A 271,760-nucleotide genomic window follows, 5' to 3' on the forward strand; every position below is an offset into this window, starting at 1 on the left:
TTTCAAAAAAGAAAGAAACATCTTTTTCATTTTAAACTAGTTATTTTTCAATTACATTTCGAATGAAAAAATAAATATTAATAAGCGGTCCAAAACTGATCATTCGAACTAATTTTTACCGCTATTTTATCTTCTTTTGGACCAAGCGGACTTTCAGCCCAACTGATAAGGCTTAAATGGACCTCAAACAAAAGAGGAAGCCCATTGGGCTAAAAGAATGCTGAAGTCCACAAAAAACAAACAATTTCCTCTTTTTTGGATCTGTCAAAGGACTATATAATTTCATTTACTCTCTTTGTTTTCATAATGTTGATAAATAAGAATATCTGATCAAATAAGAATTGAGATGGGATTGACTCTGGTATCATGTTAAGAAATAGATATTTGACTCAACTCAACTGTAAAAGATCGTTCATGAAATGAGAATTGTTCAAGATCATATAATGAGTTGAAATGTCGATCCCATAAATGATGCGAGACTCAATAACCCCTGCATGCCTAGGACAAGACATCTAGAGCATTGTCAATATAGTGTGGGGCCCACCATCAGATTAAATTTGAGATGAGTTTGATTCTGCTATCATATTAAGAAATGGATCATGACCTAAGTCAACTCCAAAAGTTCGTTTATAAGATGAAGATTGTCCAAGACCATATAATGAGTCCAAGTAACCATCCTACACATTATGTGGGACCTCAATATACCAGTACACCCCCCCCCCCAAACCCCGCATGTCCAAGAATGGACATCTAAAACGTGGACAGTATAATATGAGAGCCCAACATCATATAAAATAAGATTTAAAATGAATTTGACTCTAATATTATATTTTAAATACGAACAGTAATTTAACCCAATTCAAAAATTAGCTTTTGAGAAGAGGATTATCCAAATCAATTATAATAATAATATAAATTCATATTTTTTCAAAATTCACTAATTCTAAATCTTGAATTCGCGTTCAATTGTTTACAATTGGTTGAAAAGTGAGATGGACCAGGTGTTGTTTGAACATAACAAATGTAAGGACATAAGGTCACAAGGCAAAGCATTTATAAGGGGAAAATACAACACTAGAGAGGGAGAAAAGACATAATTAAATGTGTCACATGCTTGTCTAAAGTTGGTGGTAAAATTCATTATGAAAAAAAGCCACACCAATCACTACTACTACTACACTACACTCCCACCCCCCACCCCACTCTTTCTCTTTACTGTCCATCATTTAAGGTTTCAAGAATACCCCTCCTCTCATTACATTGAATGTTTTTGCCCCACTTATGTCCCACTTTTTGTTAATGTGTGTTCTTTGCTAATATTGCACTTCTTTTACTTCTTCTTTTTTTTACTTTTTGTTTATTAAAAGTTTAATTTGAACCCTTGAAGTTGTTATATTGATGGTGTTAAAGTTTTTGAGTGCACCGTTGGTACATTTTTTTCCCCCTTTCAGTGTAACAATATGAGATATATAGAAGTAATGGGAATATTACACTATTACAATAATGTTTTAGAATCTTTCAAAATAAATATTACGCTTATAAATTAGCGAACTCATGAGCTATGTGTTTAGGACCGGGATTATTTAGACGAAAGAAATATGTCATCTATTAGTAGAATTGACTATAATGAGATGGTCATGTGGAATATACGATCATGATATTATATTGATTTTATTAATTTTACATTTTAATTGTATAAAAAGTCTTTTTGCGAATTTATTAATTTTAAATTAATCCTTTTGAAAAATGCCTTGATTCTAGAATGTGAAGTTAACAGTCGAACAGATAAATTGTGTCCCAATGGAAAAAAAAAATGTTTTTTTTTGGGAGTTTTGGGGTTTGTCCATGACTTTGTCAAACCTTGAGTGGCTAAGTGCACTTTCTTAAACCTCAGGGTCTAATGAAAAGAACACAACACAATATTTGTGGGGTGAATTGGATTTGTTGTGTACTTGTATTGCAAATTGAGCTGATAAGATTTGTGCATTATTTCTAACCATAGTCAATGGAGAAAAATATTCTATAGCAAACAAAAACAGCTTCAAAAAGAAATAAAGTTGAAATGGAGAACAGTCAACATCACAATTAACTATTGTATTGTTGTGGTGAATTGGTAAATATTTTTGTATTTTTAATTAGAAATTTCAGATTGAAATCTCCTTTATTATAAAATATTTTATCCTTCAATGTGAAATTTTCAGAAGTGAATCAAAATTTTTATATAAGGATTTATAAAAGTTCAGAATTTTTACTTTTATAGTGGCTCAATATATATATATATATATTTTCTATGTTTTTAGGAAGCATGGGAAAAGGAAACAAGAAAAAAAAAGACTTAATAATGTGTTATTGTTTTGTCTTGTTTTCCTCTCAAGGCTCCACGAAAGTTGATCTCCTTTTATATAATTAATTGTTAAAGGAAAAAAAATGCATAGTGTGTTTTCTTATACACTCTGATTTAGCATTATTTTTTAGTAAAAATAACTCTAAGATATTTTTCAGAAGAAATTATGAGGATACAATAAAACTTCTTGAAAATAATTAACTATCAATGTAAATGACAAAAATGGTTCCTTATATATGTTTGGGAATATATAGGTCTAAAATAGCCTTAAATATATTATTGAGTAGTTTTAATACTTTAAGTTTGAATAAATTCCCAAACATAAAATACCATTTTAGTCATTTTCTCCATTTTTCTTTGTCAAAAGACTTTTTTACAATTTTTTGAAAAATTATTTTCCCAATAAATTGCTCAAACGCCATAATTAATTAATATATATACAGTCACGGGTTTCTATCAATCACGTGATGAAAAGGAGCCACAGACAAATAAAAGAAATTACACAAAAAACAAATAATAAAAGTAGTCACGGGTCATATTCCTAAAAAAATATATTATTATTTATTCTCAACTTTCTTGCTTTTTTTACAATCATTTCTTGTGAACTGGAGGTACAAGGGAAGGAATATATGGCACTGGTAAAATAATTAAGGGGCAGCCCGTTGCACTATTTTTTAATTTTTCATGCCTAATGTTTAATATTCATATTAGGACTAATTAATTCGGATTCGAGTTATACCTGCCAATTTAAGGAGGAATCACTCCTTCATTAAAAAAAAAAAATTATATAAATCTCATTAGTTTATAAGCTAATTACTTAAATACAGTCTAATTTGCAATATTACATATCTTATCATATGTTTGTGCGTCCAGATATATTCTACATACATTGTATCCAAGTGAATCCGCATGTATCTGGAATACATAACAAATCCTGCTCGCCTCCCTCACCTCTCTTCCATCTCGTTTGCCACTCTCGCATGTATCTAATATCTCAAATAGATGTGAATCACACTAGATAAATACATATGCATGTATCTTGTGTCTATCTAGTGTGACTCACATGTATCTGTGATACATACGAATCTCGCTCGTCTCTCTTTCTATTTTAGTGTATCTGATAGGAAAAATACATTTATCTAGTAGGAAATTCTTAATAAGTGATAAGATACATCATATTTAAAAATATAGGTAATAATAGTAAATATGATAGTAAAGTATGTGTAATTATGTTGTTTTTCCTTAAAAAAAATAGAAAGTTTACATGACACAACAAATTAAGGAATATATTTACCCAAAAAAGTGATAGTTTAAAGAAATTACATAAAATCGCAATAATTTGTGGTTTTACAGCAGATACTCGTGAATACTCTTATTATCCATATGGATACAATATATCATGTTATTATTATTATATATGCGCGAATATATTTATTATGTATAAAATACAGTGTATTTCACTATTGTTATGTTCAAGGATACAACATATTTTGTTATGTTTTTGAGATTAAAAATCTTTCTACATTTTATAATTAAGTAAAATCTCACTATTTTTCATAAATTCGAGCACAAATAATGTTATTCACGGAATAAAAATCTCATCTTTTATATTTGAAGTTAGAATGAGGAAATTTAATTCATCGTACTATGTACAATTCTTGTTGGTATTAAATAAAGTCAAATTTATCGAAAAAAGTAGGGTCAAAATTGTCTTTGCTTTACTTGTGGTCGAAGATTTGGGGAGGTGCTTCAATCACCATATTGTATTTCCCCTTTTTATTTATTTGCATTCATTACGTACCTTATTGTAAAGTTAATTATTATATTTCTCAAGAGTATAAAAATACAGTTCTTTCGCTTCACACTCGTATGACTTTAACCAATTTGGTTTAATGAACTTTATTTTTTTGCTTTTCATTTTTTGTTAATTATAAGTAAATTTTATCTAAATTTAACAGTGATTCTTCCCAATTACACTTTATTTCTACTCTTTTAAAAATTATCCAAAATCCCTTTTTTTGTGTATTCTGGATACATCACTTTATCGATTCAGCGCGTAAAGTGATGTATCTGACGTTCTGATACATCATGTAAATGATGTGCTCGTCCGATACATCGCGTAAAGTGATGTATCTAACGTCCTGATACATCACGTAAAGTGATATATCCGATCGATACATCGCATACGGTGATTTCATGTATCAGAGAATAGGAAAGAGTAGAGATTTTTTTAATTTTTCAAATGATAAGAAATTTTAGAAAATATGATAAAGTAAGTTGTGTATTTAGGTAATTTTTCATAATTATAAACTTTTTAGTCCATTTCACACTTGAAATATTTCTATTATTGCAGACAAATATCTTTTGAAAAAATAGAATGATTTTTGATTCATTTAAATCAGTATTTTTTCAGATTATGTTTGATCTCAAAATTTGGTAGGGGAAGTAAGTTTTGTTTTACTATAAATATCACATCACTTGTGCAGAATGAAAGTGTTGAAAATATAATTAATTAATAAAATTATATTTTTAAAAAAAATTAAAATTTTATATGAGATAGTCACACTTTTCAACATGGTATTAAAGTCAAGCCCAATGTAAGCCCTCGAGAAACTGGACAATTGCAAGAAGTAGAAATACCCTTGGTCCGTGAATATGGACGCATCAAACCGAACAGTGGAGAACGTGGATAAAGAATGTCTAGATTCGGACATGAGGGGGGTGATGTATGGAATGTCGTCCCAAATCAAAGAATGAATGAAATCTTAAGCTTCTTATAAGGCATGAACTATCTTTCTTCGAGCTAGATTTTGAGATGTGAGTTATGTCGAAACTTAATTTAACATGCTATCAAAGCAGACAAATGTCCTAGGCTCAAATCTCATCTCCACCCAATTAAAAAGAATTTTTATATGCTCGGCCCATAAAAAAAGAATCGAAATGATAAAATTATACTCTCTTTAATAACTTAAACTTTTCACATGCCAAATGCCGATTAGGATTTGTTACGAAAATGAGTCATAACAATACTGATTATTGGTGAATAAAGATTAATTAATCTATGCTTACTGTTGTATTTTGACATTACTCAGCTAACACAACTAAATTAAGATTATTAGGTCAATACAATATATCATTAATTCTTTTGATATTGACAGTGCAAGAAAAGGTTTGGTACCCAACTAGGATTTAGTCATATAACAATCACATATACAACAAACATTTTACTGGCTTTCCTATATAAAAATAATAAAATAAAATTGAAAGAGAAAAAAACAAAGATAAAAGACAATATTATAGAGTAAATTACAAATGTGGTGTTATTGTTTGAACTAACAAGCAGTTTTCCCCCTTAACTAACGACAACAACAAACAACAAAAACAAATTCAATGTAATTTTATAGGTAAAGTTTAATAACCGCAATATATGTGCAACTATACAAGACGGTTTAACGAATCGATTTGATGGCCTAAAATCAAAATATTTAAAGATACTTAAATATTTTTATAAAATTCATACGATAATTAGACACAAAAAAAGCCCATGTGGCTTTGATCTAGTAGTGATAAAAGCACAATGCATGATGTGTTAGTTAGATGCAAGGGCGGCTCTTGCTTATAAAATTTAGAAAAAATTTTATAAATAGCAAATTTTAAGCCTTAAATAGGACTCCTTAGCTATACTTTCAATATTTGCAAAAGACAACTATACTTTTATTTACTATGCCTCAAAATTTCGTATTTTTCTCGTGATGCATACAAAAAGAAAAAAATATAACCTAACTGATTGTAGTAAATTGAGGATTATATTTGGTAAACTCCCTTAAATTACTCCCTTATTATTCCTGTTACATACAAGACTCTAGATTCCTCATTATCTCTCACCTTTCATAAAATTCAAAAACTCATCAATTCCCTTTTTTTGTTTTTTCTAAAAAATTCAAAAACATTGATACATCTAACAAGGAAAATTGGAGCAGTTCATCATCGCTCTATCACCATACTCTTATAAAACGAGGCTCGTTTGGAGACATCACATTTGTTATACAAATCAAAATTGTTCAGATAATGACTCCCTATTCCCCCTCCAAAAATAGTCTAATTTGTATTTCAAATCATAGTTGAATCTTTGTTATTCATCATTTATTTGTGTAAATAGGAATAATTTCGAATATAAAATTGTGAGATTTATATGTCGAATAAGTTGTGAATACAATTTTGGTATATCATTCGAATTGTATATTGAATGTTTTTTAATTGGGATTCCTTCTTAATGTGTATGTTCAAAGATTCGAATACAAAATTGTACATTATATAAAGTTGAATTTGGATACAACTTTGATGCTTTGGTGGTGAATTAAGTTCGGATTACAAAAAGAAATGTATTTTTATATAGTTGAATTTTGATATAACTTCGATGCTTTGGTGGTAAATACACTTCTGTAATTGAACTAAGAATGTAATACAAAATAAGAATAGAATACAAATTGAGACTGAATTAAATATATATATATATATATATATATATATATATATATATATATATATATATATATATATATAATACAAATAAATTTGGGATACCAATTATTTTAGAATACAAGCAAATTTGGGATACAAATAAATCTTGGATACAAAGAAGGTATTTATAATACAAATAATCTTATAATACAAGTTTGTTGAGTATACATATTAGTTTGTAATACAAACGAACTTGTTATAAAAGTTATTTTAAAATATAAAGTGTAAAGCTGGAATATAAAAAAAAGGTGTTATGAATACATGTAAGGTTGTAATACAAGAAAAAATTTAGAATACAACTTGGTTTGTAATACAAAATGACTTTATAAAATGCAATTAAGTTTGGAATATAAATATATTAGTATACTTGGAATAATGATACATTTAATTTGATACAGAGACACGGAGGAAAAATAGGATGTATTTTAGAATTATAATTAAATCCAAATATTTTGCTATAAAAACAACATATAGTCTTTTTTTATAATATTTTTAAACTATAGTTATTCTATATAAATAAGTTGATAATTTTGCCTAGTTCCATAATTTTTCCTAAAATTTAAGGCATATGCCTTAGACCCCCCAATTTCGAGGGACATTGTTTATCCTTTTTAACTCCTTTTGTACTCTCTTTCTTCAAATCTTGGGAATATTTGATAAGTTAGAGTAATACATAATCAAAAATACAAATCAATAGTCGAAAAGTATTCAACAAAGTGAACTATAATTTTTTTTTAATTTCTTCTTAGGTTTGCAAGCATTACGATTTACAAACATATTAGAGCAGGGTATACCAAATCATTAATTTCTTGAATCAAATCCTATGGTTCAAAATCTTATCTTTATTTAAAGTATATCAACTTATTACTTATAGAATCATGTTAACAATTCATATAATGATGGCCTCGAAAATTTTTCAACGTTAAATTGATAAAATCTTATCTAAAACTAATAATTCAAAAAAGAAGATATTCGAAGAAATTATTTAAAAAAAGATATTAATTAAGTAATAATATGCATCTAAAAAGTTAGAGAAATAAATAAATACATATAAAGTTTATTTAAATTTTAGACCTCTAACTAAAATTCGTTTTAGGCCTCCAATTACGTTGAGTCGCCCCTGGTTAAACACATCTCACCATATCAAAATTTTCAAACAAAACCATGAAATTATTTATGTGGAAGGATAGAATTGCCGGGTGAGTCCACCATTCATCGAATTTCAAATCTTGTAATACTTGTCTCGGAGTTTTAGTTAAATAGATAAAAAAAAGTTACTTTCTAGCATATTAATCAATGAAATATGACAAAAGGAAATATAGCTAATTAAAAAAAAAAACTTGAGTTGAATTAAAAAATAAAATCACTATAGTAAATTCTTATTTTTCAGAGTAAATAAGAATTTGAATTCTAAAAAGTGGAATTAGCGTTACATATTATTTTTTTTACTACAAATTGACCTTCTTTTGATTGGTGGAAGGAAACTGTCCTGTCTTTTGGATGTTGCATGTGTATCGTATGTAGTGGTTTAATGCACCTAACAAAAGTTGTCAGGAAAAATAAGAAAAATTATATAAGTACATATCTTATTTTATTATTATCTCTCAAATTTCTTACTATTTTAAAAAATATCAAAAATTTCCTCTCAAATATATTACTTCCCTCTCGCTAAAATATTTTTCTCCACCTATCTGATACATTCCTCCCTTCTCTGATATATCTCTCCACTCTTTGATACATCTCTTCCTTTTCGGATACATTCATTTCTCTATGTATCTGGATGTCCTATCCCCTCTCTGATAAATATCTCCTCTTTCTAATACATCCTTTCTCATATGTATTCGAATGTCTGCTGATGTCCAGTGATGTATACGAAATTTATAAATTTTAAGAGATTTTTGCAAATTGGAAAAAAATAAAAAAATAATGTAATTAACTCTTAACACTATGAAATTTATGTAAATTTGACGAAAAATAATGTGTAAAAATAGTCTCTGCATTATGATCATCTTCTGGCTTATACTATACGGTTTAATTATATTGGTTTGATCGATTTAATTTTATCAACTTTCTTATTCAATTTACTTTTATTTTTAATTGTTCAGGATGCATCTTCTCCGCTTGATTAATAACAAAAGTATTTTTATGCCAAACAATAAATAAAAGATGTAATTACTGTATTTTCCATAGTTCATGAGCATTTTTAGTTCAATTTAATTAAGTGATTCTTTTAGCAAATATACGGTAAATAAAGAAGTCATTAAGGAACTGTTTTAATATATACTCTTATAACCAAATTATCATTTAGTTAATGAACTAGGTTTACTATTTAGCAATAAAATATTTTATTTCTTTAAAAAAAATTGTTAGATAAGTAGTACGTTTCACATGGTCCATTAACCTATCCTTTATTCTAAGCAAAGGAATTTGTCAATGTCTAAAAACTAGAGAAATTTAATCCACTCAATAATATTATACGTAATCTAGTTTTGACAACGTTGGGAAACTAATTTTTTTTAATCTCCAAAATAGATATACGTAATTTAGCAAAATATTATAGGTATCAGATGGTTAAAAAGTGGTGTGGGACGTCGAACAATAAAAAAGGAAATAATAACTTGAAATATCATTTATACAACTTATTTTTCTATTTTTATTTAAAAAGTTAGTTCCTTCATTTTTAAGAAAACTATTTTTTCTGTCAAAAATATTTTGGTCGTACCATACACAAACTTAATGCTTAAATAGATTTTTTCTAGTTCAAACGATAAAAATAAAATTATTTTTGATAATAATTGTTTTATTTTTAAAGTGAAAATAAAAAATAAAAAATAAAAAACAAAAACTTGAGAGGTCTTGACTTAGGGGTAATTAATTGATAAATTTAAAGTGCTTTGAATATATCAAGGAAAAAATATCTCATCAAACACGATGAAACTGACAAGAAGCTGCCAAAAAGACATGTCGTATAGAAAAACTCTCTCTGAACCCCTTTTTCTTATATATTTTTTGTCAACTCTCCAATTTTACTTTTATGGGGTTTTTAATTATTTTTGTTAAAATTTTCAACATGATGTTCGATATCTATATTATGGTCTCACTATTTTGAATTCATACCGCATAAGGCTCCATTTGAAAAAAAACATTTCGACTGAGGATTTTTTCATATCCTACGCTCAAATTCAAAATCTCTAGTTAAAAGACGATTTTATATTTGTATTTCTAACATAGTACTCCTCCTTATAGGGACATTTTTATAAAAATTTTGATAATAAAATTTAAGTAAATGTTTAGACATATGATTTGAAATTATAATTTTATTCAATATTTGAATATGTGATTTGAAGGCATAATTTCTTTTCCTTGGACCGATCACATGAATTTATTTTTTTCATAATGTTTTATAGAGGATTTTTAATCTAAATTGTAGGATGTAAAAATTACAATTAATGTATATTATTTTTAAGTTCCATAGTTTATTACTTCTTTCATTTTTTGAGTTATTATGTTGTGTTTTTTTAAAGTCAATTTGACTAACTTTCAAATTAGATTAAATTACATTAACTCTATGTTTTAAAATAAAATTTTGGATATTCAAAATTGAAAATTACTATAACTTAGTTGCAATTTTTTTAATCAAAATGATGAATAAATACATCTTAATGTACTAATTAATATTCATATCGTTTTACTCTTAAAAAAATATTAAAAAAGAAATTGTGACAAGTAAACAAGAACGGATAGAATACTATTGTATATTATTATAGAGTTCTACTATTGTTTATTATTACTGATCCATTGCCTAAAAAAGAGATACGATTACTGGATATTATTTGCTCCATTTTTCATTTGATTTTTAGGATGTAAAAATTAGTCATGATTCTAGACAAACAAATAATGACAAACAAACGGAAACTTTTAAAGTATTCTATTGTTTACTTACCTTCATATTTCGTTACTTTCATTGCATTTACTCATATATATTTTATTGATTTCTTGTCAAATTTATAATAATATAAAATCGAGTATCTAATAATGTAAAAGGAAATATTTATACAGCCGTACAATTAGTTTTTGTACATAAGTAGCAAATTGAGAATAAATAATTTTGAATAATTTCGTGGAGGAATTGCTTTTTATTGGGTTTGTTGAGTTGATGACGGGAGAACAAAGAAAAAAAAGGAAGAGGGGTACGTGGTTGTTGGATTAAAAATTGGTGGATATTTTCATTACTTGTTATTTTATAATTTTTTCATTGCTTAATACTTTCACGTCTCTAATTATGTGTCTTAATTTATAAAATTGTTATCTCAAATTACTTGCCATTTTAGTGGTTCAAATAAAATTAATATTTTTTTAATTTACTTTTACTAATAATTAATTTTGAAGACTCAGATATATTAATTATGGGATGATGATACATATACAGAGTAAATATTCAATAAATAAAGATTAATATCTTAATATATAAATAAAAATAAAAAAATTAAAAATTTGATATATTAATTATGGGATGATGATACATATACAGAATAAATATTTAATAAATAAATATTAATATCTTAATATATAAATATAAATAAAATAATCAAAACTCCTCGTAATTAATGTTTTTAAGGGACACATAAAAGAGAAAACATACTAGATAATTTGAGAGAGGAACAATATTTAGATAGAATCTCCACATTAAATTGGAATAAATTTCAGCTTTTCATTTATTATAAAAAATTCATTCGATTTGTCAACTTCTTTAAGTAGACCATATTAGTTACATAGGCCAATTTGGTATTTTATTTTTATTTATTTATTATTATTTTTTTAAAAAAAACTCATAGCAATTACATAAGTAGCACATGGCTAAGTCAGTAGATTCTAATTAGTTAATTCTGTTATAGTCTTTTAGGTTTAATTAATTACATTTTAATTACAAGTCTATTATTTAATGAGAGGTCCAACATTTTATTCTTTCATCAGTAATATTCCAAGTGCTTCCAAATACTAGCATGCAATAAAAACATGTCTTTTCAGGTTGTGCAAGAATTTAGGAGCTTAAAAAGCAACACACACTCAACACAACAAAAACAATATTTGTGTATCGTCGTGGATCATGATAGGATAGTTGAAATTCGTTTATTCTTAATTAGAAGTATGGAGTTTGAATTTTTAAAAATGAAAGACATCATGTTGAGAGCGTCGTCATCAAAAATATATGTGAATTCAAATTTAATTGAGTCTCAATATATTAGATATCGGGTAAATAAATAAAAATAAAAAATATCTAATGTATTTGGTGGATGATATATTATAAACTGTCGCTTTAACTGAAAAGCTTTGTTCTAATGTAATTGTTACTTTAGAAATTCAAGATTAACATTAATGTACTTCACATGTATTTGTTTAGCTCCGCCACTCTTCCTCTCCTCATCGTACGAATTGCCCCCTTAATCTTCATAGACTCTGTATATCAACAATACCCCAAAAAAGAAAAAAATAACAATATATATCTCTTAAACTAAGAGTATCACTTATTCATAGTTAAATTAACAAATCTCCAATTTATTATTTTAATCGTGATAATTTAATGTGATTTAATTTGTTACAAACAATAAGTATGAGAACGTACGTTTTTACCTCAAATGATTATGTTTCGATTCTATATAATGGTTTATGAAAGCTAATTTCTCATGTACACCTCTCGTATTTTTCGAATTGAGTTTTCTAATATGACTAAACATAAAATTTTAATATATATTTTAGATGAGTTATATGTATAATGCATCGTAAATTATTCCTTGAATATTATCATTTTAAGAATATCACGTCAACACTATAGAGAATATACTGAGAGGAAAAATAGAGAAAATAGTCAAATGCCTCTCAATCTATTATTGAATTCTTAACTACATACTTATATTTTATGGGGTTCTATTACTCCCCTGATTTTTAAAAAAATAGAATATATACCACCCTAAAAACAGACAACCACATTCTTAACATGTAGTGATGTACACTCGATGTCAGCTGTCATTTTAAATTTTTTATATTTATTTTTCTCTCTTTATCCAATTTTTCATTAATTATAAAGAGATCTTTATTCTTACTTTATTTCTTTTTTTTTCTCTCTTTTGTTTTTCATTCCCTTCTTCATTTTTATTTTTTCATCACTTTATACCATATTTCAAGCACCTCAACGGGTTTAATTATCCTTCTCTTTTCCTCTTAATTTTTTTTTATTGTGTTTCTTCTTTGTCTTCATCACACCAAATTTGTAATACTTTATTTACGAGTTGTCGATGGTTAAATTCTTGGGTCTTCGCCAAACAATAATACAAATTGAAGATAAGATCTGAAGTTGATGAATGTCACTGATCCAAAATTTATATAGAATAACTAAAAGAAAAGAGAGAGAAAATTGCATTGAAATTTCTCTTCCGGCGAAGAGGTAGATTAATGGTGTTGGTTTTGATCTAATATAAGATTGATAAAATGAAAAAAATAAAATGGATGAAAACCCATATCATACACCCCATAACTCATTTTTAGTTTACTTTATGAAATTCTTGATCAAAAAAAATGTTTTATAGTCATGGTGGTTTTAATTGACTGAATTTCTTTGATTATTATTTTTTTAATAAAAAAGACTTTAATTAAATGAATTTTATGATAGAAGGTGTCCAATAAATTTATTCTTTTTAATTTATTTTTCATTCTTTCTTCTTTTGATTTTTTTGTCTCTTTTCCGTGCAATTTTTTTGGAGCAGTGAAACTAATGACTATTTGATTTTTTCGATAACATGAGCAATTATTTTAATAATTATTTGATGATTTTAATAGTGATTTATAGTATTAGTTATGGATAATGATAAGGCAAAACATGAAGAAATTATTACAAGATGATGAATTGGAGTGGTTGTTGTTGTGGTGGTGGTTCAGGGTAGAGGAGATGGTAGTGGGTGAGTGTTGAGTTGAGGAGAAAAAGAGGCCAAAAAGAAAAAGAAAAAAAACGCAAGGAGAAGAAATTAAAAGAGAAAAAAAAATTATATTGAACAAAAAGTCAAATGTATTATAAAAATATTTTATAAAAAATTAAAGTAAGATGAAAAATAAGGACAAAAGGGAAAAATAAAGTTTTAAGATTTGTTTTTGCTCTTCACTCTCTCAAAAAGAGTGAAATACACTCACCTTGCCACATAAGCATTTAGGAAGGTGATAATTTCAATTTTAAACAGTTCAGGGAGGTGATAGGACCTCCGTGAAGATTGAGTGTGTAGTTGAAAATCCGTTTATAGCATGGGGGGCTTTTGGCTATTTTCTCAGAAAAAATAAGAATATTAACATTAAGGCAAATTGCCTGATTTATCCCTGAACTTTATAATATGGAGCTGATATACCCTCCATTTAAAAACTAGCTCATATATACCCTTGCCGTTATTGAAATGACACATATATACCCCCACCATTACAAATTATTTTTTACTAAATTAGAAATACAATTTTTTACTAACCAATATATAATCTTTTTCACAAATGAATTATTTTTTAAAAAATATATATACCCATACATATACCCTTTTCTTCTAATGGAAGTAAAAAATTTACTCTTAAAATTATTTTTTAAAGTTTTTTATTAAAACAAAATACATATAGGGGTATATTTGATCTTTCTCACACATAATTTATTTTTTTGATTCAACGACTAGTTTGAATTTATTATTTAGATGGTCAAGTTTATTTTTCTCATTACTTTTATTGTAAAATTTATTATACATGCCCCAATTTTTTTTATAGGTACAAAAACTAAATTACAATATAACATCAAAAAAAATAGTTTTAAATTACAATATAGCTTCAAAATTGTTTTAAATTTTTTTCTTATTTTTTTATTTTTTTTTCCATTCACGCTTTTTTTTATTTCTCTTATATTTACACCAAAGAATGAAAAAATAAAAATAAAATAAGAATTAGAAACTCAAATAATAATAATAATTAAAGAAGTCAAAAAAAATTGTGTGTGAAAAAGATTATATATACCCCTAAACTTTGCTAATTTTTTTTTTACATGTATGGGTATATAAATTTTAATTTTTTATTTTTTTACTTTCTCAAAAAAGATATATATCCATACATGAATTTTTTTAAAATTAAAAATCAAAAAATTAATTTTTTCACTTTCTTAAGATGAAAGGAGTATATGTGAGTTATTTTTAATTTGTAATGGTGCGGAGTATATATGTGCCATTTCAATAACGGCAGGGGTATATATGAATTAATTTTTAAACGGAGGAAATATCAGCTCCGTATCATAAAGTTTAGGGATAAATCAGGTCTTTGCCCTTAAAATTAAAAGAACTTACTAAATATAAGAAGATGCCATTTCTAAAAACCGATTATAAAGGTAGTAAATAAGATAAAGCTGGAGTATATTTGTAGTAAAAAACAAAAAATAAAACTGTTTTTTTTTGAATTTGTATTGAATAATTTAAATCACGATAGATAAACAGGAAATATATTAACAAGTACTTTCCAAGAAATGGATAAATAAACACTACTAATCAATAATTTGTAGAGACCATTTTGGGTAAGAAATGTGTAATTGCAAAAAGAAGATAAAAGTAGCAGAGAAATTGACAAGACTCAATAGAGATAAGCAAAAATGACAAAAGAGGTAGAAGAGAGTGTTAAAGAGCCATAAATGAGGAGGGTTGTTTGGCAATTATTCTTTGTCCCATTTTAGCTTTCGCTTTCGTTTTTTCATGTCCAAGACTTTCTCACGACATAATATATAAACGTGTTTTTTAATTTGGTTTCATATGGTATTTACGTTCTTTAATTTTAGGTGTGCACACTTAGACACTTAAACTTGTATAGAGTCGAACAAGTAGACACACACGTCTTAATTGACGTGCTATATGATAGTTCACATCCTACGTGGTGTCCAACACGTATTATGTCACGTATGCAGTAGAAGAGTCAGAATTTTCAATAAGGGGTTTAAAATTTTAAAAAAGTAGACACACAAACTAGCCGAAAAGGGCTCGACATCTACTATTTATATATGGTTAACCATGTGGCTCCGCCCTTGCACGTAGGACGCATGTTCAACTTTATACAAATGTAAGTGTCTACATGTGCACATTCAAAATTGGAGGACATAAATATCAATTGAGACCAGGTTGGCGTTCTATGTGACATTTCTTATTTATTACTCTGTCCAATTCATATTATTTATCCCTTATACAAAAAAAATTAAATATCTCATTCTACTCTTTCAATTTAGAAAATGAAAAGAATTTTATTATATTTTCCTCTTTTTATCCTAAGTATATTTAATACTACAAAATAATTATATAAGGTAATAGTAGTTAAATTTATAATTTCAAAATACCATAAATATGATTAGTTTAGTAAAATACATTCTAATATTTTGTTAAAGTATTGTGCCGAATCAACACGAGACAAATAATATAAAACATTTGAAGTGTATGTTTATTTTTTTTTATAATTGAGCAAATGACTATCCCAATTTAATGATACAATTGAAATTTCGATACTTTGATCGTGAATTTAAATATAAATGCTTTATTTTTTTAGAATAAAATTTATATTTTTGAAAACTAAGTTAAAAGTACTATAAATCATACTAATTAATAAATAACTTAAAAAATATATTAAAAGATTTTGTTCAATTTGTTTTTTATTAACTATTAAAATTTCAATCATGTCATATAAATTGAGATGAGAGTGTATTAAAAACTACTCATTTCTTTAATATTAAGAATATAATTAAGAAAATGATCAATTCCGCCCTTTGAATTCCTAAAGTAACAATTATTTCGAGTTAAAAGCTACGCTTAAAATGGAGGGAGTTTAAAAAAAAAAAAAACAGAGAAGAAAAATACAACTGGCTATTGTTACCTCTGCGTGACACATGATTTTGCCCATGGCAAAAGGCAATGCAAGAAATAAGGGAAAAAGTGAAAGCAGGTTGTGTTGGTTGGCAAGGTAATAATAAGCTTGAAAAGCATATGCCCCTCTCTTCTTCTCTCTCTCTCTCCTCAGTTACACCACCTATAGATCAATCACTGTACAGAGGCCTCTTCCCAAGAAGACAAGAAAAAAATAAACTTCAAAATAAAGAAACCCCAAAAAAATTTGAAGAAAATAATGAGTACCCATTTTGTTTGCAAAGCTCAAAGCTCAAAGCTCAAAGCTCAAAGCTCTTGTCTTTCTCTCTCTTCATCAACCTCATTGTGCTTATGGGGGTGGATTATGATTGAGTGAACTAGACAAAAGCTTAGCTAAGTCATCAGGACATATCCCCTATCATTCCCCCACACTCTACTGTCAATTAACATTATGCATTTTCTTTCTCTTTGAGCTCTACTTTCCTTTCTTGTTTTTTTGTCCCCAATTTCATAGTTTATGGGGTTGCAAGATTTCTTGATCTTCTGTTGTTGAATACAGTAAAAAACTAATCTTTTTTGTTGGGGTTGAAAGGTTTCTTGATTTTCTGTTGTTGAATACAGTAAAAAACTGATCTGTATTGTTTTTCTCCCAAGAAAATGTGGGGAGCTGAAAGAAAAGAGAGATTCAAGAAAGGAATAGAGTGAAAAATCAAATCTTTTTTCTCCCCTCTTGCTTTTCTTGCATTTTATAGGCTGCTACATTTAATCAGTACAATGAGGAAGCATGGATGGCAACTTCCCTATCATCCTCTTCAGGTTCCAACTTTTTTCTCTTTTGTATGTGTGTGGGGGTAGGGATGGAGAGGTTTCTATTCATGTATACATTTTTTGTTCTGGTTTATCTAATTTGGGAATTCTGCAAACTTGTGTTTGATTTTAGGTATTTATCTTTGCAGGTGGTAGCCGTTGCTGTATTTCTGGCATTGGGATTTGCTTTCTATGTATTCTTTGCACCTTTTGTTGGGAAGAAATTGCTTCAGTATATTGTGATGGGGCTTTATACTCCTCTTGTAAGCAATCTTGTATTCTTTTGCCTTCTCTGTTATATTTCATTTCTGCATTTTGTCAAGGCAATGAAGAACTCAGATCTATCTTTTAGCTGCCATCAGTGTCTCAGATCTTTCTTCTATGTGTTTCATTGTACTTTCTGGATTCTATTCTGCTTTTTTTTCTCTTCTTTCCACTAATGTTAAATTTCTCATGCTCTTTTGTTTTGAATGCTGGTTTGCGTTCCTTTCTTTAGGTTGTTTTATCTGTATGACTTAAAATACTCATAATTATGGAGATTTTTAGTCTATTTGATACAATGTAAGCAGGTAGAGGCAAATCCAGAATTTAAACTCAACTCATCAACTTATTAAGTACAGGTTTAGTTCTTTGGAAACATGGGTTCAGAATTTGATATTTTTACTACTTTTTGTTCTTCACACATATATCTACCATTTACGCTGAAGGCGAATGGTTCAATTGAACGGACTCTCAATTCTCTAGGTCCACCTTTGAGAACAATTGGACAATAAACTTGAATTAGTGGAGTGTGTAGTACTCCCTACTGGAAAAATCTCATCTTTTCTCTAAAATCTAGAAGTAATGAACCTAGATGTTTTTAGTCAAACATTAGCTGCCCAAAGTAATTGAAGATTTTGAGTGTTCAGAACCTCTTCCAGCTGAAAAATTGTGTTAGTAGAGAATTATTGTCTCTTGCATTATCATGTAGCACAATGTTGTTCTTTAATTACAAAGATTTCAACAAGGTACTAGATTTTGCAATTACTTCTTAACTTATAGAATGCCAAAAAATTACCCAAAATGAGATTGGTGACGTCTATTTTTGTCATGACTTGAATACATGCTCAATGGCCTGATATGTAAATGGGTTAAAAACTTTTGCTGTTGTACCATATAAGGCTTCATTTGAAGGCGTCTGGTATATAATTCTTTGTTTTCTCCAGATAATTAGTGCATTTGGCTTGTATATCTGGTGTGCTGCGGCTGATCCTGCTGATCCAGGAGTTTTTAAATCCAAGAAGTATCTTAAGAAGCTAGACCACCAAAAGCAAGTTCAACTTAAAGAATCCAAGTTAGGGTGCGACACGAATTCGTCTATACAAGATGCTAATGCTGCATCAATTGGGGAAAATGCATCTGGAAAAAGCAATAAAGGAGCTGAACCAGCTGCAGATCACAATGAAACTGAACAGAAAATTACAGCTACTCGTCAAAGATCTTCCTCTTCTGGATTGTTGGCTCTACTACCTTGTGCTCTTATCAGCAACTGCGCAGGTAGACATGAGGAGTCTTCTCAGCAACAGTTGAGTGAAGATGGCATGTTCTACTGCAGTTTGTGTGAAGTAGAGGTTTGTAACTTCACATCCCATCATTTCTAGTGCTTCCACTTAGAGGCATTATTATGTAATGAATTGGGAATACTTCGGCCAAAAAAATATTGTTGTAAAACATAAATATAATTACTAACTTCAGAAGCACTATCTAGTTATTACTCTCTCAGTTTCAATTTGTTTGTCTTACTTTCTTTTTAGTCCATTTCAAAAAGACATGTTTAAGACAACAAGATTAAGAAAGTAAAGAAGACTTTTGAATTTTGTGGTCTTAAATTAAAGATATGTCAAATGTACCAAAGTCCCTTTAATCTTGTGATTGTAAACATGCCATGTGGAAAGTTTGAATTAAAGAGTCCCTAAAAAGGGAAAGAGACATTCTTTTTGAAACGGACCAACAAGTAAAATGGACAAACAAATTTGAAGCAGGGGAGTAGTATTCCTTCATTTTGTTTTAAAACTGTTATGCTTAGCATGATATACTTGTTCTTGTTTTAGTTAGATTGCTGTAATACATGATCATACGATATAACTCAATGCTGGATAACACTTGCAGGTATTTAAATACAGCAAGCATTGCAGAGTATGTGACAAGTGCGTTGATCAGTTTGACCATCATTGCAGGGTATTTGACAACCTTGAGTAGTCTTAAATATAGTATATACAGTAGATGCTCAACTGTGTCGACATTTACGTAAAAACCTCTTAATCTTATTTTTCTGTTTTTGGTTTCTGTAGTGGATAAACAACTGTATAGGGAAAAGGAACTATCGCAAGTTCTTTACGCTCATGGTTTCAGCCCTCCTGCTGGTATGATCAGGCACTCTTTGCTAGCTCTTAGTGTGCTTACACATTTCTACATAATTCTATGTTAGGTCTAGAGTCCAACATGCTATTAAAATGTTTCTTCTATCTGAAGGTGTATCTGCTACCTGAAATTTGAAATGTCGTCTTCAATTTTAAATCAGTCATTTCTTAACTTTTTTACTCTCTCCTCAGTCCTCAACCTTCCTCTCTCTCCCTCAACCTTCCTCCTCGCCCCTTTCTCCTTTACTTCCTTTTGGTTATTGGTAATGCCCATCCTGCCCCGGTTCAGAACTGTCATAGAAAAAACCTCCTTTTCTATTCCTTTCTTGTTTCCCAAGAAAACTTACCCACAATCAGAGTCGCCTCAGATATTTTAAACATTTCATATTTGTGCATTTTCCATTTAATTGACTATTGACAGGTCTTCTTGGTTTGTGCACTTTGGACTTGAGATTGCAGCTTATACTTCAGTGGTCAACTGGAATTCTTGTACTAATCTGCTGCTTTATTGAGAAGAAGAAATTTTCTGCGGAAATCACCTCCAAATTAGGAAGCAGTTTCTCCATCGTTCCCTTTGTTATCGTGGTGGTGAGTATCCTTGTATCTTGCCTTATGTCAGAACTTATGTTTCCTTCATGTCGCTATTATAGTGTTATTTTGGTTTAGGGAGTAATTGTTGTCCATGTATTCAACATAGTAAAAAAAAAACTTTTAATAAAATATCCGAATTCACATAATTCACCGTGTGTCCTTAAGAAATTTAATCCCCTCACTGTATCCGAGGTTATGGGTTATTTCCTCCCAGGATAAAACGGATAAACAATTAAAGAAGTAGTTGTACCTCAAATTTCAATAACTTCAGCGAACTCAAAAGGCCGCAACGAAATCACACGAAGACTCTACTTTTATTTGTAAGAAAATGTGTGCAGAAGGAGGAGGAATTTCAATTGAGAAAATTGAGGGAGAAACTCCTTTGTTTATAGCCAACAAAGGGTAGTATGAAAATGTGCTAATTATTCCTTATCGGAGAGGTCACAACCCTTTGGAAAAGGGACAACCTTTTAGTAAGGTCACAACCCTTTGGAAAAGGCACAACCTTTCAGAACGATTACAGCCCTTTAGAAAAGGCACAACCTTTCAGAACGGTCACAACCATTTAGAAAAGGTACAACCTTTCGTAAAGCTCACAACCTTTTGGAAGAGGCACAATCTTTCTTTTCCCATTCACACCTTTAAAATCCAATAGTAATAAGCAGAAAAAGAAGTAACTCAACTGTTCATACCGATACTAAGTTGTGTTAGAAAATGAAGTGTTTGAGGTATGCGACCATCTTATCTGAAAGCTCAAGTTGTTAGAGAGCATATTTTTATTTGCTTAATTAGGTCTTTATCACACCTCTTTACGTGCGGGCTTGATTTTTTTCCGTGAGCCAAAAACATGGAAATTCTTTTTGATAATGGCTGGCGTGGCTTGTGAGATCGAACCTAGAACCTGTACTTACTGCAATCCCATGTCCATGTGTGACCATCTCATCAAAAAGTTTAAGCAGTTGGAGAGAGCACACTTTTATTTGTTTAATCATGTCTTCAATGTGAGTAATCTACAAGAATTGGTGTTTGTATTTGCATTTGAAAGAAAACATTTTGGTCTTTGTATAATTTTATCTCTGAAATTTGTCTGAAGTTAGTTCTACATGTAACAGGCTGTTTGTACCATATTGGCCATGATAGCCACCCTGCCACTTGCCCAACTTTTCTTCTTTCACATACTCCTCATAAAGAAGGTTAGTCTTTTGTCATCACTCATCTGGTGATCGTATTTTGTGGCTTTTTTTATCAGCTGAATGTGTTTGCTTGGTTGGATGACAGGGAATTAGCACCTACGACTATATCATTGCTCTCAGAGATCAAGAGCAACAAGGAGTTACAGGTCAGCAAAGTCCTCAAATGTCTACTGTTAGCTCCCTAACTGGGTTAAGCAGTGCAAGCTCCTTCAATACTTTCCATCGAGCAGCATGGTGCACTCCACCTCGCCTTTTTGTTGAGGATCAGGTATGGTTCAACAGAAAATCAAATATGATAAGTTTGAGGAATTTAGTAGTACTAAACAGTAGGTTATGGTATCACCAGACCTTCATTGTATTTGCGGTGCTCATTTATAGCTGTCTTTCAGTTGGTTATGGTATTAGCAGCCCTTTATTGAGTTTGCGGTGCTAATTTGTAATTATCTTTCAGTTGGCTTCTCATATTTGAATTTAGTTCCTATTTTCACATTTCTTAGCTTCAATTCCATGTAAACTTATCAAAAAAAAAATATTCCATTTGACCCGGTAATGTGGTCTATGCTTTGCCGGCTTGTGGATAGAAGTTCTTTGAAGTGGACTCCTGCAAGGAAGTATGTTCAATCTTGAGCTTGATAAGGCTCTTATGTTGCGATAAGTACTACTGTATTTTAGAAAATTGAAGCCAATCTATCGCGATGATAGTAATACACTTGGACAGATAGCAAATCTTGAATAGTTCCTCTTCAGTTGATTCTTTGGTATGACTATTACAACAATTAAGGATTCTCTGGTTGAGAATGGTATAAAGTAGGATTTCATATGGTCTGATTATAGTTAGAGATTGAGAATGACATAGCTGAGAGATTAAGAGGGATTGCGTCAAGTGTATGGGGGATTGAAACAAAAAGACATTCTCCTGAAACACAGCTCAAGTTCAATGGGGTCAAAAGGCTGGACCTTTGCATGGGACTTTGATGAACTTTGCTCATTGTTTGGGTATTTTATTTTGTCTATGGTATATACGTTTGGTTTATTGAATTAAAGGCTTGAGCCGGAGTTGCAAGATTTTATCATTGTAAGTAAATGATGTTCAGAAAGGAAGAAAAACCGTCTTGCTTTGCTGCTTTTTATGACCTTTTTTTTTATGTCTGACACATGCAGTTTGATATAATGCTTCAAATTCAGTTTCTTCTTCCTTTCTTCTTTCCTCTTATAAAAGCCAAAGGGACTTGAGCAATATTCTTTTACTGTAGTATCAAGTATACTTCTTGAGTCGGACAGTGTGTGATTTAATGCTTTTGTATAGGTGAAAAGGAAAAGGTTAATGTACCAACTTTCGTTTAACTTTTTGGTGGTTCCCTGCAGTATGATGTAGTTCCTCCTGACACTGTATCGGTCAGTTCACTTGGTAAAAGGTCAACAGCGGAGGAACCAATCAAGAAAAAGAATCCAGCTGCGGTGAAGATTAGCCCATGGACATTAGCACGATTGAATGCAGAGGATGTTTCAAAAGCTGCTGCTGAAGCAAGGAAGAAATCGAAAATTCTCCAGCCAGTGGTGAGAAACAAAGAACCTTACGTTCTTGAAACAAATAGCAGTTTAGGAAGTAGCGGACGTCGCATGGTGCCTAGGCCTGATAATAATAGAAGGAGAGCTAGTAAACGAGTTCGACTCCCTGCAGAGCTACCCTTTGAAACCTTGAGTAAAATTCCCAATGATATAGCTCAAAACAGTAGACGGCCCATGATAACCGAGTCATCAAGCAGTTTAACGCCCCTTCATCTTGAAGCACGAAGTGATTTCCGAACGAGCAGAGGACTGTCCACCTCAGGTGGTGTTGTTGCTTCTTCACCTGAGAGTAGTTTGGACTCTCCTGACATTCACCCTCTCCGGGTGTCATCCTCAGGAGTTGAAGACGCTGCACGTCTTGTAGGCCATCTATCATCTGGAATGACTCTTCAGAAGGACACTCCATTGTCTAGATCGACTAGTGATGGATACGAGGCATCTGGTGGGGAGGATAGCGATCGTGTGCCTACTCGAATTGTGCAAAGGTCGACAAGGTGGAGTAGCATTCTTTTTGGCTCTGATCAACAAGATGATAGAGTCAGAAGATTGATGGTACCGTCTTCATCAAGCCAGGCTAACCTCAGGAAGCATTGAGCGTTGAAACATACTTGGGAATTCTTCTGTAAGCTCTTCTTGAAGCTACATGATCTGTTGACATTTCTTAATTTGTTGATGATGTTTGTCCAGTAGTATATACCTTCAACTTGGTCTGTTCCATTGTTCATTGAGTTCAATTTTTGGATTTTTGGGTGAGAGAAGTGCTGTAAATTCTAGTGGAAAAAAGATTATGTCTATTCTCTTGTCCTCAAATACAGCATTCAATGATCACTACTTGCTTGCTTTACTATTCTTGATACATTAACTAGTTAAATGTTTGTCAAGAAGTTAGATACTTGTATATCCTAGCTCACATTGCCAGTCCCAAGCCTAGATAAAGAGGGTTATCGTGGATCAATCGAAAACAGTCTCTCATATGAAATATTTGTTTTGTTTCCATTGTTCAAACAAACAAATATATTTGTTCAATCGGAAACAGCCTAACTAATCGGGCGTGCGGATAACTAATCTAGGTAAGTTCAATGAGCCTAAATCTTGTATCTCAACTCAAAGTTGTGATATTACCTCTTTAACTATGCTAACAGCACTCTGTTCCTCGGAGATGGAGAAAGGAGAGGTCTTTTGTTTCGTACCCATCTTGAATAGCTGTAACTGTATGAGTTTGCTAAAGGTGAATACATTCGTAAAAAAAATAATATCAATAACTCAATAAGTCATTTTTTACAATTGAATTATCGGTTATGATTCGGATTTAAATGCCCCTACTAGAGACGATTGATGATGATGTAGTCTGTTCATTATTTTCGTCAGACTGGATCATTACTCCTGCGATTTCCTTTGTAAATTGATATAATTACTTGCTATAAATGCAAATTTGCAATTATTTTCTATCGTCTAGTCATATGTTTGCAATACATTACCTTGAATGTTGTTATAAAAACTTTATTTATTAATATGAAGATTTGAGTTATTTAATTCAAAGTTCTAAAATATTTTTGATATAAGATAGATAGTCTCTTTGTTTCCTTTTTTTATTATATATAAATTTTAAACCCTTTTTTTTAAAAATAATATGTAGTATTGTTTTAAGTGAAAATAAAATCATAAAAATTATCACTAAATTTTCTTTGGAGCCTCAATATTTTGGGGGTGTAAAGGGAACACTTTACTAGCTTCACCTTTGAGCCACCTCCTGTTCATTTCCCTCAATAAAGTGGAGATTCGCTTCCCTCAGGGCTCAACCGCCAAACTCTATAACAAGAATTGAAAGATATGCAGAGCTTGATAATAAAATTCCCAAAATTCAAAATAAGTGATAAGAATCCAAATTGATCATCTTTTGACTTGGGGATTTAGACCATAAAGTATATGTAGATCAGCTGATAATAAGAGCTAGGTTGCCGATAAGCCAGTTGAAATTGTGATCAAAAGCCAATGTACAATACTGCATTACTCAAATTTCAGTAAATCACTGACTTCATATTTCAAATACTCAACACTAAATTTAAATTTCCTCAGTAGTGTTGTTAAACCAAAATTAAGTTACAATTTAGGGCATCCGAATCAACTATCACTAGCAAAGTCTGCGGATGGAAGTCCATACAAGTCGAAAATAGTCCATCTCAGGTGACCAGCAGAATGTGGAAGAGATGGTCAGTCACTCTGATGAGATAGCAAGCTCCTTAAAGATCCTTCCTCGGTGCTCAAAATTTTTGAACTCGTCAAAGCTAGCACAACCAGGACTCAGTACAATGGCATCGCCACGTTGTGCTATACTCCTTGCCAAGCTCACAGCATCCTTAAGAGTTTTAGCATTCAAACGAGGAATTGTTAGACCATTAGCACGGAGTGTCTTCTGGATCATATGTCCTGAAAATCCAAAAGTGATTACACCTCGATGGTGTTGAAGAGGTTCCACCAGCTGCTCAAATCCATTAGAATCTTTCATCTTTAACTCCTTTGCAAGACCACCAAGTAGAACCACTGACTTCAGCTCAAAACCAATCAAACCAAAATATGCCGCTTCAACATTTGTCGCCTTGCTGTCATCAACCCAAGTTATTTCATCATCGTCTACATGAACAACTTGCATTCGATGAGGCAGAGTTGTCAATTTGGAAATTGCTGAACTAAAAGATGCAGCTTTGATTTCAATATCCAACCCCCAAACAGCTAAAGCAGCCACTGCAGCATTGGTGTAATTGTGCTTCCCAACTGCCTTCAGCTCATCCAATTGTAATTGTGAATCACAGCCTATTGTAGGAAGCTTTAAGTCAGCAATCTTCGTCTCCACATCAACGCTCACACCAGGGGAAGCTCCTATCCAAGCAAGATTAACGCCATTCGCGTATTCCATAATTGCTTCATCAAGATATTGGTTTCCAAGTGGAAGAATACCAATTTTGTTTCCTCTCATATGAGAGAAGATTCGACACTTTGTTGCAGCATAGTTCCTCATCGTTTGGTGTCGTTCAAGATGATCAGGCGTAAGATTTAGGATCACAGCAACCGAAGGACAAAAGTATTTCGGTGGGATTTCTAACTGATAACTACTGACCTCCACAACAACCACCTGTAAAGGTCTTTGGTTAGACGAAGTTAAGCAATGAAAACCAGCTTCTGAAAGTGGAACTCCAAGGTTACCACCAACAAACGTCTCGAAACCCAAATGATTAAGCATCTGTCCTGCAAACGTTGTAACAGTAGATTTCCCATTAGTTCCTGTAACAGCTAAAATCTTAGTATAACTAGGAATAACTTGCGCAGCAAAATCCATCTCCGAGAGTACTTCCTTCCCCGAACAAATCATGGAGTGAATCCCATACTTTTCCAGGGAAACTCCAGGAGAAACAACAACTATATCCACCTCTTTCAGAAGCTTATCATCAAAATGACCAAAAGCTGTTTCCAAATCAGCATCATCTTTCAGATCAAATAAACCATTATTTATCTTAAATGTTGATCCCAAATTCTCATTTTGATCAATTGCTATAACTGAAGCTCCCCTAGCAAGAGCAAGCTTTGTAGCAGCTGAGCCTGATTTTCCAAGGCCAAGTATAGCAACTCTTTGACCCTTAAGGTCTTGTTTAGGATAACACGATTGGATTTTTGTATGTGAGGTAACGAGCTTGGAGCTCATCTCTCGTGCTTTCAAGCTTGAAAATTTACGCATTTTTGCGAATGGAAGTAACTGAATAATGATTGCTTCCAAATTTCATTGAGAAATTGAGCAACTTACACACAAGCATGATTTTTTCATTGTGCATTTTTCTCAGTGTTTCGAAACCCTATTTGGATTCGACCAGCGCTATCACATAAGCTGGTGAGCAGTAGCCAAATCAGAACTCGTACAAGTAAAAATAACCAAAAATAACAAGTGATTCGAGTCGTGAACGGATAGATTGAAGAATTTGTATTAGGGGGAAGAAGGAATTTCTAATAGATTTAATAGAGGAAACAAGGTTGATGGGTTTTTCGTAAGAACGACTGAAAGGTTGATTTGATGATCGCTTTCCATGGAGTGTGATTTTCCGGTAGAAGAAGACATTAATGGAGGTGAATGTAAAGACCGAAGAAGAAGAAGATGGCTGTGAAATTGGGGAAAATTTCTAAAAGAATTTATGTTAATTTATGAGTTATGATATTTGAACAAAACTTCAATTTCAAATTTCAAATTATGAGCTATATATGCATTAATTGTTAGACTATGAGTTAAGGAGTATATTTGATTATTTTATTTTATTTTTAAATAAAGTGTAAAGTTTATCATGAACAAGTAAAAGTAAATATAAAAGTAAAATTCATATTAAATTATGTGAAAATATATGTTCTATTTACTACATACTAAAATTTATCTCAGTTTGGATGAACTTATAACTTATGACTTAATCACTAGTTCTCATATTAATTGAATCATTATAATAAAAATAATTGTTTCATATAAATTGTCCATCTTATTAAATCAAGACATCATTAATTATTATTTTTCTATATTACCCTTGTAAAGTTCCCAAGATTTTTTTTTTAAAGTGTGAATTAATAAAATTATCTTCTTATTTTTTATTTCTTAAGAATCGTATAAAATAAAAAATGATCAACTAATATAAAATGAAGGTAGTATAAGTCAAAAGTTAGGATTTTTAACTTATGGCATATATTTGTTATTTTAACTTAGAAACAAGTGCATTTTTAACTTAGGACATATTTTTATTATTTTAACTTAAAAACAAGCACTTTTTAATTACTCAAAAACTACAAAAATACTTAAAAACACTTAAGAAAAAGTTCATCCAAATAAACTCTACATTATTTAATGACAAACATGTCCAATAATTAATTCATGTATACCAACTTGGGATTCTCTTATGGCGGAACCCATCGTTGGCTCCCTAAAGTTGGCACCAACTTTCACTTAGACACCTCAACTAGGCTTTGTTCATTTTAGACACCTCAAGTAAGATCCCGATGTGTCATTTTGATACTTTGTGCTGACTTGACACATTGCGTGTGTTGCACTCATTTTAAGCGCGTGAAGAACGTTTTTTTCTTAAAATAATATATATATATATATTTTGCTGTTCTTCTTCATTTTTTAGTTACCATTGTAATATATTTCTGCCATCAACTCCATAGCTGCTACCTATCCCCTCCTTTTTATACCCATTTTCATCAACATCATATCTGACATTTCTCCGATTTCAACACATAAATTTTCAATGAAGTTAGAACATATATATTTAGCGTGCTTCTAGTAGCTACATTTGAAAATTTAAAGAATCTCTTAGTGTGACTAAATACAAGGGGAGCTGCAATTGAGAAGAAATTTCTTTAAACTCGTCCTTTTTCTTTTACCAGATTTTTGTGAGAATTATGTGGTTGAGAGTTGAGTAGATGTATTTCTTCAATAAAAGAAAAGTCAAGTGCTGATGCTTTGGAATTTCCCATCTGCTAGCTTAAACTTTTGGATTCTTTTTGTGTTGTAGGTTCTTTAAGGTTTGAATTCTTTAACAATTTTAAAGAGAATAATTTTAGATTTGTATTAGTCTTGCCGAAAAAATTGAAAGTTCATCGAATTTTTTTGACCCAATTTGATATATATTTTTGGATTAAATTCACTTCTACAGCTGAATATCATCACTTTTAGTGCTATAGCTCTATTTTTTTTTCTGTAGATGATATGAATAGCGTTGTGTGGGTGTTGGAGGAGAAAAAGATCTGGTGGGGTGGAGGAGGAGTTGGGGTTGGGGTGAGTGAGGTTGGAGAAGACGACGGAGGGGTGGGTGATATTGGAGAGACCACTGATAGGGTGTAGGGTGGGGGTTAATAGAAGTTGTTAATTTTTTTTTTTTTAAAATTATTATTTGGATAAAAAAATGTCACGTGTCATCAAGTTATTAGTCATTTTTTTTTTACTCAAAAGTCATTATTTAATTCGCTGTTTTTGACACGTCATTGGCGAGTGCATTACATACACTTAATATATTTTGTTAATTGTCAAAAAAGTGTCAAAATGACACATCAGAGCCTTACTTGAGGTGTCTAAAATAAACAAAGCCTAATTAAGGTGTCTAAGTGAAAGTTGGTGCCAACTTTAGGGGGCCACCGATGGTTCCGCCTTCTCTTATTAATACAACAATACATTCATTATTAATCACCACAATCTATAAACAAATGAAGTTGATTTCTCATATTAACATTCAGTTAATAGTTATTGAACTGTAAAATTACTTATTTTATTGAAGAAAATTAAAATCAAGATAAAATATAATGAAATAACAACTATTAATTAAGTGCCCATACGAGAATTCAATCCATAAACTTACACAATGACATGATTCTTCTCATCATCCAAGGCCAGATATACAAACTCGTCGGCAAACTTCCCTTCGATTTCCTCTAAAGTCAATTTTTCGCCATTGAAGCCCTTGCAATACATATACAGAAGCACATTCTTCATAAGTAAATCTCTCATCTCATAAGATGCAAGTATCCACCACATCATGGTACACATTACCTGTGGCAAAGCCAGAAATTTAGTTAACAATGCTCAAGATATGATATATACATACAATGTTTTTTTTATCTATATAATTTTCTATATACATAGTATAATTACAATCGGGATGCTCCACCAACCAGACATGACTAATCCATACAGCATAGTACTGGCTGTAAAGACGTTAGATCCAATCACCATTGCTCCCACAATAAGCCCGAAATTCAAACGTATCTGAAAAGCAACCAATCTTTTCTCTTTCACCAAATAAGCACTTGATCTCCTGAGTGTTTCAAACCCCGATTTTGATTCAACCACTGCGATCACATAAGCTAATGACCAGTTTGCCTGTAGCCATAGTAGAATCGGTAACACCACAATGAACGCGAAAATAGCCAAAATTAACAAGTGATTTGAGTCGTATTTGAGTTCAATTAATCCGAGAGATTGGAGAATTTGGGATATGAGAAGCAAAACTAGAGCGAAGAACAGAGTGATTGAAATGAAAATGGTGTGACAAACGATAAAGGTGGAGAGAAGGGGGGAAAAGGAATTTCTGATGGATTTAATAGATGAAATGAAGTCGATGGATCTATCGTTGTATGCTTGAATAACCGTACTGTATGTAATTGTGGCTACGGCACAGAGGAAAAACAGGGACAGAAACAGAGCGTAGACTAGTAATACAATAAGTTCGAAATTGGGATAGAAAAGACGGGGTTGTGATTGAGTGGAAATGACGAAATCTGGATGAAAGAGAGCAAGGTGGAAACAAGGATATAAAATAAGAGAGGAAGAGATAGGTAAGAGGAAAAGGATTGTAAGGACATTGAAATGATTAGAATTAGCTTTGTATATGTGATCTAATGACTTTTTGATATCGTTCCATAGGCGATCATATTCCATCGAAGTTGATGACATTGGAGATGGATAATGGATTACGAGCAACGATGGAAGAAGAAGAAGAAGAAGATGAATGCTGTGAAATGAAAATGAAAGAAACTGATCCAGATGAAGTTTTTTCATTGACTATTTACCTCAAGAAACAATCAAAAAATTAATTTTCTATAGTGGGCGTGGCATTGAAAGTTTCTTCATTTGATCAAGTCCTAATAGTAATCGGGATGATGGTGAGTAAAGATCGACGATGATGAAGAAGAAGAAGATGATCGTTGTGAATTGGAAAATGAAGGAAACAAATTCGATAAATAGCCCCTTTTACTTTTGGTGCATCTTTTGTTGTACTAGTAGTTCTTACTAGCTACTATGTGTTGCTCACACTCCGAAAATGATGTCATATTCTTTAAAAATGCACTATTTTAGAAGGATTTGACAGCACAGAAATGGAACCTTTTCTTTGACTAATTGTGCCACATAAGGCCCTATTAACAAAGGAAGGGTTTTGAATTAGGATTTTTTTAGTGAACAAAGAACATAGATATATTATGGAATTTAATTTGACAATTATTTGTGAAGCCCCCACAAGTAAAATAAAGGATTTTTAATGCTTCTTCAAGTAAAATATTGACTTAGACAAAGTCTAGTGTGTTTCTTTCTCCCCACCTATGCAAATTTGACATTGAAGTAGTTTGGGAACAACATAAATTTTCCTTCCATGGCGTTTGAAATGCCAATAATATATCATGACTATTAAAGGTAGTGTAATTCCATCAATTTCACCACACTCTATAATAGGAGTAAAAGGGCGATATTGAGATTTTTATCTGTCCACTATTTCAAAAATAAATTTTCATTTGAGTATCTTGTAAGAAACGATGAGTTGTATATGCAGTGCAAGGACTTGAATGGTGAAAATTTTCCCTCGGAGATCACTAACTTCATATCTCAATAGATGTACATTTACTTGTCTACCTTTGATGGTAAAAACTTTTTTTTGATGGTAAAAACTTTTTTTTGATGAATCCTCGACTTTGATAGTAAAAGAAACAAGCATCACGCTATTGAGACAAGCGAACCAATTTTTCTACAATTTATAGAGAAATTAAACAAACTTACACAATAGCATGATTTTTATCATCATCCATTGGCATAGATATGTACTCACTAGCACCGATGAACTTATCTCCGATATCCAATGGCGATTTTTCACCATTGAAGTCCTTGCAATACATGTACAAAGCCACATTTCCTAGAAGATAGTGATTCATCATAAGAAATCCCAACACTGAACACTGCACGGTCACGAATATCACCACCAAGCTACTAACATCGTCAATGCCCACAACAACTAAAAGTATGGAATAAACAACGACCATCAGTCCCATCAAAAGCTCGTAGGACAGTATCGTGTATAAAGCTACCCATCTCTTCCCCTTTAACAACTTCGCACTTCTCCTCAGTGTTTCGAAACCTGATTTAGATTCAATCACTGATATGACATAAGCTAATAACCAGTTTACCTGTAGCCATAGCAGAATCGGTAACACCACAATCACCGCGAGAAAAAACAAAAATAAGAAGTGATTCGAGTCATATTTGAGTTCAATTAATCCGATAGATTGAAGAATTTGAACTACAAAAACAAAGAGTACGACGAAAATAAGAGCAATTGAAATGTAAATGGTATGAGAAAGGATAAAAGTTGAGAGAAGGGGAAAGAAGGAATTTCTGATAGATTTTATTGATGAAACAAGTTTGATGGGTCTATCGCACAACGCTAGAACAGCAACAGAGTGCATACTATGGGTACACTAATTTCGAAACTGGAAAGGGGAAGATGATGAAAGTGAAGTTGGGTGATATTGTAGTCGGGATGAAAGATGGCGAGATGGAAAGAAGGATATACGACGAGAGTGAAAACGATAGGCAAGAGGAAGAGAATTGAAAGTGCATGGAAATGGAGAGAGTGAGATTTCATAATGTGGCTGATTGATTTCAGGATCTCTTTCCCTGAGCTACGATTTTCGGTAGAAGCAGACATTTGAAGGTGAACAAGAAGAAGACGACGACGATGATGACAACGAAGACGGCGGAGAAGGACTGTGTGAAATTAGGGGGAAATGAAGGAAAACAGTACACAGATCTTTTTTCTTTTTGACTTATCCTACAACTTTTGTGGTTGCCCTAACATTCCTCCTCTCTCTCTTGTTTTAGGTGAAATATCACATCATATTAACATTGTTTGGATGATGTTACCATTGTTAAAAAAAAGACAGTCGGGTGCACTAAAGATTTCACTATGCACAGAATCCGGTGAATGGCTTGTTAGTTTAAATAAAATAACTTTCACAAAAAGTTTATTTATATCATTCGTTAAAAAATTGTTTTATGTATGTCATTATTAAGTAATAAAAGGTTTATCATGGTATTATTTTTAACTTCAATTTTATAAAATCATTTTACATATGGTCAACTATAATTTGACCACGTTATTAATCTTTTTATTGTAAAAAACGCCAAAATTTTTAAATCATTTGTTGAATTAAGAGAATTCAAATGAGTCCCAAAATTTTGAAATACTACTTTGATTCGTATTTTTGTTATTTTGGAAACTATATCTTTGTTTCTTTGAGTCTGTTCGAAATTTCAGGTGCTTTGGAATTGTGAAAAAAATTCTACCATTAAATAATGTTGAAGTTTTGAAAATTTAAAAAAATTTCAAGTGACTCTTGTTGAGTTAGGTTGAATTAGAGCTCAAAAGATATTGAGGTTTGGTATGTAGCTCGGAGGGACTACTCTTGAAATTTGAGTTGATTTCGTGAAGAATTGAAGAAGTTGAAAATTGGAGAGTTCTTTGTGTTCTTGAGAAAGAAGGAGCAAAAAGAGTGCATTTGATCCAAAATCCAATTGAAAAATGTTAAAAGTTGTTTCGAATCTTGTTGAGTTAGGTTGACTTTTTTAAAAAAATAAAAAATAAAAAATTTATTGATGTGGCCGAATTATAATTGGCCATGTATAAAAATAATTTTGCAAAATTAGAGTTAAAAAATATGGTATGGATGAGCCTTTTTCTCAAACGCAATGACATAGATGAATCAAACTTTTAACGGATTGCATAAATGAGTCTTTTTTCAAAGTTTGATAGCGTATTTGAGTCTTTTCCCTAAATTTTACTGTATTATATCATTTAAATTCATTATTATATAATGACAAAAAATCCTATTTTGTGTAATGACCGCATTATTACCTTAATGTTTTATTTTTATTTTATCTTTATTTATTATTTAATTCTTATTTTATTATTTATCCTACTTTTTTATAGTAGTTTTACCTCGAACCTATATTTTTTGTAGGTTTATTATTTAAATTGTTAATGTGTGATATTATATAATAACAAAGAACAATATAATATATTCATATCTTATATTTATTAAAACAATATCATACTATACAATACAACATAATCTTATATATATATATATATATAAAAAAAATCTTAGTGCCGCTGATGTGGCGCTCTCTAAGGCCAAGAGATTCTTTTTTATATTTATTAGGAATGGTATTTAACTTTTGCTAAAAAAAAAGAAGGAACGTTTCAGCAACCCAAATACACCGCTTCGCTACATCTTCTCAAACAGAATAAACGTCGTTTCATTGCCTCATTATCTTCCATTACAATGCTTGCCTGTTGCTTCTTCTTCTTCTTCGACGATCTCTCCGCTGCCCAAGGTAGATTCCCTTGATTGCCTCATTATCTTCCATTATTTGCCTGTCGCCGCTTCTTCTTCTTTTTCTACAACGATTTCTCCGCCGCCCAAAGTAGATTTCTTTTTCCAGAATTTTAGGTATTCATTCATGATTCACTTTGTGTGATTAGCATGTTCTCTTTCAAACCTCTGAAATTGTAGCGTTTGAAAATCTAAAACTAGTTTATTCAATGTTTGTTGCGCACTATTTAACGTATTTTTTTTTATAATTATCTGAAATTTGAGTTTTTTATGCCCTGAAATTTAAGTTTTCTCAATTCTCAGACCAGAGGCAGGAGAAGTTGAAAAGTTGTTTGTTCAATTCAAATAAAGCGTAAGCTTTTTAAGAATTCAAAGTTTTGAAAGGTTAGTTGCAAAGTTTGTCCACTCATCTGCTATGGTGACTTGCTTGTAGGGTTGTAGCTTGTCTTTTAAATGTTAAATATGAAAAATATGTGTATACTTGTGAGGAACAATTGAATAATGTATCTGCTTTTGAAGGACATTGCCGGAATTACAACCTAATACCCTTCTACGTACTAATACTCATACTCATGTTTTTGCCTTTAGTAAGTTGTACGGTTGTTTAATAGTTTTGTTGTAGTTTGAAATAATTGATTTTTCTTTTGATTTTATTACTTTTATCAATTAAATTTGTATGTCTTTGAATTCTCAATTTTCATTGCAACATTATTATTTTTGTTTAAATTTTGCCACTTCTGCTACAGCAGCATGATCAACAATGTCCAATTTGAATGTACAAAGGCCACCCTTATTATGGTAAGCCACTTTTTTTCGAAACCTTTATACTTTATTTGTGAGGCAATTTATTGTGTCTTAAATTTATTTATTCACTTAATTTATGATGTCTCAATCTCGACGCAGTTGAGGTCAATTATGTAATTTTATGTTTGATTACATCTTACATCTTAATAGTTGTAAGTTGTGTGAGTGTGCTAAACTCACTTTATATTAAAAACATTATACGGTTTCTTTGAGAAAGGTTGCCCCGCAATAGCTTATTTTTCAGAAAAATCCCAAAACATGTCTACCAGTAGGCGTTCATCACTAAAAAGCATATGTTCATCAAGTCAGCTAGAAAGTAAATTACTTTACCGTAATTATAAGTAGCAGGTGATTTTTTTTTCCTTTTATCGCTCTAATTTGACTATTTTTTCTTTTCTAAGAATACTTTTTATTTACTATTGTAACAGACGGAGGTAAGAAAAGTTTGTAAGTGCAATAAAGAATTAGAATAAATGAGGATACGAAATGGTAGTTATATAGGAGTCAATAACAATCCCCTTCCTTTTTGCAAAATGGTTGGGTTTCCTTCGTACTCCTTAAATATCATGTAGCTCTTTATGATGCTTTGAAAAAAATATAGTCTATCCTGGACCGATCTAGAGTTAGAGGGTGTTTAGCTTGGCTTTTTAAAAATAACTTATAAGTTAAAAGTTAAAAGTCATAAGTTAAGAATACGTAACTTTTGACTTTTGAATTTTTTTGAACTTTTCATCCTAAAAGAAAGTCCTTAAAAATACTTGTTGTTTTTACTATATCCTAATGCCAAAATTCCCATGTGATCTGAAGGCGGAGGACTATTGAAAGTACACAACATATTTGGTTTGTTGTTTATCATTTAAATTAATAACCGTTAATCTTAATTGTAGTGATGATTAATTATAAGAAATTTTCACATCATGAGCCTCTTGAAAACAGGTATAAAGTTGTGCAGTTGGATATTCCTTACTCTTAGTTTGAGAAACAAAATATTGAGAAGCAATAAACAAATGTTACAATGTGTAGAAGATAAAATTGAACAAAGATGATAACTACTTCAAGTATTCATTAAAGTTCTTGAGATATATGACAATCTTCTAATTTTTGTTGAAATACTTTTAATATCTCACTTTCTATGAGAATTTATATTACATTTATAATTGTGCAAAACGCGGATAAATAACTAATATAATATAATATAAAGAGCATTACGCGACTACGCGTAGTTACTCATGTTCTTACTACCAAGCATCACACCATTAAGACAAACCAAATTTTATACTATACGATTTCTAGAAAAATTAAGCAACTTACATAATAGCATGATTTTTCTCATCGTCCAATGGAAGAAATACGTATTCGCCGGCGCCGGCGAGCTTATCTCCGATCTCCAATGAAGATTTTTCACCATTGAAGAAGTCGTTGCAATATATGTACAAAGCCACGTTCCCCACAAGATACTGATTCATCATCAGAAATCCCAGCACCAAACACTCTGCGGTCTGCAATATTACCCCTAAGCTCCTCCATCGATTACCTTTCCCTGCATCCACAACGACTAAATACATGGAACCAAAAACCATCAACAGTACCATCACAAGCCCGTAAATCAGCATCATCGACAGAGCTACCCATCTCTTTCCCTTTACCAAATAGGCACTTCTCCTCAGTGCTTCGAAACCACACTTCTATTCAACCACTGTTATCACATAAGCTAAAGACCAGTTCAATTGTAGCCAAATCAGGACTGGTATGAGCACGATTGGGCAGAAAATAACGAAAAAGGAGAAGCGATTCGAGTGTTCAATTGATCCCAGAGATTGAAGAATTTGGATTGAAAAAACAAAGACCAGGGCGAATACGAGAGCGATTGAAATGAAAATGGTAAGGGAAACTATTAAGGTGGAGAGAAGGGGGGAAAAAGAGTTTCTTATACATTTGACATAGGAAACAAGGTTGACGGGTTTATCATATATCACGTTTATAAGCTAATGGAGTGAACCTCCATTGCTATGAGCTACAAGCTCACTGAAGAAGAGATCAACAAAAGGAAATGAGGAAGAAGAGAAGCAGCAGTTTCTGTATTGATAATCAACTTTACATAGTACCTATTTATAGAGATCACGCACTTCACATTTGTGATCTTCACATGCTAACTAACTAACTTGACAACCGTAACCAACTAACTAACCTGCACCTTCTCTAACAAACTCTTTCAATTGCTAGCTCTTTACAATTACAATTACATTCTTGACTACATTTCAATAAAAACACTGAACAGCACTGTATGTAATTGTGGCTACGCCACAAAGGTAAAAGAGGATCAACAACAAAGTGTACACTGTGCGTACAATGATTTCAAAACTGGAAAGGGAGATCTGGGACTGAAGCTGAGTGAAACTGTTGAAATCATATTCAGGGTGAAAGAGGGCAAGGTGGAGAGAAGGATAAACGACGAGAGTGAAAAAGACAGGCAGGAGGAAGATGGTTGAAAGAGCGTAGAAATGTAAAGAATGAGATTTCATTATGCGGTTGATTGACTTCAGGATCTCTCTCCCTAGTGGGCTGCGAGTGTCTGTAGAAGAAGACATTGATGGAGGTGAACGGTCGTGATGAAGAAGAAGAAGATGGCTGTGAAATTAGGGGAAATGAAGGAAAATAGTACTACATAGATATTATCCCTTTTGACTTATTGCAACTTTTGTGGTTCATGTCATTCTCAACAGTGGCATTGAAAGTATGGTATCATTTATTTTGCAGATTAAATTATTCTCAGATTATAATCTTAAATTACAATAATGGTTTGTTTTATTTGAAAATTGAATAAAATATAATGGGATATCTATCCTATGATTTTAAGCATGAGATAAAATTTAATGCAATATAAGTCTTAATTCAATTTTTAATACTAAGATGTTCTACCTTATCCTGCCACTAAACTATTAGTAGGGATTGTTTGGCATAAGAGATAAAAATAAATAGTCTTATAATAAAAAATAATTCAGGAATAAAATTTTAATATTTTGTTTGATTGTCAAGTTTAAGATAATTTATTTCACCATTTATATCATAGTGGGATAACTTATTCTCAACTAAACGATCCCTAAGGGTATGGTTGACCCGTGCAAATAGATTTAAATTTTGTATTTGTTATGACTTGTGATATTTGAACAAAATTTCAATTTTAATTTCACATTCTCAATTCACTAAATAGTAGGATTTTATTCTATGTAATTTTTTAAAAAAAGAATTCTAAGTTTTGCCATAGAAACAAAAAGTTTAATACTTTGAAATTGAAGTTGTGTTTGGTTATATTTTTTCTAAAGATTATTTGAAATAATATTCATGTTTGAATGTATTTTTATTCTAAAAACATGAAATATAATTTATCCGCTCAATTTCTAAAAAATTAACAAAACCACTTAACTTGACTAATTACCTTAAACATACAACAAAATCTACAGAAAAAAATAATGTCTCATAATGGATAGTCACACAATATCACAAATAAAGATAGCAATAAAGCGAGGCGGAGCGGATTATAGTATTACATTGCGTACCCGCATTGCGCCTCCCCGTTTGCCATCCCTAGTCACAGATTGAATGTTATAAATGAACTATAATTCAATACTATTACAGAGATCCATAGTACAAAAAATATAATTTACCATGCTAATAACTCACTATTTTTAATACAGTCCTCCCACTTATATCAATTGTATTAGCTACACTAGTTTAGTTGGAGTGTGACCAAATATTAATAGGGAAAAGGGTCATATTTGCTTTTATCCTCTTAGAAAAAGGTTACATTTTATCCTTCACGAGGCTTTTTATTTATTTATTTGTTCTTATCATTCAACTTTAGGTACATATTTATTCTTAAAATGCTAGATCCATGTCCTCACTATGATTTACCCAATTAAGTTTTTCTCTCAATTTAATTCTTAGGAAACTTACATAAATATACAATATTAAAAAAATATTTACCATTTATAGCAATAAAAAAATAATTTCACTGAACACTTATAATACATTTATAATACAGTTTTAATACATATTACAGAGAACTATTTATAAAACATATATAATACAAGTTTTATAGATGGATAATACATTTATCACATATTTTAATAGACTTATAATACATTATGTTAGTTTCTTACTACACAAACATAATATATATTTTAAAACACTTATAATACATTTATATTGTATACATAATTCACTTTTAATACAAGTGTAGATTTATCATAATATTGCTATATATTGCTATAAATGGTAATAAATAAAAAATATCGCTAAAATCAGTAATTAATTTTTAAAAAACACTCAATCAAGTAATTTTTCCTTAATTCTTTTATCCACCCACTATTATATCCAACTTTGTTTGGGCCGTTTGCGTATAATTTTATGGATAAATTTCCAAATTACACATCTTTTATTATCATATTTGCTAAAAGTCTAACCCTTTAAAAAAATTATCAAAATCCCTTATTTTCAGTTTTTTCCTTCATCTTCCGGATACATAACTCAAAAAACATTATCTCACCTCTAAATCATTTTCTCTCGTTCTCTCTCCATCTTCAAGATCCAAAAATTTAAGGAATTTACTGAGCATATCCCTAATTTCTCGCCTAAAATCATTCACACGAGTTAGACTATCATCTCCTTTTGATTCTCAATTGCATTCTCTCTCCATTTTCATAGCTTTGGTGCTTTTGATATATCTATGACCTGATTTCCAATGAACAGTCTTCAAATTTGATTCATTTAGGAAAATTGGACTTTATTTATTCTCTTTCTCCTCTTTCCCTTTCTTTTTCTTTCAGATCTATCCTTTTTCCATTTCATATTTCTCCTCCGTAAGTTCTTTTTTTTCCCCTGTTTTTGTTTCAATCAACCAAATTTCTATATTCATCTATTTCCAAAATGTTTATCTTCTTCATTATAGCTTCTTTACCAGATTCTTCGAATTACCCACTATTATTTTTGTGTTTTTTCTATGTTATTGAAGAAAAAAATTGTTAATGGCGAAGGAATTAGTGATTCTGACATTGCCGAGCTGAGGGGGTTGTTGTGATTTTTTTGTGTTTTTTTCATCTTATTGAAGATTTAATGCTTCTATTGCATCGTGTTTTTGTATCGCATTCTCATGTATCAAGCTTTACTGCTTCTGATACATCTTGTTTATGTATTAGATTCTCATGTATCAAGATTTAATGATTCTGATACATCCTGTTTTTGTAACAGATTTTCATGTATCAAGCTTTAATGCTTTTGATACATATTGTTTATGTATAAGAATTTCATGTATCAAGCTTTAGTGCTTCTGATACATATTGTTTATATATCAGATTCTCATGTATCAAGCTTTAGTGTTTTTGATACATCCTGTTTTTGTAACAGATTCTCATGTATCAAGCTTTAATGCTTTTGATACATCTTGTTTATGTATCAGAATCTCATGTATCAAGCTTTAATGCTTCTGATACATATTGTTTATGTATCAGATTCTCATGTATCAAGCTTTAGTGCTTCTTATACATCTACAACTTATATCAATACAAGATGTTATGTATCAGATTCGGCACTGCATATTCATCTCGATTCGCTTGATGAAAATCGAATTTTGGATTGAAATTTTTTGTTCGCAGTTATGCTCTGTTTTTTGAGTTTTTCTTCCTCTTCATAACTGTTACGTTTTTTAAGAATTATTTCCCTTAATTAGTACGGTAATTGATTGAAACAACCAATTCTAACTTAAATTACGTCATTATTCATAAATAACTCAACAACATTAATTATTCTACACCCAAAATGTGATGTATCAGCAAAATAAGTAATGTATCAGAAATATAGAAAAAAAAAGGAAATCGGGTAATTTAAGAAAAATGGGGGATATATTGTAATTGAGTTTTTTCACTATGAGATTTGGGTAAAGTACCCAAATTTTATAGAGAATTTACATAAATTTTATAGTATTAAGAGCTAATTACATTATTTTTCTATTTTTTTTAAAATTACAAAAATCTCATATAAATTTTAAATATATAACTTCCGTACACAGCAGATATCTTCACGACTTGGTCTTGGTATTGGTCAAACACAAATGGAGAAACTTTCAATGTCCCCTTATGAAAATTATTTATTTGAATGTTTCTTAGAGCCAATACTATTACAAATAGTCAAAGAAATAATATGGACTAATAATATCTCCAACTCTTTCTTTCATCTTCATCTTCTTCTGCATTCATCTTTGGTGATCAACTGATCATCAAACTCAATGTCGTTTGCTTCTCCAGAAAATCATATCCCCCTATGGAGAGAGATCATAAATTCGACCTTGCTAGTAATCAGATCTCACTCTCTCCATTTATATACCCTTTCAACCATCTTCCTCTTCCCAATCTTTTTCATTCTCGTCGTATATCCTTCTTTCCACCTAGACTTCTTTCATCCCGATTACAATTTCACCATTTTCACTCAATTTTCTCTTTCCAAGTTCGAAATTATCGCACTATTAGTGTGTATTCTGTTTTTGGTCCTGTTTTTCATATGTGCCGTAGCCACAATTACATACAGCACCGTTCAAGCGTACCATGATAGACCGATCAATATCGTTTCGTCCATTAAATCTATCAGAAATTCATTCTTCCCTCTTCTCTTCACCTTCATCGTTTCTCATACCATTTTCATTTCGATTTCTATCATTTTCTCCCTTGTCTTAGTTGTTTTATTCCAAATTCTTAAAAATCTCGGTTTAATATACGATTCGAATCACTTTTGGATTTCTCTCATTCTTGTGATCGTACCGGTACTGCTATGGCTACAGGTAAACTGGTCATTAGCTTATGCGATAGCAGTGGTCGAATCCAAATGTGGATTCGAAACGCTGAGGAGAAGTGCGTATTTGGTGAAGGGGATGAGATGGGTGGCTTTCTGGACACATTTGTTTTACGGGCTTGCGATGGGAGCAATGGTGATTGGGACTAACGTCCTTTTTGTACTTTTGGGTGCGGGAAAGGCTGATCATTATCGGAGTTTTTCTGGCACATCTCAAATTGTGCAGTGTACAGTGCTGGGAAGTTTGGGAATGAATCAACTTCTTGTATTGAATGTGGTGTTGTATATGTATTGCAACGACTTGAAAGGCGAAAAATTGCCCTTTGAATACCTATCACTGCCATTGGACGGTGAGAAGAAGAATCACAATGTTGTGTAGTACTTGTCGGGACTGAAAGTTGGTGAACTATGTCTGAGTGAGTGGGTGAATCTAGAGGAAACTCTGGTGCCTGAGGTCCTTCAATGATACTGAACGTACAAATCGTTCGTGTTTGACTTGGATACATGGACAAAAGACTAATCAAACCATCTAGTAGCTGGTTCATCCCAGCATGTTTAAGATTTGGTTTGTCTTCATAAAATGTGGTATATATACTAATAGAAGAGATCATTTGAGACAAATGATTTTGCTCTTTTTTCCTGCTATTGAATAAAAATGTACGGTAGTTGTATTGCTATGTAAGAAACATGGAACTAGATCATGTTATATTACAGAAATAAGATGTTTGTTATTGTCACGATCCAAAATTTTATCCACGACTGACACCTGAGTCATTATACTTTCTAGATGAACCTCACGACAATCCAATGAAAACATCAAAATGCAAGCATGGGCGAAAGAAAGACCTCAAATCAGTGACAATTTTTAAACAATTACAATGTCTGACAAGATAGCCCAAACCAAAATACATCCGTCAAGGAACATATAAGATAGATTTTACACGTTTAGTCAAATTCCTGGCCTCCTCATATGCCGTGCAATGCACATATATACCATGTTTCCCACAAGATATCCATATTTTTTACATATCAATACAACTACTAATTACTATACGTTCGTTCTTTATTCAATAATCAACAACAAGATAAACAGAGCAAAACCATTTGACTCATACATCTCTTCAATGAACATACCAAATTACTACACAACAATATGATTCTTCTCATCTTCTTCAAATGGCAGGGAAACATACTCACCAGCAACAATTTCCGACGAGAATTTCTCACCGTTCAATTCCTTGCACTGCATATACAACACCACATTCACCACAATATACTGATTCATCAGTATATATCCCATCACCGAACACAACAGAGGCAGTAATATCCCCCTGAAACTCCTCCACTGTTCGCCTTTCTCTAAAAGCATGGCACAGCAAACCACCATAAATACAATCACAGGTACGTAATACATAAGAATCCCAAAAGCTACCCATCTCTTCCCCTTCACCAATTTCATACTTCTCCTTATTGTCTCGTAACCCTTTTTCGATTCAACTACTGTTATCACATAAGATAAAGACCAATTCACCTGTAGCCAAATCAGAATTGGTACAAGCACGATTAATGAGAAAATAACCAAATATAACGAATGATTCGAGTCGAATTTGAGAATTCGGGTTAGAAAAGCCAAAATCAGGGCGAAAAGAAGATTGATTGAGATGAAAATGGTTTGCGATAATATAAAGGTGGAGAGAAGGGGAAAAAAGGAGTTTCTGAGAGATTTAATAGACGAAACGACGTTGATCGGTCTATAGTAGAACACTTGAACCGCGCTATATAGAGTAGTGCCTACTCCACATATGAAAAAGAGGGACAAAAACAGAGCATACAGTACAAGTATTATAATTTCGAAACTTGAAACCACGAAGTGGTAATCAGGGTGAAAGATGGCAAGGTGGAAAGAAGGATAAACAATTAGAGAAAAAGTGATGGGAAAGAGGAAGAGGATTGAAATAGCTTGAAAATGGCCAAAATGAGATTTGTATATGTTCTTTGTTGATTCAATAATTTCTCTCCATAGGCTATGGCCATTTTCTGTTGAAGCATACATTATGATGAATTGAATTACTGTCAAAATGGAAATTGAAGGAAACACTAGTGCCACAATATATTTGAAAAAACTTAGAAAACTAGTGTTTGCTTATATAACTTGTCATTATGGGTAAATATATTTGGCAAATGTTCAAGTTTCCAAGTTCGGGTAAATATATTTGGCAAATGTTCAAGTTTCCAAGTTCTAAAAAAAATTAGAATTCTAGTATTTGGAATTTTTGAAAAATTTAAAAATTAATTCAAATATTTATCTTTTATAAAAATATTCATCATCTATTAATCCTAATTAATATATATCTATAACCAACTCCAGAACAACTTGTTTTTAATGAATTATAATTTATTCTGAATCAGTGAGAAGTTTGAGTATACGATTATTGTACTGGTCTTACTCATATTATTTTTTATTATTATTGATTGTTATCAATTATGTTATAAAGTTGTTTTTTAACAGAATTTGTTCATTATAAAATAATAATACAAATTTATGAATAATTTTAATATTCTTTAAAACTAATGGATATAAATCATATTTTTTTTAAAATCAAATATTTCTCTCATAATCTATAATCAAACACGCGATAAAACTTCACCCAAAAATACTTAGAAATTTGTGGTAAAACGTTAATGTAACTTTTTTTGGTTCTTATATACTATCGCAATGCCTTTATTTTCCTCCTTTTTCATTGGTTTGACCAAGTTTAGCTTAACACAGATTTAATAAAATAAAGAAACTTTTAAATTTTATAATTTTAAAACTTTATATATATATATATATATTATCCCTCCGTAGGAGCTTTCACCTTTTTGGTTTTTTGGTGACTCAAACTCACAACCTTCGGGTTGGAGTGCGGAGTGCTTACCATCCGAGCAACTCCCTCTTGTCAACTATAGATATTTTGAATATATCAAAATGTTCTTTAATCTTAGGGCCGTTTGGCCAAGTGAAGTTAAAGTTTTGTTTGGACATGTTTAAATTATATTTGTTTTTTTTTTGGCTCATAAACATAATTACTCCATAAGTTGTGAAAACTATTAAAATTACCATAATATTTTATACAATCTTAGCAAAAAAGTTTATAACAAAAATATAATACACTATCGCAAAGCTATTCTAAAAACAATACAATATTTATTGATCAAAATTTAATTCAATAAAAAAAATTGAACATGAGTTGTAATGTATTACTCTTTAACATAATCCTCTCACATAGTACAGACAATCTCCTCACGTTAAGCATGCATTTCTCGATCAGATAACCGAGATGATGAACCATATTTTTTAAAGGTTGATAAGAGTGATAATATTAACCATAAAGTTTGTTTATCTATGAAATAAATGGTTGATGGATATAAAATGGTGAGTTTTTTTTTCTTTTTTTTTTACAAAACTTACACTTGTGGGTTAATTTTTATATTTGAAAATGTTAAATCATGATATGCAATTTCCAAATCAAGCTCTCGTGATTTAAAAATTATGAGATGAAATCGCATGTCCAAATACTAATTTCATCTAATGAATTTTAAATCACAAGATGAAATTACATTTCCAATGCCTACTTATAATTTTAAACTTGCAATGTAGAAAGTTTAATATAAGGAATTAACATTAAAAATAATAATTAAATGGACTAAAAAATAATTAAGAGAAGGAAGAAGTTATATTCCATATAATTTTCAACACGCTTCTAAAATAATAATATGAATTTTCTTATCACCAAAGTCGTGATAGTAATGTTTTGTTCACTATCTTAAAACCGAAGTTTCAACGTAATATTTTCAAACTTAACTTATACAACACCGGCTGGAAAAAAATATATCTTCACCGATAGTATTAAGAAATTCTGAAATTTCAATATAATTATAATTATTATTTTAGAAAATCAAGATAAAATTATGTACTAATCTCTTATAAATATTTTTGCATACATAAGACATATGAGGGCTAGCTTAAAGAAATCTTATTTATGTCAATATTATATTTTCTCGGAATGTCATGAAAGTCAATAGATATGTAAAAGTCATTTATCATGTAACATGTTATCTTGGAAAAATAATACACATCAAAGAAAATCAAGAAGAAGCTACGTGGAAAGATGAAGACGAATCGAAAAACTCCAACCTAAAGCGAAATAATAATAAGGAGTTGCGGAAAAGTTTCCAAAAAAAGGGAAGCGACTTTTCGTTGCCATCCCTAATTTATATCCTTAATGTCTTAATTTATTCATTATAATAAGGAACTCGAAGTTACATAGTTGATTCTGGTGCTTCACATCACATTAAAAGTGATCTACAAATTTCGTTTAGGAAAAATTACTCCCCATATATATTTAAGATACTATATTACCTTCTATAAACCTATTAATCAATAATTAATAATGTAACAAAATTATTACGATTGATAATAGATATGATTTAATCAATATTAACTATATTTTTTTAAAAAATAATGATTTATTTAATAAAAACGTAACAGAAAAGATAGGTGTGTTTATTGGGAGGAGTCACGGAGAAGGATCTCTATCATTATACTACTACAATGTAGGGATTGAGTATTATCCCAAAAAGGAAAAAATCACAACCAATTTCTTTCTCCAATTTTCAAACTTCTTCCATTATCTTCTCCAAAAAGATTTTCATTCTGCTTCGTGATCATCAACCAATTTTTTTCTCCAATTTTCACTCGCAGTGTGTTTTGTTTTCATTAAGATTATCTTCTTCTTTTTTGTGTGTTTTTTTTATCCAATCATGAACAAAAGATCGGATTTTCATTGTACTCTCAAAAAAAAATCTAAATTTGCGAATAATTATATTCTTTTGTATTTAATTCAGTTTTTTGAATATGACATTAGTATAATTTTTTTCCCGGATATGATATTAGCATGAAACTTATTTAATTATGTTTTTATGTATGATATCTGTATTAATTATGTTATGACATTTGGTATTAATTATGTTTTAATTCTGTGGTGTTCAAAATAAAAGTTATTCAACTGTATGATATTGATATATCTTCAGATTTCAACAAATATATATAAATTGGTATAATATCAACTTATAGACACAAAATATATTAGTAAAAAATAATTATTAGACACAATCAATTTATTTACACAAATTAAACCAAAAAACATACATAAATCATACCAAATTAATACACTAGACATATCATACACTAAATCCAAATTACATATATTTCTTTAAAATTGAATATATATCAATATAATATATTTAAAAAATTATAGCCTCTTTCACTTCAAATATCAAATCAAATTTTTACAATATTATAGTTCAAAAATTTGAACAATAAATATAATTTTATGATTCAATTATATCAACAAGATACAGTTTACATACATTTGTTCAGAATCATAATTCATAAAAAAGTTATTATACCTCAGTCTTCACCCATATTTTAAAAGTTATTATACATGATGAATCCCAACGACCTCCGTGTTGAATCAAAATCGAACATAACCTATGTTTCATGTAAAAATTAACAACAAAAAGAATTAGGCAAATTGTGAAAAGAAAATAAATTATAATACCAATTTGAATTAAGATTTCATGTTATTTATTTCCGTATTGAATCAAGAATGAATGAATCCACCATCTTTCATACAAAAAAAAAGAATAAATTTTGTTAGTATTCAAGATTTATACAAAAAGGAAAAATAAAAAAATTATGGATGAAAGAATAAAAACTGTATAGAAAACAAATAGGGAAGAAGAAGAAGAAGTGGATTTATTCAAGGGAGAAAATTGTGTGAGAATATTAAGAAGAGAAGAAGAGAGATTTTTTTGGGGAAAAAATTACGAAAATTATTTTTTTGCTTGAATTATGGAAGAAGATTAGGAAGAGAAAATATTGGAGAGAGATATTTTAAGAATGAGAGATATTTTTGACCAAGGAGAAAATTAGGGAATCAATATATCTTGTAAGTTACAAAATATTATATTTATGGATAGTATATTAGTTAATTAAATATGTTAGAAATTTTACAAAAATGTTTTTCATTTATTTTTAGTTCATTATTAATTTGTTAGATATTGATAGAAATCTAATGTTATATATTGAAAACTAAAAAGTTCTGTTAGGACTAGTAATTTATAATCTGTAATATGTCATTTATTCAATTTACTCGTCGTTTAATCAATGTTCATCTTGATTATATTGAGGAACTATTAGTAAAGAGTACTGAGTACGTAGTAAAACATTCACAAATGTATTTTCTCATTCACAAACAAATTATATCGATGTCCTAATATATAGTTTGTTGTCATGATGCAGGTGAATTAGAATTAGGAAATTAGGGTTATCATCAGATTTTTTAGTTTATGAGTTTTGTTATCATAGAAAAAATTTCATTTAGTGGGTTTTGCATATATCATTCATAGATGTCAAATTGATTTTTTTAGTAACTGAACACGGTAGTTGAAGATATATTCTTGAGTCGAAAAAATTAATTGAGAATATTTTTCGACGAATAAATAGATGAATGGTATTTATGAATCATTTTCCATACATTAAGAATATTTTTGATCCTTTTTTCGTTCTTTAAAGAAAGGCCATACCATTACTAAATGTACATAAAAATGTACACTTTTGACGACCAAATTTCACAATTTGAATTTTGAAAACAAAACTTAGTTTTTGGGTTGAAGATCAAACTAAAATTATCGATGGGAAAAGAGATTTGACTTCCCCATATATTTTATAGTTTAAAGGCAATAGAAGCAAAATTCTACTTTTTCATTTAATCATTTGGTATTCAAATTTATTAGTCTGATTAATTTTGATTTATGTTGTACTTGTACAAAGTTCAGCACAATTTTAGCATTCTTTATTAAAAAAAATTCATCCTCAAAGTTCAATCTTGAAATTTTTGTTAAATTGTTTCTCTTGGTATTATATATAGTAGAAAAATCCTACTATAAACTACAGTTTTGAAGGAAGAAAAAAGGAGACGAATCAACTAGGATAAATATTTATTAAAGTCACACGATACAATAACAAGGTGAATGTGTTGACATGACAAGGAAGAATCAATCGAATTTTCTTCATAAAAGAAATATACTATACAAAGTGTCAAACAAATACTTTCTTTTGATATAATTGAAGATTTTTTTGCGAAGATAAATGCTTTTTCGCGAAAAATATCACACCATATTAAGATATGAGGATTCGTTGTCTCCAATATCGAAGGGCAATTTTTCGTCATTCAAGTCCTTGCAATACATATACAACATAGCGTTTCCGACAATAAACTGATTCATCATCACATATCCCATTATTGAACTCTGTAATATCTGGAATATCACCAAGATGCTCCGCTGATCACCCTTCGATCGCGATGTAGTTATAGTGATTAAAAACATGCAACCACCAACCACCATTCCTCCCACCGCAAGCCCGTAAAACAGGATCATCGACAAAGCTATTGATCTCATCCCCTTTACTAAATACGCGCTTCTCCTTAGTGTCTCGTAACCCTGTTTTGATTCAACCACTGCTACCACATAAGCTAATGACCAGTTCACTTGTAGCCATAACAGAATTGGTACGAGTACAATTAATGCAAAAATAACCAAAAATAACAAGTGATTTAGATCGTATTTGAGTTCAATTAGTACAAAAGTTTGGAGAATTTGGGATAAGAGAAACAAAACTATCGCGAAAATGAGAGTGATTGAAATGAGAATGGTGTGAGAAACGATAAAGGTGGAGAGCAGGGGGATGAAGGAGTTTCTAATAGATTTAATCGACGAAAAAAGGTTGATTGGTCTACCATAAGACGCTTGAACTGCGCTGTATGTAATTGTGGCTATGGCACAGAGGAAAAACAGGACCAAAAACAGAGTGCACATTATGAGTGCAATAATTTCGAAAATGGAAAGGGAAATTTGAGTGAGAATGGTGAAATCGTAATCAGGGTGAAACAGGTCGAGGTGGAAAGAAGGATATACGATGAGAGTGGAAAGGAAGGGCAAGATAAAGAGGATTGAAAGGACGCGAAAATGTCCTGAATTGTCTTTGTTTATGAGGGCGGATGATTTTAGGATCTCTCTCCATAAGGGAATTCGATTTTCGGTAGAAACAGACATTAATGGAGGTGAATGATTACGAACAAATTAAAGATCGTCGAAGAAGAAGAAGAAGACCATTGATGTGCAATGGAAAATGAAGAAAACAAATTCAAAATAGAACAATAACTACGATTACTACTCTTGCTGCATTTTTTTTTCGTAGTAGTATTTGTTCTTACAAGTATGTCACGACGCAAAAATGAAGCCTTTTCTTTGACTATTAATTACTCAAGGAATATTCAAATAAATAATTTTCAACAAAGGCATTGGAAGTTTTTCTCATTTGACCAAGTTGTGATTTTATTATTGTTGGAAATAATTATTTACACAACATATATTCATTGTGAAATTTGACTAATATCTTCTTTCTTTCTTTTTTGGATAAAATGCTTATAAATTCACGTGTTGTATAAGAGAAAGAAATATCTTAATAATGTTTAAGTAAAATAATTTATTTCGGTGGTAACAATTTATTTATATATATATAAATAGATTGAAAATGTTGGTAATGTTAAGTAGTGATGGAAGAAGAGTTGATTCAGTAAGTTGGCATGTCATTTTGGCTCAAATGGATGAGATTAATGAAGAAAAGACAAATTTGCACAACTTTATAATGTTCAAGGTATATATGGATCAATATTATAATGGAGGGCAATATTTTTTTTAAAAAAGTAAAGGGATAAATATGATCATTTTGTTATAAAATAAACTAAATTTAGCAGAATAAGGTGTGGATAATAAGAGAAAAGAAAGGGAAAACTAAGCAAAGCAAAACAAATTTAATGGCAATATGTGTCTGTTTCTTTTCTATGTTTTCTTTTGCACAAATTGTGCCTTATATAGGCAAGAAACTATCATTACATACCAAGTGGGCAAGTTGCCCACCTTGACATCCACTAAATAAAAATATTCAATACCTAACACATTTTCCTTTTTGAAAAGAGTAGTGTCTTTTTGTGAACTTGTAACAAATTATATAATATTTGAGATAATGATTACAAATACACTTAAGTTATTATTGTTTTGCGAGTTTGACAATCAACTATTAGTTGTTTTTTTTTCTATTTGAATCAACACACTTAGTTAAGTGTATGGTGATAGTTAGGATAAGAAGACGAAATAACTGATAAAGGTCTAATCAGCTTTGAGATGTGTTTTAATACATAAATAATGGATATAGTTCAGACAAAAAAAAAATAGTCAAAAATTCAGATGTAAAACTCACGAAAAAAATAATAATATAAATGTGTTTTTGAACCTTAACTTTTCAAATATGAAAAGATGATATAATAGTTTATTGCCTTGCTGAAGGTAACTGGGAATTTAGGAAAAATTGGTAGAGCTCATCTTGCAATTGGGCCTTGAGAGTAAATCCAATTTTTGAGTTGGATATCAAACTAATTATTGATGGAAAAGGAGATTTGAATTCTTTTTGGGGATAATACATCAAAATCTCTCCAAACTTAGCAACATAATTTACTTTAATATTTTAACTATACGGTTTAAATGCCCCCTTAATAATTTTGAAATAAATTAATATCACCTTGAGATCATAAAATCACTCTCACCTGCCACATCATCGCCATGTAAGCACCACATCACTGTCATGTCAGCACTACTTCATTAATTTTTATTTATTTCTTTTTATTTATTCTTTAACACATCTTAAATTAATTTATCCTAATTAATTAATTAAAATATATATTTTTTAAAATCAAAATATAAAAATGGTCCATTTTTATTTTTCCTCGCCCCCGCCCCCGCCCCCGCCCCCACTACTTACTTCTATTGTCTTCCTTCTTCACCATTTTTGTCCTTCACTGTTCTTCTTTCTCTGTTTTTTTCTCCCGCTTTTTTTCCTTATCTTCTTCCTTTCTTTCTTTTCCCGCAAAATGAGATAAGCAAAAAAGAATGGAGGCTTTCTTCCTCTAAAAATAAATCACCATTAATGTATCTTAATTTCTCACCAAGATGTTCATCAATGGAGAATTTGAGAAATTGAAATTTCAAAGCAAACATGTAATTGATATTTCGATGATGGTATGGTAGAATTGAAGATGAAGATGGAGGAAAAAATGATGCTTCTATGGAGAAGAAGTTATATTGGGGAAGAATAAAGAAAGAAAAAGATTTTTTAAAAATGTAGCCAATAAGAAAATTTACATATTTTAATAAAAGTTAATATATCAGGAAAATACTATTTAAAATATTAATTATATATTGACCTATAAAAAATGGTATGATTTTATAAAAAAAAAATTAAAAAATATTTTCACTCGCTTTAAGGAGAGTGCAGTCACTTCCTTTGCCACGTCACCCTTTAGGGTGGTATTTCATTCACTTGAAGTTGTTAAGGGGTATTTAAACCCTCGTATAGTTGAACTACCAAACTAAGTTATGCTGCCAAGTTTGGAAGGAAGGGGGGTTTGATGTACTATCCCTTCTTTTTCCCCATATATTTGTAATTCAATTATTTGATGTTCAGAATTTATTGACTAGGTTGAATTTATGCCATAGAAATCACATTTGAGATTTTAACATTTCTTATTTGTACCAAATTAAAGGGGGCTTCATTTTCAATGTTTGAACAAAAATTTCTTATTAATTTTTGGAAAAATTACATAATTAGGCAAACATTTGCTATGTATTTACGATAAACTACTTTAATTTAAAATATTACAATTCGTAGCTATATCTAGGGTTTTATAACAAATTTCTCTCTAATCTCCCCCTCTCTCCTCCCACTGCCCCCTCTCTCTCTCTCTCTCTCTCTCTCTCTCTCTCTCTATATATATATATATATATATATATATATATATATATATATATAAGAAGAAGTAGAGATCCATTCAAATGTGTTATGTATCAATTGTATTCAATCAAATATAGGTGAGAGATTTGTATTTTATATTAATTGTATTCAAAAATTTATTTTTTAAAATATTGTATTAACTATATTTGTATTTTGTTCAATTGTATTTGTGATACAACGAATACAATATGCATTCATCTTCTTTGTCAAATGTATTATGTATCAATTGTATCCAATCAAATATAGGTGAAAGATTTACATTTTATGTAAATTGTATTCAAAAAACTATATTTGTATATTGTATCAACTGTATTTGAATTATGTATCAATTGTATCTGTGATACAATGAATACAACATATATTCATCCTCTCTCCTTGCTCTCGATCTCCCTCACCTCTCTCCTCCTAATATGTATTCATTTTGATAAAAATCAGTTTGTATTTGTATTTTTTTCTCCGAAACCTACGAAAAAAATACAACGAATACAAATGCATAGCAAATCAAAGTATAACTGCGAATTGTAATTAGTGAAACTGTAGCGAAAAAGTTTTATTTAAGGCCTAATGTTTGTTGTGTATGAAAATTCCTCTAATTATTTTTAATAGTAATGGAAATATTCAACTGGCTATGTGAATTATATAGATCAGGGAAAAATAGAGGAGATGAGTAAGTTAGGATAAATAATTTGTTCCTTGACATAGTTAATTGTATTTCTTATTAAAACTATAATTAGTATGGAAAAGGGTTTAAAATGCGTTCGAATTATTAAAAATGGTATAAAAATGTCTTTCATGTCCTTCTTCGTTAAAGAAAAGGTCATTTTTGAACCTAAATATAAATGTCAAGGACATTTTAAGCTCAATAAATAAATAATAAGCATTTTGTACCATTTTTAATAGTGGAAAACATTTTAGATGCTATTCCGTAATTAGTATCCATGCAATCTTGAAATGTGTTGACAATTTGGCATATAGATTGTCCTTAATTGGTAGCTCCTCAATTTTAATTTGTATTCATAGCATGTTATTTCATTGACTTTCATAAAAACTGTAGGAGTAAATGTGTAGCCTCTTTTGTGGACTTAATTAGTTTTCCTTACAAAGTACATTTCATAACTTGGCTAAATGAAAGAAATGCTCCAATTTCATGACATTTTCGAAAATTTTAATTAATTCTCTCACCCCAAAAGTATTTTCCTGTTACTTTTTTAAAAGTTTTTTTTTAATAATTGGTTCATTCTCTTTTTTAGAAATTTTTAGTTCGGAAGAGGCTTAGTATAGTTGGCTGAGAGAGCAAAGGATTCTCACCCAGGAAGGGATACGTAACATATTTAAGATTATAAGATCAAAAGATATTTTGATACATACATTCGACATATCTTTAATTTAAGGCAACAAGATTTAAAAATATTATTTACCTAAATACATGATACAATATTCATATTAAACACATCCAACTCATATTTTAGATTTTTTTACGCATATTCACCTAGCATTCTGATGCTAATGCATATAAATAAAAGGTGACATATTTAATTGATTAAGAGTCTGTTTGAATTAACTTATTTTAAGTGTTTTTAAGTAAAAATGGGTTTTAAGCACTTTTAAAGTGTTTAGGATAAAATTGAAAAATGCTTTTAAAAACTTATTTTAAGTCAAAATAACAAAAATACGCCAAAGTAATTGATTAGAAATCCGAACTTTATGATTTTAACTTATAAGCCAATCAAATGGGCTCTAACTTGTTTAAGAGAACACTCACAAAAGCCTTTACAAAAAATTCGACTCAAAAGTCTCTAATAAAAACACTTCATCATGTGTTCAGTTGTTAAATCAACAGTTCAATACACATCATAGTTCAAGTTTTGCCCAAAAAAAAATAATACTCACTTCGTCCCAATTTATGCGTCACCATTCGAATTTGGAGATTCAAACAAGTCTATCTTTTACCGTAAATTTTTTATATATCTTTAAATATTTTGAATTGTCAATTATTATAATTTATAGTAATTTTTACATAGTTAACTCAATATATAAATTTCATTTCAATTTTTTTTCCCTCTCAAAAAATGAAAAGATAATTGGGATCCTCGTAGCGTGTTTCATGCATGCATAGTCAAATACTAGTAATAATGTAATACAAGCGCATGGCGTACGCATTCTGTTACCATATATTCTTGCCATTTTTACAACTAATTCTTTACGTAATTCCAATAATCGAAATTATCTACAGTCTTTTTGTAATCTCACTTTCACTTTTTTTGAATCTTCTTCCTCTCCCTTCACGTTATCCTCTCCCCTTCTTTCACTTCCTCTGCATAAACTTCGTGTATAGCACCTTCTTCGTCTCCTCTTAACATTAATCACCTTTTTTCACTTCTTTTTTCATTTGTATCTCTGTTTTTCTCGTGTGCACTACTCGTTTTTTAACAAAGCAGAGCAGTTTAATTGAATATATATACATAGTACCTTCATTACCCCTGTTGTTGGATCAGTCTCTTTGTGTAGTGTTATTCGTTCACTCTTTGATTATTGAATCGGAGATATGCAGATCTGAAATGGGATTTCAGATTTTAATTACTTTGTGGGTTTTGAGGAAAGGGTGAGAAATGGAAGCTGCTAATTTCACTGGATTGAGTCCGAGATTGAATTCAATTTCCTTGGAAAAGGATAAAAATGATAATGACCCAGATTTTGAAAATTCCCAATTGGAGAATAGGCATTTTCATTCTATGGATGCGTTGGAGATTTTGAGAGAAACTGTAAGGATTCTTCGGTATAATCCGATCGGATTTTTGTCAATTGCTGCATTGTTAATTTGCCCGGTTTCTGCTGTTCTTTTATCTAATATCTTAGTTGATCAGTACGTTGTGAAGAAATTGATGATTAGGTTATTGCTTTTGGTTAAATCTAGTGGGCTTCCACTCAAGCCTTTTATCAAACAGTCTTGTCAAAAGTTCTCCGAAATGGTGATTTCAGCTGTGATGTGTTTTCCATTATATGTTAGTTTGTTGCTTTTGTCTAAAGCTGCTATAGTGTATTCTGTTGATTGCACTTACTCAAGGAAGAATTTCGACTCGAAAAAGTTTTATATTATTGTCACAAAGAATTGGAAGCGTATTGTGGTGACTTATATGTGGGTAAGTATGGTGATTACTGGTTGTCTTACGTTATTTCTTGTGCTTCTGGTGGCGGTGAGCAGCGCCTTCTCTGTAATTGGGTTCCCTCCTGACTTGATTTTGTATCCCGCGATGATAGTTGGGATTATTTTCTCTATAATTTTAGCAAATGCTATGATAATTTGCAATATTGCTATTGTGATATCTGTTTTGGAGGATGATTCTGGACCGGAGGCGTTGCTTAGGTCTAGTTCTCTTATCAAGGGGCAAACACAAATTGGGTTATTGATATTTCTGGGATCAACTATTGGGATGACATTTGTGGAGGGATTGTTTGAGCATAGAGTGAAGATATTAAGCAATGGAAACGAATCTTCAAGAAGATGGGAAGGGCCTCTCTTGGTAATACTGTATTCATTTGTGATGCTTATTGATTGCATGATGAGTAGTGTTTTTTACTTCAGTTGTAAATCATATAGAATGGAAGCTTCAAATGAAGAAACTTTACCTGTATTAGAAACCTTGACGATTTCTTCAGCATTAGCGGAAGTCCAATAACAACATGTTTGAAAGTACGTCTTGTAAAGAGAGATTTATCTAAAGATGGTACTCTTTGCATTTTACATTTTGCTAAACTAGTAATTACTGTCAATTTAAGTTTGGAAATTAGCTAGTAATTGTTTCACTGATGGCAATAGTAGCCTGGCATTCAACTGTTTCAGTTAAGATGTGACACAATTGCTTAACCTGTTGAATGGTTCTACTAAACAGGAAATAGGAACTTTGTCACCATATAAAAAAAAGTGAAAAGGGTCAAAAATACCCCAAACTTTCATTTATTAGTTTATTTTTGTCTCTATTAGGGGTATGCGTGCAAACTTTACAAACTGCAAGGGTAGGATTAACTTAATTTTAGCGGTAGGAGCAAAGTAAACTAATAAACGAAAGTTGAGAGGTTTTGACCTTTTTCCCTATAAAAAATCACTCACCCAACTCATTAAAATATGAGCTCATTTTTGTCAGCATTACTCAGGACAGAGTCAATGACGGAGCCAGAAAATTTATAAAGGGTGTTTAAGAATAATATTTTTTTTGATAAGTGAGTTAAATATTATTTGTTTAACTTAGTGATTATACCATGAACATGAATGATCCCAACACTTGTTACTATCAAATATAAATAGTAGAGTTTTTTTTTCTCATGCATTAATTTGCTTTGGGTTTAAGTTGTTAATATATATAAGCACAAAATTTTAGGAGTCGTTTGGTAGAGTGTATTAACAAAATTAATATATACATTCATTAGGTGTATTAGTAGTACCTTGTTTGATACACTCCATTGTGTATTACTAATACAATGAATTTCTAGATATTAGTAATGTAAGGGGATTTAATGCATGCATTAATATGATTAAGACCCAATTACCGCTCAAAATCCTTTCAGGACCCAATTACCGCTCAAAATTCATTTTACATTTTTTCCACCATAATTGTTGAAGATATTTTTGTAAATAAATATTTTTATGCAATGCATGTTATTTTTAATACATTAAACCAAACAATGCATAAAAAATATTTTATCTATAATTAATGCAAGCATAATTAATACAAACATTACTAATACACTCTATTTAACATTATTTTTATATTCTCTACCAAATGATTAATGTAAAATGTTGGCCAATTTTTTTTCACGCTTAGAAAATGCATTATATGTTAGATAAAATAAGAAATACATAATAGAACCCAAAAATGTTGTGCACTTAGCAAAGTTCGAACCCGGGAACGGTTGGATTAGAAATGAACACCCTTAACTATTGCACCAAAGAAACAACTTAAGTCAAGGATGTTCAACATTCAATATATATCCGTTAAATTCAAAATTTAATCTATATATATAGTGTAGTTTTCAAAAAGGGGTTCAAACTGACCACCCATCGCCATAGCTCTCCCCCTGGACAGAGAGCTCTTTGGAATAACCAAATCATTTTTATTTGCATTTGAAGGCGGTGGAGAAGTTTGTGACAGTGCAAATGTGGACGCTTCAAACGCCTCCTCCATGTCGTCTGCAAAATCCTTATTCATCATATCGTCCCCGTCCCATCTCAATGTCCTTTGGCGACTCTTCTACTACTACTACCAGCATCAAACCCTTTTCCCGTAATTACAACGAATCTATCCAATCTTTTTGCAAAAAAGGACAGCTCAAAGAAGCCCTTCAGCTCCTCTTTCACGAGCCCAATCCAACCCAGCGTACTTACGAGCTCCTCATCCTCTCTTGCTCTAACAAACACTCCTTCACTGACGCTTTAACTGTTCATCGAAAACTTATTGATGATGGTTTCGAACAAGATCCATTTTTGGCTACTAAACTCATTAATATGTTCTCTCATTTCGACTCTATTGAACAAGTCCGCCAAGTGTTTGATAAAATTTACAACCGAACCATCTTCCTTTGGAACGCCTTTTTCAGGGCATTGACTTTAGCTGGACATGGTCTCGAGGTTTTGGAATTGTATACACATATGAATACCATTGGAATTCCATCTGATAGGTTCACCTATACATATGTCCTCAAGGCTTGTGTTGTTGTTGCCTCGCTATCAAAGGGGAAGGAAATTCACGCCCACATATTGAGACATGGTTATCACCGTCATATACATATTATGACTACCTTAATTGATGTCTATGCTAGGTTTGGTTGTGTACACAATGCAACTTGTGTATTCTCTGAAATGCCAGAGAAAAATTTGGTGTCTTGGAGCGCAATGATTGCCTGTTATGCAAAGAACGGAAAACCTCTTGACGCATTGGACCTTTTTCGTGACATGATGAGCTATGCTTTGTTACCAAATTCAGTGACAATGGTTAGTGTTCTTCAAGCTTGTGCAGCACTGGCTGCACTAGAGCAAGGGAAGCTATTACATGGATATATACTTAGAAAAGGGCTTGACTCTATTTTGCCTGTTCTCAGTGCACTTGTGACAATGTATTCAAGGTGTGGTGCTCTAGATTTGGGAAGAAGAGTGTTTGATCAGATGGGCAAGCGGGATGTTGTTGCATGGAATTCTATGATTTCAAGCTATGGAATCTTTGGATTTGGGGCCAAAGCCATTGAAACTTTTAGAGAAATGATTCGACAAGGAGTGTCACCAAGTCCAGTATCATTTGTTAGTGTATTGGGAGCTTGTAGTCATGCAGGGCTTGTTGTGGAGGGGAAACAATTGTTTGATTCAATGTGGAAAGAATATAAAATCTACCCTAGTGTGGAGCACTATGCTTGCATGGTTGATCTTCTTGGAAGAGCCAATCAGTTGGAAGAAGCAGCTATAATCATTCAAGATATGCGGATTGAACCAGGACCCAAAGTTTGGGGTTCTCTTCTTGGATCATGTAGGATTCATTGTAATGTTGAACTTGCAGAGAGGGCAAGCAGAAGGTTGTTCGAGCTTGAACCCACAAATGCTGGGAACTATGTACTTTTGGCTGATATTTATGCAGAAGCTAAGATGTGGGATAAGGTAAAACAAGTAAGGAAGCTTTTGGAAGCCAAAGGATTGCAGAAAGTGTCTGGTTGCAGCATGATCGAAGTAAAGAGGAAAATCTACTCTCTCCAGTCAGTTGACGAAATTAACATCCATATTGAGCAAATTCATGCCTTGTTGCTAAAACTATCAATGGAGATGAAACAGAATGGGTATGTCCCAGATACCAGAATCGTGCTGTATGATCTTGAAGAAGAGGAGAAAGAACGTATTTTGTTGGGTCACAGTGAGAAATTAGCAGTTGCTTTTGGATTGATTAATAGTAGCAAAGGAGAGGCTATAAGGATTAGTAAGAACTTGAGGTTATGTGAAGACTGTCACTCATTCACCAAGCTCATTTCAAAATATACAAACAGAGAAATTCTAGTCAGAGACATCAATCGATTTCACCATTTCGCGAATGGGGTTTGTTCATGTGGAGATTATTGGTAGACTTAGTCACTTGTTCATGTTATATTTTCTCTTTCCTCTAACAAAGGCACCTTGCACATAAACTCTTTTCCGTTTTATGTATTATCCGTTCGATTTATCGATTTTTGGTTTGTGAAAAAAATAAAAAATAAAATTTGCATTTGAAGCAAGGGATGACTTTATATTGAACAGGTACAACAGAAAGTAGATGTAAAATGTTCAGTCGTTTGTATCGTTGTACTATTTTTTTTGTGTGTGTGTACACAGCTTAAATACCAGGTAGTTTGAGCAATCTTCATCCAAAGATTTGACAGAATAACCTCCTGAGACCCTCATTTCCCTGTAATCGTTTTTCCTTCAGTGATAGAAATTTCCCATTGTTCTTGTAAGATCCTTGTGCAAGTTTTATCATCCTGGTTTACATGGGATCAAATATCTTCTAATTGTATTGTTGAACAGAATAGTCAAAAAATCTGATAAACTCATGAAGTCCTCAATTTCTTGGGTAGAGTTTAGTTTTCTGCATGTTTTTCCTGTGTTTGTAGGCAAGAAGCTACTCTACATTGTATCCATAAATACAAATGGAAGTATTCAGATTCAAGCAAGGATAAAAGCTTGGGTTTGAGGCGAGTATAGGAAGGTCTAGACTGATCAATGTCTCCAGATTTGGTTCAAGATTTACTACAATGGATCAGTGACATTGGTTTCAATTTTTCATCCAGAGCAACTGAAGCATTGGCCAGCTTTAGCACTATCTCAATCAAGGTGATAAGTTTCTCTTTTCTAATCTGCTTTATTTTCCGCTTTATCTTTTCTTGTGTTTGTTTAAATTTTATAACAACCTCCTTTGATTTAATTCTTGAAGGAGTTCATGTCAATCACTTGTTACATTAACTCCATTTAGAACTACTTCAAGCTATAGTTGTTTGGGTGAGTCGATTCTACTTTGTTTTTTTTCTTTCACAAATCAGGACACGCTGGAAAAACGCTGCACAGCTTGTTTTGTAAATGTCACTTGAATAACATGTGTATCAAAGTGCTAAAAGTTTGTGACTGATGAGCTCTATTTTTGCTGATAGTATAAGTTCGTAAGAGCGAGTGGATTATGCTTTCCATGTTTTGAGTGAATTAAGTTATTAATTATGCTATGTTGGTACATAGATATGCAAAATGTTGGCTATTTTATGGGGACCGGGTCTACCAGGCCTGGTCCAAGCGGGACAGAAACTGGTTCCATCTCATCCCACGTCATATTGGGTCCGGGATACGAGGGACCAGGACATCCCGGCTCACCTGCCACCCTTAGTTCCGAGCGACCAGTGTGCATGTGCATTTTCTTAGAGGTTCAGAACTTGTAAATACTTTGAAAAAAATGGGTATGTTTGGAATAACACTTGTAAAAGCGAATATCTAGTGAACATTCTATCAATGTCATTTCATGTTAAGAGTTTGTTTAAGCTCACCTAGCCCAACAACATCATAACTTTGGAACAAATTGTTCACAAATTCTGGCGAATCACCAAAAGTCTGAACTGATGGACAAAGACCTGCCTTGCCATTAGTCTTGGTGGATCGTCACAACTTTAGTACAAATTATGTCATAATGTTGAAGTAAATTTTTCACAAGTATTGATGGATCGTTAGATGTTCCGATGGATGGGTCAAACAGAAGCTTCACCAACACGTTTTTGCTTCTAAATTGATCCAAATTCGTCCAAATCAACTCCAAATTTGATATTTAACCTTCTTATTCCAATCCAAAAATTCTCAGTTTGATTTAACCCAAATCTGCAAAATCCAGTAGACCCACTTTGTATTCTTTAACAAAAGATATTTCAACCTCAACAAAACCCAACAATGATGTTCTTCAATTTTTCCTCATCCAAATCATTAGGGATTAGACAATATAAGCTCAGTGAAATATTTTCTAACATGGACACTTTGGTGAAAATTCTTGAGCAGATTCCAATATTCAAGAGCATATTTCAACTGTAAAGCAACACATAAATAGTCACATACCTAACAAATTTGTACAAATTTCACTGCATTATTTTTTCAAAGTTTCATATTTGAGATTGGATCTTGAATATATTTGACTTCTCCTGTACTAACTGCATTATTTATTCAAAGTTTCATATTTGAGATTGGATCTTGAATATATTTGACTTCTCCTGTACTAACTGCATTATTTATTGATACATTGCAGGACAAAGAAGTCGATGCAGTGAACCTCAACAAAATAATGCGGTGTTATTTACAAGTATTTTGTTTTTGCTAACCTACATCAGCTATGAAATGAGACAAACCAACAGACATGCCTTGAAGCAACTAAATATTTAAAAAGTTATACAAATTCATTGAGGACCACAATCACTTAGTCAAATTTGAAATGATAAAATAACATAGAGATTCATTGAAGGCCACAATGACTTGGTCAAATTTGACGTAACTACTGCTCCCTCCATTTCGGTTTGTTTGTCTTACTTTTCTTTTTAGTCCATTTCAAAAATACCGTCTTTTTCAATTATTTTTTTTGGCTTACTCTTAATTCCAACTTTCTACCTAACATGTTTAATACAAAATTAAAGGACATTTTGGTATATTTAGCATATCTTTAGTTTAAGACAACAAGATTCAAACGTTTTTTTTTTACTTTTTTAAACTTCGTATCAAATTAAAATCAGACAAACAAATTAAAACGGATGGAGTAATAAAATGCATGTGGAGTAGTTTGGCAGATTGAGACCAATTAGTTCCAGTTTACAATTTTTTTTATACAAACAGAAACTCAAAATAGAAGAAAGAGAAACCTCAATGTAGTTTTCCTTAGTTCAATTCATTAACAGTTGTTATCACTTATCACATAATCTACAGAAAGAATAGGAGAGATTTCTACATGTCTTCAAACATAGCAAATCCCCTTGAAACACTGAAGTATGTTGAAAATCAATTAGTGTCTCGAGGTGATGCTCATCTCATCCAAACTCTGCTGAAAATCGAAAAAGAATTCAGTTCATCCTGCAATGCTGTGCTTGTAGACGAACATCAGTCACAGTTATATCATTTCCTAGACGCTCTGCAGTGGGTTGAAACGAAATGTGGCTCATTCGGTATATTCTTGGACAACATCCATCTTCTTGAAACTCTGAATAGGATTGAAAACCAATGGGGTTCATTCGATTATGATATGTTCTCAGAGGAACCTTATATCCTGATCACAACTCTCTCACAGCTTGCCCAGGCAAGCCGTTCGTTTAATATGCTTCTCGAGGGATATAATTTATCAGAGGAGTCTCGTTCCCTTGACACACTGCAGTGGATTGAAGAGAAATGGGGTTCAGTCCGTTTGTTTTCAGCCGAGTATCTGTCAATGTTATCTCATTTACGTGGAACTCTGCAGCAGATTGAAGATGAATGCAATTCATTCTATAGGTTCTTAGATGAATATCTGTTTGCACGGGAGCTTGATACCCTTACCGTTCTGCTTCGTATTGAAGAGGAATGGGGCTCATTCCGTATGTATTTGGACGAATTTAGATCGAAGGTGTCTGATTTCCTTGAAACTTCACGGGAGATTAGAGAGGAATGTGATTCATTCATTATATTTTTAGAAACAAATTTGTTGTCCTCAGAGGATTCTCAGCAGTTGATGAAAGATGAATGGAGTTCCTTTGACTTCTTTTCAGAAGAACATATGTCTTCGTTAGATCGACTGAGGTTCCTTAAAAGGGATTTCAAGTTCCTGAGTGTCATTATTGAATTGCATATCTTCAAAGATGAACCAGAAGTCAGCTGGGAAAAAGTCCGAGCATTGTTCCACGGTGCTGCAAATGAACTCATCCAGATGTACAGTACGCAAGTAAGCCCGTTGAGTCACCAATTTTATGACTATATCTGCCACTTGCAATATGAGTTTCAGCAGACTAAGTTGGAAATCATGAAAGGTAATTTCTTCTTTCAAGAAATATCATGTCAACTTTTAGCCAATGAGGATGGCATTGTGATTCACCGTTTTGTAATGAAATTCATTGACATTGTTGCTGACAATCTCAGTAATTTACTGAAATTTGATAATCCAAGTTCACCACTTTGTATTGGGGGACGACATATGGTTCAAATTAAAAAGGTATTGAAGGAGTTGAATTTCCTCTCTAGTTTTGTCTGCTTTGTTCAAGACAGATGCATAGAGCCTCAGGTACAATATGCTTTCTTCACTCATGTTGTACAAGTGGCCTGGGAAACAACTACGGCTACGTGGTTGTGTCTTCCAAGCAATGTATACATGTATCAAGACACAGCTCCAAATGAAGAGAATCCTTTGCTTTCTGATCTTATGCAGAGCAAAATCCAGCCTATTCAGCCAAGCATATGTAAGTTCTTTATTCATATCCTGCAAGCTCTAAATTTGGTTCAGTCACAATGGTATCCCGTTATCAATGTTAAGTATGTATTCGATTGTGATGTTGGGTTTCTGGAGTCTCTTCGACACACTTTAAAAGAACTACCAGTCTCTAGTAATTGCATTGCAATAAAGGCAGAACTTAAGGAGACGCTCAACTTCTTCGGAGCCATTCTAGTCAATCTACCAGCAAAGGTCCTTGAATTTCATCTTCAAGATATAGACTCTGCGATAGTTGATGCAGGACTTCTGGTTTGCTCATTAAATGATGATAATGAGAATCCTGATTTCACAGGAAAAATCCGAAGTATGAAAGGTTTGATCTACCTCATCGCTAGAAAGAAATTCCTCCTCCAGTTCCACTTACCTGGAATCGATGGAGTGGGCTCTGCTGATTTCATTTTAGACAACATGGAGATATTTCTAAGCATGTATTCAAATTCAGTTGATTCAGTCAAGAGCCAACTTCAGACAATTCAGAAAGAACTCAAGTACTTTCAAGCTGTTTTAGAACAGCAAGACGGACTTCAACATTTTGCAACAAAGACTACTCATTTGGTGTATGAGGTAGAACATATTGTTGATGCTTGTAAGAAAAAAGATGTTCCTGACTGGTGTCTTTTTATCTGGATCTTGAACATTGGAGAGGATATTAAAATGTTCATGGCTGAGGTAGCAGAGATTCAAGAAAAAAATGTGTCAGACTTTGTAGCGCATAATGAGATACCGTCATCTCCATACAAGCTAACTTCATTTGTGCAGTTAGTTCTCAAGGGATTCGTTCGGATTTTTGGTTTTGCTTCTTCACAGTTTTCTGGTAGGGGAAGGATCAATGAAGAAATTGTAGGATTTGAGGATGTGATGGTTGAACTGATAGGCAAACTAAAAAGAGGATCATCAGGCCTTGATGTAATCTCAATTGTTGGAATGGCTGGATTAGGCAAGACAACTCTGGCTAACAAGCTATATTCTGATGAGTCAGTTTTCTCTTATTTTGACATCCATGCCCATTGTTGTGTCTCTCAGGAATATACGCGGAAGGACTTATTACTAGCCATTCTTCGTGATATTACTGATGAAAGAGCTACACTTGGAAGAGAGGCTGAAAATGAATTGGCAGATAAGCTTCGCAAACTTTTAATGCGCAAGAGATACCTTCTCCTCATTGATGATGTCTGGGAAACTAGTGCATGGGACGATCTAAAGTTGTGCTTTCCTGAAGATAACAACGGAAGTAGAATTATTATGACAACTCGGCATTATGAGGTTGCCTCTCATGCTAAACATGATAGTGATCCCCATCAGCTTCGATTTCTCAATAGTGATGAAAGTTGGTTGTTATTAAACAATAAGGTGTTCAACAACGAAAGTTGTCCTCTTATCCTAAGAGATGTAGGCAAAGAAATAGTAAAAAAGTGTGGAGGGCTTCCTCTTTCAATTATTCTGGTAGCAGGTATCCTCACAAGAATGGAGAAGGAAAAACATTGTTGGGAACAAGTGGCAACAAATTTAGGTCCAAATATTCGGGATCAGATGGAGGGTACGCTTGATCTAAGTTATCAGAATTTACCATCCTATTTGAAACCTTGCTTTCTGTATTTGGGAGTATTCCCCGAGGATGGAAAGATTCAAGTCTCAAAGTTAACATAGTTGTGGATAGCGGAAGGTTTCATAAAACCTCATACGGAGAACATTTTGGAGGAAATAGCAGAAAATTACTTGGAGAATCTTATTGGGAGAAACCTTGTGATGGTTGATAAAAGGAGTTTTGATGGAAGGATCAAGACATGTCGCATTCATGACCTGGTGCTTGAATTTTGCAGGAAGAAAGCCAAGTTGGAGAACATATTACAAAGGATAAATGGGTAATCAAAACCTTTAATATTTTTCTTTCAATCTATTCATCTCTAAGGCTTTGTCTGATTATACGTATTTCTCCATTAAAGGGATGCAGGTTCGGATCCTACTCAATTTTTCTCTCCAAAATGCAATACTCCGCGTCGCTTATTTCTTTATTCTCAGAGTGACAATCTTGCAAACTGGTGCTTGTTTTTCTCGCATGTGAAATCTTTCCGGTTTAGGGAATCCAGAAGAACTGCATTCGCTTCAATAGACCGTGCATCAGACATTTTTAAAAGGTTCAAGTTTCTGAGGGTGTTAGATTTTGAATTCACTGTGATTGATTCTTTCCCACAGGAATTAACCCTTTTGAGGTATGTTACTTTTCGTACCGACAATGATACATTATCCCTCCCAGCCAATCTTTGGAACCTTGAAACTTTGATAGTTCAAGGAACTAGAGGACGAATATCATTACCAGAAACCATTTGGAAGATGGTTAAGTTGCGACATCTGCAAATAAACGACCAAGCATATTTCACTTTGCAGAATGAACAAGAATTCTTAGAAAGCCCTTTGAAAATGGATGATTTGCAAACTCTTTCCTCAGCATATTTTTCTTGTGCGGAAAATGCTGATAAGATTTTGGCAAAGACACCAAATCTCCGGAGACTGAGATGTGAAGTTTCTGAATTTGATGGCTGGTTCACTGCGTTTAACAATCTTACAATGCTCGAAACTCTCAAGATTTCTTCCGGTGCTACATTGACATCAATCGATCAGCTGAAGCTCCCGTCACACCTCAAGAAATTGACACTGTCCAATTTTAGCATGCACCTCAATGAAATCACAACTCTTTCAAATCTTGAGGTACTCAGACTACTAGGAGTTACCATTAGTTCCAATACATGGAAAGTGAACGATGAGCAGTTTGGCAAACTCAAATTCTTGAAACTAGAAAATGCATCTTTTTCAGAATGGAATGTCTCAGATGATGCATTTCCATGCCTTCAACACTTGGTACTGAAAAGATGCCGATATCTTGAGGCGATCCCTTCTTGCTTTGGATACATGTCTTCTCTGAAATCCATTGAGGTAAAGTCATGCAAGGAATCACTCGCCGAGTCAGCCATGGTCATTAAGGAAATCCAAGTTGAAGAGATGGGATTTTCTGATTTTGAGGTTATCATCCACCGGTAGATCAACGATGCTCCAACACTACACGTCAAATTGGTTATAAGGTATGTTGTTGATCCAAATGCAACTGAAGTTTAAACATATTGTCTTTATAAACTAGCTTGTTAAGTACTCCCTTTGTTTCAATTTGTTTGTTTGGTTTGACTCGGTACGAAATTTAAGAAAATAATATGTATCAAAATGTCCACATGTTATGTGGAAAGTATTTTTTACTTTCTTACATTCCGTATCAAGTCAAACTCAGACAAACAAATTGAAACAAATGGAGTAGTATTTCTTTTGACAACTAGTCTAGAGCTTACAACTTCTGTTATGTTCATTTTACTCTTCACTGTGAAATGGAAGAACTATTAATGAATATGATGATGCATGCTTTACAAATCAAATCTAGAAACTAGGAAGCCTATACTGCTAAGAATTGTTACTATCTACTAAAGGTAGACCACAGATAATTTTTTTAATAAATACATCCCAAATTAATTAGCTTCATATATTCAATTCAAAGGCAGAACATTGATGGATGGAAGCTGAAATGCTATTTTTGTTCCATCCTCATTAGTCCATTCCTTGGAGATCACTGAATCTAAAGAATAAGCAACTATTATTTCAAATCCAATTGAAATAGTATCAGTAACAATAACAATAATAACATATTTAGTGTAATTCACAAGTGTGAAAGCATGGGATCTAAGGTGGGTGGTGGGTACTCACCTTATGAAGATAAAGAAATTGTTTCCTAGTAAAGCATTTCAAAACGGGTTTGAAAAGAATATACACTAATGAAGTTGATGGTTTTTTTTTTTTGAAGAATAAGCTAATAGAGAAGAGTAATAAATATAATATTGAGAAAAAAAAAACTAGACAACATTCGAGTATCTACTAGCCTTTGCCCTTCTACCTTAATCCTCGACTTCTGCGTACTCTTATCTAAGGTCATAGCCTTGATAAACTATAAATGTATCATGTTTTGTCTAATCAGCTCTCCTCAAATGCATCCATACATCCCCTTTTTACATGTCCGAATCATCTCAATTTCGTTTCTCTCACCTTGTCCATTACAAAGGTCACTCCTACCCTATCCTGAAGTAATATCATTGCGCCATGATATTAAGCTTTCTTGAATGATTAAGTTTTTTGTTTGATTTTACTCAACTAATTTACTTTTTTCCTTTACAGATTTGAAGGAATTTTACCAGCTGATGCTGTTGGGAAGTCCAATAAACTCGTATATGTATTTGTTGAATTACTGATGGTATCACATATGATATTCTACAACTGATTTTAGCATTTTCTATACTTTCAATTAGAAAAAACATACTAGCAATGTCATTTAATTTACGAAAAAAAGCCTAAAATATCCTTGAATTATTGAAAATGGTACAAAAATGCCCCTCATTCATCTATTAGGCCTAAAATGCCCTTGACATCCATATTTAGGTCCAAAAATGACCTTTTATTTAACGAAAAAGGACATGAGAGGCATTTTTGTACCATTTTCAATAGATCAAGGGCATTTTAAGCCCTTTTCTGTTAAAGAAAAGGTCATTCTTGTACCATTTCTAATAGTTAGAGGGCATTTTAAGCCCTTTTCCGTTTTTGGGAATGGTAAGGCCTTTCTTTTGGTGTCCATTTTGCTTTCTATACTGGTTTTATTTTTCTTTTTAAAAAATTACATAATTAAACGAACTGTATCATTTCACCCAACTATTCAATCTACCATCCTTGATGCATTCTGAAACTGTAAGATTCACTAACTTAGGCCTAGTATTCATGAAAGATCAGCAGATATACCGTTCCATGCATCAATGCCCTGCAAAAAAATGGGGGAAAACAAGTTATAAATATTGATTCAAAAAAAACATAACTTCATATAAAATGCAAATAATTGACAACAGTAGACTTTTGGTGTTGGTTTAAAGCAAGGACTTACTCTTGATCTCTGTTTGGGTCGACTCCGAGGCTCTACCCCTGGCTTTTCATTGGTTTCTCCCGAGAGCCTTTCTTTATCGTATCACGGTGCACCTATCTTCTAAGTGATCAGGGGAGGCACCGAAAACATAGACGAGATGAGACAATACATAGAACTCCAACACTTGGGCATGCTGGGTTGGGTAGCCGGTTAGCACCCCTTGTTGCCTCTGTACCCGGAATAGATGCTGCACTAGTCAGAGCCTAACCTTGTCTCCCAATGTTAGGCAAAGACTTTACTGGACTCTTCATTTGATAAAACAAATCCATTTCTGCTTTGAGGATTCTTGGAATATATGTTCCATTGCCTACTGAATAAAGCATGAGAATGTGATCTTACTATAGATTTGCATTGAAACGGGAAGCAGAGAAGAGAAAAGTAAAAGAATGCAACTAGGGTACAACTGTTTCTTATCCTGTGACAACTACTATTGGTAGGACAATGACGTCGTTATATACTCCCTCTGTTCCAATTTATGCAGGATACTAGTTAATCGTCTACGAAAAAATAACAAGCGCTTCAGGGTTATGAAGCACTGTATGTGAATTCAACTCTGAATAAATACTCGGGAGATATTGGAACAAAGCACATGAACAACTTCCACATAATCGCCTTGAGACTGTAATACAGATGATGGATGTTGCCAATACCAATGAGTCATTTGTGATATTTTGATAAATAAAACGCAGTCTATTTCAAGCCCATTGACCAGAGATCAGAAAGAACTATGGAAGAAAAGGAAGAGACCCCTTCGAAATATGAAAAGAGTACTCACTTGCAATAGACAGTTGGAATAACGGCAAAAGCTATCAGCAGCAACAAAATGGCTCTATTAGTTGGAATTTCTGAAGTTCGAAGGTTAATAGGAACAAGAATAAAAAGAAACACTAAAATTAACTTCTTAACAGACAGGAAACATAGTCAGTAGCTAGAAATGATACATATGGATTTACTCAAGGAGCAACAACTATCAGAAGACATGTATAGAGGCACAGAGTTTACAAAGCATAAAATTTAGAATATGAATTCTCTTGGAAATCTCATAAAAGATAACTTCATAAGGAAAGAAAAAGAAGAGACAGACAAGACATATACTATAAAAATGTAGTGTGGTGCATTGGATAAAGGACGAAAGTAACAAGTTTAATTGAGCCCACTACTCAGCACCTGAAAATATGAAGTGTCGAGCTGGTAATAGAGAAAACAAGTACAAATGTGCAAACAATAGACTGAGTTAGCAAGGGAGTGAGGAAGGATATCATCAAGAGTGGATGCCCTATTGAGTAGTTTCAAATGTATCCGAACGCAGGGGAAGGGGGAGGAAAAAACATGCTTACCCACTAGAGCTGTCAGGAAACCCTGAGATATGTTAACATGAGACCCTCTGTAGATCCATTTACTACCGGAAAAATTAACGTGCTGGTGAAATATCTGCAAAAGGGAGCAACATCCAAAAAATGGATTAAGAGCTCAAAGATATTAAAAACTCTCACGGAAACTAGAATGAAACAGAAATTGATCCAGATATCTATCTTATACAGTGATCTTCATGCATGGCTTCAATGTTGCGTATGTTGATGATGATGATAATGGGGGTTGTAGGGATGCCAGGATGGTCGAACAACCTCCGGTGGAGGTTGTTCGCTGTCCATATTGGCCATTAACAATCATGTGAAAGGTTTTCTCGGCTAGAGAGCATTAATTAATTCTTTCTCCAAAAAAAAATCCACGAATTCAAAAGTTTTGCTCTACTTAATAGAAACAACCTCTCTGTTTCTTTTTTCTTGATTACTGAGAAATCTGTTGTTTCCAGTTCCAAACTTGGTAGCTAATGGGTCCATCCTCTACCCTTATACACTAAAATGAAAAAACTTGGTTCACCAGCTAGTATCCGAAATTGTGATGTGCACCTACCACATACACCATGTTGTATTACCTTTTACGCTGCACCAAATCCTGGGGCATGTCTCCCTTATATAGTTTAAACTATCTCCTAAATCTATGTGATCTTATAAATGTGTGAAGTTCATTACTAGTCGAATAGCTATCACAACTAGTGACAAGCATTTGATTTTAGCTACTAATCCGCTCTTTTAATATTCTACGCCAGTAAATCCAGAAACTAAATATACTGAAGAGATACTTCGAAACACATACTGTTCCCAGGTAATGCAGTAGAAAGGAACAATTGATATAACCCAGAACCAGAAAGTATTTCATCCACACAAAGCAGTGCTCCCAAGGCTTCAAACTTTTCACATAAAACACGAAATTTGTAAGTCACAAACCTTCCCAGGGCAGGAAAAAGGATCACTAGAAAACAGACAAACCGCTCATGCAAGCCCATCACATTCAACAAATTGTGAAAGCCAAGACATCTAATTAGAATCATAGGAAGAAAATCCAATAATCATAGCAGTTAGCATAATCAAGCTTACAGAGAGAATAATCTACGAATTTATAAATGAAAAAGGAGGGGAACAATCACCATGATCCAGAGGAACGTCCGTCTTTCTTGCTTTCCATCAACAGCATCAAACATCTGCATCCACTTGGAAGAATCCGAACAAATAATACAATCAAAAAGGAACTCCAGTAGAAGAGTAAAATAAAAGATCTCAGATTACTAAAGCCATTTAGAAGAAGGAATATGGAATGTACAGTTTTGAGAAACAGTTTTTACCACCAAAGCACAGCACAAAAGATGAATCTAAATTCACAGGTTACAAATATTTTGGTTCATCCGACAGTTCCCCAATACTAGACCCAAACATAGTGGCTGAGTTGCTCTGAGATGATCTCAATGTTGCTTAATTCAAATGTCATACTATATGCAAAAACTATACTCTTACGTGAAAATGAGTATGATACTTTTTAATTCATAAGTTCTCGTATATAGCAAAGTATTGTAGTACTTTCTGTGAAATGTGTATGACATAAACCCAAAATCATACCAAATACCCAATCTGAAATATACTTCTAGGCCATATGTGTAGTTACAATCTGAAATATACTTCTAGGCCATATGTGTAATCAAAGTACCCAAGCTAGGTTGACCAAATCGGTGTGTGGATTTCACACAAATGTCAATGGCAAGGAATTTGAAGAGTCTGAGCAACATAGAACTCAAGTAATAAAATAACTGTTAAATCTGACTATTTCATCTTCTACCACCATCCAAGCAAAAATTCCAAAGCCAACTCAAAGGACATCTTCCAAGTTAGAAGATATGAGATGTACGATTACTTAGAAATTTATAGATATAAACAGGACAGAGCCATGTGGCCACCTGAATTCATCTGCAAAGATGTATGTTGAATTCTTATACCTGATTTTCAGGCCTCATGATGACACCACTGCTTGCTTAGTTACATTAAGAGCACCAACTCTTTTCTTTCCAGTTTTACCAAAGTATGTGGTCTTCACATTCAAATGAATATTTTTCATCTCCTGCACAAAACAATGATTTGGTGATTGTTCAACGAGAAAATAAAGAAACAAAACATAAACACAAAGACCCCCTACCATGCAACAACTTGTGCCTCCCCCAAAATTACACTAGATAACCTGCAGTCTAAAGATCAAAACAGATAATTGCCAAGCCCCAGTTAGGCCCAAAACCAGGCTTCATACTGCTGGATTCAAACTGTTGCATGATACGGATACCCCAAAAGAAACACAAAATAACAAAAAAAAAGAGTAGAGGAGATGTTGCAGGAAATGAATAAAGGAAACCATAGATCCCTACAAATCAACTGATGACGACTTTACTAAATGTAATGTGTTGAACATACCTCTGAGTTTTGGCTGAGTTATTGTCATGCCTAAGGTGCAACTTTTTGGCCTTTATGATTCCATGATGTAGTGCTGAGATGGTATGGCTATCTGGTTGTATTCCCTTTCTCCACATATCATTCACAAGTTCTTTAGCCATCTCAACATTTCCTTGCTTACAATAGCCACATATTAGAGCTGTGTACGTAACACTATCAGGTTCTAAACCTCTATCGATCATTTCAGTGAAAAGGTGAATAGCATCATCAATGTTGTCTGATTTACAATGACTATCAATCAAAACAGTGTAACAAATGACATCAGCTGTTAATTCCATCTTGTTCATTTCACTCCAAAAAACTGACGGATGCATCTTTTCCCCAATATTCAACCCTGTATCCTTTCTTTCTCTGCCGTTCCTCCTTGCATCTGATGACAATCGATCTCTCTTTAAATTCTTAGAATGGCCATCAAGCATAACTGTATACGTGATAACATCAGGAGAAATGCCCCTTTTCTTCATATCATCAAAAAGATAAAGGGCTTCCTGCAAGCGATTCACCCTGCAATAACCATTTAACATCATAGTATAAATGACCACGTCAGGTGTTAATCCTCTCCAAACCATATTATCGAACACCCACCTGGCCCTTTTCATATCTCCAGCACTACATAAGGAAGCTATTAGTTTGCTACACATTATTTTGCAAGTGCCATCACCTAAAGACAACACTATCTCGAACAGCTTTAACGCTTTTCTATATTCTCCTTCGAGACATAGGCTACTCAGAAGCTTCAAACAAGATTTCCTTTTAATTAAATCACCTTGTTTTGACAGTCTAACAAAAAGCTCAAAAGCATCTTTGGTGTTGCCTAATTCACAATACCCATTCACCATGGCAGCATAATTTTCTGTGGACTTATTTTCCAAACTATTGAAAAATATTTCAGCCTCTTCCGCATAACCTCCAATGCATAAGCCCTCAATAATTACATTATGTGTGACGGTTGTTGGAGTCAACCTTTGTCCCTTCATATGGTCCAAAAGGTGAAGTGCCTCTTCAACAAGGCCATTTCTAGAAAATCCAGCAGCAAGCACATTATAAGTAATAACGTCAGGTTTCAAGCCTTTTTCTTTCATTTCATCAAATAAACCCATTGCATCTAAAATTTGTCCATGGAGGCAATACCCATTTATTAAAGTAGTGTAATGAACGATGTCAGGTGTCATCCTCTTATCCTTCATCTCATCAAGCAACTTCTCAGCCTCTTCAAACCTACCAAGTTTGCACAAAGCATCAATTACACCATTATAAGCCACCTCATCGAGAAAAATACCTTTCTTCTTAAAACTACTGAACTGATCAACGGCATCGCATGCCTTGCCATTTTTGCACAAGCACTGAAGAATTAAGCTAACAATCACACAATTACTTTTGATACCCCTTGTTTCCATCTTGTCATGGAAAGCCAGAGCTTTAGAAATGTTCCCCATAGTGCAGTATCCATTAATTAAAGCCCCATAAGAAAGGGCATCAGGGACCATTCCTTGCTCCTCCATGTCAAGCAGCACCATTTCTGCCTCTTGCAGCTTCTTCTCATTAACAAACCCACGAATCACAGCAGTGTAGGCATAGACATCAAGAGGTAAATTTACCCCTTTCCACGCCCGCAATACATCATAACCCAAGTCCGTGCTACCATACGAGCAAAGCCCTTCAATGTAAGTAGAATAAGTAAACTCATTAGGAGTTTCACCGGCTTTCTCCATTTCCTCAAATACACCAACTGCTTCTTCAAAATTGCCTTTTCTACATAATGCCTTGATCACAATTCCATAAGTATACACATTTGGACTAACCGAAATCCTCTTCAACTGTTTATAAACCGCAACTGCCATATCTACTTTCCCACACTCAATAAGCCTATTCATGAGATAATTACACGACAATACGCTCAATCCAAAACCACACCTTTTTGTCTGGAACAAAACATCAATAGCTTCATCAAACATCTTTAAACTAGCATAAGCCTTAACCAATCCATCTAAAGCCCGAATCAACGAATTGGGTCCCTCAGCATTCAACCCCTCAACCAATTCCTCAACCAAATCAGAAACCTCAAAACCCAAATCCTTCTTTCCCAAATTTATAACTTCCAAAAACAAAGAATCCAATTTCATATCCATACCCCAATAACAAAATGTCCTAATCATAGCCATATAAGTCTGAATATCATGTTTAAATCCACTTTCTTTCAACTGACGAAAAAATGATAAAGCATCATTAGGCTCTTCTCTTAAACTATTGAGCATTTCAGTGACCCAATACGAGTTCACCTCAACAGTATTGTTAGTTAACTCATTATTTTTCATCTGGGTATTTCCAATTTGTTCATCAGAAGTAGAATCTGACAAATATGAAGTTAATTGAGCTACTGAACAAACTGATTTCAATCGAATAAATTGGGTGTTCTTGAAAATTTTTCTGTAAGAAACTGACCTTATTGATGGAACCCACATGGAAAAAATATTCAGACATGCATTTGATTGATTGATTCTACCTGCTTTCTTTCTTTGTGTTTGTGACAAAGTAGCAGGAGTTAGTGAAGCTACTCTTAAACCCTAAACCCTTTTTATATACAAATAGTTCAAGTGTTTGAAGGAAAAAAATATATTTTTTTAAATAAATGATTTTTTATTTATTTTATTGGGTTCTATACATAAAAATAAATTATTATTTTAAAAATATTGATGTATAATTTAGATAAAATATTATGATAAGTAACCGTATTGGGTGATTGAGATTGAAGCCTATGGAATTGAAGTGAAGATGAGCTGTGTGGTGGAGAATAAAAACTATATCATAAGTAAGAGAACATGAATAATGATAAAAATAAAGATTTATATAGAAGTGTAAAATTACAAGTGTGGAAAGAAATCAATTAAAATGAAAATCAAGAATCAAATCAACTAAAATTACATATCAAATAACAGAAACTTAAATTATACGAAAGGAAAGCATATTGAATGCTTTGTGACTTGTTACTCAGGATCGTTAAATATCTTGGAACTTACAAATTATTACTTTAAATGCTAGAATTAATTTAGTTTCAATGAATACTATAATAGATTTTGAAGTTTAACATGTTGGTTTGTAGTCATTTCCATATATATTTTTGGGAAAACTATACAAAATAGATTAATTGTGAAACTATTTATTCAAATTGGACCAAACCCAAAATATTTACCTTAATAGATTCATAACTCAAATTATTTACCCTCTTGCCCACTTTCTCCCTTTGACTTCAGCATTACTGCTCCTCTTTGATACCATCAAAATATATTATACTTTGATGGTATTTAGCAGTTTCTTCTTGATACCATCAAAGTATAATATACTCTGATAGTATCAAACAGTTTTGCTTGAGCACTGTCTCTTTCTTCTTAATACCATTAGAGTATATCTATACTCTTATGGTATCAAACGTGTATTTACGTTAGTGGCTCTTTCCTTGTTCCTCTTTGATATCATTAGAGTATATTATACTTTGATGGTATTAAGCAATTTATCAAGCAGTTTCTTGATACTATCAGAATATAATATATATACGATGTTATCAAGAAGAAAGAAACAGTGTTTCCGCGAAACTATTTGATACAATCAGAGTATATTATATACTCTCATGGTATCAAATGTGGAGATAGTTAAAAATAAGGATATGAAAGTAATAGGATGTCCAATGATGGTTTCTCACTTTTTTGGGTATAAAAATAATTATCTCTAATTTTTTTTATGTAGTTCAATATATTTTTGATTTATTTTTATAAATTTAAAATCTATCTAATTATGCAGGTACGAATATACAAATTTATAAAAATCTACGATATGATTAATTATTAATAGCCCGTTTGGATGTGCTTAAAAGATGTGACTTTTATGTATGAAGTGCTTTTAGAACTTTTAAGTGCTGAAAATTATTTTTATAAATAAGCAGTTGAGTATTTGGATAAAAATGCTTATGATGAAAATAAGTTGTTGATGTGTTTGACAAATAAGTGTTGTTAAACACTTATTTTTTTGTCAAAATGACTAAAATACCTTTAAAGCTGTTAACACCATAATAAGTTGATTTAAAAAAAATTTAAACTCTAAAGTTAATTTAAAACAAAAGTAAATTATATTATAAAATCACTTTTACTATAAAATGTTTATTTAACTTAATTTTTTATAAATACATGTTACTGTGCACGACCTAAAAAAGACATTATTTTGAAATAAAGAATTGCGTAATTATCAGAATATTAATTAAACCATTCTTCTCCTTCCTCCGACGAATATATCCTACCTTAACTGTGATTAAGGGCTTAGATTTGCTGTATTTCTTGACAAAGCAAAAGGGAAAAGCGACGCCGCCGTGGCTGCAAACACCGCAATCAATCATCATAGACCCTTTACAACATCAGCAGCACAAAGAAAGGAGAAAGAAAAAGAGAAAAAGCAAGAGCTTGCTGCGTTTCTCCGCTGCCTCTCCTCCGCCGTTGCGCCACCGGTAGCTGCCGACTTCCGTCAACTTACTCATCTCCGGTTTGGTCGCTCCTGTCCAAGGTAAGTTGTATTCTCTTTGTTTTCCTAATTTTTATTTCTTCACAAAGAAAAAATTCAAAGTTTTATTGAGCTTTTTTCTTTTGTAATCCATGAATTTGAGTATGAAATTGAGTGAATTGCAGATAAAGTAGAAATTTTTCTGTTGGATTATACTTAAACTAAAATGGGTGGGTTTTACTGCTTCACTTTAGGCTAGAAATCTGTGAAGGTGATGATTTTTTTTCGGAATCTTATTCTTGTTTTGCCTATTAGAGTAGTGTGTCTATACTGTTAATATTTGTGACTCTGACTTTTCAGCAATTAAGGGGCGTAAAAGATGGATTTTTTATCATCAGATTGTGAGTTTTCAGCAATTAAGGTTTAGTTAATGGGGTTCAATTTCAAGAATTTCATGAACTTGTAAATATGATGACTGCCTATTTCATGGTTTATATCATCATATTACGACTTTTAAGCAGTTGGGCTTTAATTTCTACAGGTTGTTTGGAGTCTAGATGTGTACTTATGGCTTAAATTAGGGGTATTAAGGAAATGTATGATGGAGTCAAACAGTGGTAGGTGACTCTGAATGTGCTGCAATTCTAGTTCGGAATTAAGGTTTAGTCGTATTGGTATACTTACATAAAGTCGGAGTCTTTTTCGTTTGTTTAGAGATCTGTATGTCCTTGGAGAATGTAGAAACCCTTAGTGTGAATGGGTATTTAGAATTCATAAGGGCAGTCCGATGAGTTTAGGATTGAGGAGTTATTGTTGTTGTTCTCTTATATGACAATGAAAAAAAAAATAGAAAGGGATGTAAAAGATTGGATTTTATCATCAGATTATGATTTTTTCAGAAATTGCAAAGTAAGGTTTAGTTAATGTGGTTCGATGTCAAGAATTTCATGAACTCTTGAATATGATGACTGCTTATTCAATGTTTTTTATCATCAGACTGTGACTTTTCAGCTGTTGGGTTTTACAATGCTTTGTGAATCGTGTCGGTTTGTGTTGCATATCGAAACTTTGTTTTCTACAGCTCTCTAAATTGTTGCAATTGTAGATCGAAATTAAGGTTTAGTCATGTGTATACTTATATAAAGTCCGAGTCTTGTTAGTTTCTTAAGGGATCTGTATATCCTTGGAGAATGTAGAAACCTCTTGTGTTAGAGAAGTATTACTTGAGTGGAATGAAACTGATCCAAATGGAATGGATGTTTAGGAATCACAAGGCCAGTTCTAACTAGTTTAGGATTGAGGAGTTGTTATTGCTGTTTTCTTACAAAACAAGGAAGAAATAGGATAGGGCCATAAAAGATAGATTTTTTATCACTAGATTGTACTTTTCAGCAATTGGGGTGTAAGGTCTAGTTAATGTGGTTTAATTTCAAGAATTTTATGAATGCTTAAATATGTTGACTGCCTATTCAGCGGTCTTATGAAACTTCGAGTTTTCATTAATGTTGGTAGGCATTGGCCATTTACTCTCCAGAAGCTGTGAAGCTTTCTGAAGCTGATGCAATTGTTGATTGGTTTCCATGTTTAATTTTACTCGGATTTTGTTCAAGTCAGGATGAAGTCCTAGATTCAATTTTTCCTTGCAAAATGTATCAATTGGCCTACTGCATACTTGTGTCCTTTTATTTGTAGAATGTAGATGGTTGGTGCATTTTAATATTGGCAGTGTACAAGAATGCAGAGGATGATGTTGTTATATTGCTTCTGAATGTGTTGGTATAGTAGCTTTAAAGGTTCATGTTGGTTTTACATTCGTGTCCAGTGCTTGGTCGGTATCTTGGCTCAAAATTTTTTGTTCCGCTTTAATCCCAAATTTTCTTTCTAAAATTTCTTTATCTCCATCAAACTAGCTAACCTTCATTTTGCAAGTTGCTAAGACAATGAAATTGCAGAGGTATAAATACCTGGGAAGAAATTAAAGAGAAGGGTACATTTGGAATGACGTGCGGCTGCTTATTCATTCCAAGTTTAAGTCTTCCCTTTCTTTTCTTTTGTTTCAGGACAAAGAAATGAGTTACTTTTATTTTTAGCTAAATTAATATACTTACTTTAGGTTATATGTTTTCTATGAGCCTTTTAGTTGAAGAGTACTTTCACTTGATTACATATTGGAGAACTTTTTGCAACTTCATTTTAACTACTTTCACATCTTTAGCCACTAATTTCAAACTAGAATTTATGTAAAGACAGCAAGACAAAGTGTTATAAATGTTTCCTTTCTTTGTATGTTTGTTAGTTTCACTATGCCTCATCAGTCTATAATGGCTTTTTAAACTCTAATAGTAATTGAAAATTTGGGTTCTAACTAGGACTCTTCACTGTCTCCGGATGCTTGAGTCTCATGTCTTAATTTCTTGTAGTCTATCTTTTATAAGATGGTAAAGCTTTTTCGAGCATGATTTTATCTTGTATCAGGATTGCAATGGACACTATTAAACAAGAGAAAGTAAGGAGATTTGAGGAGTTTATTGATCGCCGTCTGAAACCAGATCTTGTTCACGCAATTGTTGAACGGTAGTAACAAATATATCATTCACTTCAGTTTTCCTGAATTCATTTTCTATTACATATATCTTTATTTAGAGCCCGTTTGGATTGGCTTAAAAGTTGGTCAAATCTACTTTTAAGTCAGTTTTCGATTTCTGAAAGTGTTTGGCAAATATAAAATAACTTAAAATAATATTAAAATGACTTAAAATACGTTAAAAACCAAAAGTAGGCCCCCCCCTACTTTTTATTGTTCGACTTAAAAGTCATTTAAGTTTGACTTTTTATTTTTGACTTAAAGCTACTTTTTTTAAGCCAATCCAAACGGGCTCTTTTTTTGGGGACTTCTTTTCTCATCGTATACTGTTCAACCCCTTTCTTTGAATGACAGAGATATTTTTCAGCTGAACACTTGTCTTATTAATGGGAATGGATCTTTGATGACCTATAGTTAAATGATATTTTCAAGAATATTTTTGGTTTGGTGGTTTACTTAAACTTATGTAGCTCGCTCCTTTAAAATCATAGTAGTAAAAATTATGGGTGTTACGTTACCAGTTTCCCCAAAAAAAAAAGAAGTAAAAATTATGGTTGTTTTTTCAAAACTTATTTGCCCTGTATTAATGGCCAAATTGTGTAGTGGAATAAAAAACAACCAGGTGTATTATTGTCCTGGTTAAATTCTGATCATTAATTTGAGGCTTAAATCCGCAATGTTATGCAAGTAAGTTTAACATTTATATTTGTGAAGAACGGCGACGTCCGGACTAAAGTTACCTATGTATGAGAAAAGGTGTAATAAGATATTTTGCACAAAATCTTATGGTGGCTAACTTGTTTCATTTTGTCTCCTTCCACTTTATGGCTGCAGGGACAAAGTCTTTGAACAACAAAAAATTTTGTATCCTTCTCGTGTTATTATATCGTTTCATTACCAACATAGAGTTGGGTCATTCTTCCAGTCTTTCGGACTTTAGTAGTAGTTTGCACTTGCAGGCATGTGGGTTGAATTGTTTAATTACTTATATGAAAACTGACGTTGGTATGTGGTCTATGTAGTTTTCTTAACCTTATCCTTTTCTAGCTCTGATTTAAGAAGTAATATAGAGAATTTGGAGAAGAACAGTGTAACTAATCTGAAGACGTTGGTTAATATTGGCTCGGAAGTATACGTGCAAGCTGATGTGTAAGTCTTTCTTATCTTTATTTAAATGTCAGTAGAAAATTGTTGGATATATAAAAGTTAAGTGATGTCTGCTTTTATTTGAACATGTATTGACATTTTTTGCCTTCTTTTTCATTTATAATTGAAAATTTGTATCTTGACGATTTCTAATACCCCAATATTTTCATCCACTGCATATTGATATTTCTTCTTGAGTTGATCTGACAGGCCAGATACAACACACATATTTGTTGATGTCGGACTTGGATTTCATGTGGAGTTCACTTGGTCGGAAGCTCTAAATTATATTTCAGCAAGGGAGGAGAAATTGGCCAGGTATGAGTAATGTCTTATTTCCATGTGAGATTTAAATTCAAGTAAAGTCCCTTTCAAAATCTTAACTATTGTATCTTAACTATTATGTAAGCGATAAGTTGGTCTATGATAAATCCATCTTCTGTTCTTAAGATTTGGAAAATAAGTGCAATGATAAACTATAACATTCAGTAAATTGGTCATCTTAATAATAGATCGAATACCTCAAGGAGCGTTCAATATGATGTAGAGTTAGGATCTCTTTCTCACTAATCAGAAGAGATAGGATGTATTTGATGAATCTAATTACTGGTAAGTCAGACACTTGAAGTTTGATCGCAATTTTCCAGTGTCAACGACATGTATTGGTAACAAGTTTTAATAGCCATTATGGCATTTTCCATGCAATGGACCGAGTCTGGCTATGGAGGAATATGCACGAACGCACGAGAAAATAGCAGTCTTAATAGTTTTCAAAGAACTCAAGCGTTGAAGTTGTGAAGGAAAAGCTAAAAACCCTGTTTAAGCAATAATTGGCAACTCTAATAGAGATTTGTATAGTACTGGTAAAGCTAAAATCTCCTGAACTACTATCCACTGACAGCATAACTCAACTAATAGCTCCAGATTATTCTGCTCAAGCATGTTTTTGTTTTCCAGTTTGGATAAACTATAATTAGACTGTGCTGTGGATTAAAAGATAGAAAGACCGAATATGAGGATGTGAATATCGGTGTCTAATCAGCTTAGATTTTTGTGCTTATTTTGCTCCCCGTCCTCTCTATTTTCAGGTTAAGGTTATTGGTATTGGAGCCAACTTGTTCAGTTCTTGTTGTTTTTTCCCGGGGTGGGGGGAAATGAGCGGATGGATGTGTTATTGAACCTTTAACACTCAAGAAAGAGGATAAACCTTCTCCGCAACTTCATTTTTCCATGTTTTGACTGGAAACACACTGTTCAACAGTTCAATTAATATTCTGTGTCATGTTTCTTGCGTTACGCTAAATGGAGATCTTTTGCAATTAAATGTGCAGGCAAATAGAGGAATATACACGTCTAATCGCATCAATTAAAGCCCAGATCAAGATGGTATGTGGTTTAATCATTCTCCTTTGACACACAATAATATCAAGTCGTGGGAGAGATAATAAACCGGAGCTTTCTTTTATGTTCCCTCGTTAAATTACACTAACTGATGAATATTTTATGAAAAAAAACTCGAATACACAGGTTTGTGAAGGGATACGTGAGTTGCTCCAGCTTCCAGAAGAGCTAGCTTACTAAGATGTATACGTCTTAAATTGAGAGAGGGAATTGTTCAAATTTACTGTCCAAGGAATGAAGACATATTTTGTTGAGATACCGTAACATGGGCATTTATAATTTATAGTATGTCTTTTTTTCCTTATAGTATAGGACAAGAAAGCTTTTAGTCATCGAGTTAGGCCGAATGTCTATTTCTTATCATAATGCTGAATGTTTATTTATGATATTAGAGACAAATTCTTTATTGATGTTGGACGTCATTATATATTATTCATTTTTATGGTTGAATTAGATTAAAGGTTCATCTTGTTTCATATGGGTGTATTGTATCATGAGATCAAATTTAATTTTGAGGTTAAATTGTGAATTCTTCTCATTATCTCTTCTAGAAAGAAGATCCAAAACCAATAGAAGAATTGTATAGTACGTGCATAATTGTATTATTTTTATATTGTATTGTATTATTTTAATGAATATAATATTTGGATAAATTATATCGTTCTCCATTATTACATAATGTAACGCATAAACAATTTGAATAATAAATCTGCAAGAAAAGTAGGGTACGTGATAGAGCTATTGTAAAAAAAACAGGGTAAAAATAAAACGCAATTTCATAAAATCTGTTGTTATATAAAATGATTTTTTTTAATTTTTCTAACAATAAATTTAAACGATACAATACAATAAAATTTAAGTAATAATTAAAATAAACATAACATTTAAATTAACAATCCAATTCAGCGGGTAACAACCATTCAAACAAGGTGTAGGTATGGTGTTTTGTTTATATACCATGTTACACACAAAATAGAATATTAAATAATTAATATAGAGATAAACTAATACACAAATAACTATATTTGATGTTACTAATAAATGCATAACTCAACAATAACACTTGCTCTAACATTTGGAAAAAGGAAAAAAAACACTTTTTATTAAAAAATAATCCCTTTCTTTTTTTGACAGTACTTTAATTTCAATTTTACACGTGACATATTTAATGTCATAAAATTAAAAAATATTTTTATATATTTAACATAATTTAATTTTAGGATCATAAAATTAAAAATTTTAATTATTTTCTTAAGCTTTGTATCAATTCAAATTACATCATTCTTTTTTAAAAGGAACCTAATAAAAATTTAGAATGTTTATGTACAAGTGGTACCCTTTACTAGAATGTTCTGCAGAATCTCTTCTTCAACACCATTCTTGTTCCGCTGCAAATTTGTTCCTCTCCTCTGCCATACAGTGGTAAAGTTCCATTCTTTCCTTCAAAAACCCAATACCCATTTCCTCTTTTTTTTTTTTTAGAATATGAATGGTGAGTTAGTTCGTAATGCTTTGCTTCTTCCCTAATTTCAGTTTTGTTTTTGGCTGGTTATCAGAATAGTTCTCCTCCTAGAGGTTTTTCTTGTGTCAGAAAGGGTTCCATGGCTTGGTGGGAGGGTCTCGATGAAGCTCGTGTTCTTATTGCACCAGGTAGTTCCTTAATACTCTCTGTTTCAATCTGTTTGTGTGGTTTTGCCTTTGATACGGAATTTAATCAAATAAATACTACATCCATGTCATATTGGATGGGCATCTTACTAAAATTTTTTATCCCATATTAATTGATTAGTTACTAAATCAAGATAGAATTAATTAATTTTTTTCTATTTTACCCCTACAATTAATATGAGCTTTTGAATATATACAATTCTCAATACTAGGTATTTTTATACTCAATATATATTGCATTGATATAAAGAAAGGGCAAAATGATAAAGTATTCCAATGTATTAATGATTTCTTAATCACCGTGTAAAGTTGGAAGTGTCCATCTTGTTGTCTTAAATTTAAGATATGAAGAATGTATCAAAATGCTTTTTAAATCTTATGATGGTAGACATGCCAGGTGGAAAATTACATTTTTTTTGGAAACAGACTTAAAAGAGAAGTAAGACAAACAGTAATGGAGGAGTATAAAAGGTTTTTTTTTTGTGTTCATTTGCATCTCTTGGCTTGAGTTTGTGTGTCTTTTGTCTTGCTGCTGTTTTTCTTTTGAGATTAGAGGCATAGTACTATGTTGATTACACCTTCATTTTGTTAGCAGAAAAGGAAGAAACATTCGATTGGGTACAATGGTTCTTAATTTTTTCTTTCCTTTTGTGTGCGTTCATTTGCATCTCTTGGCTTGAGTTTGTGTCTTTTTTCTTGTCGCTGTTTCTCTTTTGAGATTTCAAACACAATACTATGTTGATTAAATTGCTTTGGTTTTGTTTTTGACCAATAACCAACCCAAACCGACCTGTGAACACCAGTGGCGGAACCAAAATTTTTAATAAGGGGTTCAAAATCTGAAAAAATAGACACACGAACTAGCCGAAGGGGGTTCGACATCTACTATTTATACATAAAAAATATTTTAACCATGTATAAATAGTATAATTTTTCGCCGAAGGGGGTTCGGATGAACCCTCTGGACACCATGTGAGTCCGCCACTGGTGAACACCCCTAGTCTTGAGCATGTAAGTTACTGTTGCTTTAGGATCAGTAACTACATATAAGCTTCATCACCAGTCTTGGAGACGGATGTTGAAGATATCTTGACTTGTAGGTCTTTCCAGATATGTCGTTAAACAGATAGACTTATCATATAGTCAAATCTTGATTCTGGAAATAAATAACTCATCTTGAAAACGAAAGAAAAAAAAATCATCTTTACATCTCTCTTGCTGTGTTGCTGGTACATGGGAATAATGAGATGTCAATCTCTTAGACTACAGCTCTAGAATCTTCTATACCACTTGACTGCAATATGAAGGTTATCACTTTGACATTGCAGAACCTTCTAAGGACGGGAACAAGGTAGAGCAGCTTTTATCTCTCCAACATCCCAAATCTGGTAAACCCCTGCACTTTTCATGCAGCTTCCTGTTTTAGATGCCTTCCATTATTCATATTTGTTTTACTATTTTCCCTATGGTTATAATGCTTTTAAGACAGTGGCTTGAGAATTGAGATATTGATTTTGTGGATGTATTGAAATTGTTATGTGTCAGTTTTTGTTAACCACACTCTAACCTCTTTCTGATTGTCATAGTATCTTTTGGGAACTGGTGATGCCACTACGATTGTATTAATAGTCCAGTAGCATTGATATTATTTTTTTTAATTCGCTTTTGTGACAGGAAATGCAACATGTTACCCTTGTGTTAATGGATCTCTTCAAGAACTTCACTGGTTCAAGCAATCTTATGGGTCTTGGTTCCTTGGGGATTATGTATGTGAAGGTAAATATTCGTCTGAGCTTGGTCTAATTATTCCTTTCAAAAGCTGATAAGTCTGCAGTTGCCCTCGTTGTTCATAATTGTCTTGATGAACCAATCTCTTCAAGGTAATATTTTACAGGATTAAAACTTTATTTTTACGAATGATAAGTGTTAGAGGGAGTGCCAAACAGGTGAGCTTCCCATTATCTATCTTAGCACGCCCTTAGATGCCAGAGACAATTCTAAGCAAGTGTGGCAAGAGATTCAAGAGAGGTGTGAAAAGAAGTTTGCAGCTTAGAAAAGACAGTACAGAGTTATCCTTATTAATAGTGTACTTGTCTCTCTTCCAACCTATCTTAAGCCTCTCTTTTTTATTACAATTGTAAGGAAGAATCTTGACAAGATCAGAAGGAACTTCTTGTGGAATCAAAAAGAAGATTGCAAATTGGAAAAGACAATATATAACTCAATGCTATTTACAACAAGAGGAATGTCAATTTGCCACAGATGCTGCTTATGTAACAAGCAGGAAGAGTTCAGCAGTCATCTATTTATGCACTGCACAATGGATATAACAACTTTGGAATCTATTTTTTGAAGTGTGTGACCATCTCATCTGAAAACTTAAGCTGTTAGAGAAACCACAATTATTTTAATTAATTATATCTTCAACACACTCCCTCATGTGCGCGCCCAATTATTTTATGGCCAAGCACATGGAAATCCTTTTTGATACTGGGTGGCGGTGAGACTCAAACCCAAGATTTATGCATTATTACCATTTTGAAGTGTGTAACCATCTCATCTTAAAGCTTAAGCGGTTAGAGAGTACACATTTATTTAATTAATTATACATCTCAACTTGCCTTTCATATGCTTACATTTTACCTCTTGTACTCTTTCTAGAGAAGGAAGGGGAGCCTTGGAGTAACTGGTAAAGTTGCTGCCATGTGACCAGGAGGTCACGGGTTCAAGCTTTGAAAACAGCCTCTGGCAGAAATGCAAGGTAAGGCTGCGTACAATAGACCCTTGTGGTCGGGCCCTTCCCCGCACCCCGTTTATAGCGGGAGCTTTAGTGCATCGGGCTGCCCTTTTTAACTCTTTCTAGAGAAGCCTATTGGTTTTATTTTCTACTCTTCAAATCTGTCAATGCTATTAGTCTTGATTTCTAGAGGAATTGTTAGTTCTTTCTTGATAGTTTTTATGTGCTCATTTATTTCTCAAAACAGATGGCCGTTTGTATACTGCAACTCCAGTTGATCCAGTTTTTGTTCTTTTACCTATTTTCGAAGAAGCAAGAATGAAGGTATTAATTTATAAATTCTGAGTGATTTATCTCTCTTAAGTTTTCCATGTATAAAGAAACTGCTAGCGAAAAGTCTATAGTAGAGAAGTGTAATACTTGAAAGTGTGTATTTTACACGTATTGATGCTTTATATACTATTTATTAGTATTAAAAAAAAGAAATGCTTGCAAACTGCTTTCATTTGACTGTAAGAACTGTCAACAAAATAGGTGACTCTATTACTCCCTTTCTTCTGAGTGACTACATAAGATTCAGATTAACTTCTTTTTCTTTTGGCTGGTTGAGTCCTTTGCTGAATGCACCATTTGCAAGAGACAACTGTCTGCCACTTGACGAGCTGGTTTCTAATTGCTCTTTTGTTTATTGTCATAAATGCAGAAAAATGATGATCCAGGAAAGTTTAGGCAAGTGGATGAAATAATTTATGTTGTAGGCTATCCTGGATATCAGCATCTTTCTTCCGTTGCTGAGAACTGCATGCAAGTGGTTTGTGATGTCAAAGGTGATAATATACGATCATCCTATCTCCAGTTTTTTTTGGTCTTATTATGCTAGATGGCATGCCATCTCATATTTACGGAGTATTCAATAGATATATTATCCATGTATCTGACTTAAAGTTGTTTTGCACAAAAAATGTTGAGAAAAACATATGAAAATGGTTTTGAGATCTAAACATGGTGTAAATCATAAAACATTTGAAACTGTAGCATTTATTTTTGAGTTGGTGGTGAATGTCTAATTCAAGTTAATTAATGCTTAATATTTATGTCCATCCCTCTCCCTTTTTTTTGTCAACAGATGTAGGAATGACAAAGTTTTTCAGGCTTAATGATGAGAAGGTGCTAAAGTGGTTATGCTTGAAGGTCAGATTTCATCCCTTACAAACCCATATGTAGGGTGGTTATTTGCTTCGGAACAATGTGAGCCATGATCTTGTTCTAGCATTCAGAGTAAAAGTCATTGCTTTCTGGAAATTAGAAGCTCAAGAGTTTTTGTGATTGAGTCTCCACTATCTGATCTTCCCAATCTGCAAAAAGTATGAAAAGCCACCTATAACTTGTTCCAGTTAATGGCCTGTAATAGTTTAGCTTTTAGATGGATCTCCCTTAGTTATGTCTACATTGAGTTCTGAAGATATTCCAATGATAAATCTGACGTAGTCCATGTAGTTATATAAGAAATTTTCTTCCACGTGATCTGGCAGCCACTCTGATCCATTGCAGTGTAAGTGTACTTGATTAATTGGTTTGGTATAACTTGCTCCCTGGCCAGTCATTAGGTTTGAGCAACGATTTATAATATCTAAGAGAAACAGTTTAGCGCCACAGTGGATGTGGTATCATCTAGCTTGGACTTGGACTTTTTTCAAATGAAAATGATGCAACTTGGGTGTAAAATAAGTCATTTATTTTTGAAGGCTGAAGGGAAACCAACCAGAGTCTTATATAAAAGGAACTAATAATCTTTTCTATTTTGAGGTGCTCTTTATATTTTGGTTAATATATACTTATTAGAAGATTTTTGTAGATCCAAGAGGAAAAGCTTGGATTGCTGAATGAATTTAAACAACACAGAAAGTAGAGAAGAGAAAGGGTCTGCCACTTTCATGGATATGATCCCATGCAGAATACATTCTACTTCATCTACTAGTATCTGTTTGCTTCTCTCAATTGTAGAGTCAATAACCTGCAGTCCGATGAAAAAGGAATGGCTAGTAGAAATATGGAAGTTTTCTAGAAATATGAATTGATCTTGATATTTGCATCAAGTAAATTTGTATGTCTAATATAAGTGGGTATACATAAAGTTCCAATGGTACTTCCACTTTAAGATATCACGACTGGCTGTTGGAGATTAAGTGTACATTTGGTTGGTAGTGTCTTATTTATATCTTGTAAAGTCGTCTTTGTCTACCATGGTTTATCCATCTTATAAATTGAGTAGTCTCTCAGACACAATTTTATCATTATTTTCCATGTCTCTGTTCTAACTCTTAAGATATTTGTAGGTAATCCAATTAAAGAAGACATTGTTGACACTGGATAAGAACTATGCTGCTCGAGATAAGAAAGAAATATGTACGTCTCTTTTTGAATAATGAGTTCGTTAAATTTTTTACACTTAAATTTTATGATTCTCATAGCCAGCTGCGGTCCATCAAAGACATTTGTAGCATTGTTCTTTGTTTGAGAAACTCTTCAAGTATCTTTTCAGTTCAAGTATCTTTAATGTATCCTTGGTTTTTAAAGAACTGGGATATAAGTTTGTTTGACCAATTCAGCGTGCTTATCATCTTAAATGTGTGGTTTTCTGTCACGTCCATATGACCATATGAAAGCTAAGAGATTATACTAATTAATGCCTTTTGAAGTAAACAGTAACTGATGCAGTATCTATAATTGGAGAGTACTTGAAGGAAGAGCCTTGGTTGAAGCTCCTCTGCAGCAAATTAAGGTATTTTCTTTAACTGATAATTGGCCAAGTTTTTTCTGATTCTTTTTATAATCATCTGTCTAGGTATCGTTAGATAGAGGTTATTCTTTTACACAATATCTTAAAAGGCAAAAATGCAATGTGAGGCAAACAACTTTCAGGACCTATTCTCTTATTTACATTCTGTCTGTGTTACTGTATAATGTTAGTTCATATATAGCTTCCAAATTAATCCATCCAACTATCTATAATATGGTATCTTTTTCCAGTACTATCTAAGTATGCGCTTATAATACAAAATGTTACCTCTTTCAAAAAAAGTAATTCTATAATATTGTATCCTTTCTACATCAAAATACAAATGAAAATAAAAGAACTCTTTGTAGTATATTAAAACTATAAATAATTTTGAAAATACAATAAAGAAAACAATTTTTAAAAATTCTCAAATAAAAAGAAAAGATGCAAATATTGTCGAGAAATCTACTAGAAAAAAAGGAGGGTTCATCAATTGTTGGTTATCAATGTTGCATGGTCGCTGCAGTTGAAAGAGAGAGGAAGATCTAACTAGCTTTTGGCTCTTCATAAGAGACCACCAGGTCGTAACACCAGAAGACTGCACCATTATTAGTTATTATTAAAATGATATAATTTATTTGTATGGTTAGTCATCAGTGGCACAACCTACGGGATAAGTAGCGCCTCAATGGGATTCTTTTTTTTCCTCCATGATAGTGTAATGCCAAGACCAGTAAGAGGGAATGGACCTCATCCATTCAGACAAAACCCATGCCCCTCTAACCAGTTGTACTCTGGCCAGGCTTCAAAAAACTTCGAAATCACCGAGTTTCTGGGGAATCGAGGGGTGTCAAGAGCCCCCTCTTCCATAGAACAATATTGTGGCAACGTAAACCTAAGTGGTCATATTGGATCCTTGGGAACCATCACAAATACGGCCGGCCTCTAAAACTAGAGGTTCTTTAAACTACATACTTTTTTGAGAGGAGAAACAAGTCTCTAATTCACAAACATATATGCTACAAGTGTAACAATGAAAGTTTTGTTCGCAACTAGTTGGTATCGCTCATAGGATTCTTTGCTTCCATCATGTTGTATTCTTAGCTAAATTCTTCTCCCTATGTGATATTTTCTCTAACTTGTCCTGTTTCATCACCTTTCAGTATCTTAGTGTTGCATCATGTTTTATCTTCTATGTTTGCTAATTGCATTCTCTATCAGATGGTTCTATCATTTTTAACCTTATCTGATCTTATACAACAGCATATCATCATCTTAACATCTGCATGTTTATGACATTCTCTGAAGGATATATTGAGCCTTGGGAGTCCAACATCGGCACGTTTATGACATTTCTTTCACTTTGTTAAGTATTTCCTATTGCACAACACTTTTGGCACACATTTAAAGGATAATTTTGGTACTTTGTATATATTTGACTTACATGTCAAGAGTCTTTTTAAAAAAACATTTAAAGTCCGTGTCTGCAAGCATTTTTGCATAAAATGTGATGGAGAGAGTATTAAAAGAGTAACTAGGCAAGAGGAAACATCTAATGTTTGCAATTGAATGGCATTTTGTACTGAAGCTTTAAAGAAAAAAGTAGTTTCTTTTGTCTAATTGCTCATATTAATAAGGTGGTATTCATCCTTCATCCTTTCAAGGTTGCATCTAATTGTTTTCTATGAGCAAGCTTCCAGCTTATTTTCATAATACCATTAATTTTCTTGTGACAAATTTGAAGATGAATAACCAATATATAAAGATGGTATCTGGATGAGTGTGTTTCCGACACCGAAATTCAATTGTAAATTATGTACGCACCTGCTGTATGGCTAGCCTTCAATATGCTGTTGTGTGAGTTACAAGGCACGGAGGGACTTTCTGGCTTAGAAAAGGGGCGTAACTGGTCTTGTTTAGAGGACCTATGTTCCTAGTTAAAGTATCTTTATGCTAACTGACATACATTTTTTGTACTATTTTATTGTTTTCATTATGATTACAGCATAGACTTGCAAGATGACACAAAAGCGTCAAATTCTGAAATACATTCCTCACCAACGGAAAATGGTTTTGAGCCCTTCAATCACGGACAGGTAAGATAACCACTATTAAACTTGCTCTAATCCCATGACTTGGTGATTAGTAATTATTCTCTTCTACGACACCAGGAACATGGATAATAAACCGTGAAAGAATAATATCACCCTGTCTTGATGCATCATGAGAAAGATCGAGATTGAATCTTATAGTTATATTTACAATATGTTTTGCTCCCAGGCCTAGCCTGCTGTAATATTTGTTGCAATTTATGTTTGGAAAAGCCTACATGTGCATGAAGAACTAATTTTTGATGTTAAGGATTTGTCTTTTCCATTTCTTTCCTGCTTGGGAAGATGAAGGATAAATTTACCAGAAAGTTAAGTCTTTAAAAAATGCTTGTATGTATTGTTGATGCACTCTTTAATAGAGAATTAGTATATATACACTCTATAAGCTGCTTAGCATGCTGACATAACAGTAGAAAAAGCACAAAGGAAATCAAAACAGATAGCCATGTACTTGTCCATGTATATAAGATGGTGCTTAATTTATTTACTTTCAGTTTTTCGTTTGCGATGTGCATCATTCCTTTTTTATCTTTCCAATTCAGCAGGGAAAGAGTGGAGGTCAGGAAAAGACTACCAGGAACACAAGACAGACTAAAAAGATCAAAGTGGAGACCAACTCCCTTAATATCAAAGACATGTTTAGTAGGGCTACTAGGCGGGGAAAATGAAGTTATGAAGCAGCAGAGCACAGATCAACGGACATAAGAGGCTTCTCGGACCAAGGTATCACTAATGTGGGGAGGGGATGACATTTAAATTGTGATTGAACAGGCTTGGAATGAATTGGATGGCTTAATCTCTCTGATCTGGTGTCGTCGTTGCTGCTGTAAACAGGCGGTATCTGTATCCTCTTTACTGTTAATTCTTCTTAGTGTATGATATTCATCCCTTGTACACTGCTCTGCAAAATCAGCTGTAAATGCCAAGTCTAGGGGTTTTCAAATGGAGACAATTTATTGCTCTCATTTCATTTTACTAGTGTTATAGAAACTTGCTATGCTAGTCTGCTTTTGAAGTTATTCATTACTACAAATTTTTAAAAATATTTGCTATGATTTTCTCAATGTTTGGACTTTTATTTTTATTCCTAAATATTGTTATCCTTAAATTCAAATTTGAATTTTTTTCTTTCAATTATAAATATAGATATAAATAATATATTTTTTTATTCAAAAATAACTATAAAAACTAACATTTAATTAAGAGAAAAGGTCCAAATTTACCCGTTCGAAATGATCTATACTTTTTGTCTGGCATTATTAGTTGGGGTCATATCTACCCCTACCCCTAGAAAAATGGGCTATATATAAACCTTACTGACTAATAGTTTGTTTGATTAAAAACTAGTTTACTTTGTAAATTATTTTTCAATAAATCACTTTTGGTAGAAAAAAAGAAGCAATTTGTGTTTGAGTAATGAAACTCGAAAATATTTTTGAGCAATAATATTTGACCAATTTTTTTAAAAGTTTTTTTAAGTGTATTTTTCTCAAAAGTCTTTTTACGAAAAAATACTTTTAGCTTTTAAAAAATATTTTTTGTTATTTCCTAGAAACACTTATTTTCTTCGAAAAATTTAGCTAAACACATCACTTTTGGATTTCCAAAAGCTTGACCAAACAAATATAACAATCAATGCTTAAAATTAACCAATCTGATTAGTGAAGCGATTGTCATGTATATGTTTAATTTAATATAGCCCAAATCATGTTAAAAAACATACAATCTTAATCATTCAATGTTCAGAGTTAAAGATAATATTTTAATCATTCAAATTTAAACGTCTTAGTCTTAAGCAACCTCATTGTTTTCATTTAAAGGACGTCTGAATCTGAATGTTTAGAGCTTAGGACATTAAGTGTATTTATTTTCATTTAGATTTAAACACTTATTTGGTCGAAATAAATCTTGAATAAAGTCTAAATATTATTAAGAAGTATTTTTGTGTGGATAATTTTCACCATCACACTCTATTCATAATCACTAGCCACCATCACTAACCACCTCTGCCATCGTAATCATCACCACCATTATCAACTTCGCTAACCACTAGCCACCACAACCAACCACTTCTGCCATCACATTCACTATTGTAACCATTATCACTACCAACTACTACTATTAGTCACTATCAGATCTACTACCTACATCTTATGATTATATCCAGTGTCGTCACCATTAACATTGCATGTCAACTACTATTACTGTTGCCAACAACTAACAACCACCTTAGCCGCACAATCATCACTGGCAACCACTATCACTATCAACTACTATTGTCAGTTGTTGCTACCCTTACTACTTCCATCATTATAATTATATCCATTGCTGCCACATTTATCACCACTATCAACAACCACTACCACCATTGCGACAATTCGTATTACTAACCACCTTCACCATCATAACTAGCACCAACATTAACTACCGTCAATATATCGTCAATCACCACACATTCTTCAGCCACCACTATCAATATCGTCAACTGCTAATATCAACCAATTTAATCACCACTATCAACCATCACCATCATGGTTGTTACTATAACACCAATCACCTTTACCATCACAACTATCACCAATGACATCACTAGCCACTAAGATCAACCATTAACACTAATACCAATATAAATCATTTTCATTATCATTAGAAAACAAAAATATTTTATTTTTATCAAATAATAATTTTATTTTATGAAATTTATATTTTTTTTATAATTTTTAATTACAAATATTATTTTAATTGTATATTTATTATGTTTACAAATAAATAAATTATGTAAATTTAGCTATTGAAAAACAAACAATTCTATTCATTCATTGTTCAGATTTAGAGATAATATCTTAGTTATTCAAATATGTATTTAAATTAAGACGTCTTAATCTTAATAAAAATAAATGAGCCCAAATTCAATTTCCTCAACCATTTCGTAGCTAAGATTGATCACTGGCGTCGAACATTCAAAGAATGAAAAAAGAAACTCATTGATGGAATACCATGCATGATTTGGAACAGAATAAGTGAACCCTTGACATATGAGTGACAAACATGCAGATCAGATCGAATATAAGCGGGTTAAAAATAAGTTAAATAAAAAATGAATAAAATATTTGACTGCTCACGTTTAATGCACAAATACAAAATAAGTTTTTGTTTATCTCTCCCAAGGAGTTTCCACCTCTTTGCTCCCTTGGTGAGTCGAACGCACAAGTCACAATCTTCATGTTGGAAGTGAGAGATGTTTACTATCCGAGCGACTTCCTCTTGTCAATACAAAATAACTTCATTGATAAATAATATGGATATTCATGACTTTTTGAAAATATTCTGGTAAAAACACACCAGCTAAAAAACAAAATAAATTTAGATTCCTAAGAAATAAGAATTCATATAAATAAGCGGACAAATATATGAACATTAATATTCCGTAATACGAATATCCATATTAGCAATTAATAAATTTTTCTTATGCCATGTTACTCAAAACTGTTATATGAGAAATCTTAGCTTCTGGAATTTCTCCCTTTTACTATTAAATCACTCTGAATTTATTAGGAGAAAATGATCAGACTTTTTTTTTTATTATTATTTTATAAAGTTCTGATTTTGGGAGATTTTGCATAAAATTAGGATGAGGGTACTAAATTAATATATAGGCATAGTGTATGAACTGTGAAGTAACCAATATGTAGAATAACATAAGGAAAATGAAAATATAAACAAAGAAAAGAGGAAAAGAAAAAAAGGAAAAGAAAAATTGCAAGGAAAATCCATAAACATATTTTGTAGAAACTGGAGATTAATTGAAAAGAATATATTATTTAGTTTGTTCCATATATAGAGTCTTCAATTACTTTATTTATTCTTTCCCTTTTACTAATTCTTCCTTAATTTTTATTCTTTTAAAAATAACTACTTAAAAAGTTGCAAAAGAAAAATCACTTTATACAAAAATTAAATGTACAAGTAAAATATTATATATTACGAAGTAAGAAATATGATAAATATCTCTTCTATAATATAAAAAAATTAATTTCAAAAGAATTATTAGTACTATATTTAAATTAAAAAATTTGCACACCAAAGAAAAAAAATTGTGGTTTTGTAAAGCGCAGCGTAATACGTTAATAGGATAGGGGTTAGGAAACATTATTAGTCCATTTAATTATAACTCTTTAGCCGAGGTCTACATTTGCCCACTGCTACATGAAAGTGGTAAATTAGTAAAATTAAAAAATTACAGGGACATTTTTGGATAAACAATACATATAATTTGTCAGTTTTAGTTCAAATTTTTTGTTGTTTTTTTTACTAAAACCAAAACTAAATTAAAATAATATTAGTATTTAAAAATTTAAAATCAAATCAAATCAAACCCAAAAAAGTATCAATTTATTTAATTGATTTGATTCGGATCGATTTTTAGTCAAACTATGAACATCCCTAGATTTTTCGTTGCTAATTAAATTAACTCGTGATGGCATATTTTACAAGTCTTTATTTAATTAATCTAAAAAGAAATTATTATATGATCTCTTTGGTTATACTATAAATTATAAAGATAGAATTATTTCTTGCAATTGTCTTGAACAAAGAATTTGAGTGATTTAAGAGTGTTCGTCCTCTCCAATTTTCAATATCTCATTTTGGACAAAAATATTTTCGATATCGATATGATTCGAAATTATATATAAATAACGACTCCCTTCATCATAAAATAAGTGATGTTTTTAGTTTGGACACACTTCTTAAGAAAATTATTCAATATTCTCCGAATGTGAGATGTATTTTTACTAATTTGTTCTTATAAATACCTTGAAAAAAATGTAACTCGTTAGTAATTTCTTAGTTAACATAAAACTCCCTTTAATTATTTAAGGATAAAACTTGAAAAATATCACTAATGTCTTCTTGTTAATGTGAAACACTGACTTATTTTGAAACAAAATAAAAAAGCAACTCACCGCTAAAAAATAATTAATATTAAGGATCATAATTAAGTCAAACAAAATGAACTTAATAAACATATAGTATTCTTTCTAGTGGATCATTAACCATAAGCTTCAAAATTCAATCCTTAACCATAAGCTTTCAACATACTCTTTTTTGTTTCTTCTAAAAAGAGGTCTTTAGCATAGAAAACTATGAAAGAACTTGTACAAATTAATGATCAGGTCAATAACATATAATAATTTTTTTTTTGTATTATAGTGGTAGGGTAGGTTTTGATAGTAATTGTAGCTTGTTTGGCCAAATGTTTAAAATTAGTGTATTTTGAAAAGTATTTTTTTAAAAAAATATTTTTGGTGAGAAGCAATTTGTGTTTGATCAATAAATTAAAAAATATTTTTGAGCAACAATTAGTGTTTGATCGAATTTTTAAAAAATGCTTTTAAGTTAAGCGTGTTTTTCTCAAAAGTATTTTAGCAAAAAACTGTTGTCTTAACTACTCCTTATATAATTTTTTAAATGACTCGTTTCTTCCCTATATATACACTCACGTATCACTTGGCCAATTAAACCATATGAACTTCCACTATTATTATTAATTTCATTCCTAAAATGAGTGACAAGGAATCATCACCAATTGTGAATAATGAAGAAATAGATAGAATTATAGAGCAACTATCCAAAATTAATCATTTTTGGAATAGCTTTGAACTATATCAGTGGGAAGGTTTTTGGTCCACTCTTATCATTTTAAAGGCAGCCATGATCTTTAGGGCAATCTTCAAATCAAATTCTAATGACGTTGTCTTAGCATCTTCCATAAAAACAGATTTTTATAAATCAACTGATTATTTGAGTATAATTAATGAATTCATCAAGTATTTTATGTTCTTGTGAAAAAATATATGTTACATATTGAAGTTCATGTGTTTGATACGAAGGAAAATGTGGGGGTGGTCGACGAAGGTGGGATGGGATGTCATACTATTGGAGTGTGGGGGAGGAGATGATTATCCTGAAATTTATGAAACTTATTTTTCTATATTTTTGTTATCGAAGTCATTTTTCTAATTTTCAAGACCTAACCTAAAGAAAGTATTTTTCAAAATATGCTGATCAATCAAATATGAGAAAATTTAAAAATATTTTTTCTTAAAAAACACACACATCGTGAATATAGTTCTAAAAGATTTAGGGTGTGCTTAGTATGGAGGTTTTTTTTTTCTATTTTCTCATGTTCGGTTGATCAAAATTTTTGAGAGATATTTTCTCTAGGAAAATAAGTTGCTTAAAAATAAAGAAATGACTTCCTCAATAGAAGTAGGGAAAATAAGTTCTACAAGTGACATTCCACATTGATGGTCTCCTCTCACCCTCCAACACACCTCATTTTCGCTCTTATCCTGTGGACCCATCTCCACCTCTCATAGTATTTGTGTAGATTATGCATAAATAATTTTAGGATAATGTTTTTGCATACCAACCGAACACAAGATCAAAATTATAAGAAAATAACCCACTTATTTTTCTAAAAATAAATTTTCTAAGAATATATTTTCCTTCATAACTCCATCCGCTCTTATTTACTTGTCAAATATTTTTTAATTTGATTTTTCTTTTTACTTGTCAAAATTGTCAATTTTGACAAATCAAGAAAGCATATTTTTTCCTTCCTATTATATCCTCAATTTATTAACATTGGGTTAATGTCTTTAAAAAATATAGTGAGTAAATATATTTTAACTATATCAATTAATAGGGGTTATATCTCATCTTCTTAATTTTCCCTTTTTCTTAATTTATCATACCTCTTTTAAATTTTGCACGTAAGATTTCAATAAGTTTGTTTGTTAGTAAAAATAATTCAGTATCTACTATTATTGCCATTTTTTTTAGGTAAATTTATCTTGTTATCTATCTATCTTTTCTTTTTAACCAATGTCACGATCCAGGTTTGGGTACGATGGCACTCGCCTATTCCATCAAGACGAGTCAGTCTAAAAGTTTAAACAATTCAAAGTAATCGAAAATAAAAGCGAAAATGTAAAGTCTAACATGATATAAATAAGAATAAGCGGAAAGTAGATTCTAAACTACCCAAGACTTGGTGTCACATGTACAAGCCGCTATTTCAATAGAAATGAAGAAGATACAAGTATAAATGTCTCTGTTTTCAAGTAGAATAAAACATAAAGTAATGGACGTCGTGAGGCTGCCGAAAAGATCAAGCTGCTATCTCTCAAGCGTCCAGAAGCTTGGACCGATCAAAGAGTACTATGAGCAGGAGGTGTCGGGCTCAGATCCTACATAAATGTAGAAGCAAGGAGTGATCACCAATAACACGGTACTCGGCAAAATGGAAATTAAACCCTAAGTAAAATAATGCGGAACATGGGTACTCCTGACATCCCAACCACAATTCTCCACAACTACACACCTGCACTCAGATAGCCCAAGCTATAGAGTTTATATCACAATTGCACTAGAATACTAGACAGTCCACAATAGAAGACACAAATACATTCTCACCACTATACTCAAGCAAACACATATAATCTCATATCATAATCAATCACAAGAATAAATGAATGCAAATGCAATGTCAAATATCGTGATGCATGTCTATCCTACGATACACATCTACTAATTACCTCAGATCGAAATCCATGTGGGCCTCACATAGACCATATATTTGCTAGAAATGACCTCGGCCAATATCCGCCGAAAGAGACCTCGGCTATATTTTCGCCGGAAGAAACCTATACAAATCACCTGGACCGGTAGAAACCTCGGTCCCAATATCCAGTATCTCACTCATATCATTTCCCAGCCATCATATATATAATATATGCACAAGTAATGAGTGAAACATGATAAATATTCACATAAGATGTCATATAGTCTACAATCACACAATAGATCAATACCTCGCAAATCACAACACTTAGACAATTACCTCTATCCGAATTCCACTATCACACTTCAATTCATGTAATTTAATTCAATCTAATGACCCAATATACCCTCAAACCACTCACACAGAAAAAATACAAGGTTCAACATACTTAACAAAGGTTAGAATTTTACCTGCCTTAGCCAAAAAGTCACGAACAATCCAAAATCACCGCCTTTCCTCTTCGACGATACTCCAAATCACCACAATCTAATCAAATATAGACTCACAATCATATTTCAAATCTATTGACACTAAAATCAAGAAATTCAGGTGAAAAGGATAAAAGGGTCGAAAATCGCATTTCGAAAAATTGAACTCGAAATCTGATTTTTTTGCGTGAAAACATTCTCCAAGTAATAAGGAGTCTAATGGTGATATCTGTTTCAAAAATGGAGTTAAAATGAGTTCAAAATCCCCATTTCTCCTTCAAAAGTTCATGTTCAAGAAAACCCCAAAATCTCCAATTTAAAATCCACAATATGAAGTTAAAATACGAAATTATTCAATGAAAATTAAGAGAAAGTGTTAAAAATATATTACCCAATAGTTTCCCACAAAAAATCTCCTTGAAATTCGCCTCCACCGACCTTAAAATATCAAAAATGGAGAAAATTGACCCTAATCCCGTCTTTTGGAAAAGACACTATTCAGGGCTTTTTAACCCTTCCCGACCGCGACCCACTTACATCGCGATCGCGAAGGTCAGGCCCTTGCCTCATGTCGATTGCGTCCCCAAACCTCGCGATCGCGAAGGTCAAAAGATAGGTGCCTCCCGATCGCGACAGGACTCCTCCGCGAATGCGAAGAGTAATTGGAGGCACCAGCTGACAGCAACAAGTTTCACAAGGCTAAGTCTTCGAATAGACCCTCGGGATTCAATCGGAATCCCATGAACACAAACCAGATATGCAATCCTACTAAATTCGACGTTCCGGACTTATGGAAGCATCAGAATTTAAATTCGAGGCCTCCTTGAATCGGAATCTGATAAATCGAAACTAGTTTCGGCACTTGAATAACCCAAAATACCCTCGGGACCTCTAAAAATTATAACGAATTCATTTTTAGTGTTAGAATTACCTCCCAAAACCATTGGAACCATTAGAAATTTAATCCGAACACCCGAACCTTAAATATTGACCAAAGTCAAACTTGAACCAAACTTTTACTCAATTTCCATATTTGGACCTAAATTCCACATTTTAACTCCAAATCTGATTACGACAACTTTTCTAGATCGATTTCCATATTTCCGAACTAGTGGAATCGACGAAATTCCATTTCAAGACTCGAAACTCCGAATGACTTCGAAACTCAAATTTTGACAATTTAAGCCTTTAGAACCCATCTTTCAAGCAAAACTTCAATTTTTCACAAGATTTTCAAAAATTAACTTTCAAATTCAAACAAAGGTGACTCAGAAAAACTAACAGGAGAGGTAAAATTAAAATTTTATTGAAAATGCCAAAAATGACCTTCAGGGTCATTACAACCAATTACCCGAATAGGCTTATGTTGTATTAGCAAAAAATGAGCAGAGGAGGGGCTAAGCCTGATCTCAATACAACACTAAGCCTTGAGTGATGCAATCACTCTCAAAAAACTAGAAGACTTACAAAATCTACTAAAGTGCCTTTTGAGAATCTACGAAGAAGAAAACAATTAACTTACAAAGAAATTTGCACTATCATATTTGCTCCTAATTAGGGGCGAATCTATGTTGATGGTAGGGGGTGCCACGCCACCCCATGATCTCGGTTGAAAATATGTATATACATGTATATTCGTGTATATATTTATAAAGAAAGTATAAATATTAAAGGTGGCACCCTTAGAAATAATGAGTCTTATGGTGTCAATGGTTAAATGTCAGTTTTAACATCATAGGGATGCAAATTCGAGTCTTGTTGTGGAGTGTATTTTCTTATTATTTTTTTATCATGCAAAATATCGTTAGCTAATTTATTGTAAAAATAATTGTGAATAAGTAGAATAGAACCCCAAACCTCTTGTAAAAAAAATCTTAACTAAACCAACAAAACAAATCTAAATTTTGTATGTAAATTTGCTAATAAATATTAAGTATTATTTTGCTTTACGTTGAAATTTTTGCCATAGATTACTGTTCAAAGTAGCGTGGCATCCAGAGATTTTAAATTCTCGATCCGCCTCTGCTCCTAATACTAGGCATTTGCCATTTGTCAAGTAGAAAGAGACATTTAGCTTGTCTAGGGAGAAATGTATAGAATTGAGTGATGAACATCTGGTGAGAAGTAGAAGCCAGCTTTGCTAAACACTCTACAACATGGTTTCCTTCTCTGAAACAATTTTTCATTTGCATTTGCGTTCTGTTTTTGATAATGATGATGGAGTCAATGACTTGTTTCAACTTCATATTTGTAACTACATCATTGGCGAGCATATTGAGTATAGTCATGGAGTCAAGTTCAGAATAAAACTAGTGTATCCATGCTGATCACACCATTTTACACCAAAATCGGCTGCCATGACCTTAGCCATGTTGCTACTTTTACACTCAACAGGGAATGAGAATGCCATGATCAGGTCTCCATGACAATTCATGATGATTCCTCCATGCTTGTCCTTCCATTCTTATGTAGATAGCTACCTATCTATCATTGCCATATTTGGGGGTAAATTTCTCTTGTTAAATTTGTCAGTGTTTATTTGTGTGCAAAGAGTTTTAAGATCCATTATTTTTTATTTCATTATTGGATTTAATCCGTTCTATCGGTGTACTTTTCGATAATGATGAAAATGTATTCTAGTATTTTGAAGGCGATAAAGTCTAACGATTTAGAATTTTTACAAAGATGATACTGTAAAGATATGGATCTGTGGGTCTAGCTCCTGAGGAAAAGATTGTTCAAGTCCATATAAGAAGACCGTCCATCCGATATGGGACTCATCAACACCCACTTCACCCCCAAGTTTGGTTATCTGGTGTGTTGACAATTTAATTTGGGGCCCATCATCGTAATATTAATTAAAATGGTACATGTTCTAATACCATGTAAAGAAATGCATTTTCCGCCTAACTCAATCCTCAAAACATAGCTCATGAGAGGAGTATTGCCCAGGTATGGGTGTGCAGTTCGAGATTGATTGTTGTGCTCCTGAAAGTTCGATTGAATTCAATGATAAGACGATCGTCATTCACGGAATCTTTTTGCCGGTCAAACTTATAATCATTTACTACCCTTTTCTTATGTATGGTGATTATAATTACAGTGGATTAATTACGAAGGAAATGTATTGAGATCTATAAGCTTTTATTAGGTGAATAAAGTTTATAAGAAATAAAAACAAAATTTTATTCTGATTGAATTAATTTTTCACCTAATCATGAACACTCTTTCCGTTCCCGCTCCAACTTAAAAAATAAATAATTAGGAAAAGGAAAAAAGAATACAAACAAAAATCTGCCCTCTGCTCTCTGTCTCTCTCTCTCAAGGATTAATTGCTGTGCACGCCAACTACATTTCCAGCTCCGTTCGCCGGCGAACTCTCGGTGAACTGTTTCTCCGGCGAAGTCTTTCTGTAAGTTTATTATCCTGTAGTGTCTCTTATGATCTCCCATCGTTTTATCTCACAAATGATCTTTAGTAGTGAAAAAAAATTAATCCTAACCCCTTTTTGATTAAGAGTAATTAATACTACGAACTTTGAATGTGGGCTTTGCAGTGCTTTTATGAATTCTGGATGTTCATACTACGTAAATGTGTGTTGCGGTATAATTAAGTTGCTAGAAATCTGTATCTCCTTGGAGAATTTAGAACAAAACCTTTAGTATTAGAGTAATTTTACAGTGTTTCAATTGGAATTTGAACTTGAGAACTCATGGTTTTCCTCCCACTTCATTGATTAGTAGGCCACACCATTAGATGCCGAAGAGTTATTGTTGTTGATCTCTTATATATAACAGTAACTATGCATCAGTAGTCAGTTCCATACAAGTTGCGACTTTTGATGGAACTTTTATCATCCGTTTGGGACTTTTGAGCAGCTGGGTTGTAAGGTCTAGTTAATGGGTCCGATTTCAGGAATTTCATGAATGATTAAGTTGTTCACTGCCTATTCAACAGTCTTATGAAACCTCAAGTTTTCATCAATGTAGGTGGTCATCGCTCATTTACTAGCTTGAAGCTGTGAAGCTTTTCTTGAACTGATAGAATTGTTGATTCTTTGTCATGCTTAATTTTACTTTGATTTTGTTAAAGTCATGCTTGAAGTCCTCGATTCAATTTTACCTTTCAAAATGTATCAATAGGCCTACTACATACTCACGTCTTTTTATGTGTAGAATGTAGATGGTTAGTGATTGTTATAATCTTGGCAGAATACATTGGAAGGCCCCTGAACTTGCCAAAATTTTCTGTTAGATACCTCAACTAAGGGTGTGACCTACTGAACACTTGAGTAGGTACAAAATGGGCCTATTGAACATAACACATTGACATGGCACAATGTGTGATCCTCACTTGAATTTAAACGCGTGAATTGACTTATTTCTACTGACATGACTAGGACAACACTCAACATCATCATCTCTCTCACACCCCTTCTTCCCCTCACAAGTCCTCCATTTTTTGCCAATACTCATACACTGCTTCGTGGTGCTGCCATAGTTATGCCGTTATTGTAGGTTGTATCTATGGAATCAATGGTGAGGGCTGTATGAATGTTTGGTAGAGATGGTGATTCTAAGAGTTATCTATTTTATTTGGGCTAAAAAGTCCAGCTACGATGGTTTTAAATATTTTATGGGGTTACTAGTTCTCGATTACCTTGTGTCATCCTCTCATTTGCTCACCATGTCACCCACCTTTGGGCTTCATGTGCTTGGTGACGGTTAGTATTGTGTTTATTGTTTAATAGGCATATTTTGCATGTATGCTACAACAACATACCTAGTATAGTGGAGAGCATGGGTGTATGCATACCTTAACCCTACATTTTGCGAGGGTGTATACAAACTTTACCCCTACATTTTTGCCTGTATGTCATATTCAGTAGATTACACACTTACTTTAGATGTCTAAATGAATAAATTTGTCAAGTTCGGATGGCTGTTTATGTATTATGCCTATAATTTTTCTCCTTTTGTCCATCAGTGTGTGCGTTGAGTATTAGTGCAGAAATTGAGGAGTCTTCTAGAGTTTTGGTGATAACCCTGGGGATTACATCGAGGATCTATTGCCTTTGCCATCTGAAAAGGATTTTTTCCTGGTGCCATCTGGAAATGATTTTTACATTATATTTTTATATGAACAAATAGGTTTTTATGTTATCTCATGACTCTTGGTCTCTGTTTTGCTCTTATTTTATTCAGCTTTACTTCTTACATATTTGCTTTAATCCTTATCACATTTGGTGGATATTGGGCTATAATAGACAATGTTAGTCACTGGTCACCATTCTCAGTTTCCTGTAATGCTAAGGACACTATTGTTATATTTCTTTCTATATGTGTTAGTGTCGGAGATTTTAAAGGTTCATGCCTTTTTTTATGTTCTTGTCCTGCGCTTAGTCGGGATTTTGATTCACATCTATGTGCTAAGTTGGGATTTTGATTCACAAAAATATCTATACTGCTTTCATGCCAGTTCAAAGAATTTTCTCTCTAAAATTTCATTATGTCCATTAGACTAGCTAACCTTCATTCGACAAGCTGTTAGGACAATTAAATTGCGGAGGTGTAAATACTTAGTAGGAAATTGAAGACAAGATTACATTTGGAATGACATGCGGCTGCTTACGTCATTCCAAGTTTCAGTCTTCCTTCTCATTTCTTTTTCTTCCGGACAAAGAACTGTGATCATTTACTTTAGGTTCTATGTTCTCTAGGAGCTTTTGAGCGCCCTATTAGAGACTTTCAGCTAAAGAGTACTTCTGCAGTTGCTTGCATATTGGAGAATCTTTGCTTTCTATGTCAAAGTAGCTGGCATAGCTTAATGCAGTTTCTGCATTTTAACTACTCTCACATCTTTAGCCACTAATTGCAAATAGAATCTATGTAAAGACACCAAGACATTCTGAATCCTGCTTCTGTGCTAGTACATGTCTAATTTCTTTGTTGACTAAAATGCAGGGCTTAAAATCTGCTAGCTGTAACAATGTCGTATCCGTATCTACCTGCAACCACAGATTCACTAGTTCATGCTTCTGAGGCTTATAATCCATCTGAGGCTATCTACATTCTCTATCGCATCCTTGAGAACCCTTCATCATCTTCTGAGGCCCTAAGGATCAAAGAGCAGGCAATTTTCAATCTCTGTGACCTCCTAAGTCAAGAGAAATGGGCTGCGGATCTCAAAAACCTTCTCATCCAGTTGCGTCCCTTCTTCTCTTTAATACCCAAGGCAAAAACAGCCAAAATTGTTAGTAAAGGAATTGTTGATGCAATGGCAAAAATACCGGGCACATCTGACCTTCAGATTACACTTTGCAAAGAGATAGTTCAGTGGACCCATTTGGAGAAACGAACCTTCCTTCGTCAAAAAATTGAGGCGAAACTTGCAGCTCTTTTGATGGAAAACAAAGAGTATTCTGAAGCACTGACAATCCTTTCAGGATTGATCAAGGAGGTGAGAATATTGGATGACAAGCTTCTTCTTATGGAGATCGACTTGCTGGAGAGCAAGCTCCATTTTTCTCTAGGGAATCTTCCCAAAGCCAAGGCTGCGCTTACAGCTGCTCGAACAGCAGCCAATGCTATATATGTCCCTCCAGATCAGCAAGGTGAAATTGATTTGCAGAGTGGGATACTTCATGCTGAAGAAAGAGATTATAAAACTGCTTACAGCTATTTCTATGAGGCGTTTGAGGCTTTTAATGCTCTTGCTCGCAATCCCAAGGACACTTCATCAAAAAAAGATCGCCATGCCAATCTTAAGGTCAAAGCCAAGGCCATATACAGCCTCAAGTATATGTTGCTATGCAAAATCATGGTCTGCCAGGCTGATGATGTTACTGGAATAATATCTTCGCGTGGACTGGATTATCTGGGGCCAGAACTTGATGCTATTAAAGCTGTTGCCAATGCTTGCTCCAACCGATCTTTGATGCTGTTTGAGATTGCTCTTCGGAACTTCAAAGCTCAGCTTGATGAAGATCCTGTCGTCCATCGGCACCTTTCTTCCCTCTACGATGCTTCAATGGAGCATAATCTTTGCAGGTTGATCGAGCCTTTCTCAAGGGTCGAGATTGCAAATATTGCTGAGTTGATTGATCTGCCAGCTGATCATGTTGAGAAGAAGTTATCTCAAATGATATTAGATAATAAGTTTGCTGGGACACTGGACCAGGGTGCTGGATGCCTTGTAATTTTCGAGGGCCCTAAGCGAGACGTGATTTACCCGGCTACATTGGAAACCATTTCAAATATGGGGAAGGTTGTTGACAGTCTCTTTATAAGATCTTCAAAGATAATGGCTTGAGTTTCAGATCCTTCATCTAAGTCTTGTACTTCTTGAGCTGTAGGCATTGTCTATTTTAAGCTTCAGCTTATTTTCTAGTGTTTTGTGCTTATGACATTTCTTGAACTTTTGATTACTTTGAGTAGAGCTAATTGGACATTAGTTAGGATGACATTACTTACATCAAACGTAAAAGTGTTGGCCTCTTCACTCTAAAGTATATACAAAAGGTTATTATTAACCTTTTGGTTATCCTATGATGTATGGTAGAATCCATAAATGCAAAAATATACTTTAGCAGGTACCACATATCTCTTATTGTGTGGCATTAACAACTAATATTATAAATTTAAAGAGCAAACAACAATTACACCAAATCAATGAATGTAAGGCATGTTTTGGGTATACACTACAAACAACAATTACACCAAATCAATGAATGTTAGACATGTTTGGGTATACACTTTTCATTACTATCATGAGCCACTAATGCTTCTAATCTATGATTCTATATAACACCTTTTGTAGTGCGACTTTTTTCAAATTCTTATTAACACGCGATATAATTATGCATTGAACTATCCTTTTTATTATTTAATACTTTGATTAATTTTTGTAAAATATACTTACCTTAATATTTTTTTTAAACATAAATAACATCCAAAAGGGTTCCCTTTATGCTCTTGGTACATTGAAAAATACTAAATAGCAATATTAAAATCTTTCATAAGCTATTCTATATGATTTAAATTTGTGAAGAGTAAAATTTCACATTTTTGATTATATCTTCTCATACTAGCTATTTTTTACATATGTATGATCTTCATTGGCTTGAAAGTCTACACATCTTATTTGATAACGAACAAAAGCGGATCATAGAAAAAAAATAGCATATTTTAAAATCTCAAAAATGGATAATTTAGCGATTAATAGTCTTTTTTTTTCTTTTTGAACTTCAAATTGATCCACACCCGTTATATTCTATGCAAAACACATATGTACATAAAAAAACTATTAATATAACAAATAATATATTTGAATTTATAATTTAAAAATACAATATATTCAATTCTAAAAACTTTAAAAGTCAAAATATAAAAAATTTAAATCTTGAATCACAAAAGCTAACAATATCCATCATGTATTCAGTATAATCTCACAAATTGATTTTTGGAGAGGATTAGAGTGTTTGCAAACATTATACTTTATGGAAAAAGAATCCATAACAATCGGTGGCAAAACCACCTTATTGTCAACCCCGTTCGGCGAAAAATTATACTATATATATATAATTAAAATAATTTTTTATGTATATATAGTAGATGTCAAACCTCCTTCAGCTAGTTCGTGTGTCTACTTCTTCAGATTTTGAAACCTCTTAGTCAAATTCTAGCTCCGCCACTGATAACAATCCATAAAAAAAAATAACGAAAGTGAAAAAGTCATAAAAAGCATGACAAATCATTCATGAAAGTAACAACAATAACAACAACATACCTAATAAAGTCTCACTAAGTGGGATCTAAAGAGGGTAGAGTGTACACAGACCTTATCACTATCTCGTGGAAATAAAGAGATTGTTTTTGAAAGACTCTCATCTCATGTGCGTCAAACTCAAGTAAAGAAAGAAGAAAACATAACCGTTAATAAGAAAAAACAGTGTAAAGTCTATAAGAAAGAAACAATGTGAAACACAATAAACGACATATATATATGGCAAGAACTACAAGGGTACGCCTAGTACTACGGCACTAACAAGCCTAAACTTTCACAAGGCAAGGCAACACTCACCCTTACTAAACTTCTACCTTACTACGCAACCTACACGTCTTACTAACTAGAGTCATGTCCTCGGTAATCTGAAGTTGCACCATGTCTTGTTTTATCACTTCTCTTCAATACTTTTTCGGCTTACCTTTATCCCTTCGCGCACCCCGTACAACCACCCTCTCACATCTCCTCATTGTGGCGTCAATACACCTCCTCTGCACATGTCCAAACCATCTCAATCTCGCTTTTCTCATCTCCACATGGGCAACTCCCACCTTTTTCGAGATAACTTCATTCCTAATCTTATCACTCCTAGTGTGCTCACATATCCATCTCAACATCTTCATCTCATCAACATGCAATCTTCTGAACATAATTACAATAAAATAATATAATTATTTTTTAAAAAATTGAGGGTGAAGAAAGAAGACTTGGAGAAGAAATTATTTGGCGAAAAATCTAACTTCACAAATAAGGTGGGGAATTTAGATAGTAAATGAAATGAACTACTAAAATTCCTCAAATAATATGATTATTGAAGTACGAACAACAAATACTAACAAAAAATGAAGAAACCTTATAATAATATATAAAAAAAGAAATAAGAAATTAAAAAATATTTAGCAAAAAGAAAAAAAAAATTACAAATAAAAATCCTCCCTTTTATTAACCCAACCCTCTTCAAGGTTTAATTGCTGTACACGATAGCTGAGATCTTTGTCCTGCAGTCGCTCTTTACTTCGTCGGTGATCTCTCTCGGCGACCTCTTTCTCCGGCGGTCTTTCTGTAAGTTTCTTATTTATCTCTTTAGGAGTACAGGAAAACCCTAACCTTAGGGAGTACGAACTTCGATGTGGGTTTTACAATGGTTTTTGAATTCTTCATGTTCTTTTTGTTGCGATATTGGATATTAAGTTTATTTTGTTTAAGAGATCTGTATTAGAGAAATCTTAGCGAGTGTGAATGGAGTGGGTATTGGAAATTCATAAGGGGGATTCGATTAGTTCAGGATTGAGGAGTTATTGTTGTTGTTCTCTTATATAAACAAAGGGAAAAAGTGAAAGCGGTGTAAAAGATGGAATTTTTATTATCAGATTACGACTTTTCAGTAATTGAGGTGTAAAATTTAGTTAATGGGGTTCAATTTCATGAGCTTGTAAATATGATGAGTGCCTGTTTAATGTATATCATCATATTGTGACTTTAAAACAGTTGGGGTTTAATTTCTACAAGATGTTTGGAGTCTAGAGATGTACTTGTGGCTAACATTAGTCCTATTAAGGACATGTATGATGGAGCCTAAACTCAGGTTATGAGAATTCATAAGGGCAATTCAATTAGTTTAGGATTGAGGAGTTATTGTTCTCTTATATGACAAGGAAAAAAAGAGAAAGGGTTGTAAAAGATGGAATTTTTATCATCAGATTGTGACTTTTCAGTTATTGCGGTGTAAGATTTAGTTAATGGGGTTCAATTTCAAGAATTTGATGAACTCTTAAATATGATGACTGCTTATTCAATGTTTTTTATCATCAAATTGTGACTTTTCAGCAGTTGGGTTTTACAATGCTTTGTGAATTGTGTCGGTTTGTGCTGCATATCGTAACTTCAATTTCTACAGCTTTCTAATTGTGTTGCAATAGTAGTTCGGAATTAAGGTTTAGTCATGTTGGTGTACTTACACAAAGTCCAAGTCTTATTAGTTTCTTAAGGGATTTGTATATCCTTGGAGAATGTAGAAACCTCTAGTGTTAGAGAGCTATTACTCAAGTGGAATGGAACTGAACCAAATGGAATGGATATTGAGGATTCACAAGGCCAATTCTAACTAGTTTAGGATTGAGGAGTTGTTACTGTTTTCTTACAGAATAAGGATGAAATAGGATAGGACCGTAAAAGATGGAATTTTTCATCGCCAGATTGTGCTTTTCAGCAATTGGGGTGTAAGGTCTAGTTAATGGGGTTATATTTCAAGAATTTCATGAATGCTTAAATACGTTGACTGCCTATTCAGCGGTCTTATGAAACCTCGAGTTTTCATCAATGTAGGTAGGCATTGGCCATTTAATTCCCCGGAAGCTGTGAAGCTTTTCTGGAGGCTGGTGAAATTGCTGATTGTTTTCCGTGTTTAATTTTACTCTGATTTTGTTCAATCAGGATGAAGTCCTAGATCAATTTTCCTTTCAAAAGTATCAATAAACCTACTGCATGCTTGTGTCCTTTTATGTGTAGAATGAAGATTGTTGCTGCTTATTAAAAACTTGGCAGTGTGCAAGAATACTGAGGATAGAGTTGTTATATTTCTTTCTGAATGTGTTGGTGTTGTAACTTTTAAAGGTTCATGCTGGTTTTACATTCGTGTCCGGTGCTTGATCGGGACTTTGGTTCACAAAATATCTGTACTGCTTCCATCCCAGCTCAACGGATTCTCTCTAAAATTTCATTATCTCCATCAGTCTAGCTAACCTTCATTCTGCAAGTTGCTAGGAAAATTAAATTGCAGAGGTATAAATACTTGGGAGGAAATTGAGGACTAGGGTACATTTGGATTGGCATGCAGTTGCTTACTTCATTCCAAGTTTAAGTCTTCCTTCTCTATTCTTTTGTTTCAGGACAAAGAAATGAGTTGCTTTTACTTGTAGCTAAATCAATACTGACTTTAGGTCCTATGTTTTCAATGAGCATTTTTGCCCTATTAGAGCCTTTTAGCTGAAGAGTACTTTTGCACTTGCTTACATATTGGAGAATTTTCACTTTCTATGTCAAAGTAGCTGGCATAGCTTAATGCAGTTTCTTCATTTTAACTACTGTCACATCTTTAGCCACTAATTGCGAAATAGAAATCATGTAAAAGACAGCAAGACGAATTGTTCTAAATGCTTCCTTTGTGTTTGTACATATCTAATTTCCTTGTTGACTAAAAATTGCAGGATTTAAGAACTGCTAGCTGTAACAATGTCATCTTCATATCTACCTGCAACCACAGATTCACTAGCTCAGGCTTCTGAGGCTACAACCCCGTCTGAGGCTATCACCATTCTCTACTGCATCCTTGAGAACCCTTCATCATCTTCCGAGGCCCTAAGGATCAAAGAGCAGGCAATCTTCAATCTCTCTGACCTCCTAAGTCAAGAGAAGAGGGCTGAGGATCTCCAAAAGCTTCTCGTCCAGTTGCGGCCCTTCTTCTCTTTAATACCCAAGGCAAAAACAGCCAAAATTGTTAATAAAGGAATTGTCGATGCAGTGGCTAAAATACCGGGTACATCTGACCTTCAGATTACACTTTGCAAAGATATAGTGCAGTGGGCCCGTTCAGAGAAACGAACTTTCCTTCGTCAGCGGGTTGAGGCAAAACTTGCTGCTCTTTTGATGGAAAACAAAGAGTATTCTGAAGCGTTGACACTCCTTTCAGGATTGATCAAGGAGGTGAGAAGATTGGATGACAAGCTGCTTCTTGTCGAGATTGACTTACTGGAGAGCCAGCTCCATTTCTCTTTGAGAAATCTTCCCAAAGCCAAGGCTGCACTTACAGCTGCTCGAACAGCAGCCAATGCTATTTATGTCCCTCCAGCTCAGCAAGGTGCCATTGATTTGCAGAGTGGGATACTTCATGCAGAAGAGAAAGATTATAAAACTGCTTACAGCTATTTCTATGAGGCATTTGAAGCATTTAATGCCCTTGAAAATCCCCAGGCCTTATACAGCCTCAAATATATGTTGCTGTGCAAAATCATGGTCAGCCAGGCTGATGATGTTGCAGGAATAATATCAACCAAGGTTGGATTGAATTATCAGGGGCCAGAAGTTGATGCAATGAAAGCTGTTGCTGATGCTCACTCCAAGCGATCTTTGAAGTTCTTTGAGACTGCTCTTCGCAACTTTAAGGCTCAGCTGGATGAAGATCCTATCGTCCATAGACACCTCTCTTCGCTCTATGACACTTTAATGGAGCAGAACCTTTGCAGGTTGATCGAGCCTTTCTCAAGAGTCGAGATTGCTCATATTGCTGAGTTGATCGAGTTGCCACCTGACCATGTTGAGAAGAAGTTATCTCAAATGATATTAGATAAGAAGTTTGCTGGAACTCTGGACCAGGGTGCTGGATGCCTTGTAATTTTTGAGGACCCTAAGCAAGACGCAATTTACCCGGCTACATTGGAAACCATTTCAAATATGGGGAAGGTTGTCGACAGTCTGTTTGTAAGATCTTCAAAGATAGTGGCTTGAGTTTCAGATCCTCCATCTATGACTTGTATTTCCTGAGCTGCAGGCAGATACTGCTTTAAGCTTCAGCGCGTTTTGTTGTGATTTATGCTTCATTTCTAAGTACATTTGAACTTAGTATAATCCTTACATGGCTGGAGTTACCAAGGAGCGAGTTCAACTAAATTTCTTAGATGTTTTATGACTTTATTTATCATCAGTGCTATGAGATGATTGAACTATTTAGTTATAAGATTTCTATTATGGTGATTGTTTCTTTGTTTTTATATCTGTCTTAATTGTTGACTTGAATACTGTTATGAAGACATATTTTTATTGTTTGGCCTTTCAACTTTTTGGGGTTAATTTAGGATGAGTTATCTTATATTTGGTTAGGATAAAATTGCGGAATAACTTGTCGCGGAGTTGGTTATCTTAGAATTGTAGTGTTATTTATATTCCACAATGAGGGTGGATAACTAAGTAACTTGTTTTTCAACCAACGAGCTCGATTTTAACTTGAAAAAGTTTGTAGCGTGTTATTTACCTTATTTTGCAGACCAACTATCTCACTTAATAAAAGTTGCTACTTGTAGTTTATTTTTTAGATACCAATGAACAAAGATTGTGGTAGAGTGATGAGTATTTCTTTATCTTTAATCAGATGTCTAAGGTTTAAGTTTTAGGCATTAAATAGCTTTTGTTAGGGAGTTTTACTCTCGATGTGAATTGAATTTAGTCAAACTCCAATATTGATATTGGACACAAAACCAAAAAAAGTAAAGTAACTTTTAGATGACATTAATAATATATACTATTTTTATTATATTTTAATAAATATATAAAAGCTAAACCTCTATAAAATAAAATAAATCAATTTTACCCTTAACAAAAGGTGCAGATGATGATGCTCATGGACAATAAAGGAACCTTTTCTGTGAAATTAGCTTGGCAGTATATAAGTCATAAAGAAGGAGAAAACAAAATCTACAAGTGGATCTGGACAAAAGGCATCCCTTTTAAAATGGCATTCACAATGTGGAGATTATGGAAATTCAAATTATCTGTAGATGACAGAGTGAGAAGATGGGGACTGAAAGGTCCATCTAGGTGTTGGTGTTGTGAAAGACCTATTCAGGAGACACTTGCTCATGTGTTCCTAGGATTTTTTTTAGCTAATAGGACTTGGTCCTATTTTTGTTCTTTTGCAAGTTTTAACATTGAAGGACTGCACCTGAGGGAAGTGATAATGCTATGATGGGAGAGAGATGTTAAAAAAACAATGAGACTATACTATCGAGCTATTTCTAGCTTTATAATATTGGAACTTTGGAGAAGGAGGAATAGAATGAAGCATGAGGGAAAGAAGACATCAATTCAGAGAGTCATTCACAATATTACCAGGAACATTTTCATGATGCTATAAATGAGGAAGCCTAATATGAAATGTCCTAGTAATTGGCCAAATATGATCAAAGAATTGGAAGGTTACAGTCCCAAGATGAAGGTAACAAGAGTATTGTGGGATTTTCCACCAGTAGGTTGGCTAAAATACAATACAGATGGGGCTTCGAGGGAAAATCCAAGTATAAGCTCCTATGCCTTTTATTTGAGAAATGAAAAAGGAGATTTACTGTATGCAGATGGAGCTACTATTGAAAACACCACTAACTCTGTAACCGAGGCGAAGACGATTTTAGAAGCATGTAAACATAGCAGGTAGGAGCAGCACAATAATATAATCATTCAAATAGATTATATTCTATTGTACAAGATTCTAGAAGGAAAATAGTCATGCTCCTGGATAATCAGAGAGATGGTGACAGAAATCAAAACATGCTTACAGGACAAACAACATGCATTCCAGCACATTCTCAAAAAAGGAAATCAACTAGTAGGCTACTTGACAAATATTGCAATTGATAAAGGAGGGTGCAACTACCAAGATTTCAACAGTTTGGAAGTAGCAGGAAAAAAGATCATTAACAGTGATAAACTAAAATGTCTTTATTTGAGAGTAACTCCAGCAAAGGGATAGAGGGGACAGAGAGGTTCAAAGTGTTGGGTGTTTTGTTTTTGGTTATTTGTTTATTTCTTTTCTAGTCGATTAGGCCATGTAGGGAATGAACTTTGTCCGAGGTAATGTAAGATGGTGTTTTATACTCGTTACTTCATCAATAAAATATCAAAATTTAACCCATAAAAAACCCCTAAAATCCAATCTATCTTATGATTTTGCAAACTAAAGGAGCAGTAAAATTAGAAATTGCAAATAAAAAAAGATTTAAGTTATATATAGATAATATGATAATGTTTTATACTATCAATATAATTTAACATTCTACAAGTGCTTACTTACTAATTATTTGAGTTTTGTTTCCCCTTATCTCAATTCATGTGCTTTACTTTTCTTTATAGGTTTTGTTTTATAAAAGAATATCAATTTTTATATTTAGTAATCATTTCAACTACGTGACATGTTTGAATTTAATCAAACTTTCAAAATAAATTTGAAAAGTATTCTTTTTCTAGAGGTGCTTTCTAAAAAAAATAAGAATAATTTATGTTTAATTAATCAATTGAAAAACACTTTTATCAATACTAAACATTAATTTGTGTTTGGTCAAGCCTTTAAAAATATATTTTTGGGCAGAATCTATTTTTTAGGCTTCTCAAAGAAAAAGAATCTATTACTATAAAAAAGGTAACTTGAAGAAATATTTTAACCACCCACAATAAGTATTACTTTTTTATTTCTCAAAAACTTATAATCAAAAAGAGTATTAAGACATAAAAAATGAATTGAAGAGAGTAAACAATATTATAGAATTATGTTCTACTATCAAAGTGCCATTACATATATTGTTTTTTCTCTTTTATTTGGGATTGAGATTTTTGAGCCGATGGTCTTTTGAAAATACCTTTCTATCTTTATAAGGTTATAGTAAGGTCTGTATATATCCTACACTTCCTAGATCCATTTATGAAATTTCACTGGGTATATTATTATTATTGTTCTACTATCAAAGTATGTGATACACAAAATGAAACTATTTTTCTCTTAATCAAATATTTCAGTTAGTGCTTCTCCCAAACAAGCCTTACATTGGTAAATGTAGATTTGTTCGACTCTAATGCGATTATTGAACGTAAAATAAATAAATTATAATCTTACTTTTCAAACATGGTTGTGTGTGAATATATTTTTATATCAAAAATTATTCTCGATTTTCTCTCACTTCTATTTAGTCTTCTCTTTTTATTCTCGATTTTCTTCCTCACACTCTCGGAGGTCTCTCTAGTCATCTTCAGCTGTAGATCCACACAGTGGTAAACCCTTTTTCTCTCTTTTTTACTTTCACTTCTTCAATTTCTAGCATTTTTACATCGATATGATTCAATTATTCACATTTTACTAAAAAAAATTGATGATTTTTTGATTCAATTCTCGGTACAGCAGTGTGAATATAAGCTGTGTTTATTTTATAATAATTTTCACAGAAATAAATAAAATGGTAATGTAAGAGTTGCTGAAATGTTGTGAAGAGTTGTTTATAGTCATCAATTTGGAGATTTGTTTTTTGGGTGTTGAATTAATGGTTGGATCTCCAACATTTTAGTTGCTGATCTAAAAGTTTAAGATATGTGGTATACCATCTAGAGGTCTCAGGGTTCAAATCTCAGCAGACACAAATTACTAGTGATTTATGGTGGATAGAGTTACGTAGTACGTGTTGCTGGTGGTGGAAGTTGGCAGGTATCTCGTGGACTGGACACCATGATTATCTACAAAAAATATATATAATTACGGTATAACATCTTGTTAGGACTTGAAAATTGAGTGTTTTTTTGTGTCAGAGTATGATGATTGGAGGACGAGACTTGGGTCACCAGTAGAGCTGCTCCATTGATGATCTGTAGGTGGGAAGGCTGCGTATTGTATACGTTGACATCTCTCCCTATCCCGCCACTATCAAGAGAGTACTTTGTGCTCTTGGTATGCGTCTTTCACTTGTGATGATTGACTTTGTTATTGACTGCATTGCTGAATGAATTGTTGTTCTTTCACTATGTGGGCGTCTTTTTCTATACTGTCTATCTCAAAAGAATGTCAATTGACTTGTGGAGTTCCACTTGTTTTAGTTAGTTCTGGTAGTTGATGGAATTTGAGGAACTGTTGTACCCTTTTTCGTTTTTCTTTTCTCTTTATGAGTTTTTCTGGCCAAGGGAATGTATGAAAGTAATTCAAATGCTTATTTGTGTTGCTTTTCTACTTTTGGCAAGCAGTGTAATTATATTTACTCCCTCCATTACTTTTTTCTTATCCCTTATACTAAAAATAGATTTACCTTTTACATGTCCATTTTAGCAAATTGAGATTTATTACTTTCTTCCAGTACTACCCTTATCATTAAGTAAATTATATAAAGTGCTAGTAGTCAAACTTACATTTTCAAAGCATAATTAATAAGGGTAATTTAGTATAACAATTTATGCCTAATGAGTAGAAAGGGACCGAGGGAGTAAGTAGGGTGATGAAGAAATACACTGCCTAATGAGTAGCTATGCACCATGAAGTTTCCATTTGCATAGTTGTACCTGTGTCAAACGGGAATGACGGGTGTTTTATTTTGATTAGATTGCTCAAAATATACTAATTACCTACTGATAATTGGACCATGTTCCAATGCCAGATTCATACCCAAATTCAGAATTCACAAACCAATCCCTGAAAGGTAGGTGAGTGGTCTGTAGTCGTTTAGGACTCTGACTGCCATTACTATAGAAAAAATAAGAAATTTCCTACTTGTGATAGCGGCCAGCGACATAGGTAAAATGCACTTTCAATATAATATGATGTTTACTTGCTAGGTTTAAAGGGCAGAAAACTTTCTGCTTTTATGCATGTACATCAACATAATCATCTTTTTTTCTAGGACAGTCTTTTGGAAAGGAGAATGGGCAATAACCAGATTAGGTATTGTGTCTCAGGGTCTAGAAGACACTCTTACTCATTAATCACATTATATTAGCATATTTCAGCCTTACATGTGGGAATCTGGTAGCACCATCAGACCGTTTATCTTCATTATCTATCTGCCAGAGGGAGATTCCTTTTTACTTCTACTGATCCGAGCTCCTGTTGTTTGGTATCATAATTGACAGTAGCAAGATATAAATTTGTGATAGTGCCAGTGCTTTTTTGCTGCATAGTATTTGGCACAAGGATGGCATGTAAGCAGAGTGAGGGGAAATGGGGTGTGGTGCCGGTAAAGCAAATATGGGACTAAGATGTAGTTGCAATGGTATCCATAAATTATGCTGCAGTGTATGATGTTGCTACGTTTCAATCTTTTGACCAAATAACTTATGGATTGAACGTGATCAGTTATCTGTACCGCGACTATTGTTTTATCTCCTGCAATTAAATTAGTACAAAAGCAGACCTAGTCTTTAATCTATTCCTTATACTTTTGAGAACTCTGTGAACAATTACATGGCATTTATATTGTAAAATATCTAGGATGCATTTGGTACCTCGTTACTCTTGCTGAGAAGTTAACAGATATATAATATAACAGCATTCTATTTTACTGCTGTTCTTTACAGGCCACAAGGGGTATGATTTGACTGCCTTTTAGAACAACCGTGTGAAGCACGTCCTTGACTACTAATCCAGAATACAATCCAATTGCACATTTTTTCGAAATGGGGCGTTTAAGGCCACAATCTAGTATCAAGGCAATCGAAGAGGAACCAGAAGATTGTGAGACAACCTCTTCCAACAAAACTGCTATAGCTTGTATGATTAACTCTGAAGTAAGTGCTGTTTTAGCAGTCATGAGAAGAAACGTTAGGTGGGGTGGTCGTTATGTTTCAGGAGATGATCAGCTAGAACACTCTCTAATCCAGTCTCTTAAGACATTGCGTAAGCAGATATTTTCGTGGCAGCATTCGGGGCAAACCATCAGTCCGGCCTTATATCTCCAGCCATTTCTGGATGTTATTCGGTCTGATGAAACTGGGGCACCAATCACTGGTGTTGCATTGTCTTCTGTTTTCAAGATCTTGACCCTCGATATTCTTGATCTTGATGCTGTCAATATTGAAGATGCAATGCACTCAGTTGTGGATGCTGTGACTAGTTGCCGATTTGAGGTGACAGATCCTGCATCAGAAGAAGTTGTATTGATGAAGATACTTCAAGTTCTTTTGGCATGCATGAGAAGTAAAGCATCGGTTGTGTTGAGTAACCAGCATGTTTGCACCATTGTCAACACATGCTTCAGAGTAGTTCATCAAGCTGGAACTAAAAGTGAGGTCTTACAGCGGATAGCACGTCACACCATGCATGGACTCGTGAGATGTATTTTTGCGCACCTTCCGGAAGTTGACAACACACAACATTCCATAGTTAGACGGCACGGTTCCACCAAAAATGAGGTACAGGTGCAGCTTGTTTTTAATCTCTGAAAGTTATCCTTTGTTACAGTCTCGAACATTATAGTTCCCAGCTATGGACTTGGCAATCTAACAAACTGTCCACAATCTCCAGTCCTTGGACCCAAAAATCAATAAGAAATGAGAAACATACTATATTTAATAGTGTTAGAATTTTTCTCATGAAGGGGGTGATTGAGTGGTTGAGGCATAGGAGTAAAAGTCCGGAGATCCCAGGTTTGGATTCCAGCTAAAACACTCAATTTTGAGTGATCTGCTCCAGCCTTAGTGGGTAGGTTTGTCCAGTACCTGTGCTTGTGATATATAGGAAATTATCCATTGGATAAATCAAGGTGAGTGCAAGCTTAGTCCAAACACCACTATCATTAGAAAAAAAATGAATCTTCTCATGGACCAATCTTGCCTTATGGGCATCATCCGATGAGCAAAGAAAATGGGAGCATGTCTTTTCTGTTGACTAAGTTCATCCTTTGAGCAAACTTTGCCTTTGTATTTTGTCCACGCATGCATCATCTTTGTTTCCTGCGCAGAGATGTCCAACTGGATTAAATAGAGCCTGGATACAGTACATTCATTATATCTGATCTCCTTTTTGGTCAGCAGTCTAGATTGATCTAGTATTTCTTGTGCATTCATCTTTTGCTTTTTGTTCTCTTATTCTTCTACCATATATGTTCGGAGCATTATATGTTAATTTCTTCTTATTTAGGTTGCTGGTATTGATAACGAGTACAGTTTCAGTAGCAAGTCGGAGAATGGGAGTGGTCCTTCTGAATATGATAGTCTACCACCTTCTGGAGGTTTCACTTCAACAGGTCTGCTTAGCAGTGTTACAGAAGAAGGCATGGTCATGGGTGACAATGGGAAAGATAGTGTTCCTTATGACCTACATTTAATGACTGAACCATATGGAGTCCCATGCATGGTTGAGATATTTCACTTCTTGTGCTCTTTGTTGAATGTTGTAGAACATGTAGGTATGGGTCCTAGAGCAAATACTATGACATTCGATGAAGATGTTCCACTATTTGCACTTGGTTTGATCAACTCAGCCATTGAACTGGGAGGCCCTGCTATTTGCAGTCACCCCAGGTTGTTGAGTTTGGTCCAGGATGAATTATTCCGTAATCTAATGCAGTTTGGTTTGTCAATGAGTCCATTGATTCTTTCAATGGTCTGCAGTATCGTTCTAAATCTGTATCAGCACTTGCGTACTGAACTGAAACTACAGCTTGAGGCTTTCTTTTCCTGTGTTGTCCTGAGACTTGCACAAAGTCGTTATGGGGCTTCATACCAGCAGCAGGAAGTAGCAATGGAGGCTCTTGTTGACTTTTGCAGGCAAAAGTCCTTCATGGTTGAAATGTATGCAAATTTAGATTGCGATATCACCTGCAGTAACATTTTTGAAGAACTTGCAAATTTATTATCTAAGAGTGCATTCCCGGTGAACTCTCCGTTGTCTGCCATGCACATTCTTGCTTTGGATGGTCTGATTTCTGTTATCCAGGGAATGGCTGAGAGGATAGGCAATGGATCCTATAATTTAGAATACACTCCAATAAATCTAGAGGAGTATAGTCCATTCTGGATGGTCAAGTGTGAGAACTATAGCGACCCTGATCATTGGGTACCATTCGTACGTCGACTGAAGTACATCAAGAGAAGGTTAATGATTGGAGCTGATCACTTTAATAGGGACCCAAAGAAAGGTCTAGAGTTTCTTCAAGGAACACATCTATTGCCGGAAAAACTTGATCCCCAGAGTGTGGCTTGCTTTTTCAGGTTCACAGCTGGGTTAGATAAGAATCTCGTTGGGGATTTTCTTGGAAATCATGATGAATTTTGTGTTCAGGTGCTTCATGAGTTTGCTGGAACATTTGATTTCCAAGATATGAACCTAGATACTGCATTGAGGCTGTTTTTGGAAACCTTTCGACTGCCTGGGGAATCTCAAAAGATAGCAAGGGTGCTTGAGGCATTTTCAGAGAGATACTACGAGCAATCTCCACAGATACTAGCTAATAAAGATGCTGCTCTGTTGTTATCGTATTCAATAATAATGCTCAACACTGACCAGCACAATGTTCAGGTAAAGAAGAAGATGACAGAGGAGGATTTCATCCGTAACAATCGGCACATTAATGGAGGTAATGATCTTCCTCGTGAATTTCTATCTGAATTGTACCACTCAATCTGCAACAATGAGATCCGGACAACACCAGAACAAGGTGCTGGTTTTGCTGAAATGAACCCTAGTCGTTGGATTGATTTGATGCACAAATCTAAGAAAACTTCTCCATACATCATGTGTGATTCTAAAGCCTACCTTGACCATGATATGTTCGCAATAATGTCGGGCCCTACTATTGCTGCTATCTCTGTGGTGTTTGATCATGCTGAACATGAGGATGTCTACCAAACTTGTATAGATGGTTTCTTGGCTGTTGCAAAGATTTCAGCGTGCCATCATCTTGAAGATGTTTTGGATGATCTAGTAGTATCTCTGTGTAAGTTCACAACCCTGTTGAATCCCTCATTGGTGGAGGAACCTGTTTTGGCCTTTGGCGATGATGCAAAAGCAAGAAAGGCAACTGTTACAGTTTTCACTATAGCAAACAAATGTGGTGATTTTATCCGTACTGGCTGGAGAAATATCTTGGATTGTATCTTAAGACTGCACAAGCTTGGTCTTCTTCCTGCACGTGTAGCCAGTGATGCTGCTGATGACTCAGAGGCATCTTCTGATCCAGGACATGGGAAACCCCTCCCTAATTCATTGTCTGCTGCTCATATGCAATCCCTAGGTACTCCCAGAAGATCTTCAGGACTTATGGGACGATTTAGTCAACTCCTATCTATAGATACGGAAGAGCCTAGGTCTCAACCTACTGAGCAACAACTTGCGGCTCATCAGCGTACACTGCAGACAATTCAGAAGTGTCAAATTGATACCATCTTCACAGAAAGTAAGTTTCTCCTAGCTGATTCTTTGTTGCAGTTGGCAAGGGCTCTCATATGGGCTGCAGGGAGACCTCAGAAGGGTAGTAGTTCCCCGGAGGATGAAGATACTGCAGTGTTCTGCTTGGAATTGCTGATTGCAATCACTTTGAACAATAGAGATAGAATCTCACTTCTTTGGCAGGGAGTTTATGAACATATTGCTCATATTGTACACTCAACAATAATGCCTTGTGCTCTAATTGAGAAAGCTGTATTTGGACTACTACGCATCTGCCAGAGGCTGCTTCCTTATAAAGAGAACTTAGCAGATGAACTTCTCAGATCATTACAACTTGTAACGAAGCTTGATGCCCGGGTAACTGATGCATACTGCGAACAAATTACCCAGGAAGTCAGTCGGCTAGTTAAAGCAAACGCTTCACATATCCGATCTCAAATGGGATGGCGCACTATTACTCAGTTACTTTCTATAACAGCTAGACATCCAGAAGCTTCAGAAGCAGGATTTGATGTCCTAGGTTTCATCATGTCTGATGGATCCCATTTGTCTCCGGCTAATTTTGTTCTTTGCATTGATGCAGCAAGAAATTTTGCAGAGTCTCGTGTTGGACCAGCTGATAGACCTGCTCGTGCGGTGGATCTTATGGCAGGTTCTGCTGCTTGTTTAGCATGCTGGTCCAAAGATGCCAGGGAAGCAATGGCGGAGGCAGAAGCTTTGAAGCTGTCTCAGGATATAGGGGAAATGTGGCTGAGGCTTGTACAGGGTCTGAGGAAAGTTTGTCTGGATCAGAGAGAAGTTAGGAATCATGCTCTTTCATCCCTACAAATGTGCTTGACAGGAGTAGATGAAATGTACCTTTCACATGGTCTCTGGTTGCAGTGCTTTGATATTGTCATTTTCACAATGCTGGACGACTTGATTGAGCTCACATCACAGAAAGATTATCGAAACATGGAAGAGACACTTATTCTTGCCTTGAAGCTGTTAACTAAGGTGTTTTTACAGTTGCTTCATGAGCTATCTCAATTGACCACCTTCTGTAAACTCTGGCTTGGAGTCCTCAACCGGATGGAGAAATACATGAAGGTTAAGGTCAGAGGTAAGAAAAGTGAAAAACTTCTGGAGCTAGTCCCTGAACTTCTTAAGAACACCTTGGTTGTAATGAAATCTAAGGGGGTACTTGTTCAGAGGAGTGCTCTCGGTGGAGATAGCTTGTGGGAACTGACATGGTTGCATGTGAATAACATCGTTCCTTCTCTGCAAGCTGAGGTGTTCCCTGATAATGAGTCGGGACATGTAGAGTCTGACCAGACAGACGTAGGTGGAAGTGCATATAATGCAATTGATCCAAGTTGAGAAACTACTGAAGCTTATTACTGCGTCTGTTAGATGAGAGTTACATTTCTGTCCAAATTTAGGTAAGGATTTACATATTTTTACCATGATATAAAACACATAGAGATGAACATCTGCTCATTTTCTCTCTGAGGAATTCGAACATGATCTGTCTCTGATATTGTATTAGAGATTGTGCATATTGTACAGAATGTAGAGTTCTAACCTAGTGTGTTAAGACTTATTGCACAAGATTGGCTTGGTCCGCCTAAGACTGTTTGAAACGTTAGTGCATACTGTTTGTGTAATTCTGGCCATGGAGAGTGTTTTTGCTAAAAGTGTTTTCGACTCTTTGCCCAATGTGACTCGAACCTTTAACCTATTGGTTGAAGATGGAGGTTGCTTACTACTGAGCTAACTCATCTCAACCCTTTACTTTCTTTTGTTTTACTCCAATATTTTAGCTAATTTTGTGGTCTGGTTTTGGTTCACAAAGCAATTAGTGTTTTTCTCTGCACAATTTGAAGAAGATCGAAATATTGCAATGTTTGCTGTGTTTATTACAATATTGGGAGTGGGTATATAATAACAAAAAAAGATTAAAATTTTCCTACTCAATAATCATATCTAAACCAACAACATGTCCATAATTTTACATATAAAAATTTGAAAAGAATATAATGTATGTAGACCTTAGTTTTACCTTTTGGGTAGAGAAGATATTTTTAATATACTTTCAATTCAAAGAAAGTAAATATAGCAGGATTAAAGGGAGTTAACGACAACAAAATAACATGATATACAAAAAAAGTAAATATAGCAGGATTAAAGGAGTTAACGACAGCAAAATAGCATGATATACAAAGAAAGTAAATATAGCAGAATTAAAGGGAGTTAACGACAACAAAATAGCATGATATACAAAACAAATGAAGCAACAATAATAGTAAAAAATAATGAACAAAATATATGCTAATACTAAATAGTAAATAATATTACTCAATAAAGGAGACGAACCCTGCCTCTTCGACATAAAAATACTTAGTTATCTACCCACCCTTCTAAACTAACTAAAATATTTAAAACTAACTAAAATATTTAAATTAGGACAAACTTCTTCTTTTTTGAAAAAGAATAAAAATATCTTTAATATATTAAAAATAATTTAAATAATATTTTTTCACCTAACAGATCAAATTTGCCCCTCAAGTCTAGCTATTGTATCAAAAAACTTTTAACGTATTAAAAATAGCTCAAAAAATGTCTTGCTCCGCGTATAAATCATTTTTTGTATTTCATAGGAGAAATATTTAAGTATCTAAAAGCTAAAGGGCTTTTTAAGAAAAAAGAAAAACTTATTTTTTACTGTATGAAGTCCCTATTTCTTATGAAAATTAAAAAGTGACGACTCATATTTCTCTCCCTGGGAACAATTTCTCTGAAATTTCCGTTTCTCATTAACAGAACTCTGATCCGAGTCCACTCAGTTTTAACTCGTCGGTGACTCGCCGTCTCCGATCATACGTACGCTGTAAGCTTTCATTTATGGTATACATGTATCTAGTTGATTGTTTTTGGTGGATCGGTTATGTTTTTTTTTTTTGTAATTTCATGTTGTTTGGTTTCTCAAAAACATAGGGTTTGTGAACTGGAAGTGTAGTTAGTATCAAATTCGATCCATTGATTTGATTTGTATTTTACAGGTTGAATTGTGTTTTGGCGGAGATTTTGAGGGAAGATGAGTGGAGTATTTGAGGGATATGAGAGGCAGTACTGTGAACTTTCTGTCAATTTGTCTCGGAAATGCAATTCTGCTGCTCTTTTGGCTGATGGAGGTAACTGATCCACTTGATTTTTTTATTTACTTTTTACTTTGTATGAGTTCGGGGGGTCAATGCGGAAATATGAATTCTTGGGATTTGCACCCAAGAGTGTGTCTTAGTGGTGAATGACCAGGTTGAGAGTTACTAGGTACTTGTGCTAGTGGGAGGTAGCAGGTACCCTGTGCAAGATGTTCCACTAATATATGGAGTCTCAGGATATATGCAAACTAAGCTAGTAGACATACCCAATTATTAAGGATTAATATTTCTAGTTATTGTACTCTTGCATCTTTCTTTTAAGACTGGTGAAAGAATTGCATGTCAATATAGGGATAAGTGTGAGATTTAGAGAAGCGTTAGCCGATTTGCAGAACTCCTAATTTGCTTAAAAAGACAAATTATTTTCCAGTAGTGGAATTGAAATAAGTCTATATAGAGCGGAATAATCATTGATGATTCATATAATAGTAGACTCTAACTAGTATGTGATTAAGTAGTAGTTCTTTGATTGATTAAATTGGCTTTATATAAATTCTGAGTTTTTATGGACGTGAACTTAGTACGCTTCTGATGTTCGCCACTAAGTCTGGTTAGAGCCTTGTATGTTAGTGTACATATAAGTGTGAGATTTGAAGAATCTTTAGGTTGGAGAACCTTTATATGCCTTAAGGGGTCATTGGGTTGGGAACAAGTTGTCCTGGGATTAATTATTCCGGGATAAGTTACTCCACCATGTATATGAGATAACTTATCCTATCACTATGGTATAAATGATGGGATAAATAATACAATGACTACTTAATACCTCAAACTAAACGTAGGATAAAATAATCTTGCATTTTATCCCGGGATTATTATATCTTATACCTCACACCAAACGATTCCTAACAGACAAATTATTCACCATTATTGAAATAAAATGGATTTGTACAGAGTGGAATAGATAATGATGATACATATAGCTGACCTCACCTAGTGTGGGATGGAGATGTAGTAAATTCCCTGAACTCACTTCAACTTTCAAGATTGGATTGATATTACAATAGGGAAGAGGTGTAAGCATCGCGAGTTGTGAAGTCAGATCATACTAAAGTCAATTAAAACATTTAGAGAAGGAGAAAATTTTAAGGAACAAGTAAAAAAAGAAGAATGAAAGACATTCCAATTCTGATTTGTATGTTAGTATCTATTTTGCTAATTTATTTAGGTTATACCACTTGACAAACAACATAACAAGCGTCTGATTTTCCTTTTCTATGTTAAGGCTTTGGTAAGTTGTTAAATATCTTCTGTACCACTATCAGATGGATTATGATTATAACTTTGCAACTGTAATAAGCAGAGCCGAAAAACCAACAGATTTCCGAACTCAAAGTGGGATTGGATGATGCAGATGTGTTGGTGAGTTGTTGACTTTTTTAATTTTTTCCTTTTCAAAAAGATTTCTTTTTTAGAACTGATAATGAATGCTGGTCTGTGCTTAGATACGGAAAATGGATCTTGAGGCAAGAAGTTTGCAACCGAGTTTAAAAGCAACGCTACTTGCTAAACTGAGGGAATACAAATCAGACCTGAATAAGTTGAAGAAAGAAGTGAATAAACTAGCCTTGACTAGTGCTAATCAAGCTGCCCATGATTTAGAGTCTGGAATGATGGATCCACATGCAGTATGTATACTTAAATTTTCCTTCTCTCCTTTTTTCTTCTTCTCCTTATTTTTTTCGTTTGAGGATTCCACTATGTCATACATGCTTTCATATAATTTAACTTGAATGATGTATTAGCATTTGCCATAGTAAAGTGGTGTGGTGATGTTTAACTATGTGATAGTGGTCTCAAGGTTATATAAATTTCACCTGAATGATATGTTAGCATCCATTGTATGCAAATTTCTTCGGGAGAAGCTAAGTGTTGTTTTACATAAAGTGTTCATGCTTGGTCGTTGATATCAAAGTTGGTCAAATCAATCGGACATCAGAAGTTGCATGACTTATAAATCTGCTACTTGTCTAAGAGGAACTGATTAGGTTCACTTACATTGCCATCTATGATCTGTCCATTGGTTTTTCTTCATACTGTTAGTGGCCTTTGTTATTCAAGCCCTGACAGAAATTGATGAAATGTCATGGCCTTTGTTGGTCAAGCCCTGACATAAATTGATGAAATGCCATGGTGCCAAGCACAGAAAAGGTTCAGCATATATTACCTGCTTACCACTTCAGTTCCTTATCTCTCTTTCTTACACAAGATAGTTGAAAGCATTGATGTTCAGCATGGCTAAAGGACAAGTCTGCTAATGTTTGGTTGGCTTTCCAAAAAATTGACTGTAGACATAACATTTTATCTTAATCCAAATATATGGCTGGTGGAATTCATCTTTACATTTCTTGGCTTTGCCTGTAAAGAGCCATAATGTGATTTTATAGGCTTCTGCAAATCAAAGGGAACGCTTAGCAATGTCAACAGAAAGGCTCGATCAATCAAGTGACAGAATCAGGGAGAGCCGAAGGATTGCCCTAGAGACTGAAGACCTTGGTGTCTCAATTCTAGGGGATTTGCACCAACAGCGTGAAACACTTCTACATTCACATAATAAGGTATTAGACCTTTTGAAATTTCCGTTCTGGTTCTAGTAGCCCTTTTATTTCCGCCTTACCCTCTATTTGAGTAACTTCAACTTTTCTGGTTAGTGTAGCTATTTGAGCAGCTATGTTTATCATTTGTCTGTCTTTTTACAGCTTCATGGCGTGGATGATGTCATTGACAAGAGCAAGAAGATCTTGACTTCTATGTCTAGAAGAATTAGCCGAAACAAGTGGATTATGGGCTCTGTGATTGGAGCCCTTATCCTGGCAATCATTCTTATTCTGTATTTCAAGCTTTTCCACCATTGAGTACCCATGTAATTCATTGGAAGATTGGATGTAAATCTGGTTTGTTATCATGTATCTGGCTTGTATGCTATATGGGTTCGCACTTTCAGCTGCATTCTAGTGTATAACCTAAATGAAACCATCTGATACTAAAAGGGAAAATAAGCACTTGATTGTCACAATATTGCTCCCATTCTTTCTTATCCCCTTTCTACCTGCCATTTTGTACAGTTGCCTCCTGAGTCCTGCCTATCGTAGTTGATTGTTGGTGTCATATGGCGTTTGATAATGTGCCATATATCTATTGTCTAAATGCTATGTATAGTAGTAAGTGAAATGGCAAATGCACGTTTATGTGATGCATCAATTGTCAAATAAGATTACGACGTAATTGTGCTTTCAAAATATTTTGTTCATGCTCTTGTTAATCACTATTTTATTTCCTAACTGGGATGTCTTTGTTAAAGCTGTTTTTTTGAGCTCCGAGAATGTACATGTCTCACTTTGGTTGTATAAAAGTTTCTTCTAGCTTGAGATATTTCATGGTCTTCATTATCTCAACATTTTGGGTTTGATACTTAGACTTCAAAAAGAAGTTGCAAAAAAAAAAAAAAATCCCGATGCACGAAGCATCTACAATCAGGCTGCTCTGGTGAAAGGTTGCACCTCCAACGCAGCCTGTTCAGGGTCTGGAAAAAAGTCGCACTTCAAGCGTGTTAGGTAGGTAGCCTACTTGATTTTTGTAAACAACTTTGGACAAAGAGTTTTTGTAACAGTTTCTGAAAATTTCTAAAATTGAACTTTGAACAAACTGGTGGCACCCAAAAGGCCAAAAAGTATATTACGTGAGGGACTAGGAGATAAGGATAGGTCAAACCTCATTGTGTCATTGTTACGCCTAGGCTATAAATTTTGGTTTATTTAAGTTGTCCAAAATAACTTCTTTTTTTATTTATTTATTTTCTTCTGCAATGGTCGAATGATTTATATCTTTTGAAGATTTAATTACTATTTTTATTTCAATTTATTTTTTTTATTTTTCTTTTTAGTATATTCAATATATGTTATTTGAGTCGAAGATATGACAAAATATCTAAAAAAATGTTTCTTTTATATTTTGATAACTCTTTAATTCTAACATTATAAAAAAATATTTTTAGATTACAATTTTTTTTTAAAAAAAATGATACATTATAATTTATACATATCTTTGTCAATTAAACTAAGATAAATAAATTAAAATAAAGTAATACTTATTTTTTATTTTTTTCAGGATAGGAAATTTTGAAGCTTATCGTTGTTTTCTATTTTCACAAATTTTCCAAAATCTTGTTAACAAAAAAATCTGTAAAATAGAAAATTCCAAAAGAAGATTCACACATAACAAACTCCTTTTTTTTTCTTCGCTCCTCTTCCAACTACCTGATCTCACAGTATCAATGGATTCTCTATCATCAGTTTCTCCGTCAATCGTTCTTCCTCCCGGAAAGTTTCTCCGCCACCATCACCGGAGGCGAATCTCCGCTTTCTCTTCTCACGCCAAGTTCAAAGGTTTTCCTCGATTCCGGATTTCAATTTTCAATGGAAGTAGTGGTAGAACGAGGTCTATGGCTGTTTGTTGCAAATTGAGTACTAGCGGAGGAGATGAGGAGAAAGAAGAAGAAGAGGAAAGTTTGAGGAGAGATGATGAAGTGGAGAGAGCCCTTCGTATGGATGGTACTATTCCAGGGACTCCTAACGAGTTTGTTGAACAGGTGTCTTCTCGTGCCTATGACATGCGTAGACATCTTCAACAAAGTTTTGACAGCAGCAGCTATGACGGTGAACTTCAATTCTCTCCTCTATTACAGTTTTCTTACGGTTTTCATATCGTTTTTCTAATTTATGCAGCTGCGAAAAATATTAGTAGAAATATAGAGTTTGAGAAGTCTAAACATTTGAATGAAATGAAAGAGTTTGAAGTACTTGAAAGCTTTCAAAATGATTTACAGAATAATATTTTGTCCCAAGGACTTAGTTCAAGTGGGGGAAGGTTGAGGGATTAGTAATTAAGGACAGAGTTCGAGTCCTGCGCCATTCTGGTATTTAAGTGGAGAAGGGTAGAGCGATAGCTCCGTTACCCCCAAGGTTCGGAGTGGGTTGGTCCTAATGGTTGGCCCCAAACAGATTTTAGGTCATCAAAAAAATTATTGTTAGTGGAGTGCTGTCAAACATTTGGAGTTAGTTTTCACCAAATTGGTGGCTTGAGTTAATAGGCTACCCTTCTTATTTGCTTTTCTAAGAAGTCTACTTTCAGATTGGGCAAAGTCTTTAGGTTGTTTAAGTAGGTTTGCCCTAAGGTCGTTGCAGAAGTACACAAAACATTCTAAAACAAAAAAGTCTTAACTCTTTTAGTTGCGCACCAAAGAAGATTGCCTCCATGATCACTGTTTACAGTGTCTGCTCCTACTGGAGTGATTCTTCTAGTTTCCAAATAATTTTTGAAATGAAAAGAGTCATAAAAAATGAAATAGAGGAAGTCCATTAAGTACTGTGATCAATATATAGTAAACGTTCTTCTGTTTAAGCAAGCACTGGTGTAATTTCTTAGGTAACTGCTTTGATCAATTCACTGAATTATCTTATCTTTGTTCTTTTTATGAAAATGTGGCTATGGTTCACGAGAATGAGATTGCATTGCACTGAGAGAAATCTTAGGCTTTCGATGAAATATTCATCCTTTAATGCATTAAATAGCTGGATTTGGCATAGTTTGAAGGTTGAACAGAGTATTTATTTTTCCATTTTCTTAAATGTCATAGCCAGTGCTGATTATAATCAAGGCAAATTGCAATTTCATTACATGTCCTTCAAAGTTTGATTGCATTAGTGGAGGATGTCAATTAATTTATATCTAATGACTTTCTTATCCTCCTTGAAACCCATGCTACTCCACAATCAAGCATGGCAGTGGTGTTTTTGATATCTTCTCGTAATAGTAACTGTGGCTGTTATTATCAGAAGAATTCAGCTGAACATAAAAGTAATCATTGTGTCTAATTTATCTAGAAATAGAAGAACTAAGTGGCTACCTCACAAACATATAAATGAAAATAAAGTGTCTTCTTATACTATTATAATTTAGAATTTTATCATTCTTATAGGGCAGAACATTTAAGAACGATCGCATAACAATGAACAAAGAAATTTTGAATGTAATTTCATAAACCTTTTTTAGCTTCTTTAAAACTCTCATAATTATCCATATAGTACAAAACTTGAAAATAATGAAAATTTCCACTAAGATATGACCTAGCACCTTACAGAAATTAAGATAGCCGCAATACAATAAAGGTAAGTATGAAAATGCACACCAAAAATAATGACTCGCCAAAAGGGTAGTCTCAATGGAAGGGACTGAAAAAAAATACACTATAATGATTACTCTCCTTTCTAGAATCTTTAAAACCATTTTTGTGCATTCTTCATAAGAAAAAAAATCTATCAGAACGCTATCAATTTTCTGATGTTCAATAAAGTAATAGATTTATATTTCAAGATTAACATATATTATAAATAAGTGTGCAAAAACCTCAGCATATAATTTTTTAAAGAATTATATGTTAATTATTGGAGTATTATACTCAAAAGAAGACTATATTCAGTAAACTTCTTTTGCGTAGAAATGATCTTTTGTGTTCTTAACTTTTCATTATGATGGACTTGTGATGAAGTAGTTTGCTGAAGTACATCAGAAATTTGATCCTTGCATTAACAATGTACTTGTAGCTCTGCTAGGACGACTAAGGACCAACATGTTTAATGATTTCAAGATGCCTTATTAGTGCTAGCTGATAAAAATCTTTCCTGCTCCCTGCGAAACACATAATGTAGGTCTTAGAGCAGACAAATCATAGAAGAAAACAGAAGGTTATATTAGAATCCAGGGCCCATATCATAACCAAAGAACATGAGCGGCAGAAGCTAGCTGTAGTGTCTGCATTTTGAACATTTCTCTTTCGAAGTGTCAAGAAGTCATAAACTGTCGATCTTTTGCTGCAGTGCTGGAGGCTAACCCTTGGAGAGAAACACCTAAACCTGTATATGTGCTGACCCAGAGAGAGAACCAGCTGTGTACAATGAAGACCCGGAGAAACCGAAGGTGTGTTTATTTCTTTTAGCTTAATTGAGTATCCTAATTGTATTGGCTGAGATTCTTTTCCTCTTGCAGTGAGGTTGAAAGAGAGCTTGGGATGTTGTTCTCCAAAGGAAGAAAATGGAAAAGTCGTGCAAAGCAGCCAGAAGCTGACACGAGATTTCAGATGCTTGTTGAGGATATCAGAGAGGGAGTACTTGTAAGTATTTGTGTTGATTTCCTCTTTCAGTTTTCTATTTCATGACACCCTTAAGTTTTCTTACATATTTATAAGATCTAGAGCACGGGATATACTGAAGCATCTGTAACCCTTAAGAAAAAGCTTTAAGTTAGTACTAATACATACTTAAACCAAAGAAGAATTGTTGTACGCTTGAAGCGTTACTATTGTAGATAAATTACATCCTTAGAGTGTGATGTCTAAGACTATTACCAAATATGAGCTTTATCTAAGATTTTTTTTTGAAAAAAATTTCTTTATCTGCGCCAGTGTGTTCATGTTGTTTTTTTTAATAGATGGGACAACAAAAAAGGGATTAAAATGACTCTCTTTGGATTGAAATTGCTTTCAATTGCTTTTCAATAATTTTATCAAGCAATGAGGGGCTTTAAATAGCCAACATAAAATACATAATCTGCATAATTTGAAATTTAAAACAACCTAAAATATTTCAACAACTCTAACAGCCTAACTAAAATTCAAAATTCAAATTTATTTAAACTAAACAACTTATTTTGCTAAAAATTACTGCAGTAACTAAAAACATATTTCAACACTCCTTTAATTACTGCAATTAAAAAAACTGCTCCTCCTCAATTTTTGCTCTAGCAGTTGATGCTGAATTTTTCTTGGTTATTTTTGAACTCGTACATTTTTTGGATATTGATCTTTCTCTTTTTTCTTTCTTTTTCTTCTTTTGATTTTGTGCTTCAAAAACACCTTCCGTGACATTATCTTCTGTAGAACTTCTTTTGAAAGTGCTTTTATTTGGACAATTGTAGGATTTACAAAGTGTTGTTTGAAGTATTTTTCTTCCATAACAACAACACATATGGCATAGGCCATAAAATATGATTTCATTTTCACTGATCAAATCTGATAATTTTTGTCAGTGAAACTTTTTGGGCATTCAAAGAGAGAATACTGCTTGACATCTATTTTTTAAGTTGAAAATTGGTTTAAAATAGCTTGTGCGTTGAAAAAAGCACGGATTGAAAATAGCCCTGATGGGTTAAAATGGGTAGCCCTGACGGGTTAAAAGGATAGACCTTACGGGTAAAAAATGGTATGGTAGTTATTTGAAAGAACTCACAGATCCCATAAGATCAATAAAACTCTTGATACCACTGTTGGTTTTTTAAAAAAATGGAGCAGCAAAAAATGAGTTAAAATGACTCTCTTTGGATTGAAATTGTTTTCAATTGTTTTTCAATAATTTTATTAAGCAATGAGGGGCTTTAAATAACCAACATAAAATACATAATCTGCATAATTTGAAATTTAAAACAACCTAAAATATCTCAACAACTCTAACAACCTAACTAAAATTCAAAATTCAAATTTATTTAAACTAAACAACTTATTTTGCTAAAAATTACTGCAGTAACTAAAAACAAATTTCAACCGTTCAAGAAATAACATTATAGACTAGAGCTTCAAATTAGTCGATTGTTAGGTGATTAGACATCTGCATACATCTTTGACCATTGACTGATGATTGAGACAGTTCTCTTTCTGTAAATTGTCCATATGCAATTCAAGATATCTCATGGAGGATCAAAATTGCTAGAGAAAGAAACTAGGAAAGGAAAGAATAAGATTGAAAAGTTGTGTTCCTTAAGAATTATTGTCTCATTACATGAGGTCTTGATATTTCACATGTATGGAAGTTGTTGACTCCAGTATGCCATGAAATGATTCAAATAAGTTCTGGAAGCCATAGTTTTACCGGTCTAGCATCACACTTTCGGTACTTATATTAAGTGAATTCAACAACTGATCATTTTCTATTTAGAGAAATCAGTTTTTATTCTTCAATTTATAGATGTGTGTATGTTTATGTCCTTATGAAAGGAAGAGTATATGGATAATGTGACAACCATCTCAGAGCTAAAGCTCTATATGCTTGCAACTCTGATGAATAGAATGCCAAGACTCAGCGCTCCCTTCAACCTAAAGAAAAAGGAATTAAAAAATACTTGTGCTTTTTATACTGATAGTACAAAATTTTACTGAAGTTAAATTGCTGATTTTATTTGAAACGTTTGAAAGAGAGGGAATGGTGTTTACTTTGTCAAAGTTGTTGGTCTGGTGAGTAGTGATTGAACATGTAAAGAGGGCAGTCCTGTTGTTGGAATATGCATTTTTTTTATGTAGACATGCTATTGCTTTCTACTTTCCCCAGGACTCGTTCCATCCCAATGGAGGACTGCTCGTCTGTCTTGTATAGAATGCCTAGATAAAGTAGGTAATTTACCCTTCTCAGTCTTTTGGCTAAGATCAAATGAAGTTAGAAACTCGGAATTTCTTTTTCAATTGAAAACTAGATTAAGCAAAATTCTTCTGCAAACTAATATGTTAAACTCTATGAAGGTATTTGAGGATGAAAATGAGGCTGCAAATTATTGTGACTTGCTTCAGGGAGGTGGTCAAGGCTGTGAAGGTGTTGCAGAGATAGAAGCTTCATCAGTAAGAAAAAGCTACAAATTGCTTCTTTCAGGAGTGAGTTATTTTCTGGTGGTCCTAATTGCGATTTGACCTTCTATAGGTATTTGACCTATGCCGGAAGATGAGGGCACTGGCAGTTCTATTTCGTCGGGGAAGAACACCTCCCTTGCCCGAAAGCCTCAAGCTAAACTTAAGGGCACGCAAGCGCTCACTAGAAGACCAAGAGAACGTAATATAACGTTGCTATGCTTGAGCCGAGTACAGGTGATCTCCTTTGTCTAGTATGCAAAAACATATTGGACACAGTAAATCAGTAATATAATTCTTCTCTGTGCAGCTATTTTAGTCTGCGATAGCTCTGACATGTATATAATATGTCACATAATTCTAATGATTTATGTATATAAAGGAATTCTCAACTGTATCCTTGTCCAAATCATCATCATCAACAATTGCATACTTACTATAATCCTACAAGTGCGGTCTGGGGAAAGTGTTATGTACGCAAATCTTACCTCAACCTTGTGTAGGTAGAGAGGTTTCCGATAGACCCTCGGTCAAGTAAAGCACATCAAAGCAGCTAAGAGAAGTGAATAGTAATGAAGAAGTCATTACGAAAATACTAGAGAAAAGAACAGTTGCACAACAAATAATATGAAAATTGAAACAAAGGAAGTAGCAAGTACTAATACAAAATATTTAGATAGAGCTTCACGGGCTCCGGACACCGGGTGGCAAACCAAAAAAAAGTACTAATACAATCAAAGAATAAGATGATACAGGAGTGGTAGTAATAATATTGATAAGGAAAACTATACCACAATCGACTACCTACTATCCTGATTGCTCACTTTTCATATCATTCTATCCAGAGCATATCCTTGATAAGGTACAGGTGTGTCATATCTTTATATAATCACCTCACCTCAATATTTTTTTGAGTCCGGAGTCGAAAGGACAACTTTTTTTTTACAAAAATTTCAAAATAGCGATCAATTTTGGTATGAAATCAAAGAGGCAAAAACGCACCACGCGACTTCCCCTAAATCACATAATGGCCGTTAGTCCACATTTACAGAAAGTCGCATGGCTGTAAAAGGTGCCCCCCATGCCATCCCCAACCCCAACCCTGTTGCCCACCCCAACTATAAATAAATTGATTAAGTATATGCATTTATTTGTTACTTATAATAAAGTTAGTAATTAACTCCACTTTCTAATAGGAGCGAACATGTTGGATACATTAAGTAAAAATGTATTCAAATAAAATTAAAATGAATTAACTAGTTGAAACTTATGATATATATATATATATATATATTTCTTTGTACACTTGTTATCTGTATGCATCCAATTGTATGATTTTTTTTAAACTAACACTTTTAAGAAAAACAATTATAAATGCATATATAAATATACTTTTCAAATATATATAAACCGATTATGTTGAAAGTCGTTATTACTCATTTAAACAAACCAAAATCCATTTCAACGTCCTTAAATATTCAAATTTTAACTATGCTCATATCCTTATTTCTTCCCGAATTTTGCTCCTTCATATGCATTTGTTTCTCCAAATGCAACATGTAAATTCATTCCATTAGTAACTGGTACTCAATTTAATTATTAGTCTAATAAACATGTTCAAAGATTGAATACCATGTAATTAAAAAAGAATCAACATAAGTGGGGTCTCTAGTTGATTAAGACAACAATTAGGTTTTTTCAAAGGCATATGATTGTGCAAATTGTGAAATGTATGTCACCATCAAGTCTATTGTCGATTGTCGGTCATATGCTGCTAAGTAATTTTTAAAGCATCATAAATAAGTTAATTTCTTAAAAATATAATATATTAACCAAAAAAATAACAAGTATACCTAATAGACTAAATCAAGTGTGCATAAATTGAAATGAATTGATATAAATTATGATGGGATAATTGAAAGTCCTTCGCGAAGTTTCGAGTTTGAGACCTTAGAAATAACAAAAATTTTATTAAAAGTGTCATCCCTAAATAATAATATTATAATTTGTGAATTTGAATTTAATCGAATGAATATCGAAAGTTAAAAATGGGAAAAAGAAAAATTAGAAATGGCAACTGCCGTAAAAAATTAATTTATGACATTCGAGAAGCAGAAGATCGATCCGCTCTTTCCATCTCTCTTGCCGGCCTAGCCGAACTACTTGAACCACTTTCTCTATTTAAAGAAAAAGAAAGAGGGTGCGGGTCAAATCTCATACAAAAACAAATCTTTTTGCTAACTTCCCTAAACTTTGACATTGGTTTCATTTCTCTTTGATTATTTGGATTAAATTTTAGTTAAACTGAATTTGAAAATATTTTGTTTTGATAAACAAGAAGTTGACAACTTTTATCTCATGTGTTTATATAATTTTCAAGATAGTATCTAATAATTCAAATATTAGACATTAATCATATTTTTTCACTGTGATAAACAAAGGAAGAAATAATTACTTAAATAAATATGTTAACATAAATTTTGTAATATATGTCACTTTCACACGCAATGTTTTTCTTAGTTCAAAATAATATATGAATATTTCATTTTTTTGTTGTTTGATTGGAGTATTTAATTACCCAAAAAAAATTAAAATTATTTTTTTAAACGAAAATCTGTAGTTACTATCCTTAAAGTAAACTTCACTCTAATATAAAAATTCACAAATCACTGATAATTCACTCGATTGAGAAAACATTCAGAAAGTTTTAAACTTAAGATTCCTCATTTTAAAAATCACTTGATTGTCAAATGTGAATCTCATTTGAAAAGGATCTAATTCTATTGACAAAGTAATACTAGAAGAATATCCATTAACCACATTTTTGAAAAATAAATAAATCAATTTATTTTCTCTTTTTTTTTCCAATATAAATATAGAGGAAGAGAGAGACTCAAAACTAAACTAAACTAAACTCTGTACACACATTCAAAAGAAACGTAACACACGAGTCTATTGATCCATTATCGATCCAAATGAGTGCAAGTGAAGGGAGCTCCGGCTCATCGGCAGCTGCCGGCGGCGAAGCACCGGTGTCGTCAACGGAAAAGAAGAAGGAAAAGTCAAGAGTAAGCAAGACATCGCAAATACTATGGCACGCTCATCATAACGATGCGACTGCCGTACGGAAGCTACTAGAAGAAGATCGGACGCTTGTTCAAGCTAGGGATTACGATAATCGAACTCCACTCCACGTTGCAGCGTTACATGGCTGGATCGATGTTGCAAAGTGCTTGATTGACTATGGCGCCGATGTCAACGCTCAGGATCGTTGGAGAAATACGGTAAAATTTGTGCATTTGCTTATTGCCAGTAAATCTTCATATATGAAACTGATAACTGGTAGTAGCATGGTAATTTTTTTTACCTTATCCTGATTTTGGAGAAAAATTGTGATAGCTGTTGATCTCTTGAATCTTACTGAAGTTACATATTGTCTTGTTATGAAATGAAATTGAAGCATCAGGAATTTGAATTTTAGTCTGCAGCTATTAAATGATGTCTTGTGATAAGTTGCAAACACGAGTCTAAAAGTCTGGGATATTACCAGTGAAATTCATGTGTTATAAGTTGATTAACTGTTTGCTAAAAATTATAACTGGATTTCAGATTTCTGAAAATTTGATTTTAAACAAAGACAAGTATTTGATGTTATCTGTACTGTTACTGTATGTCTTATTTTTAATTTGGACACATTTAGCAAGAAGTAAATACAATGATATTTCTAGAAGGAAAAATTAGAAGAGAGAATGTTGGAAATACTTTTCTTGCTGCACGGGATGTGTGCTAGAGGCACATTATGAGTTACTATCAGATTAGTGAACTAAGACTAGTATTTAAGTGGATCCTATGAGCTTTGAAGGTGGAAACTACAGGTTCTTTGGTTATCAAAAAAAGATTGTTGTTATGGAAAGGAGAACAATTGGTAATGGGAAAAAGGTTTACAAAGATCATAAGCGGCAAGTCCTCTTTTCCTTACAGACATGTTATCTTATTTATTTATTTATCTACTCCCTCCGTTTCATATTACTTGACCCATGTTGACCTGCTACTTCCCACTAGAACATGTATCAGTTAACTCTACACACTAAGGCTTAGGCATATGACAAGAAGTCACCTAGCGGTTTTTGTTTTTGTTGGGATTTGAGCCCTTGTCTCCGAGGTTTTTACCCACTTCATTGACCGCTAGGCTACCTCCTTGATTGTTTAGAGTGCTATCTGAAAGAGCGTTATGATATCTGTTTTTCCTAGGAGAATCAATTCCTTCCATATCTCTCTGGTTTTGCATATTTTCGTCCATGTTTTGAATCTTTTTCATGTGCTGTTGTGAGTTGTGACACTGACTTTTCTATGCAATCCTTGACTCTTGAGTGAATTTCACTATTCTGCTGCTTTGATCTAAGTTTTCAATTGTTTGTGACAGCCTCTAGCCGATGCAGAAGGCGCTAAGAAACATGGCATGATTGAATTGTTAAAGACATATGGTGGGCTATCTTATGTGAGTTACATTCCTTTTCCTTTTCCTTTTCCTTTTCCTTTTCCTTTTCCTTTTGATATATCTAATATCTCGTAATGGTCATTTGCCATTTGCAAAATCTTGTATTTATCAACATTTAATGCATCAACTTGTTCTTAGGTTAAAAGATATATTATCTGCATATTTATCAGGCTCCTAGCTCTGTTCCCATCCAGTCATCTAGGTCTTGATGAACTAGCAAAGCTGTTTATTAATTAACTAATGAATGAAATGTCCCATATTGGTAAATGAATGGAATTCTGGGCTCCTTATAAGGCTCGACAAATCCTCCTCCCTTGGAGCTAGCTTTTGCGGAGCCCAAAGCCTAATTTGACATGGTATCAGAGTCAGGCCCAATGTGGGCCAGGAAATTGGACAGTTTTGAGGTGAAATTCAATTGTAGATTATTGTATAGATATGCTTGCTTGTAGCAGACACATATTTACGCCCACATTGTTCCGCAAGCTCTTTTCTTTTTGGTAAACTATTTATATATTGGAGAATTTCCCACATTCATAAAGTTGTTTACTTTATCAATTTCCTTGACATTCACCTTTCTTCTTTAAGCACACTTGGGCTTAAACTCCTAGCAAAACCTTGACCCTTTCCTACGTTTTCACCTTTAGCAACAGTGAATCTTTGCCTGGGATTTTTCTCTTCTCAAGTATAATTGATTAATATATGCAGACATGACCTATTCTCCATTTCAGTCATGTTGATTCTTTTACCTACGAAAGAGACAGCTACCAGATGACGACCCAGACATATGTAGATTGATGGCATGATTAGTAGATCATTTACCTGAGTTGGGCAAAAATCTTTTACTTTTAGCAAATAACTGATTGGAGCTCTCGCCTTAATTATGGAGCTAATGGTTATTGGTCAGTACTACTATAACAAGAAAATAGGCTAACAGTGTTGGAAGCAGGATGTTCAATTTAATTCTTCCCAAGTCACTGAACAACTGTCTTACCTTATGTCATGTTCTGCCACTTCAAGAGTTTTCTTTACATAATAATTGAGAATTACTTGATTTTTCATGAATATATGAATGGTGTCTTTGTGTTCTTAGGATTAGTCTTTAAGAGCCTTTAATGTTTTAATATATGCTATAGGGACAAAATGGAAGCCATTTTGAACCAAGGCCTGTTGCCCCTCCTCTACCAAAGAAGTGTGATTGGGAGATTGATCCTACTGAGCTAGACTTCTCAAATTCTGCAATCATTGGAAAGGTATTTTTGCTATATTAGAAGTGCTGCTAATAAGCTTGTTGGAGGTTAATTGAAATCTGTTTAAGCTACCCTGTCCAGTATCTTTTCAAATGAATTGGTAACTGTAGTATACAAAGATAGCTACTCTTGTACCTTTTATTGTGTTCTTTCAATAAAATCTTTTCATCCGTGTTGTATTAGTGCAGTCTTTTGTGAAGAGGTTTCTCCCAAATATAAGCAATTGAAGCGAGTTTATGATGGTTAAGCTAACACTTGTTCTGTGGGGTGTTGTTCAATGAAAAATCTCAACTACGCTAAGTTTTTAAAATTTTAAAAGGTGTGGATAGTTGTATAGGATATAATTTGTTTAGCAGTGTATTTAACATTTTATTACATTCCAAAATAGAAAGTGTCTCATAGTCAGGAAAGCTGGTCTACTTTTGTGCTTGGGGCTGTCATTCTTAGGTGTTTTTGATTGATACTTCCCTTTGGTATTTTTATATGAGATAATTATATTTCCTTTATTAAACTTATTATGTAGTTACTGTATTCCTAGACCTACTAACAAGAAAGAAGAGGGACAGCCTCTGGTAACTGGCAGTCCATTTTGCTTCAAACTGTTTATCTTTTTAACTATTTATTTTTGATGCTGTCATGCTTGATTTCTAATTGCTTAATCTACTTTGTATCATATATACCGATTTGCCAGTGAGGTTGCCATTTATGTATCTAATATGGCAGCTGATATTGATAGGGGTCTTTTGGTGAGATCTTAAAAGCTTGCTGGCGCGGAACACCTGTAGCTGTTAAACGCATCCTCCCAAACCTTTCAGATGACCGATTGGTGATGTAAGTTCTGTTGTGGTGTTAGCACTACAATATCTTGTATATATGATTCTGATATGTTGTGCTGTCTGCTGTTGTTGTCAAGTTTCACAGTTTATTTTGGGGGGTGAAGGGGGAGGAGGAGGACAGGAGTTTATCTTTGGTCTCCTCTGTTATATTTTGATTTCTAAAGTTTTCCTCATCATTGACCAAAACAATAACAAGAAGATGCTGCTTTTTCAAGCATGTCACATCTGCTAATGATCAATAAATCACATTGTGTTTGTAAAGAATCTTTACTCTGCTAATATTGTAAGAGGACCTGGAATTAAAGTGGATCAAGAAGCTTCACATGTTACCCAAGGCTGTCAGCATTCTCAATTCACAATGGTCTGTTTAAGCTTGATACTGGATTATATAACTACTACACACTAGTTTAGTATACGTGTTTTGCACGTGTTCTCGTGTCAATTAATAAAACTATATACAAGATGAATAAAATTATTAATAAATGTTATATATATTGAAATGATGAGAATTTCATATAGGAGGGTTAAAAAGCTATTCAAAAAAACGTGAACCTCGTTCTTTAATATTTTTAATTCTTCTGTTTATTTTGTTTACCATAATTTAAGTAAGTTTATATAAGGTAAAAATATTGATCTTGAAGTCTTAAATGTTAGGACTTCTAATATAGTTCAAATAAGAAAAGATTTAAGAAACCAAAATTTTAGTTAATTTTAAAATACTAAATAGTAATAGTTCTTACTTATTACAAATAAGTAAAAATTAATAATTATAACTTTAATTAATTTCAAAGTCCTAAATATTAGGATAATAATTAAATGACAATTATTTAAGGAAAATAGTAAATGACAATTTTGTCTATTATAGAGCCTTTTAATGAAGGTTAAAAGGTTCAATCAACATTTCTAAGGACCTTCATGCTTTTAAAGTAATATAGATAAAAGTAGGCTGTTACTTAGACCCTGCTGCAGTAATTAATTTTTGATATTTTACTATGATACTGATTCTGCCTGATTTAATTCCTTTCATGCAGTCAGGATTTCAGGCATGAGGTAAATTTGCTGGTGAAGCTCCGTCATCCGAATATAGTGCAATTTCTTGGAGCTGTTACTGAGAAAAAACCCTTAATGTTAATAACTGAGTACTTAAGGGGGGTATGTGGTTCTGTTTTTTCTCTATATCTTGATTGAACATTGAATTATTTCTCTCTGTCTTGTGATGTACCTGTGCTGATTTGGTGCATATATTTGCTGTAGGGAGATCTGCATCAGCACCTCAAGGAAAAAGGTGCTCTTAGTCCATCTATAGCAATCAATTTTGCTATGGATATAGCAAGGTAGCATGAATAATTGTTAGCATTTCATACTTTTCCTTGGAAAAACTCAAAATTCTCTTGATGTCTTCTGATTCTTGTTAGCTATGTTTTGAGTTGCCTATTTACACCGACTGATGTTGGTGAGCATCATCGATGGACTAAACGTCGCTCAGTCTGTTGCTGTTTACCTTCGGTCCAAAACTCATCTTATTCACAGTAGCTGGTCTGTTGAATTAGTGGTAGGGAAAGTATAAAAGATGTGCATACAGAAAGTGGTCCTCATAATGTGAATAAGTTACTTAGCTCACTGTAGATCTTTCTGACCTGTGGCATAGTTTCTGTGACTTTAGCCTTAGCATACCATTCTATGAGAGACTCTAGTTATCTGACAATGCCTAATCTTATTTTATTTTAAATTGCATTGCATAGTTTACTTATGCAATGTTTGATATTTCTGTGGGCAGAGGCATGACTTATCTTCACAATGAGCCAAATGTTATAATCCATAGAGATCTAAAGCCCAGGTCTGTTTTTCTCTCTTCATGGCTCTGCTATTGTTATGATTCAATTAGCTTTAGCGCTGAGTGTGTCAATGTTTCTAGGAATGTTCTTCTAGTCAATTCCAATGCAGATCATTTGAAAGTTGGAGACTTTGGATTAAGCAAACTAATCAGGGTTCAGAACTCCCATGATGTTTATAAAATGACTGGGGAGACGGGGAGCTGTAAGTGACAATGTCATAATTCTCAATTGATTGACATATTCTTTCAAATGTAATTATTTATTTTTGATGTCTTTTTCTATAATAAAAAAATAGACCGCTATATGGCACCTGAAGTTTTCAAGCATCGGAAGTATGACAAGAAGGTTGACGTTTTCTCTTTCGCAATGATCTTATATGAGGTAATTCTAACTTCTGGTGTTTTTCTGTTGGATTAGGAATAACATGATCAATGAAACAAATAACTCAGACAATGAATTTTCTATTGGTGCAGATGCTTGAGGGTGATCCACCATTATCCCACTATGAACCATATGAAGCAGCTAAGTATGTGGCAGAAGGACACAGGCCTATGTTCAGGGCAAAAGGTTTTACCCCAGAATTGAAAGAGTAAGTTCAAAGTGGATCTTGATACTCCCTTTTTTTAAGCATCTTACAATCTCTTTCGCTATGTATGACTCAATGCATAAATGACTGGATGGGTTGGGGTTTCAACATGTACAAATGTCACACAGTTCGAAGATGAACTATTACTAACGAAGGAGCATGGTGCAATACCTGGGTGTATGAAAGCGTTCAAAGGTAATAAAGCATGGTAAAGATTTAGGTAGGGGTGGAATATCTGGGATTTCCAAAAGTGAGATTACTTGTTGTGAAGGTCCTATTTCAGTGAACTGTAGGCATCCCAACTGCAGGGAAAGTAGAAACAACTATGAAGAAGAGTAACTACTGAAGCAACTAAGGCAGCATATGGAAGTTCTTTGTTATTAGACTTGATCAGCATACCTTTTTTGCAATTAGAGCATGGGAAAATTATCATATGGTTTAGGGAGATACATTTTTAGATTAAATGATGAAACTGGGTGCAGTTATCTGCAGAATGATATAGATGTCCGGATGAATTTGGTCGATGTGTTTTGGGATGGGTTTCAGAATAAAAAGAACCGTTGTGAGATCACGTTTAAGTTTTCTTATTATTATTATTATTAACACATCTACTGATTTGACAATTACGTAGAAGCATCCGTTAGATCTCTTGTGAAGTGAAATATGAGATATACTGTTTCTACCTCTTGCTACCTTAGGTTTGATAATATGCACTGCAAAGTTTAGTTCTTTTGACTATTTGCCCAGGCAAAATGATGGTGGGCAGCGATTTGTTTATGATTTGCTAAATCCACTCATTTTTTTTGCAGTTTGGTAGAGCAATGTTGGGCACCAGATATGAACCAGAGACCCTCATTTTTGGATATTCTAAAAAGACTTGAAAAAATTAAAGAAATTTTACCCTCGGAGCATCATTGGCACCTTTTCACTTCATGACATCAAAGTCCAGAGTTGACCAGATATTACGTTGAATTCTCCCACCCATCAAACGCACTTTTGAAATTGATATGTTAGCAGGATTGTGCATAGGATCAACTGGCTAAGGTCTGCAAAAACTGTTGCTGTACAAATTCTTTATGCCCCATTCAACATTCCAGCTATGCTCGTTGTAGATTTGATGAAGATATTTGCACAGTAGAACTGTGTGTCGTGAGATTTGTAACAAAGTTTTTTCCCTTTATTACTTGTTTGTTTTATGATAAACGCACTTCATGCTTTATTTAAAAGGTTACAGACATCTCCGATCCAAAGTGAAGTTTAAAATGTCTTGTGATAAAAAAGATAAAAAGAATTCACTGATTTATCTACCTACCTGTTCATTCTTCTTCTAGAGAGAGTTATTTCATAAATTGTTTGCTGTGATAGTTAAGCATGTTTTGGTCCCAGTCTAACTACTATCACATTTGTCAGTTCACTGCTAGCGGAAAGGGTGAAATATGTTTACTTTTTTCCGTCGATGCATTGTGGGTGGATGGATTTATCGAAAACAACCTCTCTACCTCTCAAAGTAAAGATAAAATATGAGTACACTGTCTTTCACACACTACCTTGTAAATATTACACTTGATATGTTGTTGCGTTTGGGGTGGACCGTGGATGGAAGAGTAAATACTTACTCTCCCCATCCCAATACTTGCTCCCCGACCCATTTTATCTTAAGGTTTTAATTGAGCACAAAGTTTAAGAAGAAGATTTTTGTAGCTTTGCAATCACATACAATGATATTTTTGTGGCTAGAAAATTATGACATCAAGGTATAATGAAAAGTTCAACAAGTGTTTCGAAGTAAAATTGAGATAGACTAAACGGAAAAATGTGTCACATAAAAGTACAAAATGGATAATAATAAACTAAAAAGATCCAAGTTCTCCCTCTATCACAATTAACTCAAAAACATTGCTTACCCTCTTTAACTGTAAACTGTGGAAAATTCTACACCCACATGCCGCATTATTAAGTTATCAGAAACAACATTAGATAAGCTTTTTCTTTTCAAAGAAGGTCTTTAAATGCCACACCTGCAATCCTGCCACAGATAAACATATAACGATTGACAAGCCAGTCATCCAAGCCATTTTGGAGTTGGTAGATCTGTTCAATTCCTGCATTTCAGCTTCCCTGCATCATGCCGGAAAATTATCAAGCTAATGTTCATGACGATTATTAGTTATGTAGCTCGGACTCCTCAAAAATGTTGCAACACTCGTGTTTGATCCTCCAAAAATAGTACTCCCTCTGTTTCAATTTGTTTGTCTTACTTTCCTTTTTCTTTTGTTACAAAAAGAATGTCTCTTTACTTTTTTGTCATCTCTGTAATTCCAACTTTCCACATGGCATGTTTAAGACCACAAGATTAAAGGGCATTTTGATACATTTGACATATCTTTAATTTATGATCATAAGATTCAGAAGTCTTCTTTACTTTCTTTAACTTTGTGCCAAGTCAAAATAGGTTAGACAAATTGAACTGGAAGGAGTACTAACTATGGATGATTTGACATGCATTGATGGCATTTTTGAAGAGTACGAACTTAAAATAATAACAAATGATAAACTCACCTTTCACGAAGAAAAAACATCTCATCATGGATGGCTTTAACATTTTCAAACATCCTCTTTAGTTCAAATTCCATTACCTATTAAGATGACAAGACGTTATGTTAGTCACAACTCAGAACTCCACAAGGTACAGTCAACTAGTTCATGGTCAATTTCCTCTCCTCAGAAGCCCCTTCATCGGGGCACAAAGTTGATATAACTAATAGTTTTTGAAATATGGGAAAACGCTTCTGCCAACAGTCTTTTTTCTTCTATTCTATTTACGGAAAGAAGAGTACAAAATTACAAATCAATATTACTACGTCTAAATGAATGATGCAAACCAATACCAAATGTGCATCCTAAAGATTCTTAAGTGAGCTATATTGAGAGCGCGAGGAGCTCCAAGCAATCAAACAGATACGAAGCATGTGTCGTATAATAAATGCAACAGGACGAGCCAGATGCATTTCACAAGTGGTGCACAGAGCAAGCGGTCCATGCACCTTCTATTTTAAGAAGCTAAAGCTATTTTTTAAAACATCAATAACAAATCCTAATATAAAGCACCATTTCCTGGATTTTATCAATTATTTGATTGTTAATGATACCTATTTTTGTAATTTGATTACAGCCAGTGTCAGACCTCAATTTTGCTGCCTCGTCTGAGTAAAAGAACGATATTTTCCTATCAAAAACATTGTTTACCAGATTTAATCTAAAGATAACTATTGAGATGGATATTTCCTGGCATTTCAAGAAGTTTTACTGCTGCAGAAAAATTATTTGAAAAGGTATCGGTTGGATTTGTCTGACCATTTAAAAGAAAAAAGGGAACACTTAAGTGACTACATTCAACTCCTACTTGCTATTGCCAATTAGGTACCTAAAACACATTATTGCCAAGTATTGTTTTCTCTCAAGGACTACAACGTATCTCAGTACGATTCACAGATTTGTATGTTTAGAAGATGTAAGCATTTGATCTACATTTCGATGCCTGCCTACACTCCTCATCCAAATTCATCAAAACTAAAAACTGAAACTAAGAGGAACGCAATAGACAAATTCACTGTTTCACAGTTAATAAGGTTATAAGACTCCACACTTCGACTTTTCTTGGAGAAGTAATGTGACTTCCACATGGAAATAAAATAGTACACAAAACTAGCATAGGGGACTCTCACGCAGTTCAAAGAAAATGTTTTTTGAATATAATTACCAGGTAGAAAGTTTGAAATGAGCATTGTGAGCATATCAGCCTTAGAAAGTGGAACACATCAGAAGACTTCTCCATATGGATTCACTTTCTGTGGAAATGCCTCAACTCAAAGATCAAAGTGAAGAACATCTGGTTCTTCAGAATATGAATGTATTATAAAGTTTACCATTAGCTTTATGCCGTCGAATGACTAGCTAACTAAAAGGCGGATGACACAAAACTTCAGTGTTGGTAGAAGAATGTGTATACATTCTAATCCTACCACTGTCCAGCAAATTAAACCTAAAATCCATGATTTTTAAGTGTTGATAGAGATATGAATATCTAACAACAGTCACTCCTTAATCCCAAACAAGTAGGAATCGCCTATATGAATCCTCATTTACCATGATACTCCATTTATCAATTTTTTTTAATGAAGTGGAATAATTTTGTTAAATTGTTGGGCACAAAACACAACCATATACGAGAGCATACCAAAAGGTAGAAGACCTACAGAAAAATATGGTTCTCCACGAATGACACCTAATTGTCCATACATGAAGGAACCTCATGGGTACATCATAAGGAAATATGGATAAAAGCTATCCAGTGTTAACTTTCTCAACAGAAAAAGAAAATAGGAATAAGTAGTTATTCCTCAAATGTACAAATTTCATTTCTACACTTTCAAAAGGTCTCATATTTGTTACTCAATGACCTACATAAGTGCTAGACTGCTAGTGGAGCAACATTCCAAGGCTTGCAAGTTCTTTTCCAACTGAACATTCGCTCCTTCACAGTGCCTGACATGGTATGAATCTTAAAACCAACATTATACCAAAGACAAAAACTTGTAGAAACTCTTTGTATTTTCTATTGGAATTAAAAAATTCTCTAGAAGATTCCTAGAAAGCAGAGGACCTGAAATAACGAACTAACATGACTAAAACATATTCATTACTAATTGGTATTGTCGACAGAGATCCTTTCCTTTCATTGTGCCCTATCTCTCGCTAAGTGTCCATGGATTCCGACGGATTGTATGTCATTTGAGACAACTTCCTTCCACGTGATTTTAGGTCTATCTCATCTCCTTACAGCACCTTTAACTCACCATTATTTCACACCTTCGGACCAGTGCATCAGAGGTTGATGATGGGCATGACCAAACTATCTCAAGCAACTATCTGTTATTTTACCCTCAGCGTGTGCTAGCACCTTCTAATGAATGTTGTCATTTTTAATCTTGTCTAATCACATTGATCTTAGCATCCAGATTTTTTTTGATAAAGGTAACATTTTGTATATCAATCATCAGCTTAAAGCTAATATCCAAAAATTTACAACATTTCCTACATCCACAGGTTGTGTCTATCAGAAGCAAAAGATAAAGGGAAAAAAAAGAAGAAAAAAAACTGCCCCTAAATCCTCCATCTTTATAAGGATCCTAGAATGTCATAGCCACAGGATCATCTATAAACTCCAACTGCACCAATAACAAAAGGTGATAATGCAATTCATTTTAATCTTGTGTAGGGGACTGCTTTTGTTTTCAAAACTCCTAGAATTCCTTTCTTTCCATATGGTACACCAAATAACTGCTGGGACAATTCTCCATCTGTTCTTGTCTGTGCTGCCATTGTTCTCAATATTCCAGCTCTCTAAAGCCTGTCCTGTTCTCTCAGGAACAGTCCAGCTTATGCCTCTAAAGCTAGTAAACAAATTCCACAATTGACCAACCACTTTGCAATGTAAGAACAGATGGTTGATTGTCTCTGCAACCTGCTCACAAAAACAACATCTTGGGCTCATCTTTATTCCCCTCTTCATAAGATTCTCTTGTGTAAGTACAACCTCTTTCACCACCAACCAAGTAAAAACTGCCACTTTATATGGTATCTTGACCTTCCATATGAGCTTCCAAGGCAAAAAGTTAACTTGGGATCCCATCTGGTTCATCTCTCTATATGCAGAACTCATAGTGAACAATCCTTTGGTCTGGCATTTCCATTTAAGAGTGTCTTCTCCTTACTTGAAACCTGGGAACTGATCAAGTGCACCGTAAAATTCAGCTAATCTCTCTATCTCCCAATCTTGCATCAGTCTTCTGAAAGTGAGGTTCCATCCATGTTCAGACCATACTTCATGGAGAGTAGCCCCTTGCTGTTGGTTCAGGTAATGAATATCTGGAAACATGAGTTTGAGACTCCCATTCCCTAACCAGTTATCTTCCCAAAAACTAATCTTCCTCCCATTATTCACATTAAAATCTGTTTTTGCATAGAAACCATGCCACAAGTTTCTAATTGATCTCCACACACTTGTTCCATATGTGGATGTCACTTCCATAGTCTTCCAAGGCCCTTCCTTCCCATATTTGGCCTGAATCACCTTCCCCCATAAAGATTTTTCTTCTAAGGGAAGTCTCCACAGCCACTTCATGAGAAGAAATTTGTTTTGTTTCTTAAAATTTCTGATGTCTAGTCCTCCCTGTTTTTTGGAAAGTAACAGGGTCTTCCATTTGACTAGGTGGAAACCTTTATATTCCTTCTCACCATGCCAAAAAACGTTCCTTCTCAGAGCATCAATTCTTTCTTCCACCTTTCCAGGAAGGTGAAACACTGACATTAAGTAAGTTGGTAATGCATTCAAAACTGAGTTGATCAGCACTAGTCTACCACCTCTTGATAAATATTGAGATTTCCACCTAGACAATCTTTTCTCACATCTTTCCACAACTCCATTCCATATCTCTTTGGATTTGCTTTTGGCTCCCAAAGGCATACCCAAATATGTTGAAGGTAGCTGTCCTATTTCGCCACCCAAAATATCCACCAACTATTGTATTCTGGGCACATCATTGATTGGAAAGATGTGACTCTTTCTCCAATTAATGTGCAGCCCTGATACTGACTCAAAGAGTATGAGGATTATCCTCAGATACTGCAAATGGGTGATTTCCAGTCTAGTGTTCATCTCCTTGTCCACATTAAAACCCCTTATCCATTCATTCCTATGGGCTATTTTAATCATACTGCTCAAACCTTCCATGACTAGCAAAAATAAGAAAGGTGATAGTGGGTCTCCTTGTCTCAATCCTCTGCTTGCTGGAAAGAAACCTTCAGGAGAAGCATTAATTAATACTGAAAATCTGACAGTGCTAATGCAAAACTTCATCCATATAACGACTACTCTTATTTCTGAATTAGTTGGAATCAGCTACATAACACTCCCTATCAAAAAATTGAAAACCTTTAAACTAAACAACATCCATAATTTTCATTTTTCCTTCGAACTAATGATGTAGTCTATGAGACTTCTCGAGTGCAAATTTATCGTGCACAAGGAATTCTTATGATCTACATTCTATATTTATGTTTCATGAAACCTAAGGATGAGTACGAACTGCCATATCATCTAGTCAAATGCATATCTAACATAAGTATATGTGGAATTGACATACAGTAGCAGCTAGATAGAAGAAGAAAGTGGGCATACTTCTATATTTTGTTTTCATGAAACCTAAGGATGAGTATGAACTGCTATATCATCTAGGCAAATGCATATCTAACACAAGTATATGTGGAGTCGAGATACATTAGCAGGTAGATAAAAGAAGAAAGTGGACTTACTTCAACAGAACCTTTCTTGGCAACATTCGTCCAATCCTTAGCAGCTACACCAGTCTTCCAGTCAAAATCAAGAGTAACAGTTACAGGAGGCTTGTGATCAGCAGCAAAGAAGCAAGTCATGTAATCCCCAGTTTCCGCTGTCTCAAAAGCAAAATGCCCTTCAACAACATTGTCCGCTTGGTGATAGGTATTTCCATATGTAGATGTCACCTAAATTACACAGATCAGTATTAGTTCATCCAAACCAGAAGAACCATATTCATTTAAGGAAAATAATCAACCAAACAATTTTTTCACATAATTTATTAGAAAATCAAGCTTTCACCGGTATTGAAATAAAATGGTCCCGAATAGTTGGGAACACACGGAGATTTTTATGGCGGAACCCAAACTAGCTCAGGATTGAAACTAGGAATGGAAATAGGGCAAGGGCGGGGCGGGGCGGGACATGGTAAATGATGAATGGCGCAGGTGAACTACAATTGCTAAACAGGGCAAGGTGGGTCAAATTCGGATTGAAATCTCAAAATGGCATATTTTCCTTGCATGTTCGATTCACCAGCTGAACGGGATGAAGATATCAGTGCAACTCATTTATATAGAGTATTTACTAAGTACTATTTTACAATTCCTTCTGTTTAAATTTTTTTTAATAAACTAAAGTCATGACATAAATTACATAACACATCTGAAATTAATCTTACATCAACTCCAACAAAGGCTGAATCTTATTTAAGCATGATTAACTCAATAAAAGCCATTCATCCATAACATAGCAGGTCGAGGCTTGCCCTGCCCCTCCCCGCCCCATCCCTAATTGAAACTCAGTTGATTGATTGGTAAGCTCAAAATTGAAGCTTTACAACTCCAGAGCATAAAATTCACATCTCAAACCAAAACACCCAACACGCATAAACCCATTCTTGATTACCCATAGATCAACCAAAAAAACTCAAACTTTAACATAAACAGATCAAATAAAGAAACCCCACTTGCTTAAACACCAAAATCAATAAAAGTAACAAGAAAAAAAAAGAAATTACCCTGACAGTGACTTTGTGAGTATCGGGCAAAGGATATCCTTCATTGGGGTTCACGATATGGTACTTGCCTACAGTCATGGCATGGCTCTTGATATCTTCAGCTATGCATTTAGTCAGACCAGATTGCAGATCAAATCGAAGGGATTTCACTTGGGTAGCAATAAACCCCAAAATCAATACCAGAAATCGGATGTTTCTTCTCTGAATCATTGTTTAAATTTAGGAGAAATTGAAAACAGTAAGGAAAGAAAAACTGAGTAAATTCAAATAAATAATTGCTAGATTTTTCACTGATGGAATGTTGGTCTGCAGAAGAGACTCAGATTGTGAGGGATCAATAATAAATTATCCCTCCAAGTGATATACTAATTTCGGGTTAATTTATTACGGATAAAATAGGTAAAATAATAAATATATTCTTTTAAGATTGTTTTTATACATTACTTTTATATTTATGTATATTTACATTGTTTTCAATATCATTACAAAATTTTAACTATTTCTTATTTTTAGGATGATTCTTCATTATTAAAAATACACTATATAAATATAATTTTTATTTATAAATTTATTTGACTAATTCTTATATTTATTTATATTTTGATTTCTCTATCATACTAACTTACATATTTTTAATTATATATATATTTTTAATCACTTGAAAGCTTGTATTTTATATATCAATTAAAATGAAGATAACTTTAATATTTTACAATTTAAGAGTGATATATGCTTAAATGAAGTGATAAATAATAATTACTTTAACAAATTTAAGACGGAAATTCTATTTTTAAGCTAAATAAGATGAAAGTTTTATTTTTAAATACATAAATTATCATCATTAGAATGCACACACAAACATATTAAAGTTAAATAAGATGAAAGTTTTATTTTTAAGAATAAATAACTAGAGTTTGCAAAGAAAATATAAAAATATTAAATAAAATGAAGGATATTTTTATAAATAAATAAATTATTCTTAAAACTTAAGCAATGCATATTATTTTGGATAAAACAAACTAAACAGTTACTAAAAAATAATTTTAACATAATTTATCACATCATAACTAATCCCAACATAACTTATCTCATCATAACTAATTTCATAATAACTTGTATTCAAATCATTAAAATTATTGAAACTGGTATTAGAAAATCGTATTTGAAATTCATTTGGAGCAATTATAATAAAATGTGTGTTGGTGAACTTTAATGCGGCAAATTATGACAATCCGTCTGAATGTTGTAGTCAATTCTAGTGATTTATTAATATTTGCAGTCATAATCCGAGTACAAATGCCCAAGGGCTCGTTAATCCGGGTACACATGCCTAAGGGCTCCGCAATAAATTGGGGTATAGTACGTATAGCTTCATTATGATTTACGTTATTTATTTTTTTATATTTAGGATCACTCAACAGAAATTAAGTAATTTTTTCAATTTTTTATGTATATTAATTAATAAATTTTTTAATGATATGATTTTTGGACACTTTTGTTTCAAAACCTTTAAAAGTACCTTTGTAATAACTTAGGACAAGAGTACATATAGTTTAACCATGATCCACGTCATTTATTTTAGCATTTAGGGGACAATCAACAGAAATTATATGATTTTCTCAATTTTTTGTGTGTATTAGAGCATTAATTTTTTAATGATATGATTTTTTTGACAGATTTTTTTCAAAATATTTACAGAACTCTCAACTTAGAGGAACAATATGTATAGCTTCACTATGATCCACGCCATTTGTTTACCATTTAGGGTGCTCAACAAGAATTAAGCAATTTTTTAATTTTTTTTCTTGTATGTGAGCCTATGAATTTTTGGGTGAATTGGCTTTCATACATTTTTTTGTAAAATTTTTATAGGACCCTCTGTAATGATCTAGTATAACAGTACGTATAGCCTCGCCTTCATGCAATTTCTTTAGCATATAGGGCCACTCAACGGGAATTTGGTAATTTTCTGATTTTTTTTCTTGTGTGTTGGCTTATGAATTTTTGGGTGAATTGGCTTTCGTATATTTTTTTTGCAAAAAATTTACAGGACTCTTTGTAATGATCTGGTATGATAGTACTAGTAGCGTCTCCATGATCCCCGTCATATTTTTTAACATTTAGGGATCACTCAAAAGTAATTAGACGATTTTCTTTTTTTCGTGCATGTTAGCCCATGAATTTTTTGGCGACTGACTTTCAGACATTATTTTTGCAAAAATTTTATTAGACTTTCCAAAATGACATGGGTAACATTACGTGTAGCTTCGTCGTGATCCACACTATTTTTTTAGCATTTAGGGGTCACTCAAAGGAATTAAGTAATTTTCTCAGTTTTTCGTGTGTGTTAACTCATAAATTTTTTGGTGAACTAATTTTTGGATATATTTTTTCCAAAAACTTTAAAGGGCCATCCGTAATGACATAGGGTAACAGTAAGCTCCTGATGATCCATGCCAATTTTTTATAATTTAGAGGTCATTTAACATGAATTAAGTGATTTTTCAGTTTTTCGTGTGTTATAACCTATAAATTTTTTGGTGAACTGGTTTTTGGCTATATTTATTGCAAAAACTTTATAAGACTCATGGTAATGACCTTGGGTAACAGTACATGTAGCCTTACCTTGATCCACACCATTTTTTAACATTTAGAAGCTACTCAACAGCAATTAGGCAAATTTCTTAGTTTTTCGTCTCTTTTATCTTATAAATTTTTTGGTGAACTAACTTTAAGGCATTTTTTGCACAAACTTTACAAAACTCTTTGTAATGAGTTGGAAAATAGTATGTATGTCTCGACGCGCTCCAGACCATTTTTTTAGCATTTAAAGGCTACTCAACAGAAATTAAGCGATTTTTTTAGTTTTTTCGTACGTGTTACCCCATGAATTTTTTGGTGAACTGGCTTTCGGGCATTTTTTTTTTGTAAAAACTTTACAAGATCCTCCGTAATGACCTAGGATAATAGTACGTTTTGCCTCATCATTATCCACGCTATTTTTTTAGCATTTAAGGACCACTCAGAAGGAATTAAGTGGTTTTTTCTCAATTTTTCATGTGTGTTAGACCATTAATTTTTTAGTGAACTGAATTTCAAGCATTTTTGGCAAAAACTTTACAGGATCTTCCGTAATGACTTAAGGTAACAGTATGTGTAGCTTCGTCATGATCCACGCCATTTTTTAAGCATTTAGGGGTAACTCAACACGATTTAGGCGTTTTTCTTAATTTTTTGTGTGTATTAGCTCATGAATTTTTTGGTAAACTAGCTTTCAGACATTTTTTTTTGCTATAACTCTACAACACGCTCTGTTATGACCTAGGGTAATAGTAAATGTTACCTCGCCATGATTTACGCTATTTTTTTGGCATTTAGGGACCACTAAACAAGAATTAAGCTATTTTCTCAATTTTTCGTATGTGTTAAACCATCAAATTTTTGGTGAACTATGTTTTCGGCCTTTTTTTGTAAAAACTTTACGATACCCTTCGTAATGATATGGGATAATAGTACGTGTACCCTCGCCGTGATCCACGCCATTATTTTGTATTTAAGGGTCACCTAATAAGAATTAGGCAAGTCCATAAATTTTTTGGTGAACTGACTTCGGGCATTTTTTTTTGCAATAGCTCTACAACACCCTTGGTTATGACATAGGGTAATAGTACGTATAGATTCGCCATGATTCATACCACTTTTTTAGCATTTAGGGGTCACTTAATAGGAATTAGGCGATAATTTTTAATTTTTTTTGTGTGTGTTAGCCCATTAATTTTTCGATAAACTATTTTTTGAATTTTTTTGTAAAAACTTTACAAGACCCTTCGTAATGATCTAGGGTAACAATACGTGTAGTCTTGCCATCCACACCACTACTTTTGCATTCAGGGTCACCTCAATATAAATTAGACAATTAATTTAGTTTTTCGTGCGTATTAGTGTTATACCCCAGAAATTATCAAAATACCCCTAGACAAAAGAACGCTCACACAATATATTATCCCTAACTTTTTGGACAATCCGAAGTCGAAACGTGGATCAGGGGAAAAATCATGTGGCAAAGTGGTCTCGATTGAATTTTAGACCAATCGGCTTAAAAGATAATTTTTCGGGGCAAAAGCAGTCTAACTAGAAAAGTGCGCGACAGGTCCGCGTTACAGACCTGCCCCACCTAGTTCATTTTCTCACTTTGTTCATAAAAAGCATTTGGCAAGTGCGTTTTATTGGCAAGTGTGTTTTATGTGTTATGCCACTTTTGTACATAAATCACATTTGACAAACGCGATTTATGTGTATTTTTTTTCCGTACATTTTTCAGTTTCAGTAAAGGGCATTCTGATCTTTTTTTTACCACTCCTATACTTAACCCATTACTGATATAGGCAGTTTTTGACCTTATAAGGATTTCTAAATCCATTCCTCAGACTTTTTATGCATTCAAGCAAAAGAAACTAGGGCTAAGGAGAGAAGAAAGGGCTAGAGTTCAAGGATTTCAAGCTAGAATCTTGCCAGTTCGATTTTCAATCTTCATCCGAGGTATGAAAAGCTAATTATAGTGTTGGATTGAGTTCATCCAGGCACCCTACATTTAAATTATACGTTAAACAGTTGAGTTGAGTTTTAGCCCTAGTTTCTTGAGTTTCAAATAAGAAATTTCTTCGTTCATTGAGTTCTATATAATTATGCATTGAGATTATTATTGATTCTACACCTTGAATTCTTGAGATTTCTGTTCATGGTTTCATTTACATGAACCCTAGTTGAGTTTCGAAGTTCCATGAATTGAGTTTTTTAATTATTTATAATTTCTATTGAGTTTTGTATATAAACTCCAATGTAGTCTTGTATATATTACAATATTCCTTGATGAGTTTCTTGAATGGAGTCTTGTTGAGAGTATGAATTCATGTTTGCATTCACATGAATCCTAATTGTGATTTTATTTTTATTTTATGCATTGATGGAGTTTTTAAATAATGATTTGTGAACGTTTTTGCATTAATTATTTTATGCACTATTTTGAATTTAAAGAATGATTGTTTTCATCTTTGATTGAAAAAAAATTTGAGCATGAGTTGAGTTTGAGAAATATCCTAATTATTATTTTGAAAATGAGTTTGAGAAATTCCTTAATTATTATTTTGAGCATGAGTTTGAGAAATCTCTTAATTATTATCTTGAGCATGAATATTTTAAGTATAAACAAGTTAAGCATTATTACATTAAAAGATCTATTTTGAGGTTAAGTTGAGGATTTAAATCATGTTTTAAATGAACTATTTGAGTTGAGATGAGTTGAGTTTTGAGCTAAGTCCAAAAGAGACTAAATGATGTATTTTGAGTATTTTCTCACTTGATGTATATGAGCATAATATAATATTTTGAGAGTAGTATTGAGCACCGATATGGGATGAGCCCATAAACTACGTAGCCAGCGTAGGATAGAATCGTGATCGTTAATTCGGGCGACTCCCGACTAGTTCCAAAACGATAGACTTTGAGAAATTTTCAATCCAATGAGTTTGAGCTTCCTTTACCCGGGCAAGGTATTGGACGACTGTAGCAACGATAGTTCTTTAGCGTTGTATCATCACTAACTTATAAGTTATGGTTGTCGGTTAGAGAAACCCTCCAAAAGTAAAATATTATATTTTTATATATTGAGTTGCATTTATTATTGCATGTCATTTAAAGCATTGTATTATTGTACTTCATGCTTTATTAAGCTGAGTCATTTCAGAGTGAGTCCTTTGAGTTGAGTTGCATGAGGATGAGTATTGTTGATTGTGTTCCTTTCCAGCTATTTTACATACTCTACATTTCATTTATTAACGTCATTTGGCCTGCATCGTTTTATGATGCAGACTCAAATATTAGAGATCAACAATAGGTGTATCGTTGAGGATCTACTTCTCTAGTTTTGGTGAGACCTCTTCGCATTCGGAGAAGCTCCTTTCTTTCCGGTCATTCCTTTATTATTTAGTAATTCTTTGAGGTAGCCTTGGACTTGTCTCGTCACCTTCTTATGAGTCATTTAGAGGCTTTATAGACAGAGTAGAGTTGAGTAGAATGATTCTTTCAGAGTATGTTTTTAAACCATAATTTCATTATTGAGTTTATGACGTTGAGTTACATTATACTTTTTGAATTTTTAATCTATTATTTATTTATTGATGATGATGTGGGGTAATAGTATGTATAGCCTCGTCACGATCCACACTATTCTTTTTAACATTCAATGGCTACTCAACATGAAATTAGGCGATTTTCTCATTTTTTTCTTGTGTGTTAGCCCATGAAGTTTTTGGTGAACTGGCTTTCAAATATATATTTTTCAAAAACTTTACAGGACCTTCTGTAATGACATGACGAAATAGTATATGTAGTCTCACCATGATCTATGCCATTTTTTAGCATTTAGATTCATTCAACAGGAATTAGGTGACTATCTCAGCTTTTCGTATATGTTATCCTATGAACTTTTTGGTGAACTATCTTTCGGGCATTATTTTGCAAAACTTCTATAGGATCTTCCTTAATGACCTGGGGTTAGAGTACATGTAGCTTCGCCATGATCCACACTATTTTTTAACATTTAGGAGCCACCCAACATAATTAGATGACTTTCTCAGTTTTTAGTGTAAGGTGTGTATCGGTCGGTTCGGTTAGACTTTAAGTATTATCTATTCAGTTTATAGATTTTTGATTTTAAAATACGCTAAACCGATAACCAAACCAATAATATATTTATTTTTGATTTTTGATTTATCTATTTTTGGTCTTTAACGGTTCAATTTTTGGTTTAGCCTCGTCATTATCCATGTCGTCTTTTTACCATTTAGGGACCACTCAATAAGAATTAATCGATTTTCTCAGTTTTTCATGTATGTTAGTCCATAAATTTTTTGTTGAATTGGCTTCTGGACATTTTTTGTAAAAACTTTACAAAACCTTCCCTAATAACCTGGAGTAATAGTACTTGTAGCCTCGTCATGATACACGTCATTTGTTTATCATTTTGGGGTTTCCCAAAAAAATTTAGGAGATTTTTTCATTTTTTCGTGTATGTTAGCCAATGAATTTTTTGGTGAATTGACTTTCGGATAATCTTTTTGCAAAATCTAGACAGAATCTTCTGTAATGACCTGGGGTAGTAATACGTGTAGCCTCACAATAATCCAATTTTTTTAGCATTTAGGACCCATTCAATAAGAATTAGCCGATTTTTTCAGTTTTCGTGTGTGTTAGCCCATTAAATTTTTGATGAACTGGATTTCACACATTTTTTTAAAAAAACTTTACAGTACCCTCCGTAATGACATAGATAACAATACGTGTAGCCTCGTCATGATCCACACATTTTTTTTAGAATTTAGGAGCTACTCAATAGGAGTTAGACTATTTTCTTAGTTTTTTGTATGTGTTAGCTCATTAATTTTTGGTGAACTGGTTTTCAAGCATTCTTTTATTGCAAAAATTTTATAGGACACTCTATAATGACCTGGGGTAATAGTACATGTAACCTCTCCTTGATCCACGCCATTTTTTAGCATGTAGGGGTCACTCATCAAGAATTCAGTGATTTTTTCATTTTTTTCGTGCGTGTTAGCCCATAATTTTTTTGGTGAGCTGACTTTCGGGCATTGTTTTTTGTAGAAACTTTACAGTCTCCTCCGTAATGACCTGGGTAACAGTACGTGCCTCCTCATGCTCCACGCCACTTTTTTTTTATAATTTTGAGGTCATTTAACATGAATTATGTGATTTTTTTTGTTTTTCGTGTGTGTTTGCCCATGAATATTTTGGTGAATTGACTTTTGGATATATTTATTGCAAGAACTTTATAGAACCCATCGTAATGACCTTAGGTAATCGTACGTGTAGCCTTGCCACGATCAACACCATTTTTTTAACATTTAGAAGCTACTTAACAGGAATTAGACGAATTTCTCAATTTTTCTTCTGTGTTATCCTATGTTATTTTGATTAACTAGCTTACAGATATTTTTTTTTCATAAACTTTACAAGGCTCTTCGTAATGGGTTGGAAAACAGTACTGATGGACTCAACGTGATTCAAATAATTTTTTTTAGCATTTTAGGGTTACTCAAATGAAATTAAGCAATTTTCTTTAATTTTTCGTGTGTTAGCCCATAAATTTTTTGGTGAACTGGCTTTCGGGCCTTTTTTTGCAAAAACTTTACAAGATCCTATGTAATGATCAATGATAACAATACAAGTAGTCTCGCCATGATATACACTGTTGATTTAACATTTAAGGGCCACTTAGAAGAAATTAAATAATTTTCTTATTTTTTTATGGATGTTAGCCTATGAATTTTTTGGTAAACTAGCTTTCAAACATTATTTTGAAAAAATTCTAGAAGAACCTTTGTATGACCTAGGGTAATAGTACGTGTAGACTCGCCACAATCTACGTCATTTTTTTAGCATTTAGGAGAAACTCAACAGGATTTAGGCGTTTTCTTAGTTTTCTGTGTGTATTAATTAGCCCATAATTTTTTTGGTGAATCAGCTTTCGGGCATCTTTTATTTTTGCAATAACTTTAAAGCATTATTCATTTTTTTAACATTTAGATGTCACTCAACAGAAATTAAGTGATTTTCTCAATTTTTCGTGTATGTTAGCCCATCAATTTTTTGATGAATTATCTTTCGGGTATTTTTTACAAAAATATTACTATATTTTCATAATGATCTAGGTAACGGTACATATAATCTCGTCATGATCTACGCCATTATTTTTGCATTTATGAGACACTCAATAGAAATTAGACAATTTTCTCAGTTTTTCATGTTTGTGAGCCCATAATTTTTTTGGTGAACTGAATTTCAGATATTTTTTTGTAAAAACTTGGACCCTCTATAATGACTTGAGGTAGTAGTACTTGTAGCCCTATGATCCGCGCCATTTGTTTTAGCATTTAAGGGTCACTCAACGAGAATTAGGTGATTTTCTACTTTTTCTTGCGTGTTACCTGTGAATTTTTTGGTGAACTGCCTTTCAAAGATAGTTTTTTTTTTACAAAAACTTTACAGGACCTTTCGTAATGAAGTGGAGAAATAATACATGTAGCCTCGCCATGATACACGTAATATTTTTTTAGCATTTATGGGTCATTCAACAGTAATTAGGTGATTTTTTCAGTTTTTCATGTGTATTAGCTCATGATATTTTTGGTGAACTGAGTCTGTAGAAGAAAACTCATATCTCACGATAGGCTGATCCCATTTAGTTATTTCTTGAACGACAAGAAAGGAGACTTCTAGAGCTACAATTCATATTAAGACACCAAATTCTAATTATGAATTTTTCTTTTTCAAACGTAGCTCAAAAAAAGGGTATTCCGTAAAAAAGAAGATTCATCTCACCAACCATGGAAGATCTAGATCTAATTGATATCACCCATGACATCACACTCCTCCATTAAGTTTTCAGATTTTTCTTTATAATTATTTTAATTATTGTTAGGTCCCTCCGTCACACTTATAAATATCCACTTTATTTCATCATTTTGTTCATCAAGCTTTCTCAAGCAACTCTTCTCTCTATATACTTCTTTACTCATTCTCAAAATATAGTTTTAATTCTTAGTAGTGTAGAGTAGAAAAGGCTAGGATTCAAGAGTGTCATTAAGGCGTTCGATTCTGAATAAAGCTTTGGATTCCAAGTATGTCTGGATTCAATGACAGTATTCCTTTCACTCTCATGTCTAAAGTATTTTGATTATATGAAAAATCATGTTTATTTACCCAATTCTTTTCAAGCTTTACTCTAAGGTATGTGGGTGTTTATCCATAAGTTTTTTCCACCATGTAGTTCAAAACTCTTTCAACTAAATCTCTTGATTTCAAATTCGATTTTATCCTTTCGGACATTTTTTTGCAAAACAATTATAGAACCCTCCGTAATGACCTGGGGCAACAGTACGTGTAGCCTCATTATGATCCACACCATTTTTTAGCATTTAAGGCTACTAGACAGGATTTGTGCGATTTTTTCAATTTTTCGTGTATGTTGGCGCATGATTTTTTGGGTGATCTAGCTTTCGAGTATCTTTTTTGCAAATACTTTACAGGATTCTGCGTAATGACATGGGATAATGGTAGGTATAACCTCGCTATTATCCACGCTATTCTTTTAGTATTTAGGGACCACTCAATAAGAATTAGCTGATTTTCTCAATTTTTCATGTGTTAGCCAATGAATTTTTTGGTTAATTGGCTTTCGGGCATCTATTTTGTAAAAACAGGCCCCTCCGTAATGACATAGGGTAACAATACGTGTATTTTCGCCATGATCCACTCCATTTTTTTTTAATTATTTAGGGACCACCAAAAAGGAATTAGATGATTTTCTCACATTTTCATGTATGCTAGCCAATGCATTTTTTGATGAACTGACTTTCAGATATTTTTTTTTGTAAAAACTATACAAGATCTTCCGTAATGACCTGAGGTTACAGTACATTAGCCATGCAATGATCCACGGTATTTTTTTAGCATTTAAGGGTCACTCAACAAAAAATAGGTGATTTGTTTTCGTTTTTCGCGTGTGTTAGCCCTTGAATTTTTTGGTGAACTGAATTTCGGGCATTTTTCTTTAAAAAAAACTTTGCAAAACCCTCCGTAATGACCTGGGGTAACAGTACGTGTAGTCTCGCCATGATCCACGCCATCTTTTTAGTATTTAGGAGCTACTCAACGGGAATATGACGATTTTCTTAATTTTTCGCGTGTATTTGACCATGAATTTTTGGCGAACTAGTTTTCAAAAATATTTTTTTAATAAAACTTTACAGGCTACTCCATAATGACCTGGGGTAACAGTACGTGTAGCCTCGCCATGATCCACTCCATTTTTTAGCATTTAGGAGCAACTCAACAGGAATTAAACGATTTTCTTAGTTTTTCATATGTGTTAGACCATGAATTTTTAGTGATCTAGTTTTTGGGTATTTTATTATTGCAAAAACTTTATTGTACCCTCCATAATGAGCTGGGGTAACAGTACGTGTAACCTCACCTTGATCTACACCATTTTTTTAATATGTAGGGGTCACTCAACAAAAAAATTGGTGATTTTTCTCATTTTTTTTCGTGTATGTTACCCTAATGATTTTTTTTTGTAAACTGAATTTCGGGCATTTTTTTGAAATTTTTTAAAGGCTCCTCTGTAATGACCTGGGGTAACAATATGTGCAGCCTCGCCATGATCTATTCCATTTTTTTTTAGTATTTAGGAGCTTCTCAACAAGAAGTAGACGAATTTCTTAGTTTTTCGTGTGTGTTAGACCATAAATTTTTCTTGACTTTTCGCCAAGAGGGGATTTTTGGTACTAATTAAATTCACTAAGTCTCTTAATTGTGAATTAGTTTTCATACATTTTTTTTATTTCAAAAACTTTACAGATCCAAGCCATTTTTTTTAGTGTATAGAGGCCACTCAACAAGAATTCGATGATTTTTTTTTATGTATGTGTTATCCCATGAATTTTTTGGTAAACTGATTTTTGAACATTTTTTTTTTACAAAACTTCACAAAAACCTCCGTAATGATCTGAGGTAACAATGCATGTAGCTTCGCCATGATCTACGCCATTGTTTTAACACTTAGGGGTCAGTTAACATGAATTAAGCGATTTTCTCAGTTTTCCGTGTATATTAGCCCATAATTTTTTGGTGAACTAGCTTTCGGGCATCTTTTTGTAAAAAACTTATAGGACCCTTCGTAATGACATGAGGTAACTGTACGTGTAGCCTTGCCATGATCCACGCCTAAAATAATTCTTTAATTTTTTTTTGATCGTCCCATATTGTTTCTAAAAGATCAAATCAAAAGAAATATTATTTTTCGTTCTTATGTACAATTGGAAATTCTTTCTTGGGAGTTATTTTTATATATTCCTATTTGCATATAATTTTATTTGTGTTGGTTTACTTATATTATCGATCTCAAATTTAAATAATTGAATAAATATTTGCAGTATGTTGCACAACTACAATCAACATGAAATCTCTTAATTGATGATAAATTTTTGCAATGCACAAATATCATTATAATGTGCCTACTAACTTTACGACAATGATAAGCTAAGTTGAAAAATGTGCATTATTCGAAAAAAGTTGGTTCAAAAAAACTTAAGAAACCGAATTTAATGAATAGTTATTTCATTCCATAATTTCATACTCTTTCTATTCAAGAGCATATTTTACTAATTTTTAATCTTAATTGACAAAAATCAAGCATTATTTTTAAAGTAAATATTCAAAAGTCAATGAAAACAACAATAATTTTTTATTTGTTCATTTAAACAATATTGAAAATCTTGGCGAAAGATTTCTTTTCTCAACTTTTCTAATGAGAAAGAAACAAAACATTATTTTACTTGCGAGATTAAGGCATTGCTATTAAAAGAGTTTTGCTTTCTCAAATTAATCATTTGATTAATAGCTTGTTTGGCCAAATAAACTATAAAATATTATTTAAATATTCAAAAAATTGATTGCTAAAACTGTCACTCGATTTTGAATAATTGACCATCAAAGTGGTCATCTATTATTTTTTTTTGGAGTTTCAAAAGATATTTTATTTCACCTAATTAGCTTTAATGTTCATCTTCATTGGATTTTATATTTTCCTACGAAGTTCAATTATGTGACAAAGTTAATTCTAAAAAAATAATAATTAAAACACTAATTAAGAATCCGAATCAATTTAAAATCTACTTAAATACCTGATCCGGCTTATTCCTTTTAATTTTTTTTTAAAAAATATTCACTTCTGACAAAGTTAATTCAATTTTTTGACAAAGTTAATTCTAAAAAAATAATTAAAACACTAATTAAGATTCTAATCCAACATCTGACTCGACTCATTCCTTTTTATTTTTTAAAAATACTCATTTCTGATGAACTTAAAATAACCAACCACGTTTAGAATTATCAAAAGATAAATCCTATTTATTTTTTTGCCATTTACTCATAAAAAAATAATCATCCTCTCATATCTCAAAGTGCACCTAGTCATAATAGTTAGATATGATTGTCTCTCTTTTTGTAGTTGGCCTATTCATAAATTTGCCAAAAAACTATCTTCACTTCAAAGAAAAGTTTCTTCCTTTCCCCTCTAATTTTGAAACCCCGATTCACAATTTTCTTCACACCATGCACAAAATACATTCAATTCTTCCGCACTTTAACAGGGAGAAATTCCTTGGAAAAATCGATTATATGCTTTCCCCGTTTGGTTTTTATTAACTTGACATTCTCCTTAATAAATTATTTAATAAGATTTTTGTCGCGTCTACATTGAATATGTATGTTTGCTTAGTAAACAAAATATCTCTAACTCAATCCCATAGGGTCATGTTGTTCTTGTTCCCTTTTTACAAGCTTTGCACTGTTTTTTTTGTTAGTTGCTATGTTTTCTAAATTATTTTTTTTGTATTTGAAATTGCTGCACTTGAGTAGAGGTCTTTCGAAAATAGTCTCTTTACCTCTACGAAATAGTGATAAAATCCAAGTACAGTACTCTCCGCTGCTCATATGTCACTTATGAAATTTCGGTATGTTATTAGTGTTGTTATTGTGATCCCAAGGGGTCATACACAAAAATTAATCTAATTTTAGCCATTTCTTTGCTAAAAATGATGTTGATTGGATTGAAAATGTTAAAGTTACCGTTGCATTTGAAACTCTTAAAAAGGTGTTGTACTAATTATTAATGATTTATGTAATTAAATCATTTTGAATAAGATGTATACATAGAATTTTCAAAGTTATAGCTTCGAGTTCATCATTGATTTGATTTAATGAAGGAGAAATCATCATTAAATAATTTGATTAATAAGGTTCAATACTATACTACGTATTTCATCAATATCAAAAGAAGTTTCCATTTTATGCTCGATTAGGTCAATTGATTTTGTAGTTTTTTTTGTTATAAATCTTATTTTTAATTTCATGTCATTTTTTATAAGAGATTTTTATTCTTATGTATAAAAGATTTAAAAATAGCATCTAAAAGAACTTATTCAAATTGTAAAACATTATGCTTACCAATTTTGTCTCTCTTCTTCTAGTGAATAAAAACACTACTCTCTTAGTTTATTTTCGCTTTTTCATTTTAAAATTTTCATGCCTCTGAAAAATAATGATTAATATGAATATTTAATCACAATGTCCGTATTAATATAAGTATTTTGGAAAATGATTTGTGAGATATGTAATTAATGTTGAGGATAAATAGGAAATAAATCGTCTTTTCTTAATATGTTAAAAATGACAAGCAAAAATAAAAATTCATTTTTGAAATAATAAATAAGTAAAAGTAAAGGGACAGATGCATATTCCTATAATGAAACCATGCATCAAATTATGGATTTACATGATATGGTATATACTGAATATCATATCGAAGTCGATTTTTGTACCGCAATATGAATATTATAGTATCTGGTATGCCTTTTAATTCTTTTTGATATTTTATATGCTGTTTGATATTCATAAAAAAAATACTGAAATCCTGTATACAATACCAAATTTTTATAGTAATATATAGAATCCATGTATATTATATTTAAGATTATTAAATATAAATATATAATCAGAAAATTGTACATTCAAAAATAATGTTGAATTAAAGGAAATTGTACTTCTTTCACATATAAATATATATCAACAATTTTTTTGGTGTAAAAGTATATAGGAATATGCTTAGTTTTAGGTAGTGTTATTTAAACTTTGCATCTTTGATTACTATAAAAAAGTATCAGTGACGACGACTTTTTAGGTTTATGAATTTAGTCAGCTAAACTCCATCAAACTCCTCAATCAATATCAACAAGAGACTTTAGGGCTTGTTGGAGCTTCTGAACATAACGAATCGAAGCTGAAGACGGATCAAGGTAGCTTGCCTGTCAAGCCTATAGGCAAAAGGCTGAAGGACGCTATCATTTAGAAATGTCCGCCTCAACCGCTCTTTCACCTCCCAAAGGGCAAAGTTGGCTTGATGAGTGCAAATGAGAAAGCGCGAGGGGCATAGCGAAGTAATGTTCATACTCGAGTTGCGCAAATCCAGTAGGATATCAAGAATAGTAGGATCTAGTAGGAGCTTGCCTTGGAATGTATAGACGATTTTGAAATGGTCAGTCGATAATTTGGATGAAATGAAGCTCTACCATGAGTCTAGGTATGGGTAATTTTAGGGGCTTCTTTTTTTCTATTCTCTACGAAGACACTCAGAACGCAGTTTGGTCACAGTCAATGGAAATAATACAACATGAAGACAGGACACATTAATATTCATTACTCTATCATGATTGAAATATTCTTTTTGTGAAATTATTTAACAAAAATAGTTGTTAATCTAATAAGATTGAAATGTGTTTTTTTTAAAATTAATTTTTTTTATTATATAAATATATGTAAGTTGAAATTAAACCAAATATAATTATCGAATAACCATACTGCAAAATATCAAAATCGAAATTAAAAATATCAAATCATATCCGAGCTAATTTGATATGATAATGATGTAATACTTTTAATATAAAATGTCAAAATTATCGTATCAAATTTAAAATACCGTACCATATCCCCAACATCGAAATTATATGTTTTATTTGGAATTTTATTTTACAATTGTTCTGTGATTATAAGATAATTAACCTTTCACGTGTCATTCTAAAACCTTATAATTATATACACCATATCACGCATATCTGACGTGATATGAGTCGATGAGAATCTTCTTTTTTTTTAGTAATTATTATAATTTATTTATTGACAATTGATACTTTATTAATTTAATCACAAGTTCAAATCTCTTTATGCCACTTGACTTTCATTTATAAACTAAAAACAATTTAATGATAATTCAATAGTACCATTTAAAAATTTAAAATTTCAATGAATAACCCTTTGATATATTTTTTTTAAAACATATATATTGACAGATGGGAGCTTAATATAAAGGAAAATATAACTACCAAAAGTCTCTTTTAAATTTTGTGATTCTTAATTATTTTACTATATATAGAATGACTTTTTTCTTAAATTAAGAACCAAAAAAAGGAAAACAACACGTCTAATTGTATTTATAGCTGGTTAGAGTTCTACATTATTAATAATTTCTTCTTAATTTATAAATATATTAATTATGCGACAATTAATACCCACTTACCATGTTTTGAGTGTGTTAATTTACACCATTTGTTTAATACTATACGTAAAAAAGTACATTTTTGGGTACAAAATTCTAAGCGAAATGTTTAATTATATTATTATTTTTTCATTCATGATAATCTGAGATCTCTTCCATCTCTGTCATTTTCTTCCTTAGATCCTGCAACATCAAGAACATAGTGAAGAAATACTGTTCCAAGTTTTTATCTTTTTACAGATAAAAAAGTTTTCAGAAAATTCATCTAAAGCATAGATTTTTTTCCCCCAGATTTAAAGCATATTGACTCTTGTCCCTACTACATCTTTTTCCTCCTGCTAAATTCTTGACACCCCCCCAAAAAATAATTAATTTCATCACCGCTTCTCTTCTTTTACTTCTTCATAGATTTCCCATTTTCCCCATTTCTTGGTTTTGCTCCAAAGTTCAGATTTTTTCCCATATTGGGCGTTGAAAAGTTCAATTTGTCTTGATTTTTTGAGTCAATCTGGGGTAATAATTTCCCATTTTCCACATTTCTTGGTTTGGTTTTGTTCCAAAGTTCAGATTTTTTTCCATATTGGGTCTTGTAAAAAGTTCAATTTTTTCATTCTGGGTCTTGAATCTATTAGTCAATCTGGGATAGTAATTTCCCATTTTCCTCGTTTCTTGGTTTTGCTCCAAAGTTCAGATTTTTTTCCATATTGGGTCTTGAAAAGTTCAATTTTTTCATTCTGGGTCTTGATAATAATTTCTCATTTTCCAATGTGGTTTGAGTTTTGTTGCATTTGGGTATTTTCTTAACATGCATGTAGCCATGAGGAATTTGTGTATGAAGAGATTTGAGGGGTTTGAGGATTTGGGGTTGAAGTATTGGCTATGAGGAGTGAAGAGGAGGTAAAATGGAGGTTAGATCCGAGAGTGAGGCTCATGTTAGAAGCGAGAAAGTACTACCATTACAAGGGCAGATGATACAGAGGACTAGATTAAAAGTTTTGTTTGTAAGGGTTTGTTCCAGCATTTTGATATGGACATGTTTGGTTCAGCTTATTGCTGTTTGGGAGCTTTATAATCCACGTTTGTTTTCGGGTTTTACTGGTTATACTACTAAGCTATCTGTTCATGTTGAAGAGACTTTGCCTACTCCTTTGCCTCTTCTTCCAGCTAGTGAGTCTCTCTGAGCTTGAATCTGTATTAGTTACATGATTTTTTTTCAAAGTATTTGATTAGTTAATTGAAGTATGTGATCTCTTATAGTTTCTTGTCCTTCGATATCTGTTAGTTACTATGTGTTGTTTCTTGTCCTTCGATTTCTGTTAGTTACTATGTGTTGTTTCTTGTACCTCCATTAACGTATTATTTTGTTGTAGTTTCTATTTTATTGCTATATGTTGTTTTTGTTATTATCTGTTGTTTCTTGTATCACTTCTTTTTCGGTACTGCTTTTGATTGTTTTTCCTTGAGCTTAGTGTCTATCTGAAACAACCTCTCTACCTTTGAGGTAGGGGTAAGGTATGGTACACTCTACCCTTCTTAGACCTCACTTTGTGGGGCTGTACTGGGTATGTTGTTGTTGTTGTTGAAGTATGTGATCTGTCTACTGTGTATTAAGTTGGTTGTAATTCGTTAGCTAATAACCTAACACCAATGGAAGTGAAGGATCCATATGGGAGAATGGAGATGCCTAATAGTTGGGATTAAGAAATAGTTGTTGTTGTTACAGTTGTATGAGTTTGGTGATTGGTTGTGTCTATTTAGTATAGTTAGAATAAATAGAGACTTATACAATGTGAGATTTAGTGAACTTTAGTTTTAGAGAATCCCTAATTTAGTGATAACGTCAAAGTTTAGCATTTGAATGAAGTACTAGAGCGGAAAGAAAAAGAGGATTTATATAGTAGATGCGAACTAGTTTGAGATTGAGGGGAGTTAATTGATTGACAGGGAAAAAGAAAAAGAAGAAGTAGGACAGAGACCTGAGCATGGTATTCCTAGTTTTTGAGATCCTACGATTTGAAAATACAACTTTAACAGATGTGTAATCTAGACAGAGCTACCAATGGGATGGTCTATAGTCTGTAGGTCTTTCTATTTTTAAGTTTTTTCACTTTGGTGTCCAAATGCCAGCTTAAAGGTTTCTTGATTAAAAAAATGCCATCTTAAAGGTTTGTAGTTAGAATTAGGAAAGGTTTAAATTTATTTTCAAATGTCTTCTTTTTGTCCCAAATTGGTATACATTTGTTTTCCACTTCTACTTGATTTACTTCGGATTGATGCAATTATATTCCCCATTCCAGGTCCCATAATCTTGTGACTTGCTGCTTTAAGCATTCATGAAGAATGGAACATAATACTGTATATTCTGAAAAAGCTAATGAAGCCACCATGCCTGAAATAGGGAACCTATATTCAAGTTCCCTGACTAACTAAGCATAGATCTAATGAGTGACTCTATTAGTTTTTCAGACTATATATACTTTTCCCATTTTAAAAACTATATTCAAAAGCTAATGAAGTAGCTCGTTAGATCTATGTTTAGTCTGTTGAGGGATAATCAATTGGATTAGTAGGAAGTACTTCCCTAGAGATTAAAACAAAATGTTCTTTTGAAGAGAAATTGAGAAAGGGACTGTATGAGAGACTTTCTTTTCTAGTCCTCTTTGTAGTATTCCTTATTACAGCTATCTTTTTTACGTGAAGACAGAATTTTCTCCATTTGGAATAGGGTGAAAAGTCTCATATTCTTCCCATTTTCCCAGGGGTTAATCGTTTAGTGTGAATCATAGTGCAAACATAGTTTTTTCTGATGTTTTTGAACAAATTAATGCTGCTAGACGAAATGTCGCATCAATAAGGAACTAATAAAAGAAAGAAATGTATCAACTATAAGAGGATGTAAACACACTTTTAGGTATGAAATTACATTTTAAATTGCTGGAGGCAACCTTTTTTTTTTCTTGCGATATGAGACTGTATTTCAATTTATATATCTGCAAGTACAATTGTACACTTCCACTAGCATTTTTGTGTAGGTTGGATTTTGTAAATGATGTTGGCACATTCTTAGACTTTTCCTTTCAGTTTAACGTAGAAATTGATCTTTGTAATCAGTTATACAGATCTCAGCCCAATATTAGTGCTGTTTTGAATCATTAAGGATTTACGTATCTAAAAAAAACTTATATATCAGCCATTCTACTAATTGAACATTCAGAGACCAGAAGTGCTGTTACCTAGTCTCATAAGTGTAACATTAATAGGAACTGTATCTTTCTATGAGTTCCAAATTCTACTTCTTCTAACATTCATAACCACTTTGACACATGATATTATGCAGGAAATTATACAAATAATGGGTTTCTTCAAGTGTCCTGCAATGGCGGCTTGAATCAAATGCGTGCAGCCGTTAGTATTTGTTCTTCTGCTTTTTTCTTTATACATTCTTATAGCCGTTACTATTTGTTCTTATGCTTTTTTCTTCATACATTCTTATCCAATTCATATGGCAAATAAGTCAGAAAATCCGAAACTGTAAAGTAGGCTCCAGAATTTCAAACTCCAATCTGTAACTAATTCTGCCATTTTTTGAATGTAGATCTGTGACATGGTGACTATTGCACGGCTTTTAAATCTAACTTTGGTTGTCCCAGAGCTCGATAAAACATCTTTCTGGGCAGATCCTAGGTATTTCTGGTGTTATGTAGTTCTTTGACCTATTGCTTTGTGTTTTATAACAAGTTGTAACATTTCTTGTCAGCAATTTTGATGACATTTTTGATGTGAGACACTTCATTGATTCACTAAGAGATGAAGTTCGGATAATAAAGAGACTGCCAAAGAGGTTCAGCAGGAGATACGGATACCAACTGCTAGAAATGCCTCCTGTTAGCTGGTCAAATGAAAAGTACTACTTGCAACAGGTTTATCTACTTGCAATACATCTTTATCTTATTATAAATTCGTGATTGACCTACGCCGTCGATTCTTCTTCATGATTGTGGACATCGTCATTTAGAAGACTAGTGCTTAAATCTTATACTCCCTCCGTCGCAATTTATGTGACACCCTTTCCTTTTTAGTATGTCCCAAAAAGAATGTCACCTTATTATAATTAGAAATAATTTAGCTTTAAAATTCCCCTTTTACCCTTAAAAAATGATTTATAGCCACACAAATATCTAAGGATTGTTTTAGACCACAAGTTTCAAAAGTCTTCCTTTTTTTCTTAAACACCGTGCTAAGTCATACGGTGCCACATAAAATGGGACGGAGAGAGTACGATACATTTCAACTTGCAAAGTACTTCTCTTTTTGCTGTATGTAGTTCCATTTTCTGCTTTTGATAGTGGAATCAATCTGCATACAATGATTATAATACCTTGATAATTGAATATATCTCCTCTGATGCAATATATGCCTCATCAACAGTTGTTTATCCCGCTTTAACACATTCGGATTGCTATTGCAGATTCTGCCTCTGTTCAGCAAGCATCAAGTAATACATTTCAACAGAACAGATACTAGACTAGCAAACAATGGGATTCCTCTTGAGCTTCAAAAACTCAGATGTCGGGTGAATTTCCAGGCACTAAAATTCACTCCAGATATTGAGGCTTTGGGAGAAAAGTTGGTACGAATGCTTCAGGAGAGAGGGCCATTTGTAGCATTGCATCTAAGATATGAGATGGATATGCTAGCATTCTCTGGTTGCACCCATGGCTGCACTACGGAGGAAGCTGAGGAGCTCAAACGGTTAAGGTAATCATCTAAGAACGACTATTGTATTTTCGTTTTATTCTTAATATGGAAAGAAGTTGTCTTTAAAGACTTACAATCCCTCAGAATCCATACGGATTTAGTGTCACGACCCAAGCTACACCCGAGATGTGACACACTGATTCCGTTTTACCTCGCCGTCTTGGCTTCAGTTCTGAGCATAATTCTCTGATTTATTTGGCGATGATCTCTTAGCTCGTCAAACTTGTTCGGCGAGTCGCCATGTCTCTTCTAGCCAAACTTGCTCGAGTCCTGAACCAACCTCTCTGAATAACTTGGTGAGCCCGCGTGTTCTTCGGCGAGTCGCCGAATGACTTCGACGAGCTTCAGACTCACCATTTCTTGGGTACTTTTAACACTTTATCCGAATCTAGAAATTTCTAGGGCGTTACATTTAGTGAAGAACACACTTAAAGCAAAAGATCCACATAAGTGAAACCAAGTACTCCATCAATGCCAATTTATATGGTGGTGTTTGATTGGGCACGAAGTTTAGAAAAAAAAGAACTTTTTTGGAATTTGTGATCTAAAACAAGCCATAGTTGTAGCCATAAACCATTGGGAAATAACAAGTTTAAAGTTAAATTATTTTTGAATATAGAAATGTGCTGCTCTCTTTGCACACCCATCAGTCATCAAATTTGTTAGTACTACTGCAATCATCATGCTGCAGTTTAGCTGTCAAGGCCCATATTATGATAAATTACTTGGGATCAAATCTTGATACTAGACAGGTCCTTATAGACAATAAAATTTGCTCTGGTTGTCGAACACTAATGTGAGTGTGTTGGAGGGTCGTGACATACATATGTCCTCTTTGCACACCAATCAGTCATCAATAACTTTCTTTGACCTGCCTTCATCATGGGCATAGTAAAATTAGTGGATTGGATGACAGTGGGTTACTAACATAAACTATGAGCTGCTGTTGTGACAATGACATTTACTCATAAATTTTATTTTCTATCTCAAGATTTTGAAGTTTTACATTGTTGGATGATTTAATGATTTCACTTGGTCTCCCACCAATACAATTTTCTCTATTTCACCCTTTTGTCTTGACCAACACGCAAACTTGTTGTCTATATAGTAAATTCCTTTCTGGTTGCCTTTGTTTCATTAGGTATGCATTTCCTTGGTGGAGGGAGAAAGAGATTGTATCTGAGGAGAAGAGATCTCAAGGATTGTGCCCCCTCACCCCAAAAGAGGCAGCTTTGATTTTGCAAGCATTGGGTTTTGAAAAAGACATACAAATATATATTGCATCTGGTGACATTTATGGAGGTGAACGGAGGCTTGCTGCTTTGAGAGCTGCCTTCCCAAAAATTGTAAGTGATTATTGATCCTGTTCTCTAATTGTATCTGTTGCTGGGACATTTAACCTACCAATCTTAGGGCTGTTGCTTAAACATTTACGTGAAATCTGTTGCATGTAATAGCGAACATGTGCCTTAGCCAACATTGTTGTAGTCTATTGCATGTATTCAGGAGATGAGCAAGATTATTGATCCTGTTCTCTAATTGTATCTGTTGCTGGGACATTTAACCTACCAATCTTAGGGCTGTTGCTTAAACATTTACGCGAAATCTGTTGCATGTAATAGCGAACATGTGCCTTAGCCAACATTGTTGTAGTCTATTGCATGTATTCAAGAGATGAGCAACTTGGACAGTGATCTCTGATACAAGCATTCTGTTAATTGAATAACCCGACATGCTTTTAGACATTTGGTAGAATGGAATGTGCACAAAATGTTCTACGTTTCCTACTGCCAGTTTTTTATTGCTGACTGCTGAGGACTTCATTATGACTATTTACTGGTCACTATGAGCTAATTATCCTTCTTACCTATTATGTTTAATATCAGGTGAAAAAGGACATGCTGCTAGAACCTGGGGAATTGCAGCATTTCCAGAATCATTCATCTCAGATGGCAGCCCTGGATTTCATAGTTTCAACTGCTAGTAATGTATTTGTTCCCACTTATGATGGAAATATGGCTAAAGTTGTTGAAGGTCATCGTAGGTACATATTACCTACTGTGCTGAAAATGATTCTGTAACATTAACAACCATTATAAAGGCATTCCTGATTATCTTTTGCAGGTATCTTGGGTTTAAGAAAACCATTCGATTGGATCGAAAAAGACTGGTAGAGTTATTAGATTTGCATGAGAAAGGAACACTCACATGGGATGGGTTTAGAGCTGCAGTCCGCCAGTCACATGAGGGACGAATGGGACAGCTGGCTCGACGCAGAGTTATTGCAGACAAACCAAAAGAAGAAGATTATTTTTATGCAAATCCACAGGAGTGTCTGTGTGAGAGTAAAACCTGTGATGACTTGTTTGGCCCTGATAATTCCACTACCATCCAATAAGATGCAATCCAGGGCATGTCTTCCATGGATAGTTACTCCATAGTAATGCACAGGCGTTTCATGAAGAAAGCTAAGGGAAAGACGTAAAGTTGTTGGTATGCACACTCGAGATCTGTTGGCCAAAGGGCCAAAATGCAGTCTTCAGCCATCAGGGCATTTTGGAGAGGTGTTTTGTCATAGATAGGTAGTTTGTGACTGGGAGAAGCAAGAAGAAAAAAAATGAAGAAACCAAATGTGCATACTTATCAAAAAGAAAAGAATTGTCATGTTAATGTGTTCATTCATTTTGTTCATATGTTTTTGCTCTCATTAACAAGTTGGGCAGTGTTGATTGTAGTTGATACCACATTTATTTACAGGAAGATAACCCTTTTACAATCAAATGCTCTAAAATGTGGAGCAAAGAGATGTAAACAGTTTGATCATTTATCTAAATGTCATGCCCAAAAAAGGGTACTTTAAGCAGATCCGAATTGTGTGCTGAGAAGTCAGATAGCGAAGTTGAGGTTCTTATAGGAATCTATATATTTTAAATTCTAGATCAGCCTCTGCGTTTGAAGTCCAAGCTGTTATAACTCATCTAGAATGATCATAAGGTCAGCAGAGAGTTCCTTACTTTGGCTCTCCATCAAGATCAAGATCTTTAAGCCAACTTTCTTGGCAGTATTCTAATTTATCTAGTTCCAGTTCTCTTTCTCTAAAGATATTGTCGATTTGTTGTAAAACCTTCTTCTCCCCTGCTCTTACCCCTACTGCTATCTGAAGCCTTGAGCTGAGGTTCCCTCCCTTCATCAGTTTCTCATCCTACAATAATCATTGTGCTCAATGCCAAAAAGAAAATTTAATTACATAATGGAGATAAAACAGTTTTATGATTCAGAGTCCTGATACCATATTATTTAAAGGAAGGTAGCAATGTAGAATTGGACAACCAAAATATAGTAAGACAAGAGGCAATGACAATGTCATAGTAACACAATCAATTAGTGATGTTAATTTACCTCTTCAATTGTGGTGTGATATCCAGAAAGTGCAGATCTGCATGAATCTCGTATGACTTTACATATGAACTCTTCATTTGCTCTGTTGACAGGCAACTCGAGAAGATTCCAAACAGCATTTCTGGAAATTGATTCTAGTAGGAAAGCATCAATTCCACCAAGGGAAACCAGCCTTAGATATGGAAATAGAGCAGGAGGGAGAGATTGTCCAAGTTTTATGTCAAAGTCAGCAGTTTCTCCTAGGCCATTTGACTCTGCTATATCCAGCTTGTCCCCATAAAAATCGTCAGACTTTGATATTTCCAATGTTAATGTAAATGCATCACGAGCTGAGTTTGGTTCGATGAAGCCATAGCCAATAGCCATATCAGCATTGCTTTTGTTCAAGCCATATTGGATGAGAAACTGTCAAAGTCACCACATCTGTTATGTACCATTTTAGTTCTAACTGAAGTACTTCAAATCTTCAATCAAACATATGAAGCAAACAAGTAAGGCCTCCTATAGACTCTTAACAGATGATCCAATAAAAATGCTACATAATGCATGCAATGAGATAGGAAGTAATGAAATGTTCTTTTTCAAAATGTTTAACTTTTCGATGAACAATAGCAGAATGACTTGTTGTCTAGTGAAGAGAGTTTCCGAATTTTGAAAAACTCAGCCAGCCTTACCTGGTCACCAGCCTTCAGTTTCAATGGACTTTGAAAAGAAAACAACAAATCCCAGGAGAACAGACTTGCTGGTCCCCCGATTTCATGGATATGATCTTCTGTGGTCACTTTGGCACTGTGGTTTGCCTGATAAGTAAGCCATTTGTATGGCGTTATTCATCAATCGATAGCTAAAAATATGGTGAAATTGCTATATTGGAAAAGAACTTCAACAGACAATGAAATTATAAGAACAGTCCTCGGACTCAATTAATACTCATTTCTAGCTGAAGCTAAAGCTTTCATGTCTATATTGGTTCTTTTGATCATCAACATACGTTTGAATCAATCTTGTAACTAAGATGAATTTATCCTGAATCCAACACTCTCTCCTTTTCATTGTGGTCTTCTTACAAGTAGTCATTCATCACCAGAAAACTTCACTTGCTTATCTAAGTAATTTTCGTTTACCTAAAATCTTACCAGGTCAGCAAAGGGGACCATCATTAGATTTTGATTCCCAACACGGGAAAACGCCCTTGATCTGAGTATTCCAAATGCCCAGAAGAAATCATCCAAGGTTATAGGAAAAGGGAAAAGCTGTTTGTTACGATGTATGACTTCTTCTTCCACTTTTTGAAATTCCTTTTGCACATAATCTTTCACACTCACCGTTGTGCTTAAAAGTTGAGTCCCTGCAAATGATAGCATGACAAAGAAAATGAATCACACATACCTGGAACTCTTATATTCTCACTTAACCAAACAAGGAACATCACATTTCTTATCTAGCTGCGAGCAATTTCATCATCTTTAGAGACAATGCCATCGCATTCTACATATTTGAGTATGGAGTATAATCAAGAGAATCATGTAAAGACTTTATATAGAAGGCATACCAATCTCTCTAACAAAGTCATAAGTGATCACAATTTCATAGGTTACATGAAAACCATCAACTAGCCTACAAAATACAAGATTGCATCCAGCGCAGAAATGAGCTTCAAGAGATTCTGTAACCATATGATGACTCTCAATAGTCCAGAATTTTAAGACAATAACAATAGTCATAAACAACGAGGACAAGCCACGACACAATGGTAGAGTTGCTCCTTTGGTAACCTAAAGGTCATGAGTTCAAGGCGTGAAAATAGACTCTTGTAGATATACAAAGGGAACACTACATACCCTATGGCCTATACCTAATCCTTCCCCTACCTTGGACTAGTCAGGGAGTACTTTGTCATGGTGTAAGCAACAACAACAACAACAAACCAGAGTCTTCCCATAGTCAGGGCCTGAGGAGGGTGGTGTGTACGCAACCTTAACTCTACCTTGTGAAGGTAGATAAGTTATTTCCAATAGACAGCCGGCTCAAGTAAAACATATCAAACTCAAGTATGGAAAGAAAATACAGTAGTGAGGAAATCATGCTAAAGATAAAGGAGAAGAACAGTAGCAAAATGACAAGAAGACGTAACTGAAGTGAAGGAAACAACAGGTAATAAAATTGAAAAAACAAGTACGTTCTACACACTTCACGATGCAAAGATATTGACACAATCAGGTCAGTTCACTTATAAGAGAATTTGAGGTAAACTATCTACGTTACAACAACAACAACAACAACCCAGTGAAATCCCACAACGTGAGGTTTGGGGAGGGTAAAGTGTACGTAAACTATCTACGTTAAAAACATTAATTAATAACCTGGTAATAATGGTTAGTAGTCTACTATCACACGTTAAAATACATCGATAGAGTTAAAAAAGGAGTTACATTGTCAGGATACATAACTTAACTCCATCATAAACGCAAGAATCTGCAATTTTCCTATTAAAGGCATGTAAAACAAGGAAACAATATTACCTTGAATCTCAGAGAGCTCCTCTTCAGACCTGCACTGAAGAACATAGCAAGCAACCTTCATCAGCAACACAAATTCCACAAAAAGTTATTCATAAAACCTGTAAACATAAAGATATAACACTTAAGCCTAACTCAACCATAAAAGCTAGCTCGTGTGTGAAGGATTGCCCCAAACTATATATGCGACCCATTAGTCCAACCAATGTGGGACTCTAGCCCACTCTAACACTCCCCTTCACGACCAGGCGCAACCAGCGGTGGAGCCAGAATTTCCATTAAGGAGTGTCAAAGTATAAAGAAGCTAAATGACGTAGAAGTCAAGGAGTGTCGATATATAATAAATATGACACTTGAGCCTAACTCAAACTCAAAAACTAGCTCATGAGGAGAGAAATTGTCCAAAACCATATAAGCAGACTACCAGTTCATTCTTCGAACAGCGCGGAGTCTAATCCACTCTAACAATGACAAGAAAAAAAACAAAGTTTTGCAGACCCACCAATATATAGTGGAATCAGTGCACTCTGGAAGAACAGCCATGTAATATTTCCACTTGGAATCATCTTTCCATTTTTCTCTCAACAAGAAAAGAGCAAGAGAAATCCAAGGTTCTAATCCAGTACATACATTCCCAATTTCAGATTCTGCAACTGCATCTCTGTTGATCCAGAACCTTCTAGGCACTCCTAGAACTGTTTCCCCTTTTGAAATTCCCTCTTAGCAACTAATCCTAAACCTTCTGGTACAATTCCTAGCTTTACAGGTGTCTTTATTGATACAACCCCTTCATCACATAGCCACTTCCAGAATGTTTGGACTGGTTCTGGGATTTTTGGGTCAAGTTCTTTTGACAGAAGTGAATTTATCAAGAATGGTTTTTGCGAACTGTGTAAAGTTTGAAACTTTATTCTGAATTTTGTGGTTTTGAGTGGACAGAGGAAAGAAGAAGAGGGTAAAGAGAAAACAGAAGCCATTTTTTCTAGCTTTGTTAATCAGTTAACACAGGACCTTCTCTCTCTGTTTTTTTTTTTGACACTTTCTTGTTTCTCACCCGATGTCCGTTATCCGCATTTCACAAGAAAACCGACTAAAAAAAGATAGTACATGTTGATAATAAGATAATAAAACTTTAATGGTTGAAATGTTATGCAGTTGAAGTATGTATATTATCCTCGTCTTAGAAACAAATGACTGGTTATGGTTAGCTTTGAGGTGTGGTCCTACTACTCTGAAATTCTTGGGTAATATCCTTCTTGTACCTGACTGATATATTTCTTTGTATGAGTTTATTGGTGCTCTGAAAATTCCTTTCATTGACCCTTCTTTTGGGGGCTGTGAGAGCATTGTAGATCACTCTGCAATCATAATGTCATACTGGTATATATATGGGAAAAAGTTTTAAAATCTCTTTAAACTATTTAAAATGAATAAAAATATTTTGATCCAAAAATATCCTTGTCATCAATATTTTGGTTCAAAAATATTCTTATTGTTGTTTAATGAGTCAAAAATGTTATTTTTTTGAATAAATATATATATTTTTTAAAAATAAATCTTATTTTTTTATAAAAATATTATTTTTAAGGAACTCTATTTTTGTTTTCTTTCTTTTTAAACCACTTTAACTAATAAAAATATAGGAAATTATTTTATTCTTCGTAATTTCATTTTATCAATTAAAAAAGAATAATTTCATATATTCTAAGTTTTAACGGATAATTTATGTCATATATATAAGATTATAGTAAATCCATCATTAATTTTTATTCAAAAAGAGATAAAAAATAATTATAATAAAATAAAAAATATATATATATTTTTTAATTGAAGTTGGATAAACATTTTCTAATAAAAGAAATATTATTAGGAAAAAAATATGTTCAAAAAGAAAATAAATAATATATTTATTTAAAAAAAGATATTTTTGACCTATTAAATAATATATTTATTTAAAAAAGACATTTTTGACCTATTAAATAATAATAAAAATATTTTTAACTAAACGGAGGATATTAAATAAATTTTGGTACATAGTTATAGGACCTTAGCCCTAAGGATGCGGGAAATGGAACTTGAGTAATTGAGTATACCACATTGACCGTTGTTTCACACTCTAAAATGTTGCACCAGCCCTCCCAACATTCCACCACACAAATGCCCTCACTTGAGTTATACCACGCTACTGAGCTCGGCAGTGAGTGATGATCCCTGCAGAAATAAAGAGGCAGATAAATTTATTTATCAACGATGTGGGAGAGCCATTTGGGGGAAAAAAAAAAGATTAATTATGTCCAGGAAAAGAAAAATGAAATCTATTATTAATAAAACATTCGAAATTTCACAAGTGAGATATGAAAATGATAAAATATATATAAATTTTATCACTGATAGATCTTCCACTCAAATACAATAAATCAAATTTAAAAAAAAAGAAAACAGTGAAGCAAGGATAACAACCAGTAATAAAGAAAGCATTGCCAAAGAGCCTACAACAACAAAATAAAATAACGTAATAATCAAAACGCGATAAAATAATGAAGAAGTCTGTGTTAACTGATTAGCAACCTCATCTGGAAATCTAGTTATTCTGAAATTCACTACTGTCTTAACAAGCACCTCAGTAGAACCAAGCTTAAGCTAAGAAGGAAACAAAGCTAGAAAAAATGGCTTCTGTTTTCTCTTTACCCTCTTCATCTTTTCTCTGTCCACTCAAAACCACAAAATTCAGAACAAAGTTTCAATCTTTACACAATTCCCAAAAACCATTCTTGATAAATTCACTTCAGTTAAAAGAACTTGACCGAAAAATCCCAGAATCAGTCCAAACATTCTGGAAGTGGTTATGTGATGAAGGGGTTGTATCAGCAAAGACACCTGTAGAGCCAGGATTTGTACCAGAAGGTTTAGGATTAGTTGCTAAGAGAGATATTTCAAAAGGGGAGACAGTTCTAGAAGTTCCTAGAAGGTTCTGGATCAATCCAGATACAGTTGCAGACAGTGAAATTGGGAATGTGTGTACTGGATTAAAACCTTGGATTTCTGTTGCTCTTTTCTTGCTTAGAGAGAAATGGAGAGATGATTCCAAGTGGAAATATTACATGTCTGTTCTTCCAGAGTCTACTGATTCCACTATATATTGGTGGGTCTGCCTTTAATTTGCGTTCTTTTTTTTGTTTTATGAATAATGTTTGCTTGAGCCGAGGTTCTATCGGAAACATCCCAAGATAGGACACAGACTCCACTTGTGGAATTACGCTGGATATGTTGTTGTTGCTATGAATATGTTTTTTTTTTGGAAGTCATAGTGCTGATGAAGGTTGCTTGGTATGTTCTTCAGTGCAGGTCTGAAGAGGAGCTTTCTGAGATTCAAGGTAAGCTAATTTGCTTTACTTCGTAAAAACAAAACCTTAAATATGAGAACTGCAGATTTTTGTGTTCATTCATAGAGTAAAGTTATATATACTGACATTGTAAATTATGTTTTAAAACTCTATTAGTGTAGTTTAATGAGTGATAGTAGTCTAGTAACCATTTTACTGGGTTATTAATTAGGGGTCGTTTAGTTGGTGGGATAATGATAATAATACCGAGATAAAATATGAGATTATTTTATTTTGCGTTTGGTTTTTAAGATTATTTTGTTCCACCATTTGTAATAAAATGATAGGATTAGCTATCCCGTATAGAAAGTAAGATAGCTAATACCATGAGATATCCTTGTCTATCTCATCTCACCAACCAAACGACCCTGTATTAACATAGATATTTTACCATTCAATATCTTATTAGTGATATGACCTGATTGTGTAAACGTTTTTGTACCATATATGTAGAACTTAAACTCTTGTTTTATTACTAAAGTGCTGGCTCCATGACAAAGTACTCCTTGACTAGTTCAAAGTGTGTGTGTGCGTGGGTGGGTGGGGGTAGGTATATGGTATGCAGCCTTCCCTTTGTATCTCTACAAGGGTATGGTTTCACGCCTTAAACCCATGACCTTTAGGTTACCAAAGGAGCAATTCTACCATCGCGTCATGGTTCGCCTTAGTTGTTTAAATATTATTATTATCTTACAAGTTTGGACTATTGATAGTGTTATCATATGGTTACAGAATCTCTTGAAGTTTGTTTCCGGCTTTGGATGCAATCATGTAACCTATGAAATTGTGATCCCTTATGACTTTGTTAGAGATACTGATAATGTCTTTATATAGGGTTATTGCATGATTGTACTCCATAATCAAATATGTAGAATGCGATGGCTTTGTTTCTAATGATGATGAAGTTGCCCGTAGCTAGATAAGCAATGTGATGTTCTTTGTTTGGTTAAGTGAGAATTTGAGAGATCCAGGTATTTGTGAGTCATTTTGTTTGTCATGCTATCATTTTCAGGGACTCAACTTTTAAGCACAACGTTGAGTGTGAAAGATTATGTGCAAAATGAATTTCAAAAACTGGAAGAAGAAATCATACTTCGTAACAAGCAGCTTTTTCCTTTTCCGATAACCTTGGATGATTTCTTCTGGGCATTTGGAATACTCAGATCAAGGGCATTTTCTCGTCTTCGGAATCAAAATCTTATTCTGGTTCCCTTTGCTGACCTGGTAAGATTTTAGATAAATGAAAATTACTTAGAAAAGCAATTGAAGTTTCTTAATGATGAATGACTACCCACAATGCTGAGGCTCTCTGCACCTGCTGTAAATGCTGCTACTTGATGTTGTTTAGTAAATAGTATCTCCAAGCAAAAGATAATGGAAATTGAAAAAAAGTTTGATTACGCTCCTATAGCTCCACAATTTTTCGTTGTTTTGAGTAAGAATAGGAGAAAGTGTTCAGAATCAATGCATCTTAGTTACAAGATTGATTCAAAAGTATGTTGATTAAACTACACCTCTATAGACATGAAAGCTTTAGTTTCAGCTAGAAATGAGTATTAATTGAGTCGGAGGACTCTTTGTTTGTTGAAGTTTTTTTCCAATATAGCACTTCATCATATTTTTGGCTATGATGGATTGGTGAATAACGTTATACGAATGGCTTACTTATCAGACAAACCACAGTGACAGAGTAACCACAGAAGATCATGCCCATGAAGTTAGGGGGCCAGCAGGTCTGTTCTCGTGGGATTTGCTATTTTCTTTACGAAGTCCATTGAAACTGAAGGCTGGAGACCAGGTAAAGCTTACTGAGTTTTTTATAATAAGAAATTATCTTCACTAGAGAACAAGTCATTTTGCTATTGTTCATCGAAAAGCTGACATTGTGAAAACAATTATTCATTACTTACTATCTCATAATTGTATGCATTTATATAGCATTTTTATTGTACCATCCGTAAGATAAGTCTTCCAGGATGAAAATAATAAGAAACCAATAAAAAACATACTCCCTCTGTTTCAACTTGTTTGTCTCCTTTTGACTTGGCACCGAGTTTACGAAAATAAAGAAGATTTTTGAATCTTATATGTGGAATGTAACAAAATGCCCTTTAATCTTGTGACCTTAAACATGCTATGTGGAAAATTAGAAATAGAGAGTTTCTTCATATGTTTATCCAAGATTTGAAGCACTTCCATTAGAACTAAAACCTTTAATGAATTCATATCAAAATGGTAGATAACAGATGTGGTGATGTTAACAGCTTTTCATCCAATATGACTTGAACAAAAGCAATGCTGATATGGCTCTTGACTATGGCTTCATCGAACCAAGTTCAGCTCGTGATGCATTCACATTAACATTGGAAATATCAGAGTCCGACGAATTTTATGAGGACAAGCTGGATATAGCAGAGTCAAATGGCCTAGGAGAAACTGCTTACTTTGACATAAAACTTGGACAATCTCTTCCCCCTTTTCTGATTCCATATCTAAGGCTGGTTGCCCTTGGTGGAACTGATGCTTTCCTACTAGAATCAATTTTCAGAAATGCTGTTTGGGGTCATCTCGAGTTACCTGTCAGCAGAGAAAATGAGGAGCTCATATGTAAAGTCGTACGAGATGCATGCAAATCTGCACTTTCTGCCTATCACACCACAATTGAAGAGGTAAATTCACATCACTAATTAATTGTGTTACATGACATTGTCATTGCCTCTGGTCCTACTATATTTTAGTCGTCCATGTTTTCGTTGTCGCCTTCCTTTAAAGCATTCTGCTAATTGTTTTGGTATCTGTATTCTGAATCTTATGAATAAAACTGCTTCATGGCATTGAAACGAATACCCGATGATTATTGTAGGATGAGAAACTGATGGAGGAAGGGAACCTCAGTTCAAGACTTCAGATAGCAGTAGTGATACGAGCAGGAGAGAAGAAGGTTTTACAACAAATTGACGATATCTTTAGAGAAAGAGAACTGGAACTGGATGAATTAGAATACTACCAAGAAAGGAGGCTTAAAGATCTTGGTCTTGTTGGAGAGCAAGGAGATATCATATTTTGGGAGCCAAAATAAGGAACTTTCTGCTGACCTTATGATCAGTCTAGTTGAGTTATTACAGCTTGGACTTAAAGGGTTACTTTTATCTGATGTAAATAATGAAAGATCAGTTCTTTATTTGCTTCTTGTGAAATGCTCATTTGATTGAGGAGATCATTATCTTCCTATTTGGCTTCTCATCTAAAGCTGTTATTTTTTTTAAAATGATTTTTCCTTCACTTATGTGCTTCCTCACCCCAAACCTCAGTTGTAGGATTACACTGGGTTTGTTGTTGTTCTATGCTTCCTCACACTTTCAAACAGAAGAAGATTCACTAGAAATGATGAATATATGGTCATCAAACTCGACTTAGCTATCTGATTTCTCACACACAGTTCGGATTTGCTTCAAATACCCTTTTTGGAGATGACATTTAGTTAAATATTCAAACTGTTACATCTCTTTGCTCCAATTTTAGAGCATTTGATTGTAAAAGGGTTATCTTCCTGTAAATAACTGTGGTATCAAGTACAATCAACACCGTCTCATTCGCCTCTCATGTGACTGCCCAACTGCAGCTGTAAACTCATCCCATGTAAATGTTCCGTTCTGATGCAAATCTAATAGCACTATTATGGTTGTTAATGTTACGATATCACAGGTAATATGTACCTACGATGAATGATTCTGGAAATGCCGCGAGTTCTAGCAGCATTTCCATCTTCACCTGATATTCAAACACATAATCATATCCATGTCAATCACATAACTAGTACTAGCAGATTATGAAGCAACTAAATAGAAAAAAGGAACAAGAAAGAACAACATTTTTTCTTCTATTAGGCTCACCCACATCGTTGATAAATATAGCTATTTGCTTCTTTATTTGTGCAGAGAGCATAAGTCATATTGCCGAGCTCAGTTGCGTGGGCTTGTGACCCAAGTGGGGGCATTAGAGTGGTGGAATATTGTGACCCAAGGTAGGGCTTGTGTGGCTATTCTTTGGCCTGCCCTATTCAAGCACAGAGTTGGGTCACGTGGTTCAGGCGAAGGCTTGGGCTGCTGGGCTCTTAAAGTGGAGTGGACTGCGTGAGGCTGGTTTTACAGAGCAACGAATAGCTCTCACTTTGTGCAATAAAAGGATAACGGGTCAAGTGTCATACAAGTTCAATGAATGCTTGATGGGCTGTCTAATTAAACCATCATTTTTTGGGTTTGGGTTTGATTTCTACTTTAGCAAGTTTTAATAATTTTGGGCTTAATTAGAATTTAGCTGTAGTTCATTTGATTACGATTCATAGCTACATGTTAAAAAATGAGTGACATTTGAGAGAGAGGCAATGAATAGCTCTCACTTTGTGCACTGGAAGGATAACGGGTCACGAATAGCTCTCACTTTGTGCAGTGGAAGGATAACGGGTCAAGTGTCATACAAGTTCAATGAATGCTTGATGGGTTGTCTAATTAAACCAAAAATTTTTAGTTCATTTGATTACGATTCATAGCTACATGTTAAAAAATGAGTGACATTTGAGAGAGAGGATATACATGTATTTGTTCCTTGTGTATTCACTCAATATTATCGAATACTTTGTATCAACAAATGATAAACATACATTTAATTTTCCACCTTGTAGTCTCCTCTTCCATTTATTAAACCACCACTTTTTTGGGTTTGATTTTTATTTTAGCAAGTTTTAATATTTTTTTTTGTTTATCCTTTTTGTTAGGCTTAATTAGAATTCAGCTGTAGTTTATTTAATTACAATTCATAACTACATGTTAAAAAAGGAGAGAAATGAGCAACATTTGGGAGAGAGGATGAATACATGTATTTGTTCCTTGTATATTCACTGAATATTACCGAATACTTTGTATCAACAAATGACAAGCATACGTTTAATTTTCCACCTTGTAGTCTCCTCTCCCATTTATTAAACCACCACTTTTTTGGGTTTGATTTTTATTTTAGCAAGTTTTACTATTTTTTTTGTTTATCCTTTTTGTTAGGCTTAATTAGAATTCAGCTATAGTTTATTTAATTACGATTCAAAACTACATATTAAAAAAATGAGAGAAGTGAGCGAGATTTGGGAGAGAGGATGAATACATGTATTTGTTCCTTGTGTATTCACTCAATATTATTGAATACTTTGTATCAACAAATGATAAGCATACGTTTAATTTCCCACCTTGTAATCTTCGCTCACATTTATTAAACCACAACTTTTTGGGTTTGATTTCTATTTTAGCAAGTTCTAATATTTTTTTTTGTTTATCCTATTTGTTAGGCTTAATTAGAATTCAACTATAGTTTATTTAATTACGATTCAAAACTACATGTTAAAAAATGAGAGAAATGAGCGAGATTTGGGAGAGAGGATGAATACACGTATTTGTTCCTTGTGTATTCACTCAGTATTAACGAATACTTTGTATCAACAAATGACAAGCATACGTTTAATTTTCCGCCTTGTAATCTCCTCTCCCATTTATTAAATCACCACTTTTTTGGGTTTGATTTTTATTTTAGCTAGTTTTACTATTTTTTTTGTTTATCCTTTTTGTTAGGCTTAATTAGAATTCAGCTATAGTTTATTTAATTACGATTCAAAACTACATGTTAAAAAATGAGAGAAGTGAGCGAGATTTGGGAGAGAGGATGAATACATGTATTTGTTCCTTGTGTATTCACTCAGTATTAACGAATACTTTGTATCAACAAATGACAACCATATGTTTAATTTCCCACCTTGTAATCTTCTCCCCCATTCCCCTATCCCTATTTATTAAGGAAAAATTACCTAATTACACTCCTTTGTTTACCATATTTTCTATTGCTTCCATCTATTTCAAAAATCCCTTCTTTACATCCGGATATATTAATTCAGTAATCCGGATACATTAATTTTGATTCATAAATTATCTCTATGTTCAATGTATCATGCTTTAAATGTTATCTGCTGATACATAAAACCCTAATTAATGTATCCGGATTACTAAATTAATGTATCCGTATTACCATGTTTTGAAGGGATTTCTGTAAATTGAAAAAGAGTAAGGAAAAATGATAATTAGGCCTTTACACTATGTGATTTATGTAAGTTATACATTTATTAAACCACCACTTTTTTGGGTTTGATTTCTACTTTAGCAAGTTTTAATATTTTTTTTGTTTATCCTTTTTGTTAGGCTTAATTAGAATTCAACTATAGTTTATTTAATTACGGTTCATAACTACATGTTAAAAAAGGAGAGAAATGAGCGAGATTTGGGAGGGAGAATGAATACATGTATTTGTTCCTTTTGTATTCACTCAGCATTAACGAATACTTTGTATCAACAAATGACAAGCATATGTTTAATTTCCCACCTTGTAATCTCCTCCCCATTTTCCCTGTCCCTACGAGTTACAAACATATGTTTAATAACTAGGTAATACGAGCAAACCATCTAAGTTCTTACTGAAAGGTAATTTGGTTTGTCTAGCAAAATTGTGTTATGTCCAATTATCCCACAAGTCGGCCACTATTAGGCAATGAGAATGATATAAGCAACCAGAGGCAAAGAGAGACAATACACAATATGAATAAAAAAGAAAACCATTGTCATTTCGAGTCTCGGAACCAAGTGAAAAAACACAGAATGATTTGTTGAATATATACAAACACCAGAAATTGGTAAGAGCAACTCAAGAAACAGATGGAAAGAAATGGAAAGGATGGGGGCATTATGCAGATTTGGAGCACAAAATCCTCAAATGGTCTCAAGAGCCTGAAGGATATCGTCCTTTAAGTCGTCAAAATCTTCTACTCCAAAGCTAAACTGGATCAGATTGTCAGCAATACCAAATTTTGCCCTCTCTTCCTGGCTGAGATTCCTGTAGAAAATTGAATTGGATAATATCAGCCGCATGAGACGGGTAATTTTATGCCTTGTCATTCTTTAGTTACCAACTTTCTCCGAATTCTCCATAAAATTTAGTCTAACAAGTAACAAGCATCTGAGTACCAACCTTTCTTCCAACAGTGAAATATTAGGTAACATGCATTACTAATTACATTCAACCAGCAAGAGAGTCAACAAATACTTTATCAATTGCAAGCCACAACTGCTAAGAGAATGGGTAATGAACTAGGATATATACCAGTATGACATTATTGTAGGCTGATCTACAATGCTCTCGCAGCCCCCAAAAGAAGGGGCAATGTAAGGGATTTTCAGAGCATCTATAAACTTCGCTGTGGTAAGCAAGTCCCCATCAATCTGTAGAACAAATCAGTAAGGTATTTGTAGGAACAAAAGGAATACATTATTACCCAAGAACGCACATAATACCAGAATAAGAGGACCACACCTCAAAGCTGACCACCCCACCATAACCAATCATTTGTTTCTTGGCTAAGTGGTGCTCAGGATTACTACTGAGACCAGGATAATATACACTGTTCACCTGCATAACATTACAACCATTAAAGTTTTATTATTTATTATTATTATTATCATGTATTGTATAGTCCTTTTCATTTTGCAATCATTAACAAACAAATGAGATAACATCCACACGAATGCACGTCATAGTTTCATCAACAGGCAAAAATGCCAGATTGAAATTTCTAGCTCAAGGTTACAGAATTATGTTGACTGTGGAATGTCTTGTTGGTATTTTTTGTGTACCTTGGGATGATCCCCTAGAAGTTTAGCCATCCTTAATGCAGTAGAATTCTGCTGCTGTACTCGAAGATGCAGAGTCTTCATACCTCGTATAATCAGGTAGCTAGCCATCTGTTTAAAACAGACATAAAAGGCATCAGGCATCAAAAAATAATAAATGCACCTAATTGGCATGTAAACTAAGTAACACACTTCGAAATTTAATCAACAATCCAGATAACTAACAGAAGACGAGCTGACATCAGCCAAAAGGAGAAAATACAATATACTAATAAAGGACTTAAAAAGGTGCAGATCAACTCACAGGGCTAAGAGTTCCACCGAAAATGTTATGAAGGGTACGAACTTGAGCCATAAGCTTCTCGGAACCACTGATACAACCAGCAATGACCTAAAGCATTAAAATGTTATGTTAAAATTGACATTTCAATGAACACAGTATCTTGACAGGACACTGAACTTAGGAACATTTCTGCTACAGAGATGTACATCATTGTGGCCACCAATATATTTGGTTGCAGAATGCAAAGCGATATCGGCACCCAGAACAAGGGCCTTTTGGTTCAAAGGTGTTGCAAAGGTTCCATCCACACATACAAGAGCTCCTTTTCGGTGGCACAATTTGCAAACCAATTCTATGTCGACACACCGCAGAAACGGATTTGTTGGTGACTCGGTAAAGAATAGAGCAACCTATACTTGTCAAATAGTTCACAAAGTGAGGCTAGTGAATGCCCACGAACAAGAAATGAAGAAGAGTCAGGACATATGTTAGACAACATTGGATCCAACTTACATCATTACAAAATTGGATACAACTTCATTCTTTTCCAATGCAGATCCCAAGGCATCCACATCTGCAGGATCGATGACAGTGGCCTGGAGAAAACAGTTTAACTTATATTCACTGGGAAAGTATTAGAAATCACACAATATCATACCCTGCAACTTCTAATTGTAACGCTAATAAGAAGCAGCCAGCAGGCAATGTATTTTAGAAGGCATACCACGATAGCTGTTAGATAGCTAAAAAACTAAGGGCTCTCCTATTAGGCTACATTATGGCCTAAATGAGGAATAGGAGGTTTCCACCTTACATTCTTCAATACTCTCTCAATCGCCTAGGCTATTGGGACTTGCTCTTGCCAAGATGTTCAAGTAGCTTCAAGCTTGAGCTAAAATACTAGAGAAGCTTGGCTAAGTAACCCCAGAGACCTACCAGGCAATAAATCATCACTGATAAATACTACATATCTTAAAACGTTACTCCCGCATTAGAGAATCTATTAGTATGAACATCATCTGTAGAATCTCAGAACTATCCTGCTTCTTCAGATCTTTATAGTTGTTATGACCCTTATGTTGTGACAAGTATAGATGTTAAAACTAGAAGCTGCAAAAACAATATAAGGTTCTGACAGGACAAGGAAACAAATATGTCATAATCACTCTTAAAGGCAGGAACCATCTTTTTGGAGCCTAGTGAAGGAATTGGTTGAAAATGAAGAATGAAAAATCTGCAAAAACAATGTTTTCCTACCTCATCAAATTGCTCAAACTGGACTAAAGAAAACAGAGTGTACCTTGATTCCCATTTTGGGGTGTACTGTCTCAATGAAAATTCTAGTCTTCCTGTAGCAATCTATTGTTGTCACAATATGACCACCAGCTGGAACCAATGCCATTAGTAAAATGGTGCTAGCACACATTCCAGATGCCATTAACAATGTGGACTCAGCCCCCTCAAGTGCACTGTACAGAGAAGAACGGATTTTTTATGATCTTTTTAGTTTGAGAAAGTAAGCACAAGCAGCAAATGGAGTTCTTTAATTTTGCAAATGGGCACACCTAATTTTTTCCTCAGCAACAACAGTGGTTGGATTTCCATAACGCCCATACTCAAAACTTGAATAGCATCCCTCCTATTTCGACGTTATAATCACTTATAAGCATGGTCCAATAAAGAGAAAACAAGATAGATAAAAACCCTTGAAGGAAAATGAAGTACCTTGAAATCAATAAGCTCAGCTGTATTCTTGAAGAAATAAGCAGACGTATTAACAACAGGAGTGGTGATTCCATCAGTTACTATACCACGTCCTAGTCTTTCACCTGAGCAGTAGAAACATCCAAGCCACATCAATCACAAAACTTATGATCCTTCCACCCACCTTCCATATTCACATTTCATGCTGATATTTAGTTGCATATATTTTTTCAGTTAAGAAAAAGAAACTCATTGCAGCAGGGTACTAAACTTACCTTAATCTTTAAGGTTACCAATCAATGCAATGTACTAAACTGGCCTTATTGTGTAAATAAGTTTAAACTATCCAAGAACCCACCGTCCCATTTTATTTGACACAATCACTATTTGAAGAACTTCTTGAGATCATTTGAATAAGTATATTTTGTTGGAGCATGTGCATTTTAATATTAAAGTGCATTATCTTTTTATGTTAGTGGATATAAAGTGACAAGAAGGTGGTCATTATTTCTTGGTGTAACTTATGTAATCACCAATGTCATGATCAGTGGTGGATCCAGGATTTCCATTAAGGGAGTTCGGAAAAAAAATAGTGCTTAAGGTTTGAACTTGGAACCTCAAGGTTAGCCCTTCAACCACTAGACCAACCTCTAATCTTATATTCTAAAGGTTCAAAATTAATATATAGACACAAAAATTCTTTAAAATACCTTATATATACAATGTAATTTTTTGCCGAGAACCCCCTCGATTACCTCTAGGTCCGTCCTTGGTCATGATCTACCACTAATTACCCACCAACACATGTTCTACAATATTAATATCCCATTACTATGCAATTTAATCTATGGAAGAATTCTAGACCTATAAATAGTAATGTTTCTTCCTTTGAGTTGTGAATGAAGAATATGAGAAGATATAGTAGTCTGTAGTGGTATATCCCCCGGCATATTTCTAATTTAAAAGCTATGTATTTTATTTTGAAGTAGCTTTTGAATTATCTCGAGAAACTTAGTAGCTCAGTTCCTGATGATTTCTTTCTCTTGTAATTCTCTTCCCCATTTTTCCTTCCCTACTCCCACCCCCCACAAAAAAATTCTCTCGAATCCGGGTTATCAAAGGATTTCCTGCGATTATTTCTAGTATGGAATGAGTCAATCATCCACTTTGGTATCTTATTGAACAAAAATGGTGATATTGTTCCTCCATTGATCAAGAATTTAGATTTTTGGGAAGTATCATGATCGTCCAATAAGAAGGGTTTCAATTTTTTCAAATGAACAATTTGAAGACCTATTGATTCTAACTGCTTCCGAAATGAAGGGGACTAAACAGGAACAAGAGGGATCCACTGAAGAAGATCCTTATCCTTCTCCTTAGGTCCGAGATCTACATCTATGAATTGAAAGGTCCTTTTTTCCAAAATAATCAACACTAAGACCAGAATCAATCAATCAATCAATCAAAGAGAAAGCAAATAAAGGCGAAAATTGTTAGTAAACTGTATTGAAAACAAATGATGAAACAACAATAAATTCTGAAATAAAAGACAGAACCAGAAACTGAAAATAAGAACAGTGTCTGAAAAAATTATGTAAGAACAAGAAACCGAGCCCACTGAATGCACAGTGTGTCTTAAAGAAATTATTCTCCTCAATGTACCTAAGGTTTTGAAATCTTTCCTCCTGGGATGGTCAGGATTTTTAATTAATTAATTAAATAAATAAATAATATTAATTAATTAAAAAATTAAAGGTAAATTTGGTCCAAAAAAATTATCAATCATATCAATTGACCAAATCCAAATTCAAATCCTAACGAAGCCGAAGCCGAAGCCGGACGATGACGGCGCGAGGGGAGACCTCTTCTTGACCCTTTACCAAGATGAAGTAGTAGGGGACTTTTTCTTTCCACTACCTATGTGAGACAAATGCTTATTTTATAAAGCAAGCTTTCTCGGTGCATAAATGAGGCTTAGCCTTCGAGATTCTTGGGTTAGGGTGAAATCCGGAGATCTACGAAGGACATATTATATTTGATCTCTAAGTCCGTACATAGAAATCCTGGGTGGGAAAACAGCCCTTTTGAAAGCATACCCAAGGCCCGGGCATCCATCACTAACAATGATTCATCATTACCACCAGTTTCTTCTGATTCCAATGATAGATGGATGGTCAGGTCGGTAACATATGGATGGAGGACTTCTACAGGGTCTTTTCTCCCTTCTATCTATCAACAATTTCATTATGGAACTTTCTCCCCGAGAGATGCCAAAATACTGACATTTCCGAGAGAAGGCGCATCTCTTCCGATACTCTTGTTGAGTAAGATGTTCTTCTTGCCTCTCTAGAACAAGTCATTTTCCCCTCCACTTCTTTTTCACTCCATTTCCCATTCAACATATCAATTAAACCCAACAATAATTTTATACCAAAAAAAAGAAGAAAGAGAAGAAGTTGCGCTTTACCTGCATGAATAGAGATGCTGCCATCAGAAGTAAGAAATGAAGCAGTTGATTTCGATTCAGTAGTTAAATCAGTCAACTTTACACCGCTCACGTTTCCGTTACCGTCGCTGTTAATAAACGTCGATAATATCTCCTCACCAAACGAAGAAGAACCACCGGAGGGAGAAAGTGGAGGATGATCGTTGGTGAACCACGAGCCAGCTACGACTTGTGCTATGCCGCATTTCCGACGGGTTTTAGTGTTCAGTTGACGGGCGAAATTCAGAGGGAACTTGAGAATGAGAGAAGATGTGCCACGTGTCGATCCGTAAAGAGCAGATATAGCGAGTTTGCAAACTGAGTTATGGGAGAAGTTGCCGGATTTTGAAAAGTCCGGCGGAGCGTGCCGGAAAATGGGGTTTTACAGTCGGCGAAACGTTAAATAACTTTACACCGCAATGGCTATTTTAACGTTACTACTACTATCAGTGATTACTAATTTTGGTGTTAAATAGACTTTAATGTGAAATATTTGGTCCAAAAATTTACACAATTGTTAAGAAAATATTAATTAAGAGTATTATTTAATTAATATACTCTTTATTAATTATTTAATTTTTATCTATTTATGTACCTCTTGGTTCTAGAATCATTAATGTCAAAGATAAAGTTAAAAAAGTATCATTAATTCTTCTTATATCCCAAATTATACTATTTTCTTTTTAGTCGAAAATATATTTCTATATAGTAATAATTTAATTTTAAAATATTTATTTTAGTTTGCAGTTAATCCAAAATCGTGTCAACTTATATTTCCTTCATTTTAATTTGATTGTACTATTTTGATTTGGTATAACGTTTAAAAAAATAAAATAAAAATTATTTATTTTAAATTAAAAATATATAAATTGTAACCAAAATGTTATTTAAACTCATAATCTTAAATATATCAGATGAAAATTTAAAATTAAAAACTTATCAAAAATATATTTTTCAAACGGACTAAAAAGGAAAATAGAAAAAATGAAAAAAGTAACAATATCTCTTTAAAAGCAAAATATAAATTTAAAATATTTAAAGTTCTTAAACTTAAAAATATGTAATCTTTTTTATAAACACATGAAAATGTATCGAAACAATTCAGGAAGAAGATAGTATAATGTTTTCCCTTGCATGTCAACATTAAAGAAAAAATATAACCATTGAATCCTAAATCGTCTAGTTACTTGTTATGAATCAAAACTTTAGTGTTATAATTTTTTTGTGTTTGGTCGGACGTATTAGTCAAAATTAGTATAACTTTTCCCATATAAAAAATCAATCCCGATTATAATTTTGGAATATTCTGTTTTGAACCAAATGATCTTGGGTCAGGAAAAATATGTTTTTAAATCTTTATTATTTAGAAAATTCGCTATTATATTTACTTTAAATACTTATTTTTATATCACTTACTTGGATTGAGAATTTCTCAAAAACGATTTATCTATCTTCTAAAACTAAAAATAAAGTTGCTAACATATCATCTCTTTAAATTTCACTCGTTAAATTACCATGAATATATTGTACACATATCTAGATACTAACTTTGCAATTTGTGATAAGATAAACTTCTATTTTAATGGATGTATTTTGCCTATTTCAACAATATTTGAAAATAATTTACATAATTATTTAGAACAAGTAAGTCTAGAAAAATCAAGTTTAAATTCCCTGTGACCAAAAAAAAAATATTAACTTTAATTTTTCAAATCTCAATGAAACAAAACAAATTGATTTAAGATCTACCTTTATGAGAGAAAATAAAACACATAATTTTTAATTCCAAAAAAGATCTAGAGATTCGAGTCACCTATTTTATATCGAAACAAAATTATTCTCAAGTTTCTGATCATAATTATAATCAAGATAGATGATCACATTTTCTCTATGTTATAAATTTTGTCTTGATTTAGTTAATAGCCTAATACCCATAACTAAAATATTTTTAAACTGGTAATTTTAAACATATCAAAATGCTAAAGTTAAAACGCTACTAAACAGTATATAAAAAGGAACAACATACACACATATATTGAAACTAAAAGACTATTTATTTCATTATTTTTTTAAAAAAAAGGTAAAGAAAAAAAATTGTTTTTGTGTGAGATGAGTGCAAATAAAAGTCAAGGGAATTAACTTTGCATCAGTGTATAACAATTAGGGTTCGTTTTAGGGAACAAGTTATCTGGGGATTTATTATCCCGAAATTAGTTCAGGGATAAGTTATCCTCAATTTTATCCCAACCAAACATGAGATAAACTCATCCTAAAATCAAAATCTGAGATTTAGTTATTCCTTATCCCTCGTAACATACAAGCCCTTAGTTCAAGAAAGACCAATATGATGAAGAAAAAGACTTAAAAGATCATGTTGCAACTTAACACTTCTCCAGATAATCTAAACAAAGCACAATGAAAAAATGTAAGATTCCAGCAACATTAAGAAATAGCCGCAAGAAAACATGGTTTAACTAAACAAGACAGGAACTTTTAGTAGAGCAAGCAAAGTTAAATTTACACTCCTTTTAAAGTTGGTGTTGCAATTTCAGATTTCCTACACAGAAGTAGAGCAAGAACACACAAGAAATCCTAACTCAATGATAAGCCAATCAGGGTAAATTCATGATTGCCACGAAGCAAAAACAATGATACACAGTATTTATAGTTCAATATGACTATTAGGATCAGTAATAACTAGCAAAACTAAGAAGGAAGAGCTGTCTATGATGTAAGCACCAAAAAGGATAAATAACAAGTAAATTGGACCATATTGTAGTTTCTAGCATACCACAAAACCAGATTGCAGACATAGCTAGGACCTGCACACAGAATGCAAATACGAATATGAAAATGACAAATAGATGAACGCCGCAATGTACATGACACTAGGAAGTATGCAGCCAGGGAGGGGCATTTAGTTTTCTGTTGATATCAGTTCACAGGTATTGCATTGGTATTTTGTATAATGGTCTTTAACGATAGTCCCATCTATAAGAAAAATATTTTTTTAAATGTGTTTGAAGCACGACAGGAGCAAATCTCAAAAAGGACCAAAAGGTAGAGAATGAAAGCAGCATTACATTACTTTAGTTTCCATGAAGTAGCCTATCTATAAAAAACTTTGTTTGATTTGAGTAAAGGACCATCTCTTTATGTTATTTATTCATAAGAAGACCAACCTACCCGAATCACAAGGCTAGAAGAGCTATTTACAAGATAATGAGATTCAATCAACAAGCAAGAAATGAGATATAATGAGCTAAAGAGATTAAAGAACATAAACAAAAGTCTACCTTCTACCCTCCCTAGACCCCACTTAGTGGGATTTCACTGGGTATGTTGTTGTTTGTAAGAAAAATTCATATGAAGAGCACTAACATAAGCCCCAGTATATCAGCTAATCTACTTTCTACACACTTCCTGGAGCACAGTGCTGAATGCAGGTGTAATGTTAAGCAGCAGTAAAAGCTTATCTATATTTTCCAACATAAAATGGTATTTTCCTCAGGGTATGGACGCAAATATTCTCAGAATATCTGGTTGAGAAGCAGCGCAACAGGATGCACATCCTTTTATAGTACATATGCAGAGGACAACATTAGTGGCTTAAAAATGCATTGCTCATGCAGATACCTGCCATTATGACGATATGATGGAACATTTAGTAGCATACATTTACAAAAGATCAGGTGATTAACACCAGATGCCGGATACAACCAAAAAAACAACTTCATTTGTACTGTCACATCCTTAAATGAAATAAATATAAGCTATAGATGGTAAGGATGTATATATTTACAGTTTAGTAACTTAAGATTCCTGCAGGCAACAGCACTGAAAGACTGGGACTACCCTTTACTTTTTCTTGCATACTATACTCATTACTTGTCTTCAGCAAACAATTGAAAGACCAAAAACTCATTTACTGCAACGAATAAGCAAATGAAGCTGAGTTGATCTCAAACTTTATCAGTATTAGGGAACACTAACTCTTGTCAAGCAAGAACCTTTAGAACCAAATAGTTTGTCATTTAGAAAAGATAAATTGTCCAAAACATGGGATTGATGTCATTGACAAGTAATCAGAATAATGTCTCACTCTATTATACCATACTAATATTAAGATACCTTTGATAAGCTAAATGGCTGGCTCGTAGTTTCAATAAAAATCTAAATGACTGGCTCCTAGATCTTAACAACTGATCATAGGATGTAACAAGATGCAATAACATTACCAGAGCTTTACAAATGCAATCTTGCATTCTTAACTAGCTCAGTCTATTTCCCGCTGAACACACAGAAACTAGAGAGTGAACAGTTCATCTCACTGGTCTTCAAAAGATTCAAACCAATAACCAAGACACAGTTGAAAGTCAAAACCTTGCAGAAAGAAATAGATACTCCTAAACTGATGAAGAATACAAGATAGGAAGTAGTCAATGCATTCACACTTTTTTTTCCACAATTAATGCATTTACACATAAATCAACAATTACTATACCAATTCAAACAGCAATAAACTAACATCAAATTCTTATTTATCCAAAAGTAGATATCAAAGAAGATTTCTTCTGCTCATTCAAGCATCATTATATCATAAGTCAGAAGGAACTATAAAGTTTACACCCAATTTCGCCAAGTATACAAACAAGGCTAATGCAACTAACTAATCAATTCATGAGAAACCAAATAACGTTAAAATTTGAGGCAACATCAGTGCAATTATTGGAAATTATATCATTAGCTAAAAGCTTTCTTTTCTATTCTCTTCCCTCAATTCAAAAGAATCTCCAAATTTCCACTTTTAATTATCAAAATCACCTATAAACCTCCACCCCCCACCCCAAAAAAGAAAAAAAGATCAATTCTTCTGATTCAGCAGACTTACTAGCCATGCTTTAGCTAAGAGCTATTTGAAATCCCTTCCAATTTGGTGTCTGATGGCACCGATCCGGTGTCGCTGCCTTCATTCCCTTGCTCCTTCTGCTTCTCCTTCTCCTTCTCCAATTCAGCCTCTGCAGCTTTCTCAGCTTGTAATATAGGAGCATAATACTCAGAATGCACCTCCATACACTTCCTCAGAGCAGAAGTAACCTCAAAACACTTTTCCACAATATCCTCTTTGTTCTTCTCCCCTTCTTCAATACATTTTTCCCACTCAATAAAAGAGTCTTTACAACCTCCTCCTTTCATAAACAAGCAAAACCCACATTCACCCTCCTCTTCTTCTTCCTCCTCGTTTTCAACAATTTCTTCTTGTTCTTCCTCCTTAGGGTTTTGGGTTTTGCTGGTTTCGGGTTGATGGGTCTCATCAATTTCGGATTTTGATACATGGGTCGGGTGAATTTCGGATTTTGATTCGTGGGTCGATGAGGATTTTGAGGAAGACATGGTGGTTGTTGTTGAATTGGAGGAGCTAGGGTTTGAATCTGAAAGCATGGAAGAAAAGTTTCCCATGGCTGCTCATAAACCTCCTCTTAAACCCTTTTTCTCCAGAATAATTAATAGTTTATTACTTTAGGACATAGTTTTTTTTTTTTTTGGGGGGTGGGGGGTGGGGGGGGGGGGGTTATATAGTTTTCTTTAGAAGAAAGTCAGGTCCATTTTCGTTTTTGGACAAGTCAGAGATGATTAAAAATTGGTAAAATCAGATTTTTATCTTTTGTTTTTTGTATAAGAGAGGAAAATACTACTTCTCCAATATTATTATCTTTTTTTTAGAGGATTAATTTTGATGCATTAAAATTATTTTGGCATCACTAACATATTTAAAATTGTCATTTTCTTCTAGTTAATTTGTAATCGTAAGAAATTATTTTTGCATAGGAAAGAGTCGGAAAGAGGGGGAGGGGAGGAGGAGAACACCAATGTAAATGATTAATATGAATTAAAAAAAATCTGATTAGAATATGATTAGTATTTTGAAATGAGTTAAGTGCTCATATGATATTTTCTCCATCTCATGTTAATTTTCTACGTTACTATAATTAATTGTTTCAGATTACTTGTCAATTTATAAAAATAAAATAGAATTAGTAATTGTAAAAAAAACTCATTTTACCCTCACAATTAATTCTTTTTTAAAAGTGTAATCAAGTTTATAAAATTCTAATAAAGAGAAAACTAGACACCTTATATATGAGACGGAGGAAGTAATCAAATTATAAAGAAAATTAGCAAACGGATTTGTAAATTTATTCAGTCAAAATTATTTATGCCAAATAAAAAGAACTGCTCTTTTCTTTTTTCTTTTTCAGGGTTGGCACAACACAACTAGTATCTTTTATATGAATTACTTCATTTAATGGAAAAGGAAAAATCCCTTTGGTATTAATGGTTTAAAATCGTCATAACCTATGAAGTTTGGGAACATAACAAATATGGGCTCAACGAATTTGGTAGCCTAAAGTCATTAAATATAAGTAATAAAATTATATATATTTGTTATTTTTCTTCTTTCAGTTATTTTGTGTGTATCTCGATCATTCACTTGATTAAGTAGTTCAAAATCATTCTCAACTATGAACGAATGCAACACGTGTGATCGCATTCACTATCTTCGACTTGAACAATATACAATTATATTTGCATAATTTTTCTGGTATACAATTAATCAATTTTCAAGAATGTCCCTTTTGTATTCTTCCTTTTCCTCCTTGTCACTGCACATCTTGCCTTGTTCTGAAATCTGCATCTTCTGTAATCTGCCTGTTTTTTTTGTGTGTGTGAATTAATGTTAACCTCTTTCACACGCGTTCTACTCTTCGCGTCTACCTTTAAGCCAGAAAATGTAAGAACTTGTTGAGCTTAGATGTCAAATGTTGTAGATCAGACGACATTTGACATGTGAACTCTTCATGTTGAATTGACATTTGCTGTTTGCTAAAGTTTGGCAGTTGCTAGCACTCTGATAAGGTAATGGGGATAGACAAATGTTCATCTTTATTCTTCTTTGTGCTCGTCCTCTTCATGGTACGCGAAAGGAAGTGGTACTGACTTGAATGCTCGATATTTCCCCACATTGTTCAGGTGCTCATTTTCCAACCTGATAAATTATAATGTACCTCAGTTCGCGTACAATTATCAAGAAGATTGTACATGGACAGCGAAACTACTGTGCAATGTCAATCCACAGAACTTCAAGATAATAAATACGTCAATGCACGGTTTTTCTCTAAGTCACTTTAAGTTGGGAACAACTACTCCAAAAGAAATCTGGTAAGAGAGATTATGATACCTGAAAAAATTCCACATGCCACGTCGAATTACTTCTAAGCAAGCAAATATGCTTGAGACAGTACTTCCTTGTAAAGAAGGCACGTTGAATCTTAATACCAGTTGTAGCCAAGCAAATCTGAGCAAAACATCCAAGACCTGTGAGAAGGAAAAAGTTAAGAGTAGCTGACAGGTCATGTTAAAATGAATAGAAATATCTTAATTGTCATATGGAAATTACCATGGCAGTGAAGTATACACTTTTATGGTGCAGTATGAGCTTATCCCGCAAGAACTTGTTCTTGGACTTCCTTCTCAACAGCCCCCAATCGACAACTATATCCCAGTATGTGTTGAAACAAGTTGTGATAAGTGAGCTAAGTATAACCAACACTTCCCAAGTCAAACTCTTTCTCAGTACATAAGCTGTTTTAATAACGACTGCCAGAATTGTCAAAAAGTATCTCAAGCCATTGTATGCCTGTGCTTGATCCTTTTCTTCAAACAGTCGACGGACACACTACAGTGAAAGCATAAACATCTGTAAGTCTACTATAAAGGAAAACATTCCCTTCTTGAGTATTGAAAGAAATGGCCTAAAGATATTAATAAGTTATATATATAGTTGTCCCACATGGGTTATGTAAGAACTTTCAAAGGTAGACTATATGTTCTACTTCCATTCTTTGCTTGAAGGTTTTGAGTTGAATGTTGTATTCTTTCACATGTTATGGGATCTAACATTTTGTAAACCCATATTCTAACCCTCATAAGTTTGTACTAAGTCCATGCATACAACAACATCATCTACGGTGTAATCCCACAAGTGGGGTCTGGCGGAGGATAGAGTGTACGCAGACCCTACCCCTACCTTGGGAGGCTGTTTCTGATAAACCCTTGGTTCAAGAAAAGCAAATCAAAGTAGATCAGAAAAGAAATAACAGAAGTGAAAAAATCAGGCAAAATACTACAGAAAGTCTGATGAAGCATTCTGAAAATAAGGAACAACAACTACAACAAAATATTGTAATAATCAAGTACAAGATACAGACGATAGTAACAGAAATTGAAGTAAAAGAAACTATAGGAGAAATACTACGACGACCAGTATGGAAGGATAAATAAGACACAACTCTACTACCTACTAACCTTCTACCCCAATTTGTACCCTCCACAACCTTCTATCTAAGCTAATGCTTTAGATGCTCACATTTGTTCACAGATATCATAGTGGAATTCTAGGTTCAATGCTGATGACAATTTCAACCAAGAAACCATTTACACCCTTAACCATGAGTCATTTTATTGCCGAAGCTTCAGTTTTCAGTAGAAGCAAGAGATATATATTATTAGTATTTTATGGAGAAGATAAAAATATATTCAGAGAAGCGAGTTCTTAACAGAACTGGATGTATGCTTTAAAGCCACCTAAGATATAGCTGAACAAGAGATGTTGGATTTTCATAATTGTGAAAACAATCTAGAAGATGTCCCTTGTCCTGAAAACAAAACAGAGTCGAGGGGAATCACAAGAGTTGAAACATCCTTAGTAGCACTCATCTTTTCACATACACAATTAACAGTAGTGAAATAACAATCAAAAGATGTTGTCAAACCTGGAAAAACCGAAACCAATATGGTATGATCGCTAGAATGAAGTAAAATATGTTATAGACATTGTGACTTTGGCATGTATTATGTCCATGCGAAGATTTAATCCAAGTGTAGTAGCAAATATAGTACTCCAAACTCCTTATTGCTTCAACCTGTATTATGTAGGAGATTAAAACCACTACAACAACTAAAAGATGAATAAGAAACTAAATTCTACAATGTCGAGAAGTCACAGAACCTGGCTAGTCAGCTGGTCTGCTAGAAAAAAATCTGGAAGAGTAACCTGCACAAAATGAGAACTTAAAGTGAGAATTAGCCCACCCAGATATAACTATATGGTTTTGATTTACAATCCATTATATGTTGATTATACCTTGTAAAGAGGAGCACAGATACAGCGGAAGACGCATCTTATAAGGAACAAACGACTTGAGCGATAAATGATGTTAAACGGGCACAAAGTAATGAAAAGAAGAACCTGCATAGAGAATTGTCTTTGGTGAAAGAAAGTAAATACAGTAGAACTGATCAGTCAGAAATCTCTAAAATCTTACCATTATCAATCCAAGAGGAACATATTCAATACGGGTTCCATATATTTCAGCTCTTGAATTCATGTGCAGATGCATCAGGAGAGCGGCAAGGACGAGCATTGCTAGACCATTGCTAAGAAGGAAGACTTCCCTATAGCTTAACTCGGTCCCTTGATTGAAACCAAAGATAAATGCATAGTTGATTTTGTAGTGCCTCCAGAAATATATGTTTGCAGCATATAAAAGCATATGCAACACAATGTATGCATAAAAACTGCCAGACAATTCAAAACTTTTCTCTAGTCAAATTACAGGCTGAGGAAACCCGAAGAATGATTTTTCATTGTGTTGGTATTAGTGAAATTCACATAGAAAAGAGTTTGATCCTCCCTTACCTGTAAAGTGGGACTATCTTGTCTAAATAAGAGGTGCCTTCATCTTTATCTATCAACTTTCTGTCATCTCTTAATAGAATAACAGCAACTAGTAGAGCAATTGAGCAACCAGAAAAGAAACCTGGAAATTGCGAGTGATAACATTTGAAATAACGTGAAGGACCAAAATACAAAGGGTATTATAAAATGCAACATGACACACACTATATCTGAAGAAAAAAATGACTGTCCAATCGGTTCTGTACTTTATAAGGATACATCATGTATTTGTATTACTTGCCTGACGTGAATGTTATACGATGTTTTTCTCTTTTATGCTTTGGACGCAATATCTTCATGCCTTCTCTTCGGTTCGACTGTGAGAAATGCTTGATGAAGGTAGTCTCCACCCTGTCCAGAAGACTGGTAGCCTATACAATGGCATGATACCACCAATGATGTAATAGTCAGTTTCAAGTACACCACTGCGATAAAAATTCTCGGTTTTACAAGAACAACAAAATACTAATAGCGGAAGTATAGATCAGGCTAACCTCCTCAGAGCTCCCAAGGTAAGAGTTATCCACCATTTTCAAGTATGATCTTGCTGCTTTTCTAGACGTAATCTGCACTTGGGAAAAATATTAAAAAATTTAGGATTTTGAGATCCTAGGTGACAGACTGCAGCGTTCCTGGAACTGGCTCTAAATATACCCTTCACTTATAACTGATACTCTCTCCATCTCAATTTGTTTGTCTGACTTTCCTTTTTAGTCCATTACAACCAGAATACCTCTTTCCTTTTTTGACAACTCTTTGATTCCAACTTTCCACATGGCATGTTTAAAATAACAAGATTAAAGGGCATTTTGGTACGTTCTATATATCTTTAGTTTAAGACCACAAGATTCAAAAGTCTTCTTTACTTTTCTTAAACTCCGTGTCAAGTCAAAACTAGACAAACAAATTGAAACAGAGGAAGTATAATGTAACTGAAAGGTAGGCTGTTGAAATAAGCTTTTGGTCAGTCAAACCTAACCTTTTCATATTTTTTGAGGATCTTGGAGAATGCAGACAGGTTCATATAGCTGGTATAAGTTCATCCAAGAATTAGCAGGCCAAATGCAGTGACCCATTAAAGGAAGAAATTAATTAAATTGAAAGAATAATTTTGGAAACGAAAGCAAGTCAGAATTTAGTTTGCACTACCTGAAGTGTTTTAGATGGCGAAGTTTTTGATAGAACTCTATGAAAATAAGCTTTAGCCTATGTTCAACCTTCTTTAGTTCCTCTTTCTTATAACTCAAGTCATTCTCCTTGGATTCGCTCAAGACACCTCTTATAGTTGATATGGGACTTTCAAATGTATTAACAAGCTTAACATGATCTAGGATTTCAAGAGGATCTGTTTTTTGTGAATCAGCTCTTAAAATATTGCGGTTGATGGGAAGCTTGGGATATGAAGCATTAGTCGTAGAAGCCTGTCTTCCATAAGTGGGGTCAAAAATTGGACTGACAGGCATATCATCCGTATCTGCAAATTAACAGTGAAGAATCTGAAAATGCACTAGAACCAAATATACATAAACATCATATGCATAAATAATAATAAAACAATTTACTACTGAATCTCATCTCTCTCTGCCCAATCACACAATGAAACGAAAGATAGTTGTAGAGTTGGGCTGTGTACGCGGATGTAAGCTGCAAGTACTAGGTTGAGATTGGACCTGGGAGCCAACTGAAGGCCAAGAAAAATACAGAAGATGTGGTTTCTCTTCTAGAGCTTCAAGTAGAACTGTGTTAATCTTACCAATTATAGAATGTTCAAGCAGCTCTTACCAAAATATCCAGGTTACTAGTAAATTATACTCCCTCCATTTCAATTTGTTCGTCTTACTTCCGTCTGTTTTATTTCTTTCCTTTTTTGGCAACTCGTTGATTCCAACTTTCCACATGGCATGTTTAAGACCACAAGATTAAAGAACATTTTGATACATTCTACATATCTTTATATTAAAGACCACAAGATTCGAAAGTCTTCTTTATTTACTTAAACTCTGTGCAAGTCAAAAGCAGACAAACAACGGAGGGAGTATTATTTGATGAGTTACTGTTGGTCAACATTGAGTCTGCTCCTTAGGGGATCAGCATCATGCAAATTCCAACTATTAACTTTAGTTCTATATAGTTACTATCTGTAAAGTTCATAAACTCCTTATTAGGCCATGTTAAAGAGTCATATTCTCTCTCAAAGTTGCACATCCAATATGTGAAATTCATGAAGTGAATTTGATTGTGTCCCTTACCTACAGTCATCATTCTGAGAGGAGATGTGATCCTCGAAGGTGTCGAATTGTTAATGTCCAAGGAAAGACTTTGAAGGGAAGGAAATGCATTGAAACCCGGATCCATTACCTTGATACGTAATGCAATCAAAGCATCCATCTGTTTATTCAGCAATGTTACTTCCCTCATGACTTCATCAACCTTGTCCTTGTAAAAAGTATTAACCTTGTTGAATTCATGGTCTAGTTTGTCAAAGAACATAATTTCATTTTCTGCTCCTTCAGGAGATGCCAGGAACTTGGTTTTGTAAAACTTTCTGTAGTTTTCATGTTGCACCGTGTTCACTGCTATCACCTGGTTCTCAATATCACCAGTATTCTGAACACTGCCTTGTAGATTTAGACCACTAAAGTTCCGATATAATGCCAACCTCTGATCTAAAGTTCTTGCAGGCGTTGGAGGCTGCTTGCTTTCCTTGAAATGGCGGATCTCCTGTAATATATGTTTGAGTCCAGTGTAGTCCACATAAGCTTCAATCCACTCTGGAACCATTTCCCTTTTGAATTCCTTACCAAACTTCATTCTTGTGATTCACCAAACTTCAATGTTATATCTGTTTACGACCCCTTGAAACTCAAAATTTATACTCTTTATTGAAAGCAAACCGCCTGACTGTTGGGGGATATTTCTGCAACTTCACATTCAATTTAGCGAGTTTTCATGATATAAGATACCAAATAATAAACAGAATGTGTGCCATCAACAACTGATAGAGAAAATGAGAATTGCGCATCCAATTACAGAAAAATTTAGAACCACAAAGATTACTTTATATATTCCACCTTCAATTTACTCATATTATCCTAGACCAGGGATTCGGAAGAAAATGTGAAAAGCCAAGCAAAGATATAAAATCAGATGAAATGAGGAGATTTAACAAACAAACTGCCCTCCCTTCCACAAATAACAAATTTAACAAAGAGAAGAAGAATGCGATGAGTTATTGAAAACTAAAGAATGATACTTTGCTATGGTTGAAGTGTCACTGAAATAGTGCTATCTGAGATCTCAGTAAGCCAGCTAAGCATTTAAACACTAGTCTATACATCAAAATCTTAGGGACGGGCTAAAATGTGGAGTTTGTAATCCATTTTTAAATAATCAGGCAAAGCAACAACTACGGGGACTTCTCATTTTGATGAATCCACAATCATATCTATTTATCACTACTGTACAGGAAGCTATACCCTTCAATTGACCCACTATATCAAGTAATGCTATCTGCAACTCATACTTATTCTCTCAGAAATCAACAATATTATCAACTTTCCACTTACTGGTAAGAAGCAATCTCTCAGACCAATATGGGTATAACTGAACCAGAGAAGTGGAGAAAGCTAATCAGCAATTCACATAAATCGTATGTTTGTCCGTTAAGACGCTTCTACATCAACTATCCATTGAAACATATTACATCACTTGAATTGCTGATATCCAGACAAACAAAACACCTGGGATCGCCATTTATGATACTATGCAATTTGTGCGACCAGATGTACATACAACTCACATTGGGCCTAGTGCCCTGGTGGCACAAGTAACTTTCAAACAGAAACCAATTTAGCTAAACAAAGGATCTCAAAATTATCCAATAACATGAAAGACCCAAGTCATCAAAATTCAAACATTTTCACTTTACCAAATTACGCTAATTCGACTCAACTGTAAAACTCAAAACCAAAAACTTCCTAAAAACAAAATATAAATATCATTACACGTAGACCTTAATTCCCCCTAGTCGTGTAAGAATATGGAGGATTGTCCAAGTCCATATAAACAAACCACACTCTTCATGCCCAGATCCAACTGGAAAGCATGGACCGAGAGCCCAAATATGACACTTGAACCTAACTCAAATCCATAAGCTAGCTCTTGCAGGGAGAATTGCTCAAACAAATAGAACAGAAAACCCAATAACATGAAAAAGACCCAAGTTATCAAAATTCAATAATCAAGCTTATAGTAGCAATTAGTACGTAAAAACATCATTAAGCAAATAACTAAATAGTCTTTCATTGAAAAATGAAGCTTGCTCAACTAGTTGATTGAAGATTCGAATCACGTTAGAGAATAAGTGGAAACACTATTAATCCTCCTCAAAAATATACTTATAAAAAGAAAATAGTACTGCATTGAACTAACAAAAATCAAAATCCATTTTTACAAATTTACGCTAATTCAGCTCAAATAATGCAAAACCCAAAACCAAAAACTTCCTTGAAACGAAATAGAACGTAAAATATCATTTCTATACAAAAACAAAACTCTCATTTCCTCTATATAAAATTATGTGTATATATTTATCACTTTTATTTTAATTTCTGGAAACTATACAAAAAATTTTTAAAAACCATGCATGATCCACGCACTATATAAATATTTCCAACAAAATTTGGAAATGGGTCGGCGTACCTTTTTTCGCGGTGATGCAGAAACTTGAAAGATTTATGATGATGAACTTTTTAGAATATGATGGGAATTTATAATATATGCCGGTGTTAATACAGACTTTTATCAACTTTTTTTTTTTCTTTTGGTTTGCTTGTGTAAACAAACAAACATCAGCTGTAACGCGCTGATTTAGTTAGTTATCAGGGTAAAATATTCTGTTTGTCAACCCTATCGTAATACTGTGGTCTCAAGCAATCGCCCAATGACGTGTCTAATATAGCGTATTATTAAATTCATCCTTAGAAAATAATGAAAAGTTTCATTTTGTGTAACGATTTGTTTGCTGTGATTATGTTTTTATCTTTTTTAAAATTTAATTATCTTATTTTATCATAAATTCTTACTTTTTAATAATAGCTCTATTCTATATCCTTCTATTTATTTTTTATTTTTTTTTGATAAATTTATTCTTCAGATTATTGATATATGTTATTATGTGTGTCATTAGAGTGTGCAGTAGCTCAATTGACTGACTATCTAAACTTTTATTTTACTAACGATAATTCGATTCCCCATCTCATAATCTCCTTCTCATTTTCCTACCCCAATTTTCTCTAGTTGATTTAAGTTTGGATAACAACAATGATTAGTATACACCTCAATATCTGTTGGATTGGAGATTTATAATAAGAGTCCAAATTTGTCTTAATCTTTTGATTTACTCATAAGAAGCGCTTAAGCCAGCGAGGCCAAGAAGAGCATATTAGCATAGGAAACTTACATGGATATGCAATATTAAAAAACTGTTTATCATTTGTAGCAATAATAAATTTTTTTCAATGGATATTTATAATATAATTTTAGTACATATTATAGAGAACAATTTATAAAACATATAATACAAGTTTTATTATGGATCAGACACTTTAATACACTTATAATACATTGTGTCAATTTCTTATCAAATATGCATAATATATTTTAAAACACTTATAATACATTTATATTGCATACATAATTTACTTTTAATACATAACAGATTTATCATAGTATTGCTATAAATAATAATAAGTAAAAATAATACTAAATTCAGTAATTATATTTTAAAAAATGTTCACTCAACTAATTTTTCCATTAGTATATGTATTCGTGTGATACGCAAATAATATTAAAATATTAATTTTAAGAATTTTAGATTGTATGAACATGTTAACTGATTGGTTGTAAAACCTTAGGAGAGAACCTTACGGTGGTCTTGAACATAGAGGATATACCATACTTATCAGATTCTCTTGGGCATCCATTACTTAACACGTGTCCTTCAATGCTACCGCCTATTTTTATTTTAAAAAAACCTTTTTTTATTTCGTCGGAGTCGGAAAGGGAAGGAGAGATGGAGAAGAGGATTATCAGGTAGAAAATTGATTTTTTTTTGAAATGGTTTTTGATATTTATATTGAGACTTAATTAAATCTAAATTCACGTATTGCAAGGTATTTCTAAGGGCGTTGTTTTTGATGAAAAAAAGTTTATTCCTAAAATTTTAAATTTGGCCTCTGATTAAAAATAGAGGAATCAAATCGAAAAGCGTCTTTTTTTTTTGTTTCATCATATATGGTGTGAATTTCTGCGGAATTTGATGCTAATGTGCTGGTCCTCATTTGATGCTATAGCAATTTTATACGCAACCTTTTTTTGTCAAACATTATCTTCTTTTTTTTTCATACCAAAATAAATAATTCCTTATTCTCTCAAAAGAGGGGAATAATAGAGATTTTAGTTGAAATGTTTTGAAGTTAAAGAGTTTAATACTAACATGCTTTTGGAGGTTAAAATTTACTAAAAATGTTTTTAAAACATATCTACACATGCAACTTAAATCTTTCCAGTATTAGTAGGTCATAGTATATGTGTCGTATGGGGGTGTTTCAATTAGTATAAGTTTGTAAATTGAGATAAGAAAAAGTACAACTATCAAGGATGTGGTACAACAATAGCACATGTATAGTGTGATATATTTATAGACTCCAATGTTTAACCACTTCTAACAACTTATAACAAACTTCTAATAACCTCTAACTGAATCTTAACCATGATAGCTTGCTAACTCTAAGCTATGGTTAACAACTCTTCCCTTAATTGGAGATCTCGGGTTCAAGTCCTTGGTATAGAAATTCTTGGTAGGGAGTCATTCCCCCCGAATAGGGCCCTATATGGCTACATGATGTAAATACGGATTAGTCAGACTCTAATACAAGTATTGGACATCGGATCAAAAAGAAAAAAAATTATAGAAAAAGTATAACTTTTTTCCAAGAATGCGATCTTACATGGCTTTAATCCGGATTAATCAGGTTTTAATGGGTATGTGAAAAAAAATAATCCAAATGTCATCCATAACTATTTTATAAATTGGGTTTCGAAATTTAGTGCACAAAATATGGCAAGAGATCATTATTTTGTGCAATTGGTTTATGATAACGTGATTCTCTTTTCTTCGTACCAAGAAATTAACAATTCCTTTTTTCCTTCACAATAAATTGGAATGAATTTCACTGATAATATAAATAATATTTATTGAATTAAATTATTTTAAATAATTATAAATAAATATAAATTTAATACTTTGAGATTTAAGATTTAATTGTATGGCCCTCCCATGTTGTATTATTGACGCTAGATTAATCCTTCTCATTAGCCTAATTAATTATTTGAGTAGACAAGAAATACTTAATACTCCTATATTTAGTGGCGGGGTCAAAATTTTGACTAAGAGGTTCAAAATCTGAAGAAGTAGACACGAATTAGTCGAAGGGAGTTCGACCTCTACTATATATACATAAAAAATATTTTAACCATGTATAAATAGTATAATTTTGTACCGAATGGGGTTCAGATGAACCCCCTAAACACAATGTGGCTCCGCCACTGCCTATATTAGTCCAGGTATATACTAGCTGATTCAACAAATACAATAACAATAATAATATATCCAATATAATCTTATAATTAAAATCTAAAAATGATACGGTATAGATAGACCTTACCTCTACCTTTTAAATAAAAAAATTGTTTTCGATTCAATAAATATTGTGATAGAAAAATGAAGAAGGGTATTAACGCGTTACGTAGGCAAAGAGCTAAGTTTGAATGTGAAAATGTTATTGAATCATTTTTCTTTAGGAACCTATATGCTATAAATGTATTTTTTTTCTAATTCTCTCAACTGTATTTATGTTGGCAATGATATGTTACACTTATCATCTAATATAACGTTAATTAAACAACACTAATTCTTATCCCCAAAACAGCATATTCCTTCTGGAATTCCCATTTGGTTGCAATATATTGTATTATTATTATTTCTACATATGCTTTTCTATCAAGTTTCCTCATCATACTTCTAGTTTTGCCTATTTTTAAAATTTATTTGTTTGGGGGATGTATGTAGGAACGTGCATTTATAATATTCAACTTCTTAGATTGTTAAAGAAAATATCAGCATCAATATTCTGAGTTATTTTGCAAGTACTTTAACTTTTCTATTATGTACCTGTTATAAAATTATCCGATACTATTCTATTGTGTACCTGTTATAAAATTATCCGATGCTTTCTTTTTTTGCTGAAAATATTTGCTCTCACATTATTTTCACCTTCTTTAATTTATTGATTACTATAACTAACCCTTGGATGCTCATCGTCTTATGACTTGATTATCCAATTATTGTGACTATTGACTAGTCGTTAACACTTTATAATTAAGAGTAAGCAAAATGTTGTAAAAGAACCTATAACTATCAAAGATTATGGTGGAGTGATAAGTATTTCTTTATTCTTAATCAAATGTTTTAAATTGAGCCTTAAATATGAAATCAATTTTAATAATGAACATTTTACTTCCTGACGCTAATCCAGATCACGTGTAAAAGCCACATATCCATGCTTGCTTTATTGTCAATGTATATATAGATGTCCAAACGTAATGCACGTCAATAAGCAATCCTACAAGGAACTATATAGGCTTTACTTTTTTCTACGTTTCTAATTAATTGGTCTCCATATTCTTTGCAACTATATACGTCTACGTTTGTATGATAAATAATTTATTGTTTATCATCCAACAACTCCTATATATGATACATTAAAAAAAAGGGCAATTCTTTGGCAGGAATTTCTTCTAACATCACCAAACATTCTCTAGAAAAACAAATGATTAATTAAACTAATTCTAAATTATGACCAAAACAGACGATATAGGATTGCTTGATTATTATTCCTTTGTTTTAATTTATCTGTCTGGGTTACCACTATTACAAAGTTAAAAGATATTCTCTTTTGATCTTTTATTTTTTTAAAATACAAATTAAATATTTTGTATTTTTAAATATTATGACTTAATGGTATTTTTTTTAGCAGTTCTTAAATATGTAAGTTTTATTTCATAAAAATTGAAGATTCTATGTCCAAATTCATGTCGAACATCAATTAGTCTAATACTCATACTCTAAATCAGGCCAAACAAATTAAAACAAAAGTATTATTTTAGAAGTTCTCCTTTATGTCAAGAGCATTTCGCAACTTTTATTATATTATTTAGGGACCTATTATTTAAATTTATATATAATAAAAAACTACCAATATAAATGTTGCGTAGAAAATAGTACTTCTAGATTATTTCTTAACCTCTTTTCTAATATTACTTTACAACCAATCAAGTTCCAACTTTTTATACAACATGCCTAGTGTAATCCAACACGTGGAGTTTGAAAAGGATAGAGTTACGTAGATCTTACCCCTACCCCATGGAGGCACAAAGATTATTTCTAAAACACCCTAGACACAAGTGCAGCAAATCAAAGTAGTTATGAAAAACAATATTTGTGTTTACTCTATTTACACAGTATTATTTTCCGACGAAGAGAATGCAATTGAAGCCCATTTGAACCATGTAATTCCACCACAACAAGGTGAAGCAAATTCAACTTTACAACTCAACAACTGAGAGATAAGATATCATAATTCAAAAATATTTCAAAGAATAATTTCTCATATGTCTTACAGAGTTTAGCAGCTTCAAGCCTGATTGTTTCTCATACATACCCGGTTACCAATGCCATAGAGGAAGAACAAATCCTTCAAACAAAAAAACTCAAACATGTAAATGAAGAAACTAAAAGTGATGAGCATGCTACAGATATGAAACTTTCATACTGACGGTGCAACTTCACAAAGTACACGAACAGTTCTGATAGACACGGAGAACAGACGATCTTGATGTAATAAGTTCTTGCTTGTTCGCTCAGGGGGGCATCAGGAACTTTTGTTCCAGAGTGAATGTGAAAGAGCTACGTGCTCTAGTCTCTGAATTCTTATGCTTTGTGATTTTCAAGAACTACTCGTCATCAACAATCAAAGGGAAAACTTAGAAGAAATACAGCTAATATAGTGCTGATTAAACATGCAAAACAGGTTCTTCAGCAAGAGGCCTATGCTATTGTGCAGCCATGGTGCATATTTAACCTTCATTCTTTCAAACAAAAAAAGGTACTACCAGAACAACAAAGTTGAAATTGACAGAAATTATGTTGGATGCTCCACTTCAAGTTGATCAACTGTTGGAACTATTCTCATCACCAGGCTTAATTCCACTGCAGCAAAAGAAATGTGGTAATTTGACTCGACCGCAGACCCTGCAAGTTTATTTGCAAGCAGAAGATGTTACAAATCATATTTAAAACCCATCTATTCAGGGAAACAATTTAAGAAGCACAAGGCTTTAGCCTGAATCCCAAGCTAAGTTCAGAAACAGGGTCGACACTTTGTTTCCTTCTTGTCGACCTTGTTTCAATTTTATGGGTAGCACAAGTAGACTTCTACTTTTTCACCGTCCCTTTTTCCCGAGGGCCTTTTCGCCTATCAAAACTGTCCTTGAGACTTTCATGCTAGTTCTTGTTCCAGTATGAAAGTTCTATTATAGGGAAAAAATGCATGATAATGCTTTTGTTTTATCGAGCCTTGCTTTAGTCTCTAGTTTAAAGATGGAACAAATAATAGCATTTTAGAAGCAGTAAGAAAGACAGAAATGACGATATATCCAACCTTCTTTTATTTACAAGCTAAATAGAAAAATCAGGGTTTTAGCTTACCAGCTAAACGTTTCATTCTTGAATATGTTACAATTGAGATTAATTTATGGGAAGAAGCAACAAAATTAACTTGCCCATTTTGATGGCATAACGTTCTTACTTGCATCGCATAATCACTGGCACTGGTTTTAGAGCCTTTGGTCCATTTCTTATGCCTCTCTTATGAGGGGAAGTCTGCATGATCAAACATATCCTATCAGCATAACAAAACGTGATGACATGTGAATTATGTAACACATATACACATACGCACTCTCTCAGTGTCATACACAAGCGCGTGAGCAAACACAACTCACAGCATAAGTATGCATTCGGGTAATAAATATGGAAATTTAAACAAGTGCCCCAAGCTGGCATGCAATGCTATGCAAAAAAGCACAAAGAGAAGGGTCAATGGGGTAGTCTAATTGACAAGGCTCCAATTTTTCAGATAAAGATTCAGAATTCCATCATATGATCTTCTCCCCAGGAAAAATTGAAGAAGAGTGGTTGGAAGGATTGTATACATTCCTTTTTGTGTAGGTAGTTGGATCAATTTTTCTGCAAATTTATTGTTATGCACTATAAATTTTTGCAGACATTTCATGTGGAATATGCACAAGCAAGCAGAAAGTCCCTCGACATGAATAACCTATTACAGTGTGAAAGGTTATCAATCTTGCTGCCAATTATTAACAAAAAGTCGGTAGAGATATACATATGTGGGGGCCTCTACAAAGCCACCAGTTTACCAGAATTCAGTTTACGGTCAAAGGGTAGCTAAGATCAGAGTAGGCACTTAGCTAAACTGTTATTAATTGTGAAATAAACAGCCAAAACGTAATGCCATAATTTCAGTACTGAATTATAATTTTATTTAATAGAAAAATCTAATTTGCGGGCATCTTAATTTAAGTCTCAACTCCATATTCATGTATTTGCTGGAATCTGATTAGCCCCCAAAACCCCATCCCGACTGTTGCAAGCTTACACAATATCCAAAGAAAAATAATCATAGGAGGTGCATCGTGTCCCAAGTAACTTCATTTTATGCTTTTAAGCTTAGTTTTACTACTTACTTTCATAACTGGAACTGTCCGGAAATTTCCCGGTCAGATCCAGGCTTTGAGGTTTGCAGGTAAACAAAGGCCAAAAGAAAACAAAGAGTAAATAGGGTCATAGTGTATTCTAAGCCATCACATGAGGAAACTATTTTCTCCCTCCACCCCATTTTCATTTGATCCAGCACTCGCTGATACCCTGACACAGAGCTCACACTTTATCTTAATCTTGTCTACTTTGCGAAGGGAATAGAGAAACTTAAGCCACTTCCCAAATTTCGCCACCCACATAGTAAAGGGCACCAAATGTATTTACAGGACTCTGGTATTCTTAGTGCTTCAATTAGGATGGAGTTTTTCCCAACCGTACTTATGTGCTCTGATGGTTCTATTTCCCCAATAAAGATCATGACGGTAAGTGTTTTCCCGAAAGACATCTCCTGAATCTATCATCTACCGAGTCTATTACCTCATATTCCAAAATAGAAATACACAAAAGCTCTGCACAAGTATAAGGTTTTGCTTCACATATTAGGGCAAGAGACTTTGCAACGTTGCTGATATCAACTCACAACCTAATTAGAACTAAAGACGATAACATCACAGAAACAAAGACTAAAAGAATATAATGTAAAACTTAATACAACAACTAGTTGTGCTGCAACACTGTTCAATCCAACATTATCTGTCAAAGCCAAAATACACAGCAATGCAACGCATAAACTCAAGACTCAACAGACAAGTGTAACATATAACATATTAATCATTAACAAATAACAAAAACTACACCTCAATCCTAAACAAGTAAGGATCGGCTATATGAATAGTCACGGACCACATTACTCCATTTAAACTGATCTCATGCTAATATTATGCAAATACAAATTAAAATGTAAAAGTTATGTATATATTCTAAACGTAAATAAAATCTCTGAAAGGAAAAACCATTCCTAGAAAGCATAGACTCTATAGTAATTTAAAGTGCTAATGTTTAACACATATAACAAAACAATACCCAGAGGTCTAGCTAGGATGTATCCGGACCTTACCCTACCATTGTATTGTATCATACTGTAGTTTTTGATGAATTCGCTGTTGTCTGAATAGATTGTATAGCTTTCAGTCATTACATAACGTCACAATCAGCAATTTGAAAGATGAGCTAAAAATAACAAGGATTATTAATTAAATAATAAATATAAGACAAATGAGAAGAAACAGGTAACTACGCGTTCGCAGCAAATCTACTGTTACACATAATGGGACTTTTCAGCTAATGGTGTATTTAACAATACTACACAATAAAATGTGAGTAATAATGAAAATAAACATTGTATTAAAACTATCAAACACAATATAAGGAAATTTATAACCTTCACTATCAATTTAAACAATAGTAATAAGAAAAACACCCAATTTTCACTCGTTTGAGCTTAATTACAAAGTGAAAAAAGAAGGATCTTGTTACCTTTTTCTTAGGAACAGCCATGAGTTCCATAGATCCTCCAAGAAAGGGTGAATTTGGGAACATAAATCCTATGTTGTTGTTGATGTTGTCGTGTTCAGGTAAAACCAACGATGGTGATGAAACTGTCGGGTGATTAACAGTGTTATCAAGTGGCGGCGGTATGGGTATTGCGTGGGAAAATCTTCGAATGCCATTGATGAAATTGGGGCTGCTTCTAAGCTTGGCTACTGTAGACGCCATTTTCGCCTTTTTAGTTGCTCAACACACGATGAAGGTAGAAGAAGGTTCAATATTGGGCTTTAAACTATTTAAAGTTGGGCTTCTTCCATTTTTGTGGCCCATTGGCCAAATTTATATACTCCCTCCATATATTAAGTAAATTTTTGTGGAATTTTTCATTGTTCAAAATAATTGAATTATTCAAAGTTCAAAATAGATGTTTGAATATTTTTTCATATTTATCCTTTTATTTATTGAAGTTTTATATTTTCTAGGAGATAAATCACACTACTTGCAAAGTTATATTTATGATTTTATAAAAAATAATAATGAAAAGTATGATTTAAATTATGTCCTTAAATATTTTTATTAACATGTGTGTGTTGCCTCACAAATTTATTTAATATAGAATGAAGGGAGTATTGATTATGTATATGTATATTCATATTTAAATATATATATATATATATATATATATTTACGGCTATTTTGTAAAATAAATCATGACATTGGATTGTAATTTTTTTTTGTAAAGTTTAATCAGTTTGAGTTACGATCGAACCACCTCCTCCTGCTTCTTATTCATTTGAATTTTGAATTTGGAGTTGGATTATGTCAGAATTTGACTTGATACTTAAAGTCGGAATTTTAAAAAGTCAAAAATATTAAATCGATATAATTCTACATGTTCTATATAAATTTAAAATTTTATTCAAGCAAAGATCAACTCCATACCTCTAAGTCTAATTTTAAAATACCATAATTTTATTTTTAAATTGCATGTCTGAAATTGATTTTGAAGCAAAAATTGTAAATTTCAACTATTCTTAATGGGGGTCCTAAAAATTAGTTATGCACTTCGCGATAATACAATTTGTTAGCCACAAAAGAAAAAAACATTCATGTATAATTAATGCAATATTTGATTGATCTTATATGGATATTAAGTTGTACAAGATAGGATTTATACAATTATACTAAAAATAAGTATATTAATAATGTATCGAAATTAAACTATTTAAAGATAAAAATATTCTCATAGAATAAATAATCATGTATAATACTTAATTCAAACTGAGGCATAAACTCCAAAGGGAAAAAAAAAGGGCATACAAGAAAAATACTTTTGTTTTGCATTTGTACATCATATTAAATAATTTATTATAAAAATCTAAATCTTAATAAAATGAATTTGTAATGATTTGTAAAAATGGAAATAGAGAACATTCTTCTAATAAAAAAAGACATTTTGGGGCGTAGTGATCTATGAAATAGTTTGAGAATCATGATATTTTAAATTTAAATTTTAATTAAAACAAAAATAGTAAATAATTTCTTTTTATCTATTATAATTTTGGAAGATAGATTTATGTGTTACATATTGCTGCAGAGTTAACATGATATCTATCGCATATAAAAGAGACATATATGCGTGAAAGCTGATTTCAACTCCGCAGCTATATATGAGACAGGATAATTGAGGAGCAAAATGAAAGGCAAGGAGGAGGAAAAGCCAAACTTGTAATAATCCATTTGCAGTATAAAACCTCTTAACAACCTTAATGACTTCAATCTGTTCCCTCCAAAACAATTATATAACTGAATATAAATCTGTAATCCATGGCAATTCAAGCTCCATTACTCACAGTAGGTCCTTTCTCTTGCCAAGATTTCACCAAAAAAAATTCAAGAAAAGACACATTTACACCAATTGACCCTCTTTCTCTTGTACCCAAATGCAAATCTTTAAGAGACCTCAAGCAAATTCAAGCCTTTTCTATAAAAACCCAAATGCAAAATGATGTCTTTTTCATGAGTAAGCTCATAGATTTTTGCACGAAGAGTCCAACACCTGACATTTTGCACCATGCCCACCTCCTGTTTGATAAAATTCCACAACCAGATATAGTCCTTTTTAACTTCTTGGCCCGTGGCTATGCTCGTAGTGACACCCCATTAAATGCTTTTGTTCTGTTCTTGAAAATTCTAACATTGGGTGTTGCCCCTGATTTTTATACATTTCCTTCTTTGTTGAAGGCTTGTGCAGGTGCTGAAGCTTTGGAAGAAGGTAAGCAGTTGCATTGTCTTTTGATTAAATATGGCCTTAACGATGATATGTATGTTTGTCCTGCACTTATGAATATGTACATTGAGTGTAATGACAATGGTTCAGCTCGTAGCGTGTTTGATAGGATAGCTGACCCTTGTGTGGTAACATATAATGCAATCATAATGGGTTACGTGAGAAGTAGCGAGCCAAATGAGGCTCTTTTGTTGTTTCATGAATTGCAAGTGAAAAGAATTAAGCCTACTGATGTTACAATTCTAGGTGTTGTTTCATCATGTGCTTTGTTGGGAACGTTGGAATTTGGAAAATGGGTGCTTGAATACGTTAAGAAGAATGGTTTTGATCAATATGTTAAGGTGAACACGGCACTTATTGATATGTATGCAAAGTGTGGGAGCTTGCCGGATGCGATTTCTGTTTTTGAGAGCATGCCTAATAGGGACACTCATGCATGGTCAGCAATGATCATGGCTTACGCTATTCATGGGCGTGCTCATTGTGCAATATCTTTGTTTCAACAGATGCAGAATGCTCGAGTTAATCCTGATGGAATTACATTTTTGGGCCTACTCTATGCTTGCAACCACAGTGGATTGGTTGAAGAGGGTTTTCGATTTTTCAATAGCATGAAAGAAAACTACAGGATTGTACCAGGAGTGAAACACTATGGATGCATGTTGGATTCGTTAGCTCGGGCTGGCCGCCTTTCTGATGCTTTTAAGTTCTTAATGGAATTGCCAATTCCGCCTACACTTTTACTATGGAGGACATTGTTAGCTGCTTGCAGCATCCATGGAAATGTGGATTTGGGGAAGCTGGTACTTGGGAGAATCTTTGAACTGGACAAATCACATAGTGGCGATTATGTGATCTTTTCAAACATGTGTGCACGAGCTGGGAAGTGGGGAGAAGTAAATTACATCTGGAAATTGATGAAAGAAAGAGGGATTAAAAAAATTCCTGGATGTAGTTCGATAGAGGTTAACAATGTACTACATGAATTTTTCTCTGGGGAGGTTACGCGTATTGAGCACAGGGAGCTGCACCAGGAAGTTGACAAGTTAATCGAGAAATTGAAATTGGTTGGTTATGTTCCTGATACTTCTATAGCTTTTCGTCCTGGCCTGGAAGACGAAGATAAAGAAGCTACTTTGAGGTACCACAGTGAAAAATTGGCGATTACTTTTGGTCTTCTCAATAGTCCACCTGGGAAAACAATTCGTGTTGTTAAGAACCTTAGAATCTGTGGGGATTGCCATTCAGCTGCAAAATTCATATCCCTTATCTTTAAACGAAATATTATTATCAGAGATTTGCATAGATTTCATCATTTTGAAGGTGGAAACTGTTCTTGTGGGGACTTTTGGTGACAAATGATCGTCGATCGATATGCACTCTTGCGAGAGGAAACATCCACCACCTTCACATTTACGAGTTCCATCAATTTTGAAGGTGGAAAAAGTTATGGTGGGTAGTTTTGGTTACATAATTGATGGAATACACATTAGCGAGCGCAAGCCTCTACCAGCTTAACACCAACTGGAGAAAATGTTTCTTTTGATAATTGGGTATTCTCATCAGTTATCATAATATTGTTTTCGTACAGATTTGTTTTGCTAGTGAATCCTGATGAAAAGCTAGTAGCTTAGCACCAACTGGTTTTGCTAGTACAGGTTTCTTATCCTTCTGTACTATATTACATTCTGTTCAGTTTCTTTAATTTTTCATAAATTAACGATGAAGCTACAACTATCTTAAAATCAACTGTAGTCCTAAACAGCACCAATTCATGGATACATAATACAGTATATCCCTGTACTTTGGAAAATGAAATTTAAATCTACAACTAACATCCTTGAAATACTCTTTTTTTTTTCTGGTTATATAGTTTCCATAATTTTCCAAACAAAGGCCTAATTAAGTTCCCTTGATGGGACCATAATTTTTCTTGGACCACAGATTTTTTTGTGGCTGAGTAACTAATAATGTTTCATGAAAAGAGAGGAACACAAAACTAGTTGTACATTAATCTGGTGAAATCTAACCACTAGCCATCAGTTAGACTTTATGAACTACCATGTAGTTTCCTGATACATGTGGTGTGTCTCATAGGATATTCGTCACTCTTCTTAGCATGCTTCCCATTCTTCTCTGTGATTGGGAGTCAAATCAAGAATGACTTCATTTGGCACATGCTCAATGTCCAGATTGTCCTCTTAGAGGAATGTTAGCAGTGTGTGTGTATACCTCTAGACGGAAAACACCATCTTCAACTCCAATAGCAACCTTATATGCAGACAATGATGGGATACTTCTACCGCCCTATGCTGATCAAGCTTATTATAGTAAAATGTTTGTTTGTTCTCTGTGTCTCACAGAGTTTTGATTTTTTTTTTACTTTGTTCAGCAGGCAAGTCTTCCACTTATCGCTAGTTCCTCATAGTATTATATTATTGGAGTTTCCATAGATTTGAACTTTCTCACTTTAAGGTTATGTTTGTTCTCAGTGGCCACCAGCACTATGTGATCAAAAGCGAAGTTGTTGCTATCCAACTACTGGAAAGCCAACACTTGACTTTGGCATTCGTGGACTTTGGCCAAATTACGACAATGGCTCCTATGCATCAAGTTGTGATAACACAAACCTCTATGATGAAACAGAGGTAAGCTCAATGAATTGTGATCTTACATATTATAAATATAATATGATGCTCTTTCATACCGCTAGAACACTGGCACTTTCTCGTGAACATAGTTAATTTTGTCAAAATAGTTTCTCAAGCAAGTTTTCTCCCTAGTTTCTACCAGTGGAGTTCCTTTTTATGATTCTTATGTGACTGCCTTAGTGTGTTTGAAGTAAGGGCCTCTTCATTAATGTATCCTGCACAGATGAAAATTATATATAGGTCAGAAGACTGGTCATTTGGAGATCTGGATACTAACTCTGCACATGAAAATTTATGTTGGTGCAGATCGAAGACCTGATAAGTAGCATGCAAGAGAACTGGCCAACGCTAGCCTGTCCAAGAAATAACGGAACAAAATTCTCGTCACACGAATGGGACAAACATGGCACCTGTTCCCTTTCTACTCTTGATGAGCATTCTTACTTCAAAGCAGCTCTGACCATCAAGGAGAAGGTGAATCTTCTTTCTGTTCTGAAGGATGCAGGTACTTAAAGTTCTGTAACATTTTGAATTTATCAATCCAGTTCAGCATCAAATTATTCTATTAAGTCTCGAAACAAATCCATTGCAGGAATCGAGCCAGGAGGCTTTTACAGCTTGGAAGCGATCAAGGAAGCTATTAAAGATGGAACTGGACATGAAGCACCAATAGAATGCAATAAGGATGCACTTGGTAACTACCAACTGTACCAGGTTTATCTTTGTGTTGATAAGTATGGTACAGACCTCATCTATTGTCCAATACTCCCCCGAAGGAAATGCGATGAAACTATTGAGTTTGCAACCTTTGGTCCAGAATCCTTCGTCGAGGAGGGATCTTTCTTCACTCTTTCTCTAGAGAGTGACCAATCTTCAACCTACTAGGCCTTTTCTTTCCCATGGCGCATTGTGCCTTCTTATGAAATAAGTTTTTCCTACTCAGGGAATTTCCATGCATTTCCATTGAAGTTAAGAGAAATCTAGCAGAAGCAACTTTGTGCAACTTATTTTGTTATATTATCTTCTTGTAATTGAAGTCCCAGTTATTCACTCCATTGATCAAGCAGAAAATTGGGTTGGCTCTCTTTCTTATCTTGTTTGAAAGTCCATATCTGAGTGGTTAATTTGTCTATCGATCCGATATTCTTTGCATCTTGTAGATTTCTTTTGGACAATGATTGTCAAACTAACCACATTGGCTATGAAGAAAGAGAGAAGCTTCTTTTGAAGGTTCTTACCAATTCATAGGCCTATTCAACTTATGATAGTAACACGAAGTGAATGTGACATTTTACCGTCACAAATAGCCACTTTTCAGTTCCTATAAATGAAAAGTAGCCACTATCATGGAGTTTCGAATTCCAAAGATGAAACTCCAGGACATTAGGACATTATCATGAAGTCTTTCCTGTAGGATACAACGTCTCTAGAATTTCTCTTAAAAGCAAGTAGGAGTACTCTTCCTTTCAAGCCTTCTGCCCTTAGATCTTACCTCCCTAATCTTTTATTTTCTCTCGGGATTTAATTTGAGTTGTTGTCTCAGTAGTTGCATTCTTTCCCATTTCCTTGAAAGACGAAAGCAGCCTAATCTTGTTTAGTTTCATGTTCTTGAGTTTCAATTGGAATGCTAGGAGTTGGAGTCTTAAGGTAATTTGAAACTCCATGACGATAGCTATTTTTCAATTACATGACCACAAGTGGCCTACTTGTACTTTTTCACGTTTAACGATGACATGGTTTGGATATAAGAGTTTGATTTGTCCTATGTTTAGCATCGTTAAGGCTAAGGTTGTTGCCGGACATTACTAGCTAAAGTAGTCAGCAAAAACGGATGTTGGATTTGAAGTTTATTGGTTTCTGCAACGGTCTCAAGTTAATATACTATAATAATTGAGTTCACATTCAAATATTTGTTGATACTTGGTGGATATTTTACAAAGCAGGGTGGAGTTGCAATATTAGGTACGGATTGAGACAAACCTAATAACTTTTGCTTAGATCTTATATTTATATTAGAAACTTCATTAAATATGTAAAATTTAATCGTGAACTTAGTAACTAAAACGAGATATGGGTTCAGATGGTCCTATCTCATATTTCATGTGTAGTTTGTGTACCATACTCTCCTCTTGCAATTTGCAATATCACATCACACCTTTCCTGTTTTTTGGAATGGTGGTCCTGTGAATAAAGGTAAAAGAATACAAAAAAAGGAATAAAAAGAGAAGGCAATTGTTGAAACTTCTAAATTTTAAATTAGTTAGTTGAGGGGTACAGAACCAAAAGGCATGATACGTAAACGTGTCTTTTAACTTGACTTCAGATGATATCTTCAATTTTGGGTGTGAACAAGTAGGTATTTAAAGTTGAACAAATAAACACACGCATCCTACGTGACATTACATGTAGGACGTGTGTATCTACTTATTCAACTCTATACAAGTTTTAAGTGTCTACTTTTCAGGCGGGTTTTCTTCTCCACCAAGAATCAAGACGAATGAAAGAGGTTTCCAACGCTGCTGGGCAGAAAGACATGATGGCATAAAACTCGATTACGTATGTTGATTGTTTGTCACTTCAAACACTCAAAACAGACCATTTGTTTTGTGAAATGACAGAGATTGGTTTGGTTACTTAGGGAATCCCAAGCAAAGCAATCTACGCAATTTCCAGGTTCAATAGTAGGAAAGAAAGGGACCTCTCACTCAATTCAATAACATGCTCTAGGGCATCTTTTTCTAATAATAATGTTCGCATTTGACCAGGCTTTTTGGACGTTCCATGATTAAATTGACTAGTGGCACTTTCGAGATGCCACCTTGAAATATAAAAAAAGTCTTTTCAATTCCATTTGACTCGGGGGGTCAGGGACCCTCCAACGAAAACCTCATTTTTTTTGTCATTGATACTTGTGCACACCCAAAATTGGAAGATATAGATACCAATTGAGATCACATTAAAGGGCACTTTTATCTACTATGCCGAACCAAAATGACCCAAAAACTATTTTTGTAACGAAAGAATATCAAAAAACTATAAGTAATAAAAAAAAATATGGTTAACTCATGAATTTCATGTGTTATACCCAACACACTGATGGTATATTGGGTACAAAAATATATTTTTCACGATATATTTAAGATTACAAGTTGCAAAAGTAAACTTCGTGTCTAATCAAACTAAGATTGTTTGAAATGATTCAAGATTCAATACCAGGGTATTTTCCTTCAACAAATAGAGAACATGAATGAGCTAATTCAACATTAAAATAAAAAGATTGAAATTGATATTTGAACTACCTACTGGTTGCCCTCATTTGGCTTCAATTTTGTACTTCTAGATACATTGATTGTACAAATAATTATTTGCACAATTTAATATACTAGAGTGATTTTTTTGTAGGTGTTGTCCATTTATACGTATTCAGCATGAACGTGAGACTTGAGCGGGAAAATCATCAATCTCATCTGTCCAGGCGTTCTTTTCTTTTCCTGGATTGACTGTCCTCAGGGCTCGCCAAACAGCACTGTTACATTTGAATCCTGATCCGAATCCTATTTGCCACGCTCTATCGCCTTTCTTAATCCTCCCTTTAGCCTCGGAATACGCCAAATTGTACCAAACTGAGCTACTTGAAGTGTTCCCGAACCTATAAAGAGTCATTCTAGACGGTTCCATAAGTGCTTCTGAGAGATCAAGATTCTTTTGAAGTTCATCTAAGACAGCTCTACCCCCTGCATGAATGCAAAAATGCTCGAACGCCATCTTGAAATCCGGGATATATGGTTTGATTTTCCGTTTAAAGACGTTCCTCATGATTAACGAGGCGAAAAAGAGGAGCTGCTCGGACATCGGCAGGACTAGTGGACCTAAAGTTGTGATGTTTGTTTTTAAAGCCTCACCGGCTACTGCCATTAAGTCCTTTGACAATGACATGCCTTTTTTACCATCCTCTTCTTCATCTTGAAATACGCAACTGAATGCTCTGTCGTCCGCACCTTTATGGGTGCGGACAACATGCATCAGTTGATATTTCGACCTCCATCGGTCGGAAAAACGGTTCGATAAGAGAACAGCGGATGCGCCCATCCGGAAAATCATGTTTGGTATTAGCTTTGATTTGTCATTCCCAGTATAGAAGGCTGATGAGACTATTTCTGTGCTTACTATAAGTGCATAGCTGTTGGCTTGACCCTGTTCAAAATCATTTCACAAGTCAACAATGCTACATAATATATTATGGTATTTGATTGAGCACTAGGAAGTTTTATGACATACAAAAAAGTATCTTTAAAATCTATGATATTCAACATTTTTGAGTGTTTAGGTATGACTGGTTAAGTCACCTTTCAGAAAAATGACTTATTTTCTAAAAAATGATTTGAGTGTGTAAAATACTAATGATACTTTTTTAACTTTATTTGTCCAATTTGAAAAATCAAGAGATAATTTACTATTTTGTGTCTATTTTATCCTTGTTATTAAATACTATTCATTTTCTAACATTTGAATGACTTATAATTAATAGGGGTGATATAATAAAATTATCCTTTTATTTATGATTTCTTAAAAGGTGTATGGACAACTAAAAATAAACAGAAAGTATATATTTATTAAAAGTTGAAGATAATATTAATGGAGTATTAAATATTAATAATAATGTCTAGTATTATTTAAAGGTAGTGATATGAAGTAATGAGCTGAAATAATTATGAAGGAATGTTGGTTGAAAAATATCTTTTTGCAATCAAATGCCATAACATGACTAAGAAACACATTTTTGAGAAAATATATTTAATTTCTTCATATCGAACACACCCCAAACAATAAAAAAAAATATTTTTTTCCATGGAGTAATTAAATTTCAAGGAGAACCTGTAAAGTTTTTTACAATATCAATTCAATTTAACTAGCCATATTAAGAGGTTATTTCTAAATTGTATCTTTTTTTATTAATTTTTTTGAAACAGACTAAAAATATATATATCGACAAAGACGATATACTAACCTGTAAAAGCCTGTTAGCCAAGTCTACAGAAATAAGTCCTGCACTACAGCCCATACCTCCAAGATTATATGTAATCACATTGACTCCAAGCTTATAATGGTTCACAACCATGGCAGAAAGAGAAGGTGTTGGATTAAACATACTAGAGTTCACAATAATAAATCCAATTTCTCGAATTTTTACGCCAGTTTTCGCCAATAAATCGTCGATAGCACCAATAATAACCAATTTCGCTTGATGTTGGTTACTACTAAGCGAAAAATTCGATGGAATCCATTTATCGACTGGAACATAAGTCTTGTCACTTAAACCCGAGTTGTACAAGATTTTCTTCTGAAAATTTAAACTACTTTCATCGAAAATATCCGTTAATTTCTCTAATAAACGTTCTTTCGACATCATGTAACGTTCGTTTGGCTTGTAACACGAGAAATCGACTAGGTAAACGTTTTTCGGACGACTCATGAAGTATATCGTACCCAAAAAAACAACAAGAGTTGAATAAGATTTCAACATGGCAAGATTTTGCACGAGATCTTCAAGTGTAAGGGTTGAAAGATGAAGTCCCACAGCAACAAGAATTGGCACAGTTAATAGATAAATTGCATTTGAGATTAAGTAATGATAACCAAGTTTAACATATTTGAGTCTAACAGAGAGAAGAAAATTTGGTAAATTTGATGATTGAATTTCTCCATTAGGAGAATTTTTTGCCATTGCTGGAAGAAAAGAGAAGAAAATTATGAGCAGAAAAAACACACACACGAAAGATTGGAGTATAATATGATATGATTGTTGAGTTTTCAAAATACATCAAGATTGGTCAATTTAAAGAGTGAAAAAATAACAAATAAATAGATTACCTCCTATTACATTAATGTGTAATAAATTGATGACCTAAAATGATAATGTAAAGTCAATTTTGTTTATTTAAATTTATCATCTTTCCATTGCCGTAATATTAAATGCAATTAAACACCCAACACATGTTGTATACCCCTACCTAAATGTGTCGGAACAAATTTTCAACTCGTGATAAGAAGATGAGCTAATAATTACTCCCTTTCCATTCCGTTTCATATTACTTGACTCTTGTAATCTTATTGATTTGATATATTTTTTTAAAAAAATTAATAAAAATTATATTTTACTAAATTTATCTTGTTAATAATGCTTTAGAACTTTGAAACTGACTACTACTATAACTTTATGTAGTTATTTAATAAAACAATAAAATTCTCTTAATTTAATAAAATAACGTCTATTTTTGAAATATGGGTAAAGTAAAATAAAACGTAGGGATTAATTGCATTACTTGTAATTAAGAAAACATAGCTAATTACAAAGTTATTAAATGGTAATTAATAGAAGTGTCAAATAGGCGGGTTGAGCTGAATTTGAATGTGTTAAAGAGAGTGAGTTAATAAAGAGCTTATTAATAAATAGACGAGTTATTGAATCGTTCAAATATTACTTGGGTTGAAATGAGTTGGGCAAAAATGTAGGTCATAATTCAACTCGCTCAATTCTTATTAAGTTTTAATTACCTCATTTGTTATTTTATTATTTTTTAGTAACTAATAACACGATTTTTTCTCCTTTATTATGAGTATATATAACATATCAAATAGAAAAATATTTATTTAAAATATTTTAATAAGATCTATTACAGGTGAATTTGAGCCATATATAGACTCAATTTTTGATGAGCTGAAATAAATTAAACTAATAAATACAAAATTCGTTAAGTTAAGCTAATAAATAAACAAATCAATAATTCACTTAAGCTTAAACAAATTCGATAAATTATATTTTTATAAGCTAATCTTACCATCTATAATCATGAGATAGGTATGAGCAAAACCACTGGGGACAGAGAATGGAATACTAAAAGAAGAGAATTTTAGGACTTCAAGAAAGTTAGGCAAATGATGTCTGTTACCTAAAAGCATATAAGCACGTATTGCATGATCTTCAATGCAAAAAAAATCGAAAGCTAATAGAAGGTTAGACGTATTGGGGTCGAAATAACAAAACGTCGTATGAATGTAATAATTATTAATTTTGAACGATGATTAATGAGACGATAAAAAAAATTAAGACTACAGAGAGAATTATAATCTCTTCTTAAGTAAACTCTCTAAACAATTAGATTGTGGACGTTGTTGTACTATGTATTAAATTCAAATATCTCAACCTAAACACAAAAACCCCACCTGATGACCTATTTGATCCGATCGAAAATATGTGTCTTAGTATAAATTATTGTCCCATTTATTTCCCCAAATATTTAATTTAGAACTGGAAATCAAAAGAGGAGCCCCTAAAGCACAATTTAAATATGAAACTTTCAATAAATTTATAAAAGTTATCATGGAAATCACTTATTTCGATATCTAAATAAAAAATTATCGATTTACTATAATAATTTGAAATGAATCCATTGATAAACACGAAAATTTACTAAATAGTAGTAAATATTTTTTGATTTAATAATTTTTCGATAGCTAAACTCGAGGCATTAAATAAAATAAATGGGTATTTATTTGAATATTTTTCGACGACTAGACGATTTACAATAACAATATGCCGTTATTCCGTCGGACATAATCCATTGGAAATCCATGTCGAAAATCCAATACAATATCAGAACCAAAATTCTATAAAATAAATATAGTGTACCATGTTACAAAACAAAAGGTACTATGGCCTACTTAGGAATGGGCATGGTATGATATCAAAAATTTTGATTCGATAATTTTGATTTTTGATTTTTAATAATATTACATTATTATCATTTTAAATTAATTTGGTATAATTTGGTATTTTAAGTTCAGTTTTAATGTTTTGCAATAAATCGGTAATCATAGTTTATTCGATTTTGACTTACATATACTTATATAATAGAGAATTATGACTTTGACTTTCCAAGAAATGTCTTAATTATATCATACAAAAACCTTATACATATAGAAATATTTAAAAGAAAGTACAAGCTCTTTCGAAGGAGAGACCTTCACATTCCAATCCAGTAGAATCAGACGATTTTCTTTGTCCCAACTTGGTGAATTGCATCCCCGCACAACGACATTCTTTGTTTTTGCTCTCCTTGTTGTCCTCGCTCAGTCTTTCAACGACTGGAAAGATGGTTGTAGAAACGAAGCCTATCATCATGCTGACCATCAAGTACGAAAAATTGGGGCCCTTCTCAAAGATTTGATGAAATGGCCCACCCAACCCAAGATAGACTAGTAGTCAAAGTTACAACATCTAAGCAATTAAGTGTGTTCTAATTAATACTAGCTTGTATATTTGTTTTAAGTATTATTATTATTATTATTATTATTATAGATAGATTATATATATAACTATATACTTGAATATGATATTTGATATTTTGGTACATAACGAATGCAGTATCAAATACCAAAAAAATTAAAAATATATACTCCTTCCGTTCATCTTTACTTATCCATTATATTAAAAATAGATTTCCAACACTACTAGTCTAGTTTAGAAAATCAATGATTTATTTATCCATTTGTGTCCCTTATACCCTTGCTATTGGATACTACTATTCAATAGTAATACATTTATCAAAATATTAAATTTAATATATTCTAAGGGTAATATAATAATACTATCTTATTATTTATTGTTTTTTAAGATGTGTGTCAAATCAATAGTTAGACAGACAACTTTTATTGAAAAGAAAAAGTACTAAATATCATAATATCGAAATAACGATATCAAAAATTTTGATTTCTATATAATAATTTGATATTTATTATACCATGCCCATCCCCAGGACTAACTATTGTTACATCAACATGCCTAAGGCCATCATGGACACACTTGACTCCCCAAGAACTACTCATATTTAAGACCAACACCAACCCACATGCCCATACTATTCACCACCTCTCTGGCAAAAGTGCAAAAACAGTGCATTAACTATCCCAACTACCAGAATTAAAACCCAATTAATTAATTACCTACCAAGAAAAAAGGTATTTTACAAGTGCATGCAGTAACTTTGAATATGAGTTGTTAATATTATAAGTGGTCATCTTATTTGTTTACAGAAAATATTACTAAGATTATGAAAATGACACTAAATAACAAATGTCAGTGCACTGATCAAGCTGCCATACTTTGACTAAATTCCCTTTTTTTCAACATTACCAATTCAATGTTGATAGTGCGATTTTGGAGCAATGTTAAAATTATTTTTGTGTGACTTATAGGTTATAGATGCAAATCATGGAAGTAATCACTATTATTTGTTTTAGAATACGTAGGTTGTCACACCCCATGGGATGCATTCCATCCTCAAACGTGCTAACGCGAGATGTTTTCTGTACTAAATAGCTTTTTCTTTGCCAATTCAAAGACTTGTGGTATTAAAAAGTAAAATAAGGAAATGTACAAAGGAGCAGAAATTAAAGAATACGCGGCTATTCACTGGAATATCAATCTCATCGAGATCATCGATCTCATACCAAATCCCATCAATCGAATCACTTTTTTGAGAAATACAACAACATCTTTACCATCTAGAGTAACGATGAGTACGATAAGTTAGTAAAGGCATTTCAGGATATGATACAAGTGAAGAAAATCCCTTAGTAAGTCGACAGCTTCTCATGTGGATGATTTAAGGGATGGCAGTTGGGCGGGCCGAGGTTGGATTGTAGGAGGGAGGTATTGGGCTTAATCCGCATTAATCCACCCTATTTTATTAGTGGCAGAGTCAAGATTTGAATTTTATAAGTTCTAAATTTTAGAATAGCGACATTTCTAACCAAAATAACACTATGCTAAGGGATCGTTTGAGTTAATCTTGGAATAATTTTTTAGTGCCCTTTAATCTCTTATTTGATTGCAAAGGTGGTAATAACTTATCCAACGATTAACAATTAGTACTGAGATGAGTTATCTTTTTAACAACATTCATAATAATATTCATAACATTAATCAATCGTTGTTTTTATGATAATATATTTTTCTATCAAGAATTACATTTATAAATACAATTTCTATTTATGAATATATTATAAGTTGAATTTATTTGTCTAATTCTTATGTTTATTTATATTTTGATTTCTCTTACAATGTTCACTTCACTACTAAATTACATATTTTTAATTAAATAATTTATTAGTTACTTAAAAATTATATTTTATATATCAATTAAAATTTAGATAATTTAAATAATAAAATTTCTTTTACTTTAATAAACTTAAAATGAAAGTTCTATTTTTAAGCTAAATAAGATGAATGTTTTATTTTTAAGTTAAATAAGATGAAAATTTTATTTAAAGCTAAATAAGATGGAAGTTTTATTTTTAAGTTAAATAAGACGAAAGTTCAATTTTAAAAACATACAGCACAATCATGAAAATGCATACACAAAAAGATTTAAATAAGATGGATATTTTATTTTTAAGAATAAATAACTAAAGCTTGCAAAAAAAAATGTATAAATAAATAAATAAATAAGGTGGAGGGTATTTTTGTAAACAAATAACTTATTTTTAGAAATTGTGCAATGAATACAATTTTAAATATGACCAACCAAATAAGCAATAAAAACTACTCTCAATCTAACTAATTCCAGCATAACTTATCTATCATAATTTATTCCAACATAACTAATCCTTATATCCGAACCAAACGACCCCTAACAACATTAACACTATTTAGCAAGCCTTTTATGTTTCCTCTTTGCATAATTTCTTTAAACCTATAAAAGATCTTATGCACCTATAAAAGATCTTATGCGCATGCAGGGGCGCTCCCATATCTAAAAAGTTTTGTGTTTACTAGGGGAGGGGTGTACATGGATCGGGTTGGTTTAGATTTTTTACAAATCAAATCAAATTATTTGTGTCGGATTATTAAATCTATAAACCAAATCAAACCAATAAAAGTCAGTTTTTTCGATATCAATTTTTCTCGGTTTTTTCGGGTTTCTCAGGTTTTTCGAGTTTTTCATAGTATCTAATAAAAATCACAGAGCAGTGCTTCTTAAAAAGAGTTCTAGTACAAAATATCAACATATAAGATGGAGGCAGAACACTGTTTGAAGTTTTAACTTTATAATATAACTTTATAAGATGAGTTTTTTTTTTGTATATTATTTAGATGAGCTTTTTAAGTCCAAATCTAAATGTAAGAAAGAAAACAAAAGTTATGAAAAAAATTTAAAAAATATTTATAAATTATATTTTAATAAATATTTTTATGTATAACATAATTTAAAAGTAGTATATCTATAATCGAATCGATTTGGGTTCGGTTTGACTTTTTTTAGTTAAAACCAAACCAATCCTATAATGGTCGGGTTTTTTTTCCAAACACCAAACCAAGTCAAACCAAACCACTAATCCGGGTTTTTTTCCGGTTTGATTCGATTTGTCGGTTTAATATGGTTTATCGATTTGCCCTGTACAGCTCCAGTGTTTACTCTATTCTCTTCCGATCTTATTAAATATTAGCATAACCTCTGATGAAAAAGCATTATCCAATCCAGGAAGGATACAGGTACAGCCTATGTTGTTTGAATTCTCTAAGAATTCGAAATTGAAAAAACACTATTTTAAAAAAATCCAACACGTATTCATTATACATTTTTAAAATTCCGAGAAATAAATATATGGTGCAGGAGGGGTTATAAGGTCCATAAACCATCAATATGGCATTTACATTTGTTTTTCACCAGAATTAAAAGTACTATGAGTGATCAATTCAATTTCATTAACGTAAAGAACATTGATTCAACCCATCTTGTCCTGTCCTGTATAGGGATTTAACCAGCCCAGTAGGGAGAGAGTATTTGGGGACCTGGTGGATTCCATGTGATGCAAAATTAATGTGGTATGGATTCACCTTTGTTAAGGAGAGTTTACAATTTCACCCTTTTTTCTTCGATATGAAATTTTCTGATGCGAATCTAAAAAGTTGGGGCGATGTCAGTCGATTGAGCGTCTCCTCAGTCTTCTTGCATCTTTCCAGCTTTTTTTTTGATTCTTTTTATATTCGATAAACTATCGAAAGACATATTTATTTCTCTTTTTTTCCTATTTTTAGTAATCGTCGATGGAAAGTAGCTACATGTAGCATAAAAGAAAAGAGATTGACATCCGACAAAATATGGTGCAGAAAAACTAAAATTCCCGAATTTAAACTGGGGAAAAAAGGATTTGCAGTCCTCTGCGTTACCACTCTGGCCATGAATATTAGACATTGGATAAAAAGAAAAAAAGGGCTAATGTGGTTACATTTTTCTATTCTTTTAGCCATTTTTTCTTTCATTTTCTTCAACAACCTAGTACTCAATTATTTTGTCTTACACTGATAATGGATGCATGTGCTCTTTGTTGACGATTCTACATACCATTACTTCTTAGGATTTCAGGACAAATAAGTCAACAAACATAAATCTTTAGTGTGATTCTAGCACCAAATTCCCAGGAGGAGGAAATTACTCTCATCGTCCAACAATACTTATTTATTATTGACTTTGCACAATTCTTAAGAAATTATAAATAGAAGGGTAATTTTATCATATTACCCTTTAAATATAATAAATACAATATCTTGAAAAACGTAATAGAGAAATGACTATTAATTAATGATACGGGTAAATTAGGAACTAAGTTAAAATTATCTCTTGATTTCATAAATTGAACAAATATTGTTGGATATCTATTTTTAATATAATGGATAAATAAAAATAAACGGAGGGAGTACTAGAATACAAAGAATCATTAGAATGGAACCTAAAATTTTGCCCATTAAATAATTGGTTGCCCTATTTATGTAAGTTGGAAGAAGATTACTATTTTAATTTCTTAGGAAGGATAATGATCGAGTGATATTGCATCTTTGATCCAGATCGAGGAACTTCTTAGATATGATGTAAAAGAATTTCTATTAATCAGGAATTTTTCTATGAAAAATATGAATCGAAGTTTGAAGAATTAAGGGAGGGAGACAGAGACTGAGACCTTGATGCGCATCAATTTCATAGTTTGGACTTCTGAAATATGACATATTTTGAGATTTTTTATTTGATTGTATCGAAAGGTCTAATGATTTACAAAATTTCCTACTGGTTCGGATCATTTGAGTGTGATATATATATATAGACTTAATTTCATTATGAACCCCTAATTTATCAATTTTAATAAATTAATAAAATTTGATTCAAATAGAAATCCAAAAAGTGGTAGGTACGTTTTTTCCGTTCACAAAAAGCAAATAATTAATTTATGCGTAAAATTCTAAAAATGAAGAAGATTATGTTGATTAATTTTTAGATCTAATTGGCACCTTATTGATTTAGTATAGTCTATCTATTTCGAATGAGATGTAAGCCAAGACATGTGTCCAACATTTTGCTGATATTCTAAATAAGACATGTTATATAGTACTATCAATTAATTTTCAATCATAGGTACTTATCTAATCCCTGTCCAAGTGTACACTCGCGGATACAATTATCATGCGCTCAAATATAATGTATTTCAATACAATATTATTAGACACGTGAATACGATGTATTACACTAAGTTTTGAAATCAAAATACTGCTACACTTTGTAATCAAGCAAAGTCCCCCTATTTTCATAAATCTAGACACAAATAACGATATTTACGAAATTTTCTTGTAAAAATAGCCCAAATCCATCCAGTCCGTCTAATATTTCACAAGTTGGGCATTGACCTAAATTGTTCATGGGCTGATTTGGACAGTGGTGGAGCAAGAACTTTTGCTCAGGAGATTCAAAGTATAAAGAAGAAGCTCAGGTGGTAATGCAAGTGTGCGATGAGCGTAGCGCCCTCGGCATGCTCTTTATACAAACAACATAGGCATTTCATTAGTTAATAAATGTAAACACCAAACTAATTAAAAATATCAAAAACAAAGATACGTTGATAAAAAAATGTGGATTGGTTATATCACATAAGTTAATTCCTAAAACACATGAAAATTAAAGGATGAGAAAGGGAGCGAGACAAGGAAGTAAAATAGTTACCTTAACTTGCTAAATTTAACTTACCTTATCATACCACATTAAGTATTTCTTCCTACTTTTATCCTGCTCCACCGAGCATTTTTAAATTTTTTTGTTTTTTTTGTACTTTTATTTTGTAATGTTTTACTTTATTTTGCACTTTTTACAAAAAAAATTAAATTAACATTCATTCAATCATATGTTACTATGAAAATCGTCAAGATTCTCTAAAAAGTGTGCAAGAATAGGGTTATTAATAGTATAATGCATATTCAAAAGATAAATAAATGGCATCGTCAATTTTATAAGTTCATATAATTTAATTAACTAGGTTAGTCATCATTTGTAAAAAAAAAAAACAAATGACGAATAAATCAAATAAATTTAGTTTCCATCTCTCAAAAATAGAATTGGAAAAATAAAAAATAAATTCCATGAATTATATTAAATTGATATTGTTAAAAGGATATTGATGATTTTTAAGATAATTCCTCATTTTTAAAAGAGTTTATTCAAGTTAGAACATAAAAAAAGAGTTATGTTAAAACAAAATGAATAATAAATATAAGAAAAATAAAAATAAAAAATAAAAAGAATGTGTCTAATAAATTTAAACAAACATAAATTAGAAAAAAGAAATGGTATAAAAGAGAAAAATAATTAAAAATAAAAAGAAGATCTTAGCCCAAAAGTTGAGCTCAACTAAGGGGATTAGAATCCATGACATGAAAGCTTGAACCCATGGCATGAAAGCAATTCTTGAACACCTTTATCCACTAAGCTAAACTTCTCTTCTTCTTTTTTTTTCCCAGAGGGTTCATTTTAATATATATACTCATAAAATCAGAATTTAACCTTATATATATATATAGTGTAATTTTTCGACGAAGGGGGTTTGAGCGAACCCCCTGGACACCACCTACATCCGCCCCTGGTAATGGGCCAATTTGGCCAAATTTGGATCTATGAGTCTTGTACATTAATGTCTTTGAAAAATATAGTGAGTAAATATATTTGAGACCCTATCGATTAATAGGGCTAAAATAGTAAATTCACTATACTAGTTATTATTTCTTAATGGAAAAATTACGCAGATAAGCAAACATCTACTAGTTAATTAACTAACATAGCTATAGTTTGAATTAATTATGACTCGCAGCAACTATTTAACTGTAATTACAGTTTGAGTTTTGTATAATTCGCGCGATTGTACAAACGCTATGCGTGAATACAACTTGAGTTTTGTATAATTCACGCGATTTATATAAACGACGTGCGCGAATCAAATTGTATAGCAAAATATGCAAATACTACAAGATGTATCGCGAATTATACAAATGTTGTGCATGAATTGTATAGTGAAATATACAAACGTTATACAAAAAATGTGAATTGTATAGTGAATTATACAAACGTATATAAACGTTGCGCGAATTATACAAACGCTGCTATAACTATAACTACGAATTGTAATTAACAAATTATAGTTATGGAGCATAATCAAAGTATTTTTGAGTGGCTATATGCAAAAATTTCCCCTTTTTTAATAGGTGTGCCAAGTCAAAATTTGACAAGTAAATCGAAACGGAGGGAGTATTGAATTACTTGGCATGTGTTCTTCTTGATTTAACCATTAATTTTAAAGTATATATATTTTTACCATATTAATATTAGAAAATTTGCAATTTATAATACTTTTTATATAGTTTTCAAATATCTATACTTGAATTTTACAATATTAAATTAGCCTGATTCAGTATAATTTTGAAAAATAACTAAAATAACTCTTGAAAAGTGAAACGTGATAGTATTTTGGCGACGGAGGAAGTAACGTGCAAGTTTTAACGTACCTAAAAGATTTGTTTCTATACAGTTCAAATGTGTTTTTGTTTTTTTTTTACAATTTTCACACAATTAATGTTGTAACTTGTTATAATAGGTTACTTACCATTCATTTTTATTATTAATGATAAAGAACTAACTTAAGAAATGAGTATTATACAAGTTATATGAGACCATACATGGATCTCTTAAAGCACTAATATGAGATTTTTAATGGATATATGAAACATGACAATTTGATATGTACGCCCAATATTGAGAGATAAAAATTGATATGAGTCTAAATCTGATATCATGTGAAAAATAGATCATAAATCTGACTCAACTAATTAAAAATTAACCACCTCTTAAAAGCACCGATGTGAAATTCTTCAAAGTTATCAATCGATTTTATTGAATAGAGTTATTTGTGATCATTCTCTTTTAACGACCTGATCGTGTATATTTCTTACACTATTTATTTACATAGAAATTAAACTCATATAAATTTTATATTAAAGAATTTAAGTTATTTTACACCGAGTGTAATGCATTTCTTACAAAATCAATGTACGTAGTGTAATGAAATTTTCACATAATCAATTAATGCAATTTAATATGTTACAATTATGTTTATTAATTCTAGGTTAGAGTTGGATAGAGTTGTTTGTAGTTATCTTTTAAGTAACTTGGTTGCAGAAATATTTATACATAGTCTATTTAAAATTTAAACTCAATAGAAAATAATGAAATTTCATTAGATGTGAAAGCACCTCAAAAAAAAAATGTGAAAGAAAGTTGTCTATAGCTAGGCCTAAATGGTCCTGGTGCAGGTATGTGCTGCTTGTCAACTCTTTCTTGTGTTCACATACAATTACTTAAATTATTAAGAATTTAAGTTATATATATTGAAATAATTTTTCAATTATTAGTGTAATTTAAAAAATAATCAAAGCTGAAAATAATTCAACATAAGCATGTATATCCTTTTGTCAAAAAATTATGTTATATATATAAGATTAATTTGAATATTAATATATGAATATTATTTTGAAAGTTATATATAACATTTTGAAGGATTAGCACAAGATATAATAGGTGTTAGGCCATAAATTTTAAATATTTTTTATTTTACTTGAAATTATTAACTTAATGTAAATATTCGATGCGAGTAAATATTTTACCAATTATACACTATTAGTGTGAATTGCAACTCAATTGTAAGAATGGGGCAGGTATGGAGAGCATAATTTCTATTTATAATGATATAATAAGATATAAATGAACAATTAATTCATGAGGGAAGTGCAAGTCTGAAATCGACAGCGGCCAATAATTCAATTAATCAAGACTTAAAAAAATTAATATATCACACATGAATGTAGCGTTCATATGAACCGTTTTTATTTTATTTACCTTATATAATAATGAATTCAATAATTACTTCCTTTTGTTTTAAATTATCTGTTACACGTCTGTTACAAAATATTAGTTACAAAGTTTTTTTTTAAATCTTAATTTATATTTTAAAATATTATAGTTTTTTACTTTATTTATTTGGTTAATTTTTTTGGAAATCAAAGTGCTTATTTTTAAAAAGTCAGGTATTTGATCAATTTTTTGATAAAAATTAAGTGTTTATAGAAGCAGTAGAAGTTGTTTTTCATAAGTTTAAAAATGTAATTTTTGCCTAAAAGAATTTTTCTGAAAACACTTTTGAGAAAAACATATACACTTAAAAATATTTTAAGCTTAGTCAAACACTAATTGTTGTGTAAAATTACTTTTTAAATTTATCAGCCAAACACAAACTATTTCTCATCAAAAGTATTTTTCTGAAATCACTATTGAGAAAAACACTTTTTCAAAATAAAATAATTTTAAAAGTTTGACCAAATAAACTAATAATCTCTTCATTAAATTGTAATGACCCTCAAGGTCATTTTTGGAATTTTTGTAAAATGATTATTTTACCTCTTCCTTTAGTTGTCCCGAGTCGTTTCTGATTGGTATCGGGTGTTGATTTTTAGAAAATCCTATGAAAAGTTAAGTATTTGGAAATTTTGGGTTTCATAAGCTTTAAGTATTAAAAAGTGGTATTTGAGGTCAATCAGAGCTACAGGTCTCGGAACTGAATTCTGTCGATTCCAGCAGCTCCGAAATATCGATATTGCCTTATGAGACTTTACGGAATCAGTTTTGAAATTGTAACGAAGATTTGAGGCCTTGAGTTGAGAATTTGAGGAATTTTAAGTCAAGGTTTGACTTTGGTCAACTTTTGGAGTTCCGTTGCTCGGAATAGAATTTTGACAACTCCGTTGGGTTCGGGAGATGATTTTTGGTCTAGAAAAATGTTGGTTGAATTTTTAGAGGTTCCGAGCCCATTTTGGTATTTTGAAGGCCTAAGTTGGTTTTGGTTGCAACTTTTCGAGTTTCGAATCAAGGAGACCTCCAATTCAAATTCTGATGGTTCCATCAACTCCAGAATAACCAAATTAGGCTTGTAGCATTGTTGGCATGACTATCAAGGCAATTGATACGAATTTGGGGCCATTTGACTTTGAAAGTTAGTCTATGGTTGACTTTGGTCAACATTCTTGAAAAACGAGCTCAGATGAAAATTCTGACAGCGCGGTTAGTTCTGGAATGTCGATTTTGGTCTAAAACGACCCTTCGTTCGCTTTCTGAGGCTTTCGGTCTAATCTCGAGGCCCGTTGTGAAATGTGGCTTAAAATGACACTTGAATGTGTGATCCACTTTTTATTAAAATGATCTCGTATGAGAATTCTGAATGTTTCATTGAGTCCGAAACGTCGAATTTAGTGGGGTAGCATAGTTGATTTATTTTTATCGGATTCCGAACGAATCCCGAGCACCCCATAGGAGATTTTGGATTTCCAAAATCTGATTTTGGCAGCAGCTGGTGCAGCCCCTTTTTGGGTTTTTCTCCAACTTTAAAACCCTTTATCTTGAGTTATATAGCTTCAAGTTGGGTGATTCAAAAGGCAAACTTGTGAGATTTTTCGTGGAGAACACATTGGAGAGATTGAAAACTGATTTGGAGCACTCAATTCAGGTAAAAAAAAAGTAATTTTATTTGCAGCAGTGTCCATTTTTGGATTGAGTTTTTGAAGAACTTTGAGAAATTATTTCTTGACCTATATAAACCCAATTTTAGTGATTCAAGGGTCTAAATTCAAGAAAACTTCGTGAGAAATCTCGTGGTGAGATCAGATACGCGAGGGGAAGTTTCTTTTGAGGTAAAAATGCATGTTTAGTTACTGATTTAGTCTTTTTCGAAATGAAATTTTATTGAATTTTTGAAGAGTGTATCTTGGTCAATATAACTCCGTTTTGAGTGAATTTTATTGAATTTTTGAAGAGTATATCTTGGTCAATATAACTCCGTCTTGCAAGGACCATCGTAGTATAATTTGTTTGGATTAAAAGGGTTTCGTTTCTTCGGAATTAGCTGATCTTGATGCTGCCATTTTTAGGTCTTTTTTATTAAAATTTATGAGTTTTGGTTGCATGCTCGTCCCGTGTAATTTCTCACCCCAAATTGTGTTATAAATTTGATTTGTGAGCTCGGTGTGACGTTTGGAATCTATTTTGGGGGGTCAAATAAGCAATTCCGTATGCGGGTCCTACAATTCCCATTTTAGACCTAGAAATTGGTTCGTCTCTAAAAATTATAAAATTAGTGTCTAAACGACCGTATCAATGTCATGGTTCTATTTTTGACAGCGTGACAGCATTTCGAAGCAGTTCGAAAGGAAAAAGCTTCGGCACAGTGATTTGAAGCTCACGTGTTTAGCCTACAGGTAAGCTACGGTTTACCTTTCTTTAGATTGAGCTGGAATGTATGAAAGCATGTTGAAATAGTTGGAATTTGGGCTAGGTAGTTTGATTGTATATTTTAGGTGTTAGAAATCATGTTTTAGACTTGTTATCGGGTTTTTCAAATATTTAGAAGCTTGTGTATCTTGTCGTTATTTGTTAGTATTATAAGGAGAGTTGAATGAGCATGTTGTTGATACTGTAGAGTATGTTGGCCTTAGTATAGGATGTAAACTTGCTTTAGATGCCCCGACGTCATTCCGGTGGACTTAGATCTTTGTAGAATGGTGTAGCGGGCTAGTGCCTAGTAGTTTGGCCTTTGTTCGGCGTTACCCTTGCTCTTAAAAATATCTTCATCCATAAATTGGTATAATCATGATTTTAGTGATGCGTCGGCAGCACTAGATTTTGTGATCGTTGACTTTGGCTTCAGTTTCAGTTTTGGCGATATATCGGTTGACTTATTGGGAATGAAATTTTTGGTACTGTTGTATTCTAGTTGGAAAGTTGAATATTTGGCATCATGGGATAAATTATCTGTGAGCATCCAGGTACCAAGTCCCGGCCTCCGCTCTGAATTATCGAAGAGCATCCGGATACCCAGCCCCGGTCTCTGCCGGCTTGCTAGTATGACGAGCATCCGAGTACTCAGTCCTGGCCTCGATCATATCGATGTTTTACAGCGAGCATCCGGGTACCCAGTCCCGACCTCGATTGTAGCAATGTATTATGGCAAGCATCCGATTACTCAGTTCCGGCCTTGGCCACTTTGAACATTCGGGCGAGCATCTGGGTCCCAGTCCTGACTTCGACCCCGAGGTACCCCTAGTTCGATTGACTCTTGGAGATTTTGGGTTTGGAAATAATATAATACTTCGATTCCTGACATCGCAGATTCTTGATTCCTAGCCTTAGTAGTTGTAGCTATTCTGTGTACTCGGCGGGCTTATGGGGGTTCATCCGGATTTTTATTTAACTTGCGCACGAGTGTCCCGGCTGGGCTTATGGGGGCCCATTTGGGTATAGTTAGTTGTAGTTCTCATAGATAGTACTCTTTTCCCTTTTGATGCTTATGTTGATTCATATTTAGGCTTATTCCTCTTTTTCATATTGTTTCTACCCTTTCTGCTCAGTCAGCTTATGATGCCTACTAGGTACCTTTTATCTTGGTACTTATAATACACTCTGCATCTACTTTTGTGATGCAGGACCGAGCACCAGCTACCGTCGTGGATAGATCAAGCCTGTTGCAGTCAATTTCGGAGGTTGGGGTGAGCACTTGGCATTTTTGGATCATTCCTGTCTCCTTCAGTATGGATGACCCGTCTTTTGCCTTTTGAGACTAGCCAGTTGTTGTATATATTTTCGGTCCACTTTTGAGACTTGTACTCGTCTTTTATTTTGTAGCAGCTCTGTACTTGTGACTTTCAGGTTTTGGGAGAGATCTTTAATTGTTTATATCATATTTTGGTTTACTTCCGCTTATTCTTTCTGCCTATCTTTATAATTCGCCACTCTTGTTTAGTTTCTGCCCTCAAACCCATTATTTGATGTTCCGAGTTGACGAGTTGGCTTACCTATTGATAGGTTATAGTAAGTGTCATCATGACCTAAGAAATTGGGTCGTGACATAAATATTTATTTTATTGCAATGTTTGTAATCTTCCAAAATAATTATTACTAGAATAAATAAATAATAATAATTAATTTTATCTTTAACTTTTAAAATAACAAATAATTTAAAATAATTATTTTTAAAAATTATGAAAAATAATTTAAGCGTGTTCTAACAATATCTTAATATAAAGAATTCACTTTATGACAATTTTCCATCTTCCAAGATTTGAGAAAAGCTTCTCTAAAAGGAACAAAAGTAAAAATGTTACCTTAAAATCAGCCCAAATCAACATCTTAAAATAACATCATTAGATTAAATATTCTTTGAATATACCAAAAATCAATAATTGGCATCTTATCAACTATGTCGACATTAGAAACACTAATAAATAAGGATAGAAAATCCAAATCAGATTATAATATCAAGCTCCTCAATTTCACACTTTAAAAGTTAGCCTGTTCACATCTTCATATATTATTTTATTTTTCCTATAAATAAACAACCCCAAATCACTTTATCAATCACTACCAATACAAAAAGTTATATTTTTTGTTACAAGCAAAAAAGAAAAAAAATGGCTTCAAATTCAACCACTTCTCTGTTCTTGATTTTGTTCTTTATTATTCAGTGTCTATCAGTCATCTATGCAGCAAAAGATTTTGACTTTTTCTACTTTGTTCAACAGGTACACATCCAATTTGTTTAGTTGATTAATTTTTTCTTCTTCTGCGAGTTGAGTCTACAAAGGTTAGGATGTATGTAAATTTTACTGAACCTTTGTTGGATAGAAAGACTATTTTGGATAGAAATTATTTTTTTATCAACGATAATATACCTAGTGTAATTCTCCAAGTGGAACCTGGTACTATTATGATGTACGTAAATTTTACCCCTACCTTTGTGGGGTACTGAAACTGTTTCAGATGGATTTTTTTTTTAAAAAAATAATATATGTTTTTTTTTTCTTTTATGCAGTGGCCAGGATCATACTGTGACACTAAACAAAGTTGTTGTTACCCTACAACTGGAAAACCAGCAGCAGATTTTGGAATCCATGGACTTTGGCCTAATAATAATGATGGCACTTACCCATCAAATTGTGATCCAAACAGTCCTTATGATCAATCTCAGGTATCCAATATTCTGGAAAATATTCTCATTCTAATTGTTGTTCTGAGACGAATTCAAAATTTAAATTTATGGATTTAATTATTAGTCTTTTTTTAGCAGTGAACTCGTATTTTTTTTAATTATGGGTTCAAAATTTAAATTTTCGTTAAAAATTTAGCATTAGTTTTCCCACTATTTATCAATTATTAGTGTTTAGAGTACACAGTTCAATAGAACTCATATAAATTCAGGGATGGATCATAAAGAGAGGCAAAGGGGTTCAATTGAATTCCATTCGCCGGAAATCATCTTCACAAGCATGACAAAGATGATATTTTTGATTATATATGAACTGATGAATCCTATTGGTACAAGTAAAGATTCTAGTTGTTCAATTGAGCTTCCTTCGCCAAAAAATTAGACAGAACAAATATGACAAAAACAAATTCTCTTGGTTATATATGAATTGTTGAATTCCCTTGGTATAAGAAAAGACTTTAGCATAGTGATAAACAAGGTTCAAATTTTTCTTTAGATCATAAGTTCAATTCGAAGGTGCGACAATCCAATATTTTTCTAAATCTCCTTACATGAATTTCTTATTCCGTCACTCTGTACTCACAAGTTGTTGAATTAATTCTACAGATTTCTGATTTAATCAGTAGAATGCAACAAAATTGGCCAACACTAGCATGCCCAAGTGGTACTGGCTCAACATTTTGGTCACATGAATGGGAAAAACATGGCACTTGTGCTGAACCTGTTTTCACAAACCAACATGCCTACTTCAAGAAGACTCTTGATCTCAAGAATCAAATTGATCTTTTGTCAATACTTCAAGGTGCTGAAATTCACCCTGACGGCGGATCTTATGACTTGGTCAACATTAGAAATGCAATTAAAAGCGCGATTGGATACACTCCTTGGATCCAATGTAATGTAGACGAGTCGGGAAATAGTCAACTATACCAAGTTTACATTTGTATCAATGGCTCAGGTTCAAATCTCATCGAGTGCCCTATTTTCCCTGGAGGGAAATGTGGCTCAAGCATTGAGTTCCCAACATTTTAAACTAGTTTTTATTCTTTAGACTAATTTCATATGCCTCAATTTGTTGTCTTCCCTTTTTACTATTTCTTGTTTACTAATGTATACATGTTCTAATCATTGGAAAAAGGCTATACCTTGTTTGGAGCAATAGCATATTGAAATTGCCGTTTCTTCTTATTACTCAACACTTAAATATATTACTATTGAATATTAAATCTATGATGTTTCAAATGGGACAATTCAATAGACAAAATTGTTATGCACGAAGTCAGGGGCGGAGATAGTAGTGAAGAAAGTGATTCAATTGGATTTCTTTTATCAGAAAAATTATCCCGTATATGTCATTATCTATTAGATCATTTTGAGTACTAAAGTTTTTTATTTCATACGTAAATTTTTAATGGATATTTTAGACTATTCGATAACTACAATTAATTAGTTGAGAGATAACTTTAGATAACTAATTTAATTTATGGACTAAAGTGATAATTTATTTAATACCTTATACCACTTATTCCATATTTATTAAATTTGAGTTAGTAGGTTTGATAATAACGGATCATAATTTTCGTTTCAAAACAAAAGGGGAAAACGACGAACAGCATCACTGACCAATTACTCGATTTTGTCAAAAACTTCTTGTCACGACCCGAATCCGGGTGTGATGGCACTCATCTCAACCCACCGAGATAAGTCAGCCTAATACCCAACGAAAGTAGATGCGGAAGAAAAAGAAAAGAATCAAAATTTAACTTAAGCGAAAACACGTAAAAGAAACTCAACATCCCCCAAGATTGGTTGTCACGTGTACAAGCCACTAATTTATTATCGAAGTACGAAAAGAAATACAGTCACAATGTCTTTGTCTCTAGAATAGGACTAAAACATAAGAAAAGAGCAAGAGGTGTCCGCTAGATAGATGTGACAGCTACCTCGACACTCGAAATGATGGCCTCGGATGTAGTAGAAAATGCTAGAAGATCAAGCAGGTCCGGGCTCACAACCTACACAAGTGTGGAAGCAAGGGGTGAGTACCAAACAACACGGTACTCAACAAGTGGATAACTAAAACTAAGCAAAGCTTAATAGATACAAGTACTCCTGTCCTCCCAACCGAACCTCCTTAACTACAACCTGCATAAAATCAGCCCAACTCTACACTTGTACAATAACAACAGTATTACAGTCTATAAATTCTCATCAATGAATCATACCAAGTCAAGTTCAACATACACAGAGCAATATAGGGGTAAACACAAATTCGCAAATGTCAGAAAGGTGCAATGCAATGCAATGAAATGATGCATGTCTGTCCTATCGGTACACATCCGCTGAATCACATTCCGGAACCCATGGGGGACATTTCTGTCCATGTAACCTGCCACGGAGCGTGTGGCCCGTCCCCTCAATATATATATTCTGCCACGGAGCGTGTGGCCCGACTCCTTTATTTCATAATACCTGCCACGGAGCGTGTGGCCCGACCCCTTTGTTTCATAATACCTGCAACGGAGCGTGTGGCCCGACCCTTTTGTTTCATAATACCTGCCACGGAGCGTGTGGCCCGACCCCTTTGTTTCATAATACCTGCCACGGAAATACAAGCATCTATAAGCTTAAACTGAGGTTTAGAAATTCACTTGCCTCAAATAATCAAGAAATTACTTCGGGACTTGAGCCTTCCCTTTTCGTTGGGCCTCCAAATAAGTATAATCTAATCAAATAAATAACCACAATAAGATTTCGAGAAGAACAACCCCCATATTACTATATGTCTAACTTAGACCCAATCTATAGTCAATTTCCTAATTTTGATGTCAATTAGTATATCAAGTCTCATAGCCTTAAATTTTAAGCTTAGGGTTAAGTCCCAATTTCTCCAAATATATAAAATCTAATGATCTTCATTTAATACAATACACCTAATATTTAATTACATATATCAATACTTAAATCATAGAATGATAACTATAAGAAAATCCAAAATCAAAGCTAAGGTACACAAAGACTACATCTAACCATGTAAATGAATATTAAACCACCGAATTAGACCACAAACAAACATAAAAAAAAACTATTGTCAATAAATCAATGATCCATTCTGTAGCATCTTAGCCTAATAATTATCCCACAATTATTGTCCAATCATTACCCATAGTTTACCACTAATATTCTAGAAATTTTCCAACATAACTCGTGCAGCAATTCAATTCTTCTTATTTTTTTTCCTTCTTAAAAACTTGAACTAACAAAGAATATAATAGTGGATGAAAAGTCAGAAGACATAAAACTATGCAAACTAATTGATATGCTCTAAATCAATGGATTTTATTTTTACCTCGAGAAATCGTGGTTGCTCTTCGTTTTCAAGACAGGTGACAGGTGAGTTTCTGTTCTATTTTTTTTTTTTGTAAAAGTAATTAGATACTAAAAGTGACAAACCCTACTAACCTATTTTAATAAATAAAGTGGTTTAAGACATTAATTAAACTAACACTTTAGTCCATCAATTAAATTAGTTATCTAAAGTTACCCCTCAACTAATTAACCGTAGTTATTGAATAGTCCAAATTTATAATTATTATTTTATTTTTATTTTTTTATTTTTTTATTTTTTCGAAGAGAGCATTTTATGGAAGAGAGATGACTCATTCTCAAAATGGTCAAATGGGTCATTACACTTCTCCATTGACACCTTTCGAAACTTCTCTCTCCCAGAGGAGGAAGATGGAGATACTGTTGGAATTTTGTTTAAATTAAAGATGACACTCGAATCTTCTTGGATGTGGCGGTGAATTTGAAGGAGCAGCAGATAGATATCGATTGCCAGACAGAACACTAGTTAAAGTCGGGAAGAAGTTATTAAGGAAGTCAAATTTAGAGATTATTCCTATACTATAAAAGCTATCGGACATCAATGGTATCGGAGTGCGCCTCTTCACGAGGGTGATTAAAGTGCAACGAAATGCCTTAAAGTTGAATATGGTTTGCGAAGCATCTGGCTTGCCGGTACGTAGAGGTATCAAAATGAGCTCAAATATAGGTAATTCATTCAATTCATCTAAATTTTTGTGGGTTGGGTTCAAGATAATTTGTATTGGGTTCAATCTGAACCTATTCAAGCCTTAACTCATTTTAAAAGAATCTTCTCTTGAGTCCAACTTAATCTCCAATTTCAACCCGTTTTAAAGCTCTTTATTTGCATTGGTGTAAATGTATGTTCTCATATTAAAGGTATGAATTACTATCTATTTTATATTTTTTAGGACTAATCTATCCATTTGTAAATTTTTATTTTTATTTTCTTGAGTTCAAATTTAAATTGTGGTTATAAAAGATAAATAATAATATGTTAAAAATTATTGAGATTAAGCAGGTCAAATTGGGCGGGTCATGACCCAACCTGAATTTCAACCCAATTGAGCCCAACTCATTTGAGCACAAAGTAAATTTGGGCGGGTCATGACCCAATCCGATTTTTATTTCAACTTATTTAATATTCTCAATTTCAAATCAATCCGCCCATTTATCACCCCTAAGTCTATGTATGCACTCCCAAAAGTAGAACATCCTAACAGACTATCTGAATTCAGACCTATATCTCTCAGCAATTTTACTAGCAAAATAATCTCTAAACTCCTTAGTAGCAGACTGGTTCCCATCCTTCCTCATCTTATTTCTGATAATCAGTCTAGATTTGTCCAAGGAAGGAGCATATCTGAGAACATTATGTTGGCTCAAGAAATTATGCATAACATAAACAAACCCAAAATTGGAGATAATGTGGTTATTAAACTTGACATGGCCAAGGCTTATGATAGGGTCTCATGGTCCTTTATCTGTCTTGTCATGAGAAAGATGGGATTTGGGGAAACCTTCATAGACATGGTATGGTGAATAATGTCTAACAATTGATACTCTGTCATCATAAATGGCAGGAGGCATGGTTTTTTCCATTCAACAAGAGGTCTCAAACAGGGAGACCCACTCTCTCCTGCTCTCTTTGTTCTTGGTGCAGAGGTGCTGACCAGAATGTTAAACAACCTTCATCAGCACTATTTATACACTGGTTTTCAAATGGAGAAAAGGGGTACTCAAATTAACCACTTGAGTTTTGCAGATGACATTATTATTTTCACCTCAACTTCCAAGTATTCCCTTCAACTCATCATGAAGACTCTTCAGATGTATAAAGGCATTTTTGGGCATCTTATTAATAAGGACAAAAGCCAAATCTTGATCCCTACCAACACACCTGATGATATAATTGATAGAGTAGTGTCCATCACTGGTTATAAATGCACTCATGATCCTATGACATACTTGGGATGTCCATTGTATATAGGAAGACAAAGGGTCATATATTTCACTAGTATAGTTGCAAAAGTGATTGCTAAAATTCAAGGATGGCAGACAAAGATGCTAAGCTATGGGGGTAGTGTTGACACCCAATTTTGACTCTCAACAACGTAATTTTTACAAAAAAATAATAATAATACAATAATAATAAAATATATATATAAAATTAAATAATAATAATAATAATAAAAACGAAATATACATATATGGTATCATCATTTTAAATTAATTTCTCTCTCTCTCTCTCTCTATATATATATATATATATTTATAAAATAATTCTTGAATATAATATATTTTATTATTTATTCAAAAAAATTATTTCAAAAGATTTTTATTTTTAAAATAAATAGCTCTGTTAATTAGTTGGATTTTAATTAATAGACTCATATTTCAAGTTAATTTATTTAAACTGAAGTTAATTATTTACTTTGTAAAAAATGAGAGGTTTGTTAATTAATTAATGCATACTCATATTATTTTAATTTTAGACTTCTTTAATTTTAATTAAATTAAAATAATTGGCTTTTATAAAACCATGCATATTTTCAAGTGTATTTTAAATAATTTGTTATCTTCATAACACATGCATTTTTTTTTGTTATATAGTCATTATCTCTTAGTAATATTTAAATTTGACTTATAAAAAGAAAATTCTTATTTTACCATAATTAATTATTTCGTAAATTAATAATTAGTTACAATGAGGTTAATCATTTTACTTTTGTTAAAATTAAGAAGATCGTAAATTAATTCGTCTAATTTGATAATCAATTTCACTAATTAATTTTACGTTTTCATTACTTCTCCTAAATAACAAATAATTAATATTGAATTAACAAATTTTTTTTATTATTTTTATTCTTCCATTAATACTACAACACGCAAATAATATATATGCCATCTCCTCATCAAAAAATATAAATAAATAAATAAATAAATAAAAAATAATAATAATAAATAAAGAAATTAAAATATATATATATATATTATTTATTCATCCGAAAATAAAAATAATTAAAAATAAAATAATATTCTGCACACCTTTTTGTCCCTCTTTTAAATAATAATAAATAAATAAATAATTAAATAATGTTAATTTTCCTTAAAATAATAATAATAATAATAATAATAAAAAAATATTTTAATTTACTACCCATACCTATATTAATACTATATTAATAATGCCCATCACCCGTTGTTCCCTATTTAAAAAATAAATAATAATAAAATATATAATTGTTTTCTTTTCATCCAAATAATTTTAAAAAATGAATTATATAATATATATATATATATATATATATATATATATATATATATATATATATTATATTCATCCGATTTTTTATTTTTTTTATTTTTTATTTATCTTTTTAATAAAAATTAAAACATTAATATTATTTTAATCCACGCGTGCCCCGCCCATCATTCTTTGTCCATTTTAATATAATATATATATATATATATTCACCCGAATTCCTATTTAAAAAATAAAAAAATATGTATTGTTTCATCCGAATTTTTTTTTTAAAAATAAAAATAAAATATATATATAATAAATAATTCATCCGATTTTTTAAAATAAAAAATATAAATAAAATATATATATACACATGCTTTGTCCCCCTTCCCATATCCCTATACCATTTTATATTCCACGCTTGTCCCCTGCACATATACCCATATTAATATTATATCTCTTTTCCAAAATATATATATTCAAATCCGATTTTATTTTTAAAATAAATAATTAATGAAATAAAAATAAATAATATTAATTTATACCACGCGTCCCCATATATATATATATAGATATATATATGTATATCCGCGCATGCCCCTTTCCATCCCCCTTTTTCTTTTTTCCAGAAAATACTTTAAATTAACTAACCCATGCTTGTCCCCTCCATCCCCCTTTTCTTTTTTTCAGAAAATATTTTTTAAATTAACTAACCATTCTTGTCCCCTCCCATCTCCCCATACATATATATATTTAATGTACATTTTGTCTTCTTTAAAAAAAAGCATAACTAGTAATAAAATAAAATAAATAAATATATATATATATATATATATATATATATATAAATAATTAATAATAATAATCGGCTATATATATAAAAGATGTACATATATATAGACATATATTCCAAATATATATATATATAATTTTAAATAACATTCATTATTATAATAATAATTTTACTCATCCAACATACATTCCACGCGTGTTTCTCTTTATATACCAAATAATACTATTTACCCATTATATATATATTAATCGGCCAACCTATTCAAAATAATAATATTATAATATTCATTCCGCATTATTTTAATATATTGTCCCATTCCGCATTATTTAAATATTCCCCCCATTTCGTATTTATTATTATTTTCCGCCGTTCCGTATTATTTTAATAATCCGCCCATTCCGCATTATTTAAATATTCCGCCCATTTCGTATTAATTATTATTTTTCCGCCGTTCCGCATTATTTTATATTTTCGCCCACTCCGCATTATTTTAATCATCCGTTTTACTTTTATTTTAATTTCCATCTCCCTATAAATAGAGGGATTGGACAGAAGGAAAGGGGGGGCTTACACTTACATGAACAGGAGGAAAAAAAAAGTGCAGACAAAAAATAATAAACTCTTACACTGATTTTGAATATTTCTTTCAAAGTATTTTTGAATTTGCACTTAACTTTACTTTTAAAACGAGGGTAGATTCATGACCAAATCATCCCCGTTCACTGCCCTGCAACAGATAATATTTACTTCATGTTCCTTTGTTTTTTTTTCGTTGTCATTATGCTTAAATATTATCCTAAAAATGCTAGCCTCCTAATTTCGTCACTCTCTTTTTGTTTGCATGAACACTTCGGGAGCAAAAATGAAGTTTCAATGTAATCTTCATTCCCTCACATGGAGCCGATATCCTTATTATTATTTTTACTATTGTTATTATTATTATTATTATTGTCGTTATTATTATTATTTTTAATTATTATTGCTATTATTATTATTAGTATATTTTATTTTCTGTTATTACTATTATTATTATTATTATTTTCGCTATCAATATTATTAATAGAAGTAGTAGTATGTTTATTTTTCTGTTAGTATTACCATTATTATTATTATTATTATTATTATTATTATTATTATTATTATTTTCGTTATTCATATTAATATTATTATTTTCATTATTAATATTATTAATAGAAGCAGTAGTATGTTTATTTTTCTGTTATTATTATTATTATTATTATTATTATTATTATTATTATTATTATTATTGTTATTATTGTTATTATTATTATTATTTTCGTTATTATTATTATTATTAGTAGTAGTAGTAGTATATATTCTTATTATTACCGTTTTTTTTTATTATTATTATTATTAGTAGTATTTTATTTACTGTTAGCATTATTATTATTATTACTATTATTAATATTTTCATAATTATTATTATCATTATTATTAGTACATTTTGTTTACTGCTATTATTATTAATATTACTATTATTATTATTATTATTGTGTTATTATTAGTATTTTTATTTTCGTTATTAATATTATTAGTAGTTATAATTGTACTTTTATTTTTACTGTTAGTATTATTATTATTATTATTATTTTCGTTATTATTATTATCATCATTATTATTAGTATATTTTATTATCATTAGTATTATTATTATTATTAGTAGTAGTAGTATATATATTTTTATTTTACTATTTTTATTATTAATATTATTATTATATTTTATTTCTGTTAGTATTGTTATTATTATATTTTATTATTATTATTATTATTATCATTGTTATTTTTATGGCTATTATTATTATTATTTTTATTATTATTATGGTATTATTGTTATAATCATTATTATTATTTTTATTATTACTATTATTATTATCGTTATTATTATTATCATCATTATCGTATTTATTATTATTGTTGTTGTTATTTACTGTTATTATTATTATTATTTATCATATTATATTTATTATTTATCATATTATTATTATTATTTATCGTATTATTATTATTATATATTTTTTTTACTACCGTTATTATTATTATTATACTTTATTATTATTATTATTATTATCATTGTTATTATTATTATGGCTATTATTATTGTTATTGTTATTGTTGCATTATTGTTATTATGATTGTTGTTATTATTATTACTATCATTAGTATTATTATTACTATTATTATTATTACTATTATTACTATTACTACTATTATTAGTATTATTATTATTATCATTACATGTTAAATTTACTTTTATAATGTGAATATGTTCTCACTAATGCAATAGCTAACATTATATAGATATTTAGATTTGTGAACTTTTAATTAAAATGAGTCATCATAATAAAAGAAACCTATATTTTTATTTAAGGCTAAATTATTAGTAAAAAATACCGCATTTAAACACGCACTTATTTCATGCAATAAGCAATATTTGCCTAATAATTTCAAGTTCAAAAATCTTTTTCCATGTAATTACTAAGCTTCATTTTCAAAACTTTTGAACAACTTTTTATAGTTTTAATCTAAACCTAAGTTTGGCCGGTAATCGTTTTTAACGAATCTTGAAGGATGCCTAACCCCATCCCTTTAGGATAACTAGAACCCTTATCTAGAATCTCATAAGCTAAGTAGACCACTAATCGGAGATCATTTTTAGCATTAAATAAGTTAATTATTTAGGTATCCTAATTTACCTTAAAAATAATTAGGTGGCGACTCCTTAAAATTAAATAATTTAGGAATCATCAATATGTTGTACACCGTTTGACCTCGAGTTAAAATGGGGTATAACAGGTAGAACCGCTTTGATCAAATCAATGTTTCAATCTCTTCCTATACATCTGTTATCTGCCATAACCCCTACCAGAACCACTTTGAAACAAATAAAATGCCTTATTGCTGACTTCTTCTGGGGTTGGGATAAGGAGAAAAGGAAGTACCACTGGGCCTCTTGGGAAACCCTTAGCTTACCATATGCGGAGGGAGGTATTGGTGTAAAAAATTTGGAAGATGTATGCCTAGCAATGCAATACAAACATTGGTGGTTGTTCAGATCTAAGAGATCTTTACGGGGGGATTTCTTGAGATCTAAATACTGCCAAAGAGCTCATCCTGTCACAAAAAAGTGGCACACAGGCCAATCTCTCATATGGAAGAACATGATGAAAAACAAAGGTGACATAGAACCTCATATTAAGTGGACCTTATGTTCAGGGAACTGCAGTTTCTGATGGGATGATTGGCTGGGTATTGGCCCTTTAGGCAATCACTATGAATATATTCCAAGATTCAACAACTCCACTGTCTCCATGTTCTTGAGAAATGGAAAATGGAATGAAAAGAAAATCAGGCAACAGGCCCCTCAACACATGATACACACAATTCTCAATACTAAAATCATGTACCAACAAAACACATTAGATCAAGCTCAATGAAAGCTGCAATCACATGGAAATTTCACTTGTAAATCAGTTTGTAAAAATGTGAGAAAGAAAAAAAACAAGACATTGACAGATAGGATGACATGGCATACTAACATCCCTTTCAAGGCTTCATTCTTGCTTTGGAGAGCATTGAGACACAAACTACCAACCAATGATAAACTGATTTCTTTTGGGAGAGAAACTGCAGAGTGCTCATGCTGCTACAGGCCTGATTTGGACAACATAGATCACATTTTTATCTCTGAAAGCTTTGCTAAACACATCTGGACATATTTCTCCGACTGGGGGGAATCATGCAGGACCACAACTCCATTAGAGGCATCTTGATGAGATGGTGGACCTACAAACCAAACAATGTTGTACATAAACTCATGTTACAAGCCTTCCCTATATTTATTTGCTGGAATGTCTGGAAGAACGGGTGTGCAAGTAAATATGGAGGAAAGAAATCTAGTACTAATAGAGTGAAGTTCAATATAATCAAGGAAATACACATGCTTATTACTACAGCTTTTCCATATATCCCATGGTCACCAGCTTGGAAGGATCTAATTATTTGGATAGAAAACTGTAAGCATGACATAAAAGTAACCCAGGTTAAATGGCTCAAACCCCCCCTAACATAGTTAAACTTAACACAGATGGGAGTGTCATAGGCAACCTAGGAAATATAGGAGCAGGAGGCATAGTAAGGGATCATAAGGGTAATCTGATATATGCTTTTGCCTCTCCTTTGGGAGTTGGAACCAATAATCAAGCGAAAGTGCATGCAACCAGTTTTGGCATTAATTGGTGCCTTCAACATGGTTATAATAGAGTAATATTGGAAGTAGATTCTGAACTTGTGATCAAGTGGCTGAATCTGGACATCAAACCACCCTGGAGCATTCAAAACTACGTTAATGAACTCCAACAACTGATCCAACTGCTAGAATTCTTCCAATGCAAACATGTTTTTCGAGAAACAAATTTTCCAGCTGATACATTATCTAAGTACAGCCATACACTTGATAATACACAACACTTCTACAATCTTCAACAACTTCCACAAGAAACCAAGGGCTACATAAAGCTAGACAAGATAGGAATGGCAAGCTTCAGGAGAAGAAGATTAAAAAGGATCAAACAACCTCCTTGAACATTTCTTATCTCTAATGTTCCTAACTTATGTCTCCACTGTTAGGGATATTGTAAAAGGGACTGCAGCACAGGAGTCAACAATTGGACTTCTATTATGGTTTAACTCCTTTGTGCAGATACAACATAAAGGTGCAGCAAAACAGAGTTGCAGCAGTGAATTGCAAAAATGCAATTCCTTCATGTTGCCTCTAATGTGAAGGATGCTGTCTTTAGCAACAATTTCTCCATTTTGCCTCTAATTTTCCAGCTGATAAGAGGTACAATACATAGCTGCAGCATCCAAAAACAAGATACAACAACTTGCAGAACTTCAACAGCACTACAGAGATGCAATTATAAGATCAGCTACATCCACAAAATTAAGCTAATCTTGGGTATTCTCAATAACTACTAAAATATACTTGGACAAAATTGGTATGACAAAATTGGGAAGAACAAAGATGAAAAGAATGATCTCGATCCATGGAAATTAGAAGTTTCGTATACTTGATCTTCTTCATTTAGCTATGTATAAAATGTAGCTTATTTGAATAGGACTAGTGTAGGTATCTTTCTTGTATTCACATGGAAGGGGAGAGTCTCCCTCATTTATGGTTTTTCCTAGTCGCATTGTATCGAGAGGAGTCCTCTCATAGGTTTATTGCTTTTCTAGTATTTAGGAAGCACTTTCTAGTATCGGGGATGAGTTAGTCGACCTTAGTAGGTTTGCAGACTTATGAACCACCTTAAGTTCGGAGGTAAGGTTATGTCCCCCTCCTTGTACCTTTATATTTTATGTATGATAAGGCTTGGGGGTGCTGCTCAACTCCTAACTGTGCACGAGAGGTGGGAGCCTCGTGTAGGGTCCCTTCCCGTTAAAAAAAAAAAAGTCTATGTATGCAGAAAATTAGGAGGAGTAAAAAGTTGTTTGGGTCATACCAAATTCTCACAGTTTATTTCAGAGACGATGAGTTGGAATTTAAATATGGTAAAAGTGATCATATCAAAGGGCGGAGTATGACAAAATTGGGTTTTACTTTCTTAACCCTACTTATTATTTGGTTATATATGAATTTCTATTAATTGTGATTATTGCGAATTTATTATCGTATGAATAACTTTCGTAGTAACATTTTCTTGTGTGATAATTATGATTAGTTATTTTTGCATAAAAATCATATGTGAAGTGAGATTCATTGGGAGATCCACCTTGTTCTCAAGTTCACGTGTTTGCTTGCGTTATTTAGGCTTGTGAGTTGTGAGTGAGATTTTTTTGTCCATTCCACTAATCAGAATTTTTCTATTTTCAAATTTAAACTTGAAATCAATGGTTAAAAATATAAAATTTCATCTATGTATTTTATCATAATAATATATTATGTATTTAGAAAATTATGTGAAGTAACCCTCTACCGACAGATATGCAAATTGCATTGGTCATTGTACGGACCCCCAGAATTTGTATGCAAGATGAGCAATGACGGACCCAGGTATTTTATGAAGGGGGTTCAAAAAAAATTAAACACGCTAATCAGGAAAAAAAAATGTGCTTATTCGGATTCGAACCAGCGAGCTAAGACAAGCTAAGGCAAAATATTGAACCGCATTTGCCACTGAGCTAGTCCTTTGGCTTATGCTCAAGGAGTTCAATGTTAAATATATACACATAAATTAAAAATTTTATCTTATATATACAATGTATTTTTTTAACGAAAGGAGTTTGGATGAACCCCTCAATTACACGTGGGTCCTCCCTGAAGATGAGCCTTCATATGTATATATTAAATTTTGAATAATCTAAATGAAATTTTTGACTTCGCCCTTGAATTCTATAGGAGGTAAGGAAAGTTAAATTTTCTTAAACTTTATAGCCATGATTGAAAAAGAACTCTTTTAACTCCTCATATTTCACAAATAAATACTAAGAACTACTTAGGGTTTTAATAATTTTCAATGGCTATATGAGTTAGAAAGTTTGTTGCTTTGGTGAAAAAAAATACAAACTACTATTAATTATTCACTAATATTCAAACGTAGCTCAAGATATACGTCTCCTTACTTGACGTCCAATTGAACTTCCCAGCTAGAAAATATTCTATTTTTGTTAATTGAAATATTCTTTTTCGATCTACTTATTTTTATATTTATAGGTTGATTGATTTAAAACATAATTAGGCCTCTATCTAGTAGTCCGATCCATCCGTTTTAAATTAACAGTCATTTTGGTTTGAAAAAATCATTTCCAAATAGTTATCAATTTAGAAATTCAAAGACTAATTAAAATTGACAATTATTTTCAATTATATCCTTATTAATACAGTCTAGAGCATTTGCATGTTTCCGTACCTGATTTGTTACTATTCATCTCCGTCACATGTTACTTGTTGTCACGACCCGAATCCGGGTGTGATGGCACTCATCTCAACCCACCGAGATAAGTCAGCCTAATACCCAACGAAAGTAGATGCGGAAGAAAAAGAAAAGAATCAAAATTTAACTTAAGCGAAAACACGTAAAAGAAACTCAACATCCCCCAAGATTGGTTGTCACGTGTACAAGCCACTAATTTATTATCGAAGTACGACAAGAAATACAGTCATAATGTCTTTGTCTCTAGAATAGGACTAAAACATAAGAAAAGAGCAAGAGGTGTCCGCTAGATAGATGTAACAGCTACCTCGACACTCGGAATGATGGCCTCGGATGTAGTAGAAAATGCTAGAAGATCAAGCTGGTCCGGGCTCACAACCTACACAAGTGTGGAAGCAAGGGGTGAGTATCAAACAACACGGTACTCAGCAAGTGGATAACTAAAACTAAGCAAAGCTTAATAGATACAAGTACTCATGTCCTCCCAACCGAACCTCCTTAACTACAACCTGCATAAAATCAGCCCAACTCTACACTTGTACAATAACAACAGTAATACAGTCCATAAATTCTCATCAATGAATCATACCAAGTCAAGTTCAACATACACAGAGCAATATAGGGGTAAACACAAATTCGCAAATGTCAGAAAGGTGCAATGCAATGCAATGAAATGATGCATGTCTGTCCTATCGGTACACATCCGCTGAATCACAGTCCGGAACCCATGGGGGACATTTCTGTCCATGTAACCTGCCACGGAACGTGTGGCCCGTCCCCTCAATATATATATCTTGCCACGGAGCGTGTGGCCCGACCCTTTTATTTCATAATACCTGCCACGGAGCGTGTGGCCCGACCCCTTTGTTTCATATCATTTTTAGTCTCAACACAATATGTTAGAACCAATGCAATCAATTCATGTTCATATAATTCACGATAATAACATGACAACAACAATAATTTTTCCTATCTCACATCAACATAGTAATTTCACAGTCCAAGATAAACCCATAATCACAACATATCAATTTCACCAATATATGTCATTAAATCACCATTTTATACCCCTCATCTCCATCTTTAAGTCCAATCATACAATCAATAACTAGTCTAATTTTCATTACTCTCCAGCACACCTAACATGGAAATACAAGCATCTATAAGCTTAAACTGAGGTTTAGAAATTCACTTGCCTCAAATAATCAAGAAATTACTTCGGCACTTGAGCCTTCCCTTTTCGTTGGGCCTCCAAATAAGTATAATCTAATCAAATAAATAACCACAATAAGATTTCGAGAAGAACAACCCCCATATTACTATATGCCTAACTTAGACCCAATCTATAGTCAATTTCCTAATTTTGATGTCAATTAGTATATCAAGTCTCACAGCCTTAAATTTTAAGCTTAGGGTTAAATCCTTAATTGTTTCAAACAATATAAATCTAATGATTTTTATACAATACAATGCACCTAATAATTAACTTTCTTTCTCAGTATGTAAAACTTTAAACTAAAAATTAATTCCAACTGATTACGGAAAACAAGTTGGAAAACCTAATTTATTTCAAAAAATTTCCATTCCACTCATCATCGCCCCATGATTACCACAATTTCTCATCATTGGACATCAACCATCTGCTAAAACTTATACACCAAAGTAAGGAATTACTTACGTTGCAGCATCTCCCAAAATTGTAAGACAATAATTTATTATTATATTATTTTTTCTAGCCTACCAATTATAATAATATTTTATGCCCATACTCTTAAAATACATATCAACAACGGGTGGAGATGTAGAATTTTTTTTTTGTTATACTTGAAGCAACTCTTTGTTCAACCCAAGATAATCAGAATTTCTTTCGGTAGCCGCAACAGGTAGTTTCTTCCCTTCTTTCTTTTCTTTTTTTTTCTACTTAATTAAGTATTAAAAATGACAAACTTCCACTAACCTATTTTAATATATAGGCTAAGTCATAATGATATTTAAATAAATTAATAATTTAGTCCATCAATTAAATTAATTATCTAAAATTACCCATCAATTAATTAATTGTAGTTACCGAAAAGTCTAAATTTCTAATTTAAATTTACGGAGAGAGTATTTTATAGAAGAGAGATGACTCATTCTCAAAATGACCAAATGGGTCATTACACTTGTCCACCTTACTAAAATATATGTCTCAAATTTAACTGTCAATTTACAACACCAACATAAAATTAATTAATTTTTTTCTCATTTTGTCCTTAAAATTGTTAATTTTAGCATATTTGATGGATAAGACACACAAATAGTGTGTATTAAAAAGAGAAAGGATAAATTAGTAAAAATAGTCTTTTTATTTTTGATTTACTAAAGGACATTTAATGAAGAAAATGGACAAATAATATGAGACAAAGAAAATATTATGCTTACATTATCTTATATTTTGATTTATTACTATTGTTGTTTCTTTCACTTTGACTATCCTAAATATTTGTGTATTTTTCTTCCTTCAAAACCTTCATCTAAGCTCTTACTCTTGCTTCTCTTTCGAACCATTTTGTGAAAACTTATTTCTTGAGCCGGGCATTTATTGAAAACAATCCTCTATCTTATAGAGGTACAGTAAAATTTGCGTAGATCTCACTCTTTCAGATTTCATTTGTGGGATCTAATTAATGGATATATTGTTGTTGTGTATCCTTAATGATAAAGTATTTAAGAAGAAAAAATGAATATTTTTTTATTAACTTAGTAAATTATATTTTGTATTTTTTTATTTTTCTTAATAAATATAAAAAGAGCTAAATCGAAAATTAAAATGAGACAGAGGTTCATGATTATGGAGAAGTAGAAGCTAATTAATTAATGCTTAAACCCAAATCTTAAGCATGTGAAGATATATATTGACATGCTAGGACATTGTGACATGCTAGGACATTGACACATGGGGTTACCTTGAGCACTCAACAATATATTGTAAATAAATATTTTCCTCACACAATAAGTATAAGTTGGCATATACTTATCAGGATATTCCTTCACGATGTGTCTTAATTTGCCTATAAATTGAGACATAAACTATCAAACTAACAATATATTATTACATATCTTTATTTTCTTTATCCTAAAACAAGAGATGATGAAACCTCAAAAATCATTGTTGATTAAGATCATTGTTGTACAATGTTTGTTAGTTCTTTGTGTTGTGGCACAAGACTTTGATTTCTTTTACTTTGTTCAACAGGTATGTCCTCTAACTAGGTTAATTTTGTACCAGGAGGTCATAACATTTATATACTAGCGTTAGCAGAGGCGGAATCAGTAATTTTAAAAAGATATGATTCGATATATTTGAACTTGTTACCTAAAGTAATTTTGAACTACCTTTGTCAGTTGTCACTGCAACAAAAACTTCCTTTATGTCGAGGTGATTCAAAAGTTTAAACAATATATATGATTCATGTTTTTTTAATGAGTATGATTGTTTAAGCTATTTTGTATAAATATTTTTAGGATGTGAATGATATTTTTAATGTGATCAAGAATAGCTTATGCATCATATATTTGAGCCTATACGTGGAACAAAGGTGTATCAATATCTAATCGTACTGTAATAAATTTTTACACTATCAGATCACTTGAAAACTTTCGTTTTGTTATTGTAGTGGCCAGCGTCTTATTGTGATACGAGGCGTAGTTGCTGCTATCCAACGACTGGAAAACCTAATGAAGATTTTAGTATCCATGGTCTATGGCCAAACTATGAAAATGGAAAATGGCCACAAAATTGTGATAGTGAAAGCTCTTTGGATGAATCTAAGGTATACTCACATTAATTTTCAAACTTTAGCTTTGAAATAGTCTAGCTTTATTACAAGAAATAATTTATTTCTCCCTGTTTGAAAAAAAAAATTTAGTTTGACTTGACATGAAGTTTAAGAAAATAAAGAAGACTTTTCAATTTTGTGGTCATAAATTAAAGTTTTGTCAAATGCACAAAAATTCATTTTAATGTTGTAGCCTTAAACATGTCACGTTGAAAGCTGAAATTAAAGTATTGACAAAAAAAGGAAAAAAGTTATTCTTTTTTAAACAAATTAAAAAAGACAGTAGGTGATGTTTTTCTAAACAGGAGCAATATTTGGTTTATGTCAATATCATTTTCAAATTTCAACTTGTACAAATGGGGTCTTTTATATATTGTTAAAGTCTTCGAATATATATTTTTTTGTTCACCTAATTTTCAATTATGTAGATTTTATTTTAAGAAACATGAAGAATTATATATATGCATGCTCAAATTCACGTTGAAATGTAGGTAGGTACTTTAATCTTTATACTCAAAGTCCCTCCACATAAAATGAAAAGAAAGGGTGGATTAGTTAAAATAATTAATCACACATACAAGGATGATATTTCACAATAAGTCTTAATTAATCTTTCGTCACGAAAAGGATTAAAAACTGCTAATATTCAAATTTTGATGATGCCCAATATTCCGGATAACTTCCTAGCTAATTCTTTCAACATTTAGGTACAAAAGTAATTCATATTAGTTGTAATATTTTTCACCTATTTATAGGTGAATTATCTTAAAATATTTGTAATTTGATTTGAGGAACAGACGAAAGTTAACGTTCGTGACAGTATAGTTCGCCCATTTGTCTGTTTTGATCTGTATTTTTAAAAATAATTTCTTTTGATTTGTAGTGTTCAAAAAGTGTCCGTTTTGAGATATTCTACTGAATAACTGAAAAGACCAATAATTTGCTGATTTTCAGATAACTTATTATTATATTTTTTCTTTTGACAAAAAGTATATAATCTGTTATTCCTACTTTTTGCTGGCTATGTTTCCTTGCTTAGACTTCTTGTGTTTTTAGGTATGGAATTGTCCCACCGGCATACTTTTGCTTCTACGAAATGTTTTTCTTTCCTCATATTAATTATATATCTACTTCAAGATTATGTACAGCTTTGGGCGATCCCTTTCCCTTCTTTTTTTTTTTTCGTTTCAAGCAACGATCTTAACTTACCGAACTGACTTAGTAAAGTAAAAATTATTAGCTGTCAACTGTTCATAGTCAGCAGTGGAAGAGGACGTAGCTTTGATTGCTCAAGTTGCCCTCTCATGGTTGAATGTGAAAAAGAATTTCTTTTGTTTAGCAACAGTCTTACAAGAATGATGCTTTCCCTGTGCCGTGCCAAAACTACTAATCCTAAGAATGCTTCGCCCCGACTAACTAGTTATTAATTTGAAAGTTTAAGCTAAATTTTTTGAAATATACCTTCCCCTAACAAAACAAGTTCCTTATAATATATATATATATTAATTAGAGATGCCAAAAAAAGAAAATGAATCATTTTTTTTGAAACAAACTAAAAGGAAAGTAAGTCATTCTTTTTTAAACAGTGGAAGTATCAAACACAAGAAAATAGAGATAATTATAGTCCAAAATCTTTGGATGATCATTTAGTTTACAAAATAGCCAGCAAACATATATGTTTTGTATATTTAAGTAAACTATACATATATAAAACCAAGTAATTCATGAAGTAAGCTAATTATTTTTATTTTTATTTTTGAAAAATAATAAATTTTATATTATGATGTATGCAGATATCAGATCTTATAAGCACAATGGAAAAGAATTGGCCATCACTTGCTTGTCCAAGTAGTGATGGTGTGAGATTTTGGAGTCATGAATGGCTAAAACATGGCACTTGTTCAGCTCTTACTCAACATACCTATTTCCAAACTGCACTTGACTTCAAGAACAAATCTAACCTTCTACAAAACCTAAAGAATTCAGGTAATAAATAAATATATATGTTTGTGTTTTCCAACTACAAATTAATTCTTGTTTGTCAAGAGTATATAATTGTTACTTATATGTTGTAACTCAAAAATAATATTAGTAACCTGAAATATATAGCACCAACATGGGTTGTGGTGTAGTTATGGACTGCTTCACCATTAATCAGAGGTCTCGGGTTAGAGCCCTGGGTATAGAGGAAATCCTGTTGGGATCGCCACCTCGAATGGGCCTTGTAGTGCACGATTCAAATTTAGTCGGACTCCACTGTGGGTTTCGAACACCGGATGAAAAAACAAAAAAAATATGAAATATATAGCAGATTACCTAGAAAATAAAAAGAAGCAGATTACCTACTAGGAGGGATTATAATATAAGGACGGTAAAAAATTCTTTAAATTGTCAGTGTATATAAGTTAAATTCTTTTGTTAATATTACTACTTAGTACTTCCTTTGTTTTGATTTATGTGTCTTACGATCCCTTTTAATTTGTTTTAAAAGAGAATATCACTTGTCTATTTAATTTTACATGAAAATATTTGAAACCACAAAATTTAAAAAGGCATTTTAGTCCGTTAATAAGCATTTTTAGTTACTTCTCTAAGACTACAAGATGATGTAGAAGTCTTCCTACTTTCTTGAACTCTTATTCTGATCAAACTAAAAGACATAAACTATGATTTAAAAAGTTACATTTTTTTATATAGTTTATCTTCTATACACTGACATATAAAATAATTTGAGCGTCAGATCGGATTAAGATAACTACAAGTAACCTCACAATATATGAGATTAGGGACAAATGTGACCTTTTGATTGAAATTCATTTGAATTCATAACTTTCGACACAAAGTGTATATATATATATATATAATATACTAAAAGCTCAATAAATATTATATTTGAGCACATAACTTTAATAATACAATGAATTCAATGTTGAAAATATTAAAAGTTGAACCCATTAAATTTAAATTGTGGATACCTCTTTGTATGAGATTAGAAATGTTTATAATAAAATATCATTGAAAAATAACATATGTTACATACTACATCAAGCTAAAATATACTGATAATGTAAAAGTTGTTTATGCCCTTCTAGTACATAGGTTGCATCTCTTTTCTTGTTTTTATAAGCTTCAAATTTTGTATGTGCCTCTGATGACTAACTTAATGTTGTATTGATTAATTAGGGATTCAACCAAGGAATGGAGAACATTATAGTGTAGAAAACATTAAAAAGGCAATTGAAAAAGGAGTTGGACACACACCATTCATAGAGTGCAATGTTGATTCACAAGGGAACCACCAACTATACCAAGTTTACCTTTGTGTGGATTCATCTGCATCAAATTTCATTGATTGTCCTGTTTTCCCACGTGGAGGAAAATGTGGTTCCAAGATTGAATTCCCTCCTTTCTCCACAAATGATGATCATGATGAATTTTGATTTATTTTTTTAAAATAAAATAATGAATTCATCATGATCATATTCTTTGAACTTATATGTTGTATTTTTAATTGAAAACGTTTCATATTTGTACTAATAATAAAATTTCATTCCAAAGTAACAAGATGTCAAAAATATATTTAGTGAAAAAAGGTAAATATTGACTCTAATTTATTTGTTTTGTTTTTGGCTCAAAATTGTCCTGTGGTTAATGAAGTAATTCATTTTCGCCCCTCCCCACTAATAGACCTTCATGACATATAAAAAGAATCAATTTTACCTCTTAAAGTCTAAACTATTTGAAATAGGATAACTTTATCCAAAGTTCCAAAGAGAAGCAAGCAATTACATTTTAAAACATTTTTGTTGGATTGACTTAAGGAAAGCCCAAATGAATTTGCCCCGTATTTAGCCCAACAATCAGGCAGTCCATATCTTTATTTTCTTTATTTTTGTTACATTCAGGCAGTCCATATCTTCATATTTTTTTTCTCTTTTATTTCTTTTCTTTTTGGATTCTTTCTTAGAGTTTCGAAAATCATAAAGAATCAAAATTCTAAATTAGTTTTGGATCTTTTCAATGTCATGTTTTCTTCTTTTTCTTTTTATGTACCATTCTCAATTTGAATAGTTGTTAAATTTTTCTATAAAGAGCAAAGGAATTTTTTACAATAAATAATGAAGTTTTATTTGATTGTATTCAAAGTTGGAAAACTATATAAGTACAATCGTAAACGAAATGATGTTCGTAAAGGATTAACTAGTATGTCAAATTATAAGTTTTTGCACATCAACAATCAACGAAGCCAATGTTTTGATTAAAAAACAAACAAACAAAAAAAGCAGTAATAAAATAAGTGAGAAATGAGAAAATAAGTGAAAACATAAATAAAATTAAAAAATGGTCGTTAAGATTTATTCCCATGGTTGAGCAAGAACGGCTATGCAGGTTTTGGTGGAGAAATAGAGTAACATGTATATATTCTGATATATATTTTGTAAATTAATAAATATACATTCACATATACATTTTGTGAATTAATAGATATACATTCAGTTATACATACATGTATAACTAGACAAACTTTTTGGATATACATATTGTGAAAGAATCAATGTCAATACTATTAGCTTCATTTATGTATACAAATGAAAATAATGTAGCATATACAATAAGTAAGTCAATTCCAGATACACATTAAGCCAATTTTAGGTACACATACATATTATACAAATATATATAAATATTAAATTTAATGTAGACAAGTTTGTGATGAAAAACAATGTTGATATATGTGTATACGTTCAATTTAATGTAGGTAATTTTATAATATAAATGTGGTTCATGTATACATAAATATAATGAAATTTGTTAATCTAATATAAATTAAATTTTTTATACACATTCGGTTGATCATGTATATATTTTTAATGAATTTAATATAATGTAGGCAAAATATATTGTAAACATTTGATTTCATGTATATATTGATAATTTGGTGTACATTTATTTGCATTTTGATTTGCAGAAAAAAAATAAAAGAAAAAGACTTGAGAAACGGGAGGTTAAAGAGAAAAAACACTTATTTAGTTGGCTAAGTTGTGCCTTTTATTAGACCCGACAAATAAAATACAAAAAATATTCATTCATATATAAATCCCTATTGTATACCAGTCTCTTAATTTAGTTGGCTAAGTTGTGTCAATATTTTTAGCTCAAAAATTTGCTAATTTATTTTTGGTTATGTGGATAAGAATTATTTGTGGGCATGATATTTGTTTGATTTGATACATATAACTCTGATTTAACAAAGAAAAAATTAACCTAGCTATATACATATTACATTACCTTTGGAGTGACAATGATTGAGCTATAGACCAACTAATAAAATAGCATTAGGATCTTGACATTTATGTTCAATTATAGCATGTTAGATTAGTTTTATAAACCTCTATGTAAATATTCTACAAATAAAAAAAATGAAATTAAACCCATTGAATAGTAGAACCTTGGTTGAGTCCAATTAACTTCCATTTTAATTTTGCCAATGGTGTTCTTATTATGTATATTATATTCCCACAGAAGATATATTGATCTATTATTAATTTCCCAATCTTAGAAATTTTAAGAAGCCAAAGGAAATATCTCTTTTGTGATTGCGTTGTTTTTTTTTTTAAAAAAAATAATAATAAAGTTTGGGGGCAGGAGAAGGAGAAATTGAAAAGGGATTACAAGCGATGGTAAGGGTATGAAAAGTAAAGTTATGGTATTTTCGATATCTAAATGCAATGAGATTTCTACTACGATAGTGTTTGCAACAAAAAAAATTTTCGTACAATTCTGATGTTCTCTTGATTCTTCTTTCCTAATATGATATTCCCCAAAGAATACCATCAAGAACTGCCCATTACTAAGAGAAAAGATATATATCTAATAATATCGTAACAATGTCTAAAGGCATAGCTCAACCGATTATACTATTAGGATATTTTCTAATAAAATGTCCTCCATTTTATTTCCATAATACCGGACAAGATATTCTATTAAGAAAGAACTTTTTAGAAATGTTTCATATTGTTTTATATGATAAAGTTTTATTTTAAATAAAATTCAAAACTCCTTGCCAACATATTATTGTGGTAAAACGATTTAAAACTGCTTACTCCAAAAGACTACCTATTCACTTTAAACCCCGCACAGCCCAGCGTGGTGATATATGATATCAAAACAAATCAATTTTTTCAAAAAATACTCCTTTACTTCAATATGATACGGATTGGGACAACCCTCAAACAATTAATCAACTATCTAACAATTTGTTAGAATACCAAATAACATTTAATAAATTAGAAGAAAGCTTGGATATGATCAAACAAAAATTAGAACAATATTTTTCCGAAAATTCCTTAGAATTTTGGGATAAAAATAAGATAGAAGCCAAGCTAGAAATGAAAGATAAAGATAAAGTTATTAGAGTGAAACCAATGAGATACAACCCCGATGACCAAGAAGAATTCCAAAAACAGATTAAGAAATTATTAAGTCTTAGAATAATAACTCCCCTCACAGTTCACTAGCCTTTATGGTTAGAAACCATGCAGAGATAGTACGAAATAAACCAAGAATGATTATTAATTATAAAAAAATTAAATGATAATACTATATTTGATGGATATTTCCTACCACATAAGGAAAGTCTAATTAATAAAACTACTAACAAAAATATAATTCATTTCTTGCATCAGTGGAAAAGTCCAAGTGTGAATGAACTCTTTTGCCTTCTTCTGATTGGTTCTTGTACGTCTTCAAGCTTATCACAAATACTATTGATAAGGTTACTTTTTGATTGCTTGTTGAACTTTGACCAGGATCGCCACATTATTTGAATACGTGACATCCTCTTATTGGTCTTTAACTTGACTGGGATGCCAAGTCATTTTGACATGTGGCATGAACTTGGGTCTCAAAATGAAATGGACTTTGGATTTGAAGTTAATAAAGGAAAACTTACATAAATATACAATATTAAGAAAATATTTACCATTTATAGCAATAAAAAAATAATTTTACTGAACACTTATAATACATTTATAATACAGTTTTAATACATATTGGAGAGAACTATTTATAAAACATATATAACACAAGTCTTATAGATGGATAATACATTTATCACATATTTTAATAGACTTATAATACATTATGTTAGTTTCTTACTACACAAATATAATATATATTTTAAAACACTTATAATACATTTATATTGTATGCATAATTCACTTTTAATACAAGTGTAGATTTATCAT

General features: G+C 32.7%; 28 protein-coding genes, 1 long non-coding RNA gene and 3 pseudogenes across 52 annotated transcripts; 20 read left to right on the top strand and 12 right to left on the bottom strand.

Annotated features, from left to right (window-relative positions):
* Window positions 1-16,803: 16,803 nt before the first annotated feature.
* Window positions 16,804-24,160, top strand: LOC129880130 (probable protein S-acyltransferase 22). Its single transcript, XM_055954021.1, has 9 exons — window positions 16,804-17,586; window positions 17,727-17,840; window positions 18,783-19,187; window positions 19,726-19,794; window positions 19,908-19,979; window positions 20,436-20,564; window positions 21,680-21,760; window positions 21,846-22,028; window positions 23,126-24,160. The coding sequence occupies exons 1-9, from the start codon at window positions 17,545-17,547 to the stop codon at window positions 23,921-23,923; spliced, it is 1,893 nt and encodes a 630-aa protein (XP_055809996.1). The 5' UTR covers window positions 16,804-17,544; the 3' UTR covers window positions 23,924-24,160.
* Window positions 24,161-25,252: 1,092 nt separating this feature from the next.
* On the bottom strand, window positions 25,253-27,514 carry LOC129880131 (uncharacterized). Its single transcript, XM_055954022.1, has one exon. The coding sequence runs from the start codon at window positions 27,057-27,059 to the stop codon at window positions 25,545-25,547; it is 1,515 nt and encodes a 504-aa protein (XP_055809997.1). The 5' UTR covers window positions 27,060-27,514; the 3' UTR covers window positions 25,253-25,544.
* A 2,656-nt stretch (window positions 27,515-30,170) lies between these two features.
* Window positions 30,171-32,972, bottom strand: LOC129880132 (uncharacterized; annotated as a pseudogene).
* Window positions 32,973-34,373: 1,401 nt separating this feature from the next.
* Window positions 34,374-37,671, top strand: LOC129874807 (uncharacterized). Its single transcript, XR_008762960.1, has 4 exons — window positions 34,374-34,511; window positions 34,814-34,894; window positions 35,257-35,308; window positions 37,593-37,671. It is a non-coding gene; the product is annotated as an uncharacterized LOC129874807 (long non-coding RNA).
* Window positions 37,672-41,543: 3,872 nt separating this feature from the next.
* On the top strand, window positions 41,544-42,890 carry LOC129874814 (uncharacterized). Its single transcript, XM_055950180.1, has one exon. It carries the CDS (start codon window positions 41,595-41,597, stop codon window positions 42,531-42,533), a length of 939 nt encoding a protein of 312 aa, XP_055806155.1. The 5' UTR covers window positions 41,544-41,594; the 3' UTR covers window positions 42,534-42,890.
* Window positions 42,891-42,999: 109 nt separating this feature from the next.
* LOC129874819 (uncharacterized) lies at window positions 43,000-44,249 on the bottom strand. The gene has a single exon (XM_055950192.1). The coding sequence runs from the start codon at window positions 44,205-44,207 to the stop codon at window positions 43,296-43,298; it is 912 nt and encodes a 303-aa protein (XP_055806167.1). The 5' UTR covers window positions 44,208-44,249; the 3' UTR covers window positions 43,000-43,295.
* Window positions 44,250-49,224: 4,975 nt separating this feature from the next.
* LOC129874830 (uncharacterized) lies at window positions 49,225-50,450 on the bottom strand. Its single transcript, XM_055950203.1, has one exon. It carries the CDS (start codon window positions 50,312-50,314, stop codon window positions 49,370-49,372), a length of 945 nt encoding a protein of 314 aa, XP_055806178.1. The 5' UTR covers window positions 50,315-50,450; the 3' UTR covers window positions 49,225-49,369.
* Window positions 50,451-55,299: 4,849 nt separating this feature from the next.
* On the top strand, window positions 55,300-56,829 carry LOC129874838 (uncharacterized). Its single transcript, XM_055950215.1, has one exon. It carries the CDS (start codon window positions 55,718-55,720, stop codon window positions 56,783-56,785), a length of 1,068 nt encoding a protein of 355 aa, XP_055806190.1. The 5' UTR covers window positions 55,300-55,717; the 3' UTR covers window positions 56,786-56,829.
* Window positions 56,830-58,125: 1,296 nt separating this feature from the next.
* LOC129880133 (pentatricopeptide repeat-containing protein CRR2, chloroplastic) lies at window positions 58,126-60,575 on the top strand. Its single transcript, XM_055954023.1, has one exon. It carries the CDS (start codon window positions 58,261-58,263, stop codon window positions 60,202-60,204), a length of 1,944 nt encoding a protein of 647 aa, XP_055809998.1. The 5' UTR covers window positions 58,126-58,260; the 3' UTR covers window positions 60,205-60,575.
* Window positions 60,576-63,030: 2,455 nt separating this feature from the next.
* On the top strand, window positions 63,031-67,674 carry LOC129880134 (putative late blight resistance protein homolog R1B-23; annotated as a pseudogene).
* A 1,549-nt stretch (window positions 67,675-69,223) lies between these two features.
* Window positions 69,224-75,966, bottom strand: LOC129880135 (pentatricopeptide repeat-containing protein At2g26790, mitochondrial). Of its 6 annotated transcripts, none has more exons than XM_055954029.1 (8): window positions 73,382-75,966; window positions 73,113-73,161; window positions 72,916-73,037; window positions 72,076-72,129; window positions 70,925-71,018; window positions 70,363-70,393; window positions 69,549-69,894; window positions 69,224-69,428 (listed from the first exon to the last, which is right to left on the bottom strand). In XM_055954029.1, exons 1-2 carry the CDS (start codon window positions 75,880-75,882, stop codon window positions 73,146-73,148), a joined length of 2,517 nt encoding a protein of 838 aa, XP_055810004.1. In that variant the 5' UTR covers window positions 75,883-75,966; the 3' UTR covers window positions 69,224-69,428; window positions 69,549-69,894; window positions 70,363-70,393; window positions 70,925-71,018; window positions 72,076-72,129; window positions 72,916-73,037; window positions 73,113-73,145. The 6 variants fall into 6 exon arrangements, with proteins under 6 accessions (XP_055810004.1, XP_055810003.1, XP_055810002.1 ...); XM_055954028.1 differs by having other exon boundaries at window positions 69,549-69,897; XM_055954027.1 differs by lacking the exon at window positions 70,363-70,393.
* A 1,717-nt stretch (window positions 75,967-77,683) lies between these two features.
* On the top strand, window positions 77,684-83,442 carry LOC129880136 (uncharacterized). 2 transcript variants are annotated; one of them, XM_055954031.1, is made up of 7 exons: window positions 77,684-77,968; window positions 80,381-80,479; window positions 81,324-81,353; window positions 81,537-81,638; window positions 81,846-81,953; window positions 82,967-83,021; window positions 83,163-83,442. In XM_055954031.1, exons 2-7 carry the CDS (start codon window positions 80,388-80,390, stop codon window positions 83,214-83,216), a joined length of 441 nt encoding a protein of 146 aa, XP_055810006.1. In that variant the 5' UTR covers window positions 77,684-77,968; window positions 80,381-80,387; the 3' UTR covers window positions 83,217-83,442. The 2 variants fall into 2 exon arrangements, with proteins under 2 accessions (XP_055810006.1, XP_055810007.1); XM_055954032.1 differs by lacking the exon at window positions 77,684-77,968 and adding an exon at window positions 78,240-78,306.
* Window positions 83,443-84,359: 917 nt separating this feature from the next.
* Window positions 84,360-93,283, top strand: LOC129880137 (uncharacterized). Of its 3 annotated transcripts, none has more exons than XM_055954033.1 (11): window positions 84,360-84,458; window positions 84,593-84,686; window positions 86,033-86,092; window positions 86,379-86,480; window positions 87,689-87,765; window positions 88,145-88,268; window positions 88,568-88,632; window positions 89,778-89,847; window positions 90,148-90,223; window positions 92,226-92,316; window positions 92,874-93,283. In XM_055954033.1, exons 1-11 carry the CDS (start codon window positions 84,384-84,386, stop codon window positions 92,997-92,999), a joined length of 960 nt encoding a protein of 319 aa, XP_055810008.1. In that variant the 5' UTR covers window positions 84,360-84,383; the 3' UTR covers window positions 93,000-93,283. The 3 variants fall into 3 exon arrangements, with proteins under 3 accessions (XP_055810008.1, XP_055810009.1, XP_055810010.1); XM_055954034.1 differs by having other exon boundaries at window positions 92,877-93,283; XM_055954035.1 differs by having other exon boundaries at window positions 90,160-90,223.
* Window positions 93,284-103,610: 10,327 nt separating this feature from the next.
* LOC129880139 (26S proteasome non-ATPase regulatory subunit 11 homolog) lies at window positions 103,611-107,980 on the top strand. Of its 3 annotated transcripts, none has more exons than XM_055954036.1 (2): window positions 103,611-103,798; window positions 106,350-107,980. In XM_055954036.1, the coding sequence occupies exon 2, from the start codon at window positions 106,375-106,377 to the stop codon at window positions 107,695-107,697; it is 1,323 nt and encodes a 440-aa protein (XP_055810011.1). In that variant the 5' UTR covers window positions 103,611-103,798; window positions 106,350-106,374; the 3' UTR covers window positions 107,698-107,980. The 3 variants fall into 3 exon arrangements, with proteins under 3 accessions (XP_055810011.1, XP_055810013.1, XP_055810012.1); XM_055954038.1 differs by lacking the exon at window positions 103,611-103,798 and adding an exon at window positions 104,792-104,924; XM_055954037.1 differs by lacking the exon at window positions 103,611-103,798 and adding an exon at window positions 104,939-105,109.
* A 2,130-nt stretch (window positions 107,981-110,110) lies between these two features.
* Window positions 110,111-113,919, top strand: LOC129880140 (26S proteasome non-ATPase regulatory subunit 11 homolog). 2 transcript variants are annotated; one of them, XM_055954039.1, is made up of 2 exons: window positions 110,111-110,232; window positions 112,377-113,919. In XM_055954039.1, exon 2 carries the CDS (start codon window positions 112,402-112,404, stop codon window positions 113,671-113,673), a length of 1,272 nt encoding a protein of 423 aa, XP_055810014.1. In that variant the 5' UTR covers window positions 110,111-110,232; window positions 112,377-112,401; the 3' UTR covers window positions 113,674-113,919. The 2 variants fall into 2 exon arrangements, with proteins under 2 accessions (XP_055810014.1, XP_055810015.1); XM_055954040.1 differs by lacking the exon at window positions 110,111-110,232 and adding an exon at window positions 111,761-111,951.
* A 2,963-nt stretch (window positions 113,920-116,882) lies between these two features.
* On the top strand, window positions 116,883-124,716 carry LOC129880141 (ARF guanine-nucleotide exchange factor GNOM). Of its 4 annotated transcripts, none has more exons than XM_055954042.1 (5): window positions 116,883-116,979; window positions 117,270-117,406; window positions 117,508-117,646; window positions 119,260-120,093; window positions 120,821-124,716. In XM_055954042.1, the coding sequence occupies exons 4-5, from the start codon at window positions 119,359-119,361 to the stop codon at window positions 124,427-124,429; spliced, it is 4,344 nt and encodes a 1,447-aa protein (XP_055810017.1). In that variant the 5' UTR covers window positions 116,883-116,979; window positions 117,270-117,406; window positions 117,508-117,646; window positions 119,260-119,358; the 3' UTR covers window positions 124,430-124,716. The 4 variants fall into 4 exon arrangements, with proteins under 4 accessions (XP_055810017.1, XP_055810019.1, XP_055810018.1 ...); XM_055954043.1 differs by having other exon boundaries at window positions 116,885-116,979; window positions 117,311-117,406; XM_055954044.1 differs by lacking the exon at window positions 117,270-117,406.
* Window positions 124,717-125,795: 1,079 nt separating this feature from the next.
* LOC129880143 (vesicle transport v-SNARE 12-like) lies at window positions 125,796-129,286 on the top strand. 2 transcript variants are annotated; one of them, XM_055954045.1, is made up of 6 exons: window positions 125,796-125,939; window positions 126,112-126,243; window positions 127,574-127,632; window positions 127,716-127,898; window positions 128,658-128,828; window positions 128,970-129,286. In XM_055954045.1, the coding sequence occupies exons 2-6, from the start codon at window positions 126,147-126,149 to the stop codon at window positions 129,123-129,125; spliced, it is 666 nt and encodes a 221-aa protein (XP_055810020.1). In that variant the 5' UTR covers window positions 125,796-125,939; window positions 126,112-126,146; the 3' UTR covers window positions 129,126-129,286. The 2 variants fall into 2 exon arrangements, with proteins under 2 accessions (XP_055810020.1, XP_055810021.1); XM_055954046.1 differs by having other exon boundaries at window positions 125,800-125,932.
* Window positions 129,287-130,450: 1,164 nt separating this feature from the next.
* LOC129880144 (uncharacterized) lies at window positions 130,451-136,350 on the top strand. Its single transcript, XM_055954048.1, has 5 exons — window positions 130,451-130,925; window positions 133,146-133,245; window positions 133,315-133,438; window positions 135,833-135,928; window positions 136,008-136,350. The coding sequence occupies exons 1-5, from the start codon at window positions 130,544-130,546 to the stop codon at window positions 136,143-136,145; spliced, it is 840 nt and encodes a 279-aa protein (XP_055810023.1). The 5' UTR covers window positions 130,451-130,543; the 3' UTR covers window positions 136,146-136,350.
* Window positions 136,351-138,825: 2,475 nt separating this feature from the next.
* On the top strand, window positions 138,826-146,262 carry LOC129880145 (serine/threonine-protein kinase VIK). Its single transcript, XM_055954049.1, has 11 exons — window positions 138,826-139,218; window positions 140,358-140,432; window positions 141,566-141,682; window positions 142,416-142,510; window positions 143,547-143,667; window positions 143,770-143,849; window positions 144,293-144,352; window positions 144,431-144,552; window positions 144,646-144,731; window positions 144,824-144,939; window positions 145,746-146,262. Exons 1-11 carry the CDS (start codon window positions 138,910-138,912, stop codon window positions 145,870-145,872), a joined length of 1,308 nt encoding a protein of 435 aa, XP_055810024.1. The 5' UTR covers window positions 138,826-138,909; the 3' UTR covers window positions 145,873-146,262.
* A 476-nt stretch (window positions 146,263-146,738) lies between these two features.
* On the bottom strand, window positions 146,739-153,710 carry LOC129880146 (transmembrane emp24 domain-containing protein p24delta9-like). Its single transcript, XM_055954050.1, has 4 exons — window positions 153,354-153,710; window positions 152,311-152,520; window positions 147,496-147,572; window positions 146,739-147,054 (listed from the first exon to the last, which is right to left on the bottom strand). Exons 1-4 carry the CDS (start codon window positions 153,561-153,563, stop codon window positions 146,910-146,912), a joined length of 642 nt encoding a protein of 213 aa, XP_055810025.1. The 5' UTR covers window positions 153,564-153,710; the 3' UTR covers window positions 146,739-146,909.
* Window positions 153,711-169,666: 15,956 nt separating this feature from the next.
* On the top strand, window positions 169,667-177,163 carry LOC129880147 (rhamnogalacturonan I rhamnosyltransferase 1). Its single transcript, XM_055954051.1, has 8 exons — window positions 169,667-170,709; window positions 172,880-172,947; window positions 173,138-173,226; window positions 173,300-173,462; window positions 174,011-174,300; window positions 175,442-175,646; window positions 176,187-176,344; window positions 176,425-177,163. Exons 1-8 carry the CDS (start codon window positions 170,445-170,447, stop codon window positions 176,696-176,698), a joined length of 1,512 nt encoding a protein of 503 aa, XP_055810026.1. The 5' UTR covers window positions 169,667-170,444; the 3' UTR covers window positions 176,699-177,163.
* LOC129880148 (ribulose-1,5 bisphosphate carboxylase/oxygenase large subunit N-methyltransferase, chloroplastic-like) lies at window positions 177,008-181,448 on the bottom strand (annotated as a pseudogene).
* Window positions 181,449-182,717: 1,269 nt separating this feature from the next.
* On the top strand, window positions 182,718-186,832 carry LOC129880149 (ribulose-1,5 bisphosphate carboxylase/oxygenase large subunit N-methyltransferase, chloroplastic). The gene is made up of 6 exons (XM_055954052.1): window positions 182,718-183,360; window positions 183,564-183,592; window positions 184,614-184,825; window positions 185,274-185,399; window positions 185,866-186,270; window positions 186,465-186,832. The coding sequence occupies exons 1-6, from the start codon at window positions 182,885-182,887 to the stop codon at window positions 186,678-186,680; spliced, it is 1,464 nt and encodes a 487-aa protein (XP_055810027.1). The 5' UTR covers window positions 182,718-182,884; the 3' UTR covers window positions 186,681-186,832.
* A 3,397-nt stretch (window positions 186,833-190,229) lies between these two features.
* LOC129880150 (cystathionine gamma-synthase 1, chloroplastic-like) lies at window positions 190,230-196,173 on the bottom strand (the record flags this gene model as incomplete). Its single annotated transcript, XM_055954054.1, has 11 exons — window positions 190,230-190,525; window positions 190,793-190,911; window positions 191,003-191,098; window positions 191,323-191,430; window positions 191,624-191,710; window positions 191,809-192,012; window positions 192,139-192,198; window positions 192,903-193,071; window positions 193,168-193,241; window positions 193,328-193,431; window positions 195,774-196,173. Coding segments are annotated over 11 exons (1,545 nt in total), but the record flags the coding sequence as incomplete, so codon positions are not given.
* A 4,275-nt stretch (window positions 196,174-200,448) lies between these two features.
* On the bottom strand, window positions 200,449-201,322 carry LOC129874849 (uncharacterized). Its single transcript, XM_055950226.1, has one exon. The coding sequence runs from the start codon at window positions 201,249-201,251 to the stop codon at window positions 200,697-200,699; it is 555 nt and encodes a 184-aa protein (XP_055806201.1). The 5' UTR covers window positions 201,252-201,322; the 3' UTR covers window positions 200,449-200,696.
* Window positions 201,323-202,352: 1,030 nt separating this feature from the next.
* LOC129880152 (phosphate transporter PHO1 homolog 10-like) lies at window positions 202,353-210,406 on the bottom strand. 5 transcript variants are annotated; one of them, XM_055954056.1, is made up of 14 exons: window positions 210,292-210,406; window positions 207,840-208,507; window positions 206,740-207,064; window positions 206,570-206,618; window positions 206,085-206,156; window positions 205,832-205,961; window positions 205,552-205,672; window positions 205,178-205,430; window positions 204,997-205,101; window positions 204,862-204,906; window positions 204,626-204,775; window positions 203,251-203,529; window positions 203,032-203,168; window positions 202,353-202,839 (listed from the first exon to the last, which is right to left on the bottom strand). In XM_055954056.1, exons 2-14 carry the CDS (start codon window positions 208,399-208,401, stop codon window positions 202,737-202,739), a joined length of 2,331 nt encoding a protein of 776 aa, XP_055810031.1. In that variant the 5' UTR covers window positions 208,402-208,507; window positions 210,292-210,406; the 3' UTR covers window positions 202,353-202,736. The 5 variants fall into 5 exon arrangements, with proteins under 5 accessions (XP_055810031.1, XP_055810032.1, XP_055810030.1 ...); XM_055954057.1 differs by having other exon boundaries at window positions 207,840-208,513; XM_055954055.1 differs by lacking the exon at window positions 210,292-210,406 and having other exon boundaries at window positions 207,840-210,271.
* Window positions 210,407-215,434: 5,028 nt separating this feature from the next.
* Window positions 215,435-219,224, bottom strand: LOC129880153 (uncharacterized). The gene is made up of 3 exons (XM_055954060.1): window positions 218,927-219,224; window positions 216,519-216,592; window positions 215,435-215,962 (listed from the first exon to the last, which is right to left on the bottom strand). Exons 1-3 carry the CDS (start codon window positions 219,164-219,166, stop codon window positions 215,881-215,883), a joined length of 396 nt encoding a protein of 131 aa, XP_055810035.1. The 5' UTR covers window positions 219,167-219,224; the 3' UTR covers window positions 215,435-215,880.
* Window positions 219,225-220,620: 1,396 nt separating this feature from the next.
* LOC129880154 (pentatricopeptide repeat-containing protein At2g02980, chloroplastic) lies at window positions 220,621-223,810 on the top strand. 5 transcript variants are annotated; one of them, XM_055954062.1, is made up of 2 exons: window positions 220,621-223,558; window positions 223,721-223,810. In XM_055954062.1, the coding sequence occupies exon 1, from the start codon at window positions 220,766-220,768 to the stop codon at window positions 222,581-222,583; it is 1,818 nt and encodes a 605-aa protein (XP_055810037.1). In that variant the 5' UTR covers window positions 220,621-220,765; the 3' UTR covers window positions 222,584-223,558; window positions 223,721-223,810. The 5 variants fall into 5 exon arrangements, with proteins under 5 accessions (XP_055810037.1, XP_055810036.1, XP_055810040.1 ...); XM_055954061.1 differs by having other exon boundaries at window positions 220,621-223,565; window positions 223,721-223,805; XM_055954065.1 differs by having other exon boundaries at window positions 220,621-222,781; window positions 223,721-223,805.
* On the top strand, window positions 223,517-224,967 carry LOC129879823 (ribonuclease 1-like). The gene is made up of 4 exons (XM_055953550.1): window positions 223,517-223,565; window positions 223,704-223,876; window positions 224,186-224,384; window positions 224,472-224,967. Exons 1-4 carry the CDS (start codon window positions 223,517-223,519, stop codon window positions 224,762-224,764), a joined length of 714 nt encoding a protein of 237 aa, XP_055809525.1. The 3' UTR covers window positions 224,765-224,967.
* A 2,097-nt stretch (window positions 224,968-227,064) lies between these two features.
* On the bottom strand, window positions 227,065-229,678 carry LOC129874858 (3-ketoacyl-CoA synthase 20-like). The gene is made up of 2 exons (XM_055950238.1): window positions 228,888-229,678; window positions 227,065-228,073 (listed from the first exon to the last, which is right to left on the bottom strand). Exons 1-2 carry the CDS (start codon window positions 229,602-229,604, stop codon window positions 227,303-227,305), a joined length of 1,488 nt encoding a protein of 495 aa, XP_055806213.1. The 5' UTR covers window positions 229,605-229,678; the 3' UTR covers window positions 227,065-227,302.
* A 16,049-nt stretch (window positions 229,679-245,727) lies between these two features.
* Window positions 245,728-247,525, top strand: LOC129880155 (extracellular ribonuclease LE). The gene is made up of 3 exons (XM_055954067.1): window positions 245,728-245,873; window positions 246,164-246,319; window positions 246,944-247,525. The coding sequence occupies exons 1-3, from the start codon at window positions 245,763-245,765 to the stop codon at window positions 247,367-247,369; spliced, it is 693 nt and encodes a 230-aa protein (XP_055810042.1). The 5' UTR covers window positions 245,728-245,762; the 3' UTR covers window positions 247,370-247,525.
* Window positions 247,526-263,776: 16,251 nt separating this feature from the next.
* LOC129874867 (intracellular ribonuclease LX) lies at window positions 263,777-268,087 on the top strand. The gene is made up of 4 exons (XM_055950249.1): window positions 263,777-263,930; window positions 264,352-264,507; window positions 266,307-266,499; window positions 267,697-268,087. The coding sequence occupies exons 1-4, from the start codon at window positions 263,823-263,825 to the stop codon at window positions 267,951-267,953; spliced, it is 714 nt and encodes a 237-aa protein (XP_055806224.1). The 5' UTR covers window positions 263,777-263,822; the 3' UTR covers window positions 267,954-268,087.
* Window positions 268,088-271,760: the final 3,673 nt, after the last annotated feature.

The sequence above is a fragment of the Solanum dulcamara genome, chromosome 2 (genome assembly GCF_947179165.1).
Source record: "Solanum dulcamara chromosome 2, daSolDulc1.2, whole genome shotgun sequence".
Lineage (NCBI taxonomy): Eukaryota > Viridiplantae > Streptophyta > Magnoliopsida > Solanales > Solanaceae > Solanum > Solanum dulcamara.

Bases quoted from the DNA above. Each gene is read 5' to 3' on its own strand.
- LOC129880130 (XM_055954021.1), top strand. From the start codon at position 17,545: ATGAGGAAGCATGGATGGCAACTTCCCTATCATCCTCTTCAG. The intron at 17,587-17,726 runs GTTCCAACTTTT...TTATCTTTGCAG, and splicing joins TTCCCTATCATCCTCTTCAG to GTGGTAGCCGTTGCTGTATT. The intron at 19,980-20,435 runs GTATGATCAGGC...TTGAGATTGCAG, and splicing joins TGGTTTCAGCCCTCCTGCTG to CTTATACTTCAGTGGTCAAC.
- LOC129880131 (XM_055954022.1), bottom strand. From the start codon at position 27,059: ATGCGTAAATTTTCAAGCTTGAAAGCACGAGAGATGAGCTCCAAGCTC.
- LOC129874814 (XM_055950180.1), top strand. From the start codon at position 41,595: ATGTCGTTTGCTTCTCCAGAAAATCATATCCCCCTATGGAGAGAGATC.
- LOC129874819 (XM_055950192.1), bottom strand. From the start codon at position 44,207: ATGTATGCTTCAACAGAAAATGGCCATAGCCTATGGAGAGAAATTATT.
- LOC129874830 (XM_055950203.1), bottom strand. From the start codon at position 50,314: ATGTCTGTTTCTACCGAAAATCGAATTCCCTTATGGAGAGAGATCCTA.
- LOC129874838 (XM_055950215.1), top strand. From the start codon at position 55,718: ATGGAAGCTGCTAATTTCACTGGATTGAGTCCGAGATTGAATTCAATT.
- LOC129880133 (XM_055954023.1), top strand. From the start codon at position 58,261: ATGTGGACGCTTCAAACGCCTCCTCCATGTCGTCTGCAAAATCCTTAT.
- LOC129880135 (XM_055954027.1), bottom strand. From the start codon at position 75,882: ATGTGGGTTCCATCAATAAGGTCAGTTTCTTACAGAAAAATTTTCAAG.
- LOC129880136 (XM_055954031.1), top strand. From the start codon at position 80,388: ATGGACACTATTAAACAAGAGAAAGTAAGGAGATTTGAGGAGTTTATT. The intron at 80,480-81,323 runs GTAGTAACAAAT...TTATGGCTGCAG, and splicing joins GTTCACGCAATTGTTGAACG to GGACAAAGTCTTTGAACAAC. The intron at 83,022-83,162 runs GTATGTGGTTTA...TCGAATACACAG, and splicing joins TTAAAGCCCAGATCAAGATG to GTTTGTGAAGGGATACGTGA.
- LOC129880137 (XM_055954033.1), top strand. From the start codon at position 84,384: ATGTTCTGCAGAATCTCTTCTTCAACACCATTCTTGTTCCGCTGCAAA. The intron at 87,766-88,144 runs GTATTAATTTAT...TCATAAATGCAG, and splicing joins TCGAAGAAGCAAGAATGAAG to AAAAATGATGATCCAGGAAA. The intron at 88,633-89,777 runs GTCAGATTTCAT...AGATATTTGTAG, and splicing joins TAAAGTGGTTATGCTTGAAG to GTAATCCAATTAAAGAAGAC.
- LOC129880139 (XM_055954036.1), top strand. From the start codon at position 106,375: ATGTCGTATCCGTATCTACCTGCAACCACAGATTCACTAGTTCATGCT.
- LOC129880140 (XM_055954039.1), top strand. From the start codon at position 112,402: ATGTCATCTTCATATCTACCTGCAACCACAGATTCACTAGCTCAGGCT.
- LOC129880141 (XM_055954042.1), top strand. From the start codon at position 119,359: ATGGGGCGTTTAAGGCCACAATCTAGTATCAAGGCAATCGAAGAGGAA. The intron at 120,094-120,820 runs GTACAGGTGCAG...CTTCTTATTTAG, and splicing joins ACGGTTCCACCAAAAATGAG to GTTGCTGGTATTGATAACGA.
- LOC129880143 (XM_055954045.1), top strand. From the start codon at position 126,147: ATGAGTGGAGTATTTGAGGGATATGAGAGGCAGTACTGTGAACTTTCT. The intron at 126,244-127,573 runs GTAACTGATCCA...TGTAATAAGCAG, and splicing joins TGCTCTTTTGGCTGATGGAG to AGCCGAAAAACCAACAGATT. The intron at 128,829-128,969 runs GTATTAGACCTT...GTCTTTTTACAG, and splicing joins TTCTACATTCACATAATAAG to CTTCATGGCGTGGATGATGT.
- LOC129880144 (XM_055954048.1), top strand. From the start codon at position 130,544: ATGGATTCTCTATCATCAGTTTCTCCGTCAATCGTTCTTCCTCCCGGA. The intron at 130,926-133,145 runs GTGAACTTCAAT...CTTTTGCTGCAG, and splicing joins TGACAGCAGCAGCTATGACG to TGCTGGAGGCTAACCCTTGG. The intron at 133,439-135,832 runs GTAAGTATTTGT...AACTCTATGAAG, and splicing joins ATATCAGAGAGGGAGTACTT to GTATTTGAGGATGAAAATGA.
- LOC129880145 (XM_055954049.1), top strand. From the start codon at position 138,910: ATGAGTGCAAGTGAAGGGAGCTCCGGCTCATCGGCAGCTGCCGGCGGC. The intron at 142,511-143,546 runs GTAAGTTCTGTT...CCTTTCATGCAG, and splicing joins TCAGATGACCGATTGGTGAT to TCAGGATTTCAGGCATGAGG. The intron at 143,668-143,769 runs GTATGTGGTTCT...TATTTGCTGTAG, and splicing joins TAACTGAGTACTTAAGGGGG to GGAGATCTGCATCAGCACCT.
- LOC129880146 (XM_055954050.1), bottom strand. From the start codon at position 153,563: ATGATTCAGAGAAGAAACATCCGATTTCTGGTATTGATTTTGGGGTTT. The intron at 152,521-153,353 runs GTAATTTCTTTT...TGTGTAATTTAG, and splicing joins CTCACAAAGTCACTGTCAGG to GTGACATCTACATATGGAAA. The intron at 147,573-152,310 runs GTAAGTCCACTT...TCATCTTAATAG, and splicing joins CCAAGAAAGGTTCTGTTGAA to GTAATGGAATTTGAACTAAA.
- LOC129880147 (XM_055954051.1), top strand. From the start codon at position 170,445: ATGGAGGTTAGATCCGAGAGTGAGGCTCATGTTAGAAGCGAGAAAGTA. The intron at 173,227-173,299 runs GTATTTCTGGTG...ATTTCTTGTCAG, and splicing joins TCTTTCTGGGCAGATCCTAG to CAATTTTGATGACATTTTTG. The intron at 176,345-176,424 runs GTACATATTACC...TATCTTTTGCAG, and splicing joins GTTGTTGAAGGTCATCGTAG to GTATCTTGGGTTTAAGAAAA.
- LOC129880149 (XM_055954052.1), top strand. From the start codon at position 182,885: ATGGCTTCTGTTTTCTCTTTACCCTCTTCATCTTTTCTCTGTCCACTC. The intron at 184,826-185,273 runs GTAAGATTTTAG...CTTACTTATCAG, and splicing joins TGGTTCCCTTTGCTGACCTG to ACAAACCACAGTGACAGAGT. The intron at 186,271-186,464 runs GTAAATTCACAT...TGATTATTGTAG, and splicing joins ATCACACCACAATTGAAGAG to GATGAGAAACTGATGGAGGA.
- LOC129874849 (XM_055950226.1), bottom strand. From the start codon at position 201,251: ATGGGAAACTTTTCTTCCATGCTTTCAGATTCAAACCCTAGCTCCTCC.
- LOC129880152 (XM_055954056.1), bottom strand. From the start codon at position 208,401: ATGAAGTTTGGTAAGGAATTCAAAAGGGAAATGGTTCCAGAGTGGATT. The intron at 206,157-206,569 runs GTTAGGTTTGAC...TCCCAAGTGCAG, and splicing joins TCCTCAAAAAATATGAAAAG to ATTACGTCTAGAAAAGCAGC. The intron at 204,776-204,861 runs GTTCTGTGACTT...TACATAATACAG, and splicing joins CAGACCAGCTGACTAGCCAG to GTTGAAGCAATAAGGAGTTT.
- LOC129880153 (XM_055954060.1), bottom strand. From the start codon at position 219,166: ATGGCGTCTACAGTAGCCAAGCTTAGAAGCAGCCCCAATTTCATCAAT. The intron at 216,593-218,926 runs GTAACAAGATCC...TTGATCATGCAG, and splicing joins TGGCTGTTCCTAAGAAAAAG to ACTTCCCCTCATAAGAGAGG. The intron at 215,963-216,518 runs GTAAGAACGTTA...ATAAACTTGCAG, and splicing joins CCAGTGATTATGCGATGCAA to GGTCTGCGGTCGAGTCAAAT.
- LOC129880154 (XM_055954062.1), top strand. From the start codon at position 220,766: ATGGCAATTCAAGCTCCATTACTCACAGTAGGTCCTTTCTCTTGCCAA.
- LOC129879823 (XM_055953550.1), top strand. From the start codon at position 223,517: ATGGGATACTTCTACCGCCCTATGCTGATCAAGCTTATTATAGTAAAA. The intron at 223,877-224,185 runs GTAAGCTCAATG...ATGTTGGTGCAG, and splicing joins ACCTCTATGATGAAACAGAG to ATCGAAGACCTGATAAGTAG. The intron at 224,385-224,471 runs GTACTTAAAGTT...AATCCATTGCAG, and splicing joins TTCTGTTCTGAAGGATGCAG to GAATCGAGCCAGGAGGCTTT.
- LOC129874858 (XM_055950238.1), bottom strand. From the start codon at position 229,604: ATGGCAAAAAATTCTCCTAATGGAGAAATTCAATCATCAAATTTACCA. The intron at 228,074-228,887 runs GTTAGTATATCG...GATTTTGAACAG, and splicing joins TGGCTAACAGGCTTTTACAG to GGTCAAGCCAACAGCTATGC.
- LOC129880155 (XM_055954067.1), top strand. From the start codon at position 245,763: ATGGCTTCAAATTCAACCACTTCTCTGTTCTTGATTTTGTTCTTTATT. The intron at 245,874-246,163 runs GTACACATCCAA...TCTTTTATGCAG, and splicing joins TTTTCTACTTTGTTCAACAG to TGGCCAGGATCATACTGTGA. The intron at 246,320-246,943 runs GTATCCAATATT...TTAATTCTACAG, and splicing joins GTCCTTATGATCAATCTCAG to ATTTCTGATTTAATCAGTAG.
- LOC129874867 (XM_055950249.1), top strand. From the start codon at position 263,823: ATGATGAAACCTCAAAAATCATTGTTGATTAAGATCATTGTTGTACAA. The intron at 263,931-264,351 runs GTATGTCCTCTA...TTGTTATTGTAG, and splicing joins TCTTTTACTTTGTTCAACAG to TGGCCAGCGTCTTATTGTGA. The intron at 264,508-266,306 runs GTATACTCACAT...TGATGTATGCAG, and splicing joins GCTCTTTGGATGAATCTAAG to ATATCAGATCTTATAAGCAC.